Source organism: Cryptomeria japonica, chromosome 4 (assembly GCF_030272615.1).
Source record: "Cryptomeria japonica chromosome 4, Sugi_1.0, whole genome shotgun sequence".
Classification (NCBI taxonomy): domain Eukaryota; kingdom Viridiplantae; phylum Streptophyta; class Pinopsida; order Cupressales; family Cupressaceae; genus Cryptomeria; species Cryptomeria japonica.
In genome coordinates this window covers 297793799-298062507 of record NC_081408.1, presented here as the reverse complement: position 1 = coordinate 298062507, position 268709 = coordinate 297793799, and the positions used below count along the sequence as shown (strand labels likewise).

The 268709-nt window shown below is 36.1% G+C and overlaps 1 protein-coding gene across 4 annotated transcripts; it reads right to left on the bottom strand.

The window, feature by feature from the left end:
* Positions 1-26583: 26583 nt before the first annotated feature.
* On the bottom strand, positions 26584-168739 carry LOC131064178 (uncharacterized). Of its 4 annotated transcripts, none has more exons than XM_057998252.2 (15): positions 168456-168739; positions 158375-158472; positions 129107-129207; positions 128443-128589; positions 128064-128228; positions 110417-110521; positions 110184-110243; positions 66697-67236; positions 65965-66067; positions 57882-58394; positions 57716-57772; positions 57481-57573; positions 57266-57347; positions 55711-56405; positions 26584-27044 (listed from the first exon to the last, which is right to left on the bottom strand). In XM_057998252.2, the coding sequence occupies exons 2-15, from the start codon at positions 158463-158465 to the stop codon at positions 26920-26922; spliced, it is 2877 nt and encodes a 958-aa protein (XP_057854235.2). In that variant the 5' UTR covers positions 158466-158472; positions 168456-168739; the 3' UTR covers positions 26584-26919. The 4 variants fall into 4 exon arrangements, with proteins under 4 accessions (XP_057854235.2, XP_057854317.2, XP_057854388.2 ...); XM_057998334.2 differs by having other exon boundaries at positions 55711-56384; positions 168456-168731; XM_057998405.2 differs by lacking the exons at positions 129107-129207; positions 168456-168739.
* Positions 168740-268709: the final 99970 nt, after the last annotated feature.

Genomic DNA, 268709 nt, shown 5'->3' with positions numbered 1-268709 from the left:
ATGATGTTTTTCATAGCTTCTTAGTTAGTAAACTAAATAAAGTAAGTCAGAAAACCAAAACCTAGTAGCGTTTGGTATATACAATGCCTCTGGGTCACGCTTACGGGTAATGTCATCGTGTTGAACTACTGCACTTAACGCCTAATAAAGTTGCATCAACGATGTTTGTGGCATCGTCCCTATAAATCGTCAAGGAGTAATAAGGGACACTTGGAAGTTAAAAATCCAAGGGGCGGGTAATCCTCCTTGGATCAATAATCTAATAAGATAATCCTTAAATGATTTTATATCCACTGAGTTAAACCATAGTAAACCCTTGTTAGGATGGATTGAGTGAAATGTTTTTATGAAATTGATTAATCTTGAAGAGTTGATGTCGATTGACAATTTGGTCAAGGGTGATGCTTATGATAGGTACTAAGATCTAGTTGTTTTAGGCCACAAGCAATAGGCCATCTTGAGCCTTTGCTTAAGTGCTACCACCGTGGGTAGCAACCGCAGAGAAACTGTCTGGGACATTGACCCTAGAAAGGGTTGCGTACCCACAAATCAGTTTACACCAAACCATAGAATAGAAAATAGAACTACATACTTTACGCCTTGATCCCATGCCGAAACGGGTATGTAGGTAGTCTAGGGACGGAGTTGTCCCTAGTACTCAGGTGTTCGTGGGTGGGGTCTAGGCTTGGTAAGAAGAAGGATTGAGTAGAATCCTAATTTGAAAGATAAGTATAATAAAAAGGAAAAATCAATTCAATGCATACTAGGAAGGAATCCCATATGGATTCGCTTGACTTCCCGAGGCTTTAAGCCAAATTCCAAGGCGGAATTCAAGCTTGTATTATGTTATTTTTATTTCTCCTAAGGACGGAAACCTCGGTGCACTCCTATTAGAAGAGTGTAGTACTTAGTGAGTGACTCATGACCCAAATGGTCCCGACGAGTCTAAGTCTCTGTCCAGAGCACGTCCTATCCCAATTGGATAGATGCCTACCCCGTATGGGTAGATGCCTATCCCATATTGGATAGATGAAATCCCCTGCTTCGTAAGGACAGATGCCTAACTTGTATGGTTAGATGCTCATCCTGGATGGATGCCCAGAGTATTCAATTGAATCAAACACAAATGATTAAATTAAACAAAACAAAAAAAATGGTCAAATTTTGTTCAGTTATACATGGTGGGTTATTACACTATGCTAATTCTCAATACGACTATTGCATAAACCATATCAGTGAATCTGATAGTCATGTGAACACTTATAATCAAAGGTAAAGAGCCTAAATGTGATGTTGTTACCTGCAGAGGCACAATTACCCTTCGAGGTCCTAGTTCTAGTTCTAAAATTGCAACCCCAACCCCAACTTCACAATATAACCTCCTAGAGCATTTAGGAAAAACCCTTGCACAAATTTCCATGCTTGAGCTTCTTAGCTTATCTCCTGAGCATAAAGTCATTCTTGACAAAGCACTTCCTAATACCATTGTGCCTAACAACTTGCATGTAGATCAATTCCAACCCATGGTGAGTCATACCACCACCTCTCATACTCTCACTTTCATGGAAAATTATGATCTCTATGAAACAATCCCATGATGCGCCCTTACATATTGAAGCCTTCATACATTAAGTTAAGATCAAGCAAGTTCTGATAGATGGAGGAGCAAGTCTCAATATTTGCACTTTGAAAGTAATCACAAAATTAGAGTTCTCTAAGAGTGTAGTTGATGGGGAGAGTCCTAATTTACCACCAACTAGAGTTCTTAGGTAAATTAGGACTCCCTTACCATTTGTTTTCTTATCTCACCTTCCTCAAGCTCACAAAGTAAGCTTGCTCACTATATCCTTGCAGGGCTGTAGGAAACACACATTTGATCTCTCTTTGCTAAACCACCCATCCTGTTTGGTTTAGTAAACTTTCTCCTTTTGGTTTCACAATGTCTCAGTTTCAGGCTTGTAGCCTTCTAGATCTTCTTCCAGTTCTCAGTAGATTCCTTCCCCTGCAAGTTAACTCCTTCAAGTTACTCACACCTAGCCAGACTATCACCAAGCTCGCCTAGGGTCAGTTTGCAGGAATAGCTAATGCCGTCTCCTAGACTCTTACAAATAAAAACCTATTGTACATATTTGGCTCTACTTGACAATCTCCAATGATCATGTAAAGTTTCAAGTCAGAGCTATATGATTATTGCGAACAGGGAACAAAAATAGAAATGGAAAGCTTTATTTACAGATCCTGAGCTTATTCACGGGTTCAAACCAGAAACTCACATAATAGAGAAAAGAAGCATTTACATTAACAACATACGTGAACTTAGAGTTTTTAACACATTATTGCAGTTCACAAACAAAAATTAGACTTTGATTGGAAACCAGAAAATGGACTTCTCTATCGCATTTCAGAAAAATAAATGTGTTCTTCGAGGTAATCGACAATCAACGATCAACCCCTTATAGATGCTTGTTGGGTCTTTTTATACACTCCATACTCTGTTGTGAACTCCTACTATTGGATGAGATAGATCTTGTTACCAACGGTTTCCATATGCAATTGTCTCACAGATTCCATCGCGTCATCGATGTGACAATAAATCCTAGCCTCTGATAGCCGATGATGACTTTCTGTGCTCCGTGCTTCCTATCGGATCATCGGGAAGACTTCAAAACTTGACTTCTGATGGCCGATGACAACTTGGCAACCGAGGTGGTCTCATCAGGTCATCGATGTAGCATGAAACTACTCTTCTCGATCTCCGATAGCAACACTCATCGAGCGCGCTCCAAGCCAATGTTTACTCATTGGGTTGTCAGGGTAACATGAAATAGCTCCTCCCAATACCCGATGGCTTCACCAAATAACGACTAAGATAAATATTTCTTATCAGGTTAGTGGGGTAACTTGAAAATACTCTCCCCGATACTCGATAACAATACTCTAAGCACTGACAACTTATCGGGTCAACGGGGTAAGTGTGAACCACTCCTGCCAATACCGGATAGAACCAGTCCATACGCTGGTGACCTCATTGAGGTAAGACTTGCTGATCATGGTAGGGCTTGCCAATAAGACAAAATTTCAAAAAGTGAAATTAAACAATCGAACAAATGGACTAGAGCCATCCCTTATGTATTTACATGACCATTGGAAGGTCTCACAATCCAAAACTAGTTAAGGGTATTTCAACCCTTAGGTGCTTCTGCACCAGTAGTGGATCCAAAAAATAAAATCACTATCAAAACTTATGATGAGAAGGAACGGTCATCTAAGGGATCTGTTACATTACCAATCATAATTGGTCTTGTGATGAAGGATGTGGATTGATAGGTTCTTGATCTCCCCTTAACATATAATATCCTTCTTAAAAGAACTTGGATACATGAAATGCAAGATGTTCCTTCTACATACCATCAATGTATAAAGTTCCCTCACAATGGCACTGAAGTTACTATACTAGGAGATCCAAATCCCTTCATGTATTGAAACAATCTAAATCATAAGTCTGAATCCACTATTCCTAGCAATTGTGAAGCACCTCCTGCTCAATAATATGTTGATCTTGAGTCTTTGAAAGCATCCACATATAGATCTAATGAGACTAAGATCAAAATACAAGTTAAAGAAAAAGGATTAGAAGAATATACCATGAGTCATGCTCTTTGTATTGGAAAGTTGTCTTTGTCTTTGCAAACTTATGGCACACCACATATGATGGAAACTACAAAAGGGATTTTTTTTATCTAATCAAATGGAAGAACAATATATTTTAGAATATCAAGGAATTGGGTGTGAATCACCTAGTGTTGCGGCTACTAATCCTAAATGCAAATCTCCTCTAGAGGTGCAAGTAGCTCTTGATATCAATAATTCTGAGAGTGGTTCTAATGAAGAATCCATTGAAGATATCACCAATCATTTTTTAGAATTCATATAGCCTTACCATCTCATCCACTCCTTCCATTTCCACTACTCTCCTAGACTTGGATCAACAAGAATTACAAAAGTCGTTATTCATCGGAGATCAAAAATCTAGTTGTGAAAAGGAAAATTCAGAAGTCAAAAATAAGAAAAAGTCCTCTAGTCCAAATCAAAATCAAAATATATTGGACTCTACAAAAGGAAAACTCAAGGATAAAAATATTATGAAGAAAAAATAACCTTATTTTATATCCCTTAATGCTAAAATAACTGAGGACAAAAGTTCTAAACTTACAAGTAAAAAGGCATACTTGGTGATCTTAAGTCTCCATCACATTATGCTACTTTCACTTCTTTTTGCACTTGTTTTCCTTCATTTCACATTCATTCATTCCATACATTCATCCACTTTTGGCGATATGTCACATCGAATGGACCTTTTGTAGAACTTTTTTGAAGGGATTTTCTATCAGAGTTACCCAAACCCCTTTTGTTGATGTGCATATGGGCCTATGTGGTGCACACATTATTAATTCTACCTTAGTTTCTTCATCATACAAGGAAAAACATAAAATAAAGTTTGAACTTAATGGGCCAGGTCCAAACATCATTCCTACTACGTATGGATTAGGAACATCTCAGTTGGCTACTCTACAGGATGAACTGCTTGAGGATCTAATTAATAGCATTCACCTTCACAAGTTTTGCACTTGAGTATTTGAGAGAGTTTATTTATAAGGTCCTGAAAAAATGAAAATAAAATGAAGAAGGTCCTAAAAAAAAATTTTTAAAATGAAAAAAAAATCCTCGAAAAAATGATTTTAAAAAAAAAGGTCCTGAAAAAAAACAAAATAAGAAAAATTGAAGAAAAAAAAAATTCCTTGATGAAACATAGCAAACAGGTGTCTTGTGCGATGGAAAAAATGAAAAGCAATGAAAAGTAAAGAGAAATCATTCACCCTATAGTGAAAACCTGGCAAACAAGTGCTTTGGGCAAGTACCATGGCAAAAACCGAGAAACTGACGCCATGTGTAGTGACTTTTCTCTTTCTTCCTTTAGGATTCTACTTAATCATTCCCTTCCATATCCTTCCTATCCTGCCATTTCATAATAACCTTTCCAACCTCATCATGGCTTGTAAATTGTTTTGCATTTCCCGCATACAAATGCTTTTACCTGCACACTAAACTAGATTGTTGAGGCATATCCTTCATTTTACAGCAGATTGGAATACTTGACATCTCATGGTTAGAGGAACTCTGGAATCATTTCATACTTGCTTTGTAATATTTGCAGAGAGGAGTATATTTTCACAAAGACTTGCAATGCAGCTTCTAGGCTTCAGTAAAATCATGATATGATCATATTACAATCGCGCAGACAAAACAATATTCCTATCAATCTATTCAAATCCAATTGCGATAAGAATCATTCTTGCATGAAACATGATGTCTGTTTGTTTTTTGCTCTTTGATTTCTTCTATTTTTATCTTTGGTGACATGTCCTTTAGCTTTTTTGGGATGTCTCTGACTAGAGATTTTATCTCTAGGATATCTTCGACTACAAAGGCGACGATGGGGCATGCTCACATGTTTCCTGCCCATGGATTGTTCCTTAGTAATGTGATGATTCATCTTAGGACATTAATGTCTAAGATCATTGAGGACGTATGGGTCTCATATGAATTGGAGCATTTCTTGACTGTTTGATGTGTCTTCCTATATGCAAAGGTTCTAGTATGATTCATTTTGGTCTAATCCATATCCAAATGAGTTCATCCTTTTGCCATAATAAGCCCAATGATGATATATGTACTTAAAAAGCACAAGAATTTTCATCACATCTTCATTCTTTTCATCACTTCATCTCTCTCATCAATTCTTCATTTCTTTCATTACTTCTTTATTTCTCTCATCGCTTCTTCTATTCTTTCACCGCCTTCCTTTCTTATATCATTTCATTTCCTTCATTTGTTTCTTTCTTTCATCTCCTTTCATTCTTTTCTATAATTCATTACTTGCTTTCATCATCTCTTCATCATCCTTCTTATTTCAATGATCAATCAAATGATTTATTCAACTTATACACATCTCTTAATCTCTTTATCCAATCAATCAACTTGCTTCTCGAATTCTCATCACCCCTGGATCACTCAATCAATCAATCATTGGATCACCTTATCTTGTGATAGCATCAATCCCTATCAACTTAATCATCTTACTAACCTGGCTATACTGCTCATTTTCATCAATTATTCAATTATGCCTCTTAATTGTGCATTTTCATCAAATGTGCATCTCAGCTTAAATCACTTGTGCAATATCGATTATCCAATCATCTTCCTATAATCTATCAAGAGATCAATCTTCATCACAATTTGTTCAATCAATCTCTCGAGGGGGCATATTTTATTTATCATCATCCTTACTGACATATCTTGAGGGCATATATCAGTTGATCAATTTTTCTATGAAACAACGCGACATGTTGCATTGCCTCAAAGAGGAGAAAAATGTAGGCACATAAAAAAATCTCACTTCAATGTCCTCATACACAATCATAATTCCTCTATTTAATTAAATGGATATTTATCTCTTTAATAAATTCATTAATTTATTAAATCATTTTTCTCCATTCTAATTATTAAAGGATTTCATTTATCTATTTATTAATCATTATCATTTCATAAAATACTTTCAACCCTTATTTTCCAGCCTTTCATAAATCATTGCATATTTATTTATCCCTTCCACCTCCCATCTATCACACTCAGAGAATGTGGGACAAATATTTAGCCATAACTACTTTCTTTAATCCCACATTGCTCCCACGGTGGATTTCCTTCAAGAGGATACTTATAAAACTATTCGCCCCTCTCGCATAAGCCTCTCTCACATCTTGGAATATTATGGTCGTAATGCTATTGTGTGTTTGATAAATCATAGTTTTCTTGCGATCATTTTCTTCCATTCCTTCATAGCTTCTTATGCATTTGCATTTTAAAATTTGAGAGAAAATATGATCAAATGTTGAGATCTTGAAGGATAGGATAGCAATAGAGTAGGATTTTCTTCAAATGCAATTGTTTTGTTTATTTTAGTTAATATTTGTTTCACATTTGCATTTATTGAGAATGCTCTATTGTTTGATGTTGGATCTTGATTCTTGAGTTTTTGGCTCCAAGTTGGGATTTTGAAACCAAGAAACAAATTTTGTATTCATCATATATACTATCTCTTAAATGATCCCCATGGTATTTGTACACTAAATTGTAACATCACCAACTCTAGAGGATAAAGTAGAACCAATATCTCCAAACCAAGAAGATAGACCACCATCTACAATCAAGAATCAATCCAAAAACACAAGTAATACATCTATAAACAACCATGTCATGCCAAAGCTAAAAGTGTACAAGGGAACTCCATGAGACCATTATCACCACCAAATATACCTACACCAAACTTCCACTAATTATCAAACATTTGCACCATATGATCAACAAGTCTAGGTCCCACAACATAATTCTATTAGGAAACAACATATCTCTACTTCATAATGATAATGAAAGCTATGAACCAAGTGACCAAACCAAGCCAACCAAACAAAATTTGTATCCACACTATATATCAATGGGTATAGATAGCTCATATCGAGGTTATCTATACACCTTATAAGTACTAACTATTGGGCTAAAGTATTTTATATCTTGCAAAATGTTCATAATGTTTATTTTATTATTATGTGTGTGGTGCACCTAGGGGGACCTAGATGGGAATCCATCATAAGGAGTTAACATTCTTGTGGCCACTTTATGTGTTGTACAAAACACTAAAAAAAGATTAATGTGGATCTCACATTGGAGAGATGTATTTAATTTAATATTGGGAAGACGTTAATAAAGTGAAAACTTGATACCCAATATTAAATAAGGGGTCAATGGTTTTGTGGCACATGGTTTTACTTTAGAACTTGGTTGTATTTGTGTGAGCTTATGTCTATATATGAAAACACATGTTTAGTGGTTAAGGTTGACTGGCTGAGTGGGCCATCATTATTGAGTCTTTCTAAGAAGTGCATATGTGAAGCATGGTATGGGATGTATGGATTCATAATTGGACACATGGAAGATGTATCAAAGGGCCTAGTGTTCCAAAAGTATTCATTGTAACTCTATAAATGTTTTTTATTACTTTACTGTTGAATAATAAGATGAACTATGGATGATTTTGGAGGATGGATTTTTCCCTCTTGAGGTTTTTCCTAGGGTATATCGTGTGTAATTTTGTGGCTTGTCTACTCGATCTATGTGTAATTGTTATTTTGTAAGCTTGTATGTATGCTTTGAACTCTCATAGGTTATGTCATCTTCAAAACAATGAAAGTGATCTCTTTGGACAACCTAACTAACCCCATTGTAGGAAATGGATTAAATGAATTGGGTTTTGAAGCATTATTTCCTAACAAGTGGTATCAAAGATTTCATGGTTGGATTTCGAGTTATAACCCTAGTTGGGGTTGATTAGATGCAAAGTTGAAGTCATGGCTATGCATGAAATATTTAAGACATTAAAAGGTATGGAACACATTGTAAGTTGTTTTGTTATAGTTTTGAGGGTTTTCGGTTTATTGTTTATATTTGGTTGTTAGTTGATTTGGGGTTTTTTGAATGTTGGGTCCAATGATTTTCTTAAATGTGATTTTCAAATGAGGGTTTTTTTTAATGGAGGGGGAAGGGAGGGGGAGGGGGCTCACATATGATTCCCTAGGCAAAAACAAACCTTATCATTGAATCTAGGAGGCCTGAGAGATGAATTTTGACATAATATTTGGCTTATATTTGAAAAGTTGAGAAAAACAAAAAATTATCCCACAATCCGTCGTATGGTTGTACAACATCCACAAAAGAAAAAAAAAATTAAAAATAAAAATTACTTTACAACCTTATAAAAATTCTTGCAAAAGAAATTAATAAACAAAAACAAGTTAAGGGGCACCTTTTCTAAAAAGTGAGAGAGAAAATAAATATCAAATTCGTGACAAGCCCCTCCCCTCCCATACCCACTAAAAAAGTTGTGGTACCTTTAACGATAACGCACAATCAATACCTACCAGTACCAGGGGGGGCACCCAACCTGTCAGGCAATAGGAAATCTTCACTGGCAATCTTTTAAAACAAATCACCCCTGAACAAATAAATGCCAATCAAAAAATATAAAATTCACCACATTTTTTAAATGTTTTAATTTTTGAAAAAAAACATCATTTTTTTTACCGATACTCATGTCATGTTGTACCTGTGGTTCCTTGGTCCCCTTCTTAGCATAATAGAGTTGTTTTTCTTCCAAGGGACATAACATTTTCCCATGATGCTTGTTTTTCAACTTCTTGTAGTCATTGGAAAGTTGGTTTTGAGCACATGTTTGGTTGCCTAATCTTTCCATTTTGATTAATTTTGGGGTCTAGATGTTAGATGTTTCTTTTGGACATGTTTATTTGCATACGGAATTAGATTTGTGAGTCGAAATAGGCATTGGACGGAGAGAATTTGGAGAGATAATGGCTTATGTAAATTTCCAATTTGTGGTGCGAAATCAATGTGGTACTTGTTTGAACACTTATAGGTGCCTCGCATTTTAGATGTGATTGTGTGATCGTGTGATCATCTGGATAAGTCAAGAGGAAAAACATTGAAGGAGTGCATGTTTTTATTTGATATTTATGATGCTATCGTTGTTTATCAAATTTGGTGCTTCTTAGTATAAGTTTATAGTTGTTATTTAGAGTTGGACTTTGATGGTGACAAGAACACAAGTTATCTTCAATTTTGAGGACATGATTGGACATGGTTTGAGACTTGGAGTCTTGTGTGGATAAGAGTTGTGTGTAGATACAACATTGGTGTTGATTATGATATCATGGTTGTGGAGGTATATGTTTGCATTGGTGCAACATAATCAGGTTTATGGCGGTTTGGTGGTGTTTTGGTTTGATGTTAAGAGATTGTTTCATATCTCCTAGATGCTTGATTGGTTCCTTGACTATGGTACTTAGATATGGACATGTTTGGAAAATCAAATTTGTGGTTGATTTGGTATTTGAGTCATATGGTCTATAATATTGGTCTCTTTGATATGTCAGTTTGCAAGTTACTAATGTGATGATGAGTTTGCATGTTTCAATGTTTGGATCTACAAGTTAAGTGATTGGATGATTATGGAACCTATTGAATACAATGGGATGAATCGTTATGGACTACCTATATCCACCTAATTGATTCAATGTTAATGCAGAGTTTGTTAGTTGGCTTTGTCTATGGTCATTGGTACATTGGTATGTTTGCTTTGAGATGAGAGGATGGATGATGTGTATAGTACCTAGATAGTCAATTTTGGGGACTTGTAGCATGATGTTTATCACAATATAGTAATATATTGGCTTTATTTCATTGGTTACATATTTCAATGGAAGATTTTGACAGTGATGGATTGGTGGTGTAGGATTGATGCATGATGATTTGTTGGCAATTTTTATCTTCTTGGCTTGGAGATATTGATTTCACTATATGATTACTAAATTTTAGTTGCGAGTGTGTAGACCTAGATGATCTTCATTTAGGAGATGGTTATCACAATTCCATGTGTGACTCAGTGTCATGGTTTAGTGTGAGTTGTTGGCAATGATGATTCAACATTGGATGGTGGATGATCTTCTTTAGTGTCGTAGATGTTTGGATCTCTTAGATCCTATTGTTGTAAAACGTCTTTTACATTTGCAGGTTCACTGTTAGGACGAGGTTAACTTCATGAGATTGGAAATGTTTATCTTTGTGTGATTGGAGATGTTGACATATTGTTATGCCATGGATTCATGGAGTCTTTGGTTGAGGTGTCATTACTTTTTGACTTTGACATGTGATGTTTGGTTTAGAGTAGATTTATTATTATGGCATGATGCACTCTTGATACATTGGTTTTGAGACCATGATATATTCACTTGGAGTATATGTTCTCCTAAGAGAAGATGCTTTGATCATGATGTCATGTTTATGTTCTTGATTCCTAGGATGGATATGTGACATTTATCTATGTTAGTTTTCTTTGTATTGAGTACATGGTCATTTTCTTGATTACTTCATGATAGTGCTATGTTGCATTTGGAGTTTGGCATGGATCAATTGGTTATAGGTTCACATGGATACATGGAGACTTAACTAAGGCCTAGATTTCTCTTGTGATTGGAGAGACGTGTTGAAATCATTACTCTTAGTGAGATTTTAGCAAAAAAATTGAGGATCCTACACCTTGGTTGGACATGAGTTCAACATGGACCTATGAGGAAGCGTTCCTAGATGAGTCATGATGAATTGGATATCTTTGAGGAGCATTTTCATTCCCCACTCATGGTCTACTCAATGGTTTATTACTTGAGAGGTATTGTCCATTGATTCTATCAAAAATATATTATGCTTTATGATTTATCTTTCATAGATATGGATCTTGAGCTATGCATAGATGGTTAGTTCTAGAGGACTCATTTTAAGGGATGTTTTAGCATGTTTATCTCCTTATGTATATGAGTTGATATTTTAATGTTATTATGAGGATCTTAAGAGATGGTTTATTGGGAATGGTTATTATGAGTTTGAAATCCTTGGTATGAGAGGCTTACATACATGTTCATACATATGTTTGTTTGATCTAAGAGATTGAATGGGTTTTGGTGTTGATATGGATTTTTACTTGGGGTTGTGAGGAGATCATCCTTGTCACAAAAATGCTTCTTTGAGGTGTTGGTAGGACATGTTATGGTTTATAGGTTTTATCTCTTCATTCTATGGTCTCTTTCATTAGATTCACGGTTATATGATTTGGGAGGATACTATGATATTGTGAGAGAGTATGCAACTATTTGGGTTGCATGTGTGGATTATTGTACTTGTTCTTGGCACTATATTATTTTAATTACTTATCACACCTTCATATGAGGCCTTGATTTTATTTTCAGATTTGGTGTTATCCATGCAATGCGAGTTCTTGGATATGTATGTTCTTCATTGTTCGGTTTCATACGGGGAACTTGATTATGGTCTATGGGTTTCATATGATGTTGGCAAGAGTTTACTGATGTTGTTTATACCTAGCAGATATTGATGATAATATGTATTGACATGTATTGCGGATTTCATTTACAATCATGTGGGTTTTTAACCTGATAATAGTAGCTTAGATCCTTTGTTATCATATTGGATTTGATGCTTGTGTTCTTAGTGCATCTTCACCTTGGCTTTCTCCTTTTCTTCCATAGGTGGCATGTTGGAGGATGAGAGGAGTTCTTTCTTAAGATGGGGGTAACTTTGGTTTCATTGCAAGTATCTTGATGGAGCATGAGAGCGTGTTGTAAATTCACATGGTTTCATGTATAGCTAGGATGATGTGTTTCATTGATTGACCCTTATGCAATGTATACAACAAGTGGAGAATGTTGGGATAAGGTGTTATACACATTGCATAATGTTTATAATGTTTATTTTATTATTATGTGTGTGGCACATCTAGGGGGACATAGATGGATGTGCATCACTAGGAGTTGACTTTCTTGGGGCCACTTTATGTTGCTTGTAACCTTGGAAAATATATTTAATGTGGGTCTCACATTGGAGAATCATATTTAATTTAATATTGGGCATATAATAATAAAGTGAAAACATAGTACCCAATAATAAATGAGGGGTCAATGGTATTGTGTTTATATGGTTTTGTGGCAAATGCTTTTACTTTACCACTTAGTTCTAGTTGTTTGAGCTTATCTCTATCTAAGAAAGCACATGTTTAGTGGTTAAGGTTGGTTGATTGAGTGGGTTGTCATTTTTTCGGAGTGTATATGTGAAGCATGGCATGTGATGTGTGGATTCATGCTTGAACACATTGAAGATAAATCGAAGGGCTTGATGTTTCAAAAGTATTTATTGTAACTTTGTAAGTGTTTTCTATTGCTTTATTGCCAAATAATGAGTATGGATGCTTTTGAAGGCTATTTTTTCCCCTCTTCATGGTTTTCCCAGGGTACATCTATGTTATTTTGTGTCTTGTCTATTTGATCTATGCATAATAGTTATTATGTAAGCTTGTATACAAGTTTTTCTCCCATGGATTATGTAGGAAATGGATTAAATGATTTAGGTATTGAAGCATTATTTCCTAACACAAACAACCTACAAAATTACATCATTCATAGATATCACAATGCCACATATAAATTAAAATTAGTTACCATGTCATATATAGACAACTAGAGATAAATACGTAAGTTTGTCATTATTCAAACACCTAGATTTAATTTGTTGCAAACTTGCGAAGTTCCACAATCAAGGAACCAAAAAATAGCCCAAACATGTGTAAATAAATAAATCAAATATCAACATCAATCCAATATAAAGTACTCAAAAAATTCTCTCAATTTCTTATATTAGGTCCAAAATCAAATGTTGTGGGCACAAGATATGATGTATTAAATAAATGGAAGTAAAATCAACTTGTAGCTAACATTTTTTTGTCCAAAATATCAAAATCTAGAAAAACCACTAATACTATAATGCAATGGTTAGAAAGAGATTTGTGTTGGTTGTAAGAACATGAAAATCTAACTCCCTAACGAAATGTTGTCTCACAAATAAATATCTTCCGTCAAGTGAATAAAAGCTAAATTGGTGGTTGTTGGGTAGTTAAGCAATGACTCTCAAGAGTCACCAATGGTTGTAGTTTTGGGCAAGCAATGAATGTGTAACTAAGAATGGTTGCACTACAAGAAAGGTGATGTTGGCATTGCTCAACAAGATGCCTGCGACATGGGGTTGGTCCCCTACACCCAGTGACCAATTTAGCACAACTAGCTTCGCTCAATTTGAAAAAAAAAGCCTTTAGTACTTGGTGATTTCAACCCATATCGAACATCCAACAATATTCTTCTAAGTTATTTTATATGAAATTATCGAGTTGGTTTTGCTCTTCACCTGACCTATAATGGCCAGGATTTGAAATTATATCAATTGTAAACGAGAGTCCCTTGTGGTTCTGTACATAAATTTTGGCTTGTTTAGTTTGTAGTGTCTTTTCTTTTGTTGGGTCAGTTTTAGTCTTTAATAAAGTCTGCTTACGAAACAAGAGATCATGGAGTTCATGTCTAGTTCCCTTAGTTGAACATCAACCTTTTCTGGAAAAGTCAAAATGCTCAATCATAAAATCAAAAGGTTGAAAGATGAAGAAGACAAAAGAAGTCTTAGTGTGTTAGAGATCTAGTGTTATTTAGCACCAATTATTGATTTCTGAAAAAGGTGAACGGACTAGAAAAAGCCGAGATTGTAGGGTGGATGGAAGAATTCATCCCATGGGTCAACTCGGATGCTTTTTATCAAAACTCTTGACTTCTGGTTAGTGATAATTTTTCTTTTGGAAGCGAAGTCTACGTAAATATGTAAAAAAAATTGTAATGACCTAAGCAAAGTCCTATATAATCTTTGGATCCCCTATTATCTGTAAATTTTGAAGAAGTCTTTTGATAGTGGAAATCTTGTAGGCTTCACTGTAATAGACTAGTCGAGAGCCATAAAAGATCGATGGCTCAATATATGTCATTATTCTGTTGATTATTAATATAATAGCAACATTGTGTTGCATCTTACCTACCAAAAAAAAACCATCTTTACACATTGAGCAAACGGACTGTTAAAATGACAAGGTTCAAAACACAATCAGTAAGAGTGCCACCTGTTTGACGAAATACAATCATAGCTGAGTGGGTGATAGAAGTGCAAAAAATTGGTCACAATTTGGGGTAGCTTATTACATCAAAATAACCTACCACTTCCATAATGTATTTACTCAGATGATATCAGTTATTTTGTTGATATACCTAAACTTGGTTGTCTAGCAAATACATTTTTAACTCTATGAAGTTGATAGATTTTGGACTTAAACACAACATCACAATACGGAGGAGGCTAACATCTAGAGAGTCTTAACTCTATGAAGTTGATAGATTGGGGTAGCAAATTAATACCCTGTCAAGGTGATGCTTGCAAAAACAAGAATATTCGTTAACGTCTCTACAAACCAAATATGTCAATTGTGTAGATTGTATACATACGGATTTTATACAATTATATCAAATATTAACTACAAAGATTCCTCCATACCCTTATAAATGGCCTAACATTTTTTGCAATTCTACTATTTTATATAGATCCAAAAAAATACACCTTCTAAATTCAATAGTGAGGTATGTTATTATCAAGCTCTCAAACAAAATCTCGCTTCAAAACCATCACAAACAAAAAGCCCAAACCAAAGATTCACTTGTCAAAATTTCATCAAACTCAAGATCTATAACAATTTGTAAGTTGGAAAATGCCTTCACTATGTCCCTGCAAGCCCATAGATTCAACTATGCACATAAATATTCTCATATATATGGTCAACCAAGGAGATCTCCCACATCTCTGTAACTAGGCTCCAATGTCAAATGAAAGAAAAATTGTAAGAATAATAACCATTTCCATATAACTCTAAGAAAAAAATATATTCAAGCAATTATTCATAATTCACAATGCAAAAGAATAGACAAAAATATTACCAAGATAACATAGTTTACCCTAAAAAGACCCTGAAAGGGAAAAATTCCTCCATAAACATTCACACTTAATGTACAATCTCGTGAACAAATATTACAATATATTTGCAAAGTATTCATGCAAGACTTTTGAAATATTAAGCTCCCTAATTGAACTTCAACAACCAAATGAGAATTATGTAACCACACATCTCAATCTATGGTTTCTCTCCTCACATATACAACTTAAAGATATGCTCAATCAACCTTTGCCTACAAGACAAATATTACACAAGCCAACTTAAAAATACTCATGTGCTCACTTTTATAGAAACAAACATACACAACCACTAAGTCGTACTATAAAAACTATGTGCTTTTGAACCATGAGCTTACAAAACCATCCTCCTCATTTACTTTTTGGTAATAAATTTTCCTTTTTATACCAATTTTTCCAATATTGAAAATATTTCCAATGTACAATTCATATTAAATATTCGTCCAAATGTTATATACAATCAATTTGTATCCAAGAATGCTAACCCATGCTATGCAACCATCCCTACATTCCCTAGGTGCACCACAAAAAAATATAATATTGACATTATAACTATTATGCAAGATGTACAATACACATTTTCTAATAGAATAAAGAAAATGACTAAGATTAAATAGAGATAGGGCATGGAGTGATAAGGAAGAATTTGCGGTCTTAAGTGTTACATCATAATCAACACAAGGGTTTATACTTAAGCAGAAGCAATGATTTTCTTTATCCACGATAGCTAGTCTTTTAATGAGTAGAGATCCATAACTAGTAGTTGTATTTTGGTTTGATGTTCACTCAAAAAGGTAGAATGTTGTATCAAACTTTTTCAACAAATATGAATATGTATCATCCTAGATACACTATAGGGACGGTTCTTTCAGAATTATTCAATGAATGTGTACATCCTACATCTAGAGATGCGTTTGATTTAGATGCAATGAGAGGGCCTTATATTTCTTGTGTGTTGGTGGAAGAAACTAGAGAAGGGACCTTTGATGGCAACCAAGGATTGTGTTGCACCTAGCTATGAACCTTTCCACTTATATATATGTGTCTATTCCATTCCTAGTCTATAACGAGCACAAGCCCTGTTTTGCTACTTCTAATTCCACTTGCTTCACACCATAGAGGATAGGGCAACCATTATAAAATAGGGGTGATAGGAAACATCTTTGGATTGGATAGCCCAAACTAAAAGTAATACAAATACAAAAATTTCTAGCACCAAAGTTGAGATTTATATGATTACAAAGTGATAACAAAGAATCTAATGTTGAATAACTAGCTCACTACAAGGGCCTCTCACCCACTATTACATATGTAGGGCTGCAAAAATATAGAGATAGAAGCTTTGTTGGATGTACAAAATAAGGTTTCTTTAGCTATGATCAAGATAAGTCCCTTAATCCCTAAGATATAGTGGGGGTAGGGTAGGGCCAAGGGTAGAGTGAATGCAAAGAATCCCAACTCTAAGGAGTTCATGTCTCTCCTTTCCCATCAATTCAACTCGTCAACAAAACAAGTCAAGAGGAGATCCATTGTTCACACATTTTATCCACTCCATAGGTCCATTGGCTCCTCACATCACCTTCATGTGGCTAAATTAAGTTGAGAGGGCTCATATAACATTGGGATATTTCTTTCTTGTGGTATGGGGTTACTCTTTTGTCACCTCTTTATGTTTCCAAGAATATCTATAGAAACTCTTCACTTTGCCATAAGGGTCTTCAGTTATCTTTGTAATCCTATCCAATATCCTTATGGAGAGTGATATCCATGTGATGCCATCTTCGAACTTGATGAATGGAGTGATATCTAGCCAATGCCTTCTTCCAAGTTGGTGAACGTTCTTTATCTTGTGATAATGTCTCTTCTTCATTAGTTATGCTTCCTTATTTTGCATCATTGTGAATATATCTTGTGACAAATGAAGAAGTTAACCTATCTCATCTTAAATTCATTGATCTAAACAAGGGCTTCCACCTGCAAAACTAAATACATGATAATAAAAAAAACACAAGCTATATAACAGTCACTATGATAACAAACTAATTTATAACTCATCTACATTAAATTATTTGCAATTGTTCTAATCAATTATATTTGCTCTCCTCGAGTATTTAGCTTATTTAACAAAATGTTGCATTAAAATTGTGATGTTTAAATATTTAAATTGTTTAGGATTAAAGAAAAAACAAGTTTTGAAGGTGCCATGAAACCCTTTACAAAAATATTTTAAGAGAATTAAAATCAAAGTTTAACATATATCCAAAACAAAACAGGCTGCAAGAGAAAGACATTACAAACGACAGCCATAGAGACAACAAAAGCCCAAACGGGCAACAAATTAAAATCAACAAAGAGAACAAAACATAGAACCAACAAAACGGAGACAACAACGACAACAGACAACAGAAACACAAACCCAATTACATGAAGCTCGAGGGTCTCAGCCTACTCAGCCTCAAGGACAATCATTTTTTCAGCAGCAACTTTTATTTCTTTGTAGTCAACCTTCTGAACGGCTACCTTCATCTTCATGTTGTCATGGGTCCTTTTGTTGGATCCTTCTTCAGCCTGAGTCACATTAGTTTTATCTCCAATGGTGACAATAGCCCTTTCTTATTGCTCCCAACTATGCACCATAATAGCCATAACATCAGTAGTATGCTTCACAATCTTGTGGTTGTTCGACAGGATAGCCTTAAGCGTAGCCTAGATCTTATTGTGTCGCTCTTCAACATTGGAGATGCAGTCTTCAAACCTTTGCTTTATCTGATCAATCCCTTCACCTATACTTTTCATGCATTCCAGCACCGACTTCTTCCCCTCTGTCGTCTACTGCCCCACATCCTTCTGATTGCTTTGATCATTCCCAGCAGGGATGGCCTCCATTTTACTACCCAGGGTCTCTCTGATTGAGTTTAACCTCCTTTAATTCATGAAACAACCATTTAAACATGTTGAACGCGTCAATTGCATGTTCTCGAGCCATACCCAACACATTCCTATAATCTTCCTTTTTATCACTAAGCTCTACACATTTTGGGTGAAGGTCCTCATGAGCCACCACACCCACATTACCAGTATCATGGGGTGGGGAAGGAGGGGTTTGAAGATTATGGTTGTCCAGCTCCTTGCTATCTTCTTTTTCACTCACAAAATCCTCGAGACTAGCTTTGGTGCCACTGGAAGAAGGGGAGTCATTTCCAACCAAAGTGGAAGAGGAAGATCGCACAATTTTCTTATGTCCTTTTTAACCCTTGCCCCCCAAGGGATTGGTATTCACAGGTTTCTCAAGTTTAACTTTTTTCAGAGGGGGATAGGACTCCCCTTCAGAATCAAACCCAGACTCATCTTCACCCGACTCACCACGCACTAGTTTCCTCTTCAGAGGAAGTATGAATATAGTCATTAGGGGTAGGAAGGGCAGGTAAATGAGAATCAATAAGGACTAATAGTCCTTCATGTAATATGGGGAACTTAGAGGGGTTCTTCTTGTGGTCATTAAAATTGGCTCTCAGGGAAGACATAAGATAAAACGGGGATGACATCTTCACTCCATGACGAAAGTGATTCATGATAACAAATGATGCCCATACACTCTACTAAAACGACCATCTAAAGTAAGGTATTCCATAATTACCTTTAAAATCTTCTACCAGAAGGGCTTGAACACCGAAATGGAATAGTAATTGGCAGTCTTTTTAACAACCTTAGTTGTCTCTGATTCCTTCTTGGGAAAATCCTTCACAACATGGTCCGTATATGTTCTATCCATGTAATATTTCATGTCATCCATGGAAAGCCCAGTGACTTGGACAATGAGGCCTTCATCCATCAGAACTTTCCACCCATGGAGAACAATGGTCTCGTCCTTCCAATGTTTGGCAAAGTAATTCGTAACATCCTTGTTACAGCCCTACAACCTCTTGATATAAGGGGTAAAACCCCCTTTCTCCAAAATCCTCCACAGCTTACGTTCCTTCTTCAGCTTCACGCAGCTAGGAGGTTCAATCCTTTTTCTAGCACCCCCCATCTTCAATCTCTCTATTGCTCTCACAACACTCGGCTTGCAGAACAAAAAACAGAGCCCAAAGAATGCCAATAATTGCCCACAAAATGTGCGAAATGAATTCGCTCTTGATATTATGTACTCTCTGGCCACCTGCCTTAATTGGAAAGGTTCTGATCTTTCTAGAACAACTCAGAGTCATTATAGCTCAAGTCATCATTAATGTTACTTCCTCGACTTCGGTCATGAAGCAAATGCATCACAAAATCCGAGTCCAGACTATCACCATTGGTCCAGCTTGTCACCATTGGTCCAGCTTAGCTGACTCTTACTCGTGACCCCTTTATTAGCAAGATAGTCAACCGCCACATTAGCTTGTCTATACACATGGGATATCTTACATTTATCAAAAGTTTTAATTATATCCCTATATTTTTTAATCCACATTTCAACATTCCAAGATGGTTTAGAGGTACCACTTAGGTAGTTAATAATATTTTTTGACTCCCCTTCCACCCAAACACAACTAAAGTTGTGATTTTTAACAATATTTAAGCTTTGATAAGCCCCTATGGAATCAACAAGATGGTTGGTCGGAGTGCCCAAGGGGAGCACCACCACTGAAAGAAAATTGCCATTGTGATCTCGTAACACTCCCCTGCAACCCGTCGGACCAGGGTTCTCTTTGGCCACCCCGTCAAAGTTGATTTTGGCCCACCCTTGGGGAGGTAATCTCTAGCTAATGTTGGTTCTTTTATTTAACTTAGGCCTAGCTGACTGAAAGAGATGATTTAATTCCCAAGAATTGGCAACTCTGACCTCATAATCATTAACTTTTTCATTCTGATTTTGACTCTTGGTACTCACTATAGAAAGATTTTCATTAATGGTCCTGGTGATTTTCTTGAAGACGATTTCAGGCTGAAGATAAATCTCCCTAAAAATTATGTTATTACGCTCTTTCCATAAACCCCACGCCACATGAGGAAACACAAAGGACCATAAATCTTCAAAAGATGATTCCTAGTGGGCGGTCTCCATGGATAAATAAACTCCTTAACAGACCCAAGGAAGATCCAACAAAGAGATGATCAACTGATTCTGCTTCCTTCAAACATAAGTAGCATCTATTAGGTATGGAGAATCCTCTCTTAGAAAGATTATCCATAGTTAGGATTTTGTTTAGGAAAAGAAGCCAAAAAGACATGTTAACCTTAGGAGTAACACCTTTGATCCATAACTTAGACCACCAAGAAATAGGAGGATCAACACAACAATCCACAGAGGCAACCAAAAACTTACCATTAGATGAAAATTTCCATATTAGCTCATCTTCAAATCTATTTTCCAACCCGAAGGAGTTTAAGGACAACTGCAACTGAGTAAGAGACGAGTTAACATCTAAGAGGTTCACCTATTTACCTTCTTTCCAATATTCAGTCACCATCAGTCCAAAAGAAGCCACACAAGTATCTCTAAAAGCCCCTAGCAAAGGATTAGAAGCCAACGAACATTTCCCAATCCAACAGTCATCCTAAAAACAAATACTCCTCCCATTGCCCACCTTCCAAAAAGTTCCATGAATAGCCACATCCCTGGCTTTGATAATATTATTCCATAGGTGTGATCCAATAGGAATATGAGGGGAGTACAAAAAATCCTGAAAGGAGTGAACATTAAAGAGGTATTTGTTATGCCATAATGTATTCCATTCTCTTCTACAATCATAGGTTCGCCAAACGCGTTTAGCTAGAAGAGCAAGATTAAAAGTCTTGATACTCTGAATCCCCAGACCCCCATACTTTTGGGGTTTGTAGACACTCTCCCATGCAACCAAAGGAATTCTCTTTCTTTCCTCCACCCCAGACCAAATGAATCTTTTTTGAATTTTTTCAATAGTCTCTACATATTTTGAAGGAATATTGAAATTGTTGCAAGTAGTTGCATGCATGAATTTAATGTATGCAAGAAAAAACTAACAGTCTGAGAGCCACTCAATGTGAGAATCTTGAAAAGGGATTCTACCTCATCCTGCCACTATCATTATACAATAATTAGAAGTCAATTTGCCGTTTAGAAACTTTGAGGAACATTGTCAAAGTTGTTAGCAATTCTGCTAATAAAGTAGCAGAAAAAAATACTCGAATTGAAGGTATGCAAGACAAAGAAACCAAAGAAAGGCAAGGTAGAGCAACAAACATAATCATTGAAGGTGTGAAGGACTATGGAAGTAATGAATGCACTTTTGATATGGTTAGTGACTTTTTAAAAGACAAGTTGAGTTGGCAAGGAATTTGCCAAGCATGGAGGGTGGGTAAGTTCAGTGATGAAAGAGCAAGACCCATTAAAGTCATCATGTCAAACATATTAGATAACCAAGTCCTTCTAAGTAAGAAACAACTTCCAAGGGGCTCTAGGTTTTCTCTACATGATGATTTAACTATCAGGCAGCAAGAGGAAAGGAGAGTGGAAATGTCAATAGTTAGAACAACTAGGGATGAGTGAAAAAGAGCATGGTTGTACAAAGGGAAAGCAGTTATTGCCTCTTTTGGGCCTCATTTTAAAGCAGGATAACAAGTTTGTGGCAAAGAAGTGGCATCAAATCCTCTAGTAGAAAACGTGCCAACAAATCAGTATGGGATAATGGGGAGGTAGACTCAACTTTGAGTCTTACATGCCAACATAAATAGCAATCAAGAACTACCTAGGTTTCTCTAAGTCTAATCTGTTGGAATTGTAGAGGTTATCCTGGGAGACGGGGACCTGGTTTAGGACCTATTGCGGAAGGTAAAGACATTATTTGCCTCATAGAGACATATGAACATGAGGGGTGCAAGACACCTTTGTTTGAAGGGTATTTGAAGATGACAGTGTGGAACAAGGCAGCAAGGAATGGCAAAGGTCACAGAGGTATCGTGATCTTAGTGAAGGAAAAAGGAGGTCGTTTGATTCAGTTAAGAAAAAGAAGACTCAGATAAACAATTCATTTGGTTTAAAATTGCAGAAAATGGTACTCATTCGTATCGCACCATGCTACTTTGCTCCTCAAGTTTCTAAAACTTACAAAAGCAAAGGTCTTGACCACAAGGATCCTTTTGCATCTTTAAAAAGGGATCTTGCAAAATTTTCTCAACTTGGGGAAGTCCTCTTGGTAGGAGATTTTAATGCTAGGATAGTAAGTGAACAAGCCAGCATTCTTTGTTGTAAGGAAGTTTGCAATCCCATTTGGCTCACAGAAGAAAGTATTCATCGATGGGATAGGGTCTTAGAAGATAACAAAGGTTGGAATGTTTTTGGGGAGCAGCTGCTTACTTTATGTATGCAACAGTTTGGTTAGATGGGTGAGGTCTGGCAATTTTACTTGTAATACTTATAATGGTGCTAGTGTCATAGATTATGCCATATGTTCACATAGTTTGTCTGAAAAATTGGAGAAAGTTTCAATTGGCAAACAACTCTGGGATTTGAAATCTGATCATAAACTAATTTATTTAAACTTCTCTTGGACTGAAAAGGATCAGCTTGGGAGGAAATCCATGTATATTTTGCATTCTCCATCAAAGGGCAGAATTTTGCTGACTCAAAAAAATTGGAATACCTTCCAAATAGCACTTGAAAGGCTTTTTAAGAAGAAGAAAACGCCTATCCATGGGTTTGGTAGTCTAGAGCTCATAAATATAATCCACAAGGTTCTTGATGAATGTAAAAGAGCTAAAAATAGAAAAGTTGAAACAAATTGCTTCCCGGTCAATGCTTGGTTTGATGAAGAATGCAAAAAGGGAAGGAGAACTTTGAAAGACACTAAAAATAAGCAAGTTAATCTCAAAACTTTGAAGGAGTATTTAAAGAAGCAAGTTTACGAAAATAAGCAAGAACTTTGAAGGAGTATTTAAAGTGGGGTACGAAAATTCTTGCACCTCATATCACTAAAATTTTCAATAGCATCATCCAACAAAGGTTCCTTATGGATTGGACAACTAGTTTAGCAATACCTCTTTTCAAGAGTGGTGATGTCAATAATCCATCCAATTATAGAACCATTATGATAAATCCTTTGTCTGCAAAGTTATTTGGCAATATGGTAGAAAACATAATCAACAAGTGGGTGGAAGAAAGTAATAAATGTGCTAAAGGGCAAACAAGTTTCAGACCTAAGCATTCCACAATCGATCATGGTACATCATTGAAAAGGTTTGGGAGCAAAAGAGGAAGCTTTTTGTTGCTTTGTGGATTTCAAAAAGACTTTTAACACAATCCTTAGAGTTAAACTTTGGCAAAGAATGGAGGAAATAAGGGTTCCTATACATCTTAGAGCAGTTGTTCATAGGCTATATGAGGAGGTTAAAGTCCAAATCCAAACTTCAGCTAGCATATTGAATGCTTTAGGAGTGATATTGGGATCAAGCAAGGGTGCCCTTTGCCCCTACCCTCTTTGGTTTATACATTGACAAATTTGAAGAATGGTTAAACTTACAAGGAGGTGATGGTATTCATTTGGGACAGCTTGTTATAAGGCTTTTTTTGTATGCAGATGACCTTATTTTGATTGCTAGGTCTCCTCTTGGCTTACAAGAGCACTTACAATCTCTTGAACAATTTTGTAGAATAGTGGGCATGCAAGTCAACATTAGCAAGATGAAAGTGATGGTTTTCTCCAGCAAAAGAAAGCAGGATCGACATAAGTTCTTCTTTGAAGGCAGTGTTCTTGAAGAAGTGGTAGATTACAAGTACCTCAAAATTGACTTCAACAAAAATCTACGTTAGGAAGGTTGCAGAAAGAAGCGTATGTTGGGAGGTTGGAAAGCATTTTATGCTTTTTAAAATAGATGCAGAGAGGCAGAGTTATGGGACTGAAAGACTACCCAAACTCTCTTTGGGCTTTTAGTGCTTCTAATTGTTCTTTATGGCTGCGAAGTGTGGGCCTGCAGCACTTCCGATTCACAGTGGAAACAAATTGAACAAAGTAAAAAAACGCTTGATTACAAACAAGTTCAAACTCAAAAATTCAATCCCTTATGATATCATGTTGAGTGAAGTTGGGACTGCACCTATGGAAGCAATTGCTTTGGTGAGACTCATAAATTATTTGAGAAGAGTTGAGCACATGGAAGAGGGCCGATGGCCTAAGATCGTCTTCAATGACACATTATGCAAAAGAAAGAAGACTTGGATGCGACAAAACAACAAATGGTTTAAAAAATGGGATATATACTTAAACACGTGCCCCTCGGACAATAAGGAGATAAAGGCTTATACTATGGATAAGTTCTACAAGCGTTCTTGGAATAAAGAGTTAGGGAGGAACAAAAATTATTACATTGAAGAGTTTAATCCCTCTCGTAACCATCTTCAAAAAGCATACATAGGGGCCCACATATCATGGAAAACCAAAATCCTCATTGCTCAATTAAGAACTAATTCTCATCAACTTCGTTGTGAAACTGGGCATTGGAAAAGACCAAAAGAAGTTTGGGAGGAAAGAGAGTGCATTTTCTACACTTAGGTAAAGTTGAAACAAAAAAACACTTCATTCTTGAGTGTGATGCTTTCAAAGCCACACAGTTTTGAAAGCACTTTGGAAGCCAATTCTTGGGGCAATCTATTCAGTGAAAGGTGTGTGGAGAAGTTAGGCATTTTCATCATCATTCTGAACAAGAAAAAAGTTGAAATGCAGAAGTTGGTTTGTGAAAGGATCTGTCCCATAGGTTATATTTAGCCTCGTGGACATTAAAGTAGTTTCTTCTCCTTCTTCTTCCTTCTACTAATACACTCATATGATCATAAACGTATGACTTCCAAACAATGAACTAAGACAAATCATATGACCCCAAGAGTATATGTACACAAAGCTCAACAAATAGGTGAAACAAAGATTCCATTCAAAAAGGTCTTACAAAGTTCCAAGTGTTTGGGTTTCCTTGAATCTGCTAGAGTTTGTTAATTTGTCTTCTAGAAAGGCTCAACTAGGCATGAACTCATTTGCATACGTCGTTCCATGGTATAATTTCATCTAAAGTAAACATGTTTGCTTCATAGAGTGGATACTTTTAATTGTTTATGACCTCAAAGCATTCGGATCACCTTGGAACCAATTTGATTCTTCTTTGTGTGTTGTCTATGGCCCTAAGGCGTTTGCATTACGAACCACTCTTCCTCCTCTTATAACCCTAGCACTACCCTACATACTTTGTCTTGCTCAAATGGTATCTTAGGAATGAGTACACAATGAACTAAGACAAACTACATGACCGAAAGGTTATATGTACACAAACTCAACAATCACCTATAATTATATGTGCAATAGCATCTTAGTGGAATTCCACTTTGTTAGACTAACGAAAATCCTTACTTTAAATTACATAGTTATGCAAAATGGCATCAAGCCTTGCACTACATTAATCCAAACCTGGCAAACCACCCCTACTTGCAAATGCGCAAGTGTCCTGGTTTCTTGGTAATGAAATGGAACTTTGACCACCTCGACGTGTATCTCTAGGCATTTAGGAGGGTAAGTCAACAACTCCCTTGTTTAGGTTTTTGAGCTGCCAATAACCGATTCTATAGTGGTATTTCTTGTCCTTGCCTCAAGCTATGGAAGCTAGTTTTGATGTCGATGGTTGTTAAACTAAACTGATCATGATATATTGTTTCTATGCAATATTACCCACCCTACTGACAATTCTCACTTCATTTAAAATTTAAATATTAAATTGGGTCCAAACAAGGATAATGGATTCCAAACTCCTTGCAACATTTTTGGGCACTCTTAGAAGCAAATCATTCACATTGAATGTTACAGTCCATAACATGCAAGCAATTGGAGTCCTCATATGCACAGAATAAATTGTAACTAGAGAGTTAGAATATAACATTGTTAAAAAATAACATACATAGGGGATGTTTTCAAAACAATGTGTATTCAGACTGATATTTTGAATAACTTGTAAGCATGGCTTAACGAAAGATTGACTTTGAAACAAATATGGGCATAATGAGAAGCCAACAGTGATTATTGTAATATTAATAAAGAATGTTCATACAATAAAAGAGAAACATGTTGACATGACCGCTTAGTGATTTCTCAGGTAGGCGTCTTTTTGCCAGTGCCAGAAGAACAAAATTTCTGGTGCACTTCTAACCAGTGACTATATAATAATGTATAAGCCCAAAAAGGAGACAAACTTATACCTCAAAGTGCAGTAATTATACAAAACAATATCGTACCAGCAGCAATAGTCTTCACTTATAGAACTATTGCAGAATTCACTACAACTTATCTCCTCGTGGAAAACAATGTAATCAATTTTGATTGAAACTATGACTTGAATCTAGGGACAGTGGTAAAGATTTTCCCTTAAATAATTTTGGTACAACTGAAAGTCTTTCTGCCAATTTTGATACTTTTGTTTCAATCTTCTCAAGCCTTTCATTTCTTCTGCTTTTAGATCAGGTTCTGCATTCATGTAGACAGAGAAATATAATAAGAAACAACAATGCCAGAACAAATTGAATTGGGAAAGTAACATCTACCTGTATAAAAACAGCATTATGATTAAATACTTGGAAAGAGTTTCAGTTCTTATTTGATATCAAACCGTGTATAGCTAGCAAATAAACTAGTATCATGATAAAGAAAAGCAATAGAAACCTGCATCTTAAATTTTATAGTAGAAAGCTACGCTATACTAGTAGATTATTGCAGCCATAAGACAAACTGGTTCTTTGCTCTCCAGCTAAGTCACAGGATACAGCGATTTTCATGTATGAGGTTCGAATTTAATTGAATTTCAAACTTCTATAAAAAAAATCGAATTTAATCGAATTTCCTCTATAAAGCACTGCTATCCGCCTCTAAACACAACTCAGCTGGTCGTGGGTATTCTTTGTATATGCTTTGTATCTATTGGGTCATGGGTATTCTTTGTATATGCTTTGTATGCAACTGCTGGGTTGCCCTCAGATTTTCCCCAACAAGGGTCGCTAGTCTGATAATTTATTAGAAGTATGCATATATTTAAAAATAAACAAAATTATAGAAGGCGAATTTTATCCGAATTTTTTTTCGAATTTTTCCCTTGTCGAATTTCATCCGAATTTCATGGCTGTCGAATTCGAATTCGAATTCGAACCTTGTGACTTAGCTCTCCAGAGGTGCTATGTTATACCGTGACTGTTTCCTCACTTTATACTTGCGTTTAAATCTGAATAATTTCAGGATAATAAACATGAACATCCAAAGATTTTTTGGTACAAATGATCCATAAGTCTAAGATTTAGGTAAACCCTGAAAGGTCAATATTTTCCATTCACAACTTATAAAGAGCACAAAATAATGCTATTTTAGTAACTGTGTCCGTGCACATCAAAGAATCAATCATACACGAGATGTTAGTTTACAGTGATGCAAGTGGGATAATATTGTAGCACAGATCGAAGTTTCATGATAGTCTCTTGCAGAAAAATGTGTTTTCATGCTATAAACTATTGATAACATCAGGTATTCTGTGGTCATAATGCACTTCTTATACAAAATATAAAACATATACATTGCCGCCATCATACACATTATTGTGTGCAACTGACATTTATCTAAACAAAGTTAGCATTAAAAATATCTTAGCTCTAAAGGACACATCATAAACCCCTCATACACTAACCTTAATGTTTGATCTCTATCCTCACATTTCAAATAGTATGCTTGCATTTGTATTCTAAATAGTTAATTACAGATGAAGACGGTAGGTTAACACAGGTGACCGAGACCACTGAAAACAATGATACTAAACATTATTATTAAGTGAACAACTTTCAGCAATTCTAAGGAAAAAAACAATGGGACTATCATTTGAAACTCTTACACATTCAATGCCCAGATGTGCTATCTACAGCCACGTATTTGTATGAGTGCATATTACAGCCTATGCCAATACACTATACCATAATATTTTTAGATATATCATATGCATGTCTAATTAGGTGATCTTGTGTATTCCCACATTTGATGAACTGAAATCAAACCCAAGTACATCTTACTGGGATTTGGGATGCAGCACTGTCTTCTAGTCTCTCGATACTGGATTGTATACCAAGCACTAACCACCTAACCACTAACTCATCTAGAACTTACTTTAACACAAGCCATAAATAGCAATACAAAAAGGAAGCACAAATGCAATAAAAAGAAGCAGCTTCAGAAACAGATTAACTAAGGAAAAAATTGGCAATAACTCGCAAATTTATCAAACATTTGAAAATATATAATTTCTTAAAATAGTCTTAAAAAACACACATACACTGAATCCATCGTGTATAAATCAAAGTTTGAGTTAAATACATGTCATAGACCAAAATAACAAGTTATGAAATATTAATTATTAAATTCACTTTAGAGAAATTTGATTTTTAAAAAATATAAATATTTACACAATTATCAAAAAGAGTAATACTATATTTATTTAATTAAATTTAAATTTATTAAATTTTTATATATTAATTATTACAAATCTAAATCAAATATTCTTACAAAAATTTTAATTTTAATTTATTAGATGTTATTATTAAAAGTAATATTATATTAAATATATGAAATATTTAAAATGAAGTTTTTTAACAAAAATCAATTATAGTTTATAAAGCTTGTCACAACAATAAAATTATAGTTTATAAAGCTTGTCACAAGGTTAACAATAAAATTTAAAACTAAAATTCAATACTCAAAACTTATGATGCTATGATAGTAACTCGCATAAATTATAAGTTATATAAGGTTATCAATTATAGTTTATAAATTATAAGTTTATGACAACATAAATTAAATTATAGTTTATAAAGCTTGTCACAAGGTTAACAATAAAATTTAAAACTAAAATTCAATACTCAAAACTTATGATGCTATGATAGTGACTCGCATGTCAAGAAAAAAAGCCCTATCGTGGCGGCTACAAATGATTAAATAAATTAGGTTTTCGTGTATAAGCTTCTCTGTTTTTGTTTGACCCATTTTTTCATCGATTTATGGTGATTAATGGCATTTTTTTTCAAAAAATCACGAGTTTCTTGAAAAACCCGGCACTAAGTTAAATCATGAGTAACCCACCGCCGTTTCCGACGTGCGAGTATTCGTGAGATAGCTGAATACACTAAGTTTTTTTAAAGCTTGGCACAAAGCATTAAGAAACACTTCAACTAGACGAGAAATATGTCTTGTCTACTCTTTTTTCTCATACTTAAGATTTCATTTTACTTTTCTCACCTCTTCCAAATTCCAGCATCACCATAAAAATTTCCAAGAGAAAAAAAACTCAAGTCGAGTCGGACAAAATAAGAGAATAATATAGTAGAAAGCAGCCAAAGGTCAAAAGGGCAGCCAGAAACAACTAAAACTTAACATTTTAACCATGAAAAACCTTTTCATATATATAGTCTAACCAAAATAACAAACCATAATAAAGAGCAGTAGTGTTTCTTAACTTTAACTGTATAATTTTTACAAAAAAATAGTTTTTAAGGTTATATGAATTTACATGACTTCCTTATTTGAATAAGCAACACGGATGCCTGTGACGAGTACAATATTGCTGTTTGTAGGGAGTCATTATTTTCTGTTCATTCTAAGCATAGTCACAAGACTGGCTAGGACTTTCCTAGACTTGGTGAGTCCCAAGCCAAGTAGACTAATCTGAGGCCAGTGGACTTGTGACCCAACTACCCAACGAATCTAATTAGAATTACCAGACTTGACAAGTCCCAACATGTAGACTTGGCCAGGTCCACAAAAATTAAGAAAAAAAGCATGAAAATTTGAAAATTCTTTAACGTAAAAGCATGAAAGTCGAGCATTTTTTTAAGAGTTTGGAGGATGTTTGGAGGATAATTAAAAGGGATAAAATTGTGAAAAATGGCATGTGCCATGATAGTCTATAGTTTTAAAGGATTTAATTTGGGCTTGGTGGCAAGGGCTTCACCCCTCAACCCCACAAGGGGTGTTGCCCCAATTCTCCCACAAGAGGCACTGCCCCTTGCACCCGCTAGTGGTGCTACCCCCAAATCCCTACTTAAAAAACAAGAAATGAAAATCTTTTTCGACCATGTTGGATGGAAGAGCAATATTTTTTTGTTCTTTCGACTTTTTGATTTTTTCGAATTAAATTCCTCGTTTATAATTTACACTTTACTTATAGTTTGCTAAGTGAAACCCTATCCTAAGTAATGCTCCTAAGCATGTGGCAGAATTTGCAGACTTGTCTAAGATAGAAGCACATGATGTTGATTGTAATTAGGGAATGGCGGATTCCAATTGCCTTGGGCAACATTGAATCCGCCCAAGGGGCCAGCCCCTTCTTCAACGTATGCCCTCTCTCACGGCACCTCTAAAACCTCATGCTACATTCAAGGTAACGTGCTCCCATGAATAGGGCTGACCCTATGAAGCATTTCGGTAAAAGAGACATAAATAAATTAAAGGTTATTAATTTATCATAAGCCGACATTCCTAGATCTTGCACCATATAAATAAAGTCATCTTTACCTCATTCAAACACACAATCAATACATCCCTCATGCGAAATATACATCTGCTAATGATGCGAATTATACATCTGCTAATGGTGTGAATTATACATCTGCCTAAATGCGAAGTTTGAAGAAGGAATAATCAGAATTATCTCTGCCATCGAAGGTGCTAACATTAAGGGCAAATACCATCATAAAGGAAGGCGAACTATTCCAGAATCAAGGCGCTAAAGTTGCAGCCCAGTCTCAAGTAAAAGTGCAGATCTAGGGTATGAGCCTAAGTACTGGTTGGTGTGTTCAAGGGGCAGACCTGATGCTCATGAAAGTGCAGATCTGTTGTTGATTTCATCAGCCTTAAGAGCAGACATTCAGACATCTTCAAGTACTTGAGATGAGTGTTGTAATCATTATATGAATATAATCCATAATCAGATCTGAGGATCTTTTCTGGCTGGGTTTTTCCTCCTAGGAGGTTTTCCCAGGGTAATTGTGTTTTGTTCTTATTTGTTCATTTCTATGCTATGCCTAGATCTAGAAATCTCTAAATTTTACAATAAACAAATTAATTAGAAACTAAATTCTAATTTCTAAGTTTTACATTAAACTGAAAGTATAAAATCAACACATGACTCCAGACAGAGCTAGAACTATTGGGTTGAAGGCAGTGTTCCACGGGGACGCGTCCTCCCCTTTTTTGGGTGCGTCCCCCCATCAGAAACATCTCGGGGATGGGGGGACGGGGACGCAATGTCCCCCGCTGTCCTACCACCGCCACCCAAGCGCCACCGGGACGCAGAGACGTCTCCGCGTCTCCCAGGGAGACGTGGAGACGTCTCCCAGTCTCTCGAGGGACGGGGAGACGCCCAGGCGTCTCCCGCGTTCCCACGTCAAAGCTAACCAAAAAAGCAGTTTTTAAAAAACATGTGACTTTTGGGGGGGTTAAGGGGTAACCCTAATTGGACGTGGGCCCCTTGACCCCAACTTGACCCCAACTTGGGGGGCGCTGCCCCCAAACCCTCGTTGAAAAATATAGGGGGAAACTGCGCTGATAGAAGTAGGGAAAATTTAACCTCCGAGTCTGGTTAGGCTCCATATAACAACACAATTAGCATTGAAAAAATCTTGGTATTTAGATTTAGTATTTCAAATTTCCTAGTCTCATTTGAAATGTAATTCTTATACTGTAATACTATCATACATCTTTTCAAAACTATTTTTTCAAGTACTATAAGTATATGTATAACTATATCAGCACCACCACCCCGCCGCCCCCAAACTTAGGCCCTTGGTCCCCTCGTCCCGGAAACGTGTCCCCGCGTCCCCCCCTCCCCAACGCCCGTGGAACACTGGTTGAAGGATATGAGCTCATGACTCCTCGTGATTTTTGTTTATGACAACGAGTTTTGTACACCTAAAACACTTGACAATATTTATATCTTTAAAAATGTTGGTTCCTTCAACTCAAATCTACTTTTATACTCGTGAGAAATGTATACTTGTGTGAGATCAATGAAGCTTCTATTTGATTATTATATTGCATCTTTAAAGTTTATTTATTAAAGGGTACATAATAATAATTTTAAATACTTAAAAATATTCATGTTTCATGGTTTTTTCACTTTCCTAAGTCTTGGCCAAGTCAAAGTGCCTTGTCGAGTCCAAGTCTTCTAATTACGATTCTAAGATTGTCCTTGGAATTCATGTGTTGTAATGTCCCCTTTTCTAAATGCCCAAGTTTTTGCCCTAAAATCACAAATTCCATCAAAATAAGAAATGTACAATAGTTAGGAATCATACTTTTACCAATAAATAGTCTTTATCAAGATAAATCTAGTTGAGATCCAGCAACCATGTTAGCTAATATTTGAAATATAACTTATAACATAAATTCATTCTATTAGGGTTAGTAATCACATGTATGAGTATAATTATCAACACAACTATATTCATTATTATAGGTTTGAATGCGGAAGCATGATAGGTTGGCCTAAAGCAATCCTCACACTAAGCGCAAGAGCAAATATATCATCCCCCTTGGCCCCAAGTGTCAAGCACATTGGACATCCTTCATGGGGTGGTCTACCTAGTGGGATGCTTGTCTCTTCCCTCCCTATTGATGTCACCACGTCTATATTCATTTTTAGCATTCAATCACAATTGGGTTTCAATGAGGGAGCATGATAGGTAGGCCCGAAGCAATCCTCACACTAAGCCCAAGAGTGGACACTCACCCTCTTGGCCCCAAGTGGCAAGCACATTGGACATTCATCATGGGGTGGCCTACCTAGATGGTAATCTCATATCTGCTCCCCTTCCTTACATCTCCTTCCCTTCTCTACATGATTGCTTGCCGGGTTACAAATAGATTGATGTTTTAGGATACCAGATTGCTGATGATTTGATCTAACTGTTTCTTTTCAGATGAGTGCAGATTACATATAATATTTTCTATTCTGATTTCTATCCTTGATCTTGTTGATGTATGAGAACTTCTGCTCTTCTTCGATTGCCTGATTCCTTTTATACTTTCATACTTTATTGAGGAGACACATCCCTTTGAAAAGAGATGCCTATTTTAGGGATCATATCTCCTCATTGCTTGCCTTATCATTCAAATCAGATCTGCACTTTTGATTATAGATTAAATGCTGCTTCCTTTTATCCCCTTCCTCTTTTCTCCCCCTCTCTAATTCAATTTGTCCTCCCTCTTATATCTTAAAGTGAGGAGTCAAACCTCCTCATCATGTCTGCCCTTTGCAACAACTTTCATAATTATTATCTTTGAAAGAGCCACAACCCTTCATTATTTTTGCCCTATTGAGAAAATCACTTCCTTATTTTCTTCCCAATCCTCTTTCTTTGATTTGCCTTTCCATAAATTACTATGCTCCATTCCTTTTCCCCTTCCCCCTTGTCCTCTTTCAAATGAACTTTTCTCCCTTTTATATCTCATGTTTGAGGAAGCCACAACTCTTCATAGCATGCCTCTTCTTTTCATTTAACATAATTTACTTGTAATTATAGTATATTATATTTATTTATTTATTTTTAATTTAATTAAAATTATTTATTATTAAATTCTATTTCAGAAAAGAGACATTACAATCCACCCCACACAAGATTGCATGTCCTCAAGCAATGACAGTTTTACCCAAATCTTTTCAATGTGAGGGTCCCTAGAGTAACCCTTGGAGATTTGTCATCCTTGGATCCTCCATGGGATATATTTACCTTCTTCTGCACAACTCTGGTATTAACTCAACTTGCAAATTTAAACCAAGATATGTTTTGTCGTTACTACCAAAAGGGGTGTCCCAATTATTTTCAACAAGGAGAACAAGAATTTATATTAAGATGAGGATTAGAACCAAGACACACATCTATGACCCTAAATGCAATAAATTTTGTCTTGCCATTGTCATTTAGTCATTGTCATACATTTGGACTGAGTTAATAGATCCGTCCTCATTGACTAGAATGCATCCATTTATTTATCTTTACCCCGCAGGGTGACAGGAACGATGCTTTGATACCAATTGTAATGTCCCCTTTTGTAAATGCCCTATATTTTGCCCTAAAATCACAAATTTCATTAAAATAAGAAATGTAAGATAGTTAGGGATCATACATTTACCAATAAAATGTCTTTATCAAGATAGATCTGGTTGAGATCCTGCAGCCATGTTAGATAATATTTGAAATATAATTTATAAGATCAATTCATTATATTAGGGTTAGTAATCACACATATAAGTATAATTATCGTAACAGCTATATTTATCACAATAGGTTTGAGTGCAGGAGCATGATAGGTTGGCCCAAAGCAATCCTCACACTAAGCCAAAGATCAGATATATCATCCCCCTTGGCCCCAAGTGGCATGCACATTGGACAGCCATCATGGCATGGTCTACCTAGTGGCATGCTTGTCTCTTCCCTCCATATTGATGTCACCACATCTACATTCAGTTTTAGTATTCAATCACAATAGGGTTTGAATGAGGGAGCATGATAGGTTAACCCGAAGCAATCCTCACACTAAGCCCAAGAGCAGACACTCACCCTCTTGGCCCCCAGTGGCAGGCACATTGGACATCCATCGTGGGGTGGCCTACCTAGATGGTGATCTCGTATCTGCTCCCCTTCCTTACATCTCCTTCCCTTCTTTACATGATTGCTTGTTGGGTTACAAATAGATTGATGCTTTAGAATACCAGATTGCTGTATATGATTGTTGATGATTTGATCTAACTATTTCCTTTCAAATGAGTGCAAGTTAAATATAATATTTTCTGTTCTGATTGCTATACTTGATCTTGTTTGATGTATGAGTACTTCTTCTCTTCTTTGATTGCCCGATTCCTTCCATACTTCCGTACTTTATTGAGGAGACACATCCCTTTGAAAAGTGACACCCATTTTAAGGATCATATCTCCTCAATGCTTGCCTTATCATTCAAATCAGATCTACACTTCTGATTATAGATTAAATGCTGCTTCCTTTATTCCCTTCCTCTTTTCTCCCCATCTCTAATTCAATTTGTCCTGCCTCTTATATCTTCAGGTGAGACAGAGTCACACCTCTTCATCATGTCTGCCCTTTGCAGTGGTCACAACCTTCATAATTATCACCTTTTGAAAGTCACAACCCTACATTATTTCTGCCCTTTGAGAGAGCCACAACCTTTCATAATTATTACCTTTTGAAAGAGTCGCAAGCCTTCATTATTTCTGCCATTTTGAGAGAATCACTTTCTTATTTCCTTCCCATTCCTTCTTCCATTTACCTTTCCTTAATTCCTATGCTCGATTCATTTTCCCTTTCCTCCTTGTCATCTTTCAAATGAACTTTTCTCTCTTTTATATATCATGTTTGAGGGAGTCACAATTCTTTATAGCATGCCTGTTGACTTTAAATTAAACGTAATTAACTTGTAATTATAGTATATTATATTTGATTATTTATTTATTTATATTTTAATTTAATTATTATAATTTATTATTAAATTCTATTTCAGAATAGGGACATTACAGATTTTGGCACCGACGTTTGTGTTAAAAAGGGGATTTAAAAATGCATAAATTAAAAGGAGGCCAACTTGGTTGAAGTGTTACCTCTCTGGGGTAAACGGGTGCTTTTAAGGGGTATTTGAGAAGGTAGACAGGTGGAGTTAGATGGGAAAAAAATATGGAATATTATTCCCAATTTAGAGAAGACCTAAAGCAGACCTTAGGGCAGGTCGGAGGTGCATTTATGATCAGATATTAAGGCAAACTATAATAGATTGATGACAGAAGCAGAACAGATCAGTTAAAAGCAGAAATAGCAGACAGAATAAATCAGAATCCCCTATGTACAGATACATATAACCTGCAAGGAAGATCAAATCAAAAAAGGCATCGAAGGAGATCAGCAGTTTCCAATATAGAAACCAACCAGATCTGAACCATATTAATCAACAGTCAGTGATACCCTAGTTCTTGTGGTGTGCATGAATAATGGTTAACATATATACGTGAAGAATACAGCATTATACTAATATAATATATCTATGCATTTAACACCATGTATATTTGACATGAATATTAATATGATTTCCAAATAAGCAACAACCAATCAAGGCAAAGTAGTGAGGGAACACAAGGAGGGAAAACAGTTATGAGGTCCTCTTCTAAGCACACCACCTCATGATGGATGATCAATGGTCCCATGAGGCCAAGGCGGTGCAAGGAGTGCCCCACCCTTGGGCTTAGAAGGGAAGGATGTTATGCACACCCTAGTGTAGTTTCACCTCAAACCTCTACCATAATTGACTATTGCATTAAGAAACTCCAATCATAGAGAGGAGAATAAGGGTGGTAGATAAAGGGGAATGGTTGTAGGACACCTCACTAGGTACACCATCTCATATGGATGGCAAGGGCCCCATGAGGCCAAGAGGGATGGTATATCTGCTCTTGGGCCTAGGGTAGAGGTTCGCATTTAGGCACCCTATCATGCCTCCTATCCTAACTCTCCTATGATTGAACTCTATCAACGAATTAGATATATCATATGACTAATAATGTTCCTAACCCTAATAGGGCCTCAACCAGAATCTCCCTTGGTCAGCAATTTAATTGGTAAATGATATCTCTAACTCTATTTCAATTCTTGCTTTACTAGGAATTGTGATTTTAGGGCAAGAACTAGGACATTTACAAAAGGGGACATTACACGTGCCAAGATCTGAATTTTCTGTGCTCCGGTTTACTATTTTAGCCTAGTGGTTCAAGGGCCTCTCCTCAAATCATGAAAATGCAATAGGGCATTGAACCAAAGGAAAAGGATTTTCATCACATTTTTCTTATTTACCTTATTTATGTTTGTTCAATTCTCTTGGACTCAAATATTATTTCCAATTGGTTTGATATCAACCCAAGGTACCCAATAGAGAATAAAAATTTACTTTGTTGTGCCATTAACATTCAATATAATCCTTCTAGAATCTCTTGATAAACTCAAAATTACCTCTTTGTTGGAACTTGGCACTATGATTTCAACATGTTTAATGAAGGCCTTTAAAAGATTGATGTTACACTACTATCAAGTATCAACATCATGTCTTTAATATGTTTGACAAAATTCTTCTACCAAGTTGTATTCATTAACTATACTTTAACACCTTGTTGAAAGTTCATTTGGGACAGGTTTCACAAAATTCTTCTACAAGATCCTCTAGATAACCTTAATTTACTTGACTTCTCATGTTGTGTTGACAATTCTCTTTTCTATATTGGCCCAATAGTAAAGGATGAGGTATCGCACAAACAAATATGTGGCACATACAATAGGTTTAGTCATTTTGTGCAAAATAACTTGATTTTCATTACCAACAATTGTCTAGCTAATGTTGATCTAAAGCCAATACCTATGATAGTAATTCGTTGGTAAAAAGACCCGGGTTCCAATCTATTTCGAACCCTGTATAGGGCCTTGAGCTGGTCCACTATGCATCTAGGCAAGGTACCAACCACAACGTGTGGGTCCAGCCCTGCCGAACCTGAGCATACCTAGGGCAAATTTTGCTTCCAAACCACGTCGTTCGTCAAACCCAAGAAGAATTTGAATTATTTTCTATTTTAAACTCTTTTTTATTAAAAAAAGTGCAATTCGCACCCCCAACCCAAAATTTGCCCATACAAAACATCTAAAAGACAAAACCTATCTAATTTCTGGTCTTGTGAATGAGAAACAAAAACATTTTGCTCCATTGCTAAAATTGATTTTTTGCTTTTCATGGCACAAAGAAAGTTGAAGATTGATCATTGAATGCACCGGTTGTTGTGCCATTCTTACACATTTGCAAGTATTGGTTTGTTCTCAAAGAGATCGTAGAGGAAGATTTCTTCAAAAGAGGTAGGTTTTTTGAAGTTTTTGGTATTTTCCTTACATTTTAAAAAAAAATGAAGTCTCTAGATTTTGTTTTAAGTTTTTTCTTTTTTGGTTTGTTTTGAAATTTGAAGTGTTGTTTATAGAGGGCCATCCATTTTTGTCCATACTTGATGAACAACCTGTGACCTCTATACATAAGAGATCAAAGGGACCATTGGAAATGATATTTCACAATGATTATAGAGAGATTGCCGATAAAGACATAGCTAAATGTGTCTATGCCAATGCATTGGCACTCAATGTTGTTCGATCACCATTTTGGCAAAAAATGGTGAGATCAACTAATGTGGGATCAAAGAGGTACAAGGGCCCGAGTTATGAGAAGATGTATACTAACTTATTGGACAAAGAGGTGAAATATGTAGAGGGCTCCTTGCAGCCCATAAAGGAGTCATGGGTCAAAGCAAGCACATCCATCATATCTGATGGATGGAAAGATGCAAGAAATCACCCATTGATCAATGTTATTGTATTGTGTCCTAAAGGGGCAATGTTCTTGAAAGCAGTGGATTGTGAAGCAGAGGTGAAGGATTGTGCATTTATAGCTAACATTCTTTGCCAAGCCATTAAGCAAGTGAGCCCTCAAACTATTATGCAAGTTATAATAGACAATGGCAAAAACTATAGGGCTGTTGGGTTATTGGTTGAGGAATGTTCTGAACACATTTTTTGGAAACCTTGTGTTGTCCACTCCTCACCCTAATGCTACAAAAAATTGGCACCAAAATTGAATGGATCAAACAGGTGTATGATGATGCTGAAGAAATCCAAATATCCATCACCAACCACCATAAGGCATATTTAGATAATTTTCGAGATTGGAGCTTCTGAAGGTAAGTTAAATAATAAATATGTTTTACTTAGTAAACTTCAATTAAATTTTATTTTTTATTTTGATTTTGAAATAGGTTGTTGAGACACATTTTGCCTCCAATATACTTGTATTGAGACAACTTCTCAAGCCTCATGAAGCATTATCTTACATGGTAATTGAAATGTAGGGAAATGGTATCCTAACCTAGAGACAAACTAAGACCCAAATCAATATGATAATCAATATGATTTCATTGGAGGAAATAGCCACCAAGATCCAACTAATTGAAATGTAGGGAAATGGTATCCTAGCCTAGAGACATAAACTAAGACCCAAATCAATATGATTTCATTGGAGGAAATAGCCACCGAGATCCAACTTTAGTCCTAAAGGAAAGTTGGATATTGTGTATGATTATTTCCTCTTTTTGTGTTTGATATGATTGGATATGATTTGATATGAAGATGCAAGAACTAGGTAAAATGATAGAAAATTAAGAAGATTCGGCATAAACAAATAGAGACAGACCTGAAAGCAAGCATAGAAGTACAAATCTGGAAATGGGATGCAGAGTTGTTACGGAAATGTGGGGCAGAAAGTGTCGGACTATGGAGCTAGGTGACTTAGAGCTAAAGGTGCTTTCATTAATTAAAGATTCCAAATTCTGAATCAGAAGACTCTAGAGATTCATATCCCCAAAATTCAGAGAAAAAGTGTTAGACTATGGAGTTGAGCGAAATAGGCCAAGGGTTCTTGCCAGTTCAAAAGCTAGAAATGTGTGTTTCGATCTGCTCTGCACAATTCCACAACTTTCGACTATTGGATCTGTAACTTACACACATAGAAGAGGGAAAAAAGTTGTTTTGTATAGGGCATTGCCTAAGTCAAACCACATGTTGGTGTTTCCACATTCACTACAAGAATGTTGGATGAAAAGAGAGCTTACCCTTGGTAGGGCATAGGCTAAATTGTTGAATTGAAATCATATTACCTTAGGTTTGAGTCGTTTGACAATGGTGGTGATGCAATACTCTTTAAACAAGTCCTTGAAGTGTTGATGCAATACCATGACATAACAAGATCAATCATTAAAACATACTTCCGTGTAGGTTGATGTAACTTGTTGCTCCATAATGTTAAATACTCAAAACCATAATGCTTGCTCAATGATTAGGAACTAAAAAAACATCTTAGATCATGATAAGATGCCTTATGAATGAGAAATTATTCCTTTATATAGGGTTCACAAGGTATTTCCTAATTTAGCCCAATTTCCAATGGTCAAATGAAAATATCGAAATAGGATCACGAATGGTGAGAACCGACACCCACACACATTTGAATTTGGGACCCTTTGGGAAGGATTATGTTGCTATGTTCCCTAGTCCACTAGGACTATGGTGTTAGGCACCCTAGTCCACTCAGAAAGGGACCAAGGAAAGATGGTTGCAGAGTGTAGGGTTCCAAGACAAAGGATATGGTCATAATATTAGCATATGATGACAATTTGGATGTGATAGAGCCAAAAATAGGCATGAAATGAGGTATGAGAGAGCACACAAAAGCAAGGGTTCAAAAAGTAGTGTGAAATTGTAAGGGAATACCATTTACAACACTGCATTTAGCCCCCACTTTAGTAGGTGAATGAAATTACGCTCATGCTCACTGTAAAGTAGAGAGAGCATCTAGGAGCAAGACTTACAAGAGATGAGATGTCACTAATAGAACAAGCCCCCAAGCTTCAGATCTTAACTCACACTAAAACATCCAAGGAAAATACAAGGCAGAACAAAACAAAAGGCAAAAAAAAGAGAGAGAAAAGGGGATAGTACTAAAAACATAGACTCCAAGTTGACTAATTGAAAAGACCTCAATGTCAAGAATGTCTCAACCACTAATATTATTCTCAGAATGCTATTGAAAGAGAACAAGCAGACTTCTAAAAAGAACAAGAGCATACACCACTTGATGAGACAAGAATCCATGGTCCAACAACTAAGAAGATATGTTATGCTAGGGGTCCATGGGAAAAAAACATGAATTCTACTAGACAACAAAGTGTATTATATTGGGTGATTCATGTTAAAGACATGGATTCAAATTAAAGCTATCAATTTTCCACAATCCATTCTAATAAACATTTACTGCTTCTGGATTCGATTGTGTGTTCAAGTTTTTTTCATCAATGTTTCGAATCACACTCCGTGATTCATCATCAGGATGAGCAAGAGTTCTAAAGAGATGATGAATCACAGAGTGTGATTCAAAACGTTGATAAAAAAACTTGAATACACAATCGAATTCAAAAGCAATAAATGTATATATAGACATGGATTCTACTGGCTAGCAAGTTGTATTATGCTAGGTGATCCATTGAAAGAGTCACAGTGTTATGTGACTTTTTCCACAAGAGAGAATAAAGTTATGAAATATCCCTTTAGAATTAAAAGGAAGATATAAATATAAAAGAATATAATTAAATTTTAATTAAGTTAATGAATGGGCAAAGGACATGAAATGAAAGTTGTGACTCCCTCAAACATGAGATATAAAAGGGAGAAGGGAACCTCATTTGAGGGGGATAATTTGGGAATTAGAAGTACAGATCTGGTTTAAATAAGAAGTGCAGAACTGATTGTGAAAGGTTGTGTCCCTTTCAAAGCACAGAAATAATAAAGAGTCACTCTTTTAAACTAAGTTACCGATTCGGGTACGGATTCGTGGATTCGGCAAAAAAAAAAATTCATGGGTACAGGTACAGGTATTTATTATATACACACACATTAATATATATTTAAATATATTTATAATATTTAATTGTTCTAAATTAATACTTGTTTATTTGGCATATAAATATATACATATTAATATATATTTATATAATATATCAGGCTGTATGTTTAAACCCCATATGGGTCGATCAAACACCACGTAGTGGTGATGACTACATACCACGACACCAACATGGAAGGAAGTTTGGGAGAGGGCGCCCACCAAAAAAGGTGGCGCACTCTACTCCAAAGGGAGGTGGTGGGTTGACCGCCACCTTTCCCCTCCTTTGCAAAGTAAGCGCTAAGCACTTAATGAATCAACCTCCTCTTTATTAGATTCACCGCCTATGTGTTTTACCCGCCACCTTAGCAAGTATGTGGGGGAGGTATTAATGTCATAGGGGGAGTGCTTAAGTTTTTAACGTGTGCTAAATATTATCGACTCCCCCATTCCACTTTTTAAGGAATGAATTAAGGGGTTCGAAAACTTCGAACCACCTCATAATAAATAGGAGTATAGAAGTCGATATCAAATAGGAGTGTAGGTATCGACCTAGTTAATAGGAAAAGATATTAATTCATAGGAAATTAAGAATTAATAATATAGCAATACATACATGGGAATAAACCTTGATGGTTATTCTGTTGTTTGACCTTATGAGAAAGATATGAGAATAGGGTAAAGGGTCAGCTTACTATAATTAGGCTATGCTATAATGTGAAAGTTGAATATAGGAAGGAATGAGTTGGTAATCTAGGGTTAGATTAACCAAGGTTTGGAATAACCTAGATGTTTCCTATTGGTACCCATGGAATAAATATGGGATAGCTAAATGGTCAGTTTACCAAATAGAGCAATGAAGTGGGTGGACATATGACTCACTCGAAGTATTGGGTGATGAATTCTTAGGCCTAAGTATTGTAGGTTGCCATTGTCTACACTACCAGTTCACTGTAATCCACGTTTACATACAAGGAAGGGAACGTCATACATGTAGGTTGTAGCCTACGTATGGTAGCTCTAGTTATGTAGGACACAATACTATGCTCAGAAGGCTATATTATATTGTTAGGTTACCAAACCAAACTGTTCGTTGAAGGGTCGGGCCGCTTCAGTTAGAAGAGGCACGGGGGACTACTAAGTCATGGTTGGGTGGAAAAGCGCTTGAGTGATGCTCTTCCTCATGCAAATGGCGGCCGATATTTGACAATGTATGCCAAGAAGGACATCAGTACCACTATGTTTTACTTATGCAGTCTTTAAGCTCAGTTGAAACTTTATTTGTATTCAAATATTCCTAAAGCAAATGGAAGCTTGAAAAGGGTAATGTAAATGCATCTATATTTCTATCAATATGACATTGTATATGTTTCATGATGAATGAAAATGAAAAGTGATTTATTTCCAATTATGTTATCTTGAATTGAAAAGGAAAAGAAAAATTTACTATTAGTATTTTGGCAATGTATTTCTTTTTACTTGTGGGTTAAAATTTGGTAAAATGAAAGGGTAGAAGTAGAAGAAAGGGGATGTTACACACTCTTTTAAAGGGTGCTAAGGGTGAAGGGTGTGTCTCTTGCCAAAGGGCATGCATGATGAAGAGGTGTGACTCTCCCTCACATTGGAGGATCTAAAGTGGAGAATTTTTTATTTGAGAAGTAGGGATCCAAGGAATAGAAAAAAATATATGAAGCATTAGAAGCAGATTTAGGAGCAGACCTAAGTCAGAATTATAAGAAAATCTGGAAGAATGATATGAACATTTATCAAAGAGAGCAGAACACAAATACAAATCTGCGAACAGTAATAAAGCAGGCATCGAAGGAAAAGAAGAGGAAATATTAAATCAATAACCAGAGAATCAGACTTGATGGAATAGAAAGGATTCTTACACACACACACACACACATATATATATCTGAGTATTGGCAACAGATCAGATTGATATAAACAGCAGACCTGTGCATTTAAAGAGGGAAACAACATCAAACTAAATCTGTCCAAATTAGCACAACAGACTGAAAATGGACAACCTGCAATAATTCTACAAGTATATTGGGCAAAATCTAGTGTCCTCCCAAAAGGGGACATTACAAGTGGTATTAGAGCATGTTCTTGGTCACCTGGGGAAAAGGGCTGCCAACTTGGATTAAAGAAGAAGAGTCTATGTTTCAAATGTAAAGAACCATGGAGCTATAACCATCAATGCAAAAGAGGACAAATACATATGATAGGAGGCTGTGATGGTGAAACATCCAGTAAGAAATCAAGGCATTCTTAGTTAATGTCAGGGGCAATCTTACTGAATGCCAGGAGCATTCTTAATGAGTGCTAGGAACATTCTCAGTGAATGTTTGGGGGCACTCTTAGCAAGTGCCAGGAGCATTCTTAGTGAGTGCTAGGGGCATTCTTAGTGAGTGCTAGGAACATTCTCAATGAATGTTTGGGTGCACTCTTCGCAAGTGTTAGGAGCATTCTTAGTGAGTGCTAGAGGCATTCTTAGTGAATGTCTGAGCATTCTTAGTGAATCTCAGTGAATGTTTGGGGGCAGATATACATATATATCTGAGTATTGGCAGCAGATCAGATTGATATAAACAGCAGACCTATGCATTTAAAGAGGGAAACAATATCAAACTAAATCTGTCCACATTAGCACAATAGACTGAAAATAGACAACCTGCAATAATTCTACAAGTATATTGGGCAAAATTTAGTGTCCTCCCGAAAGAAGACATTACAGGAAACCACCCCTTAAAATGTTATATAAAGAATTCATGTGAGACTTAGGAAGGGTATGAAGATCACTCACGAAAGAAGAAGAAGAAGGTGCTTGGTGGGCTATGGACACTTGGAGAAGGGGCATACAGTGTGTGTCCAACTTGGGGTACAACGTACACTCGGGAGTGTCCTGGCCAGGGCTCTATATTTATGCCATGAAGCATGTGTTGTTTTGTGTGAGAACCAATTCCTCCTAGATGTGCCATAGCTATAAAGGACCCAAGACCATTGAAATTTTCTTAGAATGAGAATAATCGTTCCAAAGACTCAAGATATAGATAGATATTGGAAACCCTTGATGATAAAAGATATTGAGAATATAAATTTGATGGCAATATAATTGAGTCATGTGGTTGAGTTATTCAATTTATCATGTCAGATATTTCCTTTAGAATTACTATAAATTATCACATGTATGGTATGCGTTGTTATTTATGGCTATTTTGGATAACATTATATATTGAAAATTAAGTTCTCTAATAATTAATCTATTAATTAAACTGCAAATATGTAGTTAATTCTAGAAGAAAAGCGACCTTACACACGGATTCCACTAGACAACAAAGTGTGTTATATTCTGTGATTTGTATAGTGGGACAAATGATTACACCAACAAACTCCATTATGTTAGGTAGCCAACAGCGACAATCATACTAACAAGTTGTGTTATGTTAGATGACCCATGCTCAAAAATCAAACTAGCAAGCCTCGCTATGCTAGTTGAACAACACTTCAAGAGCATGCTCATGTTTTTGCTAAGGGATCAAACTAGTAAGTTGTGTTATGCTAGAAGACTAACGTGATTCCTATGGATGCCACACAAGTCTAGCACGGTGTGTTATGCCAGATGATCCATAGATCATTAATTGCTTAAAAAGATCACATTAGTAAGCCACGCTATACTAGATGCTCACAATGCTAAATGCCATGTAGGTTTCTAGAGATAGATTGTTAACCAAGCCTCAGGTGAGCATTATGCAACATAACACCACCACTTCGAGGGTACAACAATGAATTAACTACAAGTAATAAGAGGCTCCATATGCCCTCACTGCCCCTCAACCCCTCTTAAGATGTCAACATATTGTCATGTTGATATTTATAGGAAGATAGAGATCCACATCAAGGATTAAACACCTTCAACACCAAGGAGATATCCTAAACAAAAATGCAAGTGTTCCAAACTAGGACGATCCTTATAAAAGATACAAATCTTTAAGCAAGGAAGAGATAGTTGTAAACATATCTTGCAACGAGTGTAAAGGGATCCTTAGGAAAGATGCATATCTATCAAAGGGGGAGGAAGAGATTTATGTCCAAAGATATCTACCTCCATAAAGAAAGGAGATCTTCAACAAAGATGACATCTTCAACACTAAAAGAGGAAGGAGATCAAGAATACACACATTCCCTATTGCTAGGGGAATGGATTCTTGATGAAGGATTGTACATATTCAACACCAAGGAGAAATCATTTATACAAGTTATATGCTTTCAAGCAAAGAAGAGGTTCTAATCAAGGATACACACCTCCAAGCAAGGAGAAAATCCTCATGAAAGACAAACAATTATATGCAAGAAAGGATAATTTTATGAAAGATACAATTCCACAAAGGGAAAGTAGATCCTAATGAAGGATGAAAACAATTCTTGCCCCCCAATATAGAGACAAGAATAACTAAGCTCTTATATTGCTACCTGTTGTGACGTTTTCACACATCACCTCATTGCAAATGGGGACCCCACTTTTTTCTGCTTTCTAGGTTAGTTGTAGCGTCTTAGGTGGCTAGAAGGTAATCAAGTCAAGTCTCTCTCTTTGAGTTGGACTGAGGTTAGGTAGCTTTCAAATGCCTTAGACAAATGATATACGATGATTATTTCATTTGATCATCATTATCAAAGGTAGAGATAATAGGGTTAAGTATGGAGATCAATTGTGAGGATTGAAGTGATTGAGCAAGCATAGCTAACATTTTTTTCTCACAGTCAATGAGGGGTCAAAACCCCAACCTTGCTCAATTTGTGCTACCTCAAAAGTTCAAAATTCCATGGATGACTGTCAATGCATGCTAAGAACTCTGCCCAAGTTAGTGGTGGAGGAAAGATCAATTTACTGAGTCAAGTAAGACAAAGAGAGATCAAAAGAATCATCAATGAAGTAAAAGCATGATATGATAGAGACTGGAAGTCTTTGCTTCCATTTGAAGCCTCAAAATGTGACTAAGGCATAATCAGTGCCCTCATGAAAGTCTGGCCTACCACTGTCAATGCCACCTCCAAGACCCGATCAACTTGTGCTCACTTCCTTTGCCCCCTTGAAAACACAATCTAGCTTGATGACATTTCCTTTGACCCCCTCAAACCCCGACCTAGCATTTCCTTTGCCTAGTCAAGAATCGGACCAGCTCTCACTCAATTCCTTTGACCCCTTGAAAGCTCGACCAAAGTGGAGTCTCTACGCTTGGTGAAGATGCACTTTAATTGAAAAGATCATGGTGATGGAGATAACTAAAATCTCCCTTCAGCGATATTAAATGCCTTTAATTGACTGATTGAGCAAGCATAGTTGATATTTTTGACACTGTCAATGCACCCTTAGAACCCTGACCTACTCATAGGCACTTTGTTTGCCTAGCCAAAACCTTGATCAAGTTGATGCACTTCCTATGACTATGTAAAAGCCCAATCAGTGTCAATGCTCCCTCAAAATCCCAATCTTTGTCATTGCCTTATCAAAACCCCAACCTAGCACTTCCTTTGAGTAATGAGACCCTCGATTTTTTTTAAAGACTTCTTGTGAACACTTAAATGATCTTTCATACTATTGGAAGGTGAATGATTTTGTAGATCAAGCATATCATGCAAGTGATCAAATGATGAAAAGGTGATGGCATGCCTTGTTGATCACTAAAATCAATAAAGCACACAGGAACTCACAACCAAACTAGTAGGGCCATAATGATAGAAAGTTAAAACAGAAACCAGAGACTCAAACACTTCAAGACAATTCAGTCTATCCCAATGATGACAGGAAACAAAACACTAATTCTTACAGAGCACAATGAACATAAATTAATCTCATACACAATGTTCCAAAGTGATTACAATGCTACTCGATCCCCTAAGGAATCGTCTGCAGGAATAGAATCTTGATACAAATTCATGACACTCATTTCACAACTATTCACTGCACACAAAGGCGGCCGATCTCAGCCCAGACTCTCTGTTTCACCTCTTTGTGCGATTTCGACTAGTTCTTGTCCAATACGACCAACCCCCATCCACTGACAATCGCCCTTCAAATAGGTGGGCAGTCGGTTCACAACGAAGTTGGGTAGTCGTTCCATAACGACTAACTACCAACACCTTAATTGTCGGTGCATTGCCCATTGCCTTCTTGTCCCTGATGTGGTAGGAAATCAGACAAGGAGCTCGCGATAGGAACTCGAGTGACAAGGTTTATGACCTTTATTACAACCAAATAAGCTGAAGAAACAAACTACACAGCAAAAGACCAAACGAAAAGAACACAGAAACATAACGAAAACAAAGAGGGAAGGTGATGCCCCTGCATCAGACTCCCTGAGCAAGAAAGAAATCATGAGCTCTTGTTCATGAGTTTTGCTACAAAAGAACCCATCCTAATGATTTCATCTTCAGTGAGCCATGAACCATCTTTGATTGGGTGACTGTTCCACTTCACCAAGTACTTGAATTATTCCTGTTGTCGGGTCTTCCTTAGCAATTGCTTGTCCAAAATGCATTCTATTTGCTGCGGAGTTGAGGTTGTTCCAGACTATTTGGAATTGCTACTTCTGTGTCACCTTCTTCCACATCTCCCTTGTATGGATACAAGTCTGTTATGTTGAAAATGGGAGAGATGTTTAAATATGCAAGCAGAGATATCTCATATGCGTTAACAAATAATTTCCTAAGAACTTGGCAAGGACCAATCTTTTTCATCCTTAGCTTATTGTATGTCCCTGTGGGAAATCTCTCCTTTCGAAGGTGAGCCAGTACAAGGTCTCTGACCTAGAATTGCAATGGTCTCCACTTTTGATCAACATATATCTTGTATTGCTGATTACTATCGACTATATTTTGTTTCACCCTCTCTTGAATGTCATGGATGACTTGAGAAAAATCCTCTCCATCTGCACTCCTCTTCTCCACTCCAGCAAGATCTTGAAGTTCAAACACACCTCGAGGGTGCATACCATATACCACATAGAATGGACTGAAGCCTGTGCTTCTATTTGGAGAGTCATTATACACAAATTCAGCCTGTGCCAACGTGAGATCCCAAATTTCGAGTTAATTACCAACAAGACATATCAACATCTTACCAAGGCTCCTATTTACTACCTTGATTTGACCATTTGTCTGTGGATGGTAAGTACAACTAAAACTCAGATTTGTGCCCAACTTCCTCCAAAAATGACTCACAAATTTAGAATCCCTATCATAAATGAAACTTTTGGGAAATCCATGCAAGCTCACTACTAAAGAGTAAGTTTTGGGAAATCCATGCAATCTCACTACTTTAAAGAGTAAGTTTGCAATATTAGTGGCATCACTAGTTTTCTTGCAAGGTATGAAATGCACCATTTAAGAAAATCTATCTACCACAACAAAAATAGAGTCATTACCCCTTTGTGTGAGAGGCAAGCCCAACACAAAGTCCATACTCACTAATATAGCCCAGCATTTTGGCTTCTCCCTTTGGCATGTTGACAAATACTACATCTTTCTACATCTCTTCTCACATCCACTTGCATTTTTTGGCCAATAATAATGAGTGCTCAACTACAAATAAGTCTTATCCTGTCCAAAGAGACCAACAAGACTACCACAATGTTTTTCCTTCAACAAATTGTCTCTCATTGAACCCTTAGGAATGCATAGCTTGTTCCCTTTGAACAACAAACCTTCTTGAATCATTAAGTCCACACATGGCTCTCTATTCCTGTCAATTGGATTGTTGCAAGCTTCAAATGCCTCTTTAAAATCTGCATCCTCTGCATACAATTCTTTCAAACTTCCCAAACCCACACTGTTAGCTTGTATTTCACAAAGAAACAAATTCTTCCTACTAAAAGCATCTGCAACTTTATTCGTTTGCCCACTTTTATGTTTCAAAACAAAGTTAAAACTTTGGAGATACTCAACCCACTGGGCATGTCTTTGATTCATCTTATGTTGGTTGTTTATAAATTGTAGAGCACGATTATCTATATACACAATGAATTCTTTTGGAAGCAAATAATGTCTCCATTTCTTTAAGGATTAAACCAAAGCATAAAATTCCAAATCATAAGAAGAATACTTCCTTCTGGCCTCATTTAATTTCTCCCTAAAGTATGCTACCAGTTTACCTTCTTGACTTAGGACTGCCCCAATTGCCAATCTACTTGCATCACACTCAACTTGAAACACTTCGTCAAAATCAGGCAAAGCAAGAATGGGCTGCTCACTTACCCTTTGTTTAAGAAATTTAAAACTTTCTTCAGCCTTTTTAGTCCATTCAAAATGTCTCTTATTCCCTTTAATGGTTTCAAGAATAGGAGCAACAACGTGACTGAAATTCCTTATATATTTCCTGTTAAAACTTGCTAACCCATGAAAATTCCTTACCTCCATTACACTTTTTGGTGTTGGCCATTCAAGTATGGCTGTACCTTTTCTTTGTCCATCTTTAGTCCATCATTGGACACCACAGAGCCCAAGTATATCAATTAGGTCTTCAAAAAGACAAACTTCTTGAGATTTATCTACAACTTCTCCTCATGTAGCCTCCTCAATACCTGTCTCAAATGCTCTAGATGCTCTTCTTTAGACCTGCTAAACACCAAAATGTCATCCAAATACACAATTACAAATTTACCAAGGAATGGTTTCAAAACCTCATTCATTAGTCTCATAAAAGTGTTGGGTGCATTAAACAATCCAAAAGGCATAACCAGCCATTCATACAAACCATCACTAATCTTAAAGGCTATCTTCCATTCATCACCCAATAGGATTCTTATTTGGTGGTAGCTACTTTTCAAGTCTATCTTAGAAAAATGCATACAACCCCCCCACTTAAACAAACCAATAAGTCTTCAATTCTAGGAATGGGAAACCTATGTCTTATAGTAATCTTATTAATAGCCCTTGAATCAATGCACATACACCATTCCCCTCCTTTATTTGGCACAAGTATTGTGAAAACAGCACAAGGACGTAGGCTTTCCCTTATCAATTCCTTCTTTAAAAGGTCATCCACTTGCTTCCTTATCTCTTCATTTGCCATAGGTGTCAACCTATAGGCTGCCTTGTTGGGAAGGCTAGCTCCTGGAATCAAATCCACATGGTGGCTAATCCTTCTCATAGGTAATGCACATACACCATTCCCCTCCTTTATTTGGCACAAGTATTGTGAAAACAGCACAAGGACGTAGGCTTTCTCTTATCAATTCCTTCTTTAAAAGGTCATCCACTTGCTTCCTTATCTCTTCATTTGCCATAGGTGTCAACCTATAGGCTGCCTTGTTGGGAAGGCTAGCTCCTGGAATCAAATCCACATGGTGGCTAATCCTTCTCATAGGTGGCAACTCACTAGGCAAATAAGATGCAACAATATCTAAATGATCATTCAAACTACCTTGCACTTCAAGAGGCAATTCATCAAGTTTTGTAGTAGTAAACACATGCTTGGGTTTAAGAACCAAAGAAAATCCTACTTCTTCATTCTTCATTTCATGTATGAATTCCTTACCAACATTACCTTACTGTTGTTGTCCGCTTCTTGTGCCTTCATAGGCATCAAATTATGTTTCACCCCATCTTTCTCAATTGTATAGGTGTTCTCCCTTCCATTGTGCATTGCTTTTCTGTCAAATTGCCACAATCTTCCAAGCAATACATGGCAAACATCCATGGGCATCACATGACATAACACATTATCTTTATAACTTCCAATCTGAAAATCAACATAGGCACCTGCTCATTTACTAACAATTGATGTCCTTTTTGTAACCATGATACCTTATAAGGAGATGGATGCTTGATCCTTGTAAGGCATAACTTATCTACCATCTCTATAGCAAAGATGGAAGCTCCAAGGCAGAGGTGATCAAGGCAGGAGATTGTTTCAAAAAAGTTAATCAAAATTAGAAGATGATGCAATTTGGGAATATCTCCTACCTTCATCTCATTCATGGTTAAGCTTGGAACTATTAAGTATCAAGAGATTGCTTGAATCACCTACATTTGTGATGAGTTGCAATCAGCAAGCTAATGTGGCACCCAGTCATCACTTATCCAATCACAACATTCTAAGTTGAGGTGTCCAAGTTCAATGCACTTGACTCATCCAGCGAAACAGATAACTACATGTGGGCACAAAGTCCGATGTAGCTACCCTTGTCATTCTTTAGACAATTATTCAAGGAAGAACATTTTTATTGTAATTTTATCACTGGTCAAGTATTAAATGCTTTGTAATGGGTATAACAAAACCTAATTAGGGTTTCTATCTTTCAATCTTGTCCATTGATGAGGATTTGATCTTGGTCATTCATTGTAATGAGAGCACTATATAAGGCTCCACTTCTTCATTTGTCAGGGTTAATAGTGAATAGTTCAAGAATAGTTAATAGCAGGTAGATAGCAAGCAAATAGTTATAGAAGAGTAGGAATAGAAGACAAAGTTTGTTGCCAAGACTTTGTTGTAAGCAACACATCGATTTCATTGAAGATATGGTGAACTTTATGTATTGATTCAACAATTTGCATGGTCTCTACTTCTCGTTTAATTTTCATGTTGTTTAGATAAATGGAAGAACTTTCTGCATGATCAATGGTGAAATTCGTATATCCATACTACTAACACCTTGCTGATTGTAAAGTGTCTTGCGTAGTCAACTGGATCCATCTTAGCCAAGCTTAACTTCAATTGCTACTTCTTCATTGATATGCATCGTCTTGATGGTGTCTATGCTTGTGGAAGAGATTTGAACATCATATGCTTACCTTAGGAGATTGTACTAAACTTTGTGGAGTTGTTGCTTTGCATGGCAAAGCAAAGTCTAGTTGAGTTTCACCAAACATTGTCTATTACTCTTACATTCCTGGGATTAGATTAACTTTCTCAACCCTTTATCTTTTTGCTATTTTTTCACGTCAAGTTAATTTCCACATTCAAGCATTCAAGATTTAATGTAAGTCCACCTTGTGATTCCAGCAATATCACATCATAAACACTATGTCTATCCAAGAGCACGTCAAGACCTACAATTCGGAACCTTGGAGTCATCCCATTTGATCACGCAGTTTAGCACTTAGGAGGATTTTGTTCAAGAGAGGATAAAATACTTATTATTTTATTTTGTGTTGCATAGTGCATAAAAAACACTTCAACACTACCCAAGTATGAATGCACATCAAGTTTTACCACCATGAATAATAATGGGCCCCCAAAAGGAAAGCTACTGATGTTGCATATTGAGGAGCAACATAATAGGTCCAAAAATACTATGGAATTATATGGTCAGTTGATTTTTTAAAAAGCCCAATATTAGATGTTATAAAAATGAGAGCATCGTTATAAAGTTGTGTCACACATTTCCTAAATGATTTACAATCGGTAAGGGGATGACCATGGACACCTGGTAAATACAAAAATTTCTGCCATTACATTTTTTAGTTGTATACTATTTCTTACTGGGGGAGGCTGATCATATTACCATTTATGAGTCTCAAAAAGATTCTATCTTCCCTAGTTCAAAAGGAAAAGATCTCTCTTGTGGGCAAGGAAGGTTAGGTTTTGATGACGAAATTGGTAAGGAATCAGTAGGGTCCTATGCCTTCTCCATTATATTGAGATGTGGATTCTAAAGGGACCTTGATTGCTTGTTCCATACATCCATGATCTTGTCCGCTATATTGTTGTCCAAAGACCATGTCAAAACCACACTTGTAATTTGTAGGCAACTCTAATGGGGAAGAACTTTCATTAAATACCTCATTGAAATTTGTGGCGTAGGCATACTTTGGAGCATCATATGGATAAACAGATGTATGATGATGTATCCATGTGGGACGATACACATCTTTATTAGCATCATTCATATCCACTTGGGAGGTAAGAGAATCCTTTTGCATTAAGTTGTTGGGTTGAGAGGAAGTGCTTTCATCATTCAATGTTTCACTTCTACTCAATGTAATGTTAGGTGGCATTTCATTGAGGAAATCAATAACATCGCCTTGACTTAAAACATGTTGATGATTAGGCAACTAAGTCTATAGATGTGTTGAGATTTGGATTGTCAATGTTTAAAGCATGTTCCTCTTGCACCAAAACATCCTTATGGGAAGAGGATGCATCATTACTCAACAACACTTCATCTCTAGTACAAAGATCATTGACGAAAGTATTAACGATTTCCTCATGGATAGAAGAAACCCTAGGAGAGGGGCAAGCATGATTCATCTCAACGGCATTTGTAGGGGGGAATCAAAAGTGCAACATGAAACATCTACTAACTCTTTTATGAAAACAAAAAATGCCATGAACATCTTTGAAAATCTCACTATATAACAACATGCAATGTGTATGAAAGCTTTTGGAAAGAAAGTAAAAGTCACGAACATCCTTGAAATCCTCATTGTCATGCATTAAGATGTAATGAATCAATGGAAGCAACATGAAATGAAATATGCCTCCTTTCAACAAATGCTTTTGATAAATGTAGCTAATTAGTAATGTAACCAAACGTGAGAGTGCAAACTAATCAGATTGTGTAGGACCCATAAATGAAAAACAAATCAGAAAACTCCAAATCAGAATTATGCAAAATGCAAGTAGTGTCGAGTTCACCAAAATGAAATCGATTGAAATGGGATCCTAGCCTAGAGACATAAACTAAGACCCAAATAAATAAGATTTCATTGGACGAAACAGCCACCAAGATCCAACTTCAATCCTAAAGGAGAGCTGGATGATGTGCATGACTAAATTTTTGCTGAGTTAAGTTTTTTGGCCTGGCAAGTTTTTGCCGAATTTGAGTTTTCCAACTATGGATGTCACATTCATCATCAGCACTTGAGTGAGTTCTGCGTCCAAAGTGCAACACTGGAATATGATAGTGGAAGGTTGGGATAACATGTGTCTCTCATTGGTTCCAACAAAAGCAAGGCTAAACTAGTTGTAAATTTCTTAAGGAATCAGAGATATAGCATGGGAAGAAAAAATGTTGTAAGCCACATGGAAAGTATACTCGTACGCATAAAAGACAGTTGTTCAATCCTGGATGGACATTATGCAAGCAGACAGGTTGTTACACTTGATTCTAGACAACGTAGGTCGGTAAAACTGAAAATTCAGTTGAAAGTGTCTGTGAATGATATTTTCATATATAAAACCATGATTCTAGATGAAAATCATAAGTTGAGATCCCTACAAGTTGATAGTTTCTTCAACAGAGTCTGAGCTATGTATAAGGGCTATCAATAGAATTCAAAATCTAGTTCTCCAGTCATCTAGTGATCATGAATATTGTGATGAAGGCCACGACATGTAATTTGATTTTCTTTTAGCTCAGGTGTCTAGATCCCAAGTGCAACATAAGTAAAGAATTAAGTGTATTAGCAGAAAAAGGAATTTAGACAACAACCAGATATCAGATAAAACATATATTCATTTACATGGAGAAATACAATTATAGGACTCTGAAAACAAAAAATATTTTCTTTTCTTTTCAATTCTGATCTAATAAAATTATTAAAATCAAAAAAGAAAACCAAAGTGACCAAAAATCGCACCTAATACAAAGCTCAAATTTGTTGCACAGATGTCATGATCCAGCTCAGACATCACAGGTCTACTTCCACTATCTCCAGAAGGGACATTGTGACAGAGTCTGCCAACATACTTGTCATGTACACTGATATCATGTAGCTTCTTCAAACCTGCCTCTTTGGAAGAATAGTGGAATCCATAATCACTAAGAATTTGACACTCGTCTTTAGAAGGATTTTCTGAAGGTTCATGAAGAAGCAAATAATTTTCTTTCAGGAAATTCTGTTCACCAGGCCAGACATCTGTATCATCTTCAAGAGAGACAGTAGCAATGCCACCAACTTGAGGAATCATATGAGCTCTTTTAAGGTTATTAAATTCATCTAAAAGGTATTGGCACTGATCCCTTATTTTTGCTTGTCCTGTATTGGGAGTGGATTCCGAAATCATCTCCTTCCTCTGCTGTAGATCTAGTAGGAAAGGAAGGGGAAGCATAGGAACTGATGTGAATTCACCATTATTTTCTTCAGCAGTCTTCTGCTTCTTTTTCCTTTTTAACTTGCTCAATGAAAATAGTGGCATCCAATCAAGGGAGGAAATCTGTAGAAAATCAGGAAGCTTCCTTTCCAATGAACCAATATGTGAATATACTGCAAAAGCCAACTTTAAAAGATCCAATGGCAAGCTCATCCACAGTCTCTTGCATGAAATTTCATATCTTGATGTGTAAAGGTTAGTAACAAAATAAAGAAGCAAATCCTAAGATCATTGATTGTTGAAGGATGCTGCAGATTAAGTCAAACAGGAACAAAACCATAAAGTGGCAAGTCATAATTCATGTGGCAAGAGAGACAAGCATTTTCTAGTATGATGCAAATATTACTCCTTTATTTCATGTTGTCTAAAATTTTGGCCAAACAATAATTTCAAGCATGTACAGTTGCGAATGTAATATTTTCAGTTAGTTTGTACCGGCACTGGCCTGAGTTAGCAAGGCCATGTTAATGCTATAGCTTAATCTTGTTTTATTCCTGTATTCTGGTTTGCACTAGTTGGGAAGTAGAACAACATGATAAGAACATGGATAGTTTGGGAATTAGCAGGGAACATTGAGCAGAATGAGAATATTTAACTTTGATGTGTTGTTGCATATACTTCTTTGGAATAAGAAGAGGAACTTAGATGAACAAGCAAATTTGTGGAATGGGATTAGAAGCACAACAGAAAAAGATGAAATGTTGACAGCAATAAGGAAGCAGTAATGCAAAGATCGTTTGTGAATTTAGATTTCATACTTATTCATCATTTTCTGAGGTTGTAGATGATATATCTGTTCTTGTAAGTTGAACAAGTAGTTACCGAATGGAAGGAATTTCCAATTTCCAAATAAACTGCTCACATTTTCTAACATTATTATTTGTTTCAATGCAAATGCAATTATATTAGTAACAAGATTTTTTTTATAAACAGATGATAACAACGTATTTTCTTACAGCAGAATAAAACCCTGTTGCCACATACATCGCACAGTGTTGACACATGGAAAACAATAATTATGCAGCAAAATAAAAAGGATACATGCTACAAAGACTTGCAAGTTGATGGAAATCCTCTACTGGAGGATGCAATCCAAATCGATTAGCAGGCAAAAGCGCACAATCTGCATACACAAGAAGTCATTCATTGGCAACATAAACATGTTAAATTGAAGTTCTGAAAGCTTGGCATGAGTATTTTCCTTCTGTTGCCGCCATTGAACAAATACATGCTACCAGCATTTGTGGTATGAGTACCTGAAGACTTCACTCCACTCTGCTTGCACATGTTTAGCCCATTTGCACAATTTGACAATAACTCTCCATTGAGAGTAGAGCCAGTCTTTAAATCTTGAAAAGCACATTAAGGATGAAAGATAATTGAACTAGTATCATCTTGCCTAACCAAACAAAAATACTTCACTCAGCCACTCAAAAGTTTTAGATATACAATGTTAAACAAGGAAGATGTGAATCCACTGCTAAAGGATACAATTAAGAAAACATGGTAGTCTTCTGTAAATATATCTTGCCTTCTTTTGAATGTCCACTGCCAGGTAATGCAACTTAATTTAGAGGTTTTAAGACAATTACAATACAGCATTCTTTTTGCACTAGGGAAGTAGAATGTGACTAAATGCCAAAGAAAACCTACTTACAATTTTCAGACAATAATGTTTCAGACCTCAAAGAGTTTCTTGATTTGTTCCGTACAAGCCTTCTTGAAGCTTGATATCGTTGTGACTGGAGTTCACCTGCTCCAGTCAACTGTACGAGACTAAAACCTACGGTAGTACCTTGTGCAGATTCTCTCGACCCAATAGCCAATGATGTATGTGAAGCATGATCTGAAACAATATAGAAACCATACATGCTGTCCGGCCATGTACTCTTGGAGGATTTGTCGAATTTTGGATACAAGACATCTTCAGAGGGCAAATCACCTTGAATTTTCAGATCAATTGAATTATCTCCAGAGCAAAGGTCATTCACTGTGAACAGCTTTGAAGGAAGTTCCCATGAATATAATATCTCTGGCATATCTGTATCACATGAATCTGGAAACATGTGTACCCTAGTTTTACAAACATTTAGCTCATTTGAGGGCTTAGGCCCATAACAAAACACTCGCATATCACCTGATCTGAAAGAGGCAGCTAAAATAGCACAACCTGAAATAAGAAACAAAGCAGTTGAATAAGTGTCTGTTCAACAAAAATTCTTTTAAGAAAGGCTCACACAAACCATTTCATGAAAAACCTTTCCAGATTGAAATCAATAAACTTAGCACAAATATGAGAACATCAGACAAATAAAAACATGTATGTAGCATATTACAATTCAAAATCTTTACAAACATTTATTTGAATAGGAGTCAATTTGTAGATGTGAAATCAGTGTGACTTACCAGAAAATTAATCATGACTCAAAATGAATGAACACTATTGAAATATAATTGAAAGAAGGGTAATGCATGCACCCTAACTTCATGGGGCATCTTCAGCAATCAACACAATACTCATATGCTTTCATTAAAACTGGGATATAACAATAACTAAAGCATGGATCTAAGCCATATTTGGTCAGTTGTCGTTGAGCCAAAAAAGCCATATTTTAGATGGTTGCTTTTGCATCAAAAACTTCTTTTCTGGTACAACTCACTCTGCCTCAGGGATTTGTGTTGGAAATTTGAGTCATTGATGTCAAGTTTTGGAGACGTTTATTTGAGCTGCCTGTTTGTCAGCTTGAGCTGCTTGAGCTCCTTGCCTTATTGCTTGAAGTTGTTGCCTGTCTGGTTGAGCTAGTTGCCTACTAGCTTGAGGTGCCTGCATGTCTTCTTGTGCTTTCTTTGTGTATGTTTCAGCTGCGTGGATGCTTACTCATCTCCTTGTCAGCAGCTAAATCAATTTTGAATATTCTATGAGCCATGTCAGCATTTTTGGATTGTCAAAGGAGTCAAATTTTCTGGAATCGACTTTATGAAGTCATTGCTCGAATTTATTGAGGTGCATCATGTTTCAATTTTTATTTTAGCGACAGGAAGCTTAGGCATTATCTGACTAATTTTAAATGGGGCGGCATCATCTTGATTTATTTTCTGGAAGACGTTTTTTTTGTGTGCCACGTAGTTTGCTTCTGTTCCTCACCACTTTTGGAGGGAGTGGGAATTATTTTTGGACTCTGCTATCGTGGAGTCATTATGCATAGTCGTGGTGAGCTGGATTTGCCATATGAAGTTTATCGGGAGTTTTGCAAACTTGGCTACCGTAAATCATTTTTTTTTTAAGTTGTGCAATGCTCCTAGAATTCTTTTTGAAACTATTGGTGAATACGAAGTGGTGCATTGAATTTATATTCCCTTAATTCCTTGGCAGCAAGAATTTCCTGGATATGGTTCAACAGTGGAATTTGTTGTCTTTTTGGGGGGGGCATGATTTTAATGCAGTCAGATATCGTGCCTATTGTTCTTTAAAAATACAGCGCCTCACATTTGGTGATGTTTTGTTATTTTTTTCGTTAGAAGAAGTAAAAATTCTAAGGGGACTGCCCTAAATGCTCTTAGTGACTAAAACGTGCCTGAGAAATTATCTTTGTCTTACACATGCAGGCTCACGTTTCTGAAAGAACCGATTTGATATTTATTTCTGGGTGTATGCGTTTTCTTTTTATGAGTGAAGCGATTGGAAGTAATTGTGCTCAGAAAATAAGAACCTGCGTACAGGTAGTGGTCCGTAAAAGTGTTGAGCTGGAAATCAATTCGGGTGTTATTCCTTTGGCTGAGTGGATAGAGCTGTTATCGCTTTCTTCTGCAGCTGTTCTTGGTTGTTCACGTGGGTTGTGGTAGAGCAGCGTTTTGGCATTGTTTCGTTTTGATTCTAGTATCACAGGTGGAAGGTGGTATCGTGTTCTTCCTGAGATGATGCTTCTAATATATATGGAAGTGATTTCAGTTACTGTGCGTCCTCTTCTTGAGACCATGATTCAAATCTGCCATATATAAAAAGACAATTTGGAGGTCTCTGTTCTGTATTCATTTTGCCTATGTCTCTTCTTTCTGGAGATTTTTTTTGATATTAGAGGGGAATTTAGAGGATGATCTGCTGGATGACAGGAGCAACGTATTATTTTGTGTATGCTGAGTTGAAATCCCTCTAATTTGAAGAAATTATTTTATCTGATCTTTGTGTCAAAGAGCGTGGGTGTGAGCTACAGCATTGAAAATCTGGAAGTTTTATTTGTTGTGATAAGCTCAGCTTTAAAAATATTGTGGTCTGAAGGTGAAGAGTAAGTGGTTGATTTGAACTCCTGAAAGCATTCCGAATAGTTTTGACCTTGAGGTCCGCGCCTCAGCTATCAGAGTCGGTGCTCTATATAGTTTGTTTCACAGTGAGTTGGTGCTCACCTCTGTAAACTGGGTTGGTGCCCATTTTGAGGAAATTAGTTGGACCGTGGTTTTTTACCTGAAAGGGTTTTCCACGTGATAAATTTTGGTCTCTGTTTTCTTGCTTTTTTTGTTTAAAAATTTATGTGCCTAAGTGTGCAATTTACTTAAAATCTTAAAATACTGATTCACTGAAATCTTCAAGGCAAACTTTGCAAAATAAAATCTTTGCGAGTGTCCCATGAAACGCCAACTAGTTTTCATGAAGTTAAAGATTGCAATCAGTATGTGCATGTGACATATAGCAAGCAACCTAGAGGTGCCCACACCAGAGGTGGTGGAGGTGGCCGAAGAAGTGGTGTTGTGGGGGACGTTTCCCCAAGTCTCGAAACGTCCCCCTACAAGAGACGCAAGTATTTTTGAGCGGGACACATCTCCCTAGAACACTGATGTTTTCTACATCTATAATCTAGCGTTTTCATCTTTGGTTGACGTTTTAGCAAAAACAAGGACTGAATATTGGGGTTGGCATTTTTCTCAGAAGGGATCTATAAGTTTTTCTATATATTGGAGTTCGTGTATTTCTCTGTGTGTTTTAGTTTGGATATTTAAAAAACAAGGACTGAATATAAAACAACGCCACTAGCAATCAGCAAGAACAACACGGCTAGGGTTTCTGAAAGATCCCTGACTAGAATTCTTATCCAAACTGCCAATTGTTTACAAATTCAAATTCATTGACCAGCGAAAAGTGTTTTTGGAAGTTTAATGTATTTTCAGTTTTTTTGTAATTTTTTGGATTTTTGACAATATATATAAAACTAATAAATGCAATACAATAAATATAGAACTGATAATAGTTTCCAGACTTCTGATTATTAATTGCAGCAAGTACAAATAATTAATAAAGAGGATTCTTGATAGAAATAAGCCGTTCAAGGCCTACCAGGAGTCCAACGCTAGGGTTTGAAGGTAGAATTTGAGCCTGAACTGAAGCAATGGCTGCTCTAAGCACCTCCAGCTGCTACTGAGGGTTGCAAATGACTTTATTTAACTCTAGCATAATTACCAAAAACTAATACTAAAGACTTATTCAGACCCAGTTGGAATTCAAAATTCTTGCCAGCTTATGTAGACCACATGTGCTGGAATTCCTCGGAATAAACCATGGATCTGTTCTTCCTTATTGCTGACAATTAAATTAATCCCAATTCCAGCTCCTAAATACCCCTAGTTTATTCATTTGGCAACCACACCTCCAAGCTAGGGTACGTCTGGCTGCAAAATGGTATGGCTGGCATTAATTACTAATGATCTGCAAAGAACTCTCTCCAAAACCGCCCAGATCTGATCAATTCCACTTTCCCTTAAATCTGATGTCTGAAACAAAGGAATTCGGGCCCCCAATGGCCTGATAAGTGCATAAATATGAGTGCTGGAGTGATGTAGAAGGCTGGGGTAATGTCCAACCAGTCCAAGATTGAAGGGTTTCGTCCTCAATCAAGCTTCCACAAGCTGTAGCGTCTATGGCAGACTGCTGCAGAGACCAAATGAATAATTTCCAAAACAAAAATGATGCCTCTTTCCAACTCCAAGCCTCCTCTTTTTACCCCTCAAACCCTCATCGTACTATTTGGCATCATTTAAATATTCCAAAGGAATCTTTTCTCCTTAAAGAAGTTCGATCAGCAATGAGGGGATAATTAGTCATTAAGAAGGGGCCATAATAAAGTTACTTTACCACCTAGGGATGTGTGCAAGGTAACTTAATAAAGTCTTTATTAAACATCTTTTAAATTAACTTTTTCTATTTTTAGAAAAAGTAACTTATGTAACTTTTTATTATAAAGTTACTTTATTATTTCCACCAAAGTCATAAGATGACTAAGTCTAGGTCCCCTTTGGCTAGCGAATTCATCTCCCAACACCGAACTTCACCTGTGGAGATAGATGACAGGTGAATCTAAGCAACTGAATGGCAACTAAAGAAGAGGGGACATTACAATTTTCCCTAGCTGACACCAAGAAACTCCACACGCACAGACACCATTGCTCCATCCATTATCATAATTTTAAATTTCCCTTCTCAATAATAAGGAAAAATTTAATAGATAGACAATTCTATAAAGGTTTCTTATAGGGGAAAGGACCCAATAGTTGTGCACCCTAACTTCGCGCTTCTCAAAATCTTACTTGGAAATTTCAAATCACTCCAATTTTTTTACAGCAGCTTACTTGGCAAGTCCCCTGATTATAACTAAGGTTTCAAGGCCACATCAGCATGCTTTTTGCCAAGGTGTCCAAAACAGCCCCAAAAAAAAGTGAGACCAATAGGCATGCAAAAGAGACCCCAGTAGTTGTGCAGCTGATATGGCATCACCTGATTGGTTACTTTTTACAATATTAGTACATTTCTTAACAATTATTGGTACATTTCCTAACAACTGTTTGTACATTTCCTAACAAAAATTGATATTTTTTGTTTCAAACAATAGGTTTTATTTGTTCAATTTTTGGAACAAAAGGTATCAACAACCCTCACAACAATTGGTACATGCTCAACTACTGGGTCCTTTCCCCTAGATAGATAATTATTGGTTCCTAATAATATACAATATATTGAGAGATCAACATTACATACATCTGCAATCATTTTTGGCACACAGTATTCATGTTTTCTTGTTATATAATCATAAACTATGTATGCAATGGACTTATTGGTTAGTTTGACCTCTTCTTGTCTAGCCTTTTGTCTAAGAGACTCTGACCAGCAAATGTTACATGACGAAACATATCAAAATAAAACTAAAACAGAATGGACAGCTAAAATGCTAAAATGCCTACAGGTGTTTTTGCATGTTTTTTGTTGCTGTATTTTTGGTCGAAATCAAATACAACGTTGATCTTTAAATGTTTGATTTGATGTTTATAATTTCTTCTCTGAGCATGCGATCTTTGTATTGATAAGAATTTGGCTTTGTTTGTGATTTGGCCAGTTTTAGTAAGCATTTTCTTTCTTTTTTTCCAAATGTTTTAACATTATCATTATGGCTTTATGCTTTGGGAAAAGATGATATGAATGGGTCTGGATTGGTTATTCATATAATAATATATATGGGCTCAAAGGACATACCATGGATATTTGCATTGTCACTTATCCATTTTTTGGATAGATAACCCAGAAGTTATTAATTATGTTGACTATCTCTTTTGCTAGGTTTCTTTTGAATTTTTATAAAAGACAATGGCTTCTACAACTAGAGGTGTTGGAAGTAGAGCTGGTGGTAGAAAGAGGGATCCTTTATGGAAACATGGAACACCAGGTGCAGCGCAAGGAGAAGTTATTTGTAACCAATGCACGAAATCTATGACCGGTGGCATACATCAACTCAAATATCATCTTGCACGGATCACTGGAATGAATATTACACCATGTGACAATTGTCCTAAACAGGTTGAGAGGGAGGCAAAAGCAAGGCTTTCAGAATATGAGCAAAAGAAGGCAGATAAAAAGAGAACAACAGAGGCAATGGCAGCCCCAGTAACAGATTTCAGTTTTACAGGATCGAGAAGTCTAGGGGTGGGCAGCAATATGTCTAATTATTTCATTATTCTTTTCTCTCCATCTCCCCCCTATAGCATGAGTTTGATCTTTATTATATACAATGGGAAACAGTTGTCTCCTAATAGTTATGTCCCTTCATCAATGTGCTTTTCCACTTTATGATAATCATCGCTCAACATTCACTATTCTAAATTGCTGTATTATCTATGAGATGCGTATGTGGTGAACAACCCAAGCTCCCATGACACAATATGTAATTCAGGCCTTTCGACATTAATATCTTCTATTAGCCATTGTTAATGTATCATGGCATGAATATCACCGATATCATCAATAATCTGTAATCTCAACTGAACCTTCGATGACAAGTTTTACTCATATTAATCGCTACTATCAATTGATATTGGCATAGGCGATCGTTGATTCTCATGAAAGCAGCGGTACATTTCAAACATCAATCCAAGATATTGGACGGTGTAATCCATGAGTCCCATAAATATATTACGGTAAGGTTTCTTCATTTCATTGTTCGCTTAATTGGATCATACTTCTCCATACTTAGACACCATGTATCCAGGGAAAGGTATCGGTTATCTCCTGACTGTGATGTTGAAGTCAAATGACACTCATGCTGTTTCTGAATATTGAGGCTAGTTACACCTTGTCTTTGTATCTAGTGATTTACTATTCCATATTTTCAAAAGGCTCGATAAACTCCCATTTACTTCAGTCAACTTGAATTCTGATAGATATCGCTAAATTAATATCCTTGTAATCATCATCAATGACTAATCATTAGAGTAGTTATCTTCTCTCCTTATAAACTATACTATTTTTCAAGTCGTTGATCTTTATCATTAATCGATGCTTCAATATGTCTTCATACACCATGTGAATGATCGTCGCATGAGTAGTTACTATTCTGTTTTTGTCATTATCGTTCCTTCTTTTTATCAACTCTGCTGATCTGTCCAACAAGGTATATAATATCCTTTATTTGATTATCAATTTTGTCTATATTTGAGACTTTACAAAATTGCAGTGCTGGTTGCCATGGTATAAAGAGTGGGGACATTACATAGTTTTAACATGACAGTCCAATTAAGCAGTCCAATTTAGCAGTCCATTTTAGCTCTTTTTTGGTTCAGCACAGCAGTTCAGCTTGACAGCCAAATCCAATACCCTTCTAGTTCAAACACAACTCCAAAAAAGCTTCCTGGATGTAAATTAATGAGCTGCAGATCACGACACAGACCAGCAGCAACTCAAAGAATTCCCAAAATAAAATGCCTGCAAGGTGGTGTAGAGGAAGGGAACATTATTACAGCATGCGAAACATGAAATTCCAGTGGCAGAAACTGAGGTTGGACTCTCATATTTTAATTGCAATAATTATGTAAGCTGTTAATCTCCCTCTGCATTCAGACTTGCAATAAGTCTACATTGTGTAAGATAAGTACAAATTTATCAATAGAAGTGCTATTTTCAGAAATCGTTGAGCTGTTATATATATCAGTGGATAAGTTATAACTTGTTAGTCTTTTTCTTTTTAAAATTCATTATATTCGTAAGGGGACCTGAAAAGGTTTCAATAGATCAATTAGCAATGTGTATCATACAAAAACCACTGGATGCTATATTGGCTTCAAAGAAATACATGTTTCAATTTCATAACACAGAAAAAAATGTTTGTCAAAGAGCTGCAGGGATGCAGTACCACAAATTGACAATGTAAGATCACTAGCAAGGAAAATAATATATCATAATATATCCATGTGATATCAAGTTGTAGCACCTGCATCAGAAGCCCACTTATACTTGTTCCTTGTTAAAGGTCGCAATTCTGACAGCCTGAGCATCTGCAAATAAACTGGATGCTGTTTCATCCCATGCTCCCACTGCAAAACAAATGGAGTCATTGACAAAATACAGAAGATGCAACACTCCACATATAAAATAGATGTTAAGGCCCCTATATGACATAGATGGAAAGGGGCACGCAAAAAACAATGAAAATACATTGAAATAGAAATTGAATGCTGTTGAAGGTATTCAGACTATCCACCAGAATATGTATATCACCAAAGAATTTAAGTCTCAATAAATGGCAATAATAATAATATGATCAAAAATAAAATATTAATGCATAAATTTCTTTAAGGACAAATACATTTCTAATTCTTTCACAATACATCATGAAATGCATCAGCTATGACTAACTAATCAACATACATCAAGGGAGAAAAAAATCAGACACCCACATCAGGGTAAATTCAAAAAGCTTCTTATGGCATACATACTAGAAAAAAAATCGTCTACCCCATTTTAAATAGAAGCTCACTTTTTCAGGAGAGATGCAAAACTACAATTTATGTGGGTAAGAAGTAAATTCAATCAGCTTCTTATGGCATACATATTAGAGAAAACATCATCTATCCCATTTTCCATGGAAGCTTACTTTTTCAAGAGAGCTGCAAAAATACAAATTCCTTTCCTCAATTTTGTACAACAGAGTTTTGGAAATTACCTGTAGAATTGGTGTCAAAGGTTGACGTGAATCAAAAAGTAATAGATGTTGTCGTGTGGCAACCGCAAATTTGAATATGTCATAGTCTGCCCTTGCAAAAGCAACAAATTGATCTTTTCTCTGGGTAATACTGCAGTAACAAGCTGCAGGAAAGTTTACCTTTGCTATTATGGTAGAATAATCTGAACACTTTTCCTTTTTGAACCTGAAATCAACCAATTGAACTTCACTGCATGAAGCAACAAGTAAAATACGTGGATGCCAGCCATATTCACAACACCACCAACTCCCTTTTGGATCTTTTCTATTCTTAACACCACGTTCTGCATTTCTTTGCAAGTATTTCTTACAAGCTAGTCTTTCCTTGGGAAAATTATTGTTACTGCCTCTGACTTTTGTCAGTTCTAATGGAAGTGACTTTCCTTTCAACCTGACTGGACCATCAGGAGTTTCCAGGCAAGAACATATGTCAAACAAACGCAACTCACCATTCTCTAAAATAACAGCACTTTCTTCAGGTAAGTGTGGATTCCAGCAAGCCTGTTTCACAATGCACAGAAAGATCAATTGCATTAATTATCTCTGGTGAGAAGACCAACAAAACTTTGATTCACCAAATCATGGGATGATTGTACAAGGTAAGAAGGCACAACTCAATCTCCCACATTTTCAATTTGCCATTTCAAACAATAAGATACAAAAAAAAGTATTAAACTTGTTACCCAAATGTCATAATCCTCTTATTGAAATTGGTAGAAATTATGGTTACATGAAATAGAACTCATGACCATGATATGAGTTGAGATGAAAAAGATGACAGTGCTAAGTTTTGATCAGATTTGGATAAGCAGGTAATTTTAAAATTTAATTGTGCCTTGATCACAATCTGATATCAATTGATGATATCAAATTAAATCCTTCAAATATGATGTGTGAGTGTACCACAGATCAGTTCGTAGAATTCAATCTGCTTGTTGTCTATGTCACCGATCTGCTGTGTGACCTCCATATTCACTGAAGATTATGACCTACTGTAATTAGATTCTGCACTTATTGTATATCACACGATCTGTTGTATGTATATGCCACAATATGCAATACGTTTCTATATGTCACAATCTGTAATATATTTCTATATGTCACGGTCTGTAATGTATCGGACTTCCTTAGAATTGATAATAATTATGGACTGCTCTATTATTTTATTCACCGTGTATCATACGTGATCCATATCTGCAGGGTTAATGTGTGTTCACCATGTAATGGATATTGACTACTACATATATGTCCACCTCTTATCTTTATCACTGTATATTATCAATTACCTTCCCTTATATTGTGTACTTGTTACTTTTTCCAGTCAAGACAAAACGCATCTGCTAATGTATGATATAAGAAGGTTTCTTATAGAGTAGTGATTCTTCACCATGGAACCTGATGACCATTCACAACTTGAATTGGTTACCAACCGATTCAAATATAATCGGCATTATATATATATATATATATATATATATATACACCGATTCAAACACAATCGGTTTATGTAAGAACCCGATAATAAACAACACCTAATCGTTATTAACAAACCTTAATTAGTTGAACCGATTCAAACATATCGGTTGCAACACTTAGTCTAGTAATCATTAATATTTACATATTTAATAAACAGCACATATAAACATTTAATATTGTTTTCATTAATACCCGGCATACGTAATTGTCTAAGGCCAATGGCCAATTAGACAATTATGGTAACTCAGTCATCCTTATGAATTTCGACTGAAGCTACTGCATCCTCAACAGACAGATAATAAATCTTTTATCTCTAAGTGGGAAAGGACTCAAAAAAACAGCTTAAACTATTGACAAAGGAGTTGAGATCAGTTGGTTAAACCATTGAGTTCCCATTGTGGAGATCCATGTTCAATCCCCAAAGGGACACCTGAGGTTGAAAAAAGTCGAATATGTTGATGAATAAGTTGCTCGCATTACTACAAGTGGAAGGGGATCTATTTGTGGCCTCCACCAGCCCTGGTTGGCCTAAAAATTTCTAACTCACAAAACAAAAATAAATAAACAAATAAAACCATCCTATCTGTTAAATGACTATGGTACCAGAAATCAGGAAAACTTAGGTTTAGAGAAACAACATAATCCTACAAACTGCAGAGATCAAGAGAATGGAAATAACTGCAACAGAAGAAAAGAATATGACAACATGACAAGAAAGTGTAGCACTCATAATCAGAAATATAGCTAAGTTACCAGTTCGGGTTCGGATTCAGGTACGGATTCGCGGATTCGGCATAAAGAAATTCTTGGGTACGGGTACCAGTTCGTCCATACATATATATATATGTTCAAACATCAAAATTATATATGTTCACAGTTCAAACATACAAATATGAATGGGTTGAATGAATGTTTTGATGCATGAAATGCATCATAAAGGGGCGGATTAGGGTTTACATGTTTAAAAAGCATTCAAATAACTGTTTTTTTTTTTTTTTTGGTTTTCTTACTCGTGGGCCCCCATTTTTGGGAACCCACGGGCTTGGGTTCACCTGGGTCCGCTTCAGTTTGACCTGGGTTCCTCCCGAGTTGTGCCCAGGCGGCTGGGTTCCCTGTGGGTCCTGGCTTTCGACCTGGGTTCCACCCGGCTCCTGCCCAGGCGGCTGGGTTCCCTGTAGGACCCACAGGGAACCCAGCCACCTGGGCAGGACCCGGGTGGAACCCAAGTCGAACCAGGCCCGGACCAGGACCAGGCAAGAACCAGGACCCGGACCTGGCCATTTTCCCCACGAACCAGTATCTGAGAAATATAGGTCTCTATGGCATCAGATCCATCCATGTAAATACAAATATGTAAATTCAACAAATAGAAAAGGCTTTTCTGTGAAGTTCATAAATAATCTGATCTCACTGAGCAAGCTCATTAGCTCTACCATATAGTTCTTACATATTGTATTCATCTCATCTGATCTAATTGAGCGAGCTAACTACCTATACCATATAGTTCTTACATATTTTATAGTTCTTACTAGCCCATCATTCACATTAAATTCTTCTTCTCAGTCATCGTTACTTAACACACATGTTTCCCTGGTCATATTGGAGCATTAGTGCTTTCCAATGGAAAAGCATAAATTAGAGTTCTTCATCTCAAAGAATAGAGTTTTAGCAAAAAGAGAAAGTTAAGTTTTTGAATAAAATGTGTACAATAAGCCAGTCAAAGCAGATATCTCATATCAATATTAACAATTGTACAATCACCACAAACTAGTTGATCTAGGGGCCAGCGTGACACCCAATGTATAGACATGCTTGGTGAGCTAAATGTGATATGGCACAAGTGTAAACATGAATGACAAAAGCCAAGAACAGTATCAGAGAACAACAGACTAGGGGAAGAGGAAGACAAATAACAGAACATATTAAAACACTCAATGAGAACTGTAGTGGTAGATTTCATTAGTGATAAGTTATATGTGATCTGAGAGGTTGGATGTATTGAATACCTAAGCAAACCTCTTGTCTATTAAACCAAACTCTGTATTATTTCTCTGTTTTCTTTGTTGTATGAATTGTTACAAAGAATAGTAGTATACAGTATATTACATGAGGAGGGTCAAGGAGTGGTTGAGCAGTTACAAGCCTGCTTGCACCTCTAATTAATCATTGCTTCATTGATGAGATTCTTCTACATTGCTGCTACACACAATTAACATTATGATCGTTTCTTTTTACAGAACAGAATATGTTGGTCAAGGTACCACCAGATGTCTGTGGCAAGATTAAAGAGTAATATTGTCATGTTACTACCACATGTTCTGCAGGTAATGACAATGCTGCTGACTGAGCTGCAAAATGCAAGGGCTCCCACTGATGGAGTTATGCCATCCCAACTGTCCTAGATCCTCCTTGATAACTAGATCACTTAGTCTCGAATAGGAAGGTACTTCTGTTCAACATGTCAAACAGGCAGAAGAACGCTGCTAAACCTACTACTACAAACATATGAAATGCTATGGCAAATACAAAAGGTTCAAAACTCTGTTAGAATTACTTTATTTCTCATGAGCTGCTCAAAGAATACTATAGACACAATGTATGAATATTGAAACAAGAATTTCCAGAGCAATATGAAAATATGGTTATCTCACAGAATTTTATGAAATAAAGACAATAGAGACGAATTTCAAGAACACATACAGCAAGAAAGTTATCATATGCAACAAATGATCAGTATTCTTGCTATTCTAACCATCAGAAATTGGATTCTTCACCTGCTGTAACTATTTGTGTTCAATACATTCAATTCTCGAAGTATAGAGAAGCACCTAGGTCAGCCATGAACTGAGGCTTGATAGGTTTCCCTCACTATATGTATGCTGGCTCAATAGATAATGATTTAACAAAGCTTGAAGCCATCACCAAAACATGGTTCTGGAGAACAAAATAGGGAAATTATAAAGAAAATTATCATTCTCGATGCACGAACAATCATCTACAAAATGAATGTTGTGTGGATAAAGATTACATAGGCCCTCATTTAGAACAACAACAGATGTAGTTAAAAAATCAGGGTTTGGTAAGTTTAGTAGCCATTATCCTTCAGCAATTGATAATCATAGTGTTGGTGTGAACAGGAGTGTTTCCCAACTGGTTTCCCCCTTTCTAGTATGAACAAGGTACATTATCTAACTAGACATAAGTTAAAACCTTTTCACACATGTTCAAAAGTTAAGTTTACTTGGGGCTAGGAATCTTTCTAGAAGGCCTTAGGTGTTATCCAAACAAATCTTGTCTTTAGTTGTCTCATGTCAAAGGATTAAGAAACTTGAAATGATCTTGTCTAATCCTACCTCTCAACCTTTCCTTTATTAGCAAGGGCTCATAAGTACATTTGGAATCAATGTTTTGCATCCAATATCAAGCAAGCTATTCTTTCCATACTCTCTTGTAGAAGAAGAATTTTGTTTCGTAAATGATCCTAGGGTGTGGAGAGTTTTCTATGAACTCTTACATGGTTTCAAAGCTCTAGATCTGCAAACTCCTCAAATCTGAGGGTGATTTGGCCACGATCTTTTGCTAGGTGCATTTTGGTGCAAAAGGACCACCATTGAGTCCAGAAGGCCCAACAACCCCTATTTTGTATAAAATACTTGATATCTGTGCAACAAAATTATTTTGCCAATTTTGGGTAGAAGGTTACAAATTTGACTAGTCATAATTTCATACAATTGTATGAAACCCATACAATGTACAGATCTGTGGTGTACGATTTGATTGTACAAATCTAGCACCGACAGTTGCATGTGGGTCAACAGAAATCAAAGAATATTCTCTACCGAACCAGCATATTCTTCTACATCAGCACCATACAAGTTCCACACAAGGTTGGCGTCAACTGGTCAAATCATGGTATGAACCAGTTTTTTAATATTAAACTTTGATCGGCCCCCAATTTTGCTATGAGCACTACCCTTAAGCCCACAATGCTTGCAGAACGGCATGGCCAACCCGCCTCCCTACCCAGCTAGCCCACCACCTACAAGCAGTAGGGAATTTTTTAAACCTATTGTACATGCAAGCGTTTAGAGCTAAGGGGACAAATCTAACCCTCAATGCCAAAAAAGGTATTTTTGTTTCAAAGTTGTGTAACTTTTGATCCAGGAGGCCTTTTTTCGAAAAATGAAATACAGTCAGAGAGCTCGCTTTGTGTACTTCACAATGTTGCAGGTTATTTTTCCAGCTTCTTTTGTTTGATGCTTGTTCTTACCTGTTAGAGTCGGATCTTTCTTTTCCACCTTTGAACTCATAATTTTTGCCAAGTTCTCAAATTTTCGTGATTTTGCAACATGCGAAAGGTATCCAAGAACTCTACATATCGACACATGCACTTTTTGCATATCTTTTTTCTGGTATACAAATTTCAACTTGAAGCCAAATTTGATACTTTGGCATATTCTTTTGTAAATTTGCAAAAAAATGGAATTTTCTATTCAACAAAGGGCTTAATTGCTTGTATTGTGAGGAGTAAATTGTTGTTCCTCTATTGTATTCTCTGATTTTATCATGGATTCGCCAAAAGGTATTCCTCTTACTCCATGTAACTATCATGAATTGAAATCACAAATGGACTTGTTATTATTTCAATTTAACTTAACAAAGGATTACATTAGGCATAAGATCTAGAAACCATAGGTGCTATAGAAAAAAGGAAATTGCCTAATAGAAGAGATGAATCCCTTGGCACTTTGTTTTTGTCAACTTTTCAAAAAATATTAGGCTTCATGTTGCATTTTGCACAACACCAAATAAGATTTGGACTATATTAAAGGACCTCTTTGCAAAGAAAGATAAGATGAGGCAATTCATTGGTCCTAATCCATCAAATTTTGACAATACTTATTACTTTTTTACCAATCTCAAACCTCTTAGATTATCGATAAAACAATGTGGAGTTGAGAAAGAGGAAGATCAGTTGATCATTTCTGTCCTTGCTGAACTAGGTCCTAATTATTAAATTTTTGTTTCTACATTCTATGCTACTAAAGATACCCTAGGGACTACACCCAAAATGCCTACTTTTGATGCAGTTGTAGCTTGTCTCACAAGGAAACTAGCAAATTTGGTACACATGGGAAATTAGCAAATTACCTCAACTATGTCCACCTCTTCCTCAACATCAACCTCACCATCTACATCTACAAGCCAAGGGAAACAAGAGTTGCAAGTGGGGTAGAAAAAATGAAAGGTAGACCACTCTTAGCATCTACCAGCTTTGAATCAAAGAGATGGCTTCTTGATTCTAGAGCATCTCATCATATGGCATCATCTATAGCTATGTTCTCATCCTTTCAGCCTTGTAATTCACCACACATTTTGATGGGCAACAACACGTGTGTGTGTGTGGGAAAGGATCTATTGACATGGGAGAAGGCACTTTCAATGATGAAATTTGTGTTCCATCCTTGTCAACAAATCTCCTTTATGTCTACCAAATCACGTAGTGGACAAGGTACAAGAATAAGTAGAGTTCACATCTAATTCAGCATATATTAGGAGCTTGGAGACTAAAGAGATCATAGTTATTGAGATGGTTGATCATGCATCTTTTTATATTATTTTTCTCATTTCACTCCTAATGATGAAACTATTCCATTGACTAGTATTCACACTCATGCATCAAGTATGAATCATGTTTGCGAGAAGTTTGGTCATTGGAATCTTAGAATTCTTGAGACTAGTACTGAGCTTCCATCTCCTCTACCTCCTGCTTCTTCATATTTCAATGTGGCCATGGCTTCCAATACTTCTATTTAGTAGGATGATCATAGTTTTTTAGATCTTGCTTTGTGGGATGAGTATTTGATAGGTATTTCTAAGTTGTTTGTGGAGTCTCATATTGATGATTTGAAGGACACTTGTGGGAGTTTCTCTCCTCCTTGATGACAATTATAGCAGATTTGCTATTACATCTTCATTATCTTTGAAGATTGATGTTAATAAGTTTCCACATTCACTTGATATGTCATTGATAGCACTTGATTTAGTTGTGGTACATTCAATCTTGGACACACATAATCAGCGTATAGATACACATTTTGAGGCCTCTTCCCTAATCTATCCACTTGGAGATGGAATTGCTTCCACATCAACCATTGAACTAGTTTGTTCCCAAAATACGGCATGTTGTTTGCAAACATTGGATCATTTTCATCTTCAAGCATTCTTCATTGGCATAAGAGCTACTTCATTATTGGGGGGCATATTGTCTTGTTTTCCCTCTTATGCCTAGGACATTGATTGTATATTTGTGATGAATGTAAAACATGGGGGCTTGTGAGTCCTCCATTCATCACTCTTTCATCACTCGTATAAATTTTTTTGTATCTTTTCACTCTTTCAGAGAGATTGCATTTGTAAATGGGTACCTAACATCTCCTAGTAGCCAGGACCCATAATCATCATCATAGTTGCATCATTTGCATTTGTTCTTAGGGGGGGTGTTGGTGTAAACAAAGGTGTTTCCTAACCAGATTTCCCCTTTCTGGAGTGAACAAGGTACATTATCTAATTAGACATTACTTAGGACCTTTTCACACATGTTCACATGTTAATTTTACTAAGGGAGCTAGGAATCTTTATAGAAGGTCTAAGTTGTCATTTAATCTTATCTTTAGTTGTCCCATGTCATAGGACTAAGACATTGTAATGTCCCTTGTTGAGGGGGTACCAGATTTTTGCCCAAAAATAACAAATCCAATAATTCAATTTGTTTAAATGAGTATTCATTCACTAAATTACAAAATAGTAATTGAATTTAGGAAAATAATCGATTAAGATGAAACAAAATGATAATGAAGATTCCTATAGTAAACATGCACACCATAGCTTATTCCTAATAACCAACCATATTAGAAACTAGAGGGAAAAGCACAAGAGGGTGTCGGGAGACTGTCCTCTATAACTAAGCCCAAGAGTGCTGAACAACCAGCCAAGTCAATCCGATCCCTTGGCCCACAAGCAATCCAACTCAATGGGTGGTCTACTTAATTGAGGGAACCCATACTCCTACATCTCCCTATTATGTCTCCTTGCCAATTCCTAATATGATTGCCCTATGAAGATCAAATGAATAATTACCAACTCTAAGAATCTTGATGGATTGGCAATCAATCTCTAGAATAATCTTATTCAATAGTTCTAGGAATCTTGATGAATTGGCAATCAATCTATTGAATAATCTTATTCAATAGCTCTTGAGAAACTGGATAAAATTATACATGTATAAATATATTGCTGGTTACTTTTCAGACTTTCCTGACTCAATAGACAATCCTTCTGATTGATCCTTTATTAATGATCTGAATTGCTATTCAATTCTTATTCCTATTCAATGTCTTGCCTATTAATTTATTATTCCCTTTATACCTTTATATCTCATTGAGACACGCCTCTTTGAAAAGAAATATCCATTTAAAGGATCATGTCTCCTGATCGCTGCATTATTATTCAAGTCAGATCTGATTTTCTGATTATAGATCAAATGTTTCTTTCCATTTGATGATCCATTATGGATGCATATCTAATTGATGTGTCCTCCCTCTTATATCTTCAAGAGAGGAGTCACACCCTTTCATGAAATCTATTTCCCTTGCAAGGGATACAACCCTTCATCGCTGCATGTGGAGATAATAATCTAACTTTAATAAATCTCTGCCCATTGATAAATTCTTAATTTATGACCTGCTTCTTCTATGGATCGCTAGCATCTTATTTTAATTAGCCTAAGTTATACTTTAAGTGCTGCGACCGTAATTTAATATTGACTGCATTTTCTTGTCATTGCTGTGACATAACGGTCATCAGAGCTGCAATCGGGTAGCCTTTTTTTTCGTGGGGCATGATAAACACTTGTCATGTAATCCTCCCTATCAACCTTGCCTTTCGAAGAAAGAATTCATATGTATATTTGGAATCAATCTTTTGCATCCATAATCAAGCAAGGTATTCTTACCATACTCTCTTGTAGAAGGATAATTTTGTATTGCGGAGGATAATTTTGTTTTGCAGGTGGTCCTGGGATGTAGGGAGTTCACTATCAACTCCTACGCATAGACCATCTCAACAAGACAAAGACCTTGCCTAAAACTGTTTGATGGATTCCCCACTTGCCCAGCTCAAAGTGGGGAAAAAATAAGAAAGAACGAGCGAGAGAATTGAGCATTAGTTGAATGCCCCTTGAAATTGATGAGCCCCCTATGCATATACGGTATTGTGCACCTATATAAAATAAGAGAAATACTCACAACATGTTCAAAAATAGATAAAACCTGTAATAACTCCTTCCAAGAATTTTGCTGACATACTTGCAATATTTCTGATTTTGAACTAATTAGCGTTTTGCCAAACACTTTGCATACTACTATTTTAAAAGTATAATTCAATATCATTTGATAAAGTGTCTAATTAGCGTTTTGCAAAACACTTTGCATGCTACTATTTTTTCTTACCAAATATTGAATATTTCATACATCTGAAATCAAATAACAAATATGTTTATATTTCCGATTGAACTGCTACCTCAGAAATATCAACCAAAATTTAATACAAAATAAAATATTAATATTTCTAACTTGAATAATGCCCAACAATTACCATTAGCAATCCCTTAATGTTCAACTCTCTTCTTAGTGCTTATATGACCCCCTTTGATGTGGTACAGCAGCCAAAACAAATAGTATGACACTTTATAGATTTTAAAACAATATCCCATGAGCTGAGAGTCCTCTACAAGATAGCAATAGAAAATATTAAGTCTCCATAAGGCTGTGCTAGGCCCAATCAGCTGCATTGACTTTGTTTTGACTCCCAATAAATACCACGTCACTCATCAAAGGATCCCAAAACTTCCACAGTTCCTTTTGAAAAGTAAAGCTACCAAGAGAAAAGCTTCGATTCCTTTATTGACTTCATTGACTACCTTAGAGGTTGCGTAGGTGTTTTATAGAAGCATAACATCCTTCTATAGAAGCATAACATCCAATTACCTCAACTAAGTCCACCTCTTCCTCAACATCAACATCACCGTCTACATCTACAAGCCAAAGGAAACAAGAGTTGCAAGTGGGGTAGAGAAAATGAAAGGTAGACCACTCTTAGCATCTACCAGCTTTGAATCAAAGAGATGGCTTCTTGATTCTAGAGCATCTCATCATATGGCATCATCTATAGATATGTTCTCATCCTTTCAGCCTTGTAATTCACCACACATTTTGATGGGTAACAACACGTGTGTGTATATGGGAAAGGATCTATTGACATGGGAGAAGGCACTTTCAATGATGAAATTTGTGTTCCATCCTTGTCAACAAATCTCCTTTATGTCTACCAAATCACGTAGTGGACAAGGTACAAGAATGTCTACCAATCTTCGCCTAAGGGTTTTCATCCTAAGGTGGTAGAAAATCTAATTAACACCACAACTTGGGTTTCAACAAAAATATCAAACACTCAAAATGCCCAAATGAATACCTTCATCCTACTTTTATAATCTCTCTGCAACTTTCTTGAAATGTATAATTGAAAATCACTTTTTAATGATAATTCATAATTATTTTCCCTCAACAAAAGTGACTTATATTATTGCTTTATTTTTGGTCCCTAGTTAAAGTCATTTTAATAATATAAGTATCTTAATGATTAATTAAACGCAAGAATATTAGGCGATTTTATTTACTCAATTAAACTAATTCCTTGCCACTCACTAAGGCTGAAAAGGGGGACATTACAAACCCTTGAGGTAGGGCATAACCATATTCGAGAATATGGATCTACTTTTGCAGTCACTCTTAAGCCCCCTTCCCCATCTTCACTAGCATCTCCTCCAAATGCTGATTCCCTACCTCTTCTTTACATATGCAGAACTCTGATTCTTTCTACAGGAATGAGCTACTGAGTGCTCCTTCACTTCCCCTCTCTTTGATGATTCTTGAGGCTACTCCTTTTTCTACAATGCTTTCATCTTCGCTCTCTTTGGGTTTAAGGTTCTATCCCCTCAAACCCATAATTTCTTCTCCACATTTAAGGTTGATGTTTTTAATGGTTGCTTCACCTCCTTCACTTTTGTCCTTGCCTTCTATGACTTCTTTATTAGTTCTTCCTTCTCTGCAATGACAAATTTTGTAGTCTTGAGTGTGACTCAAACATTGCATTCGGTAACTATCATGGAGTGATTTCTGCCCTAGAAGGACCTAATTCAGATTCAGATGATTGGACAACGACGTGTCATAAATAATCAGGAATTAAGTCTCAAAGGGTATTGCATTCTCATTAAATATTTTAAGGTTTCTTCTATTTGTTTGTCCATCTCTTCCACTACTGAAGATTGGATCTCTTCCTTTAGTCTCTTTTGTTTAGTTGTTTATGTTTTCTTTCCTTACCAGTGGTAGCTCCTATAGAACCCCTGGGAATTTAATCAAATAATAATAATTTAAAATCAATGTCAACAAGGTTGTGACCAAGTAGTAGGACCATTTGGTTCTCATCTTGGCGACCAAAGTTCAATTCTCCCCAAGTGACATATAAGCACCAATAGACATATTGAAGTGTTAGTCCCACTTTAGTAAATTGCTGGACAATAGGAGTTCTGCAAGTGACAGCATTCCTGTTTACGGACCATGTTTAGTGTGATATCATTCGAGATCAAGGAGCACAAACAAAGGCATTAAAGATCAACTATGATGGAAAACATCAAAGCTATAGTGTAATGTCCCCTACTCAATGAGGAGTAAGCAGTGGTCCATTGGCCTATTTCGGAGACGTGTAGGCTGATTGGAATGAAGAATTAGGGTTTCTTATTTTTTAGGAGTTCTGCACGAGCCATTTGAAGACTGTCCAGTGGGAGTTCTACATTTCTATTCATGGATTCCTTCTGGGTTTTTCGAGAACTTTGCAGTGGTATGACATGCAATCCACTCGGGGGAGTTTGCAGAAATTACTATTTTTAGTAAGTTGGTGGCAGCTGTTGGGATTTAGTGATTATTCTGAGTTCTTTGAGCTTCCTCTCAAGGTTCGAAAAAAAAGGCTGTTTGGAGTTGTTTTCAGGGACTTACTATTTTTACTAAGTGTCATTTCAAGCAGTTCTATTTTTAACAAGGCAGTTCAGACTCCAATTCAGTCCCGCTGTTGGTTTAGCACTTCAATCCTCAATCCAGTTGGTATTGATCAGTATTTGGCTTGCAGAATAATTTATTAAATATTAATATTGCATTCTAAAGTTAATATTTAATTATTATTTGGACGACTTTGAAAAGTTAATATTTAATTGTTATTTGGACGACTTTGGAGATATAAAGCTTATTTGATTTAAAAGATTTTTATTGCTTTCCTAAGTTGGGCGCCTAATGAAATAATGCTTTAAGTCATCAATTGTGGACCTTGCAAAATGGGCGAATTTACCTAGATGGTACGAATTTCTCCTTGGACACCCCATGTGGTGAAATGAAATGCAACACCATTTTAATAAGATGAAATGTAATTTGATTTGGAGCGAATTTGGGAGCAGTTGAATTTGAATTTGGAGGAGCAAATGTTATAAATAAGAGCCTTGGGCTCTCATTTTGGGCATCTTGAGAATTTACACTGTTATGCTGCCGGAATGGTTAGTGACTAAACTTCGAAGTTGGAAGAGCTTCCTAGATACTTCAGTTTTGTACTTGAGATACAGTCCTAGCTGGATAGTTGTTTTTGGAGTGATTGATTCAATTTCCAGTGTGTGTTTTGAAGTTTCTTGTTGCTGCTGTGATTTTCGATGTTGCTGGTGTTTTTGCCTGGAATTGAGTTTTATTTGTAGCTGCCTGTGTGTGGAGAGCATCATTCTGCGTATCGACTCAATCCATCTGTATTCCCTGGGCGATAAGGTTCACCAATTTGCAGATTGGGATTTGGAGATTCTGATTTGGAGATTCTGATTTTTAGTTGCAAGTGGAAGTTTACAGCAGGGTCATACCATTTGGGAGGTGCCTTGGTTTACGTGCATCACATTTCAAGCTTCCAAGTTGCTGGTTTGAGGTTTGGGATTGGTCGCATATGTTTTATATTTCATTTGCATTCGTTTTAGTGTGATTCCAGTTAGTTTTGAGTGAGTTGTGAGTATTTTGTTGTTTTTGGCAGTGCTGGACAGTGTGTTTCTAACTTGCAGACGTAGAACAGCAGTAGTGTTTAAGTGTGGTGTGATTTTGTTAGTGGATTGCTTGAGATCAGCATTAAGATTCTTATCTAATCTCATATCTCTATTTTGTAAGATTGTTTCAGTAGTATTGATCAATCATTCTTGTTGCTTCTTATTTGTAATTCCCACTGTGCAAGTGGAAGAGGATGGCTTAGCCGCCTTCTATGTTTGTAATCAGGAAATAATGTATGTCCTCCCGCTGAAATACTGCGGTAGAGTTGATTTGTTGTAATAAGTCCTCCTGCTGAAATACTACGGTTGAGTTGATTTTGTTGTATTACGTTCTCCCGCTGAAATACTGCGGTTGAGTTGATTTTGTTTGTAATAAGTCCTCCCGCTGAAATACTATGATAGAGTTGATTTGTTTTGTGTGTTAGTGTTTCTTCTTGGCTGGTTTACCGCCAAGTCTTCTAGTTATCTGTCCCACTGAAAAGTGGAAGGGGCTAGCTTGCCGCCCATATTGTAATCAATTTTCGGTTTTCAAGCACCTAACGATCCCCTCAGCACTGTATGCTCTCACCCTCCTAGGTTGGGCTCTCGGTGATCAGAAAGTGGAGGGTTACTTTCAGCAGTATTGTGATTATCTTTCCCAACCTTAACAGGTGCATTGTGCTGTTTGATATGTTAAAAAATCAAAAAAATTAACGGGAATATTGCCGTGGTATCAGAGCTGGTTTTCCTGCCAGCCTATGAATTCAAAGTGATTGGAGTTTTCCACGAGTGACAGAGACATCCGTTACTAAAACAAAAAATAGAGACAACGACAGTATCAGATTCCTACAGTGCCATTTGAAGAGACTTTTTCAAAGGTTCTGAGAAACAGAGATAAGGAAATTGATTCAGTTGATTCAACAGATTCAATGGGAGAAAGAATATTTGGTCAAAATGATGCAGCAATGGCTGTGGAGAAAATGGAGAAGAAATTTGATACTTGTTGGTATACGTTTTATCATCTACCAAACATTAGAATAAGATACCCAAGGGTATTCTGTCCTCTCTTGAAAAATCACTACTGATTCCAAGGTCTATATGTGTGAACAAGCGACTTTAGTGGGATAGCTACTTGGGTAGTGTATGCTGAAAATCTCAAGGGGGACTTACGTTTATGAATGTCTTTTAAGCTTCTGGACTTAGATAGATTTATCGATTTCAGGCTCTCTTTTTTTGGATTTTCCGGAATTTAGACTTTCAAAAAAAGGAAAAAGGGATAGGGTTTAAGACAACTGATCTAAACCTACAAATTCTAGAGAGAGTATTAACTGGGTGTTCTCGGGAAACAACACTTTGATTCGCCACACTGAGGACAACTACACAAAGCGGATGCAGTCTTCAACGGGTTGTGCTTATGATCGAAATGTTGGCATACACAGGGGATAGGCTCAGACTAACTTTGCACAGTGAAATGGAATTCATCTATTCACCAAAAGTATGAGCAGAGATACACCGTCAACTAATACTTATCAAATCCTTCATTCAATTCTAGCAACATGAAAGCAAATCTAAATTAACTTTAACTAATGTGTTGAGGAAATTGAAACCATGCTAATCACTCAAACAATAGAGATTACAAAGCCTCAAGAGAAAGCGTGTTAGGGTTTCAAGCAGATCTGAAGCAAATATGAACTAACAATTATATCCAAATTTAAATACAAAAGATAAAGGAATAAAACAGGACACAGATAACACAGACATTTAACGTGGCTCGCCCAGAATGGGTTACATCCACCATACACAGCCGTCCAATCTTTCTTATTATCCAGCAAAAATAGTACATCAACCTTACAATGCCTTAAGCATCCCAGCCACTTATAACATGCGTTTCTAGGGCAACAATCAAAGTTGGCCTTTTTAGGGTTTTATTACAATGTCGGTTTTCATCAACAAAAAATACCCAAAAAAAAATTTCTCGAAGGTTGTCGCCCCCAAACCCCTGCGAGGATACGTGCTGAGTGTACAGTACTTTGCTGATCAGTCACCACATTTCAACAGTGCTTATGATCGAAATGTTGGCATACACAGGGGATAGGCTCAAACTAACTTTGCACAGTGAAATGGAATTTCATCTATTCACCAAAAGTATGAGCAAAGATACACCGTCAACTAATACTTATCAAATCCTTCATTCAATTCTAGCAACATGAAAGCAAATCTAAATTAACTTTAACTAATGTGTTGAGGAAATTGAAACCATGCTAATCACTCAAACAACAGAGATTACAAAGCCTCAAGAGAAAGCGCACATGCAATATATTATTTGAAAAAAATGACCTTCATGGAGCAATATATCAAAAACCCCACACTCTCCAAATGAGAGAAGGTAGCCTTATATAGTTTTATGAAAATAATGAACAACGAGATCAAACAGTGATCAAGGGCCCAGATTGAAAGTTATAAACCCTAATTAGGGTTTTCCATAACTCTATTAGTTTGAATGAATGAGAACATGACAAGTGGCACAGCTGCTATTGTCACGGAGGTGAGTGTCCAATTTCGCTTTGTGAGATTCAATGTATCTGGACACGATGAGCCAAACCTCTTCCATAGTGACACTTAGTAGGTTACTAATCTGGAAGTCGACGATGTCCACATCATCAGTACACGTGGCAAGGATGCCTTCCCACTCAACTACCTGGGCAAGAAAGTTCTCGTCAATGAGGAGAAAACTTGCGATTCTTAGGAGATCGCTCTTATCAATCATCCCCGAGTTTTTGAAAAAGCTCGACTGAATTTTGGATCTCAGGTTCTCTACCTGCAAGTGTTTTTCTCGTATACCCTCTTTCTACCAAATTTTTGATGCCACACAAAACACCTTACTTAAAATCTCTCTGACACTTTCCTCCCTCTCAAAACACCTAGTTTCAGATTTCTTCAGGACTTCAAACCTGGTGACCAAAGCATAATACCAAGTATTAAAATCATACCTATCCCCAACCTAGATGACATCTGCATCTACCAAGCTTCGATTTGACAGACCTCGGATAACCCTTAATTGTGGAAGTATTTCATCTTGGATTTCTTCAACATCTTCCCAGTTTGCAGCTAAGTCCTGAATTCTGTTGACCAATGAAGAAGCCGACTCATGTGCTGATACCAAATTTTCCACAAGTATGTCAGCACGTGCCAAAGCATCTGAGATCCATTCCTTAGCTTGCGTGAATGTGCCCTTCATGTCATCATAATCTTTCATCGACTCTTGTTGAAGAGGCTGCGGAGGGGTGACTGGTATCCCATGGTTAAGTGGCTTTGTTAGATGGTGCATTTTGATGGAAGTAGTCAAGGTGCAGAAGTTGGACAATTATTTGTCCTTGAGGCCTATGCCCGAAGAAGAAGCCATCAAATTTGCCACCTTGCACTTGGATGGAGTTGCTCACGAATGGTGGTACCATGGGTTGGTCACCCTTGGTCATAGCTTGATCACCACCTATGCCGAATTCACCAACAAGTTGATTGATAGGTTTGAGTCTAAGGACCTAGAGGTAAAGTTTAGAGAGCTTGCTCAACTCGAACAGCAAGGCTCCTTGGACAATTACATAAATGAGTTGCAAAACCTCTCAGTTATGGTCAACAGCATCTCCGAGAAGAGGCTCATTGTTCTTTTCAAAAAAGGTCTTGAAGAGCCTTTGAAAGGATGGGTTAAAGCTTTTGATCCGCCTACCTTGGTCGAAGCCATCAACAAATCTATAAGTATGGAATTGGCTGCCCCAAGGAGTAAATTTCAGTCCACGCCTTTTCCTTTCCGGAAGCAAAAGAAGAAGTTTTCAAATCAGACCAAGAAGTTCCCTTCTTGGATGGATGATGAGCTCCGTCAAGAGCTTCGGAGGAAGAATCTTTGCTACTCTTGTAGAGAACCTTGGGCCCTAGGACACAAATGTCATGGGAAGTGCAATTTACACCAAATGGAGTGATATTCAGCTGATGGATCAGATTCTGAAATTTCAGAACAGCAGACTGAAATTGAGGACAACGAGTATGAAGAGGATCCTGAAGGGCATGAAAGTGAGGCTGAAGATAGAGGAGTGGTTGCTCAACTCTCGAGAACTCACAAGAATGAGTCTTTTAGAGTTCGGGGAGTGATAGGAGAACATCGTGTCATTGCTCTCATTGACACAGGAGCAACTCACAATTTCATTGATATGAGAGTTGTTGCGAAGAGGGGGCTAGTGGTTGAGGAAGTAGAAGGCTTCAAAGTCATGGTAGCTAATGGCTCCACTATATCATGCAACCGAATGATTTCCAACATGTCTCCGAAGTTGGGAAATCGTGAAGTTAGAGATGACTTCTTTGTGGTTAGCATTGGAGGGACTGATGATGCAGTCCTTGGGATTTAGTGGCTGAGATCTCTTGCTGAGATCACATAAAATCTGCAAACCATGGAGCTGAAATTCATGTTTGATGGGAAGAAAGTGGTATTGAGAGGAATGTCAAATGGTGGCCTTAGAGTTGTTTCATTGAAGAGGATGGAGAGGCTGATCCGCCATAACCAAGTGGAGTGGGCAGCAGAGTGTTTGATAATGCTGTCAAATCCATTAGAAGACAAGGGCAGCTACTCTGCAGACATTCAAGCATTGATCACTAATAAGAGTAAGGTCTTGGGGAAACCATCTCTTGGTCGATCTCCTAAGTGTATGGTCATGCCATCTAATTCACTTGAAGAGAAGAGAAGTTATCTTGATGACATTCAAGCTTTGCTTACAAAAAGGAGTAAGGTGTTTGAGAATCCGCCTCCTGGTAGACCGCTTGAGCATGGTATTGAACACATCATTGAGTTGGAAGAAGGCACTAAGCCTATTATGACTACTCCTTATCGATACCCAAAGAAGCAGAAGGATGAAATTTAGAATGCCATTAAGGAGTTGCTGGACATGGGTTACATTAGGCCAAGCAAGAGCCCTTTTGCTTCGGCTGTTGTATTGGTGAAAAAGAAGGATGGGACCTGTTGATGTGTTTTTTGTACACATGCGAACACAGAATAAAATACCTAAAGGTACCTTATCCTCTCTTGAACAAAGTTCCCGACTGCTAAAGATCTCGCCGAAGGATCAATCGAGGTAACTCCAAGGTTCTTGTATGTAGGTTCTCTACGTGTGGATAAGCTCTTCGCGGTACGATGTGATTTTGCTGGAATCACAAGGGGACCTACGTTTGACTGCCTGAACGTCTAGTTTGCTTTGGATATTGCTGGAACGTGAGATTTTACTGGCCGTTGATTTTGAAAAAAAAGGAAAAAGGAGAAAGTTTGAAACGGGATCTATTTCTAATAGTAAAAATGTAAGAGCAATGAATGACCTTTGATGAAATTCTAACTAAGTCTTGCTTTGACATCCCACTACCATCTCCACAAGGTTAGTGCGATCTTCTGAGGAAAGCTTTATGATGTTCAGATCACTGCTACAAGCATGGACACCATCAGGTTGATGCATATCAATGAAGAAGCGACAATTGAAGTTAAGCTTAAGCTGAATGATTCCAGTTGACTACACAAGGCAAGTCTGCAATCAACAAACTGCTAGTAGTATGGATATAAATATTTCACCATCGATCATACACATTTCTTCCACTCATCTAATAACATGAAATCAAATTGTTGAATCGACTCATAGTATAGAGACCATGCAAATTGTTGAATCGACCCATAGAATTCACCATTTCTTCAATGAAGTTTACAAGTCCTTTACAACAACATCTTGGCAATAATCTTTGCCTTCTCTTTCTACTCTACTCAAACTATTTCCTATTCTCTGACTATTCACTATTATCTATTCTCTATCAACCAACTATTAACCCACTATCTAGCTATTAACCTTTACAAATGAGGAGCCAGGGCTTATATAGAGAAACCCTTTACAAATAGACGGCTCTGATTGATTTAGAATCAATGGCTAGGATTACAAGATAGAAACCCTAATTAGGGTTTGTTACAACAAACTTCCTTAGCCAATGAGAAAATTACATTCCAGGAGTGAGGACCAATAGGAAGCAGGGGTAGGTGCCTCGAAGTTTGTGCCACCTCCAGTAAATTAGGTACATTGAATCTGGTCATGCTGAGGTGGACCAATCTGACTGGAGGAGTGATGACTGAGATGCCACCTTGTCTGACACTTGTAACTTGGTTGATGTTGAATTTGATGACGCTGAGAAGCTAACTTTGATTAACTCTTCTGAGACTATCTGCTTCTTCAACGGACCCTTGCACTGACCTTATTTGATTCTCCATTGTCTTTGGCGTGATGGATGGATGGTGTGCCCGTCCTTGAAATGTTGGCAACGCCTTTCATTGTCATCTTGTGGTTCCTTAGTGTGGCAAAGTGAAGGTTTTGGAGGTAGCTGGCAATTTCTTGAACACCTTGAGTCTTCCCTTTTGCCTGTGGAACGTCCTTGACGATGATGGACTAGAATTCGTCATCCTTGATGATGCTGGACTGGAAGAGGTCTTCCTTGCCCTGGCATGGTTTTCTCCATCTGCAAAATAAACCAAAAGATGATTAAGTACATATGACATGTTCATTTCAACAAAGCATTTTCCACCTTAAATCATCAACAAGGAGACTTCAAAATAAAGTTCGCTCAAAATCCTTCCCAAGGACAGGCCCTATAAGAATTTCGCCTTGGACCCTTTGGAAGGGTCAGGAGTGAAATTTAAATTCTTGGCCAATTTAGACCTCATTTCATCATAATCTCACAACTAGCCCCTTTGCCTAGCTCAAACCGGGTGAAAAATAGGATTTTCAAAGTATCTCGCCCTGGACCCTCTGGAAGGGTGAAGAGCGAATTTTGCATTCCAAGATAATTCTATCACTTGTTTACTCCAAAATTCCTCCCAAGGCAAACATATGATAGCTTTCCTTCCTCCAAAGCCTAGGGATCCATGCTTTGACCTTTATCATGAGCAAGTTAGGTGAAATTGAGAATTTCGCCTTGGACCCTTTGGAAGGTTGAGGAGCGAAATTCACCTTTTAGGTCAAAATTCACCTTCTTTCGCTTACAGTCTCCTCTAAGGCAATCTCTAAGGCAAATTCACCTTGATCATTGACTTGGCTCAACACTATCTTGGAGGAAAACATGATATTTTGTGAATTTTGCTCTGGACCCTTTAGATGGGTCAAGAGCGAAATTCACCTTTTGCTTGCTTATCCACACTCAATTTCATTTTCTTCACTTCAACTCATCTAGACTCCCTCATTTTGAATCCACTTCTCAACTTGGCAACATTTGTTTGATACTCACAAGGCTAAAAAAGGAAAATTCGCTCAAAAACCTAGCCAAGGACAGGACCTATCCAGAATTTCGCTCTGGACCCTTTGGACGGGTCAGGAGCGAAATTTGCTATTTTGCCCAAATTTTGGAGAAAAAGATGGTTTTTAGGGTTTTCGCTTTGGACCCTTTGGAAGGGTCAGGAGTGAAAATCACTTTTTAGGCTTCTTCCTCCATCCTTTCAACTTGAATCAACCTCAAAAGGCAAGAAAACACTTCTCAACACTCATCCAAGCTATAAAAACCCAAGTTTGACTTGACTTTGCAAGGAAAATAAGTGATTTTAGGAATTTCGCTCTGGACCCTTTGGAAGGGTTAGGAGCGAAATTCATGATTTGGCTCAATTCATTCAAATTTGATAATCATTGGCAAGTCAAAATCTCACCCAAGGACTTCTCCTTCTTGAATTTATCTTAGCCCACACTTGATCTAGCACAAAATTGAGAGAAAAGAGAGGTTTTGAGAAAATTCACTCCGGACCCTTTGGAAGGGTCAGGAGCAAAAATCTCATTCTTGACTTGATTCTTTATCCTTTCACTCTCATTCGTCCTCACAAGATAAAATTTCATCGTTTCTCATCCAAGGAACAAAGTTTTAAGCCCAAGCAAGGTTAAAAACATCTCCTCCACCTCAAGTCACTCCCTAAGGCTAGAACATGTCAAACACTTCCATACATGCCTTAGAAACTAAGAATTTGGCCTAGACAAGGAAGAAATTGAGGTCTTCAAGGATTTTCGCTCTAGACCCTTTCGAAGGGTCAAGAGCGAAAATCTTGATTTATCCAATTCTCTCTCAAACTTGATCAATTTCAAGGTCCTTTCAAACTCTATTCGTCATTTTAGTCAAGATAGAAGGTCAAATGGAAGATTTCGCTCTGGACCCTTTGGAAGGGTTAGGAGCGAAATTCCTCCTCTAGGCTAATTTCCATTACTTTGTAGTCTTAAACCTCCTCTCCAAGGCAAACATGCATCCAAGTCTCCTCAACTATGCCTCAAAAATCCAAAACTTGGCCATATGAAAGAGCAAAATAGAGGAAAAGATGAATTTCGCTCTGGACCCTTTGGAAGGGTCAGGAGCGAAATTCATGCTTTAGACAAAATCCACACTTTCAAACATCTCAAATCACTTCCTAAAGCAAGAATATGTCAATTTGCCCTTACCATGCCCAAGGAATCAAGGTTTCCAGTGCAAACAAGGAGAAAAAAAGGTGTCTAGGGAGAATTTCGCTCTGGACCCTTTGGAAGGGTCAGGAGCGAAATTCACATTTAGGCTCAAATCTTGATTTCATTTCTCACATTTCTTCATCCAAACAAGTGTTTTGCCCTCAATAATGCCTGGGAATGAGTTAGTTCTAAGTTTGGTCAAACTAGAATGTCTTCCAGAAGTGAAATTCGCCTTGGACCCTTTGGAAGGGTCAAGAGCGAAATTTGACATTTTGGTCTCTCCGTCAGGATTCATGTATGGAATATAACATTTAAGTATAAGAATCTTATACTTTAACTTATATTCCATATATACTGTCAGGATGTTTGAGAGTGGTTTCGGACCTCCAGGAGTTACAATGCAAAATCTAGTTTTTGGAGGATTCTTCAATTTTCCAGACTTATTCAAATTTCAAGATCAGGATGACATTCCAGACAGCCAAATTTCAGGACATTTGAAGATTAGGATGACATTCCAGACTTCATCACTCACCAACTTGACCTAACTCGGACCTTCAAAGAGAATATTCACTCACCAAGCTTCATTGACCTCCTCAAACTCAAACAAGACACAATTAGCAACAAGAGCAAAACCAGGCCCTAAGGAAAACTCTCAAAGAAACCCTAATTCTAAGGCCCCGTGGACTCACCCTGGCCTAAGCAGAGCCTGCCATCCTAGTGATCCCTCTGGCAACACTCAAATGCAAAGGCTAACAGACAAACCCTAAAAACCTAGAAAGCAAACCTCAGAAAGCAAAAAAGTAGGGGTCCCCATTTGCAATGGGGCGATGTGTGAATACATCACAACAGGACCATGCGTATGTGCATGGATTGTCGAGCACTAAATCAGAAAACCATCAAGAATCAATACCCTATTCTGAGGATTGATGAGCTACATGGTGTCGTGTACTTCTCAAAGATAGATCTTAGATCGGGCTACCATCAAATCAGAATGAGGGCCTCTGATATTGAGAAGACTGCTTTCAGATGCCACTTTGGGCATTTCGAATTTCTAGTCATGCCTTTTGGCTTGACTAACGCTCCCGCCACATTCCCTTCTTGCACGAACAAGATCGTTCAGAAGCAGTTAAGGAAGTTTGTGCTCATATTCTTTGATGACATCCTCATCTTCAACAAGTCTTGGAAGGAGCACTTGCAGCACTTGAATGAAGTGCTCAGCATACTGGAGTCTGAATCCCTATTTGCTAAGGAGTCCAAATGTGAATTTGGAATGAGAGGGCTGCTCTATCTTGGTCACATCATCAGTGCTGAAGGCGTGAAGGTGGATCTTGAAAAGATTAGAGCTATCATTGATTGGCCACCACCTGAGAACATAACACACTTGAAGGGATTCTTGGGTCTATGTGGTTTTTACAGAAGGTTTGTGAAGGGATATTCTCAGTTGGCTCCCCCCCTCACAAATCTCACTAAGAAAGGAGCTTTTGAGTGGTTAGAAAAGGCACAAACTGTGTTTGATCGGTTCAAGGAGATTATGAGCTCATGCCCTATTTTGGCCATTCGGGATTTCACCAAGCCTTTTGAGCTACAATGTGATGCATTAGGAGAAGGTGTTGGTGCGATCCTTATGCAAGACAAGCATCCTATTGTCTTTGAAAGTACGAAGTTGAGAGGACCTGAAAGAATGTATTCAATTTATGATAAAGAGATGCTTGCCATAATGCATGTTCTTGCGAAGTTCAGGCAGTATCTCGTGAGGAGTAGGTTTGTTGTTAAGACTGATCATAACAATCTTAGACACTTCATGCACAAAAAATATTTGAATGAAAGGCAGCAGAAGTGGGTTAGTAAGCTTTTGGCTTACGACTTTGACATTGAGTAAGTCAAAGGAAAAAACAACATAGTGGCAGTTGCACTTTCACGGAGACCACATCTGAGCTCTATATGTGAGCTCACTGCTGATTGGAGAGATTTGTTGCAGGCTGATTATGCCAAAAATCAGTTTGCAACGAGCATTATTGAGGGTACTTTTCATGATGAAAAGTACAGTTTGGTGGATGGTTTGATAATGAATAAGGGTAGAATCCTTCTTCGCCTTCTTCCACCTGAATCTAAGTTGAAGGAGAAGGTATTACAAACTTTTCATGACATACCCCTTGTTGGTCATCAAGGGTTTTTCAAGACATACAGGCAGATCCGAGAGAGATTCTCTTGGAAAGGGTTGAAAAAAGATGTCTTGAAGTACATCAGGGAATGCCATACTTGTCAGAAAAACAAAAAAGAGCACATGCACCCGCCAGTTTATTGCAACCATTGCTGATTCTCAGTCAAAAATGGGAAAGCATCTCTATGGATTTCATCACTGGGTTGCCTAGAGCTAGTGGGAAGGATTGTATCTATGTGGTGGTAGACAGATTAACAAAATTTGCTCACCTTTTTCGCTATCACCAGCTAAGGTGTTTAGGCTACATGGGCTGCCTAAAATCATTATAAGTGATAGGGACAGCAAGTCCCTAAGCACTTTCCGGCAGGAGATTTTCCAATTGTGTGGTACTGTGCTTACCCCGAGCACGAGTTATCACCCTCATAGTGATGGGAAAACGGAGATAGTAAACAAATGGCTAGAAGGCTATCTCAGGAACTACGTTTCAGAGCAATAGAAAGCATGGGTGAGATGCTTGCACTTGGGTGAATACTGCTATAATTCCACCTATCACATGTCTATCGAGATGTCACCATTCATGGAGTTGTATGGTTATGAGGTCCCATCTTTGCTAATCTAGTTTTTGGTGACAGTCGAGCCCCTCAGGCTAAGGACATGGTTCAGCAATGTCAAGATATTTTGAAGGCATTGAGGGACAACCTTCAGATTGCACAAAACCAGCAGAAGTTGTACGCTGACCAGCAGAGAGTTGAGTGCTCATTCGAGGTTGCAGATATGGTCTACGTGAGACTACAACCTTTCAGACAGTTGAATTTGAATTTGGAGGAGAAAATGTTATAAATAACAGCCTTGGGCTCTCATTTTGGGCATCTTGAGAAATTGCACTGTTATGCTGCCGGAATGGTTAGTGACTGAACTTCGAAGTTGGAAGAGCTTCCTAGTTGCTTCAGTTTCGTACTTGAGATACAATACTGTTGTGACCTTTTCACACATCGCCCCATTGCTAATGGAGACCCCCTCTTTGTCGGCTTTCTGCGTTGTTAGGTTAGGGTTTTGGCTACTTAGTGGGCAATTTTGCATTTCCCGTGTCCGAGTCTCGGAGTTTTGATCATGCCTAGTGCCATCTAGGTTTTTGAAGTTATAGGATCAAGTTGCAAAAGTTGATATTTTAATGATCCTAAGTTTTGTCTAAGTGTAGACCTATTGAGCGTTAACAAGTATTTAAACACGCGCATCAGTGATTTTAAAGTGCCAAGGTATTCACAGACCTTTTGGAGTTGTTTTCTCGCTCCTAAGGTATTATTTAAGTTGGTCTTGCACTTTATTCCAATATTTTCCTAGCGTTTCGCTCATATTTTTGGAAAATTAGCCTAAGTCCAGTTTAAATTTAATGTTTCTAAGTGATTTTGAGTGGTTAAAATGATAAAATCCTAAGGGAAATCCTTATTTCAAGGGTTTAAAGGGTCAAATTCCATGCTCGAGGTGCTTTTCGCCTCACATTCCAGACTACCCAACCCATTTCCCCACTCAAAATCCATATTACACATGGGTTTCCCCTGAAATCCATACTGGCTACTATTTTCCCCCATTGTTTATCCATACCTGGGTCGAATATCCCCTGGAAGTGTTAAAATTTGGCTAAGTGTCAGGATTTATCCAGACTGCCATCGATTTTCCACCAGGAGTGCAAACTGGAGTGCAGATTGGAGTGCGAGGATGATTCCATGCCTAGGTCGATATTCCACCAAGATTTTTGTGACAACGAAGTGAGGATTTTTGTCTGGATTTTTTATTTTCATCCAGACAGGGATCTAATTTCCCCTAAGAGCATTTGTAAGGATTTTTGTCCGAATTTCCATCCAGATAGGGATTGATTTTCCACTGGGAATATTTTGAAGAGTTTTGAGTCCAGATTTTCATCCAGACTCGGGTCGAAATTCCACCAGGGAGGTTTTTTCCAAGTTAAGTGAGTTTGGAGTGTGGATTTTTCAATCCAAACTGCCATCGAATTTCCCCTGGGGGTGATTTTTTGCAAGTAGAGTGGATTTTTATCTGGATTTTTTGTCTAGGCTCAGATTGATTTCCCCCTGGGAGGGTTTTGTGTGCAATTTTGATAAAGTTATGCATGGATTTTTGTCCAAGCATGTGTCGAATTTCGCTTATGGGGTAAATTTTGACATTTTAATGATTTTTGAAGAGACTTTTCAATCCCAACCTATATCGAATTTCCCTTGCAGGCTTATTTTGGATTTAATTTGCAATATTTTAATAAGCCCCATTTTTAATTGCTTTTAAATAATTATTAATGATTATTTAAAATTTAAAAGCAAAATTTAATAACTTGCAATAATCATTTAATATTTGAACCTTCTAGAAGCAAGTTAGGTTTTCACCAAGCAAGTATTTATACAAGTGTTTTATCCCACATTGCTTGTGTGGTGAAAGTGAGAGGTGAAAGCAAGTATATGAGAGGAGACTTAGCATTATTTTATTATTATTTCTGCCAGGTGTCTCCATGAAAGCAATTTTTCTCCAAGTTGGGCGAATTTTTAGCAAGGCGTTTTTGTGGGATTGAGGATTTATTTTCCTCCATTTTTTCCAGCTCGCTGATCTATTCCTCTTGGCTGTCATTAAAGACCAGTTTCCGAATTTCGATTTTGCCAAGTTTGGCGATTTTTTCAAACTTAAGCATTTTTTGGTGAAAGTTGGCGATTTTATGTTTGGAGACTTGGGCGATTTTTCTTCACCATTTTTGCTTGTTGTTCAGACCTTCGTTACTACAGATCAAGGCTGCCATTGACAACAATTTTCAGATTTTCAGTTTGGCGCCATAGTTGGAAAATTTTGATTTTGCTTGGGAGGTGATTTGGTGCCACATTTTGATGATTTTCATTCATGCTTGGTGGCTGCCATCATTTCCAGCCTGCTGATTCGCTTTAGATCTGAGGTTTGCTTCAGATTGTGACCTCCATTAATGGCTGCCATTAATTTTTCGACTTAATTGCTAAAATTTACCAAGTGTATGGATTATTTTCCTGACTCCATGCTCTAAATTAGCTAAATCTTTAGAAAGTCAGGAATTTTATTACGAATATTATTTTCCTGTCTAACTTCGAGCTTCGTACAGGAGCGATGTCAAAGTCGGGATATAAAGAAAAAAAAGAACTATTGAAGATGTTGGAGACTGGATTTTATCCAAAGTTTAAGGATTCATCCAGATGGAAGGGGATCGCTGATACAAACATGCATTTTCTGGACTTCAACCAGATGCAGCGTCGGATGTTCGAGTCAGAGATCAAGTTCCTTCCCCAGCATATGCGAACATTATGAAGAGTGGCATTTTCCATGCCGCTGGATTTCCACAATCTATACAGTGCAGTGAGCTTATCCTAGAATGTGCACGACGTTACAATCCACTCACAAGAATGATCAAGAGTCCTAAGGGCGTTGTCATCGCCTACCTTGCTGAGGATGCCATTGCAGAGGTGTTCGGAATTCCACACGGAACAGACATGAAGGATGTGACCAAGGAGGATTATGCAGAAAGATACACAAAGAAGATGGGTGTATGCAAGAATTTAATTAACAAAGAGTGGATGATTGAGCCTAGGTCTCATCATTCCAAGGCTCCCAAGACACTTATGTGGATAGATTTTAAGGAGGAATATAGTGATTTGGAATTCCTACTCAACAGAGTGATGGGGATGCCGCAAGGAGCAATATTTGATGGATGGACGTTCTACTTCATCCAGAATTGTCTTAGAGGAACACTAGTGAATTGGTCCAAGATTATAAGTGACAATCTGGATTTTCAGCTGAGGAATGTAGAGCAGTCCAAGTCATTCGCCATGACTTCTTACCTGGTGTACCTGCTTGCACGGTTTGTTTCATACAGAGGATTAATATGCAAAGGTGAAGTCGGGAATGGGCAAGGACAATTCAAGAATTATGAATGCTACCCCCAACTGAGCATGTATAGAATTGAAGACTATAAGAGAGTGAATGATGCATTCACTATGTACATCACACGGATGCTGCAAGGCGGAATCCACATAAGATTGTCCAAGGAGGCAACAAAGTTGATAGAAAAATATGGATCGTGGTATATACAGTTTCCCACTTTCACATACCTGAGGATTCATGGGTTTCAATCTGAACCCTACCGACTTCCTAGGTATCCAACCGACAGAATGATATTGTTGGAAGTGGTGAGACAGCTTCTAGAGTTCAATGTTATCCAAAGAGAGAAGCACAGGACAGGAATGGCGTTCCCTATTTCAGTTGGGAAGACGTTAGAGGTTTGCCAATCCGCTATAGCTGCCAGCACTGCGAGTGAGGAACTTGCATTCTATAGATTTGCTACATACAAGAAGAGAGAAAGATTCGATCCAGACTAGAAGGTCGGAAGGATCAGAGAAGAGAAGTTCACTCATAAGATTGACATAGAAGATTATTGGGCTAACCTGATGGACGCGCAAGCAATAAAGAGAAGAATGTGGTTCAGAATGTCAGTGGATTTCATGAGGAAGTGTGGACTTTTCCTCATTCCTGATCAGGTGCTAGATGATAGAGATCATACACATCCACAGTATGAGAGTGAAATGAAGAAGGCAATCCTATTGCCTAATTGATCAGAATTAGAAGAGATAGATCTGAATATATTGAAGAGAGAGGTCTTGAATTTCTCCCGCCTATGGGTGGATATACAAATGAATAAGTTAGTTGACATGGGTGTTCCCTTCACTTATGAAAAGATGAAGCCTGAAGAGTCTACTTCCGAGGATGATCAGAGGACTGTCAGTGATGTCAGGATTCATGCAGACGAAGAGAATCAAGCTCCCAAGAGAAGGAAGAACATGCCAGGAGAAGTCAAGGCCAGAGGGAAGAAGATTGAGGATGTGAAGAAGAAACGGGAGACTATGATTCCACTTATCATTCCTTCACCCCCTCCCACTGTCTCATCAATCGAAGTGATTGAAGTAACAGAATAGAATAAGGAGACTCAGCAGTGTTCCAACACAGTGATACTACCAGAGAATATTCAAGAGTTCCATGCCATAGTGACATCTGCACCTCCTAATGAGAATAATGATCAATCGGAATCCCCTACTATCCTTTTGGAAGTTAGCTTGGGAAATGAGGTATATGATTGGACCAAGGATAATCCTAATGACAATGAGGATGTTATCTCAGCATTGAAAGGACTTGATAGAGAAATATGTCCCGATGATGGTATGGAGATGGCCGCTATTCCTGAATGGCTGATGAGAAGAATGGAGAAAAGTAAACAAATGGTAAAGGTGCAGCCTATTGATGATATTGATGACTACCTAGCTAGGAGTGCTAAGGAGAAGGAGCCCAAGAGAGCGGATATTTTGTACCACATAGTTAGAGATAAGACAGGAATGTGGATTGCGCAGATCGTTGTTCCTATTGCAGGCGTGACAGCGGACATTGCTACTCCTATGGATTTCCAAATCACTTCAGTCACCCTTGGTCGTACATCTAGAGAACAGGAATTCCACGAGATTGGTGAAAACCTCCAGGCAATCAATGCAAGGTTAGACAGAGCGGTTGCGGAGAATGAAAGGTAAAGAGAAGAAAATATTAGACTTAAAGAGTATATTGTAGGGACAAGGCATGGAAATCCCACCCTTATTTCCCCTATTGCAGTTGACCATGGAATACATTCACACTACGAGGTAGCGAGAGGTACACACTCAGAGGTGGAAAAGTGGATTGAGAGCACAAGAAAGCAGGCAGATGATTTCCTTACTCGGTTTGTTCATGCATATGATAGGAAAACGGGGCTTATATTCAAAATCCAGTATTTGGAGTGAGTTTGGGAAGAATTCCGGCCTATTCAAGACAAGACTATTCCACGCCTCTAGGCATTGAAGAAGATTCCTAATTCCACCTTGGTCAGCGAGGACATTGTGCACAGTGGAGACAAATATGATTTCCATGGCTGGTATTGTTCACTAGCCGTGAAGAAATCAACTTATGAGAATGCCTAGTCGAATTGTATGGAAATGGAAGGATTAATTCAGGACATTCAAATGAAGATCCTTGCCTCGATTGAGGAATTATTGGGTGTTGATGTTAGTGATGCTAGTGGTTTACACTTAGCTGAATTAAGAGACAAGATGAAATTTATGTATTGTTGATGTTAGTGATGCTAGTGGTTTACACTTAGCCGAATTAAGAGACAAGATCAAATTTATGTATTTTTGTCAGTTGGACTCTTTGAAGAAGAGTCAGATAGATGACTTGGTCTCTTTGTTGATTCATGTTCATAGTTCGCAGAAGCTCATGCCAGAATGGGAGAACACTTTGAATGCTTGCTCGAATTCACTAGACGTGATTGATTTACAGCAGGATTGGCTAGATTCTTGGAGTAGCTAGGAGAGAGAGAGAGATGCAAGGAGGAATCTTCTAGAAGATTCCCTAAATGATGACTAAGTATCTTTTCATTGGGCCATATGTTGGTGGCGCCATTTTTGATGTAACCCTAATTAGGGAAATTCTAGGGTTTTGTTGGCATGATCTCGGTCGTTGATCTTAGATCAATTTGGGCCATCCATTTTGTAAGAGACTCTATATATGCCCCTTTGTCTCTCATTTGTAAGAGAGTTTTTGTAGAATTCTTGGTATATGCTACAGCTATTTGAATCCTAATCATTGTTTAATTGTTGGTGATTTTGCTCTTCAAATGTTGTATTTGCATTCATGGTTCTCAATTCCTCCAAGTTAGATTAGAATTTAGATTAGAATTTATTTTCATGTATGTTAGATTGAGTGGAAGATTTGTTGAATTCATTAGTGTGGAATCCTTAATCCATACCACTAGTGTTGGAAATTAGGATCTTAGGATACTAATCATTATAAACAATATTATAAAGTAAATGAAATATGAAACATATATGCAAAATGTACACATTGCACAAGATATACATGGGGAAAACCCTTTCAGGTAAAAAACCCCATAAAGCATCATTTAATTAAAACACTCACAAATATAGTCTATCATAAAATAGACATGAACCTGGGGAGACTCCTCCAATACTTCCACATGGCCAATAATACCTCATATGCATAGTGATACAACTCACCATAAAGCTCCAAATTCACACACCTCTCAAATGAGAGAGAACCTCCTTAAATATAGAAGGAAGGGTGACTTCACTAGTCACACCTTTTCAGTAACCCCCACTCATAAATAATTAATAATCTAATAGTTATTAGATTATAATTATTTCAAATGGGATATGCTTATAAAGCATATAATATATAAGGTTTTATAACCTTATATTAGAACATTATAAGGATGTGATCCCTAATAACATTATGTTCTAACACTCCCCCTTAATGTTTAATAGGAGAGCACATGTTAATTTCCATAGAAGAAAAAATGAAGCACCCCAGTAACGTAGGTCTTCTTTGACAGTGATAAACAAGGACACAAATATATGCCAACATGAAGATCATGCATTCCGGACTACATGAAAGTCATCTTGTCATAATTTATAATCCCAGTGTTTAAAAAATGATGCTGTGAGGTCTTAAAAAATTATATTGGAGCCGCGGTCCCCTCAAATTAGCCACTCCCCAGGTTCATTACATAGTGCCCGTATGTCTTAATACAATGCGTTTACAAGTGGAAGATTGACAAGGAGAAGAATTTACAATATGCCCGTAGGACTAAAAAAAAATCTGCTCGTAGGTCTTACGATACTATGCCCGTAGGACTTAAAAAAATAAAGGATTTAGCCACTGGGTGGTGTCATTGACATGCACACTCCCCCTCAATGGCATCGCCTAAGGCCAAGCATTATTTGAATTTGGAGCATATGATGCCTAAAGGTCTTATGCCTATTAGGTCTTAAATCTAGGATTTAACCACTAGGTGGTGTCATGTACACTCCCCCTTAATGGCATCACCTCAAAGCCAATCGCTGCATAGAGGATTTCACAGTGATGGCTAAAATTAAAATATATAGTATGTACTCATGATCTTCAAAGTGTCTTTATTATAGAATGATTTCACTTGAGTGAGGTGCTCATGATCTTCAAGGTGCCTTTATTATAGAATGCTTTCATTTGAGTGAGGTGCCCATGATCTTCAAGGTGCCTTTTATTATAGAATGCTTTCACTTGAGTGGGGTGCCCATGATCTTCAATGTTCATTTTGATCAAGTAATATGGTACTTTCATATGTATCCAAATGGAACTCTTCCATAAATCTTCAAGGCCATATTGATTCTTTAAGAGCTACATTCATATTTTGTCCATTTGATTCAAAGACACATAGAAGATAGTCTTCTTATTAAAGTATTGTAGCATCCATGTAATAGCACTTGCACCATATGTTTTGAAGGCATAACCTCGCCATAGAAGAAACAATATAGTTAGTAACATAGTAATCAACTTCATTTTTGGTGCAAAGAAAGAACATAATATTTTTTTTTTTTTTATTTTTTTGTCATTTTCCAAAGATCATATAATATTCCTTATAAAAATATAGTCCAATGATTGGTAGAAAGGAGATCAACATATATTTTCATGAGAAATAATTAGTTGTCTTGTTTAAAATACAAAAATAGACATGCTACTACATATAGTAATGATCCATAAAAAATTAGGCAACGGGTGAGCTATCCTTTCTAGGTTTGCTCCCCAGACAACTATAAGGGCGACAGTCACCCATTATAAATAGTATGATTGAAAAAAAATGGATCAAATATAGAATAGAATAACAAATCACTTGGATCTCCAAAAAAGGATGCTAATGAGAAATTTTTTAATTTACTTATGAATATTTAATAGCCTTTGTATTTTATTGGTAAATATTTTATCCTCTATCTATAGATGATCATTGTGATAACTTGATAGTAAATCATTCGTACATCAAACATAGTACAAGTAGGAATATCCTCAAAGATAATATAATGCATATCCTTCATCAAATACTAAAAAAAATTAAGATAGTTCATGATGTTCCTTCCTTTTATTCCTACTAGTTCGTAGGTGACATTTTAAATGCAACATAAGCACTAATATAGTTAATAATAAGTAATTTGGAAGGGCCACTTGAAAGGCATGTGACACATTGAAGTAAAGTTAGTTGATTAAAGATTCAAAAATTGATTCCATGGGTCTTAAATATATATGACGACTTGATTTTTTTGGATTTTTTTTTAAGTATTGAAAGTAAATAGGAAATGTCATAAATAAACAAATTTCATTATAATGACAATGGATAGCAAAATTACCCTATCAAAATGTAGTTTAAGATATTCTCATAATAATTTCATGCCAATTAAAATGACAAAGAGACCTCAAGAATATGGTTTGCTTCTAGATATTATCATGCTAGCTTAGAAGGGGTGTAGATATCATTATTTTGATAGACCTAATTCAATATCTTCTATAAAAAACTCAAGAAATCTTGAAAGAGACGAGGGCATTATTGAACATGAGGTTGAAACTATCATTTAGAATTGTTATGAAATTAATCTCATATTAAAAAAAATAAAATAAAATAATGTAGATTATACTCCATAATCTTAAAATCTCTTCAAACATATCATCTTTATGAAATTAAAAGTGGTTATATGAGAACAATGATCCATCATAAACTCTAAAAAGCATTATTGGTCAGACACTTAGATGTGACGTAGAAAAAAAATTCTACGAATTTCACCTAGCATCACACTAAGTTGCATTATCTATTTCAAGGAGAAATGACTCGAATTTGGTTTCATATGTGAGATGTAACTGCAAGAAGGCTACTGAGCATGAAGGAAATTTTTCAAGTGGAAGTAATACATTAATAAATATAGTTTATCAAAATTGAATATATTTCATTCTAATATTCGACTTAAAGTTTTAAGGCTAGTTTGGAAAAGTAGTACTTATCTTGATAGATTCTCCGATTTGGGATATATGTTTCTATATTGTAAACATCCCCTTGGACCATGGTTGATATCTAACAATTAGTGGAGAATGGATAAAAAACACAAATAATTTTCTTAAACAAAAATATTCAATCTTCAACATGTTGTTGACTCCTCTTAGACCATCATTGACCTTTTGTTAATGTTGATTGTTCAAATCACAATCAATAAACTGCAAGGCTTAGGTGAGGCTGAAATAAAAAACACAACCAACATTCCAAAGTCTCCCAAATGAATCAATTCCATGCCCTAAAAACACAACTATAATGGTGAAATCTTCAAACTCTTTTCTAATTGCTGCAAACATTGTTTTAAGATTCTTTTATTATAGGAATCTAAATAACTATTGTGTGGAGCCCACAAAGCACCTTGACAAGCTTATTCTAATACTCATAAATCTGAATTTTCTATTGAAATCCCCTTACTATAATTCTGATATCTATATCAGACCAGATGGTATTCCTAATTCCCTCCTTTCCTTAAATTCTACAATGTGTATATGCAATATGGTATAGGTATGTCTGTTACGGGGATATGAAATATGTTATGAATGTAATATTTGCATTAAATGTTATGAATGTAATATTCCCATCACTAATAGTGATAGACAATGATACTATGTCTGACATGAACAATATAAACATTGACAAAGGAAACTCCAACGAGGAGTGTGAGACAAGTTTAAAAAAATGAAACTCCAACGAGCAAAGGAAAAATGTCGGGCCAGAACCAAGTGCAAGCAAGCACCAAATAGGAAAATAATAGATCCGACGCAAGGAAGGTGCTAATGAAAACAACAACCCTACCAATAAATAGATCTTCCTTGCCAAGAACTTGCAACTGCAGTCAAAGCTTATGCATCTGACTAACACAACAGATCTAGCAAAACTACTACAGATCTGGCAATGCTGCTACAAATTTGTTAGAAAGGAGCATGAGAAAGGAGATGTCGGATGGGGAAGATAGCCATTAGACAAAATAAATGAATTAGATAGTCATATTTAAGGATAGTTACCCTTTTCAAAAGGACGCATCATTTAGATTTTGTGTAGGATTTTGATCTATTAAAGAGAGCACATTTCTCAAAAATATATAAAATCAATAAAGTTGATTGATATAATTTAGAAAGCTATTTGATATATGATGAATTTAAAATGGTTGTACTAATGTATTTGTTTTGAGATGGTGTAACTCATTTTATGAGAATTTTCTTAATTGATTTAATCTGAAATTCAATCAAGTGAGGATATGTTTACAAGATAAGTAGTTGTGGGATAGATTTTTCTGAAATAGAAAAAAAAATAATTATCATGGAGGTATACTTAAATAGATTATTAAATTATATATATACACTTGAGATCTTCTAGTCTTTTTAAAAGAGTCATGATTAGCTAATATCACTTAAGTACCTAAGAAGGTGAAAAAAAAAATGCATTCTAATATTTCAAATGAATATGTACCTTTTGTAAGTCTTTAAAAGAATATGTTAAATTAATATAATGATACATGTAATTCAAAAAATTAATTCCATTTTTTTATATTATTCAAGATGCACATAAATTTTTCATATTCAACATTTCCAAAATTGATAGAGGAAAGTAATAAATTTTAAAAAAACATTTGTCTAGGTTTTTCAAAGAAAAATTTTCTTGAAAAAAAAATACCAATATTTACCTCTTGAAGCGCAATCCCAAATGCTAGCCCTTTATTTTTGGAAAAGGTGTCCTTATAATCACACTACTCAACTAATGTAATATATGATGCATTTTCCTCAAAAAATAACAATGAACAATTATGTCACTTACTCAGATTTGTGGCATAGATTGTAGGAATTTTCATAAAGAGATTTTTCATCAAGTTCAATGTATTTTTTTTAATATAACCAGTAAAAATGATTAGTATAGCCTAACCTACTTTGATACCATGTTGGAAATTAGGATCTTAGGATACTAATCATTATAAACAATATTATAAAGTAAATGAAATATGAAACATATATGCAAAATGTACACATTACACAAGATATACATGGGGGAAAACCCTTTCAGATAAAAAACCCCATAAAGCATCATTTAATTAAAACACTCACAAATATAGTCTATCATAAAATAGACATGAACCTGGGGACACTCCTCCAATACTTCCACATGGCCAATAATACCTCATATGCATAGTGATACAACTCACCATAAAGCTCCAAATTCACACACCTCTCAAATGAGAGAGAACCTCCTTAAATATAGGAGGAAGGGTGACTTCACTAGTCACACCTTTTCAATAACCCCCACTCATAAATAATTAATAATCTAATAGTTATTAGATTATAATTATTTCAAATGGGATATGCTTATAAAGCATATAATATATAAGGTTTTATAATCTTATATTAGAACATTATATATAAATGTTATAAGGATGTGATCCCTAATAACATTATGTTCTAACAACTAGCCTCTTGTCGTTGGTAAGTGCGCTTTGTGTGGTCAACTGGAATTTGAGTAAGCATAACTTCAACTATTACGCGTCCGTTGACAAGCATCAACTTGGATGGTGTCTACGTTTGATGGTGATAGCCTGAAAATCTTTAAGTATACCTTAGATGACTGCACTAAGCATGTGTCAATACCTGATTGTGAGACCTTGCCTGGTTTGATTCCACTAGATCCATTCATCATTTCCTACATTCCTAGGTTTAGAATAGATTTCCTGAACCCTATTCTTTTTCCCCCTTTTTTAGTAAGAAGTAAATCCAAAGCCATATTGATAAATCTTAAGTTGTCAGCACACCTATTCCGCATCATTCATGATAATCCAAACATTTGCGTAAGCCCCCAAGTGAAACACAGCAATTCACATCAACCACTGAACTTACCCACTCGTCAAGACCTAACATGTAGAAACCTTGGAATCATTTTAGTTGATCTCATTCCTAGCATCTGAGGTGATTTTGTTCAAGAGAGGGTAAATTACCTTGGTACTTTATTCTGAAATGTTTTGTGCATAAAAAACACATCAACAAGTACCTAGCTGGATAGTTGTTTTTGGAGTGATTGATTCAATTTCCAGTGTGATTTTTGGAGTTTCTTTTTTGCTGCTGTGATTTTTGATATTGCTGGTGCATTTTGCCTGGAAGTGAGTTTTATTCGTAGCTGCCTGTGTGTGGAGAGCATCATTCTGGGTATCGGCTCAATCCATCCGTATTCCCTCGGCGATAAGGTTCACCAATTTGCAGATTGGGATTTGGAGATTCTGATTTTTAGTTGCAAGTGGAAGTTTACAGCAAGGTTGTACCATTTGGGAGGTGCCTTGGTTTGCATGCATCACATTTGAAGCCTCCAAGTTGCTGGTTTGAGGTTTTGGTCGCCTATGTTTTATATTTCATTTGCATTTTTTTGGTGTGATTCCAATTAGTTTTGAGTGAGTTGTGAGTGTTTTGTTGTTTCCGACAGTGCTGGACAATGTGTTTCTAACTTGCAGAAGTAGAACAGCAATAGTGTTTAAGTGTGGTGTGATTTTGTTAGTGGATTGCTTGAGATCAACATTAAGCTTCTTATCTAATCTCAGATCTCTATTTTGTAAGATTTTTTCAGTAGTAAAGATCAATCATTCTTGTTGCTTCTTATTTGTAATTCCCACTATGCAAGTGGAAGAGGATGGCTTAGCCGCCTTATATGTTTGTAATCAGGAAATAATGTATGTCCTCCCACTGCAATACTGCGGTAGAGTTAATTTGTTGTAATAAGTCCTTCCGCCAAAATACTGCGGTTGAATTGATTTTGCTGTATTACGTCCTTCCGCTGAAATACTACGGTTGAGTTGATTTTGTTTGTAATAAGTCCTCCTGCTGAAATACTGCGGTAGAGTTGATTTGTTTTGTGTGTTAGTGTTTCTTCTTGGCTGGTTTACCGCCAAGTCTTTTGGTTATCTATACCACTAAAAAGTGGAAGGGGCTGGCTTGCCGCCCTTATTGTAATCAATTTTCAGTTTTCAGGCACCTAACGATCCCCTCAGCACTGTATGCTCTCACCCTCCCAGGTTGGGCTCTCGGTGATCAAAAAGTGGAGGGTTACTTTCAGCAATATTGTGATTATCTTTCCTAACCTTAACGGGTGCATTGTACTGTTTGATGTGTTAAAAAATCAAAAAAATTAAGGGGAATATTACATATAGGAGCATGTGTAGAGCAATTAGGAAGAATGCCCTACAAGAGGAGAATGAAGGTACAATGTTCAAGCCAAAGAAGTGTTGTTAGAAAAATTGTAAGCTACAAGAGCACAAATGCATATATAAGGACGGAGAAAGGATGCCTACAGGAAGAAGGAGAGTGGTAGCCCTACAAGAGGAGATAGGAAGTGTGGCATTCAAGCTAATAGAGCATTGGTAGGAGAATTGTAAGATCAATGGCATTCCTGCATGGAGAGCATTAGACAGAGTGGTATCTTTGTATGATGCAAGGGGAAGGGGCCCATTACCAACCCTCGTCTAATTAATCTAATGAAAAATAAACTATCATGAAATCAATAATGAAATATTAAATCACTACAGTTTGAATTTTTCTATTAATGGTTAGAAGTAAAAGTGTGATAGTTGGGGATGTAAGAGGAGAGGAGGAAGGCGATCCATCAATAATGATTGTTGTTCAATACAAGCACAACAAACTTTGTGGACCAAGACCCATCGAACTTTTTCACCTATGGGGATGTTCCTTTGACTTTTACCAAGGAGGTCCAAGAATTGGTTTTAGATGATGATTATTTGAATTTCCTTTCCATTGATGAGAACATTAACTAAAAGATATTTGATCCTCAGATTCTTTGCTAAAAGACCCTCCTTTGAAGCCATTAATGCAGAGGATGAAACCAAATTGCAGCTGCATTGCATAATCCTCCCTTTATTTGTTTGATAATGGTTTCTTTATTTTCAAGTTTCAGATGGTTGCAGATTGTGACTCAGTGTGGGATAATGGACCTTGCTTTTTTGGCAACACAAGTATCGTTATGCAACCACGGTCTCCTTTTTATGATGCTACTCTCCAACTCACCAAAGGAGAAATTTGGATCCAATTGTATAGACTTCCCTTGGCAATTGGGGGGCATCAAACTGATCAGAAAGCTGGTCAAAAAAGTGTGTTCTTTCATCAGAACTAATGAAGTCTCTTGAATCTCCTACATTTTTCTTCAGAATTTGAATTATGGTGAACTTGTCTAGGTCCATCTTTCAAACTAGTAACATCATATCTTCCTAGGGCTCTAAAATTCAATTCATCAATTCTTAGGGATTCCTTTGTGTTGCTTGCCATCTTCCCTTGAGATCAAGCACATTGCATGTGCAGAAATGGATTCCAAAAGCAGGGTTCCTAAATGCTAATTTAGTTCAATGCATAAATATATCTCACGCTGCTCAATTCTGACCTTTGCTTGATGCCAAAATAGGTTTGGGCAAAGTTTGTGATCTGTATTGCTCGCTTGTTTTTTGAGCAACCTAAGGGCCAGCCTCACTATCCTGTTGTCTCAATTCAATCTAAGCGCCTGCCCCTTTGGAGGTTAAAGATGCTTCTATGATGGAAACTAAAGTTTTGGTACACCACAATTCTATTACTTATAAAAATTCGGAGATAGTTGAGTTACAAGAGGAAGAGGGTAATGATCTAGTTTAATCTGAAGTATACAACATATCTAAACTGAATCTATGAGGTCCAAGCCAAATTGTGGCTCCACAAGAAAAAGCGGGGAAAGGAAGACTGAAACTGAAAGATTGCAATTTGAAGGTTATGGACTCAATTGATGAAGGTTCTCAATGGAGCATGAAAGCTCTTCTAACTTGCAAGGATAACAAGCATTTTTCAGTTAAAGGCTAAGCTTTGTTGCCTCCCCAATAAGCTTTTGAGTGCATAGGCAGTGTTGGTGCCTCTTGGCAAAATTGTGAGTTTTGGCTATTTTGATAGATTCTTTTCCCTTAGACTTTTCCAAGACCTTGGAAAGCTCAATTTCCCCTTTTCAAATTGTATTTCTTTAAGTTTTTTTGATCATGGTTGAGAGCCACAATAGACTCCCTAAATTAACTTACTGTAATGTCCCTTATAAGATTTTACAATCTAATGAGACAATTACGCTTATGCTTCTTATAACTTTAGACAAGATTCAATCAATGGATCTTATATGAATGTTAGATGCTTTACTTGGCAACAATATAACCTTTAAATCTGTTGTAGATTCCAACGTATTATTCCAAGAGAAATAACATATTAAGTCTAATGGATACGTGGTCTGATGAAATATGTATGTATAAAAAATTTACTGGGATTACTGTATTTCACTACCTTAGGATCGATACAATGATATAATTTTGAACTTTCGAACATAAGATTGTTGTGCCTGAATTGGTTCTTTATAACATGCGATTAACTGACTATGTTTTTGATATATGAATCAGAATTCAGATTTCTAATTGCCCTTCCTGTTATATCTCCTTGTGATTATGAAACCTGGATGTCGTCTCTACTAGTTCTACTCTTGTCTCTTGTGTCTTCACCTTGTAATGGGTGGGTATATCCCCCCTTTTACTCTGCTTTAAGGCTCTTCTAAGTGCTTCAATATGAAATACCAAAACAAATAAACTCCAATGCTTTGGAAAGTCTTGTGATCACCTTTATGTATCTGAGATCAGATATGTTGGGAGAAGTCTCAACTTTCTCAACCTTTGCAACCCTTGACTAAATCACGCCCTTTCTTTTTACACTTAATTTGTCATTAGTTGGTTAACTAATGCAGATCAGACTTCTCCTCCTTGGACAGCGATTTGAACTATATCTTCCCTCCCATTGACGTCAACCCTATAATGTAAGCTAATTAAGATGGAAATGTCCTTGGCCTGCCATGCCATTGGACCATACAATACTTTTTTCTTGTTTTGTGTTGGAAATTGGATGGGGTTATCACAGTTTCCCCTCCTTGGAAATGCTTGCCCACAACCAACCATAGATTTGGAAGTTTCGCCTCTTTCATAATTCTACTACTCTATAACCTCATCGGGAACCAAATCCAACTTGCCTTCTTCATCCAAGAGTGGAAGTTCAGTGGAGACTGTAACTTGTTGTCATATGGCCTTTTTGAGGCATTGGAATACATTATGTATTTTTCTGCTTTCTGGAAGCTCTAATACGTATGCCACTTCTCCTATTTGCTTCATTGCCTTGTAAGGCCCGTAGAATCGGGGCTTAAACTTCTTGGTATCGCTCTTCTTTAGGGGTGATTGTCTATATGGTTGTAAGCGAAGACAAACCAAATCCCCAACCTCAAAACTTGGCTCAACCCAGCGTTTATCTGAGTAAATCTTTTGTTAATTTTGGTTTGTATATTATTTTTGAGGGACTTAAGAATATCTTGGCACTCTTGGACCCATTCTTTGTCTTTAGGTGCCTTACTTTCTCCAAAGACCATATCTAAGAAGGATGACAAATCATATCCATATAGTTCTTTGAAAGATGTCATTCCAATTGACATGGGATAAGTAATGTTATAAAAATATTCTCCTAAGTGAAGCCATTTAATCCATGTCTTTTGTTGCCCTCCCAAATAGTTATGCAAATAGCCTTCGACCCATTTGTTCACAATTTCGGTTTGATTGTCGGTTTGCAGATGGTAGCCGGTACTAGGTGTTAATCCTATGTCAGATAATTTGAATAATTCAGTCCAGAAAATGCTAAGAAATCTGCTACCATGGTCACACAATATTTTTTTGGAAGTCCATGAAGCATGAATACTTCCTTGAAGAACAACTCCAAACTCCACCACTTGTGGTGTTTTATAATAGTAAGGGATTGCAAAAAATTGGACATACTTGGTTAGTCTATCGACAACCATATAGATACAATCTTTGCCATGGACATTGGCGAGTCTAGTGATAAAGTCCATTGAGATGCTTTACCATTTTTGCTCCAGAATGCTCTCACTCTTGTTGTTGTACTCACTTTTGCTCTCACTCAGCTAACAAAGACTTAGATAATGCTCTCACTCTTGTTGTTGTACTCACTTTTGCTCTCCCAATGCTCCCATCCATGTAGTTTGTTGGTGCAAATTGCAGCCTTGCTCGATGCTTTTGAAATTTGATACAGATTTCAATTGAGGTTGGAATCTTAATTGATAGCTTTTTGTGAGTGCTTAGAATGTGGGTGGGACCCATAAAACATTAGGATTAGAGTTAGTGGTCCAAATAGTTTAAAAAATCCTTGTTTTCTTTAAAATTAACTCTCTTAGCTATTCATTGCATAGGATGCCTGTGGATATTCAGTGCCATTGAGGGGCGCCAACAATTCACCTAAGCATCTTGGGGAAGTCCCAACATTTCCCTAGTCTCCAAGTAAAGGAGATGCCCCAAAAATGTCCCTTATTTGAGCGAGATGCCTCAAGGACATTCCCTTTCTACTAGAAAAGGTGGCCAAACAGCACAAGAATGTTTCCCTAGGGTTCCCACATCTCAAGGACATCCCCATCCCCAAAACAAGAATTGAGGGAGACACACATCCCTATAGAACACTAGCGAACTCCATATTAGTTCCTTACCCTTGAAATAAGAATCTCAATAAAAACGATAAGGCATTTCGTCCTACAGTGAGATATATCAATAATTTCACTTTGCTGGTTTAAGTAGGGAGAAATGGGAATGGACACACATAGAGCTTACAAGAGATTTTAAAAGATAATCTTGAATGCATGCATAGTATTTCCATAAAGTTCTTACATGTACATGTCATAATAACTCATAACTAGTTGAAATGTTAAGGGTCAGAAGTCCAGTTTTATTTAGGTCTGTTTGTAAAGCAGAACTTTGCAGTAAATATGTTAACAATTTATAAATTATTAAATTGAAAATCATGTTTAAAAGACAGACATCTTAACAAACATTCAAATATATTAATATTAACTCCTTAAAAGCAAGATTGGCCACTTCAGGTGACAATATATTGATTTATTTTTCAAAACCTTCTGAATTGCAATCATACGCAACAAAAAATCCAGTCAGCTAAAACAAGCTCAGGAAATGGACTGATAAAATCTCTTCAGACCAAAAGAAAGAACATCTAACTTTATTAATGTCCAAAAACGACCAAAATTATGTCAATGGCATTTGATAATTACATTTGATTTCAACAGTGAAGTACTAGAGTTAAAGGACCCTAGATTACAAAAATGAATACTGTCGATCATACTTACATGCGAAACACCCACTCTGAATTTTGCAAATGCCATATGCTTTAGTGTATGACCTCCTTCCTGTGAAGTTAAGGAAAAAGAACAATATATTGGGATATTGTTCTATTGGACAGCAGTTTCTACCAATTGCACTTATATACTACTGAAAATTCATTCAAAACGAAAGAATATGAACAAAATGATCTAAAGGCAGAAGCACAAACACGGAATCATTAGGGAAAAAGTGTCCTTACTATTGTTTCAGCTCTAAACCAGTGAACAGCATTAGCTGTACGAGCCAACAAAAACCCTTCTGTTGAATCATCAAAAGCCAGCACACTCCTTCCAACTGTAGCAAGCTAAAGAAATTGAATACCAAATCAATATCCAAAATATCAGCATTTAAAAAGGAATAATATATGATTATAAAATACTGAATTGCAAAATTTTATGAAATGTTGACGTCGATAGTTGAGCAATTGTTCCAAATGATTCTCTCCAAATGATTAAAAAATTTAGCTTTAAAAACCTTTTGTAGGCCTCTTCCAAAAATTTATTTAAAAGAATGTCCTAGTCCTCACAAGGTATGTCATTAGACCTCATCTAGCTTGCTTAAAATTGATTGGTATTTTAAAAAAGAGAGGAGTACTACACAAAATCAATCTTAAAATAAACATGATATTTTCACAGTCCATCTGGAAATAACTGTACTTGTTTTGTTTCCATCAACATTTTCAATCACACTCTATGATCTTTATGGGGATGAGAGAGTAAAAATGCATGGAAGTCATGCCACAGCTTGAGATCGTGGTTGTAATAAGTAACAGACCTTAGTATTAAAATATCAAACCCTAGACAGCTGAATAAAAGAGAGCCAACCCCAAAATGAGAGAAAAATAAAATGTCAAACCCTGGGCGACTGAAAAAAAGACAGCCGACCCAAAAGGTGAATAAATAAAATTTGGCCATGTTGATTTAAAAGAGGGCCGACTACGATTGAGGAGCTGACTAAGGAAAAATTATAAATATTTAAATTATGGTGATGTCTTTCAGAAGGCCGACTGGGTCTTGTTTGTAAAGCTGTGACTCTTCCAAAAAGTCATGACTCCCTCCAAATGGGAGATATAAAAGAAAGAACAATTCATCCAAGAAAGGCATCCGGGATGATCTATGGAATGAGAACTCTGAGTCTAAGTTTAATGCAGAAAAGGCATCAATCAGATAAGAGTTCTGAAATCTGAATTAGAATCCATGAAGGATCAATCCAATAAATGGGATGTAGAATTTAATCTGAATTCAGATATAGAGCCAAATAAAGAACAGAGTCTGAGTTTAGATAAGCAGCCTAAAATTATTAAGTTTGTGTAGAAATCAACAAGGATCAGAAATCATTAAATACAATCTGCACTCATCCAAAAAGGATCAAACCAAGGAGCAGAAGAACTTATCCAAAGAGCAGTGATCAGTATCCGAAGAAGGAAGTAATATTAAGTCAGATCTGTGTAAATTGTAACAGCGGTCTAAAAATATATATATAACCTGCAATAATTCTATATTCTACAAGAATAGTGGTATGAAAAAATAGAATCAATAATTGTTGTGTGATAATGTGAAATGCATATTCTAAATCATTAATCTCTCTATAACCTGACAAGCAATCATGTGGAGGAGAAGAAAAATGCAAGGGGAGCAGATGCAAGATCACCACCTAAGTAGACCACCCCAAGCTGGATGTCTAATGTGCCTCCCACTTGGGGCCAAGAGGGTGAGTGTCCACTCTAGAGCTTAGATAGGAGGATTTCCAGGCACCCTATTGCGATTTCCTTTCCAACCTCTATGATGGTTGATTGCTGGAGAAATCAGTGAAGAGGATGAATAAGGAGACATGAATAGGGAGGGCAGATACAAGCAGCCCACTAGGTAGACCACCCCATGCTGGATGTTCAATGTACCTGCCATGTGGGGCCAAGAGGGTAAGTGTCCGCTGTCGGGCTTAGTGTGAGGATTGCTTCAGGCTAACCTATCATGCTCCTCATTCAATCCCTAATGTGATTGGATACTAATATATATATGTGTGTGTGTGTGTGTGTGTGTGTGCGACATGACCTACGTAATGAATTATGATAATTATATGTATTTGTACTCGTGTGATTACTAACCCTAATGAAATAAATTGAGATATATATGCATACATATATAATTTAATAAGGGTTTATTGGTATCCTGTTAAAAAGCATTTTTTTCATTGGTAAAGTTATAACTCTAACTATCTTACATTTCTTATTTTTAAAGGAGTTTGTGATTTTAGGGCAAGATTTAGGGCAATCCCAGAAGGGGACATTACAATTGGTATCAGAGTATTGATCTTGCCAATCTGCAGGGTAAAGATAAATCAATGGATGCATTCTAGTCAATGAGAAGGGATCTATTAACTCAGTCAAAAAATATGACAATGACTAAATGACAAGGGCAAGACAAAATGAGACGTGTATTTGTGTGTATGCTTCGTGTCTGCATATATTTATGTGTATGCTCCATGTTTGGTTCATACCTGATGTGTTTCCAGCATGTATATTCCATGAGTGTCTATGATTACTGTATGCTTAATAGTTAATAATTATGAAAATGCTCAGTATAAGATCTCTTGATGCTTAAAATGTTAAACAGAAATAATAGCAATGCACCAGTCATAGGTCAATAGTCTTGAAATCATGTAAAGAGCAGGCTATAATAACAGTACCATCCTCTAGAACACACCTATGACAAGTTTACAAGACATGTCCCAGATATCAACATGAAATTCAATGTGAATAAAAATAATTATTAGTCACTTTCAACAGCATCTTGACCTATCAGGATCAAACATCTTTTATGTTCTCTAAGTGGTACAGCCTATATACAATTTTGAGAAATTCATCTCACCGATTGTCATAAGGTCTCTTAACTATTGACTTGGACATATTCATCTCACCGATTGTCATAAGGTCTCTTAACTATTGACTTGGACATATTCATCTCACCGATTGTCATAAGGTCTCTTAACTATTGACTTAGACATAATCATCCCACAACTTATGGAGCAAGAAACTTAGACATCTTCAAACACCAACCATGAACAGTGCTTAGTGGTGGAGTAAACATTACATGATACTCTTAGTTCTTGAAGCTCTTCCATTTTCTAACTCTAAACAGTACTTATCCACATAGTGCAACATACAAAGATCAAGTTCAAAATTGAAACAAGTTTTTAAATCATATAAAATATAGAACCAGATTGTACGCAGTGATCTGTCACCATGTCAAATTACTTTATGAATATTAAACAGTCAAATTCACAACATTACACCTTCTCTCAAACAATTGTATTAAGGTACAGTTATCACCCAAACAATTAGGATTCAATAAACAAATTGCTAACATCATGAAATTTCTATTTTTGGTTGATCTAGAGTATAAAAATAATGAGTGAACCAAAAAGATATGAATTTGTTTTTTTATATTCCAGATCGTTTACAAATATTTTGCTCATACGAGCATCAACTTGAGACCATTACATGACACTAATATTTGCTCATAGCGAGCAACCACAACTATGACACTAATACTAGCTCATTTCGAGCAACCACACTAGAATCAACCTGTGGAAGACCAAGAGTCACAAATTAGAATCCCCTTATTAGAAACCACCATTAGCTCATTTCGAGCAACCATACTAGAATCAACCTATGCAAGACCAAGATTCACAAATTAGAATCCACTTATTAGAAACCACCTAGAAGCCAACTGTGGAAGACTAAGAGTCACAACTTTGAATTCCATATTAGATGTCCCTTTGGGATTTGAACTTTGATCTCCACAATGAGAACTCAATGCTTTAACCAATAGAACACAACCCCTTGGACAAAAGATATGAATTTATTTAGAAAAGAGCATTTGCATTTAAGGTCATAGATGTGTGTCACAGTTCCAATGCATTTATGGGTTTTAAGTTCTTGTGTTAACACAAAAAGGTATCCAAGATATTGTGCATATGTTGGATCAATCCAAATCAATCCTTTACATTTTCAAGCGACGAGTAAAGAAAGATGAGAGAAACTCATCTTTAAAATACAAACATTGCAAATTTTCAACACCTTGGTTAAGCTGTTCAAAATTACCAACTTGTGACGATCAGAGTAGTGCAGTAGAAGTGATATATGTGATCAATTTTCATTAAAAGAAAGTTGCAAAGATCAAGCCATCTTCCTATTAAGGAATCAACTTAAACATCCCAGTTTAAATTTTGCTTGAGGACAAGCAATCTTGGGGATGGCAGACTGTCATGCCCCAGTCTAAGATCGTGGCTGTAATAAGTAAATGGCCTTAGTATTAAATATCAAACCCTAGGCAGCTAAATAAAAGAGAGCCAACCACAAAACGAGAGAAAACTAAATATATTGAACCCTAGGAGACTGAAAAAAAAAATCTGACCAAAAAGGTGATTAAATAAAATTTGGCCATGTTGATTTAAAAGAGGGCCAACTAGGATTAAGGAGCCGACTAAGCAAACATTATAAATATTTAAATTATAATGATGTCTTTAAGAAGGCCAACTGAGTCTTGTTTGAAAAGCTGTGACTCTTGCAAAAATGCACGACTCCCTCCAAATGCAAGATATAAAAGAACTAACAATTCATCCAAGAAAGGCGTCCAGGAGCTTCTATGGAATGAGAACTCTGAGTCTGAGTTTAATGCAGAAAAGGCATCAATCAGATAAGAGTTCTGAAATCTGAATTAGAATCCATTAAGGATCAATCCAATAAATGGGAAGTAGTATTTAATCTGAATTCAGATATTGAGCCAAATAAAGAATAGAGTCTGAGTTTAGATAAGCAGTCTAAAATTATTCAGTGTGTGTAGAAATCAACAAGGATCAGAAATCATAATATACAATCTGCCCTCATCCAAAAAGGGATCAAACCAAGAAGCAGAAGTACTTATCCAAAGAGCAGCAATCAGCATCCCAAGAAGGAAGTAATATTAACTCAGATCTGTCTAAATCACAACAGTAGTCTGAAAATATATATACAACCTCCTAGGGTTTCCGCAGTGTTTCAGGGAAGAGATGATGCTTCTCTTCATTGGCACCTTTCCTCAAGTCAGGCAGCACCATTTTGCAATGGTTAGTCTAAGAGGACTCCAATTTCGGCCTCAGTGGCTAGCGCTGATACAACACACGAAGGGATTGGGCATCGTGGGTTTGGCCCAAATCCTTCCTTCAATGGTGGTTCATCTGTGAAAATGGATCAGGGTTGGAAAGAATGGAATAATGTGTAGACGTTGCAAGGAGAGGTGATGTTGAGGACAAAGCGGCTTGTAGGGGACGGCAAGAATGTAGACTGCAACATGAGGGACCCTGCTATCAATGGGCCTATAGTATATCTTGGTGAAGAAATAGCAAATTAAGTAATAGAAAATATTAAGTACTCTGCTTCTTTGGGTTTGATAAGGAGATTCAAAGGTTTTTGACCAAGCTTAGGGGAGCTTATCAAATGGATAACAGAGTTCTATAGCCCTATTCTAGAGAGGGATGTTCAGATTTTTCCAAAAGCTCGAGGGTGTTTTGTAGTAGTTTTTGATAATGAATAGGATAGGAATAAAATTCTTTAAGAGTAGCAATGGAGCTAGGAGAAGAAGCACTTGCTATTGAAACCATGGTATCCAGCTTTCAACCCTGTTATGGAATCCTTTAACAAAATTCGAATTTGGGCAAGACTCACAAATCTCCCACTGCAATATTGGTTTGAATCTTGCTTTGAAGCTATAGGAAATACTTTGGGTAAACTTTTGGGGGTGGATGAGGGCTTGTTAGGTTTTCTCCATACTACCTACACTCATATATTGGTTGAGATGGATATGAGGAAAAGTCTTCTTGCAGATTTATCTTTAAAACCTGCAAGAACTAGTTGGTTGCGATTTGTGGATTATGAAGGAATACATTTTAGATGTCGAAGCTATTTTCAAACGGAGCATATTGCTGCAAACTGTAATAAGCAGAAGTTGAACAAACAAGCAACTTGGTGGAGGGAAGTCTCCCCTTAGCATTACTTTGTGGAAAAAGCAGATGAGAGCCATGATGACTCCCCAAAGGACTTTTGAGGGGAAGTTGAAAAAGAAGAGAAGAATAAGGGACTCATCAATTCTCAAGGCTCGGGTGGATTAGAGTCTTTGAAGAAGGACAGTGGTAATGCCGGTTGTAGCTCTAGTGTGGAGAAGGATGGGAGATATGTTTGTTCAAAAACTGTGGATGGGGAGACATGGCTTTTCCTTGGTGAATCTATTGAGGAGATGCAGGATACTGCATAGAAGAAGGCTGGAAAGTGGTGAAGGGGAAGAGAGATAAAAAGCTAAAGGAGGGATCTTGTAATATCTTCTTCAATCACATTCTAAATTTGGACCAAAACTGAATATGTAATCTTTTGACCTGTTAATGGGTCTTTGCAATTAGGTGCTTGTCTAATCTGGGGAGGTGGCTCACTGTTTGTAGCCCCACATGATTCAGGCCAGGCTTAAAATCCTGGTCTCAATAAATTGAATTTTGACTTTCACCGATAAAAAAAAATATTTAATAAGGGTTTATCTCGTTAAAAAGCATTTTTTTTTAGTAAAGTTATACCTATAACAATTTACATTTCTCATTTTTATTGGAGTTTGTGATTTTAGGGCAAGATTTAGGGCAATCCCAAAAGGGAACATTACAATGTATTGCAGATTTAGCACAATACAAAAGGCCATTGAATGTGACAAGGAGGGTGGCCTTAAGAGGCACAACAAACGAGAAACCTGGATTTTAAATTTAAGAGAAGGGAGAAATTTAAAAATAGATGGAAAAAGTTAAAAGAAAAACTAGAGATAAAATTAAAACGAAGATGATGAAAATAGCAATGATGATATTATTTTGAAAAACAATACAATAAATAAAAGTAAATATAAAATAATATGCAATATAATATAAAATGTAAAATTAAGATTAGACTATGAAGACTGGACAATGAGAGGAGTGATGACAAGAAACACCCTATGAAAGGGTAAAGAAAAAACATGGGAGGAAGAGGTTGTGGTGGGAGGGGAAGGTTGACCAACAATAAAAAATAACTAAAGAAGCTACATATGAGAAATAAAAGGAAAATGAAATGTCTCACAAACAAGGAAGAACAAGAATAAGAAAGAGAGAACAAGCGGGAAAATTTTGCTGAGAAAACAAGATAAAAAGGGGGAGGGAGAAAGAAAGATCCATTAAGAGATGCAAATAAAATAATGAAGGAAGTGAAAGGCATAAAAGGTCAACTGAAAATCAGAAAGGAGCATAAAGGTTGCATTTAATTGGGTTTATACTTAGTTGCTAAGCAAAACTCAGACCTGTTATCATGGAATCTCAAACCCTCATTTTCAAGTTTCATGCTTCCAAGATTTATGGATCAGTCCCATTATTTTTCTTGAGTCCAAAAGTCATATTCAAGTCATGTTCAGTTCAATTGTTAAAGTGAAAAATGTCTAAGGTGAGAATTGTTATATTGGCATTTGGTATTTGCTCTCTGCCCTTTTCTTTGGCGGTATTACTTTTTATGTGTGTAAGTAAAATGAAAATGAGGTGCTCTACGCTTAGTAGGACGAAAGGTGTCAAGGAAATGTTTCAGACTATCACCTAAAATATATCTCTAATTTCCGCATGAAGAGCTAGCTAAAGCTGGTAAAAGCAGTGTTAGACTCAGACAATTGAGCAGTAATGGCTCTGTAACGATGTAGGAATCGATAGGGAGGGCTTTCTACTCAAAATCAAGGAAGCAGTTGAAGAAATTGATGTAAGATAATGCCTTGTTGCTTTGCTTCTTCCTAATGATATTAAGATGAAGGGTAATTTGTAGGATTTTATGCTAGCTTCCCAAGCAAGGCAGAAGAATATAAAATTATTCGTTGGAACTAATGATATAGACCTCAGACTGTTGAAATGAAGCATTCTGGCATTAATGGAGCGTCTATGTGCTTTAGATTCTTTTTCCAAAGACAATAGTTCAGTCATAAAAAGTATGGTAGTTTCTCATCACAATGGGACCTTAGAAGTGGTTAATGGATATACCATGCTACTGTTGGATAATGGTAAGATTATAAGGGCTCTAAGGTGTGCTAGGATATTGAAAGAAATAAAATCGCACGGCCTAGAGAAAGTGGTTGCTCCTGAAATGCTGCCAGTGGAGCTAGTAAAAGTCTTGGGTAGGGGGCTCCACGCAGGCTTCTCAATGTTGGAAGTCTACTCCAAGGAGTCTGGACATGGTAAGATGAATGGTACCAGACAATGAGTAATTTGGGCTGCTCTTTGTGCAGTGTTTATGGAAATTTTGGTTGATCAGTGGTTAGGACCTAGTGCATAATTTTCTTTTATACTACCTTGCTACCTTCTGCTCTGTTTGTTTAGGCATAATATTGATATAAGATTATGTATCCACAAGTAGTGCTTCATATAGGATACTAGTTATGTGATTTAAGCTTATGTATGTCTATTGTTGAGCCTAAAATGGTTGTTGATACATTTTTTAGGTATGCCTTGTGTTGATCATAGGCATGGAGCCCCTATATAACCCCAAAAACATTATAACCAGAAAAACATGAACCCAATCCTCCATTAATGGTGCAGTGGCTAAGAAGAGTGATTGTAAGAATGCTAATCAGAGGCCCCCCTCCCCACGGTTTCTTTAAGTTGAACTTTGACAGTGCCTCTCATAACAATATCAGCCCTGCTAGTGCTAGGGTGGTGATCCGAGACTCTATGGGAAATTTTGTAAACGGAAATTCTTTCTTCCAAAGGATTAACTCTAAAAACAAAGAGGAATGGCATGTTGTTAACAGTGCAATAGTATTTCAATGGCTGTTTTACTAGACAGTAAAAATTTGGATGTCAAAAGTCATTCAAATAGTAATTAATAGCCTAAAAATTGATTTTAGCCCAAACTGGAAGGTTTGTAGTCTCTTGGATCAAGCCTAGATGTTCAGTGACAAGTGTCATGAGCTTTTCATTTTGCACTACTTTGAGGAATGTAATTCAACAAACTATTTTTTAGCCAGCTCTCAAATTTAGTGAGAACCTTTTCAACTTTAACTAGCAATCATGCAGAAACTTGGTTGGATTTGTAAAAATTGAAATTAGGGTGGCAGCCCTTGTGAGCTTTTATTAGCCACGTGTGCCTTACAAGTACATGACGCTTCTCCCTTTGTTTTCTGTAATGATTTATTACTAACAAAACATTTTTCCCATTCTGTGAACTGTACTTTCTTGATATCGTGTACAATTGTCATTATTGGGAGTTATAGAGGTACTTTTTGGATTTCTAATTGTTTGTGTTTGTCAAATGGTTGTCAGGTTATTATTGTATGTTTCATGGTTCAGCATGTGGCATGTGGCATGTGGCAGTCTGTGGTTTTGCAATGGCTAGTAGTATAGTTTTCCATGGCCCATCAACACCTCTGCATCAGGGTGGCAACCCTCTCTTGTTTGGGAAGGTGTTGAACTGTTGCCTCAAGAGGATTTTTCATTTCCCATATTAAATTTACTTGAATCTAGACAAGTAGATTTTATAGCATGATAGTTTTGCAGATAATGGTTCAATTGCACTCACAAGAGTCATTATCTCTTTCTTACAAAACTAGATCACAGCATTCCTTCCACGAATGCCAAAAAATGGATGGTGTTAGGCATGAGTATGATTTTCTCTCACCTTCTCTAGCTTGGATGTTTATTTGCTTGAAGGAGGTTAAACATGAGATTTGAAACTCAAATATGGAGGCTATGACGAATGACCAACATGTTTTAATCAAGGATCTTTCATTGGTGTGCAAGATTATTGAGTATCTCATTACCTTCCATCAAGATCTTCAGCTAGCGACTAACAAACTCTTGTCAGGGTGATTTGTTGGTTAATAATTCATAAACACTCCCTACCTTGGAAGACTTTTTGGTGGTTAGGGCTGAAAAATGAGAAGAGGTGATGAACAGTATGCAACTTACTACAATAGCTAATCTTGGTGACAAGGTGGTGGCTCCCAATTCGATGGCTATACGAGCCCATTGTTGAGTTGATTGTGACATCCTAGGTGTTGAGAATGATGGTTGAGAGGCTTGTTAGGAGTGGGTGATTGAAAGGCGTCAAATGATGTTTAGCTTTAGTCTATTTCATTGTTTTGGTTGGTTAGTTTGTAGTGAGTGTCTTGTATTGCTATGCCATCTCCCCACTACTCCTCCAATATCACCAACAATGGTGTAAGATCCCTTATTAGGAATACTCGGAAAGCAATAAAATATCCTCACAATTATTCCTTCCAATTTCACACTTTTCACAAATAACCTCAGATAACTGCAAAGCTACTGTTACTTAGGTTTCAAACTACAGAACTTCATGTATCATGCATTCAATTATAGAGGCAGCCACAATACTTATTGCATAAAATGAACAAAAAGATGTGTGTGTGTGTGTGTGTGTGAACTTAATTGATTGATTCCAATCTTGTGCATTGAGAATATGGGCAGCTGATTGTCCTCCAATAAAAATGTCTATATATATATGAACTTAATTGAGTGATTCCAATCTTGTGCATTGAGAATATAGGCGGTTGATCGTCCTTCGATAAAAATGTCTCCTTCTCCAGTGTTCACACTACATATGACTAATTCATGCCATGGATAGAGGGAGATATAGTGGCCATATGAATGTGCGAGTTCAATATAACCAAACTGGTCTTAACAGCACCATGAAAATAGAAATCGCAACCCGAATAAACTCTCGACTTCAAAGGGATTGTGATTAGAATAAGCCCATCCTCAGCTGCAAATTCTATGTCGTCACTTAGTTGGAAACACGCTAGATGTAATGGAATCCGACTTCACCCCGACTCGTGGATGTTTCAACTTGCCTCTAAAAGAAGTTTTGTGGTACTCAAACAAGGAACCTTCGAACAACAATAAACTAGTGTGCGAATCACTCACAAGAAGAAAATGAGATTCTAATGATCAGAAACTTGAACTTACAATAACAATGAAATGAAATATCTCGGCTGGAAAAGATATCGCACAACTATGCACTTTAGCCCCAAAAGATTAAAATCAAACATTCATATCATCTTCAAATTATATTGGCCCAATCAACAAATAATAAAGTGCTTAATTATACTACGTTGCAAATTAAATAAAGTGCCCAGCGAATATAAACTCAACACAAATGAAGACTCGCTGGTTGATGAAGATTATAGATCACAAACAACAGAATAATGAAATCAAATTTAAAGCAATAAACTATTCATTCCCATATAAATATAATATTCAGAATATGCCAACCTTATTTCCAAGTAAGAAATAGATGCAAAATTATTCATTTCTAAAACAAACTCTAAATCTTACAAATTTCAAATTTGTCTTTGAATAAAGACTTCATAAATTTGCCCAATATGAACTCCGTTGTGAATCCACCCTTTAGGAAGAGCTAGGTTTTTGTCCAACACTTCTATCAATCTTTTGAAGGTTTGCATCGTCAGAAATCTACTTCAAAGCTTCATAAATCCAATCATATCAGATACATAAGCATAAGCATCCATAAAACAAATATTTTTGGACAACTTAATCAAGTCACTTTATAAAATTTGGGGACATTACAATCCTTCCTACCCAAGCATTGCTTACCCACAAGCAATTTGTTGCTACACCACCAGGATCCCAAACCAATCTCATGATACCTCACTAAGGATCCTAATTATTAAGGGAAGGCTCCCCCTGTGATTCACTACTCTATTCTAGCAAAATAAGATACAAATTTCTAACTCCTATTCTAACATGGGTGGTACATCATCCTATCCTCTTTTTTCAAGATAGATGCTATTCTTTTCCTCTCTTTTCAAGAAAGAATTTACAACATAGAGCAGCAATAATTCTTACAATTTCTTTGTTACAAATTAACTTGCAAAGCAAGAAAAATTATTATAGATGAGAAAAGAAGCAAAGTGTCCATAAAGGTACAAAATCCTCCATTGCTTCTCTGGGACTAGAAAGAGTGCTTAAGCTCAAAGTCTTAAATTCACTGCTGTCCTATCAACCTTTTTACAAATTCTTAACGCAACCAAGAAAACCAAAATAAAGCTCAAAGTCTTTAAAATGATTCTTAGCTTCACCTTTGATAATGCTTTTGTTAAATAATAATATGAAGCTCAAAGTCTTCAAGTTACTATTTCCTTTTCCAAGATGACACAATCAAGCACAATATATATATAGATAGATAGATAGATAGATCAGCCATCTTTAACTTGGAAATATCAAAATGAAGCACAAAGTCTTCAAAATGATAATATGATCACCAATTCCTAATTCTAACAACAATAGTCAAGATATGACACAAAGTTCACAAGTTAACAATTGCCTCTACACTTTAATGATATTCTCTCACCACACCTTTACTTGAGCAATAAGAACTTAAAATGAAAATGACATAAGAACACTCACCATAAACACAAAAGAATCCAACACAAAGTCTGAAGGCCAAAGCTTTCTTCTTATTTCATCAAATTTGCAAAATCACAAGAGGAACAAAAAGTTTCACTTTTGCTCTTCACTTCAGCAGAGTTTCAGCATATAGATTAAAGATAATAGATGCCAATTATAATGAGCAACCTCATATATATAGGAGAGAGGTGCAAAATAAAACTAGGAAAACTACAACTAATTTGTGACCAAGTCAAAGGTAGAGTTCGATTTGACTTAGGACACGTGCATTGCCTAAGTGCAAAAATTAAATACAAAGTTGACACTTAAGGTGTCAATGTCTTATTCAAAAATGCATCTACTATAAAACTTACTAAGTGTCACCAGACACTCCATTCTGATCCTGCTTCATGAATTCCTCGAACTTTTGTAAAATTACTTTCATATGTTCCTGATCAGGTCCTTTAGTGTGACTTGTGATGACCTTGACTCGGGTGATAGAATCTCTGAGGCTCATGTAGCATTTCTTGTGCTTCTTCAGAAGCGAGGCTAGATCATCCAAATTCACTTGAATATCCACCACTTTTATATCTTCCAAATATTTGTGGAAAGCAAATACTTAAGAAACTCTATATTGAATTCCTCTATGTGATTCTGATTGGACTTCGTCTTGCCTGACTGACAAGCAGCTGCAACTTTTAACCCGACATGCAAGTAGGGTCAAAGCTTTGGTACCACTATAAGATCCCTAAATAGGAATATTAGGAAAAAAAAAACCTTCTATTGGAGATGGATGAAGAGCAATGAAGTTGCATGCCAATAACCTTGGCAATCTTCAGAGGAGATGGATGACTACATCGTTTACTATCAAGCTATCTCGGATGGCACTCTCAAGGACCTCTTGCTGGAGAACCTCCCTTCAAACGTACTAGTTGATGGATGCTTCCAACTATTATGTTTCTCAACTAATTGACCAACACTTAAAAGATTATGTTTTAATCCTTCAACATAGTAAACATTGTCAGTGTTATGTTTACCATCAAGAGATATTGAACCCTTACCTTTGATTGAATAGGCTTTGTCATCTCCGAATCTTACTAAACCTCCATTGTATTCTTGAAAGTTCAAGAATTTGCCTTTGTCTCCAGTCATGTGATGTGAGCATCCTGAGTCAATAATTCATTCATCCTTTGATTCAACTTTAGCTGCTAGGGCTTGTTCTACCAGTGGAGCAATAGGTACCGGTTGATCTTCTGTTATCAAGAGTCCCTACTTGAAACTTGGCTCAACAAAAAATTCACGATATTTGTGGAAAGCAAATACTTAAGAAACTCTATATTGAATTCCTCTATGTGATTCTGATTGGACTTCGTCTTGCCTGACTGACAAGCAGCTGCAACTTTTAACCCGACATGCAAGTAGGGTCAAAGCTTTGGTACCACTATAAGATCCCTAAATAGGAATATTAGGAAAAAAAAAACCTTCTATTGGAGATGGATGAAGAGCAATGAAGTTGCATGCCAATAACCTTGGCAATCTTCAAAGGAGATGGATGCCTACATCGTTTACTATCAAGCTATCTCGGATGGCACTCTCAAGGACCACTTGCTGGAGAACCTCCCTTCAAACGTACTAGTTGATGGATGCTTCCAACTATTATGTTTTTCAACTAATTAATCAAAGGTAAGGGTTCAATATCTCTTGATGGTAAACATAACACTGACAATGTTTACTATGTTGAAGGATTAAAACATAATCTTTTAAGTGTTGGTCTTTCCTAATATTCCTATTTAGGGATCTTATAGTGGTACCAAAGCTTTGACCCTACTCACAATAATTCCTTCCAATTTCACACTTTTCACAAATAATCTCAGATATTGCAGAGCTACTGTTACTTAGGTTTCAAACTAAAGAACTTCCCGTATCATGCATTCAATTATAGATGCAGCCACAATACTTATTGCATTAAAAGAATAGAAAAATATCATACATGGATGAAATATATACATCTTCCTTCAGCTGGCAACCTTTATACTTTCACTCAATTGAGTGATTCCAATCTTGTGCACTGAGAATATAGACGGCTAATCATCCTTAACAAAAATGTCTCCTCCAGTGTACATTCTAGGTATAATTGACTCAAGTTGTGGATAGAGGGAGATTAGCGGCCATGTGAATGTGCGAGTTTAATATAACCAAACTGGTCTTAACAGCACCATGAAAATCGAAATCATGACCCAAATAAACTCTCGACTTCAAAGGTATTGTGATTACCGATTAGAATAAGCCCATCCTCAGTTGCAAGTCTATGTCCTCACTTAGTTGGAAACACGCTAGATGGAATGGAACCTGACTTCACTCCAACCCATAGATGTTTCAACTTGCCTCTGAAAGAAGTTTTGTGATACTCAAACAAGGAACCTTCAAACAACAATAAACTGGTGCGCCAATCACTCATGACAAGAAATGGAGGTCTCTAATGATCAAAAACATGAACTTACAATGACAATGAAATAAAATGTCTTGGGTGGAAAAGATATCGCACTTCTTGTTTCCCCGACTATGCACTTCAGGCCCAAAAAATTAATATCAAACATTCATATCATCTTCAAATTATATTGGCCCAATCAACAAATAATAAACTGCCAACCCTTATGAAGTTGCATTTGATGATACTTCATTCCAAATTAAATAAAGTGTCCAGCAAATATAAACTCAGCGCCAATGAAGACTTATGAGTTGATGAAGATTATCAATCACAAACAACAAAATATATGAAGCCGAATTTAAAGCAATAAACTCTACATTCCCATGGAAATATAATATTCAGAATATACCAACCTTATTTCCAAATAAGAAATAGATGCAAAAATCTATATTTCCTAAAACAAACTCTAAATCTTACAAGACTTCATAAATTTGACCAAACGTGAACTCTGTTACAAATCCACCCTTTAGGAAGAGATAGATTTTTGTCCAACCCTTCTATGAATCTTTTGAAGGTTTTCATTCTCAGAAATCTACTTCAAAGCTTCATAAATCTAGTCATATAAAATCAATAAGCATAAGCATCCTTGCTTCACCCAGCCAACCTCCTTATAAAGAACTCCAAGAAACTTCTAGAGAGTAGGAAACATATAGAAGATTAGGTTATTTTCCATATTAGGTTATTTTCCATATTAGGTTACATTCCATTTTTGTCACAGCTGGAAAAATTTAAATAAAGTGACTTATTTTATTATTTTATAATTTAATTAAATTCATCCTTTAGAAATAAAATTATTTTTTTTGGACAACTTAATCAATTAAGTCACTTTATAAAATTTGGGGACATTACAATGGGGAAACATTCCCAATATTCCATATAGAAGCAAGGAATGTCACCCATAGTTGGTGATGCCCACAGTCCCAGATGTCTCCTATATTGGTAACTCTAGATTCGCTTTTCACATTGCTATAAATATTTTCGTTGCACTCTGGTTGAAATTGTGACTGAAATCGTGTCCAAAAAATGACCAGATCCTGTCCAATTACTACCAAAATTAGTTACACACAAGCAAAAAGATACCCATTTGTAGTTTAAGATATCATTGAAGCACTTAATTTTTCGACATAGGAGCTTTAATTTTTCAATGTAGGAGCTTCTGAGTTTAAGCACAACCCTACATCAACCAAAAACAGTAATAATTTGATTTTATGTTTTTTCTATGTTTCCTTTATATGTGTGTGTTGTAGGGATATTATTTGCTTAAACAAATGTTTCTACATCCTCTATTAAAATCTGAATTTCCTGGCTGTAGTTAAATGTGGGCTCCATATGAGTAGAGCTGGACACAAATTTGAGATATCAAAATTTTCTGTTGATTTCCTAGAGCCCACACCTATCTCCTTGTCTTGGCATAAGCCTATGAAACTAGCATGTACAATTTACTTTGTTGAGACAAACCAAATGTACCCTTGGACATGGGGTGAGTTCGGCTTTAGAGCAAAGGCATCTAAAAGTTCAGTCCTTCACCTTGTCTATCGATTGACTATATTTGTTGGGAACCATGCACTTGGCCTTTTTGGGCTGATAAGTTTCCTTTCTGTTAAGTGGTCACCATGGGAACCACATATTTCTTAGCTTCCAAGGGTACATACGAAATATTTAAAGTGCTATTTCAGTTTCATTTGTTGGGTGTAGGTATTGTTAACCTACATCTTTGTCAAACTGTTACATATTGCTAACGGCACTTTCTTGCTAGACTATTTTTGGTAGGTCATGTGTTTGAAGGCTCGTTGTGGCCAATTGCAATTCGCGTACCATTCTTAATTGTTGACCGTTATAACTTCCTTGCTGCAATTGTCACTCACTGTCACAAGAGTCACAAACCTTAAGCAGATGTTACATTTTTGAGGTTGTTTCCTGTAAAACTCAACAAGCATTTTCTAGGGCCATCAAACAAGTAAAAGGGATTTGCATGAAGCAGAAGCTGAGAATGATCCTCCCAGTCATCATGGGACTGTGATGTCCAAAAGAGTAACAGAGAATTATAAGTTAAGTTTGTGTTGCCCTATTGCTAGGTTGCATGCCTGAAACAAATTGTGATGTGATTTTTGATCTAAATTCCACAGTTGTTAATTATTGTCCTTGATCTTGCTGCATTTATGAATTGTGTTTGTGTGGAGCTGTTATGACCAGTTGCTTTTCACTGGGCTCCCAGTTCTTGTCTAAATCATTTTTCCTCTGCATTATATTCTCCATTTTTACTACACAATTAGCTTGCCATTATTTTTCCTTAGTTTTGGTGGTATACTTTTATCTTTTCACCTGGTTGGAAAAAGAAACTGCTTTAAATAAATATTAAATCCACCACTTAGCATAATCTAAAATGTTGATGTTCTTAAATTTGGTTCAAAGGCCTTTACAGAGGGTTTTTGATAAATATTAAATACATTTTACTTTCACCTTCATTCTAAATCATAAAACTGTCTAATTTGTATGACATGGTCATAAGTAAGGTATGCAAAAAAAATGTGAAAGTTGTAGGCTTCAAGCTACAAGATGAATATTTTCAAGTTTCAGCAATAGATTTTGGCCTGCCGAATTAGATACATAGAAAGGAACCTGACAATGAATACAATTTATTATAAACCAATTCAAGCATGTGATTTAAACAACTTAGAAAACCTCCATTCAATGCTTATCAAATTTGTTAGGCAATAACCCAGAGATAATACCTTACTAAAAATTGGCAAGCATAGTTGATGCTAGAAAAAGAAAAATTAACACAAGATTTGACTGTTGATTTGTGAATCACTCACTTTGAGGAGTTACAAGAAAAACTCAGATCAAATGATACAAAGAGCCTCATAACCACAAAGAGAAGAAACATCAAATATGAAGATAGAAAAGACATTTGCACCTGCAAAATTGGATGGTAGCTGTTAGAAATTGGAAAAATATGTCCATTATGATGTAGCTCCTTCCAATGTTTCAAACATTTCATTTCTTTATCATAACAGATGGATCCAATCTCACTCATATTTGCACCAACAGGAAAAAAGAGTTGCAATGTGCCATCTCTGCACTGCCATGGAAAATAAAATATTAAATATCAAAGCAACAAACATGCATAGTTAGAAGATAAAGCAAGTATTTCTAAGCATTCCTCAAAAAGTAGTAGTGTGCATTTTATCAAAAGAATTAACTTCACAGTTTGCATGCGAGCACAGTATGGAAAGCAAAACAATAGCTAAAAGATGAAACACAACTTTCTTGCCGAAATACCCATAAAAATTTACCTTCAAACCCTGAAGAAGATTCCCAAAGACTAGATTTGAATTGACAGAGACCAATTGCTGTTCATTCATGTCTTCAGCCACACATTCATGAAGAACTTCATAGGGAACAAAAGATTCCCCGTTTTGACCCTGAATTCGATCCACCTCCTAAGGCATAAGAAAAAAGGAATCAATTGAATTGTATGCATATTAAAGATAATGAACTACAATTAAGAATCAACTAACAAATGTAAAACTCGAGTATTGCATTAAAAAATAGAATATGGTCCAGGCTCAAAGATGATAATGGCAATTACAGATCTCATCTAGCCCTGTGCATTAATTTATCCCAAAGCAAAAGTAGGGAAAACAGAGGCATCAGTTTGATCGTGCTCTATTAAGCAATAACAGAAAAAATTGCTTCTCAGTCAAGGAAATTAAAAATCCTTTGTAAATGTATTTGTTCAATTATTGCTAATAGTAACTCAGTATTTTTTAACATCTTGTGATGTGAGAGTGAAATAGCTCAATTTTTTTTGTAAATATCTAGAGATGATACAGAGATGGCATTTAGAACAGATACTACAAAGGAGAATTGATTCAACCTTTCAGTAACTAGTGGAAAAAAAATATAGAAAGATTAAAATACAGACAAGTACTAAGCATAGAAAAAGAAAACACTTACATCATCGAGATTCAAAGACACCTTTACATTTAAATCTGATCTATAACCTGTAGACAACAATTGCAAAGGTTCTCCTGCATTTTCAAATAGAAGAGGGCCCACTGCAAAAGAAAATTAATAGACAGTAGTTAAGAGGCAGAACCTTTCCCTTTATTTAGAAATAGTTTTCTTTATTGCAAGTAATCATTTCAAAAGCAAACAACTATGAACTGCAAGTACGCGATTTAATGTATATACGGACAATGTAATTTTAAAGAAATAATGTGTTTTCCTATTAATTTATTATAAACAAAAGGCCTATCCATGAATTATATCCAAGAAAGACAAAATTCATAAGCAAAACATAAAATAAAAGAACTAACAAACAGAACACTCTTTAAAAATGAAACCATTGCTATAGAAACTATAACGCTGACATAAAATTGTATAAAAGAGACAATTTTTAAGAAAGTACAATGAATGTTTTCATTATTTGATTATATAGTACAAAAATGGCAATATTGCAAAATACTAAGAAAGAAATTGAGATCCAAATATTAACCAATATTGAAATTCCAATTTCAAATTTCAAAATAACATTATTTGACATTCAGCAAGGGCGGGAATAACTTAGAATCAAAGAGTTTAGTAGACCAATGGTTTCTAGCACCATGGTTCATGATAATTGTTGCTAGATACTGAAGAAACACAAATGCTTATACTGAGAGGGGCGCGTGAATCAGTATAAATCTATTTTTACTTTTTCACACTTAAACCATAAGCATATCAATTGCACAGTATCAATAACATAGAATGCATCAATTATGCAAAACAAAAATCCACACACATAAGAGACACAAGATTTTATGTGGAAACACTTATGGGAGAAAAGCATGGCAAAATATTGCTTGTATAAGTCTTCTTACAATTTTTCTAGACTCCAACCCACAGGAGACACCAATCCCCTCTTGATGATTCATAGGCACCAACCCACTAGAGACACCAATCTCCACCACTCAGCAACAACTCAACAAGAGACACAAATCTCCTTGAATGAGTGGCACCAACCTTCTCATCTCCTTAGATAGAAGGCACCAACCTTCAAGATAATGGTATAATGAATGTTTGGAACTTCTTCTAGAAACAACTTCAATTTGTCTACTCAAGTCTGCTCATTAACTCAAACAAAATCTGCTTTAAATCTTTTCAAAGATCTGCCATAAATCTACTCAAAATATCTCGAGTAAATCTGCAATATTTCTGATCATATAAATTGCCATAATCTTGCCTTGAGATCTGCAACAAACTTGGATTAAATCTGCTGCAAAATTCTGAATTTTACTTCTTTAGATCTGCTCTGAAACTTGGAAAGATATTCACTAAATTGCTTTCTTCTATCTCTCAAAACAACCACTATTTATAATTTTATACCTTGCAAAAACACTTCTTCACCCAAGAGAAGTGACACTTCAAAGAGGTCAGTCCAAAACAGCAACAATTTATTTCTATATAAATTATTTTCTTGCCCAAGATGGGTGCTCATCTCTAGGGGATCAGACCTCTTGTGAATACTTTTATTTTGATTTTAAACGCTACAAAGTGGGCGCCACACTTCAGAAGGTTGGCTCATCATATAAAAAATGTTTTATTTATTTTTGACATATCAAAATGGGCACCAAGATGGAGATGGAGTCAACCAACATAAGCAAATACAAATTTATTTATTTAATGCATTTTGACTTCTAATTTGGGTGCCAATATTTGCAGATGTAGTTGGCCTATATTAATTGGAAAATAATTTAATTCAAACTGCCTTTGATATCAATGACAACTTTCAACAGATACATCCTTTATCTGACAGCAGCGAACATAGGAAAATATGAATTGGTTTAGAAGCAGTAAATGCCAAAATGAGTGTTGGCTTCCCCCATCTCCTACTAAAACATTGACTTCTAATTCTTGAGTAATGAATCAAGAGGAATAGCCAAACAATGTAGAATTACCTTGTGCTTTCCATTGCAAACACAATTATGGATGTGCATACCATGTGTTAGCCAAATGTAGCTAGGACTACTGTAGATAGGAAATTGATTGTTTCTTTGATATAATGTAACTTATATTACATCAACTGTACAAGAGGCTTATACTTAGCATCTGTTTCTATGTAAGCAAGGAAAAATGTACTTGTAAGGCCCATTCCCTCTGGTGATACTACCTATTATACCCTATATTTTGGATACTTGATATTGTTGCACTTGGAAATTGATCTTTGCTACATGATTATGATAGTTGATTAGTGTTCACATATGTTGCAAATGGATTTTTGGTTTCGTTTGTGGAAATATGATGCTTAGATAGTAATACTGATTATCATTCAGCTAATTTTGAGTTATATCGTATGGTTATGCTTACATATGATTGCTGACACAGCATTGCTTTAATGGAAATTTAAATGGTAATAATTTTTAATTCAAGTGTGATTTAAATGAGTGATTTATGTTATGGAAACATAGATTTGCATGTTAAGATTAGAAGTTCTCACTATATTATTTACTGAGGATTGGTAATGGGAACCTTGTTGGAAAATTTTTGTCATTGATGTCAAAGGGAAACAGTAATTTGTCAAAGGCCAAAGGCCACAAATCACATCACTTCAATAAGATCAAGAGATGGCCAAACCTCAATTATGGTCAATCCAAAGATGCCACAGAACAGATAAGATAATATCAGCAAAATCATGTGAGAAGAGGCCAATGTAGAATTGGCAACACAAGCTACAAGATAATAAGGTGTGGACAATAATGTAACACTCAGCAATAATGTTGACCGTGTGCCTAGAATTATGGAAGTCAGAATGTCTTCAATGGAGAATGCCAATTAAATGTATTCACAGCCATTACAACAGACAACAAAGATATTATGGCACAGATTATGCAAACGGTGCCCAACTTATGAGAGACATTTGTTATATCTTAATTTGTATTACAGTGTGGATCTGTTATTTGTGCTCACATCTGAAAATACATATCATCATAATAGTAGCCGACTCCTTGGAGAGGAATCACCTTCTCTGGAAAAATAAAAATTAATTAAATTAAACTAAAGGCCGACCTCTTTTGAAGAGTCACATCTCTTCAGACAAGTCATCACCCTTGGAGAAATCGCACTCTTTAATATGGTATAAAAGGAGATATGATGGTGATTGGAAGTGCAAGAAATACAATGAGATAGCAATTCAAAATTTCAAATTTAGCAGATTTTAGAGCAGAAATGTATGTAAAGTGCAAGCAGATTTGTAAATGAGTGCATGTGCAGAAATGAAAATATTTCAAAACTTTCAAGCAAATTACAATTAGCACGTATAAGACCAATTCCTTTGTCCACGTATGGTCTATGGAAGCTTAGGAAATGGACATCCATCAAGCATAATGGTACCTACGCAACACTAAGAGGAGCACAAATCTAAAATTTGCACCATTGAAAGTAATGAATATATGCAGATTTGTGTGTGAAGGTATATGTGTTGAAATATCAATTATGGAGTAAATGAGAAGAATATTTTTATGAAGGAGATCGAATTAACTATCATCCATTGAAGAAGCAATTTTCAAGGTGGAACTTTGCTTATTTGGAGGTTGGTGTGTCCTACAAGAAGAGATTGGTGTCTCTTGCTAAGTTGGTGCTTAGCAGTGTGCGTTGGTGCCCACAAAGTTTGTAAAATAATTTTATAAGCAATCATTTGTCATGGTTTTCTCCCAAAAGGGATTCCACATAAATCTTGTGTTCTCCTTGTGTTGTTAGTTGTTGATGTTGTGTGGTTGCTTCTACTGTGATTATTAAGTTTTAACAAGTAAAAGATTAACTTATACAGCCGCCCACCCCTCCCCCCCAGCCCCCTCTCAGTATAAGTGTGTGCTTAACAACCCTCACCCATAAAACTAGCAAAGATAATTTTTTTATTTGATGCTTTCCTTGTGGGGATACTACTAGAATTACATAACTTCTTTTTGCACACCTATGCCTTGAATGCCTCACTTGCTTTGCACCTCCTTTCTAATCCTACAAGGCATCCACATTAATCTACTCCATCCTTTGCTCCGAGAGCTTGAACGGTTTCTCCATCTCCTCCTACAAGGTAATTGGTCGTTTTTCCTCATTGCACTCCTCCTAGTCATCATTATATTGTGATTTTAGCATTGAGATGCATTTGATGATGGGGTGTGAAAATGGTAAATAGATACATGGTGATTCATTGATTATATGGCAGTTATGTAGTTGAGATTGAGACCTGTTGATGTGTTTTCTATGCACATGCGAACACAGAATAAAATACCAAGGTATCTTATCCTCTCTTGAACAAAGTTTCCCCAAATGCTGAAGATTTCGCCTAAGGATCAATCGAGGCAACTCCAAGGTTCTTGTATGTAGGGTCTCTACGTGTGGATAAGTTCAATTTGGTCTGATGTGATTATGTTGGATTCATAAAGGGACTTACATTCGACTGCCTACGTGTTTAATCTGATGCAACTCAAATCCTATCTACTAGCTGGAAGATAAAGAAATATCAAAAGATGCAGGGTTTGGAGAATCTAATCTAAGACCTAGAATGCAAGAAGATGGATGAACAACTAGGTGGAGTCCTATGTAATGTCCCCTTCCTTGTGATGTTGCATTCAGTGGTGCATTGGCCTATTCCGAAGACCCGTAGGCTATGTGGAAAGATGAATTAAGGGTTCCCATGTTCCTTAGAGTTCCGACCAGACTTATTAGGGGTGGAATGTGAACTTACTATTTTCAGTAAGTTAGGGTTTGGCCGTCAGGATGGTACTGAGTTGCTAAGCTCGCCAAGCTCTTTCTCTAGTTGCAAAGATATTGATTTTCGGAGCATTATTTCATGACTTACTATTATTAGTAAGTGGCAGTTCGGGGCATTCTATTTTTGGCAGCCTTAGATTTGGTCCCGTTCTAGCACAATTCAGTGATCCCCATTGCTCAGCCTCATCTGGATCCTATTGATAATCAGTATTGGAGTTATAAGCGATTTAATTAAATATTATTCCTTATCCTAAGGTTATTATTTAATTATTTTATTATTGATTGATGTTATGGGGAATTGTGCAGAAATTGATATTTTTCCTAAGTCTTGCCTAGGCAAATTATCTAATGGATATAAGGAGACTTTATTTTCGAAGTACTCCAAAGTTACATCATGCCAAAATCGTGGTCTTCTTTCTAGGCATGATTTTTGGACTTGGGAAATGAGCGCCACTTTGGGTCCACTACTTGAAATGAAATGCAGTTCGAATGAGGTGAATTTGGAGGTAGTTTCATTTGAATTTCAGGGTTGAAAAGCTATATAAACAGGTGTTTGGCTCCTCATGTGTTTATCAAGAGAAAATATATCGTTATGCTGTCGGAATGACTCTAGACTTCTTCGAGGGTGAATACCTCCTAGATCCTTCCTTCCGGTTTCAAGTGTGAGATATCGCTCCTAGTTGTAGTTCGTAGTTGTGAGCTATTTGGTGACTTTTGGGTGTGTTGGTGAAGAGTTGTGTGCTGCTGGTTTTTTTGGTGTTGCTGGTGTGTGCCTACTGGAAGTGCATTTTGATTGCAGCTACATGTGTGTTGAGTGCATCATTTTGGGTGAGGGCTTGTTGGAAGTGTATCGGAGAGACAATAATTCTCCTGCATTGGTGTGGCATTTGGAGAACTCTCCAATTTACAGTTGCAGATTGAACTATTCAGCCAAAACGCTATTTCCAGAATTGTGTGCATTGTTGTTGTTGCTCTCCAGTTGCAGTTTCGAGGTATTGTTTTGTTTGCTTATGTCATACGCTTCATTTGCTTTTGGTTTGGCATGTTTCTATCCGGTTCTGAGAGAGTTACAAGCATTTTAGTGGGTTTCGGGATGGCTGGTTCTGCGTTTCCCTTGTATCTGATTTCAGAACAGCAAGTAGTGTGTATGGTGAGAATGTGTTAGTGAATTCTTGAGATATGTACTTCATTCTATCTTCTTTCACATCTCTATCTTTGTAAGAATTGCTTCAGTAGTACTGACCAATTCATTCTATGTTGCATTTCCCACTGAACAACTAGAAGAGGATGGCTTAGCCGCCTATATGTTTTGTAATTCAGTTTTGTCCTCCCACTGAGCAATTGGTTGAGTGATATTGTCCTCCTGCTGAGATATGTGGTTGAGTGATAATTTTATGTAAAAGTCCTCCCGCTGCATAAGTGGTAGAGTGATTTGGTCTTGTTATGCTCTTGTTGCCTTGGCTGGTTTACCGCCAAGTTCTTGTTCTTCATCCCGCTGAAAAGTGGAAGGGGTTGGCTTGCCGCCCGGTATTGTATTTGCATTGTAATTTCTAGTGGATTAGTGAGCTAAAGAACCCCTTATCACCATATGCTCTCACCTTCCCATATTGGGCACTTGGTGATCAAAAAGTGGAAGGGTTATGTTTCAGTAGCATTGGGATTATATTTCTTAACTTTAACGGGTGCATTGTACTATTTGTTGTGCTTGAAAACCGAAAAAAATAAATGGGAATATTACATCCTACTACGCTAGGTCTCACCATCAGATTGAACAATCCGACACCAACTCAGTGCAATTTGTTAATGCATTAGTAGCTTATGCAAGATAAGACTCTCCTAACTCATTAATCTCCTCTATTCTATTATTAGTTCACTCATTCATGCTTTATGTTTATCAGACTATAACATTGGTCATAATTATGATATTGATATTGGATAATGATTGATTAGATTGACGACCTGCTTAACTATGTTACGCGTCAATCTAAATGCTATCGGGCCATTAACCCGATAGCATATTAATGTCGATTCATATCGGCATTAATATGCTATCGGGGTATTAACCCGATAGCATATAATGCTAACAGCTATTGTTATTGTTTACATTATATTGATCCATTATCATATGCTTTGATACCGATTCATTATCAGGTATGTTTATAAGCACTGTTACCATTAAACAATGATACTGATTCATTATCGGGTATGTTTATAAGCACTGTTACCATTAACAATGATACCGATTCATTATCGGGTATGTTTATAGCATCAGTTAGTTATGAATCGGTTGATGGTTGTAAGAGTCACGACCAAGTGACACCTTGGTCGAACATGTCTAAAAAGACATGTCCAATCAAGGTGCCACTTGATCATGGCCATCTTACTAGTTATACTTCATTCAAATTAAAGGAGATGATATTGAAATCGATACATGTTCATCCTCCTTACCTGCAGTAAAAGACAAATAACAATATTAGTGTCATGGTCATAATATAAAATAAAAAGACAACATCCTGCATATAACTTGTCCATTAAACTAGAAATTACAATACTTTTACACGATCTTCTAGGGGATGCTTCGAATATATTCAAATCGTACACCATCAGATACCGCTCACCATTCAAGTTAATGCATGAACAATAGACGCGTAACGACTTGAGATTAAGCTCATTCTATGCCAATTGACCACGCAGGGTGCACTTACAGTCAGCAAGAGGCTAGTGGTTTGGACTAGGCGGATTCCACGCGAGTGCATTTAGTAACTTCCTCCATTCAATCTAATTATTTACCATCTAAAATGAAGATTCAACAAGAGACCATGCATATTGCAAAGAAACGACACTTTTCACCATAACTTCAATGAAAATAGAGTTCATTTACAATCAAGGCAACAATTTCTTGCCTTCTCTTCCTAATCTACTCTATTGCTATTCTATTCACTATTCTAGCTACTTACTATTAGCTATTAACCAACTATTAGCTATTAACTAATCTCTAACTATTAACCTTTACAAATGAAGAGCCGAAGCCTTATATAGAGAACTCCTTACATTTCAATGGCTCTGATTGATTTACAATGGATGGCTAGGATTAAAAGATAGAAAACCCTAATTAGGGTTTGTTATAACAAACTCCTTTAGCCAATAAAATAATTACATTCAAAATTTGTGAGCCGATAGGAAATCGGGGTAGGTGCATCGAAGTTTATGCCATCACAGGTGAGTCAGGTACATTGAATTTGGACATGCTGAGGTGAAGCTATCTAACTGGAGGAATCGTGACAGGGATGCAAACTTGTCTGGCGTTTGTGCCTTGGTTGATCCTCCTCTGTCTTTGATGCGATCAATGGTGTACCTCCTTGACTCCTATGTGTTTGATGAGGCCTCTTCACGGTCAAGTCAATCCTCCTCTGGTAGCATACTTCGCCTTGAAGTGCTTGTAAGATCCTTCTTCTCTATCATCCTATGATTTTTCCACGTGGTAAAATGAAGATCTTGAGGATAGCTTGCAACTCCTTGTACACTTGAAGTCTTCCAACGCTTGAGAAGCACCTTGAGTCCTCCTCCATGCATTTGAAGTGTCCTTGATGATGATGGAACTTGAATAGGTCTTCCTTGTCCTACCCTGATCCTCCTCCATCTTGATTTTATTAATCTGCAAAAGAAACAAAGGATAATTAAGTATACATGATATATTTGTTCTAACATGATATTTCTCACCTAATCATCAACAAGAAGGCATTAGAATGAAATTCGCTCAAAATCCTCTCTAGGGACAGGCCCTATAGTGAAATTCCCTCTGGACCCTTTGGAAGGGTCAGGAGCAAAATTCGACAAAGTTGCTCAATTAGACCTCATTTTCAACCTTACCTTACCAAGATCAAATCATTCACCTCCAAAATTGCTTAGGAATGGGTTTTGCTCAAGGACTTAGTCAAAACTTTAGATCTCCTAGGAATTTCGCTCTAGACCCTTTGGAAGGGCCAGGAGCGAAATTTGCATTTTAGCTCAATTTTCACAATTTCTTTGCCTCAAATCTCTTCTTAAGGCAAGAATATATCAATACTCCCTCAACCATGTCCTAGGAACAAAAACTTTGATTTGAACAAGGAGGAAATATGTGTTTTTAGGAAAATTCGCTCTGGACCTTGGCCAAGGACAGGACCTATAAGGAATTTCGCTCTGGGCCCTTTGGAAGGGTTAGGAGCAAAATTGGTGATTTAGCTTCAATCCTATCACTTCATTGCATTAAATCACCTTTCAATGGCAAGTACATATCAATTCTTTCCCAACCATGCCCTAGAAATCAAGATCTTGGTCTCAACAAGGAGCAAAAAGAGGTTATAGGAAATTTCGCTCTGGACCCTTCGGAAGAGTCAGGAGCGAAATTTGCATTTTAGGACAAATTCTTCACATTTTGTGACCACAACTTACTCAAATGCATGCCTAAGGATGCCTCTAAGTTCAATCCACCTCAATTAGCATTATGCCTGATACAAAATTGGGAGCAAAAGGAGTTTTTAGGAATTTTGCTTTGAACCCTTTGGAAGGATCAGGAGCGAAATTTGCATTTTAGGCCTAATTCTTCCACCTTTTCACCCCTCAATTGCTTCCAAGGCATGATGACATCCTAACTAAGGCTTCAAGGCACAAAATTTAGTTCAAATTTGAAGCAAAGGGAGGATTCTATAAAATTTCGCTCTCGACCCTTTGGAAGGGTCAGGAGCGAATTTTATCTTTTGACCTCAAATCCATCATTGCTTTCACTTTCATTCAGTTCCTAAGGCAAGTATATATCCATCCTCTCTCCACCATGTCCTAGGAACAAAGATCTTGGCTTGAATAAGGAGGAAAATAGTGTTTTAAGAAATTTCGCTCTAGACCCTTTGGAAGGGTCAGGAGCGAAATTCTTCCTTAGGCTCATTTCATACTTCCTTTCTCCTTTCTTTGCCTTGAACTTGACTTATCAAATTTCCTCTTACCATAATCAAGTCAATTCGCCATCTATTTAGCTTAAAACAAGGTCCTTTTGGGTAAACTAAGCAAAATAAAGAGTCTTGCTAGGACTTTCACTCTGGACCCTTTGGAAGGGTCAGGAGCGAAATTTGAATTTGGCTTGATCTTCCTTCACAAAACTTCATTTCTCATCCTTTAATCATCTAAAACAAGCCTTTTGCCTTGAAGAAATGCTTGGGAATGAGTTAGTTTGTAAGTTGGAGCAAGGTATAATGCTTCATGGAGAAATTCGCTCTGGACCCTTTGGAAGGGTCAGGAGCGAAATTGCTCAATTAGGCTCAATTCTCATCCTTTTTCACCCATCTTTGCTTTAGACTTGATCTTTGATCCTTTTCTCTGCCATGCATGACCACCATTCAATGTCCTTAGTGAAGAAATAAGTCTTTTGGGGAATTTCACTTTGGGCCCTTTGGAAGGGTCAAGAGCGAAATTTTGCTTTTTGCACAAATTCCTCACTTTTCCTCACTTCACTCTGTTTCACGCATCGAATCTCTATTCATACGTCATAAGGACAAGGTTTTTTGATGCAAATTAGGACCAAGAAGGGAGATATTAGGAAATTCGCTCTTGACCCTTTGGAAGGGTCAGGAGCGAAATTGAGGAATTTGCCTTAGATATCACTCAAACATTCAAACTTCTCCCTCAATCACATTGCTCTTACCTCAAGACATGCTAACAAACCACCTTAAAGGAGTTCCTGGCTCAAAAGTTGGATGAAAAGTGCATTTTAACCATTTTGCCTCGGTACCCCTGGAAGGACAGGACCTATCCAGGAATTTCGCTCTATACCCTTTGGAAGTGTCGGAAGCGAAATTTGTCTTTTAGGCTTAAATCTTGACCTTTTTCCCAAATTCCCACGTCTAAGCTTATCCAAGGCATCTCCAAAGGTGAACTCAAGTTTATTTCCAAATTTCAAAGTCTAGGCTTGGTCGTTAGGCATTTCCAAGGGCAAAATAGGTCAATTTTATGACAATCAATGCCTAGAGCTTCATCATTCATCAACTGGACCAATCTCCAACCCTCAGAGGGAAAATCCTTGATGATACTCACTCACAAACCTTCATTCACTCCATTAACTCAAAGACATAACCTAGAAAAAAGAGCAAAGGCCTGACCTGGAGAAGGCTTTCAAAGAGACCCTGACCTGGACCACCTACTGACCCACCTCAACTCAAGCAGAGCCTGCTATCCTAATGAACCCAATGAACCCCCTGGCGACCCTTCAATGCAAAGACTAATAGCCAAGACCAGACAACCAAGCAAACTAAACTAACCCTAGAAAGCAAAAAGTAGGGGGTCCCCATTTCAATGGGGCGATGTGTGAATACGTCACAACAAGACCCTCATTGGGAATTTCCATGGGTTAAACAATCTTGCATGCTTCCTATGGAGATATTTCCCCCTTGAGTCCCCATTGCATAAATCAAGAGTTAATTCATTGTGTATTTCTAGAGCTTTTTCTGCGTCTTGATGTTGACCTATGAATTTTGTTAACCTTTTTAGCTCAGATAGGGACTTCCACACAAGTTTGTATGAACATGAGGAAATATTTCAAGTGATTCAAGTTATTCTATTTTGCATTTCACTTTGATGGATTAAAGTGCAAGTCTTTCATTTGGTTAAATAAGTCAAATAAAGTGTAAATATGCATTAGCGATTTAGACGTAGGTTCCATCTCATCCCTGTAACTGATAAGGAAGCTTTTTGTAAGTAGAGTTGATTTCTTAGAAGATGATATTTTTAGCTAAATTGGTATAAAGATAGGAGCAAGATAGAAATATTGTAACATACTAAATATAGTGAATATCCGAGCAAGTGTGAGTAACATCGGTTGTGAAGGTTACCTTGAAAACTGTTTGTAAGGTGTAATTATTTGTGTATGCTTCCTCATTTGAAGTTTTCAGTTATTGTGTAATTGATTCAATGTTTTCTAACACTAGAAAATTAGTCACCAGGGTTTGAAAATTTCTTCAAATTCATGGTAATATATGGTTCGCCTAGTTCTTGGATTGGTCTTTGTTGTCACAAAAGTTTGCACCCTTGTTGAGCTATCAACCTAGCAACCTTGTGAAACGTGGAAACAACCCCAAAATGTGGGACCTTAAGGTGTTGAATCTTTGGAGAAGGTCGACCTCCTTCCTAATCTAGGTGCAAGTGTTGAACCAACCCAACACTTCAAATCCTACTTTTAAACCTACTCTAACAGCTTGTAGGAGAAAAAAGGTGAGGAAATGCAGAAAGTAAAGAGGTGATGCACCAAGATAAGAGATGTTTCTCCCCGCCCCACTATGACAAAAGAACCAATCAAAATACCTTGGAGATGCACAAATTTCAATTGCATGAATGACACCAAACACATGTATGGATGTTAGGGTTTACTAAATGTCAAAAGGGAAGAAGGTTTCCAACAAGTCACACTTAGAAACAAGTCAACATAGCATATCTATGAGAGAAAGCCATGAAAATAAACTTATCACGAAGGTAAGAAAACATACACAGCATGCATAAGTCAGAGAGGCAAGAATGATGATTCTGATTCATTCTCAGGCCAACGGCCAAACTTATAGTTGCAGAAATGCCAGAAATATACAAGTCTTAAAGAGAAGTCAAAGACCAGAAGATAGCTTGAACTAACAAGGAGAGAACCCTTACAATGAGGCTTAACAACCTATTTATAGCAAATTGGTCGCAAAGAAGGAACCAATAGTCAAAGAGGGGAAAACCTAACTCTAGCATGTACAGGAGAATGTCAGTCTGAGAAGATAGGGAAGTGGCTAGGTTTGACACGATGAAGCATGCAAGAAATTGACCATAGCCTGACAAGTCAATCCCAAGAAGAAAAGTACTTCTAAAAGGTGGATTGCCTGACAATCCACAGATAGAGCATGCAGCCCTGACATGAAAGCCATCTAGCATCCATAAATAGGCATGGCCTTGCACTCCACTTGATGGCAACCTGCAAAATACAATAAATGTGCCCCCGTAGCTCCACGAATCAAAGTACACAAATTGTAGGAGTTGGTGAAGCATTAAAAGCCCTCAGTGTTGATCATGCCATCTAGAAGTGTTGTTGGTCACTGGAGATCAGGCATCAAGCCTTTAGGAAACCAACGCTAAGGATGAGGAGTTAGAAACTTCGGAGTCCAAAAGACCAAAGGCACAAGAGGGAAGCAAGAGAGGGACTTTGGGTTCAAGGAAACAATCTAACACTTACCAAAAGAGTAAGGGTTAGACCAATTCCCCAAAATCTGAAATCCAATAAAGGAAGCAATTTCGGAATTCAAGGTTCGAGGAAACAGCCTAATGCTTACCAAAAGAGTAAGGCTTAGACTGGTTCCCTGAAATCCAAAATCTAACAAAGGAAGTAATTTCGAATTTCGGGGTTAGGGGAAACAGTCTAACACTTACCAAAACAGTAAGGGTTAGACCAATTCCCCAAAATACAAAATCCGACAAATGAAAGGATTTCGGATTTTGGGGTTCAGGAAACAATCTAACGCTTACCAAAAGAGTAAGGGTTAGACAAGTCCCCCAAAATCCGAAATTCAACAAAGGAATGGATTTCAAATTTTAGGGTTCAGGAAACTATCTAACGCTTACCAAAAGAGTAAGGGTTACCATTAGACCAATTCCCTGAAATTTGAAATCCAACAAAGGGATTTTGAATTTCGAGGTTTACGGAAACAGTCTAATGCTTACCAAAAGAGTAAGGGTTAGACCAATTCCCGAAATTCGAAATCCAACAAAGGAAGAGATTTTGAATTTTAGGTTTCAGGGAAACAATCTATTTCGGATTTCAAGGTTCATGGAAACAATCTAACACTAACCAAAAGAGTAAGGGTTAGACCAATTCCTCGGAATCCAACAAAGAAAGGAATTTTGAAATTCAGGGTTTAGGGAAACAATCTAATGCTTACCAAAAGAGTAAGGGTTAGACTAGTTCCCCGAAATCCAAAATCCGACATCCTTTAAGGGAACGATAGTAGGTCAGTGGACCCCGAGGTATTGAAGGCAAGATGCAAGGACGAAGGGAAAAGGCCCGAAGTCCACCTCATGACAAAAGAACACTTCAGCATTTTCCCGATTCCCTGACTTGGCACTTGATCAAATGAGGCAAAACTAGTCCATGGAATGTATCTCTAACTAGTTCTCACTAATGTACCAAGGGTGTCATAAAATCACAACAGTCTCTTAGCTCAGAAGCTAGTCACAACATGTATGGCTTGACGATGTAATTTGGTAGGGAGCTGTGAGCCACCTATTGGCTTAGTCTAGCTTGGAGTAAAGACTTTTAAGATCCTGGCATTAGAACAACCTTGGCTCTTTGAGAAAATTGCATCTCCTTAGAAATGTACTTTTTTGAAAGCTCAAATGTTTATTGATAAAGTTGTAAACTATTTATTGATTAAATTATAAAGTGGTATCAATTCATTTGGAACATGAAGTAATACTCCTTGAATTTTTTATGTAAGTTTTGTCAATTTTGAGTAAATGGTTGTAAAAACACTATGAAATGTGATTTTATTTTTATATTATGTTAAGATGTGAAGTGATTATGGGTTTTTTTTTGGTTGTGTAAATTGTCAAGATATGAAGTGATTATGCATTTTATTGTGGTTGGGTAAATTTATATTGAAATGGGCAAGCCTAGATTTGGTTTGTGTTGAAATTTATTATATCAAATGTGTTTGGAAATGAAAATGAGTGTAGTTCCTTTGGAAACATAGCTTAAAAGTAATTCTCATTATTTATGTGATTTCAATAGCTTTTACCACACTAGGCATACGTAGGAATGATAGCTAAGATAGGTTACTTCCCTAGAACACTGCATATTTAAGTGTTTTGGTTGAAAATTCGATAAATTTGCCAAAGAGGTGAAGTATTGGCCTATGACGGGGCAAGTTTGTACATTAACAGAAATAGTGAACATGTGTCTGCCACAATGAATAGAGACATCCCTACAATAAACAGCATCTTCACCACTTGTGTAAAGGGCGAACATGCCTTAGAGACTTGTAAATATGTGTTTTTGTATGTTCATAAAATGAAAATTATTTTCAATAATTATCTAGTATTATTCATGCATGTTGACATTAACCAATGGAGGTACCATATCTCTACTACAGATAAATGATACTTATACTCTTGTTCATGTTATACTATTATGAGTTGTAATACTGGCATTATTAGCATAGGAGATAAATGAACTCTGAAAAGGGACTTAACATTATGTTCTTGATAATGATGAGAAGATTTGCAAGGCTCGCAAAAGCCTTTGTTGTTGTTAACTTGGAAGAAATTAAAGGTTATGAAAATTGACGAATATGAGGATGAAGAATTTATCCCTAAACAAGATAAGGAAGTGTCTGGGGAGGACTTCTCCCAAGAAGATTTTGAGGAGAATGAGCATGATGATCATGAGGATGAACAGAGGAAGGATGGAGGGGATTCTAAGGAGGAAGGAATAGCTGAAAAGGCCCAGGAAGAGGAGAAAAGTATAGCTAATGCTGAATAAGGTGAGGAATATGAAGAGGAAGAAGATATTTTAGTAACTTTTTCTCAGAGTATGGAGGATGATGAGGAAAGAGTTGGGGACAGGGATGATTGTTATGATAAAAAAAAATAGTAAGCACTACCAAAGCTGAAATGACCAATCTGGAAACTAGAATGGTGGACATGAAGAAAAAGATAGAAGGTAACAGCTACTCTGAGAAAATGAAGAGGATGGAAACTGCCCTTGGAAAACTTATCACTGATATTTAAGGAATAATGATGAAGGTTGTGATGAGAATTGTCTCCAACCACTCAAAAATTATAAAACAGCAAGATAAAGACAAAGACACTCAAGTGGAGAGTAACAACAACAAGAAGGTTATGCACAATCAAGCGAAAGATGCATGGGAGGAGTCGCTTGACTCCCTAGTTGAAGATAGGAACATCATTCATTCATGCTATTTCTACGTCTTTGGAGTTGTTTTCTATTTAGTTAGCTGCTTTTTTGGTCAGGTGGTGCTATTGTTTTGTCTCTTATCTTTGAATATTTTACTTTAAACTGTCTTTGTATTGAACTTATGGGATCAAGGCGCTTTCCCTACTAATCTAATCTGTAATGTCCCTTTTCGTAGATGCCCTAGTTTTTTGCCCTAAAATCACAAATCCAAAATGAGATAAGGGCAAACATAGTTAGGGATAGAATCTTCATTTAAGAACAAGAAGAAATAAGCCTATTTTTTGGAACCCGCAATGAGATTAGACAATAATGTAGATATAACTCATGAAATACATCCAATTCTAGGTTTAGGATATATATGTGTGTGTTTATATATATATTGATCGACAACCAATATCAACAATTACATGGAAACTCAACCATAACGAGGGTTGAGTTGGAAGACATGATGAGGTGCCCCAAGTATAATCCACCCTAGGCCCAACAGCAAGATCTTATCCTCTATGGCCCCATGTGGTCCTTATCCGATGGTCCTCAACCATCATCATGAGGTGGTGTACCTAGTGAGGGCTTGACACCGGTCCCATCCATCCTATCAACCTCTCACCTCTTATGATAGATTCACTTCCATATGGAGATAGTAGGGAAGCTACAATAAGGTGCCTTTGACCCTCATCTAGTCATCATCCTAATACCTTAACAATTTAACTTCTTGTATTTGTGAAACATGGTGGAGAAAAAGGGAGAGACTAGGGAGAGTGCCCCAGAAACCATCTCTTCCTAGACTCAAAGACCGTACCTTTGTACTCCTTTGGCCTCTATGGGCTCATCTTGTCCCACTTCGAGGTGGCCTATCTAAAAGAATGCTCATACACTGTACCCCTCCTATAATCCTCTCACACTCAAAGAGACAACCCTTTATAACAATGAACAATTTGACAACCCTTCTTAATTATTGATTGTGATTATAAATACAAATTAGTATTTATTTAATAATTATTGTGAATCTTAGTTAACAATAATTATTGATTGTGATTATAAAATGCAAATCAATATCTATTTAATAATTATTATGAATATTGGTTAATGAACAAATAGTTTAGATCCTCTTCAAATAGTGTGTAAATACTCAAGATATAAGGGATATTACATAATCAAAAACACTATGTTCTTGATCATGCATTAATGAATGGAAAGGAGACAGATATTCCCTCCTCTCAATTGTTGCTTTCAAGGAAAATGTTCTCTCTCCCCTTTAGCAATTGTATGTGCTTGAATAAAAGAAAAGCCGTCTTTATTTAATAAGAAGTAATTTGTCAAATTGTCGATTGTTATTGAATCTACCATTGAAATAAATGTAAAGACTTATAAAGGTATTCTTCATCATTATAATCTCTGCCCTTATCTCTTGTTAAGTTGAAAAAGGTTAACATAGCTTTATCTTGTGTTAGCTTTTGATCATGCAATATAAAGAAAAGGAAATTACTAATTCTTGGTTATTTATATACCATGCTTAGCAAGTTAGATATACTCATTTGCTATGTAGTAAAGCGTTCATCTTCTTTTGGATTGCTGCCTTGGAAGAGTTTAGCCCTTCCTTTTTCCTATAGAGTACCTTGGAGGAATGGCCATCTTGACACTGCCACATCCTTTGATCACATGGATCGATGACATTCATCCTTTCATATACTTTTATAGCATAGGGTGTGTAGCATGGAAATATGTACCACCTGCACTCAAATTTTATTTTTAGTCTTCATTTCTCTTGCAAGGCTTACAAAAGCCTCTGTTGTTGTTAACTTGAAAGAAATTAAAGGTTAGACAATTGTTTCTGATAATGAGGAGGATGAATCTAAGGATGAGGAATTTCTCCTTCAACAAGATGTGGAAGTGTCTGAGGATGATTTATCCCAAGAAGATTTTGAGGAGAATGAGCAGGATGATTATAAGCATAGTTTTAAAACTCACGGACTCGCCGCGGACTCACCACGGACTCGCAAGTCCTTGGGAGCCGCAAGTCCAGGTGAGTCCTTGCGAAAGACTCGCGAGTCTTTCGCAAAGACTCTCGCGAGTCCTTTGCTCGGACTCGCAAGTCTTTCGCAGGGACTCGCGGGCCCAAAAAAGACGCCCGTAAAGGGTTAAAACTGCGGTTTTTTTTAATTTTTCACTTCATTTTTATTTTTGTTTGGTTTTAGCAGGTTTGTAGGGTTTGAAGGAGTAGAGGGAAGAAGAAAAAATCAGCAAGAGAGATCTAGGTAAGGATTTTTTCTCTTTCTTTTTTTTTCATTTGAATCATTTCATTGTTTTGAAACTCAAAAAAATCTTGAAAAACAAGGGGATATGCTGCCAAATTTTTTTCTATTTTCTTTCCTAAGTTATTTCCTTTTTTTTTTTCTTGTTTTTGAATGTTGTTTTTCTCAAATGATTCATTGTCATTTTTTTTGTTGATTTTCCATAAAACCCTGCTGATTTTTTTTTTTTCATGTTAAATCAGCAATGGCAAGTTCAACTCCAAGGGCAACCCCAAGGTCAGGAAGACAAAGAGATAAAGCATGGAAATATGGGATTGCAGGAAGCAAAAAGGGGGAGGTCACTTGCACCGAATGTACAAAATGGATGACTAGTGGAATCAATAGATTAAAATACCACCTTGCACAAATACCTGGATATGGTGTGGAGGCACGCCCCAAATCAACTCCTAAAATTATTGGAGAGATGAAGGCCATTCTTGTTGAGAATGATATGCATAAGGAAGAAAGGCAAAAAACAAGAGAAGCCATGGCAGCTGCAATGAATCCCACATTGTCCACTTTGGGTCCCATTGGTCACACTCGAGGTCGTCAGTCACTTTCATCTTTTGGTGACAATGAGGGTGAGGCTAGTGGCACTCCTGTTAGATGAGACCCTAATTTTTTTGTACCACGCAATGTTCTAGGTGCACAACCTTCACTTGAAGGTACAAGATGGAATAAAGAGAAGCATGAACAAGCACGGATAGCAGCTTCAAACTTTTGGTTTTCCAATAATCTATCTTTCAATGCAGCAAACAATGTGTATTGGGAAGGTTTTGTTAATGCAATAATAGTTGCGGGTAAGGGGTTTAAGGCGCCAACAGGTCATGACTTCAGTGGCCCATTGCTAGAGAAAGCTGTGCAAAATATACAAGGTGTGGTTGATGATCAGAAAAGGTATTGGAAGAGAAAAGGATGCAGCATTTTATCTGATGGATGGACAGATAGACGGAATAGGACTCTTCTCAACTTCTTGGTGGCTTCAAATGGTGCAATGGTATTATTCATAAAGTTTGTTGATGCCTCAAATGAAATAAAAAATGCAGAGACTTTGTGTAATCTGTTGGATGGTGTGGGTTCAGGAAGTTGGAGTTGAGAATGTTGTCCAAATTATCACGGACAACGCAGCTGCATATGTATCTGCAGGTAGAATGCTTATGGAGAGGCATCCTTCGATTACATGGAGTCCTTGTGCTGCACATTGCTTGGACTTGGTGCTAGAGGACATTGGGAAGATTGGATGGGTGAAGGAGGTGGTTGAAGATGCAAGAAGTGTCACCAAATTCATCTACAACCATACTTGGGTGCTTGCTTTGATGAGAAAACACACAAATGGCAAGAACCTTATGCGACCTGGAGTGACACGATTTGCTAGCCACTTCATCACTTTGCAGAGCATTCTTAGTATCATTCCTCATCTTAGGCAAATGTTTGTGTCAAATGCTTGGTTGGGGTCTGCATACTCCAAAAGACCTGAAGCAGAGAAGATTGTGAGCATTGTTTTTGATGAAGGATTCAATAAAAGTGGAGAGGAGTTGACTGCGGTAAGTAACAAACACAAGTAAAGTTTATACAATCTTATCTATTTGCTTATTTTATTTTTTAGGGGTTGATTTTGTACTAATTTAAAATTTGTTTTCATTTTTTTAGGTGACAGAACCTTTTGTAAGGGTTCTTCATATGGTGGATGGAGAGGGCATGCCAATGGGTTTCATTTATGAAGCCATGGATAGGGCCAAAGAGGCCATTTCACATTACCATCGTGGAAATACAAGAAAATGTGAAATCCTTTTGTGCATCATTGATCGTAGGTGGACAAACCAACTCCACCAACCGATACATGCCTTCGCCTACTTTTTGAACCCGAAATTCTACTTCTCTGATTCATTTAGGGCTGATGAGGAGGTCATGGCAGGTGTTATTACATGCATTGATAAGATGACACCTGATCCTGAGTTGAGAGACAAGGTTCTTGATGAGTTGGAGGTGAGATTTGACATTTGCAATTGCTCTATCTTTATTTATGAATTTGGAAATGTTCATTATTGAATTTGAGTTTGACACTTTGACTATCTATTTCTGAATTTGGAAATGTTCATTGTTCCAGATTTACAAAAGTGCGGAGGGGAGACTCTTCTCATCACAACTAGCAATTGATAGGAGAGGAAGACAACAACCAGGTAAAAAATTTAGTAACTTAGTTCAATAGTGCAAGAAAAAACCTACAAACTTGATTGTTACATTTTTTTCTCAATTCTAATATTTCTAAATGTTTTTTGTAGATTTATGGTGGGAGAATTATGGTGCTGGCATGCCTAATCTTCAAAAGATAGCTATCCGTGTTTTGTCTCAGCCATGCAGTGCTTCTAGGTGTGAACGAAATTGGAGTGTATTTGAGAGCATTCACACAAAGAAAAATAGATTGTCACAAAAGCGGCTCAATGATCTAGTATTTGTTCGGTACAACCTTCGCCTTCAAGTTAGACAGCTGGAGGGTGTTTCACATGAGGCCATTGACTTGGATGAAATTGATCCATATAATGATTGGACCATGAATGAACAAAATGATGGTGACGATGTCCTCCTTACCAAAGAAGAAATTGCAGAAATAGAGAGAGGAGCAGCACATGATGCAGAAGGAGCAAGATTGGATGAAATGGAGGATGAAGATGAGGATGAAGATGAGGACGATGATGAGGACTTTGACTTTGAAGAAGAATCATCTCACCATTTAGATACCACAACACCCACTGCTACTACTTCTAGCTCAAGGCCTGAAAAATTGAGCTATATTAGGAAAAATACAAAGAGGAAGATGTAGTCTTCTCTTTGGTTTGTTCATTCACATTGTTGTTTTTCACATTTGGAGTTGGACTTGGACATATCATTATATGTAATTTTGTGAACATTTATATACTTATGCTGCCATTATAGTATTATACATTTTAGAGTTGAAACTTGAAACTTGAATATGCTGCAAAACTTGAATATGCTGCCATGAATGATGAAATTTCAAATATTGCGTGTTTGTAGATCATATGACATGTGTAATGTTTCAATTATGGCACTTATGTTCTCTAAATGCATTAATTTCTTTATGTTTTTTTTGCCGAGTATTTCGCGAGTCTTTCACGAGTCCAAGTCCGAGTCCAAATTTTTGGCTTGCCGAGTCCGAGGCGAGTCCGAGATTTTCAACTATGACTATAAGGATGAATAGGGGAAGGATGGAGGGGATTCTGAGGAAAGAATAGATGAGGAGGACAAGGGAAATGAGAAAAGTAAAGTAATTAATGCTGAATAAAGTGAGGAAGAGAAAGACCTAAGAGAGGAAGAGGATATTTAAGTGACTTTTTCTCTACGTAAAGAAGCTGATGAGGAAAAATCTAGGGACAGGAATGATGGTGATGATAATAAAATGGACATCCTGAGCACTGCCAAAGCTGAATTGTCTCATCTGCAGATTAGACTGGGGGACATGGAGAAAAAGATGGAAGGTAATAGCTACAACGAGAAAAAGAAAGGACGGAAACTACCCTTGGAAAACTTATCACTGATACTTAAGGAATAATGATGAAGGTGGTGATGGGAACTATCTCCAGTGATTCAAAAATTAAAAAGTAGAAGCAGGGTAAAGACAAAACACTCAGGCAGAGGTCAACAACAGCATGAAGGTTATGCACAATCAGGTGAAAGATACTTGGAAGGAGTCGCTTGACTCCCAAGTTGAAGAATATTCGAACATCATTCATTGATGTTGTTTCTGGCTCTTTGGAGCTTTTTTCTATTTAGCTAGTTGTCATTTGGTCAGGTAATGCTCTTGTTTGTTGGGTTAAGTGCAAGCCTGCTTGCTTACTTTCTATCTTTTACCTTTGAATGTTTTGCTAAGCTGTATTTGTACTGAACTTATGGGATCAGGGCCCTTCCCCTACTATTCTAATCAAAAACATTAAGTTCTTGACTATGCATTAATGAATGGAAAGGAGACATTCATTCCCTCCTCTCATTTATTACTTTCAAGGAAAATTTTCTCTCTCTCCATTAGCAATTGTATGTGCCTGAATAAAAGAAAATATGTTTTTATTTACTAAGAAGTAATCTGTCAAATTGTTCATTGTTATTGAATCTACCATTGAAATGAATGTAAATTGTTCAAAGATGTTCATTGTTCATTATAATATCTACCCTTATCTCTTGTGAAGTTGAAAATGGTTAACATAGATTCATCTTGTGTTGGTTTATGATCATGCAATATAAAGAAAAGGAAATGATTAGTTCTTGGTTATTTATCTATCATGCTTAGCAAGTTAGATAGATTCATATGCTGATTGGACATGCTAGTAGTCAAGTGTTCATCTTCTTTTGGATTACTGCCTTGGAAGAATGTAGCCCTTCCTCTTCCATATAGGAGTACCTTGGAGGAATGGCCATCTTGAAAATGCCACACCCCTTCATATCCTTCTATAGCATAGGGTCTGTAGCATGGGAATGTGTACCTCCTGCACTCAGATTTTATTTATTTTATTCATTTGTCTTACTTCCATGAATGTTGGGTAACAAGTGCCATTACAGCAGTGCCTTTATGCTTCACAAAAATTTTATTGGTTGTGCTTTGTTTCTTTTGTCCATGTTGGATTTTGGGCATTACAATGTGAAAAGCACACAGAAAATACTGAGAAGGGGGGTGAATCAGTATTCTAAACTTTCAAACATGAAAGCACATAGAATAAAATGCAGAGAATAAACAAGGATTCAGGAACACCAATTTTCACATGGAAAACCCATTCGGGTAAAAAACCACAGCTGATCAATAACTTCTATAAGTCAAGTGGGAACCAACCCAAATTACATGAGTGAGCACCAACTCACTGAGAGCACAGACCCCCCTTGAAGCACCAACATCTTTCAACTTAAGCACCAACTCCGGATTTCAAACCATACAGGAACAGAAAATTTAGAAGTGAACAACACAACATTACATATCATTTCAGCCTTTTTATACAATACCAGTTCACATTCAGATATGTTGCTTTTACACAGAGATGACAAACCTCCACCCTTAAGATTAACAAACTAGTTCAATCACAGACATATGCACACACTAATCGATATAGATTCTTTTCTTCAAAAATACATTTGTTGCACAATCTCAACCTCCAACCTTTTGAAAGTGAAAGCACACAAAAATATATCTATTCAGAATAGGACACCTTCATTTTTTGAATGCTTTTATCACAGCATAATATTTTTCAATGATCTCAATTCAAACAGGATTCTCTTCAAGTCCTTCAATACATCTCCTGTATTGGAGAGAACGATTCCCTCTTTCTGCACAAACAGCCAGCATTCAATAATGACCCACCAAACATAAAAACACTGCCCTTATCAGCTGTTGGCAAAGACGTTTTTTCAGAAAATAAAAAAGCAATGAAGGAAAATGGCAACCATTCTTTTCAAATACGTTGCTGAATAAAAGCAACTACAATGCACACAACTTCAATGCACACATGCACCACTAAACTCAGACTCCACCAAATGCAGGAACGTCATTTCCACTCCCCTAAAAAAACCACAATTGAACCTGTTTTAACTCCACACAAAACATCTTTCCAATAAAAACTCCTTATTTTTAAGGAGAACTTTCCAAAACGTGCAGATACATAACATCAACTCTCTGTGACATTGATTTTTTAAAAAGCGTTGATCGCATATTTTTATCTGCGGAGAACCATACACAAATCAAAAACATTTCTTTTATATCGCATAACGACTTCTGTTTTTCCAAAACCAAAAAAAACGAAAGTGTTTTTTTACAGTATTAAAATCAATGACAACCTTTTGTCAATAAACCCAAAAGAAATCATGCAACACGATACTCATGAGGCCTTTATCAAATCCACCATCTGAGCAAATAAACCATAGCGGAACCAAATACCACAAAACTTAAACAATTTTTCACACCCAATCATTTCAACAAATGATTAATGTAACAAATGCACCAAAAGAATATCGACACATCTAAAAGAAACGCTGGAAGAAGTGACAGGCTTTCAGAAACAAAACAAGTGAAGACTACGATTACATAAAACTGTTCTGATTACTCCGCAGTGACACTTAAGTTCACGTTCAGCAATAACCCTCCGCTTGGCTATGTCATAGTTCACGATTTAAAAGATTTGTTCAGTCTGCCAATTCTGTTTTCTTCCATGAATTTTAACGTTTTTAAACTTTACCACCATAATTAAATTCACAAAGATCAACCATTACATACACTTGATGACATGTCAACAAAAAAAATGACTTGGCAATCATTAACAAGTGAAGTAGACACCCAAGCAGCTCAACCAAACACCCAGGTAGCTCAAGCAAGCTGGCAAGTAGCTCAAGCAGACAAGCAAGAAGCTCAACCAGACACCCAAGTAGCTCAAGCAAACTGACAAATTGCTCAAACAGACAAGCAAACAGCTCAATTCATTCTTCATTTCAATTCTTCTTTTCTGAATGATAACAAACAACCTTGACATCAATGACAAAATCTGCAACACAGTGCTTATTCCTAGGCCCCAACCAAAGCAAGTTTTTATCTCTAGATGAAGATGCAAACTTTTTGACAAGTAATTTAAAATCCCTGACCAGAATTTTCCAAATTCTTTACCCTTCTCTAGCTCAAGGAATAACAATCTATTCAGAGATAATGTTTCTGATTTTATAAGGAGATGTGCATCATGATATATTTGTAGAACACAGAAGTACTACTGAGAGAGGGGGGAGGGGGTGAATCAGTAGCGCATAAAATTTTAATCTTTCTTTACACCTTTAAACTTTTACCAAGTTCTAATCTGAAAACTGAAAAGCATAAAAGATGTAACAACGAAAACTGAGAATGATGCAACAGCACAAACACAAAGCACAAGATTTTATGTGGAAACCCAATGTGGGAAAACCACGGTGAGAAATGCCGCTAGGATCTACTGTCCTAATCTGACCTCACAATCAATACTCCGATTACGAAGTTTAAGGGCATCAACCCTAAGGAGTCTCCAAACCCCCGTCTCAAGAGCACCAACTCTTTCTCATGTACAAAGTGATATGGGCACCAACCCCTTCAACAAGAGCACCAACTCTTCAATTTCAAAACTACAAAAACTTGAGTATCAACTCACAAGAAAAAAACAATATAATACCCTTATACAAGTTCTCTTTTACAAACTGAAGCATATGAATTAAAAGAGACTTTTACTGAAAGATAGGCAAAACTGATTATTGGATGGTTCTGAATATCTGCAATAATTATGGTCTGAATACTGACGATCCAAACTGATAATCACTGTCAAAAATCTGCAATCAATGCTTCTTCTGATTCTATCAATTGTTGTATAAATCTGAAAGCTTTCAACCGCAGTCAGTAGTTATCTTAATACCTTTAATAGTATACGATTTTTATAAATATCAACTGCTATTAGAGTGTCTTATTTTTAAATGAAATCTGAACAATTGTTGAACCAAAGACATAAATAAGATTATACCGCTCTAACTTTCCTGTAACAGTGTTTGAAGAGCAGAAACCTTCAGATCAAATTAAAATCCTCAAGGTATTCTTTAGACTGCTTCAAAATTGCATTCTCCTGGTAGTGCATGAACATTCTCACATACAAGTCGATACATTTCTTGATTTGCTAACATACTAATTGATTTTCTCTGGACTATAGCTATATATACAATGTATATTTTCTGCCTTCCATACCCTCTCTGATAAAATAACAAATAACAGATCTTTCTTATTTTCTACGTGTCTCACACAATACACACAATACTCATATTTTAAAGTGTCACCAATCAGTCAGAAACTGTTTGCAAACAGTTATACTTATAACTATTTCCAACCACTTATGTAACTCCATTATAGTTTGAACTTCTTGTCCCTCTTAACACAAACACAAGTGATGAATAGTTTAAGACTAATTATAAACTTGTCTTCTCGGTTATAACTGCTTCCAAATATTAACTGTTCATAACCAACACCAAACTATTTATATTTGATCTCTAAGTTCATAACTTGAAACTCCAACAAAATGAATACAATCTGACTCGAATAACTGTATGTGATGATCTTCAATGAATCTGAATTCATTAATACAGCACAACATGAACAACAAATGATGGATACAGATCTGTTACAACTGAGAACCAGATAAATCCGATAGAATAAAAGGTAAAATAAATACTGGCAGATTGTATATTTTAACAGTTTTAACAATGTTATCCATCATTAACTTAAGTCTGACGTATGATCCTGAGTGTAAATCTGGAAATGCAGGTACAGATTCAAAAGTGTGGCTCTGAACATAAATCTGAAAGTGTGACCTTGAGTGTAAATCTGGAAATGCACGTAAATCTGGAAATGTAAACACAGATATGTATCCAGACAGAACTACAATCACCAATTTCAGGCTTCAATCCAATTTGTACATTTTGACATCAATGACAAGTACGTTAACAATATTTGCATTGGAACTCGACTTTACACATAGATGATTGGCATATATTGATATGAAACATGCATCTCACAGTTATAAACTGAAAATAATTCGCAGAAATAAATCTGATTACAGAACTGAGATAAATACAAATTTTAACCAGATATATGCAGGGCTGGTTTGCATTGGTAGTTTGAGAATATTGTTTGACAGTTTACAGGCAATTTTCACATACAAACTCTGACCTGAAAGTGCTGTCCAACAGGGTTTCACTGAGATGAACTCACCAGTCACGCCTAGAATCACCAAAAATCCTCCTCACGTCTTCCCAGAACTGGAAGCTACAGTCCGTGAGGTTCCCACGTGCCTGAAGAAGGTATCTAGTCCCACGTCCAGCAGGTATCTTGCATCATCTATCCACAAATCCATTGCCTAGCATAGAGAATGCCCACAGCCAGTCTTAGGTTAACCCCTCTTCCACACCAAGCACGCTCAGCTATCCTTCCACGCCATGCAAAGGGGCATGCAATATCCTTCATGACTGGGGTGAAGGTATACTCTCAGCAAAGTGGAAACCTTAACCAAATCGCCCAAGTTGGAAGTTTTGTGCGTCCAGCTGCAAACCCTATCAAGGCATCCTAAAATTGTTCATCATAATTTTCCTGGTTGGTCGTACAATCTCCAAAAATCCCTTCAATCCAGAAATTTATCTAGAGTAAGATTTCATAAATTTCTAAACCTCAATCGTTGTAGTCCAACTACAAAATCTAAGTGACTCCACTTGAACCAGCTAGGGTAGATAGTTTCACTACTGAAACCAGTATCCCTTAGGGTTTTTGTCCTAGGGCTTCTGCTCCTCAAGAAACTCTCCAAAATCCAAATAGAAGAAAATAATCCTAGCATAGTAAAAATGAGTTCCACAATGTTCTTTTATAACAACCAAGGAACATCTTCGAGAACCTTTTCAAATTCCCACTTTAAATAATTCATTAAGTAGAAGTAATAAAGTGACTTTAATATTTCCCTTGTAATATTTCACTTTGTCATTTTATGTCACTTTATTAAATTAATTAAATAACAATACCCATAAAATGTACTTTATTGGATAATATTAAATAATTAAATTAAATTATTCCCAAACTGCCAGACTTTAGCCTACAGGAACAAAATAGGCTAAGTGGTCTCCTAGGCTACTCCTCAAAAGGGGACATTACAAATAAATCCAATTGTTGACTTAAAAACCTCAACTTCCCTGATCTGATTGAGAAAATGTCCTAAAAAAGTCTTGGTTTATCTCACCTACAAAAAAGAGCCAAAGGTCATCAAACATATCGTATGCCATAAACTAGGAATTCCCTAAGAGAGAAACTTTCCAATAGAGAGAAGCAACGAAAAAGGATGTTGAAGTTAGATTTTACCTACACCAAAATGCCTTTGCAGCAGGCATATCTACAAAAAAGATGACAAATTGTCCCCTTTTGCAAAGAATGTGAAAAGCAGCTGAAATACCAAGTTCATGCAATTGTGTCCTAACTTCTGCCCTTGGTAAAACATTGATCATTCCAGGATGTGTTTGTAAAAGAAGATTTTGCCTTTCAAATGAACTAATAATATCAAAATAGTCCTAGCGGCAGAAAATCTGCAAAAAGACACAATTAACTGTCTCTTCTTCTACAAAGAATGCAAGTGAGTCTAAAATATCAACACCGTGCAAAGTTGCAAACATATCTTGGCTTTTGAGCCCTTAATCATGTTAGACTAATTGCCAACATCCCCCTTAGAATTCGGGACATGGACTAAGTGCCTCTCATAGATCTGTTTATCTCTGGTGTTTGTATCGAGCATTAACAAGTCAATCTTTTGGAGTAATGGCAAAAATGTTCCCACAAATGGTAACAGAGCTGGGTCACGGGTTCGAATCCCCTCAGGTGACGCTAAGGGGGAGATTGTTGGACTAATCAACAGCATCCTCCTTCAGATTCAGAACATGGAATAACTGCCTCCCGTGGATCCGTTTATCTCTGGCGTTTTGTATTGAGTGTTAACAGGTCGATCTTTTGGTGTAACACCAAACGTGTTCCAACAAATGAAGCATTAACCATTCCCACTTTTGTGTGTGCAAAAAGACCTTTGCATTCCAAATGGTTTGGCAGATACTTGCCACCACATTTTAAGATCAATGACACCCCATCTGTTATTCAAACAAGCAAAAGATGAAAAGTGTCTCGCTTGGAGATACCAATCTTTTAACACGTAATTATAAAACGCTTTTCCATTATTCTCCTTCCAATTCCTACAATAAGACTAGAGAATTCTTACCATCATTCATTTATTGGATGCTCCTTCGTCAAAGATCAGAAAGATAAAAAAGTGCTAAAGTGTACATAAGCATGCATATGTGTATATATTATCTAGATGAAAACAATGTTCTTCTAACCCAACTGGCCATAAGCTCTTGAATGATGAAGTTTTTTTTTAAATTATTAAAATCACTTCAAAAAGAAAGATATCTTTGATTATAACAAGATTATTTAATAAAACCACTTTGACAGGAAGACTTTAATGGAAAGCTGTTGAACAATCTTAAGTAATACTCTCATTGAAGTTTTGACAATTATGTACTCTCAAGCTTAAGCAATAGGCATGATAAGTTAGACTGAAAAGTTCTTAACAAATCATTCAGAAAAAACCTTAGATGAAACAGATATAAAAGTTAAAACCTATCAAGGAAGATAAAACTCACAGATTTCAGCAGAAGGGCCAGTTATGAGTTGAGGAGTAGAAAAGATAGAACCAATGCACCAAGCAGCCTTCCATTGATCAGATAATTCCATATTGCCCCTAATTTTTAAGCCAACATGGTCAATATAATCCAAGGATAATTCTCAAAGGATGAAATAAAACACAAGCTGCAAATCATTCCAGCCAAATCAGCACTTTCCGTATGGGAAGATCTATTCAACCAAATGATGAACTATTTTTATCTCAACTTCTGCAATTACATTACTTCATCTTGAGAAAAGAACACAACAAAAATATCACACTTAAATAGAATAAGACATTAAAATACTGCTGACTTACATAAACAAAAATTTGCACTTAAATCGCATATGGCATTTAAAAGTTGTTGGCTGACATAACTCATTTCCTCTCATAAAGCTTTTCCGGGTATGCTCAAGTAGATATTAGGAAATGAAAAGAGAGTGTTTCTTCTTTTGAGGAATCTACTTTCAAGAAGAGTAGAATTCCAACAACTGAATATTGGGGATATTCCTGATTAAGAGTGGGAAACTGGCATAATGTACGGTGGCTTGAAAAGCTTGAAGAAGACTGCACGTTATAGTAGGCCTGAAATATTACAGTTTTGCAATCAAACACAAGTCTCAGGATTAATAATATTAATCAGAAAGGGAGAACTTATACGAAAGAAAGCTTGTTACATATAATAAGCTTGATCCTGAAAACTCTCATCAAAAACCTAACAACTGTAAGATTATTGTAGATAATCCTAGTTGTAGTTGGCTGATATTTTATATTTATACTTCCTAGATACACTAGAAGCTGAACAGTCATTGAGAAAATGAATTGAATAGTTATTTCATCTTGATAAATATGTAGATTGTATCACATTTTGTAAGGAATGGAATATAATACTTTTTTGTTGTTTAATTTTCTATCCATTTCATTTTGTTAATCTTTCATCTGCATTCCATTCCCGGACCTACATGTTGGCATATTGTTTGGCATTGATGTCAATATTTGTTCAGATGGTTTTCAGTTTAAAGATCAACATCACAAAATCAGATTCAAACTGTTTGTTATACCTTTGTGAGGCTCGAATTCCATATTCTGTGTTTCCTGAAGACTTTGATGTGTTGTTGAATAGAGAAGAAGCAAATCCAGTTCAGGTCTTGAAGATATTATATTCAGCGCTCATGAGATATCGTAATCAAAAGGCTCATTGTTTTTTTTTTTGTGTTATGTTTTTTAAAAAGATTTTATGGTTGGCAGTCAGTTACAGCTAACATTTAATTAACTAAAAAACTGAATGCCAAACAAATTATGGTTATCGTCATACTTGAAGAGTTTGTCATTTGTTAGAAATAAGACAAATAATTGAGAACCGACAAGATAGATAGTTTCTACCTGTTCATAACTCAAGCCTCGGACAGTTACAAACTGTCTTCAACCGCAACCTTCATATGGGAATTGATAAGTCTTTTTAAGTGATGGAAAGGTGTGCATTTGGGTGTTGTTTTTGAGGAGAGAACATAAAACACATGTTTGATGCATAAGTATTCAAAGGCATAAAAATAAGAAGACAAAAGTTGCAAAGAATGGGCGAAGTAAAGAATGGTGTGTATTCAAACTTCAGTGTAAAAGGTATATGAGCAAAGAAAACAGTTCTATGTGAGCAGGTATAACCGTAATATTATTGCAGTCATTTTGTGTTTGATAACATTGTGTCAATCCTATACAGTTTCGAGTTATATCAGTGATGATACAGCAGATTGGTTATTTTGTTTATTGCCATTATTGACAGCAAAGTTGAAGGAACTTGTTGCAGATCTATCTTCAGTAACATTTGACAGACTTTGTTTGTTGTATACACAGTGATGTGTATTGGTTTTCTGTTCTGATTCATGCAGCCATCTACAAATAAATGTTCATATTCAAATCTGATAATCTCTGGTCTTTTCTGTTGTTCAATTTGCATCACATTCAGTACTCTTTCTCTTCCTTCTGTTCAAAGGCACAGTTTTGAACTTCAAAAGACAGTTTTTTATTTGGACATTATAAAGTCTAGTGTTTTGTTGAAGTGGTGATTTATATACGTAATTCATGAAGTGCCGATATTTTGGGAATATAATATTCTTGACGGTGATATTTTAAGTTGTTGAGTGGGTGCTCAAAACTTTGAAGTGGTATTTGTAAAGTTGGTGCTTTGGACCAAAAGGATTGGTAATTTCTTCAGAGTTGGTGCTCTTGCATAGAAGGGGTTTGGTGACTCCATAGGGTTGGTGCCCTCAAAATATTGCAAACAAGATTCACTGTGAGGCTGGATCAGGACAGTAGATCCTAGCAGCATTTCTCACCGTGGTTTTCCCAATCTGGGTTTCCACGTAAAATATTGTGCTTTGTTTCTTGTGTGGTTGTTTTGCTTTTGTGTTCCAGTTACATTCTCTTTCAGATTTTGGTTTGAAGGTTGCACAGTTCTATTTACACACAAGTTGAGTATTAAAGGAAGAAGAAGTCACTAAAGTTAATATATTCCACTTACTATTGATTCACTCCCCCCCCCCTCTCTACAGTAAACTGTGTTCTACACTACATTGCTATCAAAGCAGGTTATTCATCCTCCATTGTCACGATAAAATATTACTCCAATCGTTTTGGAGTTTCCAATGAAATATCCCCCAAATCCATGTTCATATCTTCTGTGAAATACAGTTTGTGTGTGTATATTTGCATCACCATTGTCATCTGCTATTCGATGTGCCCTAACTAACAAAATACATGTCCATTTCCCCGAAAATCACATTCAGAAGGTACTGCTGAAGGTAGTTTTTCTGCTTAAGAAAACTATTACTTTTACTGTTACAAGGCATTATCAAAGGTGCCTTTTTGCTGATATAGGTTGTTTTCTACTGACATAAGCCAATTTTACTATTGATATGGCCCGCTGGAAGCAACAACCTGTTGGAAGCAAGAGAAGACTGCCACAACCTACTGGAAGCAAAAGAAGCCTGCCATGTTTAGTTATTTGGTCAGTAGTCTGCTTCACTTTTTCAAAATTACCCTTTTCTCGATCAACAATAATACACGCCAGTTAAAGTCGGAGAGCATCTGGACAATGATATTTTGTAATCCCTTTCATTTCCAAAAGGTCTACAGTTCAGAACTTGCCCCCTTTCATTTTGCTCAAATTTGTAAAATTTTAAATTAATTGTCAAAACCAGGAAAATTAGTACCTCTGCGGCTCTGCCTGTGTTTATAACCATATCCGGGATGTTAGATCAAATTTGTCTCTGAAACTTATCTTTCTGAAAACTAGACTCATCCAAAGTTCCAATGGGTGCAAATATGCTTAGGGGTCTAATTTGTCCACCTAATAAATTTTTATCTCTGAAAATCAGGACAATTTGCTGGAATTGAATTGGAGAGGGGTCTGTCTTGTCTAAAAACAGTTACAATTTTCAAAACAACATAAACTTTTACATTCAGTAGCCAAAAATAGCTAATGAACAATCATTTTTTATGTAACAAAGACTTTTAAGATCTTCTACGAGTGAATTTTGTTTTTTAGGCTTTTAAAATGTGTTTTGGAGGTATCAAGGTGTAAAAATTGTTTTGATTGTAATCACACCGAAATGATTTGTTGAATGAAGATTTTTATTATTTTCTAATCATTTTTGGTGCTAGAGGAAGGGACCCAATTACTGTTCATGTTCCTATAATAGTTTTTTGGGTGCTAGAGCAAGGGGCCCAATTACTGTTCATGTTCCAATAATTGTTCATTGGATATTGCTAATTAAAAGCCCACTATAAAATCATTTAGTGGGCCAATAGCCGCCCACTAGCATACCCAATAATTGGGGTAAAAAAATAGTAATTAGAGGAACTGTGCAACTTTATTGGTACCAATAGCACACAACTACTTGGGCATTTGCACATAAGCATTGGATCAGTTGTGCAAATTTTGTGGTGGTCAAAGTTAATGGTTAGCAGGGCAATAGAGAATATTTATCAGACATCAACTCAAAATGACCACTTTTTGATCCTTGCGTGCATAACAAATCTCATCGCATTCATTGTAACTACCCAGAGGCCAAAACAATAGCTGTAAGCACTTAAGTCATAATTGAAGAAAACCAAAAAAGAGGCTGCAACAAAGGAATCATTTAATAGCAAAAATCATAAGGTGTTGTGAACTGTAGTGTTTTCAAGCATTGTAAGTGGCACCCAACTCAAACATGCATAATCTTTGTAATCGTGCCATTAATTAATGCCATGGTATCCTTGCAAATGAAAATTGATAACCTGCAAGAAGTAAAAATAATATCTAAATGCTAGTCTCAATACAAGCCTCCATTTATTCAGATTTGTAGCCAATAAAAGATGTTACAGCAAGAAATCGATAGGTTGCGAGATCAATTACAAGATCAAAAACCCAATGCCTAAACAAAGAAGAAAGATGTTGCTAACAATGACGTTCCTTATTCAAGCAATTCAACTCAAAACCTTGGTTTAAAAATAAAGTCTTTTAAAAAAGTGTTAAGCCTGATCTGTATCACAAAACAATGTTGTTGTTTCTAAATCAAAAAGTGTGTTGTCAAAACCCATCATGGATATAATGCATGTTAGTCCTATTGTTTTTTATATTAATAGCAGCAAAACAGGGGTGCTGTCCCCAAAATACAACAGCCCAGAGGGCGTAAAGTCAGCTAGATAACCAGCATGTTAGTCCTATTGTTGAATCTCCACCTGCTATGCAAATTTGGGAGACAATAGAACCCAACAAACAATGTATCGATGTAGGGTATATGTGTGTTGTGAATTTTTCATATCTAAAAATATTCCAAACATATAAAATTTGTGTCCAACGGCATTCTAAACAATAATAAAGTGGGCTTTCACCTGTTGCTCGGCCTTGTGAAATTTAAAATTTGGCAAGTTAAATCAAAATTGACTTGCACTAAAACCCATCAAATCCACACATGTTGTCAATGTTAACATCAAGACCACGCTTCTAGTCATTGTTTTTTATGTATATTCTTGTCTACTATGTGGTCAACACACATTCAACAAAACACAATTATGTCAGAGTTTTGCCAACCAAATTGATAAGGCATATGCATTTTGGATGGATAGATCTTTCCAAATGGCAAATTAAGGCTCACTTATTGTCAAAATTTATAGGGGAATCCAACCTACCATTTCCGATGATAGCTTGTCTACTCCTAATGCAAATCTTATTGCCATTCGAGTTGATAATAAAATCAACAATATAGATATTGTTGAAGCATAAAAGCTTGTTGAGCTTATCTACTCATAGTGTGGGTGTTGAAGTCAATCTAGCTAATGATTAACTTAGCGTTGCAAATATTGAGCAACATTCTACTAAAAAAATTGTAGAATTGAATTCAAATCCAAAAGAGGATAATTAAGCACTTAGCATCGATGATTTCCCATTCTAATTGGATTATTAATAATAAGCATGTTGAGATTACAGAATATGCAGCTCAATACAAATTATTTGAAGCTATGAATATCACTTTATGTGATTATACTTTGCACTTGAGTTGTAAGTGAAAACCCAAAAGGGTGGCTTACAAGGGTGACTTAAAGGAGACTCCTAATGAAAATTCATGAGGGTGTCATTAAGTTGTGCATCTCTTTCCAAGGGGGCCTTTGTAGTAGCTCTCCACTCTCATCTTCCAAAGGTGAATATCAAGATTTAGATTTTAAGTTCTTCAAACATGGTACTTAAAGATTTCTCAAATTTTTCGTTGAGGATTTGCCATTGCAACAAATTGCAAATTACATCACATTGCCGCTTATCACTACAACATCTCAGCAAATAATATTCAGCTCAAAACTTTAACAACAGAGATTACAAACTTCATTTTGGTTTTGATGACTATGCATGGAGCGAGATCACTATATGCATTGATTTTCCACATAGTTTCTACCACGAGAAATTTTAATGTTTGACATGTTTCATTCATTCGAGAGCATTGCAGATCGTAAGTGATCCACATTTTTAGCTTGATAGAAAGTCAAGTCATTCAATGCATGCTTCTACACATTTTTAGGTTACTCAAGGACACAATCAACTTGGGTTGTCCAATTTTTAGGTCATACAATGTAGTTGCAGCACACTTTGTACTAGTCATGGGCACAAACGGCCTAGATCCTCTAGTTTCCACTCTCTTTGGAGAAAAAACTGACAAAGACAAAATTGAAACACTGTTCTACAAATTTCATCACTTAGAACTAATGTTGAGTTCTCACTTTAGCACAAACAATGGTGGTGAATTCATAATTTCACAACAAAAGGGTGTGGTATTCTATCAAAATACAATATAGCATCATGGACAACTGCCTCAAGGAAACAAATTCAAGTCTTTATCAAGTCAACGTGTTCTTGAAAATTATAAAGCTACAAAAGGAAACAAGCTATCACTCAAGCAAAACCTTCTACAAAAGACTAGAGCTTCATATCAAGCAAATGAGGTGCCACAAACAAGTTAACTTTAAACTTGTTCTATTCTCTCCATGATGTTATAACCACTCAAACACCCAAACTAAAATAGACTAGCAACCCAACAAGTTACATTAATAGAATAGGTTTAAATATTTAAAATTTAAATCTATCCCTTTAGTATTTAAAATTTAAATCTATCCCTTTAAAATTTAAATTGTCCAAAAAAATAGTTTTCTATCAATCACACAAAAGTCACAAATAAAGATAAACTCAATATTGTTGGCAATTTTGATGATTTTCTACTATGTATTTCATTTTTTTCAATTTTTTTATGTTTTCAAGAACTTTAACTCTAAACCTAACCCTAACACAGCTATTCCCTTATTAAATCCCAATTTTTTGAAAAATCTCCATCTTTTGGTTTGCTGACTTATTCTCAAACAAATGCTACTATGGTTCTAATATTGGACGAGCAACAACTTCATATGTGAGCTGGACACATCCTTAGTTCCACATACTTACAATTAATAGTGGCTATCGCCAAAGTACACCTCCTCAATGGGATAAATCCCTCCTAAATTCTTGACCGATGCTACGAACAACTTCAAAAAAATTGCTGCTATGTTTATAATATTGGAAGAAAAACAGCTTCATATGTACACTAGGACACATCCTTAGTTTAACATACCTATAATTAGTAGTGGCAATGGCGACTAACACCTCCTCATTGAGATACAACAATGTTGAATTCTTGGTCAAGGATAGGTGTTGGAGCAACCAAAATTGCTTGGAAACTCAAAACTTTCCACAAATAAGCGATGTGAAAAATGAGAAATATCACAAGCATGTAATGTAACGTACAAATGAGCCTTGTTTATAAGAGCAAGCAAGAAGGTGAGAAGGTTGGAGTCAAACTCTGACTAACTCTCCAAGCATGAAACTAGTGTAGGACTCTATGGACAAGTATTGGGGCACTTGGTAAGTCTAAATGAAGTGAGACAAAAGTCTAGATAACCCTAGGTGAGCTTACGTATAGAGTGAATAAGCTAAATCTAACTAGTTTGATTAAAAAAAAATCACACTAACACCCCCCTTAAGCAATACATAGGGAGTAAACTAATCACTGAAAAGATAAGTCTTGGAAAAATGGCCTGATAAGGTACATATGTACAAATGGAGATCTCTCATAAACAAAGAAAAGGAGAAAACCAGTGGAAACAAAACTCCCCTCTAAACGACAAAATAAGAAGGATAAGACATAAAAATATGTCCATATGAAGATGAACATGATGATGAAGAACTCCTGAAGCATGTCAAAATCTATAAACTCTATTGAAAATGAACTAATGTATGTTGGAATCAATGAAACTCCAAAGATGTAAATCAAGAGATACAAAACCCTACATGAGTGAACATATAGAATACTTCTCAACCATGAAGTTGAAAATGTAGATAGAACTTTGATCAAGGAACACGATCAACAAAGCATGAGTGAACTATAGTACACTAGTAAAGTGTCTGATGTTGTACATAAGTACTAGAATCTCACAAATATGATCCACTAAAATAATCCCCCATATGAAAAATAAAAAGAGTAGGTATATGTTATCCCCCTGCAAATTTGTGAAGTCCATAAGGCTCCACTAACGTTCCTCCACTGCTCCATTGAAACAAGGAAAGCATTAGCATAACCATGTCATAATTGCCCCCATAATGCTGATGAGGAAGTGATAATGGCAAACAAACTAAAATTAGGCACAAAGATGTGCACAGGAATGTAGACCCAGCAATAGATCAATAGATGGGCAAGAAACTGAGAAAAAGCATGCATCATGGCACACACACATGAGGCAAGAATCACAATGATCCATTTTCGTGATGGCAAATGCAAGGCACTACACAAACTGTCATTACACTTTTTAATTTAGTGTAAGTACAACCTTCCTTGCCTAAGGAACACACATTCAATTTTCTGGCACTTTATATGAGTTCATTTACAAATTTATTTGTTGTTTGTAGAGTTCTTACAAGTTTTATGTCATGAGGTGGACAAAGAAGACATATATCAAGTATGTCTTTCAAACCTCAACAAAATGACAAAAAAACAAAAATGAAAGCCCTATTATTGAAAAATGAATGCCTTCTAAAAGTATACAGTGATATGGCACTTTATTTAGTATATTACAGATTGAAATTGATGTACAAGTCCTCAAAAGAGGCATTAACAGAATCTGAAATTTTGGAATACTGTAATGAAAAAATAACACCATGTAGAGCTCGAAAAATTATACAGGTCCAAAAAATTATATAAGTTCAAACAAAAAGGCTAAACTTGACACACATGTTTCCCAAACGACAGTTTCATTTATAGCATAGGCAAAAAAATTCCAGTTGTTCCACCCATAAAATTAACAAGAAAAACATGCATTCAGGTGACTGATTTTCCGCAAGCACTAAAAACTCTAATTGTTTCAATAATAAAAAGGAAAATAAACACTAATTTCCCACAGGTACAAAAATTAAAAGAGAAAATAAAAGACAAAACAATATCCCCTCTCAATGCCTTGCCCTGATATTAATTTAACAATGAAAAGAAATTATTTATAGCATAATCGATATCACGAAAACACTATATAAACTTTAAAAATTGATATCAAGTCTAGCCTCGCTACTGCGCAGAGATAAAATTTTCTAATGCAAAGAAGATAATAATTTCTTGTTTGGAGAAAAGTAAATGAAAAAAGAAGCAAAATAGATCGGCAGAAAAAATTTACTCCATTTGTGGAGTGCGGATTTCTATACATAGAATTATGATACAATTCATTCCAGCGTTTCGGCCTCTAAATTCGACACCCTAAAACCGTTAAGAAGAAGCTTAAAATATTTACACCCAAAAATGCTGACATTAATGAAAAAGGGGTTCGAATATCAGTTAGATGATTGAAGTTCAGTTTAGTTCAGTTCGGGTGAATAAATAAGGAATTCAGGGAGAAGTTAATTCGTTGAATGAAACTCATATTTATTATTTACTACATTTCAGATAACTGTTGACCCGAATAATGGTTCTGCAACCTCCCGGCCATGTTCATTTCCGCTCCCCACCATTTCCATTTCCCCTCTTTATAGTATGGTCAAAAATGCAGAATAGTAATTATAAATCAATTAAAATCACCTAATTCATTTAGAAATACAATTATTAATCACTAATTAAACAATATTACAATAATATTGCCTCACGGCAAGTGGTACATTCACTGAAAAATCAGTTAAGACTTCACATTTCATTTAAAATAAACCTGTTCTAGCTTGGAATAATGGATAAATATAATTTCAGATGCCATAATTGTAATTTTATAGGCTTAACAATACAAACACGCAAGCAGGTTGCAAAAGATAGCAATTTTTTTATTGCAGAGAATAATGAATAAATATTTCAACTTGGTCCCGAATATTGGAGGATGAATCACTAAAACATGTGAAACACAGACATATATCGACCTAAATTTGAAGAAACTACTGTTCAGACATTGTATAGCCTCGTAGCCTGGCGCATTTTTCTGGAAAATAATTTGGAAGCCAATTTAAAATCAAAAGCCAAAAAAAACTGCAAATTTACCACGGCTCTGTTCTTGAAACCTCTGCTCCGGATAGAAGAGCCCACGGAGTCAACCTTTCCTATCGGTTGTTACCATTATCAATCGGTGAGGAGATTTTAATAGGTTACCTGGGTTCAAATATATATAAGAATTTCGACAGTATATCCGTTATAAAATTGACTTCACCCTCTGCTAAACCCAGGCTCGCGACAACAGAAACTGCAGACACTGTAGCCGCCAAAACTAAACATGCCCCACTTCTGCCGCACCATGCAAACGAGCATAAAAAATAACAAAATAATAATGTATGATTTTTCCTTCGGTTTCCTGAATTTTCTCTTTTCATATGATGTATGATTTTTAAAATTGCATAAATTATTTTTAAAATTTATTTTACATATTTAATAAATAAATATTTAAAAAATTATTTAGAATCTATATCTAATCTTATTTAAGTTGTTTATAAATAAATAAACATATATAATATAAAAATATATAAATTAATAATATTATTTTAATTATCCTTATACAAATTAATAATATAAAAGTTTGATAATAAAATAATGTTATTAATAATATAGTATTAATATTTATAATAATAAATTAATAAATAACAACATTATAATAATAATAAATATATAAAAATTTATACAATATTGTATTATAATTATAATATATTAATAATTAAAATACAATAATATTAGAATCGTAATATCTATATGACTAATCCAATTATATCTCTAATTGAATGTTAACATTATTTAACCCGAGTCATCGTATCCTATTTTAAGGAGAATACCACTCCTCACTCTTGCTCTAATCTTGTGCTCATATTTTATTGAGAATTTTATTTGTTGTCCTAAGATTCAAATTGTTAAGCCTATAATAATAAATTGGAACAATTCAACAATTAGTTTTATTAATTTAAAAAGATTGAACACAAATTAATATTATATTAAACTAAATAACTATTACATTAAAAAATTGTTGAAGATTATTTGAATTTTTAGTTTAATTTTATTTAGATTAAATATATTAAATTTTTATTTATTTTTATATTTATTAATTATCATTTTTAAAAATAAAATGTGTTAAACATGTTTCTCAAAACTTTACATAGTTTAAACTGTTTTATATTATTTTACCTCAAAATAAATTCTTGCTCAAATATTTGTTTGCAATATATTATTACTTTCTTTTATTGTGTTAGACCTGTTTACAATGCATTATTAATTTCTTCTACTTATAATTGTTTGCAAATACAATTTTTAATCTCTTCTACTTGATAATTGTTTGCAAAATACAATATTCAATTACTATTACAAATCTAAAACAGCAAGTACTTCCACTTGTTATATATTGTATAATATATGTTTCTTATTCATTTCATTAATTGTTACATGTATCATTCTTATAAAATGTGAAATATTTTATTGTAAGGAACTGACGATCATATACCTAGGGCTTGCACCTAAATGAGGTGCAATGATAAACATCAATAGTAATTTATATAATTCAAAATATGTTAGAATGATTAATGTTTAAATATTTTATCAAAATTAGATTATGCTTTATCTTAAAAGTAGTAATATTTTATCATTTTTTTTTGACATAGTAAGAATATGGTTAAAAGAAGCATTATCATTGAAATTTAACACATCCCCAAACTTAAGATGACTTAAGATTTATTTTAGAAAGGGTGAAGTATTTTGTAACAGTCTGGATTGATTGTCTAGATGATGCTACTGGTTGGGCTTGCACCTAAATGAGGTGCAATGATAAACATCAATAGTAATTTATATAATTCAAAATATGTTAGAATGATCAATGTTTATAATTGAATGTTTAAATAATTTATCAAAATTAGATTATGTGGTTAGCTGTGAGCCTCCTACATGGGAGGTCTTAGGTTCGAGTCTACCCGAGCCCCATGTGTCGCACACACAGACAATGGAGAGATAAGGTGATGCTTGGGCGTGGAAGACTCTCACTAGTTCATAGCTCCAGTCAAAAGTGATTCGGCTTTGGCCCATTACCGATTAAAAAAAGATAATAGATAATACAATAATACACAATATAATATATTGTGTATAATATGATAATAATAAAATATTATATAGGGTACTATTGAATTTTTAAAACATTCATAAATTTGTTTTGCTCACTTTAGTTCTTAATACTCACAATCCTTGATAGTTCCCAATCTACCCAGAACGTCAAAGTTCCTATGTATTTGTGATCCCCAACAATACTTTTGAAAGGGTGTTTTAATTCATTTTATCCACACTTTAAGGTGGAATGGGAACTAGTTGATGGTTCTTAAGGTACCAAGAGCTTCCCCAAGTCTTGACACTTCAAAAAAATGTAATGGAAGCATACTTAATGCATTGGGACTATTCGACGAAATATCTCAAGAGATGATATTTTGATTTGGAGAATTTTTAATGACAAAGTATCTCATCTAGAATTTTCTAGAGGCAATTTATTTGAAAGAAAAAAACATGTCCTTCTCTATCTCAATCATTGGGTAACAAGCTACAATGTGGGGAAAATTAGAAATTAGGGTTTAAGATAATAAAACCACTAACTAGCCCAATTAACCCACATACATTGAAAGAGGATTGAACCCAATAGATCTAGGCTCAATCCTTGATGGGGAAGGAGACTGAGATTTTGATTGGATTCAATAGGGGGTTGGGGTTGATTAATCCTCTTTCTAAGTTGAATTTGATTGATTGTGAAATTAGGATAAAATGAGGGATTATTGAAGTAGTGTGACAAAAACAGTAGGCTACAGATGTCCCAAAAGAGACACCAACCTAGATCTAAGCAAAATGAGATGTTCAAAACCTATCCTTTGAAGTTCGGCTTAATTTTTTGGGACCATGTAGCACAGATCCACCCAGGTCCTCCGAAATTTTCTACTATCGAAAGCTAATCTATTCGTCACTATTGAATCTGTTGGATTTTTTGAGTACAACTCCACACCTATTTCCTGCACACACAAAGAAGGGGAAAGATGTTGGGAATAGGGGTTTGCCTTAGGTCAAACCCTAGTTTTGGAATTAACCACAAATGAAATAATGTAAATACTGAAATAAATGTTAAGGATATATACCTTGCATCTACAATTGTTAATGATGATGCAATTTTTTTTCTAATGTAATCACAAATGTTAAATGTAATGGCATGACAAATACATAGACTTGAAAACCCTAATCATGCACACATTCTTGCATGAGTATCGATGTAACTTTGCTCCACAATGGTTGAAGATGAATATGCAGTCTTGAAACTCTGAAGATGCTTGATAATGAATGCTTCACAAATGCATGGATACTTGGGATGGATTTTGAGATTGCTTCCAAGTCTAAATGAATTGATAAGATGTCTTTATATAGAGTTATGTAGGTAATTTACCGATTAGGCCGACCTCCAACAGTCATGTGTAGCTCTGAGGATCAAATGTTGGTGGGCAGATATGGTCCCTACCACATTTCAAATGTGGGCCCCTTTGAGAGGGACCAAGGTATTTTCGGGCACCCTAGTCCATATCAAGGAATTCCATGCCCAGATCCTTCTGCAAAGAGGACCAATAAAAGCAACCAAGAGAGTGTGTGTCTCATAATGGGAGCCACAAAAAGGGTATGTAAGTTGGATAATCGAGCTTGAATGGACTTAGAGAGGGGATGAGGATAGGACATGCTAAAGTGGGAACATATAAATGAGGTGTAAATTAGACTGGTGATAATTTACAAGGCTACACAAGAAAAGACAAAATCCATAATTCCTTCAATAAAGTAGTGGACGGTCAAAGGGCATTGTTGTCTCTAGATGATACAATGGAAGATAGCATAAACCAAGTAAGAGACTATCTTCAAACAAACATCAGTAAAAATAGTTTCATTCTTTTGAGTGTGTGAAACATATATGTCCTACCAAAGTATTTCAATACTAACTCCCAGTCATGCATGTCTATCAGAATCCTTCAATAGGAAGAATTTATTGTTATTTTATTGGAAAGGACCTGTTGGTTCATAATAATGCCCTAGTAATTTAGACACATGTTCTTGACCTAAGGGTGCAATTCCCTGCATCACTAGGTTACTAATTCATTGACAGAAGTTCATTTACTTTTCATCCTACGAACATATAACTTGAGATGGGTCTACACTATATGTGCACCAAGAAAATCAAAAGGAACACTAATTTCAACTTGAAGCAACTTAATGAGGAATTAATAAAAAGCATCAAATCCTAGTGTTATTTACTGATACCAATCTAGTCTACTGCATGTGAAACCTATAAATCTTATAGAAAATAAACTAACCAGTTGGTGATCATAAAACTCTGCTTTCCTTTAGCTGCAGGAACAAGCACAGAATGTCGTTTATGTGGCTGCAAGATAGTCAACTGAAAGATTGAACCGATAGAAATAAACTCATTGATGAACTTACTTGCAAAGCAACAAAGCAATGAAGATGGAACACTCCTCAATTGGGCCCCCTTGGATGAGCTTCCAGAACCTTAACCGAACCTAAGAACTATAATAACATCTTTAACACTTTGATTCATTGACAATAACATTAATATAAATGAAATCTCTTGATCTTTATTCAAATTGTAAACAAAGTACACCAAGTTCAGAAAAGATAAAAATTCCATACATACTCCATCCTTAACTGATGGTTTATAAGAGATTCTATAACTAACTTACTACATAGTCAATCCACTCCAAACAAACTAGGAGGACAACTTTTATTGAAAGTAAATATATGGGATGATGAATCACTCAAAGGCCTAATCTCATGCACAAATATAGGACAAGGTTCCCTCTAGATCTCCTCAACAATCCGACACATGTTTTGAAGCAAACAACTACCTCAACCGCAAATAAGAGTCTCATCATAATCATCAACTACTGGCTTGACCTATTTAGCAATCCTACTTGATCATGACTACAATTCTTTGAAACATTAACATATGTCCTTTGTTGACCTGGACTCATTACTAGGTGCATAAACCAAGGTTAACATGCACACCATATATTTGCATAATACTACTTTTAATCAATCATTCAATCAAGTATTCCCTTATCATTAATATGGATTCGTATATCATTTATAAGGTTGTTCAATAGATAACAAAGTTAATAGGTTAAATATAAAAAGGCTTATATCTATCACAACCATAATGTCTGAGTCATGAAATGATAGTCCTAACTTAATATAAAGTTCATATAAAATGACCAAAAAGGTGACTCATTGGGACCTCTATAGTGGAGCTACAAGGGTAGAGAAAAGAAGTTTTGCTTTGTAGTGAAAACGAGTGTTCTTTCAAAGAGGATATTTGTAACATTGTTGATTACACTCACACATTTCATCCATTAGTCTTAAAAACATTTGGCCAATAAATTTTTCATAAATATAATTTTGATTTCTTAAGAAGTACAAAGTTCCATAACTAGATCAAATATATCTATGATTCTCATTGTATATATGTTGATTAATATCTCCCCAAAAAGTTATTAAGTGGCTTGCAATAAATTTCAACAAAGAGATAAAGTGTATTGATAAAGAAATTGGGGATGATTGGGCTTAAAAAACACACACTAAGCATTGACACTTAGTGTGGACCCCCTCAATTGCAACCTCATTTGAATAGTAGAATTATGTGTGGTTGTAGATGTTACTATGAAAAAAGGTGTTGGTTGAAAATTCTGCAAATTAGGGAAGTTTACAAAATTGTGGTTTCAACCACAGTGTGTGAGATTAAATCTCTCTTAATTTCTAAGGGAAGGCTCCCCCTTTATATTACTACTCTATTTATCTGGAATAAAATATAAGTTTTGATTTCTAATTTTACTTGAGTGGTACATCATCCTATTCTCTTTTTTTAGAATAGATGTTATTCTCTCCTCTTTCTTCAAGAAAGAATTTACAATATAGAGTAGTAATAATTCTTACAATTTCAATGTTACAAATTAACTCAAAATGTGGGAATGATCAAAATACAAATAAGTAAAGAAGCAAAGTTTCCATAAAGGCCCAAAGTTCTTTGTTGCTTCTCCGAGATGGGAAAACAATGTTCAAGCTCAAATTCTTGTAATTGCTATAATTCTATCAACATTTTACATATGACTTCTGTAACCCACAGTTGTGTACTTCAGATAACGAACAAAAGCACAAAGTCTCTATCTTGATATTGTGTTACAACTTCATTAATATTTTCTTGGAATAGCAATATGAAGCTCAAAGCCTTCAAGTTATTATCTCCTTCTATTAATCCTAATAAACAAAAGCTAAAATATGACTCAAAGTCCACAAACCAACAATTGTTTCTACTATTTAACAATATTTCCTCAACAACACCTTTACTTGAGCAAAATAAGAATTTACAACAAGAATGACATAAGAACACTCTCGTCGTAAACCACAAATGAATCCAACACAAAGTATGGATGCCAAAGCTTTCTTCTTATTTGATCAAGTTTGCAAAATAACAATAGGAACACAAAGTTTCACTTTTTCTCTTCACTTCGACAGAGTTTTGGCAGATAGATTAAAGATTCCTTCTCCAAATTACAATGAGCAACCTCATATATAGAGAGGAGAGGTGCAACATGAAACTAAGAAATTTACAAATAATTTGTGACCAAGTCAAAGTAGATTTTGATTTGACTTAGGACACGTGCAAGTTCTGGATGCAAAAGATTGAATACAAAATGACACTTGAGGTGTTGATTGAGACTACAAAATGACACTAGACTAGAGATGCATAAAAATGACTAAGTGTTCGGAGCCTCGTCTTGTTTCCAACATTATGCACCAATGGAGTCTTCATATTCTCACTTGGTAGCCCGTATTTCACATTCATCTGATACCCATGTGTTGGATCTGGCATCTGGAGTGGAGTTGCAGAAATAGATTTGAAGAATTCCCAGAGTTGGACAAAAATGACCAAAAATTGCCAATCAGGGTCTAAGAAGTGCATTTCGGACAAGATAAGTTTGATTTGCATTTGGGGAGGGTCAATGATGATATAGGTTCATATCATAATCATAAGTCTGAAATGCATTTATGCCAAAAAGCAAAGGAAAGAAAAATTGTCTTTGGTGTGAATCGGGGTTACACTTACAAAAGAATCATGGTGCAAGTCGAAGTTACAACACTTGGAACTTTGGAAAAATGCAAAGGAAGCGATTTAGGTTGGGGTTATACCCTCGACATGCACCATTGGGAAAGGACATGGTGTAGATCAGGGTTATACCCTCGATTTACACCATTGGGTAAGACCTTGGTGTAGGTCGGGGTTACGACCCCGACATGCACCGTTTAGAGATAACTCGATGTAGGTCAGAGTTATGACCTCGATCTACACCAAAATGGGCGGAATTGGTGCAAGTCAGAGTTATAACCCCACCTTGCACCAGAATGAGAGGTCTTGGTGTAAGTCGACGTTACAACCTCGTCGTGCACCAAAAACAGGAACACTTGGCTATGGAGTGGTGTAAATTGGGGCTACAAACCCGAATTGTACTAGACCTCAAAACTTGAAAGGGAAGTGTAATTTGGGCTTGTAACCCCGATTTACACTTGAGTGCAAAAAAGAGGTGTAATTCAGGTTTGTGAACCTGATTTGCACCAAAATACAAAAACTGACTTAAAAGACCCAAAAAAGGACTAGAACCTCTGAATCAAGAATCGAGGGTCCTAAATCACACATGAGACCTTGAAAAGAATGCTTAGAGCACATAGACTACAAATTGGACAAAATTTGTAGTGGTTATCCTATATTTTTGACAACCAAAAACAAGGACAACAAAGGGCTAGGAAGTAAAAAGAGGTTCAGAAGTGAAAAGAGGCTAAGAAGCACCAATATATCCTCCCATAAAAGCAAAACAAAGACCACAAGAACAACTAGTTAAGAAATTAATAGAAGGCATGGCTACTATGTCCATAAGTGATGTTATCACCATATGGATAATAGGTCCTAGCGTTGACATGTATGTGTACATGCTAGTAACATTATATTATGAATCTTGCAATTTTCCCAAGATTGAAGTATAGAAGGAGACATTTTTGTGGACAATGTGAGCCAATTTTCCCGATTTTGAAGTATATTCTACACAATAGGTGCACCTTGAGTAAAAGTATCATTAGCTAAAGAATTTTGTAAATCACATAAATTCTCATGCAAATTCTAAATTTGCTCAAAAGAAACCTTTGGGACAACATCATGATCAACACCACCACTCATAGAGGGAAATAAACAAGTAGGTGAAGCAGGTTTAGAAAACATAAAATTATGAGGGGGAGAATCATGAAAAATGAGGAGGCATGCTAGAGTTAAATTTATCGCTTCTAAAGCTTCATCTAGTTCAAATAGGTTTCTAAAATGCTTTTGATTGTGGCATTAGTTTGAAATGCTTCTCCTTACTATGTTACTTGAAGAACGAGATTGAGGTGTAAAGCTCATAAGAGACTTTGCAACACTCAGTATAATCGTAATTCAAGTAGAAAATAAAAAAGAGATTTCTAATCTTAGATGTTTGTATGTAATTTCAATAAATAAAAAGTTTGATGTTTAGAATCTTGAGTTCACTATAATGTAATGTAGGAAATTGATTCTAATGAAGGACATAAAGCTCCTTGAGAAAAAGGATTCTATAATAACATTAGGATGAATTGGACATTTTTCTTTGTACTATAATCTATCATTTTACAAATATTTTAATTGGTAGTGAAATTAAATATTACAATTTTAATACAAATGCCTAATTATAAAAGGCTGGTGAAATCATCTATCTCTAAATAAATAATTATAATCTGATCTCAACAAAAATAAAAAGTACAAATGTTAAAGATGATTCTATGATTTTTTTAGAACCTCGACCATGAACACTACCATGTAGCATGAACATCCTCACAATAGGCTATCATCCTATATCAATAAAAAAATAAAAGTTCCAAAATGTTCCAAAATCTATACCTACATAGGAAAAAGCAATATCACAAAAACATTGTGCAACAAAAATATACAAATGACAAGAATAGAGAGGAGTTGATGAATACCAAACAAAATAATAGGAAAAAGGAAATAACATCACCCAAGTATCTCATTCTTCATATCTTGAATGGCCTGCACATATGAAAAAGAAAAGAAAATGTTTGATTGATCATTTAGCGGCTTGCCTCAGTCAAACCCTAGTTTTGGTGTTTTCACCTCCACAAATAGTTGAGATTGATTTTTATAAAAAATGTAATGCTAGCAATATATAAAACAAATGAAATGTACAATGTTAGCACTAGTGATCTAACAAATTTCTTGAAGACACTTCTCTAACAAGTAACACTATAATAACTCAGGACCTGGACCAAGTGGAAGTGTCCAGATGAAAATAATCTCATGAGTGACCAATTGGGGGATTTGACGAGGCTCATTGAGAGCTTGCCAATATTTTGGCAGACAAAGTTTTTAGTTCCTTATGAGGGAGAGATGTTCTTGCCCACAACCTAGTCTCGAAGGGAAAATTCTCTATTGCCTTAGGTTATCATGAATTGGAAAAACATATTTATGGGAGAACTGGTGTTCCTTTGTGGAAACAAGTGTGGAACAAATTCTCTTGGTGTAAATGCAATTTTTTAACATGGTTGGTTGTGCAGAATAGATGCCTCACTTGGGAGAATTTAGGAAAGAGAATATTTTTGGGTCCTTCTATATGCGTTTTGTGCAATAATAGTGAGGAATGTTCCTCGCATTTATTTTTTTAGTGTCCCTTTTCTAAGGAGATCTGGTACTTTTGGTGTGGTGCTCAAAAATAGACTTGTAAACATAATTCTTCTTTGTTTGAATTATGAGGTTATTTGAGGAATTCCCCAACCAAGGCTTATTTTTTTTACATTGCTTGGAATATTGGCCAAACTTTTATTCTTTGGCAAATATGGCTGGATCAAAATTGTGGGATTTTTCAGGAGAAGAAAATATTGTTTATCAACTATGGCTGAGAATTATTAGAGTTCTCCAGGATACCTTATTGATAAAGTGTGATTAGTTTGCTCCCATGGATCTGAGGGATTTGGGTGTAGTTCATAAATTGGATCAAGTGGACTATGGTAGGAGATTCTCCTTGCCTAGGTTGGGTCAGTATGCTAAAAGAGAGATCCATCGGGATGGTTGTTGGTCACCCTCTCTCTAAGAAGTCTTGAAAATATATATTGATGAGTCTTCTAAGGAAATCTTGACCATGATGGGATTGGTGATATTTGGGGGTTCTCATGTTATTATTTTCTATGTGCAAAGGACAATAAACTAAAAACTATATGGAAGTTATGGCTATTTGTGTTACACTAGAAAGGGGTTATGCCCTTGGTTGGATAAATATTATTTACAATCTAATTCATAGGTAGTGATTGATATATTGAATAAGTGATAATTGGATGGACTGAATTGGCAATTGACTTTGGTGGTTAATCAAATATAAACTATTAGTAATCATTTGGACTATGTTACCTTTTGCCACATTCCTCGAGAGTGGAATAGAGTGGTGGATGCTTGGCAAAATGGCCTTCTAGGAATATGGGGACGTGGAGTGTTGGGAATTGGGGAATTTTATCCATGGAGTATTCTCAAATGTTAGAAGATTTAGTTATGGAGGATATGTGAATTTATTTGGGGGCATGTAGCAATATTTAATTGGTTGATAGTATTCTCTCTTGGTTTGTGGCCCCTTGTTAGGATTGTTAGTTTCTTCATCTTTGTATTGATTACTTTTGATTAATAAATTTTTTTAAAAATGGAGTATGATCTCCTAGAAGCCACAAATGACCTCCAAAGTGGATTCCAAACCTACAATAATATTGTATTACACAATCTCACCATGAAAAAGAGACTTTCAAGAAGCCAAGAAAGAACTGTTTGCTTCAAAACCTGAAATCTTTAAGAAAGTTACAAAGAGCTAAGACAAGGTCATGTGTGAATATGCATGAGAGAGTTTTTGATTAATGAAAAAGTAGGTTTTGAAGAGGCCCCGAAACCCTTTACAAGCAAGACTTAAACAACAAAGCCACGAGAAATAGAGAGGAACAGAACCAAAAAGAAAAAACCAGCAGAAAACTGAAGAAAACCCACAAAAGCCTCGAAAAGCCAGTAGGCCATCCAGGAATCAGATTTTTTCCAGGGCTTTAGCCAGGGTGCTGCTAATTTCTTGGAGCTCTTTGATGTTGTATTTGAAGTTGGGAGGGTCCTTAGCAGCAATAGCCACAACTTTCTTGATACTAGCCCTGGTTCTCTTCGCAGTCCCGCCCGCCGGGGTAGCATCACCACTTCCAGTCTGGATGGTCTCCTCCTCTAGGTCAAGATCCACAACCGATTTAGGATTATGGTCAAAGACCTTGGCGATGTCCTCCAGGTTTTTGGTGACAGCAAAGAGGATACTTGGGATAACTCCCATCAGATTTTTCATCGCTTCTTTTCCCTCTTCCAACAATTTTACCTTGTTCTCCATTTCCTACTTCCAATTAATATGCTCTCTGTTTTCATCCTCCCTCTTTTTATCCGAATTTATCCCTTTCTTTTCCAGGTTTTTCAGGGTTTCGTAGGTCTGTCTGTCGAAATCCATTCTGGCCTCCAAGAGCTTCTTGAGATTATCCAGGATAAGTCCCTCACCAGCACTTTCCTTGTCCTTGCTATCCCTTTCCTCATTCAGGTCTTTGTTTATTTCCTTCTCAGAGTTAACTTCGGTTTCCTCATTATCCTTGGGAGTCGTTTCTTCCATCAGATGGCTATTGTCCTTACTAGGGTGATCGCTTAGAATAGGGCTATCTTGACCAGGCTCAAAATCTCCACTTTCTTCCTCGTTGCCCAACTTCTCTTCTTTCCAGCTGTCTTCACCGTTAGATTCGTTCGTCTCCATACCACTGCTTTCCTTGACAATGTCCTCTGTTTCCAACCTGGGGGCACTTTTCCTTTTCTTGTTGGATGATGCCTTCTCCTTGCTAGTTTCTCCCTCTTCCATCTTTCTTTTACCCGGGGAAGTGGAAATCAACTTATTTTCCTACAGAGCGAGGGTTTTGCAATGCTCATAGATGAGCAACAAGAGCCCACTATGGAGAATCGGGCTGGAAGGGTTAGTCCTGTGTTTGTTCAGGGACCTGGAAAGGGACCGAATATGCACGAGAGAGTTATATTGAATGAAAAGATTACTTTTTAAAATAACAAGTCATGACTTTTCTACTAGATGTGACTACCACTCAGGAGCGTGATAAGTTTGGAAGATTTTTAATCATGATTTTTTTTTATGATGCTAACACATTGAATAGAGCTCTTAGTGTGGTGCTTTATCCAAAAAAATGGACTTAAAAACTTAGGATAATCATAAAAATGTTAGACATTAGATATTTTGGTGCTAATATTTTAATTCAAAGCATTTTTATATCATGGGCTAAAAGGGAGGCGTCACGTAGTATGGAATTGTTGGGTGTGAAATTTTTTACAATACAACATAAATATTTGTAACATTTGATAGTTTTAACAAAAATAAGCATACTAACATTACTTTACAAATTATAAAGCAACTGAAAATTATTTACAAACACAAATATTATAAGGTTAGGATCATTATAATCAAATATAAAACACACTAAAGGATGTGTGAATTAAAAAAGGATAAAAATGTACCATTATTTTTATTTTTAATTTGTGGAGTATGAACTTGAAAGACATTCACAACACACAAAAAATTCCAAAATTTTATCTATTTTTATGACTCGTGTTTCAATAAGGACCCCTTGAAAATTAAAGTATTGATAGTAACACCCATAAAAAACCAACCAACAATTCAAGTGGAATGGTAATACACTTTGCATTTTTGTTATTCTTTAGTGCACTTTCATTTGCTCAACAATGATGTATTAGATAATTTAAATAAATAATTATCTTTTCCTCATGGATAAATATATGTAGACCAAGAGTTTTGGAATATTGATTTGATCTTATTTGAAGATTTATACTAACTATTAGCATGTGCCCTAAACTATAAATGTATTTGCTCTCATATCCTTGTTTTCTCAACCCTATTGTGCTCATTATTGATATTCAATTATAACTTTCTTTAGTGGGGCCACATGGTCAATTTATGGTTAGTGTTGTGTTTTGGCTCTCCTTATATCCCTATAATGTACTATTTCAAAAATATCAAACAAATTGTAAATGTGATAGTTTTTGGCCAGATTCCTAGCCTTAAGTGGGGTTTTAAGATTAATCATGTCAACATGTCTTTTCTCAATCCCTTGATTCCCCAATTCCCCACATGTAAAGTTTTAGGATTTCCCTTCCTAAACACACCTTTCCTTCAAGTATTTGATCTTTGATTCCCCCAAGTCTCAATTTGGACTTTTAGTTTTTTTTATTGGCACACGTTTTCCTCGAGTTCCTAATTCCCCAATTTTCTCGAGTGCCATTTTTAGGATTTTGAGATTTCCCTTCATTACATGTTTTTCCATTAAGCCCATAATTCCCATATATTCCAATTTTATACTTTTGATATTTCCCTTATTGATGTGCCTTCCCTCAAGTATCCAATTCCATCGTCTTGATTTTAAACTTCTGATTTTTTCATCTGGGCATGCCCTTCTTCAAAGTTCACTCCCATAATGTGTTGGCATTATACACTCAGATGAGAATAGTTGATGTTGTCATTGATGGCAACCAACTGGTAATATGGTTCACAGGTTACACCGGCGACAGACATCATTTACCGGCACCAACAGGCACTACAAGTTTATTCACACTGACATCCAGCCTACACCAACACCAGCACTCTAAGTTGACATGGAAATAATAATGTTTTGTATTGTAATATTATTTGTATAGCCGACATGATGTATTGTAAAGACTCATATATGTATGAGATCTTGTAGGTCATTTTGAAATATAATTAGGTAATGAATGTAAGCCGTATATGAGAGCGAATAACTGTATATGCAATATGATGTAATTATTTTATGAGTGAATAAGAGCAGAGCAGAGCAAAGCAAGGTTTATGGCAGAGGTATCTGACAGAGTTTAAACCGGTACTGAATCCAACATTATACATGCTATTTTGAGTAGTACATTGTCATTGGATTTAACCATCCAATTGTAGTCAGTAGGACTCCTTTTGGTGATTGAGCAGTGAGCTCTAGGCTGTTGGCCTTCCTGCATGTGCAAACCCCTATTGTATAAGTAATATTTATTCATATTATCCAATGAGTAAATATTGTGAGTCACAAATCCCACCGAGGTTTTTCCCCGACCGGGTTTCTTCACCAAAAATATTTGTGTTATGGTGTGCATTGATGGTTATATTTTTGTTTTTCTTTACTGCATTATTATTTGCTTACCGATATATCAATTCGGGTTATAAAGTTGCAAACAAGTTTAAATCTTTTGTTTACCAGTTAGACACTGATTCACCCTCCCCTCTCAGTGTCTTTGGGACTGATCAAGTATCTAACAATTGGTATCAAAGCCTAGTCCTCTATTTGTAGAAGCCTAACAACTTGAGGAAGATTCTGAAACCGGTACCGATGGAAAGTTTGAGACAACAGTTGGAAGGAGCTCTTGAAGATTTTGATGCAGAAAAATTGAAAAATATCAAACTGGAAGATGAACTTAGAACTGCTCGGGATTCATCAAAGCACTTCAAGATAACCTAGTTATAGCAAAGAATAAGAGAAAATAATTACATGTGCAATTGTAAAATCAAGATGATGAAGAAAAGGAAACTCTCAGAGATATTGAAGAGAAATTGAGACAAGAGAACAATAACATGAAGAATGAGATGCAAGATTTAACCATGAGACTATGCAATGATATTGAAGATAGAAAGAGGAATAAAGAAGATTTGGCTAGAAGACTTAATGAAAGATTAGATGAATCTCTAACGCTTAGTTATGAAAATGATATGCTCAAAACAGATTTGATTCACATGCAACATGATAAAGAGGAACCTATGAGACAAGTTAGCAATTTGGAAGGTGTGTAAATGAATAAAAAGACAAATTCAAGAAGACTTCGGATAATCTTGATGATATGCTGAAAAGTCAGAAACCTGATGGAGAAACAATTGGACTTGGATTTGAACATAGAGAAAGTTTTGGGACTACAAACAATCACGATCACAACAAACCGCTAAGACAACCTAATGCTTATAAATTCAATGAAAAATGTTTTAATTGCAACAAATTTGGTCATAGAGCAAATCAGTGTGGATTTAGGAATAATTAGAATTCAAGCTCACCCAGTGGTCAATGTTCCAAATGCAATAAAAATGGTCATAACTCAGACAATTGCAGAATGAATGTGAATGCTATGTTTGTGGTAGATTTGGACATTTATCTAATCAATGCAAAACTCAAACCGGTCAAGGTTATGGAAAAGCTATTTAGAGAAACAATGTAACTTGTTATGCATGTAATAAGATTGAGCATATTGCAAAATTTTGTAGAAGCAAGAATGTATTGGTGAACAATAAAGGATCTAATGACAAAGGCAAAGAAAAGGTGACTGAAATCAAACAAGAATCTTCTAAACAATGGATTAGGAAGAGAGATCATAGAATTGATGAATTTGTCACTGCACCAGCAGAACAGAGCAATCCTGCACTGGCAGGAGATTCTACATCTAACTAAGGAGTAATCCTTAGGGGTAAGGCAACAAATTGAAAATCATGCATTTACCCTTGGTTGGTGGTAAGAAGTTATAATTCTTCTTTACTGACAGATATGTGGAGTTTTCACTTCACCGGTGAAGCATTTATTGCAGTTCTAAGTTACTTTTTGGTTATAAAGGCACCGTAACTTCTCATTTCGACTTACCAAGCATTTAAGCATTCGAAGAAGAGAGAAATTGAGCAAAGACATCCCAAAGGTGAAGCAGCAAAATTTTTTTTAGAGCATTCAAGAATTTCTCAGTTAAAAGGTATTTATCTTTCGAAATGGCTTCTTCATCCTTCATTCCTAAATTCGTAGCAAACCCTACCATTGTGGAGAACATAAAACGACCTAGACCCATTTTCAAAATCACTCCTAAGATAGCAAAACTGGATGACTCCATTGGTGCATTTTCTAGAATCCCGGAGGGAGTTGTGTTTGTTGAAGACCCTAGGGCATACATACATTGTAACATAGAGAAATTAGGGTCTGAAGATTTGAAGAACATATGCATGAATGTTATTACTGACAAGAATGGGGTAGTGAAACCAGAACACAAGGTAGTTGAGGATTTAGGTTTCATTGATATACTCCATATGTCAGAATTCTCAGATGCAACCGTCCGCTATGTTCTTAGCAGGGTTCATAGTGAATTTATGCGGTTGGACTCAATTTTTAAGATTACTAAGCAAGCTATAAGGACTATTAATGGTTTACCATCTGTAGACACTTGAAAATAATTATTTTTAATTCCTCACATAATTAATTAATTAATTATGTTAATTCAAATTATCCTCAATATTAATTAAATATAATTGATATTGTCACTAAAGTATGTGACTAATTTATTTAATAAATCAATCCCTTTCTTTATTCTTCTAAAAATTGAATTCTCACAAATCACATGCTTCTTGCAAACCATCTTCTTAATTTATCATTAACCTAATAAAGTCTTCTAGAAACTCCCTAAACTCACTTAACCTTATTCTTCCAATTTTTAATTCCCTCCACTCATCCTCTCTCCTAGTCAAATCCTCCTACAAATCCTAATCCCACCTAACATTTCCTCTAAGCTCCCTCCTAATGAGTTGCTAATGGCTAATCATGATGATTAGCCATGAAGTCAACTCTTTGTCCCTTCCATCCAACCACTAGCTTTTAATGCTCTTTTCCCAAGTGAATGTGAGATCTTCAAAATCTCACAATCCTCTAGGCATCTCCTCTGCCAAGGAATTTTTAATTCTTTCTTATTCCTCCAATCCCCATGATTACCCCTTTTTGGAGAATTTTAAATTCCTCCTCCCCATTCTTCAAGGAATGTCACATCCCTTGTTCCTCTCAAGGCACATGGGGAAGTCTTCCCAATGTACTTTTCTCTTCTCAAGGTACCTTGGGAAGTCTCCCCAATGTACCTTGAGGAGTGTGGAGACAAGAAATGCATTTAAGACATATCTCTTGGTCTCCACACCCTCTCTTGGGCCTTGTGTGAGCTCACAAGCAATCCTAGCCCTTCATCTTGAATCCATCCTAGCCATCCATTTTTCCTCTCCTTTTCCTATAAATTGAGGACTCCATCCCTTCATTTTTCATCTCCAAGCTTAACAATCTTATGCTACCCATTTGAGTTTAAAAAAGTCATCAAAGCATCCAAACTATAGCCAAATCCATACTCGTCCATCACTTAGTCATTTATCCATCCGTCTCATCCTCTCATTAATCATATTGTGCACATTTGGAGAGCCATCCACATCAAGCAAGCAAGAGGAGCCCATCCAATCAAGTTGAAGAGAGAGGTGCTATTCAACTTCATGAAAGGCTCAATTCGAGGGAGAGGTAAAGGTTTGCAAGGTATATGCATCTTATTCATGTCTTTATGTGGTTTTTATGCATGTTTCATGTTTTAACATCTTTTAATGTTTTATTTGTGCACTAACCACTTGAATTCACCTTGCTAACCATTTTACCCTCTTCATTTTGGCACGCCCGGTGGGACCCACGTCCCAAATTTAACGATTTTTTTTTGAGTTTTTTGTTAAGTTTTTTTCGCAGGTTCACGACTGTTTCTAGCACGACTGCTTTTTTTTTCGCAGGTTCTTGACTGTTTCAAGGATTTGACGCGACTGCAGGAGAAATTCAAAAATATTTGGGTGTTCGCCCATAAAAATTTTCTATCTCCTGCATTTTCTCACTTTTATTTATTTTATGTTTCTGTTTCAGAGCATTTTTTGTAAAAAAAAAAAATTGAATATCAGCACAACTGCATTTTTTTATTTTTCTGTTATCAAATCTATCTGTAAGTTGCTCTGTTTAGTTCTAATAATCTGTTTAGTTTTAATAATCTGTCTGTTAGTTGCTTTGTTTATTTTTTTCATCTGTTTAATCTTAATAATTTTTCTGTCCGCAGCTCTGTTTAGTTTTAATCATCTGTCTTTTGTGTTTGTGGAAAGTGTGAAAGTAGGAGAGTATGCTCTTGTCTATCTAGACAATCAGAAATCCAGACCTTTGACACTTTTCTGTCTGTTTAACGCGACTGTTGTCTGTTATCTGCTCTGTTTAAATTAGGATGTTAAATTTATTCTGTTTTTTCACCATATTTGCTTTATCTTCACTCCATTTTCCTCCAAACTTCACTAGATCCCCCACATTGCCATTTTGCACATTTCCTCCCTTGGGGGCCTTATCCCAAAATCCACTTTTTGAAGCCCGAAAACCCACATTCCTCTATTTTTAGGGTTTGTCATAACTCCTTCCCCTTTTATTCAATCACCTCCAAATTTTTCCATATTGTCCATCTCCAACTTTTGCTTCTTTGTCCCTCTTGGACAAATTTTTCCATTCCTTCATCTCTCCTCCAAAATCCCCATTTTTTGCTTGCTTATCCCTTGGAAAGTAGCAAAAACCTAGTCAAACACCATTTACCCATCAAATTTTCCTCCAAATCCACATTTGTCATTAGTAAAAAAGTTTTTATTCATGTTTTTCTACTTATTCCCAAAAATTAAAAAAAAATTAATATTTTTGTCATTTTGTTGTCTTTTGCAGGACGCTTGTTGAAGACTCCATTTTTCAAACTACTAATCAAGTTGTTTTGCAGGTTGCCTAAGAAATCCGACTAGACATTGTGCATTTATTTACATTAGGCACCTAGATATTAAATAAAATGGAATGAACCATTGTCTTATGTGTCTTTAAGAAAAGCGTAAAGGTAGGAGAGTATGCTCTCGTCTAGCTAGACAATTAGAAATCCAAACCCTCCAACCTTTTTCTTGTTTGATTGCATGTTTACCTCTAGCAGGCCTGCCCTCCCAACTTGCTCTTTGAGAAGGTAAGAGGGGAACGACCCAAGTGAGTACACCCGGACCTGGGGTTCCCAACTCACTATAATAAATAGGCCATTGACTACGAAAGGGTCAATGGTTGGGGCTATATGAGAGATCACTCTCACATTGGGTGCTTAGTAGGATCCTAGAGATCTCAATCATGCTTGCGTGACTACTAAGTTCTTGGTGCTTCGTTGGGCTACAGGCCTCAATTGCGCTTGCACAACTTTGAAGGGTAGCTCCTAATGGGAAGACTTACTAAACACCTTGTTCATAGTGGCCAAAAACCTTCTAGTCATTGGTGCAGGAGGTCGGACCTCCAAAGCCACCCATATTTTTACGACCCTTAGTAGAGACACAAAGTTCGTCATGAGGATTTTTCATGGGAATTGATGCTTGGCTGCCCCGAGAAGTGAGTGTCGTGGAGGGGAGCCAGTGGGGTCAAGCATCTAAGTGTCTGCTATGGGTAAGCGTAGTTGGGAAACCAATTGGGATCCAATGACTATTGTCCTTGCTAGCCTTAAGAATGTTGTATATGAGCATGAGTGTCTTTGAGATAATATGCATTTGATCATTGTGTTTGCTTTGTTTGACACATACTTGCCAAGAGTAGACTAAAGACACATCACTATCCCCAAACACTTTGCAAAAAAAAAAAACACTTGTCAAGACATAAACAATTGTCCAAGTTACTACCCACACAAAGTCCAAAATTGCGTCAAAACTTTGTCTGTCCCATGTTTCATAAGCCCAAGAGAGAAGCTAAGAGTCTATCCTCTCCATCAACATTCAAGATTGTCCTTTGAAACACCAACTATCGTCCAAATCAGGGTGGTCGTGTCCCTTCATATAACTTGCCATTCGAATCTATCCTCCATTGAGTAACAACCTAGTCATCAAGTTTCCTCTAAGCCATCACCATCATACCTCCTCCATCAATCATCCTCAAAATTTCCCAAGGACTTAGCACATCAAATCAATCTCCCTCCACTATCAAATCAATTATCAAAATTCAAATCCAATCATCCTCTAATCCAATTTAACCTCGCGTTAAGGTTACATGCCTTGTGAAATTCCATTTAGACCTCATCATTAATCAACTGGCTCTCGTGCTTGAAGGGGAATCCTCTCCAAGTACCTTTTGTCTAATCCTTTTGAGTCGATCAAGACTCTTAACTCATGTCTTTACTTTGCTTAGGGTCATTAGCTAACCCTTGGTATAAGAGAGGCTTTTTAATCATCAATCCAAGGTCTAAATTCTACACAACTTGGCCCTCACCTTACTTGTGGTTGCATCCACCACCTAAAATCCTCATCCAAGGACTAAGGTGTCAAATCCTAATCAAATCCGAGCTCTAATCCAAGAACCATACCAATCAACAAAATCCCTTGTCATAAAAGACAAAATCCAAAATTCCACAAATATCTTGCTAAGTCCTTTCATCACAAATTTCCCCCTCCAAACTTTTCCAAGGTTATTTGTGTATGGTTAAAACTCAATCCCAAAAGAGAAATATGGTTGAACAACAATATGGCATGCCAGACATTAGTGCCCTATATGAAGATCCCACGCAAGATCTTGCACAAAGTGAGCAACCTAGTAATCCAGATCAAGGCCAAAATCCTAACATGGTTAGCCAAGATGAACTTTCTCTGGAAGTGCAAACTTTCCTAGCGGATTCTTATAACCAAGAGATGATGGAAAAGTTTATTCAACACAATCCCACTGCACTTCTAAAAACTCTCCTTGAAAATGGAGCTCAACTTCTGCCTGAATTTAATAGATCCGCTCTTGTCCAACAACCACAAGGATACCTCACTCCCACACAAAGTGCTACACCTATTATTCAAACTCAATCAATCGCAGCCCCATCAATCATCCAAGCTCAATCAATACTACCCGCGGCACATCCCACCATGGTCTCCATCCCACCTTCTTCCTCCTTACCATCTATACCACTATCAAATCCAATCTCATCTATTCTCCAACACACTTCTATACCACCTCCTTACATTCAACCACATATTTCTATTCCACAAACTTCCCTTCCTGCCAACAATGTCACAAATTTTATCCGGGTCATGCTCAATCCCGTCACAACAGTTTGTAGACCACAACCAACTATCACACAAATCCCTGCGACATCGGTCTTCACATCCCACGTTCCCGTCTCTTCATCATATCAATATATTGGTGGTGGTGCACCTTCTTTGGCTCACCCAATTCTTGGGGCAAATACAATTCATCATTATCAAAGTCCACAACAAGACCTCATCAAGGAAATTCAAGACATGAAAAATATCATCAAGGACATGAAACAAAGGACTAATTAAAGAAAAACTTACTCGTTTGAAGAGTTTTGCCCTTGTTCTTACGACCCATCCATATCAGTTGCACCCTACCCCCCGAGATTTGAGATCCCCAAATTCACCAAGTATGAAGGCAAAGGAGACCCCCACGACCATGTCCGAGAATTCCACATCTTATGCCAAGAAGTCTCCTATAGTGACCTTTATCTTCGCAGACTCTTTCCCAAGAGTCTCACAGGAGATGCCCTGGCATGGTTCTCATCTCTACCACGAGGTTCTATTGTCTCCTTTCCAGACTTGGCAAAAATAATTGTGGCCCACTATGCTTACAACATGGTTAATGATGTTTCTATGATGGAACTATGCAATACAAAACAAAGGCCTGTAGAAACCTTTGCCAATTTCCTACAAAGATGGCGACATCTTATCAAAAAATTCCAGTGGGACATGCCAGAACAACATCAAATTGAGCTATTTCAAAAGAACTTGGTGCCTGAACTTTTGAGACCCTTAATATCCCAATGTATCAAATCCTTCCAAAAATTGACCAATAAGGGCCTCGCCCTCAAACGTGTCTTATTGGAAGAAGGAACCTTGAAACATTACCATAAATCAACACAAAGTTCTTATCATAACGACAAACCAAAGTTCTGGTCTAAAAAGAAAAATGTGGTCAACAATGGTGTAACCGACGCAAAGTGGGTTCAAACAGTGGCTGCTCCCCAAAAATCCACCACCAATAATCATCAATTCAACAACCAAAATCAATCCCAAAAATCTCACAACAATGTCTCAATCCAGGGACGACCACCCCGATCGAATAACCGGACCCCAAGAGACTTCACTCCTCTGGCTAAGCCTATCAAAATGGTGCTTCAAAAACTTGTCCAAGCAGGTGTAGTGGTTTTTCCAATCACTCGCTTGTTTGACCCCAATCAACCTAAACCAAGATGGTATAATGAAAATGAGTATTGTGAATACCATCATATCGAGGGACATGATACACGAAAGTGTATGAAGCTCAAAATCTACATACAAGATCTCATTGATAGAGGTGAGATTGAAGTAGCAAACGCGAAACCTGGTATTAACAATGACAAACTTAAAATCTACCAGGAACCATTCTCGAAGCATGATAAAGGAAAAGGCTCATCATCCAACGCAATGGGTTATGACTATGCTAATCACATAACTGGCTTTGATTTCTTAGTAGGTCACATTGAACCTGCAGACACTCATGTCAATGCCATAACCATCCAAGGAGTTAATCCTCCTTCTTCCCAAAGCAGACCAAATCCTGCTAGGATAGTCATCCAAGGCGCCACGCCTTCCACCTCCCATTTCCAGAATGACTGCAATGTAACTACACGCCGAGGTAAAGTCACCATCCAAGGAGTCCCTCCCCCACCAAACCCCCCACCCATGTCTTCCACTCGCCGATATGACCTCCTTGACCAACTTGGGAAGACACCCGTGTAGATCTCCATTTTGGAACTTCTCAAGACTTCCCTAGTCCATAAAGAAATTTTGGAACAAGCCTTTCTCGAATCACGCGTTGCTGATAACATCAACGCCAGCCAATTCGAAGTCCTCATTGGAAACCTTGCTACCCAACAACACCTTGTATTTACCTCCAAAGATGCTCCCGCAGATGAAGACCATAACAAACCTTTGCACATCGAAGCTCTTATCCACAAGCATAAGGTCAAACGTATCCTGATAAATGATGGATCTGGGCTTAATCTATGTACATACAAATTAATCAAACAATTGGGACTTTCTGAGGATCTGATAGACACATCAAGAAGGATCACAATAAAGGCATATGATGATGCAGAAAGAATTTCAAAGGGCATGATCACCTTACCTCTTCAAGTGGGCCCCATTACAATTGAAACCCCTTGTCAAGTACTAGATCTTGATCTCCCCTACAACATTCTCCTCGAGCGGCCATGGATTCATTCTTTGCAGGTCGTACCCTCCACTTATCACCAATGCATCAAATTCTCCTATAATGGAAGAGAGATCACTATCAAAGGTGATCCCCAACCTTTTCAATATTGCAAACTATTAGAGGGGAAGCATCCGTATCATTGCCCACTAAATATACCATCGCCAATGCCTCCATCCGACACATCAAATGTTGCCTCCACTTCATCACTACCAAATAATCAAATCAAGATCTTGGACAATGGCTCTAGAGAGTAAAAATTGGAGGATGTCTTGTTAATAGGCAACCTCCCTCTCGCTCCTAAGTCATTTGGCAAACTGAAGGAGCTCAAAAAGGACCTGAAACCAATCATGCAATGCCAAAATACCACCTTCCAGCGATGGGGCCCACTTAATGAGGAGAGCCTTGAAGCAGATGTCTCTTCTTGGTTGTACAAAGAAGAGGATGATGATCCAGCGAAAATATCCAAAAAAATGTACCCAAAAGCATCTGCCATGGTTGAAAGAATGGGTTACAAAGGACACGACCTAGGACCAGAGGAGAAAGGAAGAAAAACACCCATAAATCCTATCTCCTAAAAATACAATAGAGGCTTGGGGTACACCTCGGTGCCTAAAATTACTATCGTTGGTGCCCCTTCTAGTCCTTCTTCGGATATCGAAAGCGCTGACAAAGAGGAATTCTACGAAATGCCCTATGAATACGAGAAAGATATCTTCCTTGACACTTACATCAATACCATCACCCCCGTAACCCCTCCCACTTCACACGAGCTACATCTTGTCCATCCTGAACTCATTTACTAGGGCCAACGAGACAAACCCACTTTAAATAACTGCGCCGATGATAATGCTCTCATTGCTCTCCTGACGACGCGAAACGTAGAAGATTGTAACAGAATCAAGGGTATTCAACTACACGAAAAGGGATACTTTGGTAGTCAAGTCAATGCCCTTAGCCACAAAAAAGGTAATAAAAGGAAAATACATGATTCCCTAGGTGAAAACCTCCCTGAGGCACCTTTGGATGAACAAAAAATAAAAATAAAGAGTGTATCCGAAAGTGAAAACTCGGAAAAGGCACTTGACGATGAGGGACTTGACCTCCCTACCATTGGTTATCTTCCACAGGACAAATCAAATTTGTTGATAGAAGAAATAGACAACATCAACATGGGCACCAAAGTCATTCCGAAAAATGTGCTCATTGCCAAATCCCTCACAGAAATAGAGAAACAAGACTTCATCAACTTCCTTATAGAGGTAAAAATCAATTTGGCATGGTCCTATTCCGATATGCCAGGGTTGGATCCTGCCTTGGTGGTTCACAATCTTGCCGTCTGCCCAGACGCAAAACTTGTAAAGCAAAAATTGCGCAAAATGCACCCACATATTGCACTCTTGGTCAAGGTGGAACTCCAAAAGATGTTAGAAGCAGAATTTATCAAACTAGTAGACTACGCTGAATGGGTCTCTAACATTGTACCTGTCGGCAAACCTATCAGGGGCATCCGCATCTGCACAGATTTTTGAGATCTAAATAGAGCTTGTCCTAAAGATGATTTCCCGCTCCCCAATATAGACATGATTGTGGACCTTACAGCAGGACATGAAATGCTATCACTAATGGATGGGTTTTCCGGATACAACCAAATCAGGATAGCAGATGAGGATCAGCATAAAACCGCATTCACAACACCATGGGGTAATTTCTGTTATCGGGTCATGCCTTTTGGCCTCAAAAATGCTGGAGCTACATACCAACATGCGATGACAACAATTTTTCATGACCTCTTACACAAAATTATGGAGGACTATGTGGATGATCTGCTAGGCAAATCTAAGACAAGACATGAACACATTCCCATTCTAAAGCAAATCTTTGAAAGATTAGAAAAATACAAACTATGCCTGAATCCCAAAAATTGTGTGTTTGGAGTTACATCAGGAAAATTATTAGGATTCATTGTTTCCTGCAGAGGCATCAAGGTTGATCCTGCAAAAGTAAAAGCTATCATGGAAATGCCTCCGCTAAAAACTCTCAGACAACTACACAGTCTCCAGGGAAAACTCTAGTCTGTCAGGCATTTCATTTCATAGCTAGCAGACAAGTGCCATCCATTTGCACACCTGCTGCGTAAAGACACAAAATTCAAATGGGATGGCTTATGTCAAAAGGCCTTTGAGAAATTAAAAGAATATCTAGCATCACCTCCAGTTTTGATGCCACCTACCCCTGGAAAACCCCTCATTTTGTACATATGTGCTACTACAGTGGCATTGGGGGCATTACTGGTGCAAACAGATGATCAAGGGAAGGAACACGCCATTTACTACATCAGTCGGACATTGGTAGGATATGAACTCAATTACACCCCCATTGAAAGAGCATGTTTAGCATTAGTGTTTAGTACACAAAAACTACGACACTATATGCTAAACAACAAGACACTACCCCTGGAAAACCCCTCATTTTGTACATATGTGCTACTACAGTGGCATTGGGGGCATTACTGGCGCAAACAGATGATCAAGGGAAGGAACACGCCATTTACTACATAAGTCGAACATTGGTAGGATATGAACTCAATTACACCCCCATTGAAAGAGCATGTTTAGCATTAGTGTTTAGTACACAAAAACTACGACACTATATGCAAAATTAATTGCTAAAATTGATCCACTTAAATATCTCCTGTCAAAAGCTTCTCTCACTAGTAGAACTGCCAAATGGGTCATGCTCCTAAGTGAGTTTGACATTGAATATGTGGACAGAAAGGCAATCAAGGGACAAGTCATTGCAGATCAGTTGGTTGAAACTCCACTCCCAGGTGACCATCCTATTCTCACAGAATTACCAGATGAGTTCATTATGACTGTTTCCACATCCTCCACATGGCAATTATACTTTGATGGCTCCCGCACCCAAAATGGATCGGGGGCAGGAATATTATTGGTCACACCTCAAGGAGATGGCATCCCCAAATTATACAAGATAGCCTTTGCATGTGCCAATAACATAGCAGAATATGAGGCACTCATCACAGGTTTGCGTCTAGCTATCCACTAGAAAATAAAGGATTTACAAGTTTATGGTGATTCTCAGCTCGTTATAAAACAAGTCAATGATGAGTACCAAACAAAAGATGATAAACTCCTTCCTTATTGTACCATGGTTGAAGATCTTAAGAAACATTTCACAACAATTGCCTTTAATCAAATCCCACGAACAAACAACAGGGTTGCAGATGCAATGACCACCATTGGCTCCCTCCTTCAAATGCCAGCACACAGTCAAAAGTGCGAGTTCTTGGTCGAACAATTATTTGTACCAGCATATGACCTACCAGAGTCTGAAATGGTGTGTGTTCTCGTTGGTCCTAAGTCCCCTTGGTACCAAGAAACCTTCGCTTTCCTCAAAGACAACACCATTCCCCCACATCTCACCAAAACCCAACAACAAACCTTCATCTGTCGATGTGCTCGTTACACCATCCTCAGAGACACTCTATTCAGAAGGCATTTTGATGGTTCCCTCCTAAGGTGCTTAGATAAACAAGAGGCATAATGGGCATTACGCGAAGTACATGAAGGTATCTCTGGGGCACACTCAAGTGGGCTCACATTGGCTAAAAAACTTTTGAGAACATTATACTATTGGCCTAAAATGGAAGAAGATGCATATAACTATGTCAAGAAATGCATCCCTTGCTAGCAACATGGCGACAAGATTTATGCACCATCACAAGAATTGCAGCCATTTATTACACCCTGACCCTTCTCATAATGGGGGTTCGATCTCATTGGGAAAATCCACCCTTCATCCTCCAACGGACATAATTTCATTGTAACTGCCACCGTGTATTTCACCAAGTGGGTGGAGGCTATCCCTCTTACTTTTACCATTGGTAAGCAAATATCCAAATTCATCCTGAATTACCTGATATGCCAATATGGCATTCCAAAAGTTATTATCAAAGATAATGGCAAACAATTTAAAAACTAGGATGTCAAAGAACTCTGTCAAAAATTCAACATCCAACATCGCTTCTCCACCCCATATTATCCCCAAGGCAATGGCCAAGCTGAGGCTTCTAATAAAACCTTAATCAAAATCCTCAAAAAGACAGTCAATGAAGCTGGCCATGATTGGCACCTCAAACTCCATCCCGCTTTGTGGGCCTACTGCACCTCCATCCGCACCCCCACAGGCGCCACCCCTTATTCCCTGGTCTTTGGCTTCGAAGCCATCCTTCCCCTTGAGATCGAGATCCTCTCGCTAAGGGTATCGCTGCAAGACATCCTACTAGAGGAAGAATACAAAATTGCCCGCTTACAAGAGCTAGAATTGTTAGATGAAAGGTGCCTCAAGGCCTTGAACCATCCACAGGTATATCAGAACCGCTTGCGGATGAATTATCACAAAAGAGTCAAAACCCGGGAATTCCAAGTTGGTGATCTTGTTCTCATGGAGAATCAAAAAAATCTAAAAGAAAGAGAAAAGAAAGGCAAATTCGAGCCTAATTGGCTTGGACCATATGTAATCACAGCAAAATATGGATCAGGAGCTTATCAGTTGGCTACTCCTGAAGGTGATCCTTTGGATGACCCAATGAATATTATGCACCTCTATCACGAACCCTATTTTTCCATAATTATTTAATTAGGAAAATAATGTTTATTTCTCAAATGAAATTGAAATGAAATGAAAATAGAACTGATAATGAAATAAGAAAGAATATCGAATGTACTAATATGATTTATGTACAATTGAATGATCAGTAATAATTTTTATTGTAAATTGGGATCGTCATTGCTAATGAGCGATTGAGTGCAAAGTGAATGCAGGAAAAAGTGAACAATGATGAAGACGAGAACATGGTTCAGGTAGAGTTTCCTTAGCTCTTGTATTTCATTAGGATAGATGGAATCTCTCACACACCACATTAGGATTTATATTTGCATCTTGAAAGATGGATGATTTAAATGACCTTATTTGAGTGTTTGTTCAAATTGAAATGATAAATTTAGTATGAGAAGTAGATTGATTCAAATAATTATACATGTGCATTGATTGCATGATGTGAGTGGAGATTGAATTGAATTTAAGTTGCATGAGTAATGGTGAAATATTATGCTTTATTGTTAAAAGAGATGAAACGTATAAACGATTCAAAAATGAATATCGACCCTAGGTTTTATGTTCTTTTTAGATATGTATAAATGTATGAAAATTGTACTTATGAGTTTACTTTTGTAAATTGAATTTTATATATATATATATATATATATATATGGCGATTGAATTGAATTTAAGTTGCATGAGTAATGGTGAAATATTATGCTTTATTGTTAAAAGAGATGAAACGTATAAACGATTCAAAAATGAATATCGACCCTAGGTTTTATGTTCTTTTTAGATATGTATAAATGTATGAAAATTGTAATATATATATATATATATATATATATATATATATATATATATATATGAGAGATTTATTCAATCATATACATATATCAATATCCAATTATCGTAAAATTTGATTTCGTCAAGAATTTTGTTTATACATATACGTAATCATTTGAGATTAAAAATATATACACATTATATATATGTGTATATGAATTCTAATAATAATTTGATCATGTACTTGTAAATATGTATGTAATTATTGTATATGTATTTATGAAATTAAATTATGTAATGAAAATCTGTTATATATATTCGATTAAAGAAAGGGTTTATTAAAGAATTTATTAAACAAAGTTTAATGTTTAATATATATTAATGAAAAGTCATTAATTATATATAAATATAAATAAATTAAAAACTCAATAAATAAATAAATAAATAAATAATAATGGTGGTGGCGGGTTAACTTTAAAGAGAGTTAAACAAGGATGAGGGTGGTCGATAGTAATATCGACCACCCCCCTTAATTAAAGGGAGGGGTCGGTATTACCACCGACCATCCCTCCTCCCTTTTTGTATACAACTGCACCACGTTGCAAAGAACCCCTCCTCGCAAATACTAAAACAAACTCCCTGTGCAGATAGAATATGGTAGTAGGTGTAGTTTAGGGGTTTATTTTAGTCATAGTCAACTTTGGTTTCACATCGACCACGTTTCAAGCATAAACCGTGATGACTATTACACATGAGGTGGCATGAATTAATAAAAGACATGGGTTATCATCCCACGTAAACATCTTGATCGACATGTATAAGTTAGTTATTTAAACTTTGCATATTTTAGGGAAGTCATTTTTAGTAAAGTGGACTTAGTCTTGGAGTTAAAAGCCACACAGATAATCGATAATTATGAATTTAACGGCTTAGTGGTGTGGTGTCATGAAATGGATAATGGATAACATTGCATGGAGAACACATAAGTGTTCAAAACCATTTAGGATTGTTATGTTGCAGTTAGATCATGAGTGGTGTCACTTAGAATCAATCCACCTCTAGTAGAAATAACCCGAAAGTAGGAAAGGAAGGTAGACAACAACACTATATATAGACCATTGAGTTGGAAGAGAGGGGGAGGGAGATGGAAGAGGAAAAAGGAGGAGATGCAACTAAGGATTAGAGAATGGAAGGAAGAAGAGAAAAGTAGTAGAGATTTAGATGTGTTTTATGATCAAGTCGTAAAAGATCGACCATGATCATCTCAGATTTAGAGTCGAATTTCAGAGTAAAGTTTAGAAATAAAAGAGATAGAAAACAGTGATAGGAAGGATGGAGTTAGTAGAAGAATCGACAGATGGAAAGCGACAAAGAGTTTGTGAACCATCTTGAAAGAGAGTAGGCAAATATGAAGAGGGAAGCAAGTTCAACACCTCAAGCCAGTAACAAGAGCATAAGGAGGTAGGATCTACCTTAATTCTTTGGTCATTATGCAAGGATAGTGAGTGAGTCATGAAGTTATATAATGTTTATTAGAATGACGTTTGATTGAGTCAAGCCATGATTAAAAAAAATTTGTTTGAACTCGCTTTTGAATAGTCTTATAGAGAAATGTATTATGAGGTATATATGATAAAATAACTAAGAACATGCATGCAAGATGTTAAAGAGTAGTAGGAATTGCATTATAGGTTGCTTTACATATTCTCTAAAGGATGATCTAGTTTTAGACCTATGCAATATACTAATGGAAGAGTTAGAGTCGAAAAAGGAATCATTGTTAATTGTTCAAAAATTACATTCATGTAAATAAAGATACAATAGTGAAATAATTTCTTAAAGTTTGTTGATAAACTTAGTAAAACTCTCATAAATGAGATTGCCCAATCCTCTAGAAATTAAGTAAGAGGATAGAGAGAGAAACTTTGAGATTGAACCACGAAGAAGATGAAATAATAGGATAACGACTTATTAAATAATGAAGTTATTTTAAGACTTACTTTTGGAATTTTGCATGAAAAGTAAAGATGGCTATCGAGTGTCTCATTTAAAAAGCCTTATAGATAGGCGTTTATGAACTTGTATCATATTAGATTGTCGATATGGTAAATTAGTGAAGTCAGTGTGTTAAGTTTTAAATCATGAAAAGTCACATATTAGTATTAAACTAAATATGATGTTTTGAGAAAAGTGGTAAATAAACCACGACACTTGGAAAGATAGAGAGAGAGTTTAGACAAGATAAACTTAGAATTCTAAACCATAAGAATGGAATGCATGTTAATGATTATGCTATTTAAATGTTTTAATAATTGAATAAAAGAATGTGTACTCATTTTATTCAATTTATATGTAAGATACATACATGTGTTACACCTTCTTAATATTTTAATCTTGTCTTTAAATTGCTTGAAAGATAGAAGGGAAAGATTGTCTTCTTTTAGATGTATATTTGATTATCCATAAAAGATTGTTTCCTGTCAGATAGGATTGGTTGTAATAAAAGATTTATTTTATCAATTTCTATTCAAACGAAAGATTGTCTTCTTAGCATAGTATTTTTATCTTACAAGAAATAGGAAGCTAGAATTAAAAGGCGAAAGATTGTTTTCTGTATGAATGTATGTGAACAAAGCTAGATAGGCTTGTGTTTGTGGAAAGTTACCTTCCAGGACGGGTGCCGAATGTGGATTATAGAGAGAATAGTTGCTTTTCCAACTATCTATTTTTGCTGTGCATGGCATTATACTCGGTCGAGTAATCAAATTGAATTAACCATTGAAATAATGGAATTCTTTTATTTTATCCTCTCTACCATATCCTAGATTGATAATGAATGCTTGTTTCTTAAAAGAGTTAGAAAAATGAAAATGCTTATATCATCTAGGCATGCACCAAATTCCATCTTGCCTTTCGAATTCTTTTGCTAAACAATTCGTGCAGGGTCAGGTATTCTTGATTGACCAAGAATTCTGGGGAAGTGTAAGCTTTAAGGTTGGGCGGAAAAAGCGCTTGAATCTTGTCCTTGTCTTCATGCTAAAGATTGCATTGGTGATAGCTTGGGTTGCAGATCAACGGACGCATCTCACCCTTTACTTTGTATTATTTCGTTATTGAACTTGTGACAACTTGAAATGCGTAAGTATTGTATGATCGAAATACTACTTATATCGATTTATTGAATGAAGAATCATTATCTATTATAGAAAATTTTGTGTTTATTACAATCTAAATGGAATGTTCAATTGAAGCTATGAATGGAAAAATGGAATGAAATAGACTTATCAACCAATTTTTGAGTTTATTTAAGAATAAAGAGTATTTCGGCTTTTATTGAAGTTAGCTCGATTTATGTCTTTACATTTTGGTATCAGAGTGCAGTTTATAACTCTAGGGCCTATGTGTCTGCTTCATGAATGAAGTCATGTGCTTGACAAAGTTGCTATTGGATATTTAATGCATAAAACTTACAAATAATGGAGCACAAAGCCGTTGCAAGGTGAATTGATGATAACAACCTAGAAGAAGGAGGATGGTTGATTAAGGAAGAAAAATTTCCCTCCTACTATGAAATGAATTCAGGATATTCAAGATGAGAATTATAAGGTCGAGGAAGGCAGTTGTTTACTTCTAGGATGAAAGAAGAAAGGAATCAACTCCTAAGCCAAGAAAGAAGAAATAGCTAAGCAAGTTGAGTAGGGTAATGAAAATCTCATCTACCATTCCCTTGGGAGACAAGAATAGTTGGACTATCCTATTGAGGAGATAGACAAAAAATATCTATATGAGAATCTCCCTATCGAGTCAACTATATGTTTAGTTCAAATGAGTCGAAAGGATGTACCCCACTGACTCCATGAGAAGAAATATAAATTTGGGTGATATCATTTATGAACAATCGATAAGTAAAGTTGCTTTTTGCGAAATCAACATGGTGTCTAGATAGATGGAGAAAGAGTATCTCCTAGAATGACATACTTAATGGATACATTCGTCGGAAGATAGTTATTGAGTAAGAGTTGGGTGCTTATATAGTAAGTTGTGGTTGAGATTTAATTGATAAATGATGGTTGTTATTAGAATGTATATGCTTGAGATGTTTGACTGATAATTATTCTAACTTATCTCTTGTGAAAGATATTATTCTATGTCTATAGTGTACGAGGTAGGTACTTTATGGATAGGAATTATGGATGATATGATGAAATCTGCATAGGACTATGTATTCTAGTTTTGTGTCCTTATCTTCAAACATGAAATTATAGGTACTATGTTGCACACTCTGAAAAGATACCCCAAGGTGTTGTAACACCCCTTCATATGTGATTAGTCCTAGATACACAATACATTTGTTATGTATTCAGTTTGATGCTTTATTGGGTTTATTGATGAATTATTTGATCATTGGTTTTTGGATTAGTTGTCTTTTGGTTGCATATTGCATTTTGTCCTTATCATGATCATAGTGAACCCCTGATGGTATGTCCAAGAGAGTAAGAGCAGAGAGTGTACCAAACATAAGTATTGTGTCAGTTAGGGCAATAATACTATGTGTTGTGTAATTTTTAGTTTGAGTAAATTCAATGTGTGGAATAAGAGAATAGACCTTGCAAAGAAAAATAAATTTTATATACATATTTAGTAGATAGACAAATTCAAATTAGTTCATCAATTATATGAGATCTTACTTAGTTTTTACCTTTGAGATCATGTGACCATGAAAGATGCCTTTTGCTAAAATAGGTTTTGGAGTCTCTTAAACATTCAAGAATATATGGCCTTTGGCATAAAAACACATTTGAGATAATTGAGTATAAGGTTGTAGTGGAATAACATATGTTATGATGTTAGGAAATTTTCTGTCATCATGGTTGCCTTGTCGTTTGTCGATTAAGAGCATACATAGTAATTTGGAAATCTTATGGATTGATAGAAGTTTAAGGTATGAAATAGATTGAGTTGGTTGGAATAGTTGGAAATAAAAGGAAGTTAAATGATGGGTTCTCATAGATCAAGGAAATTTTACCTACCATGTTTACTATAAAGTCAAACCTGAGATAGCAATAGATGTTTTTGGAAGAAAAACATTATTGAGGTTTTGGAAAGTAGATATTTTGGATCATAGATTTGATAGATTTGAGAAAAGAACTTGAGGGTAATTAAGAATGTCAATGAAGGATGTACACACTTAGAGGTGGAAACTTGAACAAGTTAATATTGCACTCTATTTAAAACATTTGGAAATATCTAGTGAATCTAGAGATTGTTGATAAAGATGTGACGAACCTAAGAACTTGGAAAAGATAGTTAAGTATGTGGCACAATGTTTAGCAATCGAAAGTTGAGCATGATCGTATAATAGGACTTTTATATCAAACCTGACTATAGGTGGTAGAAAATCAATATGAAATTTATTCAAGGATTGCTTTTGAGAAAGAACAAGCATGACATTATAGTTGGATAGTGTCAACGGATTGACAGAGATTGGATATTTTGTAATTGGATATATATAAAGATGAATCATTGAATCTTGTGAAGACATTTACTCATTCAACTTATCAATTGCATAGAGTTTCAAAAATAGAAATATCAAATAGGAATGTTTGGATGACATTTTGGAATTGGATAATATTGAATATATCTTTGGGAACTAAATTAAATCGACATGACATCTTTACGTAGATGACCTAATGGAAAAAAAATAGAAAGAGTTAATCAAGTTGTGGAAAATTCATTTTGATGTATCTCATGAATTAGAAATACGAATGGAAGAAATATTTGCCTTTGGACTAAGTTGGCATACAACAAAATCTTTTCATATGTTTTTAAGGAATGATACCCATTATGATGCTTATGACATAAATGACAAACATTTGTCAGTTGGGATAGAATAAATATAGGATCATCATTGGTTCTAATATGCTTAAAAGAAACGAATGAGCAAATGAAATTGATCAAGAATATATTGGAAGAGATAGTTGACAGACAAGAAAAGATATGATAATAGAACCAAGACTCTCAGATAATTGTTACTGAAGAAGAAATTCTTTTGAGAGAGAAGCCTCATAAGAGCTTTATTTTATTGAGGAAATCATCAAAGTTGGTACTAAGATATGTGGGACCCTTCGATGTGCTGGAAGTATGAATCCAAATGCTTATGGATATAGGATTCGGGAATAGTGCTAGTGGAGCACATCCAAATTCTTGATCGAAGTAGCATTAAGACTACTTAGCAGAGATTTCACTCAGTATTGGATCCAGTGGACCGATATTCTGATGATAGTGCTATTTGGGAGGATGATGCAATGATTGACTATCATATTCATCTTTTGTTTTCTTAGAGTAGTATTTGCTTGATGCATGAAATACTTGAATACTTTGATTTTGATTTGCATGTTGTAAATTTGGATAGTATAGATGATACTCTTGTTATATTTGATTGAGACCATAATGTGTGGTTAATGTTTATGATATTGAGAAAGTATTTGCTTATTGATAGAATAATAAGACATCGAGATGATGTCTCTTTTAAGAGGGGAAGGATGTCACGAACCCTATTTTTCCATAATTATTTAATTAGGATAATAATGTTTATTTTTCAAATGAAATTGAAATGAAATGAAAATAGAACTGATAATGAAATAAGAAAGAATATCGAATGTACTAATATGATTTATGTACAATTGAATGATCAATAATAATTTTTAATGTGAATTGGGATCGTCATTGCTAATGAGCGATTGAGTGCAAAGTGAATGCAGGAACAGGTGAACAATGATGAAGACGAGAACATGGTTCGGGTAGAGTTGCCTTAGCTCTTGTATTTCATTAGGATAGATGGAATCTCTCAAACACCACATTAGGATTTATATTTGCATATTGAAAGATGGATGATTTAAATGACCTTATTTGAGTGTTTGTTCAAATTGAAATGATAAATTTAGTATGAGTAGTAGATTGATTTAAATAATTATACATGTGCATTGATTGCATGATGTGAGTGTCGATTGAATTGAATTTAAGTTGCATAAGTAATGGTGAAATATTATGATTTATTGTTAAAAGAGATGAAACGTATAAACGATTCAAAAATGAATATCGACCCTAGGTTTTATGTTCTTTTTAGATATGTATAAATGTATGAAAATTGTACTTATGAGTTTACTTTTGTAAATTGAATAATAGTATAATATATATATATATGAGAGAGATTTATTCAATCATATACATATATCAATATCCAATTATCATGAAATTTGACTTCGTTAAGAATTTTGTTTATACATATACATAATCATTTGAGATTAAAAATATATACGCATTATATATATATATGTGTGTGTATATGAATTCTAATAATAATTTGATCATGTACTTGTAAATATGTATGGAGGATAGCCGTCGCTTGTGTTCATGGGCAGATGTCGAATGGGAGGATCCTCCACACACCCCGCAGTGGGTTTTCACTAATGGACATTGGGAGGACAAAGCTTGGCACATTACCAAGGCAAGGCAGAAGGGTCTGTATCGTCCGGTTTCGCATTACTTTTAGAGCTTCTTTCACAGACAAGGTTTTTCCTCTCGACGTCAGTTTCCTTCATCGTCTTCCCGTCGTTTGTACACTCAGGGATTACAACCTCGACAACAATTTATCTCGAAAACTAAAAGATCTCGACTTCGTGGGGGTTCTTCTGTTCAGGTTGTGCATTCGGGAACTTCACACTCTGCAAAGAATACGGTAAATTTAAACCCTAAAATTGTTTCTCTAGGGAAGGAAATGATTGTGAATTCGGGAACTAGGGTTTCCATGTCAGGTTCTTTACATTCGGGTCCTTTACATTCTGCACATTTGAAGATAGCAATCTCTAACCCTAAAGTTGTGGAATCGGTAAGCATCCCTCTCGAACCCATTAAATCTCCTTCTGTTTGGATGTCGATACCTTGCATTGATTTAGTAGGCACCCTTGTTGACAAAAAAGCACATTGCTTGCATTCAAATGCTGTGTTGGGGGAAGTTTGGGGGGATCAACTGGGGTTGTCTAAGCTTTATTTGAAATTGCAAAAATGGTGGAAAAAATTGCATTATTTTTAGTTAATTTCAGCATCATCTTTTGTTATTATCTTTGATTCACCATCGATTTGCACTGAGGTTTTGAGCTTAGGGCATCATTGGTTTGGAAATCACCTCGTGTCTGTGTCAAAATGGAAGCCTTTCTTTGTGCCTGCTTGCTCGAAAAAAAAGTTTATTCCATTCTGGTTTGGATTACCAAAGATCCCCTTTAAATTTATGGATCCTGATGTTTTGCAACAAATTGGGAATTCGTTTCGCTCTTTTATAACCTCTTGAATGGACCTTTTGGAGGGGGAGGTTCTGGTAAAAAAATGTGTTTTGGTTAAAACTGGTTGTGTGTATCCCCGTACATGTAATATCAAATCTCAGGAAGGTATCTGGCATTAGAATATTGAACGGTTGGATAATGAACTTTTTTCATCCCCTCTTTTTCTAGATGCACCATTGTTTATGGATTTTAAGAAACATTGTTCCCTGGCTGAATCTGTTTCCAAGACTTTTTCTTCATTGCATTTGGATCATTTGGGTGTGGATGCATTGAATATACCTCAGAATAATATTGATGTTAGAACTTTCCCTAGGGTTCCAGATCAGTTAAAAATCTCACATAGCTCCACTATAGGGGATCCTAAGATTTTGTTCCATCCTCAAAAATCTGTTAATGAATTAGGCTTGCACCTAAATCCGAATTAGGATAATGTTTTACCTTCAAAAGCCAGACCTTTGGATCCTCCCAAGAAGGATATAGGTGTTCCACCCAGTCCTAAGGTTCCAAATGTTGTAACTCCTCAGGATTCGATCCTAATATCTGAAATTCAGAATCTTGTTTCCTCTCCTACCCATCAAGGGCACAATGCTGGTAGTAAGGAAGCAAATTTGGATTGTCATATGATGTTGGAAGTGGTTGTGCCTGATACATAATTGGTTGAACAGGTGAATGATTTGTTTATTAAGTATGCCCCTCAGTCTGTAGGGGATGTTGCTGACAAAGTTATTGATTCAATTTATACTGATTTAGGTAGGATTCATTCTTCCCTTCCTATTAATTTAACACCTAATCCTTTTGAGCTCCTAACTTCTAAGGATTTGGGGCTTGTTATGGCAAATGTCTTAGCTTCTCCAAAATCGGGTAAGCCTTTACCAATTGTTCAAACCTCTTTACTTTTAACTCCACCAATTGGTTCACCTAGACAAGGTAGACCCCCTAAGAAAGCTCAGACTCAAATAGAGATTGATGCTGGGGTATAGAAAACTTTGTCCCTCTCTCCTGGCATGGGTCAGGGGAGTAAGGCACTTTCCTTAGGAAGACCTACAATATCTACCTCGACTCCCTTAAAGGGGAAAAAGAAAAAGGGGAATCTTTTGCTGACTAGTCCTCCTGTGACTAGATTAGGGGCTGTTAAAAGAAATTTGCAGAGTTGTTTTGGTAATAACACCAAAGCTCTGGTTTTTGAGATGAGGGGAGCTTCGGCCTCTCCTCGAGGACAATGAAGATTATTTCCTGGAATGTTAGGGGCTTAAATGCCCCTAACAAGAACCGCTTGATTAAATCCTAGATGGATTTAATTAAGTGTGATTTAATTATGTTGCAAAGACTAAATTATCTCAGGATTCTACTAATGTGCTTTTTTGATCTTGGAAAAGGTGGAATTTTGTTTCTCACTCAGCTACTGGGGCTTCTCGAAGCCTAGCAATATTGTGGAACGACTTCAATATAGATGTTCAGTTAGTAACTTCGGCTGCAAACTGGATGTTGTTTTTGATTCTTAGCAAGGTTTCTAAGGTTAAGGTTTGGTTATTTAATGTTTATGCTCCTTCTACAGTTCAGGCAAAATGTAAGTTATGGGGTGATTTAAAAAGGATTGCTTCTCCATTAGGGCAGGGATCTTTAGTCATATTTGGAGGAGATTTTAATGCAATCATAGATTCTAGTGAAAAGAAAGGAGGCATTCTTCCGACTAAGAAAACAATGGTTGATTTTGGGAATTTTATTTTTGACATGGACCTCTTTGATTGTAAGTTTCAAAATGGGGTTTTCACTTGGACAAATATGAGGAGAGACTTTTCTCAAATAGCAGAGAGGTTAGACCGTTTCTTGCTATCAGTATCGTGGTTACAATCAAATTTTGAATTTTTTTCCTCTATTTTGCCTTTGTCAGGTTCTGATCATTTTCCAATCTCATTAACTATTTTGGAGGATATTCCTAATTTTAAATCTTCTTTTAAATTTGAACCTATGTGGTTCAGGGACCCCTCATTTTTACCCCTTTTGAGGGTATGGTGGGATTCTACCCCCTTTTGTCCAGGGTCTCGAATGTTTCAGATTGCTAAAAAACTTAGTTTTTTGAAGAAAAATATTAGAGAATGGAATTCTTCACATTTGAAGAATATTTTTCATGAAAAGCAAAGAATTCAAGATATGATTGAATGTTTAAATATGCATGTGCTTTCTCATGGTATGGCTTCTCATGTGTTTGATGAATTAAAAACCTTAAAATCAGAATTAGAGGAAGTATTAGCTAGGGAAGAATCTTATTGGAGACAAAAATCCAGGGAAGTGTGGCTTTCTGATGGGGACAAAAACACAAAGTTTTTTCACTCTTCCACCAAGCTAAAAAGGAGTAGAAATAAGATTTCTTGCATAGAGGATCCTAATGGGAAGTTGCTTACTGAATCAAAAGACATTGCTTCAAAAGTGGTTAATTTCTTTAAATCATTATTGACTTCGGAGGGTGGTTGTGGATCGAATAGTTTTCTTTAAGATATTCCCCCTTTAGTGTCCTTGGAAGATAATAAGATGTTGATGTCTCCTTTCTCTTTGGAAGAGGTTAAATGTGCGATTTTTGATATGAATCCTGACAAGGCTCCGGGGCCTGATGGGTTTACCACTTTATTCTTCCAAAAGTGTTGGGACTTTGTGGGTAAAGATGTCCTTTTGGCTCTTGAAGAGGCTAGGAGAAATAGGTCAATGTTAAAAGAACTTAATACTACTTTGATTGCCCTTATCCCAAAGAAAGATGTAACTAAGACCTTTGCTGACTTTCATCCTATTGCTTTAAGCAATTCTCTGTATAAAATATTTACCAAGGCAATTTCCCTTTCGATTGGCAAGACTTCTTCCCAAAATCATCTCCTTAGAGCAGGGTGGTTTTGTTCCTGGTAGGGAAACTCTAGAGGGAGCCATTGTGGCGCACGAAGTACTGCATTCTATCTATTCTCAAAAGGCCCCGTCTATGATTCTCAAACTAGATATGATGAAGGCCTATGATAGGGTTGAGTGGGAGGCTTTAGTTTGTGTTCTTCTCAAATTAGGTTTCTCTAAGGCTTGGGTCAAATGGATTAAGGTTGTTATTTCCACTGCCAGATTCTCAGTTTTAATTAATGGGTCTCCTTGTGGTTTTTTCTCCTCCTCAAGAGGTTTGAGGCAAGGGGATCCTTTGTCCCCTTTCCTGTTTATCCTTTTAGCAGAGTCTTTTAGCTGGGCAATTAAGGCTGCAAAATCAAAAGGTCTTTGGAGGGGGGTTGTGATTCATGGGGTTCCTTTTCATATTTCACATTGTTTATTTGCCGATGACACTTTGCTTTTTGGTCAAGCTTCCTTAAAGGAGGCTAATACTATAAATGGGGTTATCCAACAACATGTGGCTTTTTCGGGCCAAAAAGTCAACATTGAGAAGTCAAAAATATTCTTCCTTAACACTTCTCAATTAGTCCAACAGAGATTGTAGACCTTTTGGGGTTTTGATCCTAGTATTCTTCCTTGTAAGTATCTGGGTATACCTTTTTTCATTAAAAATAATAATCTATCCTTTTGGGAAAAGCTCATTTCGGTCATCTAGAAGAGGATTTTAGCCTGGAGCCATAAATGGTTAAGCCTTGCAGGAAAACTTGTACTGATTAAATCTGTGTGGAATTCGGTCCCTATTTATCTTATGTCAGTAGTAAGCACCCCAAAATCAGTGTTAGTAAGTCTGTAGGACACTCTTAGGTCTTTTCTTTGGAATAGCAATAAAGATGGGAAGCATAAACTGCCCTTAGTAGCTTCGGATAGAGTCTGTTTGCCCAAGGAACAGGGAGGTACATGTATTAGAAATTTGAATAAACAGAATCTGGCTTTGGGGGCTAAATTGGTCTGGAAGCTGTATGAGAAACCTGATTCTTTTTGGGCACAAATAATGTTTGCAAAATACTTGAATAATGGACCTAGGGAGTATGTCTTTCAGATATCTAATCTACCTTTAGGTTCGGCTATGTGGAATTTTATTTGCAAATGTCAGAATGTTATCTTGCCACATCTTTCTTGGATTGTTCATAATGGGAAGAGGGTTAGATTTTGGGATGAAATGTGGAATGTTCATACTCCCTTGCAGAATATAAGGGACTATTCCCCTTTGATATCTATCCTTTCTTCCCTTTGGGGGGTTTTTGTGGCAGATTACTTCGAGGTAATTCATAATGGTGATCTAAAATTGGCAAAATGGAAATCCATTGAATTCTTGGATGTTGAGAATGATCTCAAGCTGCACTTTGCAAAGGTTTTGGAAGAAAGAACGATTATCCTAACTGACTCTGATGATGAACTTATATGGACTAGGAATATCTCGGGCAAATACACGGTTAAGGATGGATATAACTCTCTTGTGTTAGCCAATAACTCTTCCTCTTGGCCACACAAGCTTTTTTGGCATTCGGCCTATCTTTCGAAAGCGGGTGCTTTCGCCTGGTTAGCAGTCCAGGATAGAGTTCTTACTGACATGTGCTTGGATAGACTTGGTATCACTAATGTTTTTTCTTGTGTGTTATGCAAAAAAAATTTGGAAACCTCCTCTCATCTCTTCCTTCACTGTGATTTTGCATTTCAATGTTGGCAGTGGCTTTTTGGAAAATTGAACCTATCTTTTGTAATAGGGAAAGATCTTATTTCACATTTCAGAGCTTGGCCTCTCCTGTTTGCTTCATCATTCTATGCTTGTCTTTGGATTGCTTCCCCTTCCATATTAATATGGAACATTTGGCTAGAAAGGAATAATAGGATCTTTAAAAAGCATAGCTCTTCTCTTGAGGAGGTTTTACTCAAAATTGAATCTTCTATTTCAGAAGTTGTCTTGTCTTATATCTTTAAGAACCTCGAAAATCTCTCTTCTTTTTCGCACTGGGATAGCAAGGTGACTAGGGTCTGGAAGCTATTATCTATCTTGCCTTCTCATGGTTCCATTTTGAGAAAGAGCAATGCTCTAACCAAAAGACATTTAGCTATTTGGAAGCCCCCTCCTAATACGCATTTTAAATTAAATTTTGACGATGCTTCTCGTGGAAATCCTGGTTTGGCAGGGGTAGGTATGGTGATTTTTGATCATGTGAATATTGTCCAGGCTAGATGCCATGCTATTGGGTATAAGTCCAATAATTTCGCAGAATTTAAGGCCCTGTCACTGGGTTTGGACATGGCTATATCTTTGGGTATCAAGGATTTGGTAATTGAAGGGGACTCAATGGTATCCATCCAATGTGTTATGAAGAAGAAATCTAATTGTTGGGAATTACAATATGTTCTGGAGTTAATTTTACAACAGTTGGCTTTGTTTGATTCCTTTTTGATCACCCATTGCTTTAGAGAAATTAATATAATAGCGGATTTTTTGGCAAATTTAGCTATTGACACTAATGCAAACTTGCAGGATAGAAGTATGGATGACCTCCCACCTTCCCTTATTGGTTTTTCTTAAAGTATGTTCTCATAAAAAGTCCTTCAGTGCCCTTATGCCTTAAGAAGGTAGCATGTTTGGGGTTTATGCGCAGGTGGTAAGCATGCTTAGTAGGCATTTCCTAGGTGGCTATTGAGTATGCTTATGATCTGTCATAAGTAGCAAGAGTGGTGCCTGTTATCATATTAAGATGGCGCCCTGTCAGCAAGTTGGTTTCACGGTCATGATTTGGTATTTTTGGATCTGCTTTATCCTCGCTCGTGTGTTTTTTAAAAACTTTACTGTTTCATGATGTACGCAGGGAATGTGTTTTGGTAATCATCAACGGCTTTTATGAAGCTATTATGGTAAGGAGTGTGTTGCTTGTTATGTGGCACCGGTTGGGATATAGAGTACTTGTTTCAACTGCCACCCTCGTGCGAAGTCCATTATTTATGGTTTATCTTGTATGAGCTTTAATCTAGCTTCAATGCTTTATTTATGTTTTTGAAGTACCATGATTATCTCGGTTCACGTTTTTGGGGGGGACTAGTCTTTAAAAGCCGATTTCATTCTCAACTCAACAGTGAATGCTTGGACTTTTCTCTCTCGAGCTCTATTTCATATGTCGAGCATTTTTTCTCTTGCAAGATACAAGGTCATTGTTGAATACCCGATCAAGAGGGAAAATGAGGCTCCCAGTAATAATTCTGAATTTCTTGGGGAAGTGTTATGTTTGCCTACTCCTCAAGTGGATTTTGAGGTTCGTAGGTTGCTGGGATCTCTCTGGTTGCAATTTGGTCTTTCCTTTTCTGGCTCTGAGTTTTTGTCTTGATTTCTTACTATTTGCTATGATATTTTGCTTGATAAGGATTTACTCCACCTCTTGGTTCATACGTTTATCTCTCCCTCGATTTTCTCTTGGGAGCTTGTTAATTCTGCATTGGACAATTATCATTTGAGCTGGGCTCTTGTTATTACGGGGGTTTTCTTCCTCGCTCTGATCTGCTGGATAATGGGAACTGTGGAGTTTTATTGTTCGAGTTGAGAATGGGGTTATTATGTGATAGATTGGGGGACACACTGCATGCTTTTGAATCCTTGTTAGAATCGGTTCCCTCACAGCTTTTGGATAAAGCCTTAGTGGTGCTTACGGGTTTGCATTCTTTGCTCTCTTTTGGTTTTTTGGCTTTAGCCCCTCCGCGGTTCGAATCTCCCTTGCAGAGCATTCCTCCTTTGATCATGGATAGAGAGCCCCCTATTGAGAGCTCAAGCTCTTGGTTTTAGAACTAATTTTGTGTGCAGATATGTTGTTGTCTTTTTTTTTGATCGGTTGATATATCTTCATGGCAAGCTTACTCTATAGATTACTCCTCATAATTTTTTGGATAATGATATGTATATCTTTGATAAGCCATGTAATGGGTGGGTGATCAATTTCAAACATGTAATTGGGTATATGGGGGTTTCTTTTGGATATTGATATGTATATCTTTGAAAAGCTATGTAATGGGAGAGGGATCATAATCAGATATGTAAATGGGTTTATGGGGTTTTAAATTTACTTTTTTGGGCCACAACCAGAGGTTTTCTTGCGGGTTCTTTCCTGCCGATATGCCCTTTGAACCCGTTTGTATTTTCAAAATTCAAAATTAATAAAATATAGTTTAGTGGCTTGTCCACTTTTATCGAAAAAAAAAAATTATATGTAAATATAAATAAATTAAAAGCTTAAAATAAATAAATAAATAAATAATAATGGTGGTGGCGGGTTAACTTTAAAGAGAATTAAACAAGGATGACGGTGGTTGATAGTAATATCGACCACCCCCCTTAATTAAAGGGAGGGGTCGATATTACCACCGACCATCCCTCCTCCCTTTTTGTATACAACTGCACCACGTTGCAAAGAACCCCTCCTCGCAAATACTAAAACAAACTCCACGTGCAGATAGAATATGGTAGTAGGTGTAGTTTAGGGGTTTATTTCAATCATAGTCAACTTTGGTTTCACATCGACCACGTTGCAAGCATAAACCGTGATGGCTATTACACGTGAGGTGGCATGAATTAATAAAAGACATGGGTTATCATCCCACGTAAACACCTTGATCGACATGTATAAGTTAGTTATTTAAACTTTGCGTATTTTAGGGAAGTCATTTTTAGTAAAGTGGACTTAGTCTTGGAGTTAAAAGCCACACGGATAATCGATAATTATGAATTTAACAGCTTAGTGGTGTGGTGTCATGAAATGGATAATGGATAACATTGCATGGAGAACACATAAGTGTTCAAAACCATTTAGAATTGTTATGTTGCAATTAGATCATGAGTGGTGTCACTTAGAACCAATCCACCTCTAGTAGAGATAGCTCGAAAGTAGGAAAGGAAGGTAGACAACAACACTATATATAGACCATTGAGTTGGAAGAGAGGGTGAGGGAGATGGAAGAGGAAAAAGGAGGAGATGCAACTAAGGATTAGAGAATGGAAGGAAGAAGAGAACAGTAGTAGAGATTTAGATGTGTTTTACGATCAAGTCGTAAAAGATTGACCATGATCATCTCAAATTTAGAGTCGAATTTCAGAGTAAAGTTTAGAAATAAAAGAGATAGAAAAGAGTGATAGGAAGGATGGAGTTAGTAGAATAATCAACAGATGGAAAGTGACAAAGAGTTTGTGAACCATCTTGAAAGAGAGTAGGCAAATATGAAGAGGGAAGCAAGTTCAGCACCTCAAGCCAGTAACAAGAGCATAAGGAGGTAGGATCTACCTTAATTCTTTGGTCACTATGCAAGGATAGGGAGTGAGTCATGAAGTTATATAATGTTTATTAGAATGAAGTTTGATTGAGTCAAGCCATGATTAGAACAAAATTGTTTGAACTCGCTTTTGAATAGTCTTATAGAGAAATGTATTATGAGGTATATATGATAAAATAACTAGGAACATGCATGGAAGATATTAAAGAGTAGTAGGAATTGCATTATAGGTTGCTTTACATATTCTCTAAAGGATGATCTAATTTTAGACCTATGCAATATACTAATGGAAGAGTTAGAGTCGAAAAAGGAATCATTGTTAATTGTTCAAAAATTACATTCATGTAAATAAAGATACAATAGTGAAACAATTTCTTAAAGTTTGTTGATAAACTTAGTAAAACTCTCATAAATGAGATTGCCCAATCCTCTAGAAATTAAGAGGATAGAGAGAGAAACTTTGAGATTGAACCACGAAGAAGATGAAATAATAGGATAATGACTTATTAAATAATGAAGTTATTTTAAGACTTACATTTGGAATTTTGCATGAAAAGTAAAGATGGCTATCGAGTGTCTCATTTAAAAAGCCTTATGGATAGGCGTTTATGAAATTGTATCGTATTAGATTGTCGATATGGTAAATTAGTGAAGTCAATGTGTTAAGTTTTAAATAATGAAAAGTCACATATTAGTATTAAACTAAATATGATGTTTTGAGAAAAGTGGTAAATAAACCACGACACTTGGAAAGATAGAGAGAGAGTTTAGACGAGATAAACTTAGAATTCTAAACCATAAGAATGGAATGCATGTTAATGATTATGCTATTTAAATGTTTTAATAATTGAATAAAAGAATGTGTACTCATTTTATTCAATTTATATGTAAGATACATACATGTGTTACACCTTCTTAATATTTTAATCTTGTTTTTAAATTGCTTGAAAGATAGAAGGGAAAGATTGTCTTCTTTTAGATGTATATTTGATTATCCATAAAAGATTGTTTCCTATCAGATAGGATTGGTTGTAATAAAAGATTTATTTTATCAATTTCTATTCAAACGAAAGATTGTCTTCTTAGCATAGTATTTTTATCTTACAAGAAATAGGAAGCTAGAATTAAAAGGCGAAAGATTGTTTTCTGTATGAATGTATATGAACAAAGCTAGATAGGCTTGTGTTTGTGGAAAGTTACCTTCCAGGACGGGTGCCGAATGTGGATTATAGAGAGAATAGTTGCTTTTCCAACTATCTATTTTTGCTGTGCATGGCATTATACTCAGCCGAGTAATCAAATTGAATTAACCATTGAAATAATGGAATTCTTTTATTTTATTCTCTCTACCATATCCTAGATTGATAATGAATGCTTGTTTCTTTAAAAAGTTAGAAAAATGAAAATGCTTGTATCATCTAGGCACGCACCAGATTCCATCTTGCCTTTTGAATTCTTTTGCTAAGCAATTCGTGCAGGGTCGGGTATTCTTGATTGACCAAGAATTCTGGGGAAGCGTAAGCTTCAAGGTTGGGCGGAAAAAGCGCCTGAATCTTGTTCTCGTCTTCATGCTAAAGATTGCATTGGCGATAGCTTGGGTTGCAGATCAACAGACGCATCTCACCCTTTACTTTGTATTATTTCATTATTGAACTTGCGACAACTTGAAATGCATAAGTATTGTATGATCGAAATACTACTTATATCAATTTATTGAATGAAGAATCATTATCTATTATAGAAAATTTTGTGTTTATTTCAATCTAAATGGAATGTTCAATTGAAGCTATGAATGGAAAAATGGAATGAAATAGACTTATCAACCGATTTTTGAGTTTATTTTAGAATAAAGAGTATTTCGGCTTTTATTGAAGTTAGCTCGATTTATGTCTTTACAACCTCAAAAAAATTTATGCTTAGTCCTCAGAAAGTCTTAAATTGTCAAAAAAAATCAAGAAAAAAATAAAAAAATAAAAAATAAAAATGATAAAAGGATCCTGAAAAAAACTGTCACTTTGGTGAAAACATGGCAAATAGGCGCCTTATGACACAAAAAAATTAAAAAATCAGAAAAAGAAAGAAAAGGAATTCGTCCATTAGTGAAAACCACTTTGTGGCACTATGGACAAGTACCTTGGTGAAAACCTCTGCGCAAGCGCCAAGGTAAATAACTGGCTCCACTGTCTATCATGTCGATACTACAAATCATCTCCCATCCAGCCCACCCATGCGCAACATTCCTTATTTTCCGCCTCCCAATAAAAGATGCGTATGATGATGAGTCTTCGCCTGAGTCATGAACAAGGAATGTCCCATTAAAACTGAGCTTTTATGCCTCTGTGTAAGCTTCAAGAAGACTTGAGAAACAATCCCAAATGCACTAGTCACTCTCCAAAACCATAGAATCACTTGCCTAATCCAAAAGCCCACTTTGCCCTAGGGATGACCCATTCCTTCGTCTGGCAACCTAATCCTTCATCCTAGTTCTACTCTTGGCAAGAGGTATCATTTGGTCGCAAGGAAGTGACTTGTTAGATTTTGTTAGATCTTTTCATATAGACTTGCATCTTTTGCCCTACGACTGCCACTATTTATGACTGTCTAGGTTCTTCCATACCCAGGTAAGTTATGATAGGCGCATACTGGGGCATATTTCATAGTATGGCATGTTTGGGATCCCTCTTGTATAAACTAGCGACCTGGTACTAGTGTTTATCAACACTTACCTTCTCATGTACAAGAGGTATCGGTGTGTTTGAGGGTTTCCTTGCACGAACCCACAACTTTGTATTAGTGTTTCTTAACACTTGCATTGTTGTGTGCAAGAAATTCCCATTTGTCTACAGAGTCAGCCCACACCCTGGGTTTCTCATGGCATCCTGATTTCTATAATCAGTGGTGCAAGCCACTCAGGGCAACATCAAACTAGGTTGGCTCTCCACATTTGTTGTGCACAAAATCTCACCATCATTCCATCAAATCTTAAACTCAATAATCCCATGGAGTTCTCAATTTCCCCCACTTTCCATCTATTCCATATTCTTCTATCTAAGATTATTGTGTTATTATTGGCATATTCCCTCTTTTTATTTATTCATTCACATCATGTAGAGTGCATTTCTTAGACAGTCATATTTTCCACAAAACACTTACCATATAAGATTGCATCACATAAATAAAAGATACACTCATCCATATAGCATTACATTTAGACTGCATCATAAATCATTGACACGTGTATTTATACATAAAACATAAAAATCACTCATCCTGCATCCAAAAACTATGTCAGCAACACATCATAAACATACATACATAAGCATCCACTCTGCATCACAAAATAGGTCAGCATAGCACATCCATGATTACATCCATATATGACATCATAAGAGAAACAAAAATAATCTATCACAATAAATGCATATATATATATATTTGTATGCATTTATTGTGATAGATTATTTTTGTTTCTCTTATGATGTCATATATGGATGTAATCATGGATGTGCTATGCTGACCTATTTTGTGATGCAGAGTGGATGCTTATGTATGTATGTTTATGATGTGTTGCTGACATAGTTTTTGGATGCAGGATGAGTGATTTTTATGTTTTATGTATAAATACACGTGTCAATGATTTATGTATATATATATATATATATATATATATATATATATATATATATATATATATATATATATATATATATATATAAAGAGGAAAATATGTCTGTCATGATACAATTACTCCTCATTGGGTCCGTTGTGGCGTATATGGGCCCTCATGAGGGCCCATCTTCCCCTGCGGTCTTGCCTCTACCATTATTCTTTCCAAATTCTTCACGTCTGCTTCATATTTCTTCCTCATTTATCCCTTCCACCCTGATTCTTCTTCCTTTTTTTTTCAAAAATTTTTCGTCCTTTTTTTTGAAAAAAATCTTGAGGGGGCATACACCTCCCATGCTTTACACTGGGCATCCTTTTCTTCTTTTATCTTCTACATATCGCCAAAATGTAGACACTTAAAAATAATTATCTTAGTTATTTTGAATTCCTCACATAATTAATTCTGATCATGTCTTATATAGGATGAATCCTTCCTGAAACCAGACGTTGTGCTCTGATCATGTCTTATACAGGATGAATCCTTCTTGAAACCAGACGTTGTGATCAGTCATGTTTTATACAGGATGAATCCTTCCTGAAACCAGACGTTGCACTATGATCATGTCTTATACAGGATGAATTCTTCCTGAAACCAAATGTTGTGATCAATCATGTCTTATACAAGACGAATCCTTCCTGAAACCGGATGCTCTGATCATGTCATATATAGGATGAATCCTTCTTAAAATCAAACGCTTTGATCACCTTTGTCTTATACAGGATGAATTCTTCCTGAAACCAGACTGAATCTAGATCTTATCAATCGAATCAAACAAGATTATTCTTTGAATCAACGCGTCATCACACCTCGCTTCAAAGAGGGGCAAAATGTAGACACTTAAAAATAATTATTTTTAATTATTTTTAATTCCTCACATAATTAATTAATTAATTATGATAATTCAAATTATCCTCAATATTAATTAAATATAATTGATATTGTCACTATAGTATGTGACTGATTTATTTAATAAATCAATCCCTTTCTTTATTCTTCTAAAAATTGAATTCTCACAAATCTCCCTCTTAGCTAATTAATTTCAATTAATTAGTTAACCCACATGCTTCCTGTAAACCATCTTCTTAATTTATCATTAACCTAATAAAGTCTTCTAGAAACTCCCTAAACTCACTTAACCTTATTCTTCCAATTTTTAATTCCCTCCACTCATCCTCTCTCCTAGTCAAATCCTCCTACAAATCCTAATCCCACCTAACATTTCCTCTAAGCTCCCTCCTAATGAGTTGCTAATGGCTAATCATGATGATTAGCCACGAAGTCAACTCCTTGTCCCTTCCATCCAACCACTAGCTTTTAATGCTCTTTTCCTAGGTGAATGTGAGATCTTCAAAATCTCACAATCCTCTAGGCATCTCCTCTCCTAAGGAATTTTTAATTCCTTCTTATTCCTCCAATCCCCATGATTACCCCTTTTTGGAGAATTTTAAATTCCTCCTCCCCATTCTTCAAGGAATGTCACATCCCTTGCTCCTCTCAAGGCACATGGGGAAGTCTTCCCAATGTACTTTTCTTTTCTCAAGGTACCTTGGGAAGTCTCCCCGATGTACCTTGAGGAGTGTGGAGACAAGAAATGAATTTAAGACATATCTCTTGGTCTCCACACCCTCTTTTGGGCCTTGTGTGAGCTCACAAACAATCCTAGCCCTTCATCTTGAATCCATCCTAGCCATCCATTTTTCCTCTCCTCTTCCTATAAATTGAGGACTCAATCCCTCCATTTTTCATCTCCAAGCTTAACAATCTTATGCTGCCCATTTGAGTTCAAAAAAGTCATCAAAGCATCCAAACTATAGCCAAATCCATACTCATCCATCACTTAGTCATTTATCCATCCATCTCATCCTCCCATCAATCATATTGTGCACATTTGGAGAGCCGTCCACATCAAGCAAGTAAGAGGAGCTCATCCAATCAAGTTGAAGAGAGAGGCGCTATTCAACTTCACCAAAGGCTCAATTCGAGGTAGAGGTAAAAGTTTGCAATGTATATGCATCTTATTCATGTCTTTATGTGGTTTTTATGCATGTTTCATGTTTTAACATCTTTTCATGTTTTATTTGTGCACTAACCACTTGAATTCACCTTGCTAACTGTTTTCCCCTCTTCACCATCCACCGGCACTAGGCCTCACAAGAAGAAGAAAATCCCAAACAAAGAGGTTATGAGCTTAACCAGAGCTACATTTGACAACATGTCACTTAGGGTCAATGATATAAAAGATAACAATGTTAAATTTGCAAGTATGGTCATTGGTTATAAAGTTGCTAATACTAATTGGTTGAATTTTGTATCTAGTTCTTGCATTCATAGTGCTCATGAGATGATATTAAACAATGCTAAAATTGATATCTGTGAATGATTAAAGGATGAATTGTTAGAGAATTTGCACAAAATCAAAGGTGATAAGAAAGGAACCTTCAAATTTGGAAGTCTGGTTGTGTGTTTAATGCTTTGCTTCTCAAAAGAGATTCCCAGTATAGGACATAAGGATTTTGCCTATGATACTTCTGTTGGAAAATAGATAAAGGAGGCAATTACCGGTATGAGATCTGATGGTGATGAGTTGGTGAAAGACTATTTCAAAAATTTCCAAGCTAAAATGAGACAAAGGGAAAGGATTACCCAAAGCATTGTGGATAAATATGATAAACAAATATGCTTTGTAGTGAAAAGAGATGAAATTTGGATGGAGGCAGTTAAACCTAGAACTGTCTAGATTACTGAAATGGGATATGAGGTGGATTCTTACATCTTAGATTCATATGCTAGAATACTCTTAGATGCTCCACCGGAACCATCAAAGGAAATTTTTGGAAATGCAGACACAATTAAGAAGGAAGTAGACATGCAAAAGCAGAGGAAGAAAAGAGAGAAACTAATGAAAGATGCTTCTAAGTTGGTAAAGGATGTTACTGAAGGATTGATGAATCTTGGCGGTATTGCTGCTAGTGTGAAAGAAGGTCAATCAGAGCAGAAACCGGTAGCTCACATTTCCCTTGTGGCTACTTCATTTGATTCTGACATTGATCAGGTAGCCGAATTCAAGAGAGCAGATAGGAAGAAAAGAAAACCATCACCGGCACCTGCTCCATCTCCCAAGAAGTCAAGGACACAGAGAAAGAAACAACAGGCTATAAGAGAGCCCAGTGGTTCGAAGAAGAAAGTGATTCCAAAGAAGAAATTTGAACCTAAGGCAACGAATATTCTTTCACTAGAAGAGTTGATTAATGAAATCACCCAAGATGGTAACCTTGATAATGTGAATAAATTTTATCTTTCTTTCAATGATTTAGACAAGGAAACCATAGAAGAAAGTATTATTTTATACCTAGACATATACAAGAAGGTTCTTATTGAAGTTGTAGATGTTCTACCTAATGATTTGTACTTAAGATTAGAAGCAAAGAGAATGTCTTTAATGGAGCTTGACAAGAAATTAAAGGTAGAAGCTCTATTAGCTATGCATCCTGTTAATTCCAAGCAGGAAATTGATGATCTAATATCTGAGGCAAATAGAATTGTTTGTATTTAGTCTCACATTTGTATCCTTCAAATGGAACTATAGTATTAGAAATTGGTTAGTCTCACATTTGTCCCCTTCAATGAATTTTTTTTATTTGGATGTTAGCTTCTATAAATAATTTGCATCTAGTTACAATATGAAATTAAAAATATACTAGTATAGATATCTTGAATACATCTATCTAAAGAAATGTTGAGAGATATCAATTAGAGCTATTTTATTTAGCTTAAAATTATTATTTTTATGGTGTTCACCTCCTAGTGCAGCGGTAAGCTGCAAGCCGTGTTGATACGATGGTACAGGTTCGAGTCTCATGTAGGGTGTTTTTGTGAAGGTGATTTTCGTTGATCTGTTTGAAGTGCATCCCCCCACCCATGGTGGATGGCTGCGCTGCATGATGACAGTCATATGGCTGGTGAAGAGGTTAATTGGAGTAAAGGAGAATCAACATGAGGAATGGTTTCAAAGGAGAAAGTTAACACGGGTGATGAGGCAGGAGGATGGAGGAGAGATGGTAGACATGGGTGGTGTGGCTGTGGCAGAAAGATGTTGGTCGATAATGGTGAAACGAGGGTCGAGGATGGTGAGAGGAGATAGGTGGCTGCAAAGGGAGGCTGATGGAATGGAGGATAGGGGTGTGCGATGGTTAGAAGGAGCCTGAAGAGATGGTGTGGAGGAGAGTTGGTAGTATGGAGGCTAGGAGAATAGGACAATAGAGTACAAAGGAAGCAAGGAGGAAGGAGTAATAGAAAGATGAATGGGAGGAGGATTTGGGGAGAGATAAGAGGATGGAGAAATAAGGAGATGGAGTAGGTGGAGCAGCGGAGCAAGGAGACCGATGGAAGATAGGTGGAGCTAGCGAAGTAGCAACAATGAAGGAAGGATATGGGGTGAAATAAGAGCAATAAGGAGAAAAAGAGAATGATGGCGGGCAAGAGACAATTATGGGAGGCGTTAATGCCTCAACAAGTTCACCACGGGATGGGGTCTCCCATTGTGACCCCATTGGTTTAAAGATCTAATCAAAAGTGATTACTGATAAAAATAAAAATAAATATTTTTACAAAAAATTTCTTCCTTGATACAAATTTTTAATTCTAATTTCCAAAATTAGATTAAATATATCTACCTTTTTATATTTAAATTTTAAACTCCTTATCAAATTATTTAAAAAAATATAAAATTTATAAAATATATTTTGTAATAGAATTATATTTTTTTAAATGAATTAATTATTTTTATAACTATGTTTATATTTAATATTAATATTTTGACATGTAAATGGTTGTCAAATTTAAGCTAAAAGATCATTGTTAACATTAACACACTCACACCATTACACTCCACCCCTTGTTGGCATTAATTACACCCTTATGGCTCCATAAAAAGAATAAATTAAATTGGCAACAACCATTTAAATGAGCCTCTATCTTATGCATCAAATTGTTAATTTAATATTAATAATATTCACAAAATTTTGGGGGGTTTTCTTTTCATCTTCATAATTTTCCCTAAACAAATTGAATTTATAAATTTTCAGTTCTAAGAGATTTCCACAATCCATCATATTCAAAGTGTAGTTTCTGGATTCGATTGTGTGTAAGATTTTGACTCTCTTCATCCTGATGATGGATCATGGAGTGTGATCCAAAACATTGATGCAAAAATCTTACACACAGTCGAATCCAAAAACTACACTCTATTTATAAATTTTGATAAGAATGTGAAAGATATTTTAGTATTAGTGAGATTGTGTTTAATTGTCATTTTAAAATCAGAACACTATACCAACAATAAATGGCACCTAATGAGAACATGATTCCTTCTTTACATATCCTAAATATCCATCATGTTAGGAAAATGGTATGTCAACCTTGCAATTACATAAGATTACTATTTATATTTAAGTTTACATTTGAGCATAGATTGGTTCAAAATTTTCCACAAAGCTACGAAGTGGCTAAATAAGCATGTTGGTAAATTTTAGTGGCAAGATCATGCTTGTATTTGAAGATATTAAAGTTTCCATTTTTTGAAAGTTTCAAAGTCTAGTTTAAAGGCATTAGGGGCGTTTTTTGGGCTTGAAAGTGGTTGTAACTGTAGACACCTAAATTTGATTAATTGAATTTAGTTATTTTGAGCTTCTTTAATTAAGTAATTATGTATTCTTTAATTAATTAGTGTTCCCTCCTCCTAGCTAATTATTTCATTAATTATGATATAGTCCCCTTTTAATTAATTATTTGACAATCATAAATCATTTAATTAATTAAATGTTCTCCCTTTTTTCTATTAAATATGTTAATCTTAGAGGATCTGGTTAATACTGAGAGGGGGGTGAATCAGTATTAACAACAATTTCAAACTTAAAACACAACCTTATGAAACTTCACCTAATCAATCATAAACCAGTAATAAACCCTCTACCATTACCAGTAATCACTGATAACCAACTGTTAAATTGATTTAACAAAACTGCTCATTAAATGTTCATAAACATGCATAAATTGAAAGTAAAACATATTAACACATAAAAACATTCACCATATGAGCACCATGTTTTTCATGTGGAAAACCCAATAGGGAAAAACCACGGTGGGAGTTGGTACCCACAAAAATTGTGCACTCTTTTGGAATGCGTCCTGTGAGGAGCCTAGCCTGGTTAGGAGCTTACAATGATGCCCTGTTAGGAACAGACCCTGTCAGGAGTCAACCGGTTAAGGGATTTAGATGATGAGCTCTGATAGGAGTTTTGACCTGTTAGGATCAACCTCGCAGGAGGATTTAACACTCAGATGTTGAGCTACCTGGTTAAGGGATTTACAATGTAAGGCCTATTAGGACCTACCCAGTTAAGGGATTTTAACTATTGCAACTGTTAGGGAACAACAGTGAATGATTTGGGTGGGTATAGCACTTAACTACTTGATTGATCAAATCCAATTTCTGCTTCAAATCTGCTACACTATGGTTCGGCTTCACACTCTTCTCAAAAACCACCGACACAACAAGCATCAACTATCCTGACCTAAATAACCTTTACAACTTAGTCGATTACAAAACCCCAAGACTTACAACATAGATCATCACAAATCTTTACAGCTCATTACAGATAATCATAATCAATTACAACCGTTGAATGATCACCGCACCTCGACCTGATACACTTTGAAACCCTTAGCACATTCCGCTAAGCATTTTGCACATTCCCAAGAAAATCCATCTTCAAACACACCAAAACATCATTTGAACACTTCACGCGGTTTTAGATCCGTAATAAGATCCAATAACTGCTCCAAATCTGCTACACTCTGGCAGATCTCTCACACTCTGGTTTGACTTCACACTCTTCTCAAAAACCACCGACACAACAAACATCAACTGTCCCGACCTAAATAACCTTTACAACTTAGTCGATTACAAAACTCCAAGACTTACAATATAGATCATCACAAATCTTTACAACTCATTACAGATAATCATAATCAATTACAACCGTTGAATGATCACTGCATCTCGACCTGATACACTTTCAAACCCTTAGCACATTCCGCTAAGCACTTTGCACATTCCCAAGAAAATCCATCTTCAAATACACCAAAACATCATTCAAACACTTCATGCGGTTTCAACCACGTCATTATCAACATTTGAAATTGATGTAGATCACCGCCAAACCAAAAATCATTACCGGTTAAGAGAATTCTTTACCATTCCTTAAACCCTAGCAAACATACAATAAAAATCATCAACATGCCTTCCAATAACCAAAACATGATGGGGTTTCAGTCAGATACATATTGCAATGATACAAACTCACATTCCAAACCGCAACACTTCAATCATTACCAATTGCCAAATCTAATCAAAACATTTTCTCGTTTACCGATTAAGGTCCTAATTCTCAGTTCAATGTCCTCAATACTGGTAAGGCATTTTTGGTAGACCAAAAAGACTTAGATGACAAAATACAACATAGTAAACATCAGTTGCCATCAATGACAACACAAATAACAGATCAAAGTCATCCAATCATGCAATCTCAATCTCTTCATCACAATGTCATCACAAACATTTCTTTATCGGTTCACTCATCATCATTCATCTACATCAGTTATGCCAATCATGGGAACATTATCCCCCTTTGGCATTGATGGGAACAACAACATAAATGCCAACATATTTAACTAAAATCATATTGATCAGTTATGGAACTTCTCTATTGCATTTCACTCTTCTGTTGGTTCTTCTCTTCTCCACCTGGAACTAAATCTTCATTTCTTCTCCTCCTTTATGTTACAGTTGTTCTCCCATGTCTATTACAGTTCTTCTCCCCCTTTGACAACAATGCCAAAGGTGCATATGCATCGCCGGTCATCAAATCTGCTGCTTCAACAAACTTCATCTAAGTTGCTCCCCCTGCGAAGTAGCCATCATTTCATCAATCCATAGTGAAAAGTTTTCAATAAGCATACTGGATTGATGCATCTCTTGCATCCTAGTTTTTCTAGTATAGGGGTCTGACCCCTAATTTACCTCTGAGGTACTCAAAGGTAGTCTTTGACAATTGTTTAGTAAAAATGTCTGCTAGCTGCTCTTTGCTTGTCACATACTTCATTCTGACTTGTTTTTCTTGTACTCTCCCTCAGAAAGTGATATTTAAATTCTATGTGTTTTGTCCTTGCATGCAACACATGATTTTTTGAAATATTAATAGCACTAGTATTGTCACAATAAATAGTTACCGGTTCAGACATATCAAGCTTAAAACCTTCTAACACATGTCTCATCCAGATTGCCTACGTGCAATTCATAGATGCTGCAACATATTTTGCATCTGCTATTGATTGTGAAACACAAGTTTGCTTCTTACTTGTCCAAGCAACCAATCTACCTCCAAGAAGAAAATCTCCACAGGTAGTGTTTTTCTGGTCATCAACGTTGCTTGCCCAATCTGCATCAGTAAACACTTCCAAAGAAAAATCATTTTTATAAGGATACCATAAGCCATAATCTATTGTGCCTTTTCAGATATCTGAATATCCTTTTCACTGCTACCAAGTGAGTCTCCTTGGGATCCTTCTGAAATCTACCAACTAAACCAACAACATGTGCAATATCAAGTCTACTGTGAGCAACATAATGCAACTTACCAATCATGGACCTGTATTCTTTTTCATCAACAGAGGGTGAAACATCATGTTTAGACAATTTACAACCTGTCACCATCAGAGTACCAACCGGTTTACAATCCTCCATGCCAAATGTTTTCAACACTTCCTTTACATACTTTAACAGATAAATATTCCACCAGCTAATTGTTGGACCTGCAACCCAATGAGAAACTTAATCTCACCAATAAGAGACATCTCAAATTCTTTCTTCATCTCCTCAAAAAAAGTCATACATAAATCATCATCACCTCCAAAAATTATATCATCTACAAATACTTCAGCTATCAACACTCTGTCTCCATCAGTCTTAAGATATATGTTACTATCCTCACTGGTACGCTGGAATCCTATCTTGATCAGGTGTGTATGCTATCTTTCATACCATGCTCTCAGTGCCTGCTTTAATCCATACAGTGCCTTATGTAACTTGCAAACCACATCTTTATCCTCAAACAAAGCAAATCCATCTGGTTATTCTATGTACACTTCTTCCTTGAGGATTACATAAAGAAAAACAGATTTAGCATCCATCTGGTAGACCTTAAAGCCTTTAAATGCAGCATAAGAAAGTAACCTTCTTACTCCTTCCAATCTTGCCACTAGTGCAAAGGTTTCTCCATAATCTTCTCCTTCTTCTTGCGCATAGCCTTTGCATACCAACCTTGTTTTATTCCTTACAACCTTGCCTTCTTCATTCAACTTGTTTCTAAAGACCCATTTAGTGCCAATCACATTCTTGTCTTCCGGTTTGGGAACAAGTGACCATGTCTTGTTCTTCTCTATCTGATCTAATTTCTCATTCATAACATTAATCCAATCATCATCCTTCAGTGCCTCTCTTACTGTTTTCGGCTCAATAGTTGAAATCAGACATGAGTTTTCTTTGATTTTCCTTCTTGTTTGTACACCAACATTTTTATCTCCAATAATTTGTTCTTCTAAATGATTCAGTTTGACATACCTTGGTATTACCGATACTGGTGTTGTGCCTTCTACTTCATGTTCTCCATCTTCTTCATTGCTATCTTCATTTGTCAATTGAGCACCTAGTTCTGCATCTTCCTGCTCATCATTCTTTTGCACTTCAGGTTCAATAAACACAAGTTTTTCTTTAGCTTTCTCAGGTTCAAATCTGTTGGTCTCATTAGATTTCTCAGAGAGTTCATCTACCTTCACATTTGCACTCTCAATGATCCTTTTTGTTCTCTTGTTATAACATTTGAAAGCCTTACTCTTTGTAGAGTAACCAAGAAAAATACCTTCATTACACTTTGCATCAAACTTTCTAGTGAAATCATTATGTTTAATGAAACATTTACTCGCAATTTTTTTAAAGTAACTTACATTAGGAGTCTTGCCATGCCATAATTCATAAGGTGTTTTGTTGTTACCTCTCTTGACAAGTACCCCGTTCAAAGTGTAAAAACAATGCTAATTGCTTCTCTCCAAAACATTTTCGGTACTTCACCTTGAATCAACATGGTTCCAGCAGCTTCAACAATTGTTCTATTCATTCTCTTTGCTATCCCATTCTGTTGTGGAGTTCTAGGAGTTGGCATTTGCCTCTTGATTCTTTGTTCATCACAAAACTTCACAAACTCATCAGAAGTAAACTCTCCTCCCCAATTAGATCTCAAACATTTCAAATTCTTCCTTGTTTCTTTCTCAACTAAAGCTTTGAATGCTTTGAATTTACTGAATGCCTCAGACTTTTCTCTTAGAAAATTTACCCACATCATCTTGGAAAAATCATCAGTGAAAATCATGAAATATCTATCACCATAATAGCTCTTAGTCCTCATAGGACCACAAAGATCAATATGAACCAAATCAAGAATATTTTATAAAGAGAAAGACTTACTCTTAAAAAATACATAAGTCATCTAACCCATCTGACAGTCCTTACATAACACATTATCCGGTTTAACAAGCTGGGGCAAACCTCTCACAATACTTGATTTACTAACCTTTATCAAATTGTCAAATTTCACATGAAAGAACCTCTTGTGGAATAACCACTTGTCTTCAATCTTTGCCACCAAACAACTATTCACATTAGTATTCAGATGAAAAAGATTACCTCTTCTCTTCTTTCCAGTAGCAATCAATTCTCCATTATTTCCAAGAATCCTGCATACTCCACTTTTAAATTCTAGAAGACATCCCTTATCATTTAATTGACCAACACTCAAAAGGTTATGTTTTAATCCATCAACCCAAAAGACATCATCTGCATTACTTTTTCTATTTAATGAGAAAGATCTTTTACCTTTAACCATGCAGGGTGAGTTGTTACCAAACCTTACTACACCTCCATCAAATTCTTCAAGGGATAAGAACTTGTTTCTATCACCGGTCATGTGGTGTGAGCAACCACTATCTATTATCCATTCATCACTGCTATCCATGTGAGACACCAATGCCTTTTCATCAGTCAGATCTTCCTTCACAGCAACAAACATTATCTCCTCATTGTCATCTTCTTCTGATTCTTCACCCTCTGCCCAAGGTTCTGTCAGTTGTTCAACCGGATACGCAACTTGATGTGCATGCTTTCGATATTGTTGCTCCGAAAATCCCCAAGAGATCTGATAAATCTCAGATGCTTCTGGTTGCTATCTCCTCTCTAGTAGAAATTTCTTTCAAGGATTTTAAGCGTAGGCATCAACAAGTTGATCACTCTAAAGAGTTTCTCCGAAAACTATTTGTTTTAAAGGATTCTGGCACTCTGCCCAAAAATCTTCAAGTGAAACCCCCAAAGATTTCTATCAATGATCCTAAAGGCAATTCTTCCTTGTTCGCAGAGCTCGATTCTATCCAAGCCGATACAAATCGTAAGTTTTTGACTGCATATATCTCTGCCATGGATATCACTATAAAAAACCACTCTAAAGCCATTGAAGACCTCTATTCTGGTTTTCCTAGCTCCCTTGCCTCTACCATTGATGTTGTTAAAAACCAACCCTATCTAGGTTCTTTCTCTGTTCCTTCTAATTTATGGCTATCTTTTGCTACAGATCTTTTTGATTCACAATTTAGTAATTTCCTCATGGAGAAAATTTTGAAAAAAACGCCCGCGACGCTGCTACTACCTCCAGGAAAGAAGCTCGTGGCGCTGCCATGACAGAAGTCGATCAAGCCCTTGTAGAAAACTCTATCGTTAAGCTCATCAATGATAAGCTTAAGCAACAGATCGGTAATCTACATAATGAGATCAAGCAACTATGCTCTGATTTGACTGGTAAGGACTTTGCTCCTGCCTAGAAGAAGAAGAAAAAGACGCAATCTACCTAGAAAAAGAATCCTTCCCAGCCTGCCCACCAAAATAGAAGTTTCAGCAAAAGCAAACGGAACCTACTCAAAACAAATCTGGATAGAATCTGTCAAAAAATGGGGCTCGTTCCGAAAGCAAATCCCGAAAGAACACTTCAAATGTCCCTGGTTGGCGGCGCTCAAAATCCCCCTCCATCCAAAACAAAAACCATTTTGTCCAATTTGCAGAATTGCTTTCTTCCTCGGCTCCAGAGGCTCAAAATCGTGGACGTGGTCACAGTAGAGGTCGCAACTTGAGTCGTGGTCAGATTGGCAACCAGAGAAACAATCAGAATGATCAAAATTGTCGGCGCACTCCAAAAGCCTGCAATTCCATTTAAGTCTCTAGGGTCCGGTCATCAATCGAGCGCTCTTCTCTCTCATCTTATTTTTTTGAAAATGTCCCTTTGAAGTTGAGAATCAGATTTCTAATCTTGCGATCCACAATTTCTCCTCAAGGGCTCTTTCTTATGATGAAAGAAAAGTGCTCGGACTTGGATTGAAATTCATTCCTCGTCCCCCTTCGATGACCATTGATCAGATCAAGGTTGAATTCCGCTCCTTCGCCATAAACCTCTAGCTTCGTACGTTCTTTGGCCCCGATCGTGATGCTTATGCCCCTGTTCTTAGTTCTTGTGATTTTCTTCCCTTCTTTGGTGTTTTTCCTTTTAGCTTTCGCGATTCTAACCCCTCTTAGAATCCTCCAAATCCAAACTATGAGCTCGAGGATATCATCAAAAAAGGTGAACAAATTTTGCTTCATCAGATAGTCTCTACTTCTTTCAATGTTCGACCTTTGTTGCCCTCTCGGCTCTTAAAGGCCCTGAAAAATCTTCGCAGAGACTCTTGAATCATTATCAAACCAGTTGATAAAAACCTAGGCCTTGTTGTTTAGGACAAGTTTTGGTACAGGTCTGAAGGTCTCCGCTAGTTATTTGATGTTGATATTTATGTTGTTGTCTTTGATATTCCCTGGAAGGTAATGTGCAATAATCTCTTATCAATAATTGACAAGTTTCCCTTTTTTCTTAAAGGAATCTCTAAGTTTCTTTTGCAGAACCCGATTTCTAAAGCTCGCCCCTGTGCTTTTTACCTCCTGTCGAAGATCCATAAGCCTGTTTTGGTAGGACAACCAATCTGCTAATACATTGGTTACTTTCTTGAACCAGCTTTTAAACTCTTGCATTATGTCCTTCCTGTTTTAATGAGCCAAACCAACCATCTCAGAGATTCTCTCTCTCTCTTGCGTGAACTCCAATCTCTCAGCCTCCCCCGAGACTGCATTCTCTTCACTTTTGATGTTGAGTCCTTATATCCAAGTATTCCCACTATTGTAGAGCTTAATGCCCTTGAAATTATGGTCTCTACTTATTTTGCTCTGCACAATCTCGATCAACGACTGATCAACATGATTGTTAGCCTAGCCAAGCTGGTTCTACATTTTCATTTTTTAGAGTTTGATGGTTCATTCTATAGGTAGATCAGGGTTACCACTATGGGGAGCAACTTTGTTATTTTGTATGCTTGTTTGTTCCTTTGTTTTCTAGAAATGTAGTTATGTTCAATTGTGGACACTTCTCTTCTATTTTTCTACAGGCAGTTTATCGATGATGCTATGGGTGTTTGGTCTCGATCTTTGGATTCTTTACAGGCTTATTTTTGCGCTTATCAAAGTATTTATCCAGAGATCAAAATCACCCCCCGCATTTCTGGTGCTTCTACAGTTCTTCTGGACATTACTTTTTTCAAAGGTCCAGACTTTGACTCCATTGGTATTATTTCTACCCAGTGTTTTCAGAAAAAGCTCAATGCCTATCAGTACATTCCGTACAATTCTTGGCACCCCTTGCATTAGAAAAAAATCCTTTCTTATTAGTGAGCTTCAGCAGTATTTGATTCATGAATCTGATCCCTTTGGATTCATCTAGTTAAAGAAGCTCATGTTTCAGAGACTCCGGGCACGTGGCTATTCCAGAAATTTTCTACTTCACTACTTCAACAAATTTGTTTTGAAGGACAAGTCTACCCTTTTGCATGGAATTTTCACTCCTAAAATTAGAAAGATGACCCCCCTTGTTTTCAAACTTGATTTTAGTCAGTCAACTAAGACGATGAACTTGGGGGCCACCCTAAACCCTACACTTCATCGAAATTGCCAAGAAGTTCCCGCATTGCGCCATATTCCACCTCCACGGATTTGTTGGTGTAATCCTCAAAAACTTGGTTCCTTCATTACTAGAAGCAAATTTCTTTCTGCATAATCTCTTATTCTTATTTTCTCTTTTCCATCTCAAATTGATTGTTGTACTTGTTGGTCTGCGAACTCGAAGAGTCTGCTCTTTCTAGAATTACTTATGATAAGTAGATTTCAGATTTTTTAGAAATGTTTTGAAATATTTCTATTTTTGATTTAGCAACTTTGGAAAATTTGAACGATCATGTAACGAACTTTTTCCAATGGTCATATAATGGCCTTGGAAGTTGCATCGACTAGCGGATTTGTCTCCACGCCTCTATTTATTCTCCTTTCCTTGTATCTTTTTTCTTGAGTTCAACTAGTGAGCCTTCAATAGGCGAAACTAGTTTTGAACAACTCAATAAAGATTCATTTTTTTCTGCTAAATCTATTCTCTGTTATCCCTTTTTTATTCCTTTGTCTTTATTCTTTTGCTGCTAGTGATTCGCATAAAAATTTTAAACTCCTATAACCTAATCTTCCTAGCTAACCAACAGTTTTAGTCAACCCTATCCCTTTACCATCACCATATGTGTGCACATTCCCAAAATATCTCAAATTTCCTTAAATTTGGGAATGCCTTTGAATTTGGAGGAGATTTCCTAAAATTTGGGAAAATATCCCAAATATCCTAAAACATGGGAATATCTTTCTTTTGAAATCTATTTTGGACTAGAACCTTCCAATTTGGGTGTCTCATTCCTAAATGGGCAATTCTCATCCATGACACATGTCCTTCTCAGGGACACATGTCTCCTCTTCATGCCTCTCCATCTCTCATTCAAACTTATTTAATCTCCTCATTTTCCTTCCAAAATCCATCCATTTTCATTTTCACACCCTCATAATGCAAAAATGTTTACTCACCTTTTGCACATCCATTAAGCATCTCACATCCATCTTACATTCCATTTTAGCTTTATCCATTTTGCATTCACTATCATGAAGCAAAATCAAGTATTCATCATATAGCAAGGACACATCAAATTAGGAGACTATCAAATCGAAGGATGAATATAGAGTTTGCACTTTAATTAGTTTTATTTTATTTATCTAATTTTATTCCTTATTAGCGTCCTAATCTTGAGTGTGGTTAAAATACATGTCTATTTGATTGTTAGTTCATCTGTTCAATCTCTTTAGTTTTACATTCACAATTTTATGCATATAGTAAAAATCACAACGAGTTATAGCTTGATACAACACTTCACAAACTTTTCAATGATTCAAATGGTTCATCAATTGAACTCCTAAATCAAAATTCATGGCCTCCAAAAGTTAGGTCTCCTAAAATTGGAGATGCAAAAATATGTTGGACACATAAATGAGCTATAAGGGGGAGTTATACGTGTTGGTGTGTGTTTTTACACATCATAGGGCATCTTGGATTGAACATAAGTTGGGTGCCACTTTTGGGTGGTTTTAGCTCATAGTTTTGTAATACTGTTTGATGATTTCATAAATTGTATCTTATATATTAAGTGCATGAGATGGAGTTTGTGTGTAAGAGTCTTATAGCTATTGAGTTATCTCTTGATCTCTATTTAGTGACAATCTCATGAGAAACTTGGTTTGAATGTATGTCACTGTAATCTTCTTGATTTTAGAATAATATATTTGGTGGCTTTTGGAGTGTAGGATTTTTCTCCTGAAAGGGTTTTTCCCATGTAAATAATTGTGTTTTGGTACACATGATATTTGTATTTAATTTTATGTAATTGATATAAATATCTAAAAAGTTTTGCATTACTCTCCTCTCAAGATTAGTGTAGGAAGTTTTTTTTGCTACATTAGCTTCCTTAAATAAAAACAGAATGGAAATGTAAATGAATGACGAATGTCATAGATTTTTATATGGTCTACACTATGTCTTTGTTGACAAAATGTAAAAATGGTGAACAAACATGAGTGGTTATTGCACATGGTATGTACTACTTGGCTATTATATGAACCAATTTGGAATAAAGAAAAGTAAATGATAGTCAAAAAAAGATATTCAACATACTTTCTCTAATATCATATTGAAATTGAGAAAAAACAAAGAGAGCTAGAGGCTTCAACACCACAAATTAGTCATCCATATTCAATACACAAATGATTAAATTGGGTGGCTTTATAAAGCCATTCAACTTACTAACTAACCAATGACTAACTACCAACTAACATATAACTAACTAACTAAAAATAACATCTAATAAATTAGCTTTAACATGTTAATTTACTATTCATTACATTATTCTATGTAATGTGCTAATAATTTCTAACACTCCACCTAAGCATCCCTCTCATGAATTTTTTAATCCCTTATTATTGTTATGCATCCTTTATGCATGAAAATGTATAAACCTATAGACTTTCAAATGTTTTTTACTATCTATTCATCTTCAAGGATGCTTGTAGATGTCATTGCCCGATGACACAAATCCACCTACCACATTCTCTAGATTAAGAAGCCAATATTGGTCCCAAATGGACATGATAAGATAGGAGAAGACTTTCAAATGCCTTTATGTATTTACAAACCCATTGAGGTCAATAGTTTTGTACAAAGGCATGAGGTTATTAACATAAGGGTGGCATGGTCTTAAGTACCTAGATATGTGAAGATGATGCAATAGACATGGGTGACCTATGAAATTGTTGAAAACTCTTGCATTCCTACTCATGAAATAAGGTTTAATGAAATTATGTATACATCAATGCTATTAGATTTTCACAATCCATATAAAAAAATGTTTGTAGTTTCTAGATTAGATTATGTAAGCAATTTTTTAACCATCAATGTTTTGGATCACACTTTGTGATCCAGCATCAAGATGCAAGAGAGTTTAAGGAAAGAAAGATCAAAGAGTGTGATCTGAAACATTGATGGTTAAAGAATTGCATACACAATATAACCCCAAAACTACAAACAATTGTCTATACATGCTTTAAGATGTAATAAGGTAATATGAATTGGTCATTAAGCCAATTTCTTGGATTCATATGTGTCTCAAGATATTCTAGGGCATCAAGCAGTTCAAATCTTGTTTGTAAGCTTGAATATGTTTGGTAGATCATAGGAAGAGTATTAAATGAATATCATGCATGTAAGTAGATATCTTCACAATAGCTTGCAATTATTGGGTGGTTCTCAAACTTAGTTTTACATCCTCTCCTATATTTGGTTGTTTGAATTTTACGAGGGTTAGATGAATGTGTAAAAACTTCTAAATAATTACAAACTATTTGTAATGATCTTTCCTTTATGTTATAATTATTTTCTTGAACTCTCTTGCATCCCGATGATGGATCATGGAGCGCAATTTGAAACGTTGATGGTTAAAAAATTTCTTACACAATCTAATCCAAAACTACAAACAATTGTATGTACATGTCTTAAGATGTAATGAGGTAATATGAATTGGTCAATAAGCCAATTTATTGGATTCATATGTGTCTCAAGATATTCTAGGGCATCAAGCAATGCAAATCTTATTTGTAATGTTGATGGATATGTCTTGTAGATCATATGAAGAGTATTCAATGAATATGATGCATGTAAGTAGATATCTTCATGGTGGCTTGTAATTATTTGAGGATTCTCAAACTTAGATTTACATCCTCTCATTCCATATTTGGTTGTATGAATATTACGAGGGTTAGATGAATGTGTATCAACTTCTAAAGAATTACAAACTCTTTGTAATGATATTTCATTTATGTTATATGGGTAGTTCCAATTCTAATATAAATTATCGAGTGTGTCTAGTTACATGAAGTATTATCTCTAATTTGTATGTACATGCGCATCTTGTTCTATTTATACCTTACATGTGTTTTCTCTTTTTTTCACTAGTCATGGTTTTATTGTTCAATAGAGTAGGCATTAATCTATAAGGTGAAGGACCAAATAATTCTCAAATGAATCATCTATGTTCTTCGTATCTTAGGTGTATATTATAGTTACACATGTTTTAATAATTTAATAGTATAAGCTAGGGAAGATTCAAGTGACTATAATTAACTAAGATTTTTATAAATCGCATACATGCCTACAACTTGCACTTATGTATGAAATGGTAAGTGGATTTTTTTGACGGGGACACTGTATTGTTTCCATAGTTGGGTGCATATGTAAGGATACAATAATCAATATAATGAGACGTTTTACAATCAATTATTTAGTCTTTGGCCTAGTGACAAACATCAGGTCCAACCATATAATGGGTATAACTATAGTTAGTTTAGTCATGTTTCACCATAACTAATTAAATATCCCATTATGGATACCTTTGGGAGCATCCTCCTAGATTTAGCTAAGCCTAACCACTCAGAAGAATTAATTCTCCATATCATCATCTAAGCATAAGTCCTACCCATTGCCTTTGTTGGCAATATCAATCGCCTCAGGTTTTGAGGCTATCCCTTACGATTTATCAATATACATGTTAAGAAGCTAACACAAGCAAAATCATTTAAGAATTTTTAAATTTTGAATGTGATGAATTGAGAACTACTCCCATGCAAATTTTGAAATGACAACATGAATAATATGAGTTGTAAACTATAATTATTCAATTGATAATATTTTATATCAATACAAGAGTTATGAGACAACACGAGTCCTTGCCATTAGCTAAAAACAGGTAAGCTATAATTCTTTGTCAATACAACTAATACAAGTCTTCATCTATAGAGTTGAACATGTTTGTTAATTAGAATTACCCCAACAAGACTACAATCACTATTTTAATGCATTAGCAACAAAACTAGGCCTAATCCTCTCACGGTATTGGAAAAAAAAGGTTGTAACCTCATAGCTATGATCCTTAGAGTTTGATACTAGCTACACAAGGAGAGCTAAATGATCTTCATCTTTTTGTCTTACTCTAGAATTGTGTATATTGTTTGGAAACATGTTATTTTCTTCAAACAAGCACTAAATTCCTTTGCTAGTTAATTAAGCATTTTTAGGGTCTTTTCATTCTTTCTTCTTGAAAGATATTCACCTTTAATGGAACTCAACTATTACAATATAAACCATGAGCTGCAGTGAACCACTAAACAAAATCAACCATCACATTTTATTGGTTAGAGTTATGTCCTTCAGGAAGCAAATGCTAATTGACCGACAATGCCTATTTTGGTTCAAAATAAATGAACTATATTGGATTATCTCAAGACCTCTTCCATTACCTTTGCTAACCTACTACCAAAGAATTTCTACACCGTGAATATTGTTATTTTACAAAATTGTACTAACAAAACTTGTCTAATTTATAAATTAAATACTGTTAACAAATTACTAGTGTTCTTTGAGTTGAAAATGAGTATTAAAAACAAAAATATAACACAATCATTGTCAAAGTCAATTTGATGTAGTAAAGCTCTTTCTATTTATATAATAAAGTTCAGAAACATTTGACAACTTATATTCACCCCAAAAATGATAATCGTTTGTAGCTTGCTAAGAAGTAGAATTCAAAATTACCATAAAATGGCAGTTTGAGTAGTATGATATCTAATACAATGTGTGTTCTATGTGCAACTCAAAACTGGACAAGATTTACGTTTACAAAAACTAAGTTTGGTATCAAATATTTTTAGTAAAAGGCAAACTATTGAGTAGTTGTAGCAAGGAAGTTTTGACTGTTTTGAGCTTCTGCATTTGGAAATATGCAAAAATAACAAAATAAAGATGTGCTTTAGAGAAACTAGTCCAAAAAATTAGAACATTAGAAAACCTTGAGCAAATAACCAAGAAACTAAGGCATGATTGTAACTAAAGGTGTAAAGAATTATGCAATCTTAAAAGATAGTATTGACAATTATTATTTAATTTCATTAATTCATGGAATTCATATTTAAGTGTTCAATGTAATCAAAGACATTTTTATATTTAGTGCAACAAAGAAATTTCTGTGTTTGGTGCATTATATATGATTTGAAAAATAGGTAGGGGATGTTTTATCTTGTAGCATGAGGTACGGTTTTTTGATGCTAAAGGATAGTAAATATTTTGAGAGTTTGTAAATTCCTAAAGGTCTTTTACGTCATGTGACCTCTACTTGAGTTAAATACTAAAAGACAGAGTGTTAAATTAAATTAGTAATACTTTGTTTTCATTGCTACAGTAAATTTTAGTTGCATAGCATATTGTTTCTATGGTTCACATGGTGGAAGGGAAAAAAGAAGAAGTGAGGCAACAAGAACAAGGAAAACATAATCAGAAATTTTTATAGTAGTATGAGGTGTTTTACAAGTGTGTAGTATCCCTTGCCAAATCTGATTGAAAATTTCTGATTTAAATGCTCAAGGAATATTGTCAAACACTTGTCATGAAACTTTTGTACTTGTTGATTGTGGTTTCTTTTTTATATTCTGATTTAAGAGATGATAATATGCATTCATTGAACTCAAAAGGACATATATCAAAGTCTGAAACTAAATGAGAATGCAATGTAACACCTACCACTAACCTTTCATTGACAATGTGTGACTGAAATCGTATGAAATATGCATCTACAACTGTTAGATATTTCTACAAACATTTGGCATGCATTCTAAGAGACCAAAATGCACTTACAACAGATTGTCATTAACACAAACACTTGTCATACAAACATGTAATTCCCATGTGCCAATGAGTGGTACTAACAACAATTAATGTAGCCTCCAACAATCTGAAATCGCTCTTCAAACCCCTTTTATGTAGATTAACTCTTCTAAAATGCATTAATACTATAGCGTTTACTATTCATGGGTACTGTAGCGATTTACTATTCACGGGCACTGTAGCAGCAAATAAATCTCTGAACATAATTCCTTTCAATCTGCAAACAAACTCTAAAATAAACCTTCCAATCAGCTCAATATTGACTCCGGAATGAAGCCAACTCTCACAAGCATAATCAGATGATATCACACACCCTCTATACGTTGTTACAATGAAGAAGCCACGCTCTCCAATATCAACGAGCCTTGAATCCTGCAGAAACCCTTGGTATTCTACACTTCAATGCTCTAGAGAAACTTCAATCAAAAACTCCAATCACATAATGAAGTTCGATTCCTTTTGCACACTTATATTTCCTCAAGAAGTTCAAACTTCTTCAAAACGATCTTAATTAACATTAAAATGTTATAATATTTCATTGGCATCAATAATGTAATTAAACCTTGGGTTATGTGCTAATAAATTATTAATAAACTTGGCCCCCTTCTCATGATAAATAGACCCTCATTTAAGTGCTTTATAATATAAAGTCGTTTTATAACTTAATAATATAATCTCCAAATAATTAATGTTTAATTGAACCAATTAAACATCAATATCTCCATGAATACTCTGTATTTTCAAATGTCGTATGAACTAGGAGCTAACATGAGGAGACTGCATATGATCATACCCCCTTTACTAAAAATAGCAGGGTCCATCTCTAACATCCCAAAACTTACCAAAAATAGTAAGTAGAGCAAATGATGTCTGAATGATGTCAAATGAAGACCAAACTGAAGCACTTTGAACATTGGAGATGATACCAATCCTCATAGCTCTGACTACTAAAGAAGTTGCATCCCATAAAGGACCCTCTATCCAACCTTATTCGCCTATGAGGGTCAAGATAATAGGATAATCTCACTATGAGTCTAATACTTATAAAAATGGGGACATTACAGTCCGCCCTCCTTGAAATTGCTTGTCCCCAAGCAATCTCTCAACAAAAGACTCACTGTACACAATCTGAAGAGATCCCACAACTCCACCAGAATCCCACAAGTAGAACCATGTATTGTCCCTATCATCAGTGACCAGTTCCTGCAATGATACCATCAATACAACCAATAGCCCCTGCCAAACTGACACAATCACGTCACCATGGTGGAAATGGTGGAGGAACCCAACAATAGGTGTTGCAGGAATGAACATATTAAAAGTAAGCAACTCAGAAGGTTGACCAAACTCACTTCCCAAAACTACGCAAAGTAAGTTGTCATACACATTGTCCAACACATGCGCCACTGAACCGTGCATCTGAAAAAAGGTCACACACATGAGGGTCAAAAGTAAAAATGTACATGTTCGACATCATGTACACACCCATAAACTCCTATGTGAGCTCTGTCTGAAATCCTAATGCACCCAAAAGATCCCAAACCTTGAATAGAAGCCTGCCACGTAGACCCTCAAACTCTTGCTTCTCAACTCTGATCTCATCTTCACCATACCAGAAGTGGTGAAGCCAACCAATTGAACCCACCCAAACTATAGTGTTAACCCTGTCATCACTCGGGTCCCAAAGCAAATTGCACTCACATCCATCTTCGATAAAGAGATACAAATTCCAGAAGGTATCTACAACTCCACAACTATCTCTCACCTCTGCTAGACTCCCACGAATGTGTACACTCGACAAGTAATCCATCTTGCAGCTACTGACACCATAATCACCCTATAACCATGTATCCGTACGAAATCTTGATGAGATAATAGTGACCAACCCTGTCGGATACACATCAGTATGATGGAAAACTGACTGGTGCCCCTGCAAATAATTTCCTGCACCCATCTGAATCAAGTACTTGCAGCCTCTAGACGCATCTTCTATAGATGGCAACCCTCCATCCCACAATGGATAAATTAATTCCTGAGCCAATCCACACCTACACATCATCAGGTCATCCACGTGTGGATCAAAAGGAAAATGATGAGCGTTCCTCACTGCAAAGTTACAATAAAATGCTCCAACCTCGGTCAAGGGCTCATCTCTAACAATACTAGAATCAAGAGACGACTCCAACCTCTGATCCTGAATAGCTACTTGGGCAGGGGCTCTGGTAACCATCTCTGCAAACCCAATCACAAAATATCTATCAGAAAACATTGTAGTGAAAGTATCTACAATTACTCCCACACCACGCCTAATGGCGAGAGAACCTCGAATGAGAGTATCCTTGGTGGCTCCAAACGGACCCTCTCGAAACTCAGGACTCTCAAGAAGGTACTCAACAAATGAATCTATGCAGTAAAAACAATATAAGGCTAAGTCAACCTTATCCTCTAAGACCTGCAGTTAAACACTCTGACTCTGAGAAACAACAAGTTGGCGTCCAAAATCAACTGTATGGGATGAAGTAACAAATTTGCTTATGGGAGAGGGAAACAAATCTACATGAGAGCCATACTCCCAACCATATGACACTATGCGAGTTCCATGTGAAGTGGATGGAGTAACGTTGTGTACTAACACACAACTCTCTGGACAGTCCACCACTGCCACACAAGAGCTATCAATGATCTGACCTGTATCATCTGTCATAGCACTAACCTCGAGAGAACCTGATGCAACAAGTGGTTCTCTCCTACTCTCAACCCAAATACTCATCCTAGCTAAGTCACCTGCACCTGCATCATTGACAGATGTAACAACATCCTCAACACACCCATCACTACAACCCGTGGGTGTAAACTCATCACCAAGTGCTGCTATAGGAAACTCAACTCTATCCACAGATGGTGAAGATTGTGCTAAACTCAACACCACGGTAAGTTCTTCAACTTGTGACTGTGACTCACGAAGGGCTGACTGAGCGCTCTCCAACGAGGCCATAGTCACCTCAAGCTCATGGGTGAGCTCATCAACCTCCTCCTCCTTTCCCTTCAGTGCATCGTGGCAAGTGCAATCCCACTCGAGAAGGTAATCCCTATCAGCAAGTAACTGCAAGTAATTCTATTTCATTATCCCAATAGCTGCTTGGAGTGCATGGAATTATGCTAGGGAAAGGCTCCAACCAAAGGTCGCCAACATCTGTCGAGCGACATCAAAATGCTCCAAAGTTGTAGCAATCATATCATCGGTAACCTTCAATTGCCTAGCCAGATGATGATACCCCTAAGACTCATTCTTTCCTCCCAAATCTACACTATGGTATGAAGCTAAATCAACATCACTCACCTCATGATCAACAACATCGTGTGTGCAATCAATTGTGCACACATCAATATCTAAGGTACTGTTGCTATGTACCTCGTAGGATGGCTCAACTGGCAAGGTAGAAGTTGTTATGGCAATATCTTCACACACTTCCACTTCCAATGTAACTACATGGCCATCTAGCTCGTGATTATGGGATCCTATGCCAACGCATGAATCTTCAAACTTGTTTTCTAAGGTCTGATCTGAAAAATCAGACTCAAAATGACATGAATCCACATCACACGTTACACCATTAGTACCCAAATCTTGAGTACCTTCATGTGGCAACTTAATAGAAGCATCTTGCACATGTGTAGTCACTGCTCTCTCATGCTGATGCAAAATTTCATCATTGTTGTCATGTAGATCAGAACTCTTATGAGTCAAAATTCCCATGCAATCCTCATTCTTGACACTTGTATCACGAGTCCCAATACTCAAGGTCACTCCCACAACACTTTTTGAACTTTACATGACTTTCAAATCACCATTACACTCAAGTGCAATGCTATTGTCATGAAAATCAGACTTGTTATCATGACTGATAACAACTTCTTGAGTGACAATAATCACCACATTCTCTTCAAGTTTCACTTTTTTATCCTTTTTCTTAAAAATAGATGTCATATATCGAGCAATTCTATCAAGTTTTGCAGGGTGTGAAATCAATTGATCCAGCTTCTTTTGGTTTTGTTTTAACTTTTCCAATGAGGAATACACTTGCTTCATATTTTGGTCCCATTGATTCTTGGTCCCCGAAGTAACCATGATTAATTGACTGAATCAATCTACCCAACAGGTTGACAGTAAACCGCTTTGATACCACTGTAGTATCCCTTGCCAAATTTGATTGAAAATTTCTGATTTAAATGCTCAAGGAATATTGTCAAACACTTGTCATGAAACTTTTGTACTTGTTGATTGTGGTTTCTTTTTTATATTCTGATTTAAGAGATGATAATATGCATTCATTGAACTCAAAAGGACATATATCAAAGTCTGAAACTAAATGAGAATGCAATATAACACCTACCACTAACCTTTCAATGACAATGTGTGATTGAAATCGTATGAAATATGCATCTACAGTTGTTAGACATTTCTACGAATATTTGGCATGCATTCTAAGAGACCAAAATACACTTACAATAGATTGTCATTACCACAAACACTTGTCATACATACATGTAATTCCCACGTGCCAATGAGTGGTACTAACAACAATTAATGTAGCCTCCAACAATCTGAATTGCTCTTCAAACCCCTTTGAATTTATGTAGATTAACTCTTCTAAAATGCATTAGTACTGTAGCGTTTACTATTCACGGGTACTGTAGCGATTTACTATTCACAGGTACTGTAGCGCATTGTTCACGGGCACTGTAGCAACAAATAAATCTCTGAATATAGTCCCTTTCAATCTGCAAAAAAAACTCTGAAATAAACCCTCCAATCAGCTCAATATTGACTCATGAATGAAGCCAACTCTCACAAGCATAATCAGATGATATCGCACACCCTCTATATGTTGTTACAATGAAGAAGCCACACTCTCCAATGCCGACAAGCCTTGAATCCTGCACAAACCCTTGGTATTCTACACTTCAATGCTCTAGAGAAACTTCAATCAAAAACTCCAATCACATAATTAAGTTTGATTCCTTTTGCACACTTATATTTCCTCAAGAAATTCGAACTTCTTCAAAAAACTCTTAATTAACATTAAAATGTTATAATATTTCATTGGCATCAATAATATAATTAAACCTTGGGTTATGTGCTAATAAATTGTTAATAAACTTGGCCCCCTTCTCATGATAAATAGACCCTCATTTAAGTGCTTTATAATATAAAGTTGTTTTATGACTTAATAATATAATCTCCAAATAATTAATGTTTAATTGAACCAATTAAACATTAATATCTCCATGAATACTCTGTATTTTAGAATGTCGTCTGAACTAGGGGCTAACATGAGGAGACTGCATATGATCATACCCCCTTTACTAAAAATAGCAGGGTCCATCTCTAACATCCCAAAACTTACCAAAAATAGTAAGTAGAGCAAATGATGTCCAAATGATGCCAAATGAAGACCAAACTGAAGCACTTTGAACACTAAAGATGATACCAATCCTCATAGCTCTGACTACTGAAGAAGCTGCATCCCATAAAGGACCCTCTATCCAACCTTATTTGCCTACGAGGGTCAAGATAATAGGCTAATCTCACTGTGAGTGATACTCATAAAAACAGGGACATTACAAAGTTTTGCCTTGTACTCATCTGGCTAGGCATTGTAATGTGTGCAACAAAACCTAAAAATAAAGTATTGCATTAGAAAAGATTCAGGAGGGTACCCAATCAAAAATTATGTATATGCAGATGCAAAGGGATTTGATCAAGATATAGTACATCTCATGACCCATGTTTTCATTTTGAAGCTAGGTCTGTCATAATTGAGATAATAGTACTTAGATGGTGTTGAGAGATAGGAACAACAATATTTTGGCTTTGTCAGATAAATAATTTGTCTTTGTCTTAAGCTAAGCCAGGATGTGAAACCCATATTTGGGCAGGAACATGAATGATTGTAGCTAATTTCAGATTCTCATCTACATAACTAGTCAAATAATTAAGCATAGTTTCATTTTCTAGTACTCCAAATAGAGAAGTGATGGTGTTACTATTTAGTTATGAGGAAAGATGGCTTGGAATGTATGGATCCCAAGTAGCTTTATATTTGTATTTTCCACAATGCAATGATTTTAAATGCTTTGCATCTGGTACCTGAGTGTATTATATTCTATCATGGGAGATGGAGGTGTTTTCTTATTTTTCTCTTGCTCACTACAAACTTTTGCTATGATCAAATACTAATAAGCAGTATCTGAAACTAATATTTATAAATCTTATGGGGAGAATTTTCACAATTTGATGCTATTGCATGTTGTTTAAGGGAATAGATAGAAAGGAATAATGTGTGGGTTATGGCTTACTAAATAAGTAGGAGTAGAAATTATGCAGATGCAAATATTTCCATATTACAAACCTAGATGCTAAGCATATTCTCTTCAAAGTTCAGAGCGTAACCTAAAGTTTTAGAGTGCAAGAGTCCAAATTATGGAAATGCAAATACAAACATATTACAAATCTAGATACTATAAATCTTCTCTTCAAAGTTCAAACTCTGACTATAGGTTTCAACAAGCCTTCCAAATTGTAGCGTCCTAAAATTGCGACACTTGCAATTTCGACTGCATTTCGGTCTTCACGATGGCGACGCAACACGGAACCTGAATGGAGACCCCGAAACTTGTCCACGACACCAAAAACTGCATTTTTCAAGCACCCTGGCCTGAACCTCCTTTGCACCCTGCTGTCCCGGGAGGTGGGACCAGAGCGCCCAGCGCCCTGGTCCCCCAGGACCATGGCGCCCAATGCCCTGGTCCCTGGCCCTATTTTGGGCCCGGTCTCCTATGGGACTTCGGGTCTTTTTGTTTGCAAATTGGAAAATATTGTTTCCTGGTCGGCCTAAGGTCGGGAAAATCAGTCTTTTAACCCTAATCGGCAAGTATATAAACTACATTTTCCTCTCTCATTTGGGAGATACATGAATGGGAAAAAGGTGGAAACGATACTCAAACATTCAAGCATTCAAGCATTCAAGCATTCAAGCATTTAAGCATTCCTTCTAAGTCTCCATTCAAGGCTAAGTGTTGCATTCAAGACAAGGATTCAACCATTGAAGAGGAGATCACTTACTACATACTACTACAACATACAACATACAACAACATCTATACCTTCGCACATAAGGATACAAACATCCTTACAACAAGGTATTAGTACTTGTTTTACATTACAGACATTTTACATTTACAGCATTTCTCATTTCTTGGTTAATTCCAAAACCGGGGTTTGACCTAAAGGCAAACCCCTAATCCCTAACCCCCCAATCGTCTTCGCTTTTCTGTGTGTAGGTTGCAGGTACGCGGCTGAAATTGAAGATCTGGAATCCTTGTGCAGAGACGATCAGATCCCCCTTCGTTTCGCGGATTTTTCGGAGGACCGTGTGCACGCCGAGCGCCATCGTCCCGTCAACTTTCGCTCAAATTTGCAGGACAGCGCCGTATCGACATTTTACTGCTAATTCCAGGTCCGCAGCTTCATCCTATATCCCTAACTCAGTTTATAAGCGAATCTTTCTCACTTTCTACGCATTCCTAGCTTAATTCTTCTATCAACATTCTTTACAAAAGAGGGTAGCCTTGCTGTCTTAACCCTTGAAACGCATTTAGAATCCAATCTTGCATTGTGTGGGATTGGATCTTGTGGGTTTCAACCCCTCTTTTGAATGTAAAGTCTCCCTAAGTGAAAACCATCAACCCTAGCAACCTCCCTTCTCTCTCCTTGGAGTTGGAAGAGGGGAGAGCAACTAGGGTTCGATCGATTTTCCGCTTTACACAAATCTACAAGGAGCTATGGTGTATCTAGCGATTGAGGATTTTAATCATGAAGACCCATGTTTTAAGATTTTTGTAATATAGCATAAACTTCCATGTCCATGATGCATGGTGCAGAGATAAGGCTAAATGTAATTATGAAGATATCAGATATGAGATTGATGTGATCTGACAATCATGAGTCTATGATAAAGAGGATTGCAATTATTACAGATCATGTTCTGAAGTTATTTTATTCTAGCATAAAATTCTATGTACACTGTACATGGTAAAGAAAGAAAGAGCAGTTGCAACAATAAAAGCTTTTTCTATGAGGTTAATTTGGTCAAATGGTCATGGCGAAAAGGAGAATTGTAATTATTTATTTAATATCAAGTCGTGGGGTTAATGTTTTTCATCATGACAAGCTGCTCTATGTAGCTCTTCTGGTTTAATTTATGGAGACCTTTATTCAAAGATTGAGAATGGATTTCTAAGATTATTTCAACTCTTCCAAGGCTCATTATAATGGTAACAAAAATACAAGTAAAATAACTAGCAGCACATCTGAGTAGGCTATGAAATAGGTCTAAAGATTGGTTCAATTATATAAGAGTGAGCAATTGAGTATTACTATTACACATGATTCTAACACTCTTCATCTGTTGAGTAGTGAACTGTAATGGTTCTGGAGGTGTTCTTGCAGTTTGATCTATATGCTAGAAGATGTAGAAAAGGGGCCAAATTAGTGAACTAGGAGGCTATGTAAAGTCTATGCATTGGGAAAAAAGAGGCATAGTTGATAATATAAATTAATAGAGGAAAGAAACACATGGCAAAAAAGCAAATCTCTATGTGGAAGAAATTTAGTCCGGTAATTATAATGGTAGCATGAAACTTGGAATGGAACTGAGAAATAACATTATATAGTCTCATTCATAAAACTGACTTCTTTTCTCCAAATTTTGATTTTATTACTTCTCTCTTTCATAAATGTTCTTTGTTGATTCCTTTCTCTTATTAAATCATTCACTTGTTTCATTCTTTTTGTAAAACAGGTCTTTTATCTTACTTCATTACTGTTCTTATATTTCCAACTTCTTAATAATTTTATACTCGTGAACTTTTTGTCATTGTTTATGAACGTTTCTATTGTGTTTTGATTAAGTAAAAGCGGGTATTTGAAAGGTACCTGAACCTTGTACAAGCCAGGAGAACAGAACTGAGAGAAAGAAAAGTGCTTGATCACTTCAAAAAGACAAAAAGATCCCATCGAAAGGGATCAACTTACATAACATATCATAAAAACCCAGAAACAGACAGCGAAAGGAAAGCACAGCGATAGAAAAACGACAGAACCAAGGACCCCTACAGAAATAGAGATAGAGACCTAAATACTTTTCATGATTTCCTCAGCATGAACAACCATTTGTTTCATGTTGTTAGTCGAGGTCTTTGATTCCTCCAGCTCACGACCTTTGATGTCACCCTTGATCTTTGTGTTAGCTCTGGTCCTCTTTTCATGACCCTTCTTGTCCGGCTGCTCTTTATCACCATCCTTCTCAGCATTGTTCTCAAACCTGTTGATTAGGATGTTCATGTTATCCACTAAAGCTTTGAGGATCTGAAAATTTTGGTCTACAATCTTCTTAACATTGAGTTCCAGCTTGTCGATTCTGTTGCCCAAGTTGTTCATTATATTTTCCATTTCCTTGCTATCTCCCATCTCATTGACCTTTTTTTCCATTGCTATGATTTTACCCACCATACAATCAATAGCTTCCGCATTATGTAGAACAACAACCAGTTCTTTAACATGTTCCGCCAGGGGCTTATCACCAACCGTAACTCTTGTGATAGCCTTCGTATCTATCTTCAAACTATTGATATCCTTCACCATGGTAGCGATGGTCTCACAGAAAGCTTTTATAGTATCATTATCACCAATACCACTTTTATCTCTTTTATCCTCCTTCTGCAGACTTGTGGTATTCAAAACCTCAATGTTGCCCATCACTGGGTTAACCTCCCCTTCTTTATCCTGACCCTCATCCTTCTTATTCTCTTCAACATCCTCCTCAGAATCAACCAGAATATGGCTGATGTCTTTGTTGTTACCCTTTTTAGTGTTCTTCCTCTGAGTCTGCTTGGTTTGCTTCTATCGTGTTGCTTGCTTGGTTTGTTGTGATTTAAAGTGTTTAAAAGTGTGTGATAGCTATTCATTCATCAGTCCTCTACATTGGAGACAACAATTATCTTGAGCTTGTTAGTTTATATTGCATCTTATTTATGGTTTCAATAAGTGTCTATTCGTTCTTGTTTGAACTTTTTAATTTTTATATTTGTTGTAAGATAAAGTTTCCTTGAATATTTTTTGGCTTGCATTCCCATTCATAAAACTGTCTTCTTTTCTCCAAATTCTGATTTTATTGCTTCTCTCTTTCATAAATGTTCTTTGTTGATTCCTTGCTCCTATTCAGTCATTCACTTGTTTCATTCTTTTTGTCAAACAAGTCTTTTATCTTACTTCATTATTGTTCTTATATTTCTAACTTTTCAACATATTTTATATTCGTGAACTTTTTTTCATTGTTTTTGAATGTTTTTGTTGTGTTGCTTGCTTGGTTTGTTGTGATTTTAAGTGTTTAAAAGTGTGTGATAGTTATTCATTCACTAATCCTCTGCACTAGAGACAACAATTATCTCAATCTTGTTAGTTTATATTGCATGGAATCAAATAAGTACAAATATATTTAAAAAATATAAGCACTTGAATGCATATGTCTTTTCTAGGTCTAGATCGACTATACATACTTCATGTTGAGCAACACCTTGATCAAAACCTGTAACCTATTATGTTGTTTAAATATTATTTAAGCTAATTATGAAAGTGGGTTAATGTGTGGGAGAGGATTAGGGTTATAGCATTCTATGTTCATGAAGTGTTTTCATGAATTTATGAGTTTGATTTTGTTGTAAAAAGATTTTTGGTGGAAGGATGAATACAAGATTTAGATGTATTCATGTGGTCTTAAAGAGATCAATTATTGAAGTAGTTCAAAGAGGTACCATCATTTGCCAAGGCAAAATTCAAGGCTTGTTAATAGTCATGTGAAGTTTTTGGGACCAAATCTAATTGATATTTGGGTATGTCTTTCCATATTGACATTACCCAATTTAGAAAATAAAAAGCTTAACTTGTAAATAATTAGAAGCTCAGAAAAGAAATACTAGATTGTTTTGAGCAGTAATAAGTTTAGTATGATTCATGCAATTCCTTCTATTTCAATAGCAAATAGAGATTGGAGGATAGGGAAGGAAGATGAAGAAGATAAACATGTAGTTATGTTTGTCTAAAGTCCTTGTGTGAATAGAGTGAGGTCGGAGTCATAAAAGTCCTTCAATGTTGTTTCAACAATCAAAGTATCCTATACCTTGTTCTATGATTTACAATCTGTGACCCTAGCTGGCTCTCCTTTTGATTTATAGAATTTGCCCTACTATTTTTTCTAATAGTTGATTATTATAGAAAAGTGAATTAAATTTTAGTTCCAACTTTTGGTTATCTATGAACATTAACATATTTAGTTTCTATAATTTTAGTATTATTAAATTTATCAGTATGTTTTAATGGTTTGTATGATGTAATTTTTTGGTTTAAGTCTGTAACCAGTGAAAGGAAGAATAGGAAAGGGAAGTGTATAAGAACAACAATTGAAACAGAGGAAGGCAAGGAAGCAAGTAAAGGTTGAAAGGTTTTAAATAAAATTTCAGAATCGTTTTTAGATGCATTTATGAAATGTTTAATGGAAACACCAATAGATTTTTTTTTAGAAAAGTTTGGATTAACCTTGATTGCACAGAGATATAGCAAATAAGAGATTGCCACAAGATGCTAATAAGGGTATAGAGCATGTAGGAATTCAGCCAATGGAGGGTAATTTGTTTAAAAATTGGATAGGTGTACAATGCTGCTATGGCTTTACAATATGTTGATCAAAAGTAAAAGGAACATTGATGATAAACCTTGAGTGGCTTGTAAATTTTGCATTTCTTAATGCATTCCAGATTCTCTGAAACTAATGTTTTTAACGGATTTTTGGCCTTGAAAATACTGTATATTGATGTGAAAAACATATGTTATAAAAAGTTTATGTTATTAGTTTTGTCTTGGCAGCAAAATATCATACCATACCTGAAAGGATATTTTAACCAATTTGCAATCCTGTTAGGATTTGTTTGCTCCCAGTCCGTATTGTAAATTCAGAAATCTTTACCAATACCCAACAAATAATTTTCTTTTGAGAACAAGAAAAGTCCATATGGGTGCCTCACTACATGTGTGAAAAAATAAAAGAAAATAAATAGTTGTATGGAAGTGATGGAATCACAGTAACTTCTTATATGTCTAAATTCAGGGTAATTGTATCATCATTGGAAAACATAATGAAAATTTTGAATCCAAACAAATAATTATTATTCATTTTTCAAATTGATCAATGTATATAGAGTTACATTAGATTTGTATACCAACAGTCTCTGTGAAAGAAAACCCTGCTTTTGAAATTCTTTATTTAAATGTCAAATAAACCCTAACTTAATTTAAATATTCTCTCTTTAATATTCTAGAAAGCCAAATAAAACCCTAATTAACTGTGTCTTTATTGGCGATCAAAAATGGGTGCTTGCCCCCAAAAATAGAAGTCTAACCTGTGCAATTCCTAAGTTTTGTGCAACCGTTTCACAATACGTTGCAACCGGAAGCACAAGAAAAAAAAAAAGGGCTAGTGGGAGGTGATGATCCGAGGCTGTTAAATAAGCCAGCGGTTAAAAAAAAAGCAGTGAAAAAAGGTGCTAAAATTTATTAGCACTCGACAAACATTGCAAATAAGGGCAAACACGCATATGTGCTGCTTTTGACATTATTACAGCAGCAGATGTTGCAGATAATAACTGACCTCAAACTCTGACAAAAGTCGCTTAGCAAAGAATGAAGCACCGCAAAGTAGCCACTGATTTTATATTTTCTGATCTCTGTAGCAGCTCCAAGAAAAACCAAGAAACTTCCTTCAAAACCCGGATCTATATTTTTAGATCACTATAGCAGCTGAAAGAAAAAAAAAGAAACTTCCTTCAAAACCATGAGAAAATTCTTTAACCCTACCAAATGTAAATGCACAGAACTTGATAAAGCAAGCCAAAAAAGCCCGTTAGAGGTAACCGTTTTCCTTGCAATTTTTTATTAGAGTGTGCAAAACTGTGTGTTCCAAAGTGGACAGGATATCTTTTTCTGAGCAACAATATTGATAACATGCACTTAAGCAATACATCCACATTCAAGCGGCCTTCAATTACATATGTTCCGTGCATTAACTCCATGTCCTGCACAACGTCCTGCCACCCCAATGCCAACTGTTAGCAATAAATGAGTACAAATAACAATAATAACAGCAAATTAAAGTTATGTAGAAGAATTTGATAAATTCCCTCGTCATTCTTTTGTATTTTTTTTTCAAATTTTTTATTAAAACCCCAGCAAAATGTCAATAGCCAATCATAAATTATCAAAAATAATAGAAAAATTAATTTAAAAATCTTTTGATAAAACATCAACATCATATTATAGTCCAATTTACCAATAAACAAATTAATTGTGAAAACATTAGTCTCCATCCGGGACTAATAATATGAACAAATGTGCCCAAACAATCAAATATCTTAATGCATCAATAATAATTGCATACAATTGAAATATACATATATTCATTGCAATAATAAAAATGTTAGAATGCACAATGATAAAATGTGATTAGTTAGTCCTAAAGACCTTCATTATTGCAATTGATGTTAATGATGTACACTATTTTGCAATACAATACAATATGCCTCTACACAACACTAGCAAAATAAGGTTGTCATAAATATATAAATGGTTATTAAAATATTTGTCAAGTACTATGGCATGTGTGATGGATTGGTGATTTAAAAATTAAGGTCAAGTTGAAAGATCATCAAGATTATAGTTGCCAATTCTAGTTTTAAAATTCGTCTAAAGCTTTGAATTTAGGAAATTCATTGTTTTTACGATATTTTATGATGTAAAAGGGTGTCATAGAGTCGGGAGAAGTTTTATTATGCAATTAACATCTCCACTTCTCACTTAGATAGAATTTTTTTACCTCAATTCTACCCAAAAAATCCAATTTAAAGTGTTGGTTCTATTTGTGGTGAACAAGCTAATCCTCTTAGAAAATGCCTATTTGCCTCCTAGAAAAAAATTTGGTCACCCCTAACAAATATTTCTTAATGAAAAAAATAGTTTACTATTGAAATGACAAACTTCAAAATATGCCAACAACATGTAGAATCTAAATAGTCGAGCATTTAAAATCCTCTTTAGATTATTGAATTTTTATTTTTATGTATTTGGGAGTTTAGAAGAAAGTTGCATGCTTTGTGAAACAAGAGACATAATGCATCAAGTCCCTGCCAATGTAAGGTAAGTTGGAGTGGATGAAAGTAGAGATGAAGATATATGGGGAGAGGAAGATGGAGATAAATAGATAAAATAGATTTATGTAACTTATATGTCTGGCAGATTCAAGGATACAAGTGTATAGAGACTAAATAAAAGAAATTATTACATAAGGAATACGTGAATCAATGTGTCATGCCCATGATTTATGCTAGCATAAGAGAACAATAATGTGAAATATATTGTAAGAGTTTCTATAATAAAGGATTTAAAGTCATGTAGACTACAAGGACCATAAGAGATCCACAAAATAGATATACATTAAAAATATTGTAGGAAAATTCAAGCAAATACTATTGGTAGATGCAAAGCCAAAAGAATGTGAAATCATATGCTATAATAATTGTAAGATATAAACAATGGATTTGCTAAAAAGGTTTTAAAAACTTTCAAGCAAACACATTTGATAGATGCAAAGAAAAAAATCCACAACCTTCACCAAAGTCCTTATTGGTTGTCTATTAATGGAGATTTGCTACAAGGTATGTACATCTATCAAAGCATAATATATTATGAAGATGAATTATCTCAAATATTATGGTTGTATATAGCCCTTTTGAAATCTACACAAAGTGTGGAGGATACAAAAAGCATGTGAACTATTTGACACAATTCCTCAAGAAGTTATGATTTAATGGTATGCACTCTAATTAGAAAAGTTGCATTATTACCATGATAACAATCTCTTAATTTGTTTGTGTCCATTTTGTTGTAGCCAATTTGAAAACATGTGTGATACATTAATTTCAATGGCCACAAAGTTTTTTATTAATTGATGATTTCGGATTTATTTTACAACTTTATAATATTTACCAAAATGATCATTTTTTGATGAGAGCATAAATCATGGAAATCATAAATCATAGCATCAAAATAAAAAATATCAAAATTACAATCTCTTCTTAATTTTTTTTGAATAATTAATAAAAATTTAAATTAAATTAATAATTTATAATTAACAATTATTAAAATTTTAAAAATAAAATACTAAAAATTGACTTTCAAAGATCTAGCACAAAAAATGTTGTAGCTTTTTTAATTTAATATATAAATGAAAGGATAAAACATTTTAATTGTTGTTTAATATATTGAATTACTATGGATGGTGTTCACTACCCTTTATCACATGCTAGTCCCCTTCCTTGTTATCGGTCATCACATGTGGGATAAAAACAACATGGTGGGAAAATAAATTTGTTTAAAATGGTGGAGTAACAGTAATGACAATGCATGTTTCAATGATATTGGATAGTGGATAACGTAGGTTTCACAGTTTTCAATACATTTCAGGAACATATTTTTTGCATTGGTGGGGCCTGAGTCGTGGGTCGTATTCACAGAATAGATATTTTTCCATGGGGTCTGAAGTTCTTCATTGCTTGAAGCTTTTATCTGGCAGTTCCAACCACATTGTGAATGTAGGAAATGGACATAGGGGCATGACTTTAGTGGAAACAACAAGGGTTGTGTTAGCAAAGACACAGGCAGGATTTGGGTTTGAGGTCAGGCACTGGGCTCCGATGGGCTCTAGATAGATAGCAAGATTTTTGTTTAGTCAGTCAATTAGGTTTTCATCTCTTCTATTGCAGTGGGCTCCATTGTTGCATTTTGCAAAAAATTATATTGTCGATCGTCTCCAATAGACAAATAGGTATTTAGCCTAGGTCATTATCTTGTTTATTTTAATTTTTCTTCATGGTAATGGAATCAGTTTCACCTTCACACATGTTAAACAAACAAAATCTCTCTAGTTGTATTGAAACAAGCCTCTTAGGTCAAGTGAAAATTGCATTTGCGGCAAAGGTAGGGAAATCGGTTTGGGTCAATGCTAAGCAGTTTCGGGTTATTTTAAAGTGTAGAAGTGCCAGTCTAAAATGAGAGTAGTAAAATAAAAGGCAAAACATTATGGCCCTTCATACTAAGCAATATTCTTCCCTTTCCCCTATACGAAGAGGCCATATCAGCAGGCCCAAAGGCAGTAAGGACATTGATGATTCTACCTTTTACAACCCCTCTTCCACACCTCTCACTTGGTCATTTGATCTATCTGTGTAAGAATTATTAAGGGCCAAGAGGAGGTTGGAGATTTTGGAATGCAAAGGGCAGGAAAAGGATCTCAAAATCAATGCTTTAATAGTTGCAAACCAAACTTTGACAAAAAGTAATGTTTTTAAAAGAGCAATTAGCAATGTTTTTAAAAGAGCAATTAGTGTTATTGCAAGAGGCTCTTTTGGTTGGTAAGAGTGAATAGAAAGACATGAAGGCTTCTTGGAAAGCCATGAAAGAATTTGTATAGAAAAGTAAAGATGTGTTGAACTGTGAATCACCTTAGATTGTAGGAAAATCAGTTGACCAAACTAACACCCACTAAGTGACGAAGTGGAAGAAAGTGCAGGTAAGGCTGAAAAAGGGGGTAAGGAAGGAGGAACTACGAATACAAATCTCAAATCTTGGGCACGAGTTATTAGCAATTCTGATAATAAAGTACTAGAGGCAAACACTCGGGTTAACAACTTATGCAAGACAAGGAAACCAAAGAAAGGCAAGTGCGAGCAACAAACTTAATCATTAAAGGTGTGAAGGATTATGGGAGAAATGAATGTACTCTTGAGCTGGTTAGCAATTTCTTAAAAGACAAGTTGAATTGGCAAGGGTGGATATGCCAAGCATGGAGGGTGGGTAAGCTTAGTGATGAAAGAGCCAGACCCATTAGAATCATCTTGTCAAACCTACGGGACAAGTAAGTGCTTCTAAGTAAGAAACAACTTCTAAGGGGCTCTCCCTTTTCTTTAGATGAAGATTTAACTATCAAGCAACTGGAAGAGAGGAGGGTGGAACTGTTAGTAGTTAGAGCAACTAGAGATGAGGGTAAAAGAGCATGGTTGTAAAAAGGCAAAACAATTATTGCCTCTTTTGGACCTCATTTCAAAGTAGAACAAGAAGTTTGTAGTAAAGAAGTGGCAACAAATTCTTTAGTAGAAAGTGTACCAGCAAAGTCAATATGGGCTAATGAGGAGTTGGACTCAAATTTAAGCCTTACATGCCAACACAAATAGCAATCAATACCTACCTAGGTTTCCCTAAGTTTAGTTTGTTGGAATTGCAGAGGTTGCCCAGGGAGACGTGGACTTGGGTTAGGGCCTATTGTAGAAGATCGAGACATTATTTGTCTCATAGAAACTCATGAGCATGAAGGGCACACGAGACCTCTGTTTGAAGGGTATCAAAAGATTTTAGTGTGGAACAAGGCAACAGAGAATGACAAAGGTCATGGGGGTATCATGATTTTAGTGAAGGAAAAAGAAGGCCATTTGATTCAGCTAGAAAGAGAAGACTCAAATAAATAATTCATTTGGTTTAAAATTTTAGAAAATGGTAATCTTATTCATATTGTAGCATGCTATTTTCTCCGCAATTTTTAAAAAGTTACAAGAATAATGGTCTTGACCACAAAGATCTTTTTGCAGCTTTAAAAAAGGATATAGCAGAATATTCCCAACCCGGTGAAGTCCTTTTGGTGAGGGATTTCAATGCTAGGATAGCAAGTGAACAAGACAACATTCCTTGCTATAGGGAAGATTGCAATCCCATGTGCCTTACAGAAGAAAGTATTCATCGGTGGACAAGGGTTTCAGAAGACAGTAAAGGTTGGAATTTTTTTTGGGAGCAACTACTTACTCTATGTGGTTCATTTAATCTAGTCATTTGCAATGGTTTGGCTAGATGGGTGAGGTTTGGCAATTTTACTTGTAAAACATAAAACGATGCGAGTGTAGTGGATTATGCCATTTTATCACATGGCTTGTGTGATAAAATGAAAGAAGTTTTGATTGGTGAACAACTTTGAGATTTAAATTCTAATCAGAAACCAATTTATTTAAGCTTCTCTTGGACTGAAAAGGTACAACTTGGGAGGAAATTCACATGTATTCCACAATCTCCTTCAAAGGATATAATTTTGTTAACTCAAAAAAAATTTAATACCTTCCAAATAGCACTTGAAAGGCTTTTTAAAAAGGAGAAAATTATTATTAGTGGGCTTTGTAGTCCTAAGCTTATAAATATAATTCATAGAGTGCTTGTAGAATGTAATAGAGCTAAGAATAGAAAAGCGGAAACAAATTGCTTTCTAGACAATGCTTGGTTTGATGAAGAATGCAAAAAGGCAAGGAGAACTTTGAAAGAGACAAATAATAAATGAATTAATCTCAAAGTTTATAAGCAGATTTTAAAAAAGAAAAAAGTTGATTTCATGGTATTAAGGAGAGAAGACTTAATCTTCCTTGGAAAAAAGAACCCCAAGATTTTTTGGAAGGAACTTCAGTTGAGAAAAAGGAAAACTGAAAACACTATTGCATCATCTCAATGGTTCGATAATGCAAAGCAACTTTATGAGCAGAATTCATAGATTGTCTACCCCCCTTTGGTCAATACCACCATTAAGCTTTTCATTGTTCAAGAGATCAAAATGGGTATCAAGAAATTGGGTGCGGGTAAAGGAAAAGACTTAGTTGAACTTCAAGTGGAATATCTAAAGTGGGGTATGGATATTATTGTGCCTCACAACACAAATTTTTTTAATATCATCATTCAACAAGGGTTCCCTAATGATTGGATAACTATCCTAGTAATACCTCTTTTCAAGAGTGGTGATGTTAGTAATCCCTCCAAATATAGAACCATTATGATAAATCCTTTCTTTGCAAAGTTATTTGGTAGTATGATAGAAAATAGAATCAGCAAGGGGGCAGAAAAATGTGATAAATGTGCTAAAGGGAAAGCAAGTTTCAGACCTAAGCATTCCATGGTCGATCATGGTATTACTCTAAGGCACATCATTGAGAAAGTTTGGGAGCAAAAAGAGGAAGCCTTTTGTTGCTTTGTGGATTTCAAAAAAGCTTGTGTCATGACCCCTAGAGATAAGCTTTGGCAAAGAATGGAGGAAATAGGGGTTCCTATTCATCTTAGGGTTGTTGTTCATAGGTTGTATGAGGAGGTTAAAGTCAAAAACCGAACTTCAACTGGCATCTCCAAAACTTTTAGGATTGATATACGGGTCAAGCAAGGGTGCCCTTTGTCCCCTACACTCTTTGGTTTATACATTGACAAATTTGAAGAATGGTTAAACCTTCAAGATGGGGATAGTGTTCAGTTGGGTGAGTTTGTGATAAGGCTCTTTTTGTATGTGAATGACATTATTTTGATTGCTAGATCTACTCTTGTCTTACAAGAGCACTTACACTCTCTTGAGCAGTTTTGTAGAATAGTTGGTATGCAGGTCAACATTAGCAAGACAAAAGTGATGGTTTTCTCCAACAAAAGAAAGTATAACTAGCATAAGTTCTTCTTTGAAGGAAGTGTTCTTGAAGAAGTGACAGACTACAAGTACCTCATAATTGACTTAAAAAAAATCTAAGTTGGGAAGGCTGCAGAAAGAAGAGAATGTTGGGAGGTTGGAAAGCATTCTATGCTTTTCAAAATCAGTGCAGAGAGGTAGAGTTATGGGATTGGAAAACTACCCAAGCTCTCTTTCAGCTTTTAGTGCTTCGGGTTTTACTTTATGGTTGCAAAGTGTGGGCGAGTAGCACCTCTGATTGAGAGTGGAAACATATTGAACATATCCAAAAATATTTAATTACAAACAAGTTCAAACTCAAAAGCTCAGTCCCCTATGATATCATGTTAAGTGAAGTGGGGGTTGCGCCTATGGAGGCAATTGCTTTGACGAGACTCATTTGTTATTTGAAAATAATTGAGCAAATGGAAGAGGGTCGATGGCCTAACATTGTCTTCAATGACACATTATGCAAAAGAAAGAAGACTCAGATGTGACAAAATAGAAAATGGTTAGAAAATGGGATATTTACTTGAACATGTGCCCCATGAATAGTAAGGAGATAAAGGTATGTTATAGATAAGTTCCACAAGCGCACTTGGGATAAGGAGCTAGGGATGAAGAAAAAATATTATATTGAAGAGTTCACCCCTCTTATAACCATCAACAAAAATCGTGCATTGGGGCCAATTTATCGTGGAAAGCCAAAATTCTCATTGCTCAATTAAGAACTAACTCTCATTAGCTCTGGTGTGAAACTGGATGTTGGAAAAGACCTAAAGAAACTTGGGAGGAAAGAGTGTACATTTTTTGCACTTCATTCTAGAATGTGACGCTTTCAAGGTCAGCAAGGACAGTTATGAAAACACTCTTGTGATTGGCTCTTGGGATAATTTATTTATCATCATGTTGCACAAGAATGAGATTTTGACACACATAGAATTGTCTAAAGTTGGGAAGTGGGAGAGGAATTAATAAAGTAAAAATTATTTATGGCTGAAGCTATCAATTTTTTTAAAATATTAATATGATTTCACATTTGATTGAAACATGCAACATCAAAAAATAAAAAATTATTTTTTCACCCACTGTTTGCAATATACACCAATTTTAAGGAAGAAAAATAAGATTTATATAATCATATAAAATAAAAAATAAATATAAACAATAGAAGATTCATTCAAAAAATTTAATTATGTAATATGATTGGTAAAATTAATAGAAAAATTGAATGCAATGAATGCATAAGTATCCTACCTCTGCCTTTGGCAGGAACTAATAATTATAGATTTTTATTAGATCATAAAGGAATTGTAAAGTTTCTTTAGCTCATGTTTTGAGATTGCATTGTATAGGGGTATGTATTTTGGATTTGCTAAGTTTGATTGCAAGTTTTAAGAGCTTATTTAGATAATATTGGAACTCTATATAAACCTTTAGTTTTGTCACATTACTTGTAAATGATAGAATATAAGTGCATGAGAAGTTTTATTTGTTGTGCTTATAGTTTTTCTTATTAAAGTGTGTTGGTGTAATTATTTATTCATCTTAGATATAATTACACTTTACTTAAGTTTACTTAGGTACATGCACCTCATTGTATTTTTCATATGAGACACTTAGGGAGATGTGCATATATTGGAGTGTGTATGTAGGAGAATTTCCACCTTTTATGGTGTGATCTTGTTGTTACTTTATCATATCCACTTATTGTGGAGTGATAATTCTACGTTTGGTGGGTGATCCACATCATGTGAATATTTTACTATTTATCCTACCCACCCTTGCATCTCATTGAGCCACATGTCATCATTGTGTGCTCTCTTGTCTCTTAGCCTTGCCTTTATAAGCAAGCTCATCATACATTGTATGCAATTCTTGATGATCCAATTGATCTCTTTTGCATCTTGATACAAATACAATTTATTCTTGTCATATTTTATTCTCTTGTAATTGTGCTATCTACTAGTCTCTTTGATCTTAGTTGCTACAAGTATAATCTCACATGGTATCAGAGTGGTTGGAGCACCATTGCATAGCCTTTGGAGAGATTTTATTGCATCTTTGAAGGAGGTCAAGAGGCAGATCCAAGGAGCAACATCTTACAAAGGGCATCCTAGACCAAATCCAACCTCACCATTGCGCCCAATTGGCCGTTTCCATGAATTTTGACTATAAATTTGCCTATATTAGGTGAAAATTAGATTTGGAGCTTCAGAGGAAAAAATCAACCTATTAGGTTGTACGGTATGTTTTATTTTATTTCCATTTTTTAATATTCGTATTTTTCAAATATTACATTGTAAAAGATTCATTTGAAAAATTAAAAAATATATATATCAAATATATTGGGGAGGTCCCCTGACCACATCTCCGTACCATATTGTCCCTTCGTCTATAGTGTTTGGAGGGGACACTGTATCACTTTTATATACCAAATGACATATCACAAGATTAGACTCAAATTGTGAATAAAATGTAAGAACAATATTAAGTAAAAAATAAGGTGTAAAAGAATTCACAACAATTCACAATTCAATTAGCATGTGCACACATTATACATATATCATAACAATTGACTTTGGATGACATTACATTTTATCCACACAAAATACACAAGTATGAGTTTGTGTAAATAGAAATGTTATGAGTAAGTTGTTATATTCTTTATTCTTATTAAATGAACTTGCAATATATAACATTTTGATGTGCTACAAAAAATTATTGACAAAAGATATTATTTATTGTTTTGGGTGAAAATGGAATTGGGTAGTATTAGGACCTAACTCCAGTTTCATTCAAACATTGGAATACAAAAGGACCTAGAGGAGTGACTCTCCTTGACTAACTCTTGTGAAAGAGAGTCAAGGGATACTTCTAGGGTTTCTACTCCTTTGTTGCTATGAAAGGGAATATGTGAGATATAGGAGAATGTATAACTATGATGAGAATGCAAGAAAACAAGAATATAACATAAAGTACAACATATTGATTAATGATAGAAATGAGACAACAAGTAGAAAAATGATAGAATAATTTGATTATGCACCCGAAGTTGAAATCCGGAGAAAATTTGACAAAACTAGGGTGTTGGACACCCTAGTCTAATGATCTGTGATCTAGGGGTTCGATCTCTGAGACAACATGTAGAATGAACTAAAAAATCTGATGCAAAATAAGGAGGACCAAGGCGTGGGGTGCCTTGGTCCCTAGAAAACAGAGTTAACTTTTGATAGAAAACCTGCACCTATTTGCTGAGATCTTCTGAAAATTGTCTGCTCCGAGGAAAACTTGTAACTGTACCTGCAATCTAAAAAATGGTGGCATTGTGGCTATATAGGGGCTTGCCTTTATCAACCCCCTTGTTTTGGCGATTTTCACCTCAAAAAATAGCCAATATTGTAACTAAAAATGTGTGTGTTCTCTTGAATCTTATGTGTTTGTATGATTGCTATGAGCTAAATGCAAAATAGAGTTCTATCCAATGTATTAGAGAAAACCCTAAATGCTAGTAATCAGAATACTTTAAATCATGATTGCAATGCAAATATAAAGCAATAATGTAAAACTATAGTTGGGAAGAGAGTAGAGATGAACACATCACAAATACTAGAATCCACCAAATAGAAGATATCTTTTTTTGGTGAAGTCACAAATAAATGGTTATTCTTAGTTTTATCTGCAAGGCACCACCTAGTATTGTATGTCATGAAGAAGGTGCTTGGGAAAGAATTTATGAGGGTATACCAAAAATATAGTGTAAATATAGATATTGTAAAGCGGAAAATCGCGAGCGAACCCTAAGTGTTCCCTCCACCACTCCAAAGGGGAAAGGGGGTCACTTAGGATTGTCGGTTTTCACTTAGGGGAGACTTTACATTCAAAAGAGGGGTTGAAACCCACAAGATCCAATCCCACACAATGCAAGATTGGATTCTAAATGACTTTCAAGGGTTAAGACAGCAAGGCTACCCTCTTTTGTAAAGAATGTGGATAGAATGATTAAGCTAGGAATGCATAGAAAATGAGAAAGATTCGCTTATAAACAGAGATAGGGATATAGGATGAAGCTGTGGACCTGGAATTAGTAGTAAAATGTCAGGACGGCGCTGTCCTACAAATTTGAGCGAAAGTTGACGGGATGATGGCGCCCGGCGTGCACACGGTCCTCCGAAAAATCCGCGAAATGAAGGGGGATCTGTTCGTCTCTGCACAAGGATTCCAGATCTTCAATTACAGCCACGTACCTGCAACCTACACACAGAAAAGCGAAGACGATTGGGGGGTTAGGGACTAGGGGTTTGCCCTTAGGTCAAAACCCGGTTTTGGAATTAACCAAGAAATGAGAAATGCTGTAAATGTAAATGATTGTAATGTAAAACAAGTACTAGTACCTTGTTGTAAGAATGTTTGTATTCTTACATGTGAAGGTGTAGATGTTGTTGTATGTTGTATGTTGTATGTTGTATGTGATCTCCTCTTCAATGGTTGAATCCTTGTATTGAATGCAACACTTAGCCTTGAATGGAGACTTAGAATGATCAATTGCTTGAAGGAATGCTTGAATGCTTGAATGCTTGAATGTTTGAGTATCGTTTTCGCGTCTTGTACACATATGTCCTTCCTTTTTCCATCTACCAAAATGGGAGAGGAAAAGTAGTTTATATACTTGCCAATTAGGGTTGATAGACTGATTTTCCCGACCTTAGGCCGACCAGGAAAGATTATTTTCCAATTTGCAAACTAAAAGACCCGAAGCCCCATAAGAGACTGGGCCCAAAATAGGGCCAGGGACCAGGGCGCTGGGCACCCTGGTCCTGGGGGACCAGGGCGCTGGGCGCCCTGGTCCTAAAGGACCAGGGCGCTGGGCGCTCTGGTCCCACCTCCCGGGACAGCAGGGTGCAAGGAGGATCAGGCCAGGGTGCAAGAAAATGCAGTTTTTGATGTCATGGACAAGTTTCGGGGTCTCCATTTAGGTTTAGTGTTGCGTCGCCGTCGTGAAGACCTAAATGCAGTCGAAATTGCAAGTGTCGCAATTTTAGGACGCTACAGATATAACGGTCATGTTTCTTGCCATAGCACTATATCTTAGGGTGACGAAGGCTCATGCGAAGAAACTATGTCAAAAGTTCTTCAAATACACCCTTCTGGGAAAGATTGATGTGGTTCTTGACAATGTTGACAAGAACATGATGGTGCCCATGCCACAAAATTACTATATGACTTGTGGGCGTGAAGGGGAAGTTCAAAAATTATTGCTAGTGCAGAATTCTGACTACTCCAGCAAAAGAATGGGTCAAAGACAACATGGAGATGGAGGGGATGCCGGTAGGAAGTGACAATGAGGAGATTTTAGGACCAGAGATACCAATACTATCAAATAGTGGAGAAGACTAGATAGAGGAGGACTCCAAAGATGTGGAAGAGGTAGCTAGAATCTTGGCCCATGCAAAATGTGGGTTTGAATGTCTAGTGTTAGTTAAGGAAAAAGTGGTGAAACAAGTGAGGAGGGTGGAAGCGGCTTTGGGAAATGAGGAAGATGAGGTCTCCACTTTTGAGGTGAGCAATGGGCAATAGAGGACACATGAAGACACAAATAGGGAGTCGAGGAGGTTTGAGGGCCCATGTGCAATGAAGAAGGCAAGAAAGGCCTAAAAAATATATTTATCTTGTTACTAAATATAGATTGTAATTATTGCTTTTTGGGTAGGCATAGAAATATAATTATATAGGTTTGATGCTACAATTTTGGTTTATGCAGCTATGGATGTTGTGGGTAGATAGGCAAAAACATGACTTTTCACTGAATTTTGTATCATCAATGAAGCAAGTCATTTTCTAGAATTTGTGAATGGAATGTAAACAATATTAAAGCTAATATAAAGGGTGTTGGCCCATACCAGCTATTAATTTACCAAAAAAAAACAAAAAACTAATGTGATGTAAATCTGAAGCTCAACATAGAGACATAGGAACAATATGAAATTATACCAAATACTAAGGAAGAGGTACAAGCCAATCAACAGTCGATGATTCCCTTATTATTTTTCAATATCTCCTAAATCTTCCATATTTGATGAAGATGTTGATGAAGACTTGGTTGATGGATGAATATGCAAATTTGAGACTTCACACAAAGCAGTTCCTTCACTTCACAAGAATCTCCTTCCTATTGCTAGATTAGGGATCCTCAAATGAGACAGAGAACAAATATATTTATAAAAATTGGAATTTTATAAAAGACCGAATTAGAATTGATGAAATTTGACATCAAGCGAGATTTGAATAGGGTAAGACCACCTTATTATTCTCTCAAAATTTAGGAAAAAAATTACAGGACCAGGTAGTACCGACTTTTTAAAAAAAAATTCTAGGGATGCAAGATAGAATGATTCTAATGCTACATCCAACTCAGTTTCTCAAACCAAGATGTGTAGATGTGTGAAATATGCCTTGAAGATTGAAATTAAGGTAAGATTAGGATTAAATCAGGATTAAATAAAAAGGAGCGCACCTAGGATCAAGGGCCCAATTTTATGATATGTAATTTGATGAGATAGGACTTAGGTTTATTAATTAAGATTAGGATTAAGTCAGGATTAAATAAAAAGGGGTGCACCTAGGATCAAAGGTGTAATTTTATGATATGTAAATTGAAAAGAGAGGACTTAGGTCTAATTAAATTAATAATTAAATGTGCAAAGAATTCCTATAGTGTATAATGGAATGGGACACACTAAGGTGGGTGCTAACCTAAGCGTGGAATTGAACAACCTAATTAAGGTTGTACAATTTAAGATGCTACATTTACAAACTAAGGCTAAACAGAACTTGGGTAGAAAATATCATTCTTCAAACTTTTCCTTATGTATTTTAGTTTTATCCCTCAATATGATAGCCTACAAGAACATGTGGTAGACATTTTGAAGGAATGTGATCTAATACAATTTGATGTTGTATATAGTGAAATCTAAAAGCTAGAAATTAAAAAACAATTTTTATGCAAACAAAATAAAATGAATTTTTTCCTAACCTATGAAATCCACCACAAACCTCAAAAATGACTGATGTTGCTTCACCTTGAACATATGTGGATGCTTGATATCTACAACATAACATTAATAAGACAACTATTGATGGATTGTAGAGAGTGGATTTATTTGATTGATAGATAAGTTTAAAATAATGAGGAAATGATTGAATTTAAAGACTTAGAAGATGAAGATAAGATTGAAAATCTAAGTTATCTAGAGAATTAGTGTTGTCAACTCAACCGATTTTTTTTTTCAATTCAACATCTTGAGAAGATAATAATAGATTATTCATCTATTTGATGGATAAATGTAAACCCAAAATTTTCATTTAAATATTGAGTTGACTAAAGGAAGATAAAGAAGTTTCTAAAATGGTGATTAAGTTACTTAATGGATGAAAATTGAGTTTCTGAAATTAACTGGTAAAAAACTATGAATGGATAAATTAGCTCATAAATAATTACATAATATAAATATTATTTAATTAAGTGGGTAAATGATAAATAAAAATGGATAATATGTGATAATTAATAAATGGTAAATGGTAATGGTGTGGAATTAATGGTTAATGTGTGATATTAGGATAAATCAATGTTAATAATTAGAGGAACAACTAATGGAAAAAATTTAGTGTGTACAATTTGCCCCTCTTCGAAGAAATGTTCAAAGTGACATTGTTTCAAAGTGTGAGACATGTACTAGCTCTGATACCATGTGAGATTTTGCCAAGATCAAGAGGCAATGGAAAGCACAAATAAGAGAGACAAAATATATGATAGAAATAAACTGTATTCTATCAAGATGAAAATACTGATCAACTGGATCATCAATCGATACATATAATGAAAATGAGCTTGATTAAATAGGCAAGGCTATATGGATATGTGAGCACACAAACATGATATGTGGCTCAATAAGAAACAAGGGTAGGTAGGAAATAGGTGTGGGTAGGTAGGAGAAATAATATAATAGTCCACATGAGGTGGATCACCCATTGAATGTGGAGTGTAACAACAAGATCACACCATAAAAGGTGGAAATTCTCCTACACACACTATCCCAATGTGGCACAAACACCCAAGTGTCTCATACCCAAACTACTATGAAATGCATTTCCTAAGTAAACTTAAGTAAAGTATAATAATATCCAAGATGAATAATTATTTACACCAACATCCCCCCTTAAGTGCAACTTAGGGGAATGCACTAAAGTCTACAATGCAACTAAGCAATGCAAGATGGGTCTCAACTACGAGGCCATGTTAGGTACCCATGTACAAATGCAAATGCATGAAAACCAATGCAAGGAAATCTCTCACAAAGCGGGGAAAGAGAGAAAAACCCAATGGGAAAAAACCCACCCCCAAAAGAGAGATGAAAACTAGATACAAAGAAATCTCATACAAGTATGTGAAGGACAAAACCCCATGTGAGAAAAAATTCCCCCCCATATGAGAGAAGAAGAAGAGAGACTAGGAAGCCCCCCTCAATCTAGAATCTGCACCAATGATAGAATCTCGAAGATGAATGAAGAAAATACTCCATAAACATTGAACAACATTCCTCCCCTTAGGAAGAAACAAAACCAATGGTGTATCCATGAAGTCTCCCCAACCATGAAGGGAAGATGAAGCAAAAATACTCGTGATGAAAGGAATCTCTGAAAACTGCTCAAGTGTCCCCATGTCGATGTTGAAAGGTACCCCCTCCAAAGGTGGTAAACTGCACCACACTGCTGAAAAAGGCACTCCAAGATCTAGTGGAGATGAATGTAGAACAATATCCAAAGACTCATATGTCTCCTCAAAAGATAAAGAGACCTCCTCCAAGTGTTGTACAAAAGTATCCACAATCATGTCAACCTCTAAAGATTGATCATGTAGAGAATGCTGAAGAGGGTTAGAGTTATCCCTTGCAACAATCAAAGAAGGATCATCTTCATTAAAGAGAAGATGAATGTCATGAATGGTGTCTCCCAAATCTGCAATATAGGAGTCCACAAACAAACCTGCAATGTCTGTCAAGTAGGCATCCCAATCAACTGAAGCTGGAAGACATGAAATATCCTGCTGCACTGAATCATAAGAAGGCAAAATTGTCGCACTAGCTGCATCATTAGGTGCAATAGGTGGTGTGATATCAATAGAAGGAGATGAAATGCAAGGCTCAAGAACAGGGTCACATGTGAGAATCCCCAAGTTCAAATGCCCAAAGTTCTCCTCAAAATCTGAATCATCAACATAGGAAGAACCAACCATATCAATAGGACCAAAATCTGAAAAAGAGTACCACCGAGATGCATGATCAACCACCCTAGTCGCAATGATAGCTCCACTCTCCAAGTCTCTAATGATAACTGAATTAGGTGTGAACTCCACAATTTTCCTAGTTGCCCCATGTGTGATTTGATAGATGGAAAGAAGATTATTTGTCAAGTGGGGTACACACAACACATCATTGAAGGAGTTATCCCCAATGGCAATAGATCCTTTCCCAATCACATCCATGTATGTATGATTGCCCATCAAAATCTGTGACATGTGGCAAGGCTCTAATGTAGAAAACATAGACTGTGAAGATGCCATATGATGAGAAGCCCCTGAATCTAGAAGCCATCTCCCTGAATCATGACTTGTAGTAGCACAAAGAGCTTGTCCTTTATCTGTCCCAAAAGAGTGATCCTTTCCTTTATCCTTAAAAGAAGAAGTCGATGTAGACATTCTAGAAGGTAGGTTGATTCTATTCTTCTCAAGAAGATTCTTCAACTCATCAATATCCTTCTTATAACAATGATGTTCATCATGTCCTGACTTCTTGCAATATCCCCAAAAAAGATTGTCCTTATGTGATTTCCTCTTAGGTGAGAATGGTGAATCACCTTGTTGTGGAGAGGAAGATTGTGCTCCATCTTGTTGTGGTTTAGACTTAGGTTACTTTTGATTCTTTCCTTTTCCTTGATTACTTTGATTCCCTTTATTAGCCACCAAAGCTTGTGACTTTGAAGATTTGAGAATCCCCATCGTGGTCAACTTAGATTGCTCAAGTATCAACATCTCTGTGAATGAATCAAATGAGGGAGAAGTGTATGAGGAACCTTGAGCTAACCTATGGGTGTGAAAGCTAGATACAAAGGTTGCATACTCCGAAGGAAGTTTGTCTAACAAGTTATAAACCAATTGAGCACCATTTTTGTCAATTCCACAATCCTTTAGTTTTGCTCTTAATTCAGTTGCTTTTGTGACATAATCTTGGATTGTATCAAAATCCTTGGGATCCAAAGTTGTGAGTTCACTATCAAGCTTGTAGCCCTTAATCTCATCAACTTGACCATACAATTTCTTAAAAATATCCCAAGCCTCTTTAATTGTTGTACACTTATCAATGTGAAAAATGAGGTCATCTGATACATACTTTCTAAGAGTTCCAAGTGCCATAGCATTCTTAGTAAGCCATTCAATTTGAGCATTAGGATCAGCCTTAGGATCAGGTGGTGCTGTAATAGTTTCATTTACATAATGAATGTGTCCTTTTTCCATTAGTTTACTCCATGCCTTAATTTTCCATGATGCATAATTATGAGGAGTTAAAAGTGGAAATTTAGGAGAACCCATAGCACCAAAATGAAAAAACACAAGATAGAGAGAGGCACAATCACACAAGACACCCCCCCAAAATACTCAATCAAGAAATCCCCCCAAAATGGTGATTTTGGCACTTTATACTTAGTGCGTATACAGTGGGCCACTTGCAAAACAAGGCAAAGTGGACTTCTGATTTCAATTTACAACTTCTCAAAATGAGATCAAAGAGACTTCAACAAATACTGCTAGT

Bases quoted from the DNA above. Each gene is read 5' to 3' on its own strand.
- LOC131064178 (XM_057998252.2), bottom strand. From the start codon at position 158,465: ATGGAATTATCTGATCAATGGAAGGCTGCTTGGTGCATTGGTTCTATC. The intron at 128,229-128,442 runs GTAAATTTTTAT...TTTCCATGGCAG, and splicing joins ATCTTCTTCAGGGTTTGAAG to TGCAGAGATGGCACATTGCA. The intron at 58,395-65,964 runs GTGCTACAACTT...TTCTTATTTCAG, and splicing joins TAAGTGGGCTTCTGATGCAG to GTTGTGCTATTTTAGCTGCC.